Raw genomic sequence first — 288358 nt, 5'->3', positions numbered from 1 at the left:
ATTAAACAGTAATAAAACCAACTACATATGGAACTGTACCATGAGTCGACAAATCGCTGAGGCTGTGCAATATTTCCACAGGTGTCACAAAGTGTGTGCAGTTATTTTTTATATAATATTTTTATATAATAGCCTTTATGGCAGTATGTAAGAGTTGTCCGTATGTTGGATGTTTTTAATATGTGGACTCCCTGCACTATACACCAGTGTTTATGTTGTGAAAAAGCCAACAGGACTCAAAAAAAGTTAGATTTATGAATTAATCACTGCAATTAAGTTATTGATCCATCTTCTATGCAGTACAGGATGACACTCAGCCTAGAACCTTCATCCAAAGAAAAGGGCATGAAGCAGGACTGATGTCAGGTTACCAAATTTAATTACCCAGTTTAATTTCAAATAGGAAGTGAAGTAAACTTTGGACAATGATGATGACTCTGACCAAACAATATGATTCGATAAGATATGGAGGAGAATACTGAATACTGAGGAGAAGAGCCATTGTGTTGTATTCATGTTCAAGAGAGTGCATGGTGTATTACAAAAATAAAACAAAAAAGTCAGAAATGCCTGATTTGTTTTTAGCCAAAGATCAGAAGAATTATAAGAAATTATTAAAATATATGCTTTTTTAACTTTATTGTTATAATACATAATATATAGTATGTTTTAATATAACGTTTCTGGATACGATCCTGACGAACAAGACAGAGCTAAAATTATTATGTAATTGTGTAACCACTTTAGTTTATTTTTTCACTCCCATAAAATAAAGTCAAGTTTTATGACATTCCAATAATGCGTATCAAAAAACAAGATATTCGAGTTGCGTCCTGCAGTGATGAGGATGTGGGTTATTACACCCTTCACACTCCAGTCCAGTAGGTGGCGATAATGCACCTGTGCGCTGGGGACAACCGGAAAAAAGCTCTCCGTGAAGAAGAAGCTAGTGGTCTCCAGTCTCCACGTTGATCCAGCATGGCAGATAGTTTGAAGCGGTAAGGCAATACAACTGTAACTGAATATAGGCAGAAACGCTTCTTAATTACTCAATATATGTTTTTTTTTTTGGTTATAAGTAAAAACAGTTCTACACGTGTATGAAGTATGTCATGCGATAATTGTGTATCAACCTACTGCATCCATTTTTTCTTGTCAGTAAAAAGCTGTTCGATTTCTTCTTATTTGTCCGATTTGTTGCTCTAATTGCGGAACAAATAACACAAAGACTGTGTTCGCACTAGTTAAGAAATTTCAAATACGATAAAAATCTAACTCCTTCGAACGGGTCTTCAGTGTTTTCGGGTAATCAAGGAAGATGAACTAGTTGGTACTCTCTTGGTATACATATAGTCGTATCACGTATGTTAACATCAGATATGAGATAATATTAGCTTTTATACAGTTTTAAGTTATTGTCAAGCAACCATTAAAAACTTGAGCATTACATTATAGTATGAGGGAATTGTATTTGTAGTGACGTTGGGGTAGACTTTGTTTTAGAATGCTTTAAGCTTCATGATTTCATCCGTATGAAACTTTGTTTTTCTACAACTTTCTAGATGATGCTTTTTGTACTACAAACTATGATAGGACGGACTGTAAGAGGTGGCAAATACATTTCCAAAGCGTGTAAAATTGTATACTTTTAAGTAAACGGTCTGGTATTCTGACGATTTGTCCTACCTTGTCCAGTAGTCCTACCGTAGCGCGATTCGACAGACGTATCAATCGATTGGTTCTCCCCACCGTCATTTTTATGGGCTGAAACTGAAAGCGGATAGTCCTAACAATAATAAGTAATTAAATTTAAAAAAACAACTTACTAATGTGAGATGAGTAGTCTATAACGATAGTCTGAAATACCTTATCATTGTATTGCCAGTGTTAAAACTACAGGTAGCATATCTTGATTGGTTAAAACACATTTTTAGAACATCCTACCTTTATAAAAGACGTGTGTGGCCAATTTCGATGGACGGAAGTACTTCATAGGAATGTGCTGCCATAAATATGTGTGCATTACTGACGCGTACAGTATTCATGTCAGGAGATTTGATATGCGATGTATAAAACACCGATTGTAAATCAGCATGATACTGATAGTAAAATGTGTTAAATCTGCTTGATAAAATATGTAAAATGTATGAATGTTGACAAACGCATGAATCGGCTCTAACTCCAGCAAGGTAGGATGGATTGATGGGTGGTACTTCACATCCCGTGCACGACAAATGGGGATGTGATTTTGTTATGCGCATGTGCAGAGTCCAAAGGTAGGTTGTTTTGATAGGTAGGATGAAATGTTAGAACCACTTACCTGCAGGCCAGGTTGATGTCTCATTTGACACTCCAAGACACTAAGTGGATCTGATTGCTCCAGTTTTTACTGGGATCTTGAATAACTCCCTGCATGCATGCTGGGTCCTAGGCTGTTTCAACGTGGCTACGATCGTAGTAATCGTGGTTAGTCCTTTTAGAACAGGTTGATTTATCTAAACATCATGTGACAGACCATGTGACACATTGCACACAGGTGGATCTTAATAAACTAATTGTGATCTATAACGTTATTTGGTTGGACCAACTCTTATTTAGGGGTTTCAAATACCTATGCACACTCAAATTTCTGTTTTTTTTTTTTATCTTAATTATTGTGTTGTAAGGAATCCACTTGCAGAGTCTCCGCAGTTTCAGCAAAATGGTGGTTTATTGAACAGCAAAAATAATATAATGTAATACAGTGTAGACATACACCGGGTACTGAAAGGCAGCTCAAATACAAATTAAGGGCAGCTCTTCACCCCCCTTTATACCCCAAAAGACCCTCCCCGCCAAGGTGCTGTGTGTAGGTGTTGTGAGTGAATTTACATATGAAGAGTGACCCCCCTGGCCTGTGAGGAGCCTGGGGCAGGACAGGGTGGAGACTTTTATGATCATTGTAATTTAGTTATCTTCCTTATTCAATTCAATTCAATTCAATTTTATTTATATAGCGCATTATCACAACATTACATTGTCTCAATGCGCTTTACATTTCTGCCTCGTAAGGACCCCCCATTGAGTAAGCCAAAGGCAACGGTGGCAAGGGATGATCACCCTAGTGGTGCCGACCAGAACCCCCATTCTCTCCCTGACTTCCCCCATGGTCATAAATTGCTAACACTGTCTGTATCCAAATGATCAACCAAGAACATTGGGGCATCTTTACTGCTTTTCCTTACAGTGTCACAATAAAAAAAATGCACCTTTACAGTGGAAGTCATGTTGTGTGAATCAAATGATGCTAAACTCCCCCAAAATCAATTCCGGTTCTGCCTGAAATGTGACAAAACAGGACATGCACCAAGGGGGATGAATACTTTTGCACGGCACTGTAAACTTGCCTAGGACCTCATTAATCCATCACCCAGATGCAATGACCCAGGGATAATTCCTACCTTCGCCTTGTCTGATATGGTATATGTGCAGTATCTTTTCAACTTGCATTATAATGAACAACCATTTTTAAATTGTAGGTCTTGAGCTATGTTAATTTGTCTTAAGATGTCTTACACCATGTTGCCTATATAATCGTCTTCTGTAAATTATTGTATTTGTATTCCATAATGTTCTGTGAAGTGTTTCTCTTGTATTTCTTGTAATATTGTTATGTACTTCATGTTTGCCATTGGACTACAAACAGTTCTGGTATGTTGGTACATACTGGCAGTAAAGTGAGTTCTGATTCTTTCTCATGCAGGAAACTGGAGGATTTGAGTGTAGACGAGTTCCTGGCCTCTGGCTTTGTCTCAGATGCCGATGGAGACTCGGAAGAAGAGGTGCCAGTTTTGCAGAATGGAGAGAGCAAGAAATGTACAATATCAAATTCTGCAGCCCAAGACAAGTAAGGAATTGATCATGTTTTGGAGACTGACACAGAGCTGTTGTAACCCTAGATGAGTGCAGGTTTGGGGTGCCAAGCAAGTAGTCTTTTCTTTTTTTTTCCCAAACAGATTATTTTTTTTTATCTTTCCTATTATTGCCCATCACCACCCCCCCCCCCCCCCTCTTTGGAGGACAACTTTATTTTACATTAAATTAAAGAGTAAAGAGTGTGGCCGCTCCGAACTCACCCGTCCTAGTACTGTGATTATAAAAAAAAAGGGGGGGGGGGATACAGAAACAACAATTGTAACAATAACAGACATTAATCACCATGGGGAGAGGGGGAGAAAGAAAAAGAAAAAAAAAGGAAATAAACAGATTTTTTCAACGGTTCAACATCCAACTCTTATACTTATGTCTACAGGTTTTTGTTTGTGACTTGTTAGTGTTTACTAGTAATGTTTTGAATAATTTTAAGGTTTTGAATAATACTCAGAAGGCTAATAAAGGTTATGATACGGTTCCTGTGCCTAGGGCTGAGAAAAAGGCCGGCCAGGCATCCCAGCACAAAGAACAGCTTTCTCGCTTGAAGAGCAAAGATCCAGAGTTCTACAAGTTTCTGGAGGAAAACGACCGAACACTGCTCAACTTTGATGACACAGACAGCTCAGATGATGAGGATGATGAAGATAGCAAATACCACATACTGCCCAGTCACCTTGAGGTATACCTTGCTTTCAATCATATTTTCAATCCTAGATCTGCTGACTGTTACTTTCTGGTAAAAGTTTTTCTTTGGTATGTCTGTGCATGCTGCATCTGTTTTTGTCTTCAGAGTTAATGTATTATTTTTTTGTAAGGATGCCAGTTCTGATGAAGAGGCAGAGAAATCAGCAAAGCAATCCCGGAAATCTGCTGGTGCCATTAAAGTGACGGAGAAAATGATCGACGAGTGGAGAATGGCTATCAGGGTATTTGTGGTTATTTTGGGGTTTTTTGGAGGGATTTTAACTTTGACACTTTCCTCTAATTGGAGGTATTTAGGACTTTTCGCACTGTGATTTTTTTCCTCGCCCTTTTGGACCCCCGGCAGAAGGAACCCACGCCTCGGCTGTTTCGCGAGGTCACGCAGGCCTTCAGAGCCGCAGTGCTGACCACTAAAGGAGAACGTGAAGACTCTTGTCGCTTCCTTGTGGAAGACAGTTCAGGTGGTCCCCCTCCCCCCCCCATGTGATAGCCTGCTCCTCAGTTAATGGCTGTCAATGCAGCCTCAGGTGAGACTGTCCTTAATAACTTGGGAATGTTTGTTTCTCCTGCAGTTTTTAATGCCCTGGTGATTTTCTGCATCAGAGAGGTTTCTGTAGCTCTGCAGAAGATGCTCAAACTCAAGGCAGAGAAGAACCAGAAAAAGTAAGAAGTCTGAGTTTACCTTGTGGTCTTCAGAGGTGGAAATTTCAGGTCCAGAAAGTACAAATCCGGACCGTGATTTAGTTTCAACCAACCAGTTGAGCATAAAGAGTCATAGTTACAGAGTACTCCACTGGTTGGTTGAAACAAAATCCTGGTCTGGATTCGTACTTTCTGGACCTGAAATTTCCACCTCTGGTGGTCTTATTGGAAGAAAATTTGATTTTATTATCCGCTTGAACTCCTTGTAGCAGTTTATGTGAAGGGATGCCCTGATTGCATTTTCCTTGGCCTATCCCAGTTGTCCTACCGATACTGATCATGGCTGATTCCAATTTTTTAGTGTAATAAAAAACATTTTTTAACACTTCTTTTAATGAATTTAATTTTCTGCAAGCAAAATATTTTGACACTATCTTGGCTGGCTTGGCTTAAAAAGTTCCACCCCCATTGACTCTCTTTCCTGTCCCAGTCCCGGCATTAATACTGAAATTCACTCTCATCCGAAAAATATTCAGCTTCCAGTGCTGTTTAGGGTGAAAATCACCCATCTCTGCTCCATAGCCAGTTGACCAGTGCATCCCTGTTTACGGTTATTTAACTAGAACCATTTGCAGTGATGACGGGTTGCTGAATTTTGAACAGTTTTATGCTCTTGCTTCTCTTTGCATAGACTAGTGCTGCCATCATCCAGTTCAAAGTGGCAGAAGAATCAGATGGACATCAAGACTTACCTTAATGGCCTTGTTCAGGTATTTCACCCAGTCGCTGTACTGTTCTCATTTCTAAGCCTGGTTTGGCCCTCAGTAATACTCCTTCAGAAACGCTAACGTTCTTCTCCTCGCACAGCTCCTGTCATGCCTGTCGGAGGCCAGCGTCATCGTCGCTGTCCTGCGGCACGCTAACCAGATGGTGCCGTATTTCCTGTGTCTACCCAAGCAGTGCAGAGTCTTTCTAAAGGTATGCATGGCTGTGCTGTGTGCGTCCGTATGCGCGCATGTCTGCGTCTGCGTGGATGCATGTGCTTGTGGCCTTTGTAGTGATCAGTATGTCCATCCCCAGCAACTGATCAAGCAGTGGAGCACAGGCGAGGAGACAGTGCGGGTCCTGTCCTTCCTGGCTCTCAGCAAGATCTGCCGGCACAAGCAGGACCTGTATCTGAACCCCATCCTCAAGGTGCTCCCCAGTTCCACAAATGAGCAAAATACATTTCATGTGTACAAGTAGCTCCATATTTTTGTGGATATGACTTTACACCATTTTTAAAAAACACATATTTGTAGATCTGGCTCTATGGATAGTGATGCACTTGACCTGACAGAGTCTCTGCCCTCCCTCCAGCAAATGTACATCGCCTACGTGAAGAACTGCAAATTCACTTCGCCCAGCACACTTCCCATGATCAACTTCATGCAGCGGACGCTGGTGGAGATGTACGCCATTGATACCCAGGTCACCTACCAGCACGGCTTCGTCTACATCCGCCAACTGGCTGTGCACCTTAGGAATGCCATGACTATGAAGAAGAAGGTGAGCACAGACTGATTATGCGGCGGTGGGGGGGTGCGGGTGGTAGTGGCCATCCCACATCAGAGTCATAAAATAGCATAGATCAGGGTTTCTCAAACCGGTCCACCAGATAGGAACTGAGACGGAGTAAAAACGCGGACTGTCTGCGGGGCCCCACGGACCGGGGCCCCACGGACCGGTTTGGGAAACACTGCCATAGAAGAGACTCCTATGATGGCCTCCCCAATACAAATTTTTTGCCTGCATCTCTGATATACATTAGTGTCACGCAGTACTGATATTTCCTGTGTCTTCTTCATGGTCAAATAATTTTCAGGCCATTTCAGTATAACAGTTAATTCTACTCAGATTGTACATCCTTTCTGCCCTTATTAATCCAGGTTAGATCGTTTCTCATGTGTCTAGTCCTGGACGTTAATGTACTAACTACCTGTCCTCACAGAGGTGTACCAGTGTGTGTGTGTAACCATTCTGTTGTGTCCTCACAGAGGTGTAGCAGTGTGTGTGTGTAACCATTCTGTTGTGTCCTCACAGAGGTGTACCAGTGTGTGTGTGTAACCATTCTGTTGTGTCCTCACAGAGGTGTACCAGTGTGTGTGTGTAACCATTCTGTTGTGTCCTCACAGAGGTGTACCAGTGTGTGTGTGTAACCATTCTGTTGTGTCCTCACAGAGGTGTACCAGTGTGTGTGTGTAACCATTCTGTTGTGTCCTCACAGAGGTGTACCAGTGTGTGTGTGTAACCATTCTGTTGTGTCCTCACAGAGGTGTACCAGTGTGTGTGTGTAACCATTCTGTTGTGTCCTCACAGGAAACGTACCAGGCTGTGTACAACTGGCAGTTTGTGCACTGCTTATACTTGTGGTGTCGAGTTCTGAGCACACTGCATCCTAGTGAGGTTTTGGGGCCCCTAATCTACCCACTGTGCCAGGTCATCATTGGCTGCATCAAGTAAGAAGAGTTTTTCCACTTTTACCCCCCAAAATAGAATAATTTACATGAATTTCCACTAAGTGGTACTAATTTTCTTCACGAAAAGTTCAGGGTTTACAGATTTTTAAATGCAGCACAAGCTGGCATTCAAGTAATTGACACAAAATATCAGTTTAAAGATGAAAAAATATAATAATTAATGACAGTTCTATAAAAAAAATGCAGAGTGGAATGCTTTAGTAGTGTTTCTGTTTGTGCTCTTTTGTTCACCTCATGATCTCTTGTGTTTATTTTGGGGGGTTTTTGGAGGGATATCTGACTCTATCTGACTTCCTGACTTTTTAAGAGTAACATTCTCCTTTCTGAAAAATTCAGCTACGCGCCAGTGCCTTGGCTCTGACGGGCCCAGATATAAGAACTCACTGAAATAAGCTACTGTATTTTATACTTGGCTAGCCAGCAAATGCTTAGATTCTGTTTATTCACCCATTTAAAAAACATCACTTATCTTTCTAAAATTAGTACTAGTAGACGGGTCAAGTTGTTGGAATCTCCTTCCAGTTATATCCATTAGTCCTAGATGTAATCTTGGTTTTAATCACCATCTTTTATGTATGTACACATATATAAGGTCTCTATACAGACTTTTGATTACAATGGCCAAGCTAAATCCAGGTAATTACTATAATATGTATGTGTGATATGCTGCAGTTTTTTTCCTTTATCCAGAAATCTAAGCTTTTTGTTAGGCTTTGGGCACAATTTTTTTTTGTTGATGTGCTGATTTAATAATGGTCATATTCTCCTTAAAAAGGATTGTCTTAAGCAGTCAAATACAGCTTTATGTCTCTGAATGACAAAATGACTAAATGAAAAAATACTATACTTAAATGAAATCCAGTTTATTGTCTGTCAGAATATGCTGTATAGAGGGTTTTCACAATTTGGGTTAGGGCTGAACGATTTGGGGAAAATTTCCAATTGCGATTTTTCTGACAGATATTGCGTTTGTGATTTGATTTGCGTTTTCTTTTTTTAAAAGTCAAGCTTCAGGTCAGTATTTAGTGTGTAATAGGTTTAAAACATATGACACAGCATCACCAGATCAGATATCATTAAAATATGAACTGGTCTATTGTCTAATGCACGGATGAGAACTTAAACATGTGAATTGCTTCCAACATTTATCACTTTATTCAACCCTTGTGTACATACCTCGAGTCTTTATTGATCATGTAACTTTGCAACCTTTTACTGAATGCCTCGTTCCTGAATAGTAAGGACAGTTTCTAAACAAACTGACCTTTTTACATCATCATCATGTCATGTGATTCAGTGTGGACGCTGTTCCCAGATTATGCCACATACTGGTCATCTGCAGCAATTTACTATACATTTAATGTAAAATAGCTTAAAATAATTGTTTTATGGTCATTTATTTGCCAAAAAAGTGCAAGGGCTAGTGACCCAAACATGGTAAAGTTGATTGTATTATTACATACACATTTTAAGTGCTGCATTTTCAAACAGCGCTGGGCCACGTTTCCACCCTTACTAAAGCGTTTCCTGAAAGTCCCATGTACACAAGAGTTAAATTAGCAGAGAACAAACACAAAATACTTATCACATAAGCTGTGACTGTATTAATTTAAAGTACAGTAATAAAATTTCAGTAAGAAAAAAAAGATAGGAACCCTGCAGCTAACGCTACATGGATGCCTGATACCTATTAGGCTGCCAGAAATCCCAGAATTCCGAGTGCACGTATATTGACTTTGTGCACTTATAATCCTGAATTGTAGTTGTAACGTGGCTTCTGAAAATATGTGCAAATGTGAAGTTGCAAGTCTATGACTTTGAAAAGACAAGTGTGCAAAACTTTTTTGTAAACACAAACTTTGCTGCACGGGTGTACAAAACTAAATTGCAAGTATGCAAATCAATTTTACACAATCGCGGAGTTCTGTCATAATACTCTTCAAATAGTAGGACCTTTCTGTAAACAATCTCTGACCATGACATAGGTAGATAATTACCTTACAGCTGAGCAGCATAATCAATATTTTTTCGCATTGCGAACGTAACGTTTTCCATGGATTTCATATTTACTTGCTGGTTGTGGGTCACTTCTCATTGGTGAGCATGACTGGCATATGAGAAACACAGCACTTCTGATTGGTCAGAATGACTGGCACACAAGGAGAATGGCATGAATTTGTAAAAATATTCTCACGACAGACGTACTGCTGTATCACAGTGTTCGCAATTTGCTAATCGTGTTGATTCAAATCTCGATTTCTATCTGAAATCGATAAATCGTTTGTCCTTAATTTGGGTCCTTGAAACATACATTGCAGTAAGTTCTTAATTATTCTATTGCTCTAATATTACCCACGAAATACAACTACATCCGATCCCCACTCCTGTTCAAAATGTGATGCCTGAAATAAGGGATTGACACTTGCATTATCACAAACTACCACCAGATGGGAGTGTTGTGTTTGGAGTTTCTTGTGCAGTATGTTCTCCTGTAATGTTTTGCAAACAAATTTTCTTCAATGCGATTGATAGATTTACATTATCACGTGATGTTTATATTTTTTCATGAGCAATTTTTATTCACGAGAAACTCCATCTTGGACCTGGGGCACACACACATACCTGAAACAGCCAGTTGATGCATAACTTCAACGTATGTGTTGTCCTATGAGTGTTTGCTTTGTTATTCTTCCATATTAATATGGAATGAGAGGACGTGATGTGGTGAGAGCACAATGTTGTGAAAGTGAAACCAAGTTCACAAGCAGCTGCACGCAGAATCTCCTCCTTACCCACCCCAGTGAATCATGGAGCTACAGATCAAGATCTTACTTAAAATATTTTATGCCCAGAAAGTGGACATGGAATTTCCATTAAATTGTGTGCTGCTTAGGAACCCTGAATTTTCTCAGACAGTTTGCATGTTTAAATAAACTATTTACCATTTTAAGAGCGAGGCCTCTGTTCCTGTGTGTGACAGGCTGGTGCCAACGTGCCGCTACCTTCCCCTGCGCCTGCACTGTGTCCGTGCCCTCATTCTGCTGTCCGACGGCACCAAGACGTTTGTCCCTGTGCTGCCCTTTCTGCTGGAGGTAGGCAGGCCGCGTCGCTCGCTCTGTCCACGTGTCTGTGTGCTATCTCTGTGAACAGCTGACCTTGACGAAGACGAGCGGAAGGCCTTGCCGTTGTTTGCCGCTTACAGGCTCAGCAAGTCTCTCTTTGTCCTGCTCTCTGCCTTTTTGCCAGACTGTTCAAACCACATCCGCTCTGCTTGACAGCCAGCACCTCCACCCAAGACCAAACACACTAGTGTGTTAACACAAGAACTATGCTAGTGTATTTGTTTGTGACACTTCCTGTCTTTGCTCATTCTGTGAGACGGGTGGCGCTGTGTCCCGGCTCCGCTGCTAGGCCGCGCTCTGTGACTGTCAGCTTCCTGCCACACTCGCTCCCCGCTGTCATGCAGCACGGGCTCAGCCCCCTTCCCGCTGCCTCTCGCCGACAGCAGCCACATCCCATGTTTACACTGGCGACTCGGCCTTGGCTATCATTAGCGCGCACACTTCCACCCACACACACTTCTTCTTTTCTCAGTACCCCCCCAGTTCCTTGGAGGGGAGAAACATGCCTGAAACTGCACTACAGCCCCCTCACTGGCATGAGGAGCTGGGTACCTTACCAGAAAAAGACAGATTCAGTTCTGTGTCTATTAAAATAATGCTCAGCTTGAAAAAAAGAGGCTTCGCTTGAAGAATTCTATCACATGCCTGTTACATTTTCTCTTCCTTGAATGACTGGGCAGTGATCTTTACCGTTTACACATGTGATTGCCATAATTTTTACTGGACAATTTTTTTTTTCTTCTTTAACTGGTGATTTTTCTCATGCTTTGAGTAGCAGTATGTATCCAGTGTCAGCATTCAAGTGATTTATTCGCAATGTCACTTTTTCCTTTAATTAACGTGGTGAAAAGCTGTAATACGTGTGTGTGATTGCCGGCATTGGCTAAGTGCACCTTTCAAATTCTCCGCAGGTCTTTCTGCTGGTGGACTTCAACAAAAAACCAGGCAGACTCACCACCAAGCCCATCAACTTTGCAGTCATCCTTAAGCTGAGTAATGTCAACCTGCAGGAGAAAGCCTTCAAGGTGCCTACCTGATCTCCTCGCTCATTTCCTTTTAAACCAGTTTAGTTTTGGTGCTGTTTCATGAGTCAGTTTCATTTCCTGTTACTCGCTAAGGTGATGAGCTAATTCTCTGTGCTTTGCTACCTGTCTGCTATACTGAGCTGCTATAAGTTCAAAGGTGTAACTATAAAATTTGTAATAAAAGGTAACCTTAGAACATGCTGATGAATAATAAATGTTTGACATCCTGTGTTTCAACAAACTATACAGCTGTATAGATGAGGGAGATGGTTCTAGGTAAAGCTTATGTCAAGCAATTCAGTAATTTAGTGGTGGGATTGTAACTGGTGCTTGTAGGAGTTTCTGTGTGCTGTTCTTCTGACTTGCGATGGTGCTGTGTCCCAGGACGGCTTGATCGAGCAGCTTTATGACCTGTCGCTGGAGTACTTCCACTGCCAGGCCAGCTCCATCGGCTTCCCGGAGCTCGTCCTGCCCACCGTCATCCAGGTGCCCCTTCCTCTTCATGCTCCTGTAATGTCGTGTGAGATCTTCACATAAGAATTGTTTCTTTTTTGTCAGGCTTACATGAGCATCTCTGGTCTGTCATAGTCTTTTAACGTTTATTATACCATATTGAAATAGCTATTAACTTTGTTTTTTGACTTATTTTAAGCCTTGATTGACGTGGTCTTGATTGAAGACCCCTGTATGCAATTTTAAATCTCCTCCCCGGATCTGACCTCAGCCACTCATCCTCAGTCGTGGCCTGGGGCTCCACACCCTTCTGCACCTCGTCGTGTTGTGAAGCACTTGTCTTTTTGCACTGTCACCATCACCAGAATGTTAATGCCACACTGCTTATTGTTAATGATGGTTTGCTGTAGTCCCTGGACGGATGGCCATTTGGCAGTAGAGCAGTGTTTTCATAATACTGCAATCTGTGAACGCTGGATGATTTCCCGCCCATCCTGGTGCATTTCAGCCTGGATAATATAGTAGCCCTGCTGGCTCTTTTCCTCCTCCTGCGGCCTGAACGTTTCTTGCCTCATTCCCTTCTCCCCATTCCTGCCCATAGCTGAAAGCCTTTCTGAAGGAATGCAAAGTGGCCAATTACTGCAAGCAGATCCGGCAGCTGCTGGAGAAGGTGCAGGAAAACTCTGCTCACATCACTGCACTCCGGCAAAAGGCTGCGTTTGGCGTCAGTGACTCAGCAGTCGTGGTAAGTCATCCTGGGCAGTGTGAGGGATGGAGTCACTGCAGAACTCACTGCCGTGCTGTACACTGTCAGGACAAAGCGTACAATTCACCAGGATACGGACATTATTGTACCCCATTTCTATACCTTAAATTAGACTAAAAGGTACATTTACCTCCAGGGTACAATTGGTTGATCCTTGAGGGTACTGCCGCAGTGACAAGTAATTGTACCCTCAAAGGCACATATTGGCACTTTTTTCTGACAATGCATGCACAGAGTTTTATATCATTTAAACTTGTGTTGTTCAATATATATCGTACGCATTTATTTTTACTGTATGCACTAACCGTTGTGGGAGAATTGTGGTTAAGACTGTGTTTATTGTTCCTCAGAACCGTTCTGCCTGTAATAAGTAGTTTGTTCATTTGATCATTTTTGTACATACAGTACAGTACTTACCCGGGATGTGCTGTTAATTGTACGCTTAAATTCAATTTAATGACCATAGCTTAAATAAATACTGTGTTTATTTTCTCCTTGTTTAAATGGCGTGTGTAAAAGAAAAGTGTCTTGCTGCATTTTAGGTTATCAATGCTAAGCTCTATTGTTGTAGTACGTGTGACTATCTGAAACCGGATCTGTCTGTCTAATGTTTGGCTGTCTGTCTGCCTGTCTAATGTTTGGCTGTCTGTCTGCCTGTCTAATGTTTGGCTGGCTGTCTATCTGTCTGTCTAATGTTTGACTGTCTATCTGTCTGTCTAATGTTTGGCTGTCTGTCTGTCTAATGATTGGCTGTCTGATTGGCTGTCTGTCTGCCTGTCTAATGTTTGGCTGTCTGTCTGTCTAATGTTTGTTTGTCTGTCTGTCTGTTTGCCTGTCTGTCTGTCTAATGGTTGCCTGTCTGTCTGTCTAATGTTTGGCTGTCTATCTGCCTGTCTAATGTTTGGCTGTCTATCTGCCTGTCTAATGTTTGGCTGTCTATCTGCCTGTCTAATGTTTGGCTGTCTATCTGCCTGTCTAATGTTTGGCTGTCTGTCTGCCTGTCTAATGTTTGGCTGTCTGTCTGCCTGTCTAATGTTTGGCTGTCTGTCTGCCTGTCTGTCTGCCTGTGTCTGTGTATATATATATTCCCAGTGTTTAGTCGGACTCATGATGCTGCCCCCCAGCTTGGAGGAATATGTTTATGCAGGTGCCCAAACTGTAGGCCCCAGCCCTGAAATTCCTCAGATGCACTAATGCATAGACAAATGACTGCACCCCCCACCCTGCCCTGGCTCAGCCCACCCCCTCTTCCAGGGATGCCAAGGCAGGCTGGGAACCAGAGTGCCCCTCCTCTTAGCTGGTTTCACCCCTACCCTCTGTGATGTGGCGGCACGGTGGGTGCATAGGTGAACATGGGAGTTTGGGACAGGGCTTGTGTGTCTCCTTTGAATATGTTTAAGAGAGTCTTTAAAGTTCCAGGTTCCCACTCTCCCATCTCTCCAGCCACTATGATAAATATTTAAGCAGGGGTAGCTGGGTGGGGTCATGTGACTTGTGAGAGGTCACAGCACTCAGCCGAGAGCAGGCAGACAGGGCGGCTCCTGGCTGGGGAGGCGGGAGGCGGGAGAGGGTCGGGGGGGCCGTCCCCCGGGCTCGGGGTGCCACTCGGCCGCAAGAAGCTGAAACCGAACGCCTCCCGCCTTCAGCCTCCTCCACGTCTGGCCCTGTCACCCTGATACTATAATGCTACTTACTCATCTGCTGTGGCCGTGCTCTTTTAAAAAAAACATCTTTAATTTCCTGAGACCAGCATAAGAAATCGGCTCCACCGTTGTAATTGTTAGGAACGGTCCCCATTCCGATCTTAAGACCTGGTCCTGTTTGTCGTTGTGTGGAAGTTCCACTGCTGGCCTTTTAGCTTGTAGCCTCTGCTCGCGTGTGGGGCTATAGCCTCCCTGGCCGACTTCTCCAGCATAATTCCCCCACTAAAAGTGATGTTTATACACGCAGTACCATGGGTGTTAGCTTAGCCATTTCACACCCCAGTATTTTCAGTAACCATTCAGTATACTTGCGTATTTGTTGACTTGAACACACTAGCAAATCGCGTTTGACTAATCTGTAGTTCATCAAGTGATTTATCTAATTTCATTAATTAATTGAGTTCTTTGTGAATTTTTAACGAACACATGGAATGGCTGAGGAGAGGTTTGGGAACCAAAACATGTTCTTCTTGCCGTCTAACAAGATACCAGTGACAACTTCTCCTTCTTCTGCTTCTTTTTGTGTTACCGTTGTGTTTAATTGTGTTTTTTAGCAACCTATGCCTTTCTTCAGTTCTGCGTTTTTATTTGTTAGGGCGAAACAACGATATATTTGTCTTCTATAGACAAATGAATCTAACCTCAGGTGACCAAAAAGGATCCTATGGCTGCAAAACAAACCTAAATCACCCCTCCCCTAGGGCTGAGCGACATGACCTCAAATCAAAATCACGATTAATTTTACCTCTATTGCGATTAATGAATGATTATTTTGGTTTTTTTCCCCCTCATATTTCACTGACAAGGTTTGTACTGTAAATAAACTATTAAAGCTGGGATATTTTTTTCTAAAGAAAGACTATATACCTTTATGATTTTATTGAATATTTCGAGCAACTGGAATCAAAGCACAAATTGTTTGAAATGAAAAGGTCTTGTGAAAAAGGTCACATTGTAGTTTTATTTTAAAAAGCAAGTTCCCTAAAAAGTTGAAAATAGTTGCATTTCTTGGAAGCAAAATAAATTAGTTAAACCGGTTTATTGCGATCGTGTCTGTCTGTATGAAATTGATCACTATGAGCGGATTATAGTTATAACTGATTTTTATTCCTTTTTCTTTGTCTCAGGCAGATTTCCATCTAATTGACATTTGTATATTTATTACATGCATGTAAGCGTCACTAATGAATTTTATTGACTCAAAATACAGTACAGTTGTTTCAAACGCTTTTCAAATTACAGTACTGTACAAATCAAATTACTGAACTCAAATATGCTATAATACAGTAATGAAAAAGCACTCAATGTGAAATCCATTTAATTATCATTGTGAATCAGATGTGAGGCAATGAAATTGTGCATGATGTCAGGAAGGACAAACCTATTGTTTTGGACCACATCTGGTGCCTTTACCATCGTTCAGGGTGAGTGTTTCCCAGTTATAGTGGGAATGCTGCAGTTTTGCTAATGATGTTTGTAACATCTGCTTCCTGCAGGTGCAGTGGGAGCGGCAGGTGGCTGGGGAGGGCACCCCCCTCACGAGGTACTACAGCCAGTGGAAAAAGCTGCGTGAAAGGGAGATCCAGCTTGAGATATCTGGGAAGGAGAGGGTAAGTGTGCTCTGCTAACCGCTATGAGGAAGCTGTGAGGCTAATAGCAGGCAGGTTTATCTCCTCTAGCTAAGGCTCTGAGAGTTGATGTTTTGAAGAGAGGAGTTGAGGGCATCTTTAGAAGGTTTGCTTGCTGCTAACCAGCACCTGCATGTGGAGGAGCTTTCGGAGCACAGCCAGTGAGGAGCACAGCCAGTGAGGAGCACAGCCAGTGAGGAGCACAGCCAGTGAGGAGCACAGCCAGTGAGCGTCCTGTGGCTGCCTGGCTAAACCTCACCATCAAGTCACTTCATCTCAGCTTGTTCCCCTCAATTAATTTAATGAACGATATACATTTAGGCTCTGTTCTCAGTTATCCCAAGCTTCTCACTGAATTGTAGTGCACCATTTGGTATACCAAATAAGTCTTAGGGGAAGTTCTGATAATTAAGTAATTTTTTATATATATATATACATGAATATAATTTTTCCCTGTCCCCTGGAAACATGAAGTGACACGATCCATGAAATTGTCCTGCGGCAAAATGAAATCTGTTACCAGTCGAACTTGTGACGCATTTCAGCATGTGCTGGACCATTTCAGGTTGCTGCAAGACATCTCGCTAGCCTTTTTCAGACTTGACACAGAGCTTGTATTGGCACAAGAGCACACATGGATATTCTGCTGTCGATGATTGTGTGATCTGTAAGCAAGTTGGTGATTTCGTTTATAGGTCTATACCTGTTAACATTTTGTCTGATGATACTCAAACTGTCTGATTCCTTCTTTTGCCTTTAGATGGAAGACTTGGACTTGCCTGAAATCAAACGCAAAAAGCTGCAAGAAAGCAAACAAAAAGACAAAAAAGAGTTTAAGGATCTTTTTGAGTCAGACAGTGACTCAGACGGGGATGGGGTAGGACTCAAAGTCAAAGGTAAATATATAAACCAAAACATGTAAAAATCTCAAACTTTCTTGAAAAGGTCACATTTGGAACAGAGTGTCAGTCTTCTAGATTGTTTTGCTGTATTCATGTTAAATCCAGTTGAGCATTCATTTTATTTTGAGAAATCCTATTTAATGCATTTTTTAGAATGGATTGTGAAGATTCACTGTCTTTGTTTATTTACATACCATTGTCTTCCATTATGATGTCCTTCCATTATGATGTCAACCTACTCAGCCAGAGCCTCTGACATTAGCTGCATAGATCTGCATTAACTTGGGTGTCATGCCCCAGGTTTCACAGAATAACATATAATATTGTTTCTGCAACTAAGCATTCTGTGGTTGTATATATAAAAACGTGGAAAACAAACACCAAGCAATGTTGAATCTGGTGTATATTTAATGGTGTTGCCAGGTTCAGAGTGGTTGGCAGAGAGAGAGAGGGTGGGGGGGTAGTATGGGGTCTCATTCCTGCGGCAGCTGTGGGCGAATCCCCAGAGCTCTGGCTTTCACTTCCCCTGCGTTGGAACATTGTCATCGGTGCAGCAAGCAAATAAGAAAGCATCCAAATTAAAACATAAAGCTGTAAGGGGAGCCATATGTCATCTTTGCCGTTTGTTTTTTAGTTTTTGGGTGGTCTGTATTTTGTGGTCTCGCTTCTGTCATGGTCCAGAACATTGCTTTTTACATGAGGGCAGCAGAGGTAAAAACCATAAAAGTGAGTCATTCAGCATTGTGTACTACCTATGGTGACGATTACAAGGTCAACAATCGTGAATCTATGTCACCCCCCACTCTTCTATATATTGGGGAAACACTGTTTTTATGGGAACTCTGTCTGCTTTTCATGACAATGAATCAGTGCTTTTCCTGTTTATGCTTATACTCTTATACGTTTAATCAATTGCATTAGAGGAAATAAAATGTATCTTGGGTCAACATGGTTACGATGCACATTCCATACTGATCAAATTATCATTGGAAGATCTGGCTTTTTCCTCTTCTCTCAAGTGCCCGTGTAGGGTCTGCTTCAAAGGAGAAGCTACAAGCGGATAAGACTGATAAGGCTAGCAGACAAGCTGCCTCAGTATGTTCACGTTGGCTCTTTGCTGCTAGAACCGTGAATCTCATGATCATGATGCATCATTTTCACTTTTGATTTACAATAGACAAATTGAAGAAGGAGGGTGGGAGTGATCTGAGCACAGAGGAGTCGTCAGACATGGAAGAAGGATCTGAGGATGAGGATTTGTCAGGTGGGTAAATGACTGTCGGCTGCTTGTTTTAGCTTATCCAAGACAGTACAGGTATTTTAACAGTTTGACCCACAGTGACATCTCTGTAATTCTATGACCTTGCAGGAAATCCATATAGATTTTTGGCTTTCATTTGCACACCATGCAAAATGTGCAATGTACGTTATGTATACATAAAATATGTATTGGCATATTTTTTGTCATTAACATGAGTACAGTATTATTACACACCTGTTACGTTAAAAATAACCCAAAAAAAGTCTACAAAAGAGGTTTTATTGGACAAGACTAATCTCTGCCTGAGTCAGCAAATTATCAATTTTGTTTTCCCATTAGCTTTTTATTTTTTATATCTTGTGTTAGTGATACGTATAACATCTACATAGTGTTTTCTATCAACTAAGGCAGGGGTGTCGAACTCCAGTCCTGGGGGGTGGAGCCCTGTGTGTCTTAGTTCTTTCCTTGTTCCACCATAAATGATTCAGCTCAAGAGCTATATGGTAATTCGCACAAGGAGCTGAATCAGGTGCGTTAAATGAGGGGAAACCCAAAAATGTGCAGGTCTCTGGCCCCCCAGGACTGGAGTTGGGCACCCCTGGTCTAAGGGAATACTTATGTCAGTAGTGATAGACGTACAAATATGAGTTCACATTTAATCCTGAAGAATCTGCAGCATTTCTTTGCAGGGCAACGTCATTTATGAGCGGGCAACCTGGGGTTACCTTGGAGGTTGCCCTGTGAACGACTTGGAAAAATCCTTAAATCCGAGCACTGATTTAGCAAAGTAAATCTATACACCGAGGGAGCACTTATGGATGTAATCAATTCTGCAAATGAACTAAAGGCCACAAAGCTCTGTATTGAAAACTCATTTAATCTGGAACAATTATCAAAGCCTCACAGTCATGTGGTTGATTACCAAAGCATTGAATAAGTATCAACTGTAGCAGATTAGTGTATAGTAATTGTATTTAAAAGTAACGTTAAGTTTTGTGCAAGCGGCCTAACCACCTGTATTTCTCACTTCCTCTGAGGTCGGCTGTATATGACATGCCTCATGGTTTCTTGCCTGCTTTATGAAAGATTTTGTACATACTAGCAAAATGTAGCTCAGCTGTTTATGCTGCTATTGATTACTTGGTCTGTTTCTAGCTTATGATATAATCATATGATGGATGGATACGGCTGAACTGCAAACTACCCCCTGATGAGGAAGAGAATGTGGTTTATGGTTCACTGTGTTCATTCAGCCCTGGCAGAGTGTTGCAGGGTTATTTCAGTGTTTTGGCTCTTCTCGCAGATGATGATGACGATGATGACAGCCGTGATGAAGCCGAGGACACGAGGCAGCAGGCTGTATGTAAGGTGGATTTGAAGGAGCTGGCTGCAGGAGACGAGGACATGGTAGAAGATCTTGAGCTGTCTGATCAAGACTAGATGATTTCAGCCTCTGGACTGTTGCGGCTTGACGTTAGTATCACAAGTGGCAGGGTGACATAGTGACAAATGTGCTTTCCCAGATAAACATAGAATCAAGGCTTGGCCCTTCCCACCTTTCCTACTGAACTTTATAGCCACCATTAGTTATGTGTATTAAACTCGTATTTCTGTATGTTTTCATGAATGACACTTTTCATGAATGCGAACGAAAATGTAATTTCTGTTTCTGTCTGAGTTGCTGTTTACGCCAAGAACTGTTATCCATGTATACATGCGTGTTCATTGCCAGTACAGTGAGTCAACACGTGGATCAATATTAAAGTGAACAAATAAGTCATCATGCTTATTTAATTTCGTGAAAATCTAGTAGTAGTAAAACCACCTTTCGGGAGCAGGTATGCAGCCAGATCTTTTGAAAATGATCATTGATCATTTTGGTCTCATTGTTTTTGGGATCTTTAAGGGCCATTTCCTATCCTGATCTTCAATTCACTCTCTTCCCTTTTCCAGTTTCTTTTCTAGTTTTCACAGTGTTTCTGAGATGATTTCTTCTGTCCCCTACAAATAGGGCCTGGTTTTTATAAATGGGACGGTCTTCATCCTAACTGGAGAGGATCATTTATGTCAAACATGGCATGTAAATTGCCTGCCTGACTGCGAGCACCAGCCAGGCCTCAGCCTTGTGATCTTAAATCGAAGGCTGTTTATTCTCCCACCTTTAGATCATGTTGGGCCTGGACCCAGGTGCTCCATCACTATTAGACTTGAGTGAGTCTTCTAGGCTCCCACCCTTATCCGTGCCGTCTGCGCAGCCCGTCCGGGCTCCCGTCCTTATCCGTGCCGTCTGCGCAGCCCGTCCGGGCTCCCGTCCTTACCCGTGCCGTCTGCGCAGCCCGTCCGGGCTCCCGTCCTTACGCGTGCCGTCTGCGCAGCCTGTCCGGGCTCCCGTCCTTACCCGTGCCGTCTGCGCAGCCCGTCCGGGCTCCCGTCCTTACCCGTGCCGTCTGCGCAGCCCGTCCGGGCTCCCGTCCTTACGCGTGCCGTCTGCGCAGCCTGTCCGGGCTCCTGTCCTTACCCGTGCCGTCTGCGCAGCCCGTCCGGGCTCCCGTCCTTACCCGTGCCGTCTGCGCAGCCCGTCCGGGCTCCTGTCCTTACCTGTGCCGTCTGCGCAGGCTGCTGCCCCATCCTTTCTGTTCAACTCTTTGTTGGTTATTTTTTGCCCTCAGCACATCTGAGAACTTAACTCCTTTTTCAGCCAGAGGATTCAAAGGTCAACTTTGTTGCTAATAGTGCAAATACACGAATAGTCCTCTTGGCTTACAGTCTCCTAGCAACCCACACACCCCCAAGGATGGAAGCCTCAGCTGCAAACCATTCCAGTGAGGTGTAATTTCATAGTCATGCCACTTGAAGCTCTGTGTTACATTTCAGTTTCGGTCACATCGCCATCAAGCTCAATTTAACATAATGCATGTTGTTAATGGAAAAATGACCTGTCTCTTTCTGTAAGTGCTTAAACATTTCCTAAAACCATACAGCATTTTCTTAAAACTATAAAAGCAAAACCAGAATTCACACCGCATCTACAGAACCTCTGACTAATCTGCAGGGGTGGGTTTGCAGTTGATGGGCCCCTGGCATCTCTGTCTGTAAAGTTTGCTGCAATCCTCATCAGACGTTTCATTGCTGGTGCTGCAGAAACCGGTCAGTTTAAGCAAATTTTCTCTTGGAGGCTAATCATCTTTGTCATGGCGCCACTGGGCTATGATTGCTTCTTGGTTGCATATGATGTTAACGCTACTGTCTGAAGATTGTAGCTAGGTTGTTGGTTAGCAGAACATGCTGAACATTCAGCATCTCCTAAATAAGGAATGTTTGTTTAATATTTAGTGTAGTGCGTCTTTGTGGCTAAATCTCATGCAAATGTGTGGTTTGAGTGGCAATTAACCTCTTTGCTGCTAATCAATGAGATATATTTGTATGATGAACATTTCTGAAAAATCACTGCACATATCTAATAAATATGTTGCGTTCTACATGCTAGCATCTGTTGGAAAATATGTGAAGGAAGACTGGTAAGAATTTGCTTTTCAAATAGTCCAATACAGGACTCTCTGGTCTTGTTCAAACAGCATCCCGCACACCAGTGAGAAATGTCAGCGCATGCTCTGTGTTACACCCCCCCCCCCCCCAAGGTGCTGGAGGAGCTCGTGATGACTGATGCCCAAGCAGGCAGGGATCTGCCATCTTTTTCCTGCACATTCAGTCCAGCCTCATCCACAAAAGCTACATATGCAGCCCTTCCAGGTTCCAGTTCAAAAATTCTCAACAATATGTAATATACAGCATTTACAATAGCAGTTACAGTACTACTACTCACCATGCAAGGAAATGGAGGGAGTCTGCATTCTTAAGAGAATTTATTTTACTAGGAGTAAATATAAAAATAGAACAGAGACATTGCTTATTGGGGAAATGTAAAGACCATTTTAATGTCTGCTTTCCTGTTGCTAAAAAGTCCATAACAGTTGTTTTGCATAAAGAGTCTTGTGCCTTTAAATTTCCTGTAACCAATACGGAAAATGGTCAAATCTTTGGCATCCGTGTAAAGGATGAATTAAACACTATTACACAAACCAAACTACAACAAAACACAATTTTTCATTTTTATATGCTATTTCAAGATATTCTTTTTTAAATATCACTGAACGCTTAAGAGTTCGAACCAGAGTACCACCAGTTAGCAAGCCACATTTTAATAATGGAAAATGTCATTACTGAAGCCATACATTAAAAAAATGTACTACTTGTATAACTCGATTTTTTTAACCGCCACTGTACATTTGAGCATAGATCACTCCCCTTCAGTAGTAAGCAATATAAAGACGGAGGCAACATATCATAGTGCTTGTCAACACTAGGCAGCCATTATTCCCAGTCTCTGTCCATGAGTTTACTTCTGTTACTTCCTGTCAGGGAGCAGAATGCCACTCTTGCGCCAATGAGTTAGTATGTACCTCAGCTCAGTAAGCCCACACTGTCAGGTCGGTGAAGGAGACACCTCAGGCCTTGTCAGAATCTCTGTGTATCCCGTCTTTCATCTTTGGTATACAACCACGGAATGCATAGTTGCAGAAACAATGTGCTTTGCAGCTTTTCATATTTACAAACGAAGCTTCTCTTCGGGACAGGATGGGAGTGGGGGGTGTGGTCCCTCCAAGTACTGGAAGTTTGATTCCTGCCCCCAGCTTTGCACGTCCACCCTCTGTTTGTGTGGGTCTCTTCCTGCAGTCCAGAAAATGCAGTTAAGCTGGCATCTCTGAAATTTACAGTATCGTGTGTGTAAGCGAGCGCCTTGTGATGAACGGACAAGCAACCCAGAGCGCTTCCTGCCTCCTGCCCTCAGCTCCAGGTTCACGGTGACCCTGTACTGCTTAAGTGCTCATAGGAGCCGGACAGACGACATGGGGCTGAATGGCCCATCTATCCTAAACACATGATTCTCAGCTGCACCCCTGGCAGGTTTGGGAAGATCGGGAGCATCGACGGGTTCGCTGGGAAGGCGTCTGCTTGTCAAGAAGGAAGAAACTGCATGAAACTTTTTTTCCCCCCCTTGGACCCTGAAGGACCAGGGGTTGGTTTGTATCCTCGTTCTCCTCAATGTCCTTCTGGCTGCTCTGTTACCAAGGAGGGAAGTGAAGGTGATGCAGTGAGAGCTTTGGCAGCTTCAAAAAGGAGACTTCAGGAGCTGCTGCCAATCTGTATAGATAGGCAGATAGCAACCCCCCCCCCCCCCCCCCAAACTCCAAAAAGCTTCCCCACAGGCGCAGGCCAGAGTCCCATGCTGCTCCTAGCAGGAATGCTTGGCACCGTCACAGGAGGTTGCAGAGAAGCCGTTCTCGTGCTTGGGCGAGGGGCGCCCCGGGGCGGGGCACAGAGTGACGCCCGCAGAGAGAGGGCGCGTGTCGCTGGGGGCCTGGTCCCTGTCCGCAGGCCGCAGGACAGACGGCGGCAGCGGGAGAGCGAGCGGGAGGCTGGTCATGTAGAGGATCCGGCCAGCGCGCCGTGCCACCTGTGGGGGAGGGGCCAGCGCCCAGTACATCAGCACTGTAACACTGCACCCTCTACAGTCCATTCAGAGGTACTGCAGTAACATACACTCACTACCAACACTGTACCTGACAGAAGACGGTAGTTCTCCTGGGCACAGCCAATTGGTTGATGTGTTTTTCAGATTTATTGTCACGACAAACACAAAGTGGGTAAAATTCTTATTTGGAGCTCAAAGCACCAATGTGCTGTCAGAGTACACAGTACTCAGCGGTACAGATTAATGGTGTAATGTGCTAAATAAGTATAAATACAAGTACAGGATGAACAGATACTGCGGGATGGACGTGTTTTTATAATGGTCAACGGTTTTATTGATTTTAGGCAACGATGAACACATTCATGCTGGTGTGGTGAAAAGATCAGAATTCGAGACAGAAATCATAACAAGATTACATTTAGATAAGAGCCTGCATAGGAGCACTCTGTCCACTCTGCAGTTAGCAGCTACATGTTGGGCTCTATCTCTCTCCCCCTCCCTCCCGCTGGGCCCAGTCCCCCAAAACAACAACCAGGTTAGGTCTGCAACCACGGCTTAGCTTAATAATCAGCTTATTAGTCTTTATAAAAAGGTTACTGCAGTTTGTAGATGGCAGGAGGCGTGAGGATGCAGGAGCGTTGGGGGTATGTGGGGAGGGGGGCGGTAGCGGAGGTACAGGAAGGCAGCGGTACCTGGGAGCGGATCTTCAGCGCCGGGCCCAGTTTCAGCCCCATGGTGTTCAGCAGGTGTTCTTCAGTGAGCAGCAGCAGAGTCTCGCCGTCAATGCCCTGCTCTTGGAACACCTGGGGGGGGGCGCCGGCAAGCTCTTAAAGGGAACGAAACCTAACTCGCCCCCCACCCCCCCTGCCATGCCCTGCCCATCTGGTTTTAGTCTATTGGCGTTTCATGATGCAGTTCAGTGACACCTGTGTGGCCCTATCAGAGCAGGGCTCCCAGGCTCCTCCCCTAAAGGCAGGTCATAAATCACTGTCCAATCACATGACTGAACGTCTATTAATGGCACGCAGTGTCCTGTTCCATGCATACGCTGTGTCACCTGGGGGGTTGATTTGGGTGCTGCTTTTCAATGCGGTACATGGTCCTTACTAAACCCCACCGGTCTCTATACTGTCACGAAAAAAACAGTATGTACCTTTGAGGGTACAATTACTTGTCAGTTAGGCTGAACCTTCAGGGGTCTGCCAATTGCACCCTATCTGTAGGTAAATGTCCCTTTTAAGGTACAAAAATATACCCTGAGGAACATTTTTGTACCATTGGGGTTACATTAATGGTGTTTGTACCTTGGGGTACAAAACTGTACCAGGGCTGTACCCTTTTTTCTGACAGTTTACACACACATCAGATGATATCAGTACTCCTTTGGCTGCAGGGATTTTATATGCTGTTTCACTATTATTACTGCTGGACATTCATACTGTTAATTCTACCATATACTGTTTTTTCTGTTTATACTGAACCTACCATTTGCACTGTTTTATTGAATTGCTATTTTTCAGTAGTGTACTGGTTCTGATTAGGTTTTAAATATTTACAACTGTACTGGTATTTTAACTTATTTTTATTAATTTTTTTTAACTGCAAACTGAATCTTCTTGTACTTGTATAGCAACAATAAAGATATTCAGTTCTAATTCAGATGCTCAGCAAATGTGATTTTTTTCATGAAGATGAATTTAAGTGACAGTCAGGAGTTCCTCTCTCACCATCAGGAAGCATTAAGGCAGCAGAGTGACGAGCATCTCTCACCTGAACATACTCAGAGCACCCAGCCAGGCCACCAACAAAACTGCACACGTCTTCCACCGTCCACTTGCTAATGTCCTCCACAGGTCCAACATCCTCGCCGTCCAGGAACAGCCCCCCCATGGCGCCTGTCCAACACCCACGAGGGAGAGAGGAGACCTCAGAGACTGCAGGCACACACCTGCCGCTCCCGCCTGACACTGCCTGCCACTACAGCACCATCGACAAAAGCCCATCGCTCCAGGGCGCTCTTTTCAAATCACTTAAGCATGACCAAGGACTGTGTTCCTTTTTTCCACTTCATGGAATTGGCTAACTGCTGCAAAGAGGAACGGGAAAAATCATAAAGGTGCTATTGTGCATTTTTAACAAATGGGAAGCTTTCATCATGCCCTTCTGTTGGGGATTTTTAAAGCACTTAACCCTAAAGCACGTTTCTGGTGGTGCTGAGATAAACTGGAGGACGGCGACAGAGCGAAGGGGCTCTGACACTCACCTGTGTGCAGGTAGGGACTTGTGTAGGGGAAGCTGAAGGGAAGCGTGGGGCCCGGTAATGTTGGTAGGGCGGGCAGCGTGGGCAGGGGTGGCACTACAGTGGCTGGAAGGTACTTGGCCTCATTTTTGCCTATGCCCAGGGTGAAGAGGGGGTGGCTGGGAGAACTAGGTTCTGCTGCACTGCCGGAGGCACTGAGCTGAGCAGGGGCCACACCCTGCTCCCTGCCCCCCAAGCTGGGCTTGGCTGCCTCCCTGGCAGATGCCAGCTGAGCCCTCGGTGCATGCCTGTCGAACGCAGGCTTATCCTCGCTGGCCTCCGTCTCGCTCTCAGAGTCTCTGGCGGCGTCAGCCAGCCCGTCTGCATCTCCATCTTTCAGCCAGCCCCCTGCCAGCACCTCCTTGCTCTCTCCAGCTTGGTCTCCGGACACACCCTTCCGCAAGTTCTTGCGGGGACCGGGATCCCCAGTGGCTGTGCAGGACACTGCCCCCTGGTGGCCGAAGGAGAGCAGTGGGGCAGTGCTATGGCGCAGCACCAGCATGGCGCCACGGCGGCTTAACTCCTCACGGAGCGGGTGGCCCTCTGGGAGGTCCTGCAGGCTGCGCAGCGCTGGGTGGTCTGTGGGAAGCCCAGGCGGAAGCCCCAGGGTGTCCACCAGGAGGCGCTGGCGCTGCAGCTCAGCAGACATCTCCAACCTGCAGGTACAGGAGCCAGCTGGGTTTTTTTAGGCAGGGAAACGTAACATTTCATGTCTCAGTGCTGCTGGATTTCACTGCACTCCAGCTTGGGTCTGAAACCACTACTCACATTGTTCAGCTAAGCTGCTTACGATTTCAGCTGCAAAACAGTTGTATTACATGGTAAAATGGAGCTTTCTTATTGGTGTCCAGCATGTTGTTGCTCTGTAACACCACCCCCACCCCCCCCAAACTCCCACAATACCTTGCCAGGTTCTGCTTTCTCAACAGCTCTTGTTGGCGAGCGAAAATCTCCGCCTGGGCAGGCTGCAGGAAGCCATATCCTGCATCCATCAGGAAGAAGCACTTTAACTTTGCAGGAATGTCTGCAAACCAACGGCCATATACACCACTAATATACCAAGTACACTTACTAAAATGCAATGTGGTATAAGCAACTCCCATCACTATGTACTGATTCACATAACAAAGCATAACCTGCTGTGTAATAAGTGATTAATAGCTGCTATTATAAGCATGAAGTAAATATAAAAATTATTTTCAAAAATTGTTAAAGATTGTTAAAGTTTAACCCTTTCAGCCAGCAGCTGCACACAGGAGAAAAACACTAAAATGTCACCTATCTTTAATGTCAGGGTTTTAAAAGGAACCTTTGGCTACACTGTAAGTTGAATATTCCTTTTAATAATTATTTGTAATGATTCCAGGGAAGACAGTGCAGTGCTGCAGATGGGTGGGGCTCACCTGGGGTCTGACACAGGGCAGGGGGCACACCCAGGAAGGGGGGGCGCAGGTGTGGCCCCAGCGCAATGTGGGGGGCCCCGGTCTGAGCTGCCAGCAGTGGCGAGGGTTGAGATGCATCTCTGAGCAGGGGACAAGGATAACCACTGAGCTGCAGCGCATGGAGATGACTGTGCTTGCAACATTAACGACATCAGCGTTTAATCCAAAGCAACAGCTAGAACAATTAAGCAGACGAAATGAGCAAGACGAATAAACATCTGATGAAACAAAAACCCCCAATCAAACGCGTATGCAGTGGTGCTAAAGAAGGCACACGCGTATGCAGTGGCGCTAAAGAAGGCACACGCGTATGCAGTGGCGCTAAAGAAGGCACACGCGTATGCAGTGGGGCTAAAGAAGGCACACGCGTATGCAGTGGCGCTAAAGAAGGCACACGCGTATGCAGTGGCGCTAAAGAAGGCACACGCGTATGCAGTGGCGCTAAAGAAGGCACACGCGTATGCAGTGGCGCTAAAGAAGGCACACGCGTATGCAGTGGCGCTAAAGAAGGCACACGCGTATGCAGTGGCGCTAAAGAAGGCACACGCGTATGCAGTGGCGCTAAAGAAGGCACACGCGTATGCAGTGGCGCTAAAGAAGGCACACGCGTATGCAGTGGCGCTAAAGAAGGCACACGCGTATGCAGTGGTGCTAAAGAAAGCACACGCGTATGTCGTACGCAGAGCAGAAATGCGTCTCACTGTCCTTTGCAGTAAAAATGTCCCCTCAGTCTCAGCATGATGTGGCCACCAGCAGCTTGTGCCCACTCCCTCCCCCACAGCCAAGGGCACCTCCGCTGACAGTTAAACGCGCAGTATGAACACGCCACCCCCTGACAGCTGGTCCAGTCCCCCCCATGACCAAAGTCAGAAGCAGAGCTGCTCCCCTTCACCTCCGCATTGGTGCCTGCTTTCCTGGCCCACACTTGACAGATGAAAATAATCATTATTGCATGAAGAGAATGGAGAATGATGTTATGAGACTGCTGATGGTGAGTCTGCTTTTAATGTCAAAAAATTATCAATAGTTCAATTAGGAAGTGTCTGGCATCTTTTTTAATTTAGGACTACATACAGTTATTGCATTTATATGCACTGGTACATTGCAGTTGCAATATGCCATTTACTAAAACAAAAGTCACTATTCAGTAAAATAATGATTTTTACAACAAATACATAAAATGCTAATTGACATTAATGTCGGAAACGTAATACAATATGATATGAAAGCATTTTTACCTTTCTACTGGAATAATATAGGAAACAATGTCAACTGTCACCTTAAAAGACAAAATATTTAATATTTGTAATTTTAGTGTGAAAATACCTGTCCTATCTACTATTTAATTTTTCATTATTTGTGCATGTGTCATTGTCATAGATTTTAATATAACACTGTTTTTTCAAATAACATTTTCAGGGGGTGTATACAATTAAATGCAGAAAAATACCTTGTTATCTTTTTTTAGTGGGCACATGCAAAAATGAAAAATACATATTTCACTTCACACAACGGGCGGTATGGTGATGCCGTGGTTAGTACTGTGGCCTCACACCTCAGGGACCCGGGTTCGAGTGTCCGCCATGGCTCCATGTGTGTGCAGTTTGCATGTTCTGCCAGTGTCCAAAAACATGTTCAGGTTAATTGGAGTTACTATATTGCCCGTAGGTGTGCACTTGTGAGTGAATGGTGTGTAAGTGTGCCCTGTGAATGGTGTGTAAGTGTGCCCTGTGAATGGTGTGTAAGTGTGCTCTGTGAATGGTGTGTAAGTGTGCCCTGTGAATGGTGTGTAAGTGTGCCCTGTGATGGGTCGGTGCCCCATCCTGGGTTGTTTCCTGCCTTGTGTCCAAAGGCTCGGTTTTTTGCTGTTTTGAAAATCTAAAATGTCACTGACCAATGGACACTAAGATGGACAGGGACAGTCACTCACCCAGACAGTGGACGTTCACGGTAGGCCGTCAGGCTGCTATTCACAACTGTCTGACCCATACTGGCATTTTTACATTCAGCACTTCGCAGCTGAGGGAAATCAGGGATCAATATGCTGCTGAAATGCTAATACTGCCCCCCCTCCCCCCCCCAGGCCCTAAGACCCCTCTACTGCTCCATGTCAATCACACAAGCCTGGCCCCCTTCTCTTCCCAGAATCCCCTAAAACCCATGATAAGTGGTGTCTAAGTGCACCTTCCCAAACGATACAGACGCGTCACGGGCCTGCCGACAGCGTAGCAAATATGGATTCTCCATTCATACATATTTATTCATCTCTCAGTGAGCCATTAATCAGTGAGTCTATACTCTCTGCTTTTACATACACCTTCATTAACAGAGATATATTTACACCATTACCATGAAGGTTTAAATAAGGTTATTCAACTTCTTTAAGTTCAGAAATATGCCTGACTTGCAGCTGCATTGTATTTATGCACATTTTATTTTTAAAACAGCTACTGGTCAAAGGCCGTTTCCATGCCCACGGCGGACGCCCTGTGCCCAGGCTAGGCGTGGCACCCAGCCGCCGCACCAGCCCTCCTGCAGCGCTGTGGAGATGCGCCATAGCGCTGGAAGTAATTATCCTGCTCTGATGGACAGCTGTGTGACTCTGCGTCTCACGTTTCCCAGAATTCAGCACATTTGCATGACTCGCTAACATATCAGACGTGGGTGGCATTTGAGGTCGATCAACTGTGCCTTCCCAGGACCCCAAAGTGACACCCACTGGGTGGGACACAAGAGGGAACACACCCCGGCTCACTGGAGGCACACTGGTGCAGGAGCTCATTAACACTGGATGGCCCCTGTGCTGCTCCCACACGACGACCTCATTAGGATTCGCCTTGCGGACTCTTATTAGCCACTGTGATGGTAGAGGATCTGCCCTCGGAAAGGATTTATTGTAATACTGCCAGCTAATGGCTGTCAGTTAATCAATTGCAAAAAATCTGAGCTTGAAAGTGGTTAGAGGGTGTGTGGGGGGGGGGACGTGAGCACCCTGCTTCCGGGGGCTTCTGCAAAGTGACAAAGCCAGAGGCAGAGTGACGCTGCCAGCCAGGTTCCAGCAAACGTCACTCAGGCACAGCGGGCAGACTGCGGTGCCACAGATGGAGAGACAAACTGACACGTTGTGTGACGACATTTCTGCTTAGTCCTCTAGTTCTCAGTTGGCTTAGCCTCAGGACCCTAATCTCTCCAAGGTATTTCTTCGGGGGGGGGGGGTAGCTGGGGTAGTAAGAGTTGACCTGGGAAATGGTCCCACCAATTAAGAAATAGTAATGCCCCAATTCAGTGTAGAACACTTTTTAAGGTAGAACGCTAAAGCAGAACTTCAAGACGTACAGGATGTGAACTAGTGGAACATTTTAACAGCCCCAGTGTGGGCGTAGGTCTGCATGGACACACGTGAGTGTGAGCACAGGCGTGTGTGTGTGTTTCTGAGAGCGAGACCCACCTGTCTGTGTGCGTGTTTCTGAGAGCGAGACCCACCTGTCTGTGTGTGTGTTTCTGAGAGCGAGACCCACCTGTCTGTGTGTGTGTTTCTGAGAGCGAGACCCACCTGTCTGTGTGCGTGTTTCTGAGAGCGAGACCCACCTGTCTGTGTGCGTGTTTCTGAGAGCGAGACCCACCTGTCTGTGTGTGTGTTTCTGAGAGCGAGACCCACCTGTCTGTGTGCGTGTTTCTGAGAGCGAGACCCACCTGTCTGTGTGTGTGTTTCTGAGAGCGAGACCCACCTGTCTGTGTGTGTTTCTGAGAGCGAGACCCACCTGTCTGTGTGCGTGTTTCTGAGAGCGAGACCCACCTGTCTGTGTGCGTGTTTCTGAGAGTGAGACCCACCTGTCTGTGTGTGTGTTTCTGAGAGCGAGACCCACCTGTCTGTGTGTGTGTTTCTGAGAGCGAGACCCACCTGTCTGTGTGTGTTTCTGAGAGCGAGACCCACCTGTCTGTGTGCGTGTTTCTGAGAGCGAGACCCACCTGTCTGTGTGCGTGTTTCTGAGAGCGAGACCCACCTGTCTGTGTGTGTGTTTCTGAGAGCGAGACCCACCTGTCTGTGTGTGTTTCTGAGAGCGAGACCCACCTGTCTGTGTGCGTGTTTCTGAGAGCGAGACCCACCTGTCTGTGTGCGTGTTTCTGAGAGTGAGACCCACCTGTCTGTGTGTGTGTTTCTGAGAGCGAGACCCACCTGTCTGTGTGTGTGTTTCTGAGAGCGAGACCCACCTGTCTGAGAAGTGAGCATCCCGATGCTGCGGCAGGCCCTGCTTGCGCCGCTGACTGGAAGAGCCCCCCGCCTCGGCGGCTCCTGGGACCCGCACACCAAGCCCCTCTGGCCGCATGCGCAGCAGATCTGAAGCAGAAGGTGGGTGTTAGCCTGCCACCCATGAAGTTATAGTTCTCACTTTTTAATTTCTGCATAATTACCTGCAGTTTGAGACACCCACACAGTGGCTTGCCATGCCATCCCCAACCACAACAATTACATGCAGTTTGAGAGCCATTACTACAGCAGGCGTGTTTCTCAGCGGCTGAGGCTGTGGATGATGCAGACCAAGCTCTTCACTGAGCAGGGATTCTCTGTAACTGAACCCGCGAATAAAAACCGCCACCATTATCTGATATTCTGATAGAATTCTGTGCTATTGCCAGATGACAACGGAAATGCAGGGGTTTATCAAAGGCAGCAGTGTAAAAGTTGCGATTAGCCATGGGGGGAGGGGCTATGCTAGGGGAACGAGCTTTTACAGCAGAAACACCCGCACTGCCAACACATGGCAGAAACATCCAACCAGCAGGGAACAAGTACAATGACAGCAGGACTCAGTTACACATTATATAACAAATTACGGTCAGAGAGACAACAACTGTATATTAGTAATGGAGGACACCCCCAGGATCCTGAACAAGGGAAGCGGTCAGAAAATGGATGGATTCAGGACACTGTCGTTTAGCGTTGTGGTGTTTTAGGATGAAAGAGACTGAGCTACACCTGTGGTCACATTGCCACTGGACTGTACATAAAGACAGGAAATTCAGTCTGAAATCCATATGCTCCCAGAGCTCAATAAGTGCCCCTTTACCAATAACGCACAGACCCCGTGAGAGCAGAGGAGCTTTGTGGATGGTCATCTATCAGACATTAATGCATTGCTTCTGTGGCATCAACCCATTCATCAGTTCAGTGGTCAGGCCAGAACTGGAGCAAACTGTATGAAAGCGCCCAGCAAAGCAGCACTAGTGGACAGTACTGAACTTCTAAAGGTCACTGGTATCTAAGCTTAGCCTGACGCTACTGAGAAACATGGTCCAGCAAATTTGCTGCTGGGGTTTACCGGACAGTTCAGAACTTTGAATCACAATACAGCATGTTTGTTTCATTCATCATGTATTTCCTAGGCTAGTGATATTAGCAAAGGTTATCCAGGGTTATCCATGAGGTTTCCCCCGCTCATGATGGTTTCAAGGAGGAGACATAATCACTAAGCAGTATGTGCTGATTTCATTAGGGCAGCCTAACATCACCAGACATTTAACAGATGCAAGGTGTTCACACCATTGTCATTTAGAACTTGTCTATGCCACAGACATTCATGCTCTGGCCATATCACTTGCACACTGTCCGAACCATAAAGTAACTTTCTATACTACATACAGTAGCATGTCGTCACACTATCCCACTTTTCTTGTATTGGCTAATTTACTTTTATTTTACAAGGAGGCCTTAGCTTCGAGCACATGAAGAAACACTCCACTGTACATCGTGAGGAACAGAAACTATGCTGGCATTTGCTGACGGGCTGGAGTGTGGAAAGCAGGGTGTCAGGAACACCCCCCCCCCATCTCACTACTGTCCTTGAAAACTTACTCCTAAAATACAACATTTATTCTGCACTCAGGAAAAATACATAAGCCATGTAGAAACCTGTATTCAACTAGCATATAGCATATCGACTAAGATGCTTATATTTTCTTTCCACGTGTTTTTATTGCTAGGCTGACAAATTTCTCCTTTGTTAATAGAAAAGCAAGTTTTCACTGTTAGAGTAAAGCTTTGAACAAGACAGGAATCAGAGGTACAAGAACCAGAACTTAGATAAGAAACAGAGTAAGAAACATACAGACTGGCAACACGGGGCATGCATATGCCAAAGGCTCCTGCAGACAATCCCAGGCAAATACTGCCAACACCTCAGCATAGGGCTAAGGCATCAGAATCAATGTGGGTATAATACTCTTACCAGGCCATCTTCCAACCATTTCCTTGTTGGGGGGGGGGGGTGGGATTTCCATTGAAAACATCTAAACATGACACATTCTGGCTACTTTTAAAGTACACTGTGTTTGCTTGGTCACTATAACAGAGTGAAGAAAACAAACATCTACTGGATTTAATATCCTCCCGGGACAGCCCCCCCCCCACCACCCCCCCCCCAAATCTACCTACGGGTATAAGTAAAGTAACCCGAAGCTGAACTTGACCCCCCCCTCGTCTAATCCCTACTCCTACTCCCTACTAATCCCACACCCCTCATTCTCCACAGTGTCTACAATTACTGGACGGATCAACTGGAAAGGTAAAAGCCAATAAATGTTTTAGTCCTAGTTGTGACATATAGAGTAACTATGAAACTACACATTCATTTATTGCACATTCCACTTACACGCCAATTTGCACACTTTCCCCATCAATTAGACGGTTAACTTCCTTTGTGCTTGTCTTAACGTCCATGTCGTACATTTTATTTATATTGTTTATATTCTTCGTATATCTAAATATTTATGCTCAGCTTATTATTCACTTGCATTATGATCAACGTTTTCTATAACATAACAGTAAGAAGATACACTAATGGTATAACTAAGTAACTACCTTGTAATATCATACACACTCATACAGAACCCACTGTGATTTTCTTCTGAGATCAAATGTTACTGCTACCTAGATTTTTTTTTGATTAAACATATACAAGCTCCACAGAGGGGCACAGTCAGCTGTATATAAAATCTGCATTATGTATTAAATCCTAAACCTGTCAAAACTAAACACTAGCAGACAAATAGTTGTTATATTACCATATACGTACATATTTATTATAACAGGAGACTAGTTAAAATGCATAAAAAGTGACAGTGATGTATTACCCAGAAGGCTTTGCCACCCTCACTCCCCTGTCTAATCCCTGCTCCTTCCACACCCTCCAGTCCCCCTACAGTAGGCTTTGGAGGTAACTTCAATCAAAAAAATTTTTTACAGACCAACTACCGGAATACTGCCAATGAAATTCGCTGAGCATGGGGCGTTTATGCAGCGCTGCTCTAATTCTGATGTGACTTGTCTCAAAGTTTCAGCACTTCCAGATCTTTACCCATACAATGTGTCTGCAAAATTGGAAAAAGATCCATCAAATACTTTTTGAATTATCATCTTAACAAGCGATTGTCTGCAGAGGTGGTGGTAGACCGGCTGCAAAAGCATATCTATTCCGGGGCCGGGAAATACAATTAATATATTCATTGAAAACGGACCAAGACAACTGGAATTCTGGTTTTAATGATATAGTTACTGTCACCCTTCCAAATTTGCAGTTTCGGTTTACTGGGAGTTGGCAGTGAACAAATTAAATGGGAATATTTTTGGATGACGTGTAAGAAAAATATGTGAACAATACCGAAAATGATCGGGACCACATAAAACCGTGTAATATATAAACATTAGTGTTATGTACTATTTGGTAGTGTAGGTGCATACTAGCATACTATCCACTATTTAAAGTTATTTTTGGTTAAAAAACTAACTATGGGATCACATCTTGGCTTGGGGACGCCGCACGTCTTTTCTCCAAACCAGCCTCACACTCACGTGTCATTGGTCCTTGTGACCATGGAATCTTGTTTTTCTCACAGTGACTCCTAAACTTTCCAGTACCATTACTTATGCACTTGTGACAATGTGCCCCTTAACCCTGACGACTGCGAAGGGGTGACCATACAGATAAAATGCAATTGGAAAATATTCCATTCAATTCATACCGAAAACGAAAATAGAAACAGCAGCTAATCACAAAGCCCTTATCAGTCCTACCTGGGACTCAGGCATCCAACACCGATCAGAAATCACAAAACCTGACATTGTGCTCCAACTGCCAGAAGATAAGTCTGGCCTTATGCAGCATAAGGGCATGTTTTCAGCGAAGAATCAGGACAATCGCTTTTGTTATAATTTACATGCATTTTTGTTGGCTTGGAGGAAAGCATAGAGTACTGGCACAAAAAACAGACAGAGGGGATGAAATCTGACATGCTGACAGACTGGGTACGGACACAATATGGCTGCCTGGGTGTCCTACATGGCTGCGTGGGGCTGTCACTGCATCACACGTCCTGAGGGCTCACCTGCAGGGCTGGGCACCCCCATGCTGCTGGCAAGCTGGAAAATGCGCTGCTGCTGTTCCTCATAGGACCCTGGTTCACTGAGCGCTGACATCATGCGGCGGTAGTGCTCTTCTGGGGTCATGTGACTCAGCGACTCCTGGCTCAGGGTATGCGAGCTCTCTGGGGAGAAAGTTAAACCAATCAGTCTCCCATCACACAGCGTAAAAAAAAAACGGCAGGCTTCCGAGTAGAGGTGAATTGCTCCGAATGCAGATCCGGCAACTGTGAGCATTAATCACCGTGCCTGCACAGCCGCCGCCGCTGCATGGAGGTACTGTGAGCATTAATCACCGTGCCTGCACAGCCACCATCGCTGCATGGAGGTACTGTGAGCATTAATCACCGTGCCTGCACAGCCACCATCGCTGCGTGGAGGTACTGTGAGCATTAATCACCGTGCCTGCACAGCCACCATCGCTGCGTGGAGGTACTGTGAGCATTAATCACCGTGCCTGCACAGCCACCATCGCTGCGTGGAGGTACTGTGAGCATTAATCACCGTGCCTGCACAGCCACCATCGCTGCGTGGAGGTACTGTGAGCATTAATCACCGTGCCTGCACAGCCACCATCGCTGCGTGGAGGTACTGTGAGCATTAATCACCGTGCCTGCACAGCCACCATCGCTGCATGGAGGTACTGTGAGCATTAATCACCGTGCCTGCACAGCCACCATCGCTGCGTGGAGGTACTGTGAGCATTAATCACCGTGCCTGCACAGCCACCATCGCTGCGTGGAAGTACTGTGAGCATTAATCACCGTGCCTGCACAGCCACCATAGCTGCGTGGAGGTACTGTGAGCATTAATCACCGTGCCTGCACAGCCACCATCGCTGCGTGGAGGTACTGTGAGCATTAATCACCGTGCCTGCACAGCCACCATCGCTGCGTGGAGGTACTGTGAGCATTAATCACCGTGCCTGCACAGCCACCATCGCTGCGTGGAGGTAGGCGACACAAACAGAGTCCTGCCCCTCAAGGGAGGTGTTATTTTTACCCGGCAGAGAGAAACCCAATCCATGTCACCAACAAATGGAGAAACCCAACGAAGCAACTCCCTCCCTCACAAAGGGTCATGAAATCCATCCGGGGTTTCTCATTAGTGTGTGTCTGTGTGTGTGTGTGTGTGTGTGTGTGTGTGTGTGTGTGTGGATTAAGTTTATATTACATTGTGGGGACCAAATGTCCCCCACAATGGAATAAAAACCTGTGTTTTTGACGTCGTAGGAACCATTGTTCAGGTCCACACAGAGATCTGTGAATGCAATCAAAAGGTCCCCATAGTCATACATAGACAGACACACTCAAACACAGACATTCACTCTAATTTGCTAGATGTATTAACTGCAGCCAGTTCACTTCTTTAGTAACATTTGGCACTTGTACATTTCTGGTTTAAAATGATAATATACATTCTGCAATTACTTTGCCATTTGCTCAGGAAGAAACTATTTCATTAATGGTTCTCAATGGAAAAGCACAGATATAGACTGAATTGGAAACAGCGAACACACTGACTGATAGGAAATTAATGTCAGCCATATGATCTCAGCAGCTGGACCACAAAAGTCAAACATCCTAATAAAAGAAACCTTCTTTCATAAAATAAGTCTGATATAGACACTGAAAGGAAAGTCACACAGAACAGGAACAACTGCACATACAATCACATAAGAACATAAGAACATACGAAATTTACAAACGAGAGGAGGCCATTCGGCCCATCAAGCTCGTTTGGGGAGAACTCAACTAATAGCTCAGAGTTGTTAAAATCTTATCTAGCTCTGATTTAAAGGAACCCAGGGTTTTAGCTTCCGCTACACTAGCAGGAAGACTATTCCATACTCTAACTACACGCTGTGTAAAGAAGTGCTTCCTCACTTTTACTGCTTATACTGTGATTCCCCCAGAGCTCAATTCAGTGATTTCTTAAGAACTACCTGTGATTTTGCGATCTCCACCACTTCACTTGCAGCCATTCATTAACATGGCTGCGGAGAAGTACTCCCTCACTCACAGTTTCTCAGAAAGTCAAACAGCCTGTATCTTAAAAAATATGCCATGAGAAAATAAATCTTAAGCATCTTTGCACATATTTATTTTACTTTGCACTATTTCGTATTTTATACATATTGTTAAAAACTACAAGTCATTTCTTGTTCTGTCATATGTTGTGCTTGATATGTTCGGGGAGCCACTATCCCAGTCTCACTCTACTACTGTGTACAAGGACAATAAAGTACTGAATTTCAAACCCAAGTCTATGACTCCCTGGGGCATTTTTAATGTTAATGCTACTTGCCTAGGAAATGTTATGTACAACACCAAACAATGTATAAAATGAGCTAAGGAAACCGTTAAAATGAAACATGATAAAAGACTTTAAAGTGAGACACATTTAAATGCCACGCCGAGGTCAGAAAGGACCAGTGGTACTGTACTACTGTTGCTATGCGGTGAGCTGTTGCCGAACAGTTCGACTGTTGCTAAGCAGTAGTTGTTGCTAAGCAAGCAGTTATCCCTGAACAACAGCACTGTTACGAAATGATGTATGCATGATTCATGCCAGATCCGGTGCTGCAACTCATCATATATTCTACAAACGATCACATGTCTACACTCTGCACTTTGCTTTTTGTTGATATAAAATCCACAAATTGTACTTATCAGGCTAACGTTGCCACGGCAATGAGCCATTGCTCTCGCACTGTAATCTTTAAAGTAAGAATGACACACGCGCACGCGTGCGCCCAGAGACGCAGATGGGCCCCGGGCCCCGGGCCCATGTGCTCTTACCCCGTGGTGACTGGCCACGTGCCTTCTTGCTGCTGCTGCTGGGAGAGTAGGCTTTCCGCTTACCCAGGGTGTCGTCTGCAACAGAGCAAGATCAAAAGTTAGCACCCGGAAGGTGGGGGAGAGCGGCCCAGAGCAGATAGGTAGCCACATACCTGTGGACATGCTGTGATCTCTGCGAAGGCAGCGGCCTAAGAGGCCTGAGGAAGCAGGAAGAGTCTGCAGGCTGGGCCGCCCCCCCCCCACCTCGTGCTGGTTACACCCCCAGGGAGAGCAAAAGCTCACGCTGAGCCTTACTCAGGCTCCCCCACTGAATCACTGATTATCTGTTTTCATAGAGGTTCCCTCACTCTGCCAGATCTGGCTGAAGCAGCTGCACAGTCTCTCTCTCTCTCTCTCTCTCTCTCTCCCTCGGTCTCTCTCTCGTAGCCCTGGATAATTTCCCTCCCATTGAAACACAGAGAAATGCGCAAAGCCTGCGTTAACATAATGCTTCACGCCAACAAGCAGCACAGAGAGTCATGCTCCGAGCCTCTGCCCACAAACAGACTCGACATCGATACCCTCCAATACCAGGAGGGAAGGGGGCGAAAGGGGAGGGGCGTGACGCCAGCGTCGGCAGGAAGGAGGCCGGCGTTAAAGCCACAGCGGCTGCCTCCTCCTGCCTGGCTGCGCAGTTACACTTTTTTAGATTGAGGGATGGAGACAGCGAGTGACTGCTTTGCAGTGCAATTATATGCTGACGACCACATGTAATGAAGCACATATAAGTTACCCCACATGACACAGGGAAGAGTTCACTATGGAGACACCCCTGCGGAAAGAAAGGGACTCGACAAAGCAAGGCTTGGATAAAAGGGAGGAGAGGAACATAATGTCACATGATGAAAATATCATGCGGCCGACTTGCTCAAATAGCTTTATTACATTTCAAAATAAAAGCACCACTCTAATATCTAACAGGATCCTAGTTAGTAGAAGTTTAGCTCTATGATTCCATTGTGTGTGTGTGTGTGTGCGCGAGCGGGTTTACCTATCCTTATGGGGACACAATGTCCCCATAACGTGATAAATATCCGTTTTTTTCCCTTATGGGGACCGGTTTCCTGGTCCGCATAAGGGAAAACTCTATTTTATAAAAATCGGTGACTGCTATGAAAAAACTAAAAATGCAAAAACTCTTGTAATTTGTTTGGTACTTATGGTTATGGTTAGGGCAGGGTAGGGGTTAAGGTTGTCATAGTTAGCGTTAGCATTTTTCCCATTGAAATGAATGAGCGGTCCCCATAAGGATATGTTTACCCTACATGTGCGTGTGTGTGTGTGTGTGTGTGTGTGTGCACATGTAATTTTCATTTTAGATTTTTAGTTGTCATTATGCTAAATTTCTCGAATATTGTTCAAAGCTTAAATAACACACAAATAGATCATTCTGCAGGGCTGGTCAGGTTAGAGATTGCAAGGTGACTCAGTAACACTGCTCCTTAAGGCACAGATGCCACTGTGTAACAATGGCTTTAGCCTTTGTTCTGCCGTAGCCAGACTTGAACTATGGACTGGACACTAGGGAACGTAGCTGCAATGTGTGTTGCTGAGAAACCCAACATTACTGCAAAGTACAATGTACATCACTAAGCTGAGGCAGGGAACTGTGACATGCAAACATGAGTAACAAGGACACAAGGTAGGCAAACTATCACGAAAGCTAGCAGAAGAGCCAAACAAATACTGTTACTATAAATCAGGACTCCTTAAAAATCCCAAAATAAAGGTGTTTATATTTTAATCCGTCCAAATTTCTGCACCTTGAGAGCGTTTGTCCACCTCGGCAAGGACAAACACTCTGGTGACATCAGAGCCGGAGTCTGTCAGCACTAATTAAAAGTCCCACCACTCAGCTGGGCCAGGAATTCATTTCCCACCAATATCCAGCAAACAAGAAACTTTTTCCTGAAGTACAGGCAAAAAAGCCAGACCTATACCCTGTGAAAACAGACTAAAAGTTTCCATCTTTAATTGAGAGGCAAACGGAAGGAGAGAAAGAGACTAGAAAGGAGGGTGTTGGAACGACAGCAATGTATTCCCCCCCATCTAATCCCTACTCCTCCCACACCCCCAAACCTTTATAGCGTCTACTATTACTGGATGGATCAACTGGAAACGTGAATGCCAATGTTTCTTCCTGTTGTAACACATAACTCTGAAACTGCGCCTATTACTTTATTGCAAACAGAATCCAATATTGGTTCAAAAGGAGACACCCCATTTTAATTTTCAATATGGGGCAATCACGGCTCCTTACATTTCCTAAAATACTTGACAGCACAACTACACTGACATGTTTCTTTTGTACAATAAAACTTAAAAAATGTATGTTTTTACTTACAGTTTATCCTCAAGATAATGAACAATGAACAAGAATAGTATTTACAAATAAAACTTTTGGCTTTTCGCTTAGGGTATACCAATTCCAGAATTGTATAGAGTATCACTTAGACTGTACCAGTATCGGCTATGATAAATTTTGACAAATGAAAATACTGCAGTATAACACAAATATTGCAAGTCTACCTACCACACTCTCCCCACCTTTCCAAAAATGGCGACGCCATTAAATTCGCCCATGATACATTTCACGACCAGACTACTACTGATAACACTTGCCGCAAGGAGGAAGTGGGAATATTCAGAAAATCATCCTGTGCCTCACAGTTTGAGAATTACTGACCTGTACAATGTCCTTGGGAAGTGTGCATAAAGATGCTTTTGCCCTCGGACACCTCTGCAGTACAGCTGCAATTTTGGGGTGATTTGGGGTCTATCATAGTAAAGATTTTCAGGTGTTGGATTTTGATTCATATAATGTTTTTGTGAAGTGGTAATAAAATCCATCAAAGATCAAATACAGTGAATAGAGTAATAATAATAACAAATAGAGTTATCCTGTTCACAAGGTTACGCCTCTTATCTAACTCATCCTTCTCTTTGCTGTTACTATATACCATTGTTTCACTTTTAGTGGTTTGTCTCATAATTTTAACAGGTCCAGATCTGCACCCATGCAATATGTCTGCAAAGTTTGGAAAAGATTCGTCAAATGGTTTTTGAGTTATCTTAACAAGGAAGGGTCTTTGGCGGCGGTGGACCAATCCCAAAACCACAAGCATCCCCCCATCCAGGGATACAAAAAGAGATGCTGTAGCAGTTATTTTCTCTCAGTCCTGACCAGTGACTGGTCTGCCCAGACAGACTCCTGAATTTCCCCCTTATTCCTTTAATCTGTCATCTTTATCAGGCTGGGTAGTGGCAAAGAGCAGCAGGAAGCAGCGGGCGGTGGGTGGGAATGGGGCGGGGGTACAGTGCCCCCATCAATCCCCACATTAGCGCCGACAGAATGGTGCTAATGACTTATTGATCCAGTGGCAGCGGCGGACCCCGGGCAGGCCAGGTGAGGGCCATCGATCGCCATCGAGGGGGAGCAGAGCAGCATGCAGGAAATGTGCCCCCCCTCCCCCCACTGCAATGGTGGAGGGCAGCATAATGAAATGGATAAAATAACGAATAGTCAGAGCATTTCATTGTAGATTGTACACGATACAGCAGGGGTGTCAAACTGCAGCCCTGCACAGTTTTTGGTTTACAGTGATCCCCGCCTATCGCGGAAGATGTGTTCCAGACCCATCAACGATAGGTGAAAATCCGCGATATAGAAAGATCATATAAATAAACATTTTTTTATAGTTTAAGCCGTAAAATACCCCTCCTGCATGCTTTAAACACATGTAAACCTATTAAAACAACACATATGATATGTGGATGTCGGGCTAAGGATATGAGTAACATAATAATAATAAAATAATAATAATAATAATATGTAATGTATACGTATGTGATTCCATTTTAACGATGGCTTTATTCCGAGGAGTTCCCACCCTCTTTCCTGTTTGAATAAAGGAAAGTGATGTGGTGGCTCTTATATTCTTTTCATCCTTCTTGACGTATCGTACCGTCAATTCATTCAAGCCATAATAGCGAGCGACGTCGGCGTAACGCTTTCCTGCCCAAAGCATATTCAGGCATTTTACCTTCTCCTGAATGGTCAAGGTCATCCTGTGGCGCTTGGGCTCACTACTGCCAGAAGGCTTAGAAGATGCAGTACACTTGGGAGCCATCGTAGGGCTTAAAACAAAACGAAAACAATCGGATCACAAGCAAGGTACGCGATACGTAGAGAACTGCGACGCGTCGGGGAAAAATTTGCGATATAGCGGGGGCGCGATAGCTGAACCGCGATATAGCGGGGGCGCGATAGCTGAACCGCGATATAGCGGGGGATCACTGTACTCTCATTTAATGCACCTGATGCAGCTCCTTGTGCTAATTACCACACAGCTCTTGAACCATTTGTGGTGGAACAGGGAAAGAACTAAGCTACACAGGGCTCCGCACCCCCAGGACTGGAGTTTAACACCCCTGTGACACAGCTGTACACAGGATAAAACCTGCATTCTTGGATGAGAAAGTACAGGGTATGTCTGTAGCAGTCCTAGCCGAGCGATACCTACAGCACTGCACAACGTGAAGTACCAAAGGCTGCAGGCAAGCAAACAAACGGAATAGACATACTCTTCAAAAATTTACACTAAACATACTTTTTCACTATGGTGAATGGGAATAGACCGGAAATGCTGATATCCACCCAAAAAAGATGTTTTTCTCCTCTGTGTCTCAATGACCCTTCGGATGGTAATAATCTCCACTATCATCTGTCCTGCAGCAGAACTGAATACCAGTCAAGACACTGTGATTCTACACACCTTGCATATGACTTTCCTAGCACAAACCTGAAGCCTGTCTTCAGCAGCATAGGGCATGAGACGGGGGAACACCTCAGACAGGACGCCACTCCACTGCAGGGCACAGATACACCCGAGGCAGGGGAACACCTCAGACAGGATGCCACTCCACTGCAGGGCACACATACACCCGAGGCGGGGGAACACCTCAGACAGGACGCCACTCCACTGCAGGGCACAGATACACCCGAGGCAGGGGAACACCTCAGACAGGATGCCACTCCACTGCAGGGCACAGATACACCCGAGGCGGGGGAACACCTCAGACAGGGCGCCACTCCACTGCAGGGCACAGATACACCCGAGGCGGGGGAACACCTCAGACAGGGCGCCACTCCACTGCAGGGCACACATACACCCGAGGCGGGGGAACACCTCAGACAGGACGCCACTCCACTGCAGGGCACAGACACATTATCACAAATCAGGGATGCCAACTCACCACATGTTCTCTTATTGTGGAAGGGAATCAACACAAACAGCAGGAGAATATGCAAGCTCCACTCACACAGAGCCAGCTGTGGCATTTCAATCCTAAACACAGCGTGTCTGATGCAACAGTGCTACCTACAGAGCCACTCGTATACAAGACAACGTATAATGTATTCTAGACCAGTGATTCTCAACCTGGTCCTCGGGGGCTGCAGACAGTCCACATCACTGCTCCCTCCCAGACATTCCACATCACTGCTCCCTCCCAGACATTCTACATCACTGCTCCCTCCCAGACATTCCACATTACTGCTCCCTCCCAGACATTCCACATCACTGCTCCCTCCCAGACATTCCACATCACTGCTGCCTCCCAGACATTCCACATCACTGCTCCCTCCCAGACATTCCACATTACTGCTCCCTCCCAGACATTCCACATCACTGCTCCCTCCCAGACATTCCACATCACTGATCCCTCCCAGACATTCCACATTACTGCTCCCTCCCAGACATTCCACATCACTGCTCCCTCCCAGACATTCCACATTACTGCTCCCTCCCAGACATTCCACATTACTGCTCCCTCCCAGAACCCGGTATGTGGGGGTTCCCGATGACCAGGTTGAGGAACACTCAGTACGTTTACATGCACACTAAGAAAATCGAATCATTGTAATAGTCCCACTAAAACCGGACTAGTACATGTAAGCATGTTAGTCCGATTGAAATTGCACTACATCGAATTTCTTGAAGTCGGGCTAAAACACCCAGATATGTGATTGGGAGTCGATTTACTCCTGCATGTATGCATTCAATCGGACCCAAACTGGCCAACATGCGATAGCACCAACATCATATGTTATGCACATCCAATTCTTACTGATTAAGATCAGGCTTTTTCTTACCCTCAGTTTGGTAAGGATATTATAGCACAGGGAATTTACGTCTTGCTAAAACAGTTTACTCTGTAATAGGAAAAAAACTAGCAAGTTTTGCAATATTAATAATTATTCCGTTTCAAAACTATCTAGTATACGCTTCAAAATCAGTTTAAAGTTCACCTCAGCTGCTTTTGCATGAGTGCTGCATACAGTCTCTGAGATGATCATAATCATATTCTTCCTTGCTGTTTAAATCAGGGTTTGTGAGAAAATTATGTTTAACTCCTTTTTTGTTTCATAAATACGCCAAAATTTATTACAACAAAATCACATTGCCATATTTGAAAAAAAATCCAATGCCGTGCTGTCTTGATATATTATACCAAATACTTTATTTCTTGTTATGCTATCCTGATCATGTTGTATATGTTCTTTCAACCAGATCGCAATTATAGCTTGTCACTTTATTTGTCCACGGATCCATTATTACTAATTTTATAATTTTTTTACGCTTGGTCAACCAGAGAAAGCTCAATACAAACAAGCTGAAAGGGGCCATATCGCCACCTATTATCATACTTCAGTCAATAAATCAATTCCCCCCCCCCCCATACATGTATACTGGGACAAGGACAGTAGCCCAATTAAATGGCGTAGTTGAGCTATAACAGTAGCTTGACTTAGCTGTGCATGTAAACGTACTGACTGTTCTAGAAGTTCCTGTTCACCCACTCACCCACTGTTCTGCGGACCGCATGCTTCTTACTAAAACGTTAAGTGTTAGTAACAACAAAAGTATGGGTCACTGCTCAGTAATGCCATTCACAAGGGTATGAGTAATACTCTGAAGCAAATCAGTGAAGAAAAAGTACACCTATCTCAGCCACTTGTCCTACCTGTGTGACCAGTACTCCTGAGAATCAGGCGCTGCCTCTGGGCTTCACTGCCAGGCTGGTCTTCAGGACTGCAGTGGACACTGGAGCCAGTGGGGGAGACGTCACCTTCACTGCAAGGTGGGAAAGAGGCAGAGTGTGAGATTGCTGCATTTCAGGTCATAATTATCTACTTTTTGGGTGCATGAGCATTCAGGCGAAATACTGAGGAAGTATGTGAGGACATTATCAACAGTTAATCTTAAAACTGTTTCCTGTAGTAGAACTATGCTTCCAGTATATTAATGGATTCTTATCTTACAACAGGTACAACTGAGAGAAGCACTTTAACAGCTAAAATAATAAATAGTTCCTGAGGCTGGCAATAAGCACCATCAGAAACAATACAGCCCCCTGCACGATCCAGATACATATGCCCGTCAAACACTTCTCTCAGCGTGACATATATTGGTCACTGATGAGAATCTTCAAAAGTCTAGCTTAAACATCTGTAAAACTGAATTTCCGACAGAGATTGCACCAAGTCATAACCATATCTTCACATGTGAAGCTCAAGTTTTTCACGGCATTATATCATTTCTTAAATCTGCATCCCAGTTACTGATAACGGGTCTTGATTCAAACTGTTACCTTCCTATTTTCATCGAAACTGGTACTTGGAGCCTGGCAGTAATAACTCGAACAGACATATTCACATCCCCCAATTGCATACATAGTAAAATAAAATGGGGAAACCTTTAAGTAGTGCCCATCAGGTGAATACCGTAATAAAATCAAACCCATACTTTACAGTTTTATGAAATCTACATAACAAAGTAGTTTTATAACAGGAGCAGTAAACCTATTGTGTGAGAAGATTTACAGCAAATGTGCTTTACTTTGAGAACAGGCTTTCAATGACATGGCTTTTCTCCAGCTCATGGCCCATGTCCGACATCCTACCTGTCCCTGAAGGTCCAGGATTCTCCTGCAAATTGACAACAGCTCCTCAACGCCCACAAACGGAGCACAATGTCCCAGAAATCAGTCATTCCGCTATTCGGCACTGTAAAATTTGCCGACAAGAAGTTTTACCAACCGGTCGGCCAATTTAAGAGCCACCCTGCAGACCCGGTGCCATACAACACTGCCAACCCCCACCCTGGGTATCCGTCAGCGATATCCCTAAAATCCCTGTGATTATGCTCACGGTGCCATGCCTGCCATGTAGTTCTCTGGTCTTTAGGGCCAGTACCAACAGATCTTTCACCAAGTGGAAATGGAAATCTGTGCCACACGTATCACTACTGTGCTTCATTAGAATTCTCCCTGGAGCGTAGTACTTACAAAAAGATTATGATTAAATCTAAGAATGCTGCTGATGTCGATAGATCCAAAATCAGGTGGTTAGGCCCAAAGCAAGAGGGCTAACCTCTATCCAGAGTAGATACTGTATGGGGCAAGTCCCTCTCTCGCACAGACATCATGTGGCGTAACTGCCTTTTCCTGAATGGTTGGAAGGGTAAGACTTTACTTGAGGGGGCACAAGTAATTTAGTAACTTGGTTACTACTGAAGTGCAAATCATGAACAAATAACTGCATGAAATACATGACCCGTTATGATTGATTAATGATGAACAAACATGGGAGTGGCAAATAACTAACACTTAGTTTCTGGGTAATTAATACATTAAGTAAGAGTGCTCTACTACACTAAAGTGTTGCCATCTAATAATTAGGGTATATGAAATGCCTTCCTTTACACATCACACATTCCACTCACTGCACCGTGAACAGCTCTCTACCTCTCAGGAGCCCTGAGGAATGATGTAAAAATCCAGATTAACATGTGGGTAATATTAGCAGCACATGCAAATACGTCCAGGAAAGGAGGCAGGGCGGCACTCTGTGGGAGGTCTGTGTGATGGTCTGTGTGATAGTCTGTGGGAGGTCTGTGTGATGGTCTGTGTGATAGTCTGTGTGATGACCAGTGATGTGTGGCTGGGAAAAAGCCACCAGAGCAGAACCCATGCAGCCTTTCAATCGCGGCCACAACTGTAGCTTAGAGAGAAGAGATTATAGGTCCCCGTCTGCTTAGACACAGCTGCTCTTACACCCTAACAAGCTGACATAGGCAGTTACTTCCTGTCCATCAGCTGGGACCCAGGCTAATCGTGAAAATACTGACTCTTTGCTTGACAAAGCATGGTCACACTTCCGTCTACCCGGCCTGACTGCGGAAATAGTCACCATTCCTTAAAATCTCACCATCCTTCCGCCAAGCTTGCCGTTAGCCCACTAACAGCATATCCAGTCACCCAGTGTCTCTTTTTGAAGCCAGTCATGACATACTGCAGCATGTTGTCAGGCTGTCTATTGCTGTGCAGATTTTGCTTTAGATATATTTGTTTTTGTTTGGTGACATAAATGTGTTACAACAGGGTGAATGTGTACGCTATGGGTTGGTCATAGCCTTTGTCCAAGTCCCAGATATTATTTTATTCTGCAGCATATATTGCCTATTGAGAGCAACTATGAAAATAGCAGTCATGCAATTTTTTTCCACAATTCTATTTAAACACTGGGGAAGAACAAGCTTAAGCAATGTTAAAGCTATTAAAGGTCCACCAGTTTTCTTATTGTAATAGAAAACTGCAATACAATGATAAAAGCATAAGGCAAATACTAATAATTGAAAATAAAAAGGATTATTACATTTAGTGAGATAATTATGCTGTAGCGGAGCTGAATGTTACTCTAAAAATAAATTTCACCCCTTGGTTGGACAAATTATACAACTTTATGGAAGTTAAGAGTGCAGTTATTACGGCATTTGATGAGGCAGGTTGTAAACACTTTACATAGGTTGGTTATTGCTACCTGCCAGTATGATAATCTACTTTCACCCTTACTGGAAGGAGATATTTACCCCTTTTCTGAAGCTTATAGAGACAGATGACTATCCTTCAGCGAGCTTAACTGCTATTGAGCAGAATAAACCAGGATTCAGCATGATAAAGAAGAACCTCATTCAGTTCAGAGGCCCCAAACCAGTCTGCTAATGAAACCTGACGGACAGGCAGAGCCGCTCAGAATGTATATAAGCAGAGATCATCTCCATACAGCTGCCTCATCCTGTCTGGGGGTGAGATACTGGCCTGTCGCGGGGGTCCCATCTGACCGCCTGCCTTAGAAATGCTGAGATCTTTTATCATTAATTATTAGCTAGAGGCGCTAACCTCCCCAATCACATCCTAAACCATTCAATACCCTCTCACTCTCAAAAGCCATTTACAACAGAATGACCTAGAGAAAGAGGCAGATTTTCGGAATGGGGGGGGGCTGGTTGTAAACATCCCAGTCAAGGTATCACTTTGCTACTGCCGAAGAACACAACCTCCACAAAAGGGGGATGTGTGTGGTGTTTCACTCATACTGACCCGTCCTAGAAACACATGCTGCTCGTGATCCAGATGCACAAACATCTGCTGAGCTCCGACACAGCTTTGGTTGTTATGGATACTTTGAATCACCCACATCTGGCTGCTAGGGGAGACATAGCAATAAAACCAGGAGCATCCCATATCCCTACAGAAGTCATGCAAAACTGCCATACGAAGGGAAAAGAACGTTACGGCATGAAAAGAAATGCAGAACAGAAACCTCGTAAAGTCCTGGGACAAGCAGATTTTGATATATTCAACTACTTTCTTTAGCCTCCTCACATACAAATGAAAGAGTATTTGCACACAGAGACACAAGCTTACAAGATTTCATAGCAGTGGTGCTGTGATACATTATACAGAAGCTCAGCATACAACCCTACGGACAAAGTAAATGCTTGTATGCATATAAGCCATAACATACAACATGCATACAACAGGCTAATGTCAAAATGGCGTGAATCAGCCGCATCTTACAGCTGTTATGCACTGTTTCCACTGCCAGCAACGCAGCAGCCACACGCCACCCACAGATACTATGTGTATCATGAAGCCTTCCTTGCTACTTTGAAGTTGGTCACGAAAACAGAGTTTGCGTAACTGCACGGCTGTCCCTCCCACCCCCCTTCTCCACTGGGGGGCACCTCTTTGTAGGTTGATTTCTCACCAGCCGCCCACAGCGAGCCCCGAAATCGCATGCCCCGTTTCCACTGCGTCATGGGACAGAATAGCAGAATCTGCCCGGCAGCTAATCGGCCTGATACAGTGTGGGTATCCACTGCCATTCACTGACTACTATCTAGTTAGACGTGACACATACTGTATCATGGGTGCAAATTTATGCTGCAGTGCAACCCAAGCTAAGAAAGCTCATCACTCGACCTGATGCAGCCTGGGAAGGCCGCAAGACCCTCACGGCTCCCACCGGAATAAATGGTTGGAAGATGGATGGAAAGCAAAAATATTCTAGAAAATTCTGATGAGACTGAAACCATAAAAATGTGTTTCTTTACATTCTGCAGAAAGCAAATCCCCATTGACAATATATGATTTGATTAAAACGCTTTTCTACTCATATCCTCCATAGAAATTGGATCCGACTCGAAGCACCATAGCGTCACGTACAAAATACAAAAGTATAGCACAATAAAACATGCAGTCAGTAAGTCTAAAGTGAAAGCTAGATCTTCCTTTTAAGCGGCTCTATTTTACTTTTTTTCACTGTTTATAATTTTATTTTGGGGGTCTATGTAGAAGAAATTTACATGCTTCAGTGTTCCAAAAGAGATTTTTCTCATTCTGTACAACTCTATTCACTCTATCTATACCTCTGTCAGAAATGCTCTGTTAGAGCTTTAAGCCCCACCCCCCAAGACTCCAGTGTGCTCCGATTGGTCAGCTTGCCCTACAAGTTCCATCCCTGTCTTGCCCTCTGCAAGGTAGGCAGCCAATTAGAATTGTTTTACGAGGTGACCTCACCACATCACAGAAGTAAGGCCTGGAATTCCGTTGAGGCGTTTCAGGCAAATTAAAGAATTCTGTTGGGTTACTCTGTTCTGCGTGTACTTTTTAGCCTTAAGGCTTTGCAGAGCGTTTACATGCACATTAAACTATATGACATGCTAAAGGAACAGGGAAAAAAACAGAAAAGCATAATTGTGCCCATTTAAATCTGAACTGTAAAACCGTAACAAATGGAGAAGATATCATTACATTCATCCTGATTCAAGACTGCATGTTCCATTCTTAAATCCAAACATTTGTATCATTAAAGAATTACATATTACACGATTCAAGAGATTAACAAGAGATTAAAAATATTTGTTGATTTCCATTCCACACAACAAATAAATAAATAAGTGTTTTCAAAAAATAATTAAAACATGTTAATTTTACTTAAGGGACAGAGAAAAGAAGAATCTATTAAATTGATGGTATTTAAGATACAGAAAGTATTCAAAATTACAGGCTATAAAACTTTTTATAGTAATTTGAAACAAGTCTTCAAAGCCTTCCAGTATGAAGCTGTACATGACTACACAGTCAAAAAAGAATGAAAGTCCACCACAGGGCCAACACAGACAAACAGCCACACACACTCGCAGTCACACCTATGGGCATTTTAGAGTAACCAGTTAACCTAAGCTGCATGGGAGGAAAACCAGAGCACACCCACACATGCACGGGGAGAACATGCAAACTCCACACAGAAAGGCACCCTGGGTGACCCAGGGATCGAACCCAGGACCTTCTTGCTGTGAGGCAACAGTGCTAACCACAGCACCACCGTGCCACCCAGTTTTCATTCCGTCTTCCCTTTTTCCATATTTCATGTATTGTTCAGTATAAATGTAGCAATTATAACACACGTCAGGTATCTTGGGGTTTTATATAAAAATAAATTGAACTGAATTGTATTGGATTGCAAGGCATTGGGGACGGCACAGTGGTGCAGTGGTTAGCACTGTCGCTACACACCGCTGGGACCTGGGTTCGAGTCACTACCAGAGGTCTGAGTGTGGAGTTTGTATGGTCTCCCCATGTCATCGTGGGGCTTCGTCCAGGTACTTTGATCCTGATTCTAAATGGTCTGATGGTACTTGCTATAAATAAGCTTTTAATGGTCTCATCTGCAAATAAAAAGGAAACTTGCAAAAATGTAACTGGTAAAGTATCTTAGTGTCTTAGCTTTTCCCTTTGATTTCCTGGAATGGTCTTGTGGATAGTTTTTACAGGAAGGAGAGACAATGTTGTTCCACTCAATGTTACTGGCTTCAAACAATTGATGCGTATTGATGTTTCCTAATTAGTTTGTGTTTAATGTGAGACTATATATTATATATTGGGTTCAAATCTGAACTCTGATCAGGCAATTTTGAGTTCGGCCCAGGAGTACATATACTGTAAATGTTTTTCTTCTAAATATTACCATATAGAAGGCTGGCACATTCAAACAGTTGTCTATACAGCCCAAATTACCAGCACTCTTGGTAGAGAGGAGTGAAAAAATCTCACACTGGAAAAATAATCCAGCCTGTAATTTATTTTTTATTTTTCCCCAGGAAAAGAGTATTCCAAAAAAGAACTTATCAAAATAAAAAAATACCCTTAGTTATTCACCAACATGGGTAAAACAAAAGAATATGTAAATGTGAGAACAGACCTTCAATAAGTGATGGCTATAAAAAATAGCTACATGCCTCAAAATACTTATGTCCTCTATTAGGGCAAAATTAAAAAGCCTTATCACACCATATATTTTTTTTATATATATAATATATAATAATATTAATAATATTATTATATTTGCCTTATCGCACCATATATAAATACATAAATGCCTGAAGTTCACTGGATGCTACTGAAACTGGAAGTGGGTTCTATGGTCAAATGAGGCCAAAATAGAGTTTTGGCAACAAACACTCAAGCTGGGTTTAGTGTAAAAGGAATGTTTCTTCACAAAAGGTAGATGCAAAGCTGGGGGGTCACCTTCCCTCCAAAGGCCCAGGAACCTGAGAATATATGGTAACATGGATGCAAGAACCAGGAGATTTTAATTCAAAATCTGGCTGCCTCTTCCAAGAAGCTGAAACTGGGTCACTGTTGGATCTTCCAGCAGAAAAATGATCCAACACAAGCCTCCAAACCCACACCAAAATGGTGCAGTGACTACAAACACAAGGTTTTGCCCTGGCTAGCACTGAGGCCTGACCTAAGCCACACTGAACACCAGTGAGTCCAAAAGAGGGGACCTCTGAAAGAGGGGAATGGTCTCAGACTCCGTCTGGTGGCTGAGTCATGGCCACTGGACTTCTCTCTCGGAGGGCAGAAACGTTTCACTGCTCATCCAAGCAGCTTCTTCAGCTTCTCAGACTCATTGCTCTGTAATTTTCAGTCTCATCAAGCAGTGTAGGAGAAGATTCGGTGCTGTTATGTTGGCGAAGGGAGGCTGCACAAACTACCAAATGCAAGCTGCCAATAACTGTGACACATGTAATCTTGTTTTAAAAAAAGAATGTTTATTGAGAAGGGTTCCTTTTCCCCTGGAATAAACTTTCTTCAAATAAAGGTAGGATTTCTCTGAGAAATCTTTTTAATCTTTACCACAAGTGCCAATAATTCTAGAGGTTACTGTATAAGCTATTTTGTTGTGTTTTAAATACTTTGAAGTTATTGTTTGCACCTATGCCAGCTTAAATGCAGATTTAGCTATCAGTCTCCATGAAGAGACAGCCCATAATTATGTTTTGTGGCTTCTTGTCCAGTTCTACGCAATAGTTACATATATACTTCAGCAGACAGTATTGCCGAAAGCACTGTACACTGTGTAAGAAATACAACAGACATCACTTGTTGGGAAACTTCTGTAATGGGCCAACTGACAACCTTATGCTTTGTAAAATCTCAAACTAAAACTTTAAATATGGTTAAGAAAGAAAGTGTTTCCTCTCCAAAACAATTTCATATTATATTACTTTTTTTATTAACAAAGCAGACATCTTTAAAATCACAGCTGTTGATCATCTTAAGAGAGTTCAAAGTTTAAGACTTACGGCTTTTGTAAGGACTGCATGTTGCTGCATCCTAATAAATCACTAGGGGGCAATAGAGAACACAGTAAATATATTTATTTATAATATCAGGCTTCATTTACCAGCTAGCCTGATTTATACCCAACAGCCTCTCGCATCTGCAATTAAAAATAATGAATACCTTAGAAGTATCTGAAACAGCAGCTTGCCCCAAGCTATGTGTGTTACTCTCCTCAAAAACCCTGAAGCTCTACTCACCAAAAGTCTGTGGTATGCAACCCATATCAGCATCTTCCCTGTGTGATCATTTAAAATTACCTAGCTAATAACAGTGGTTATGAATATCAAAAATCAGAATGTATGCTGGATTGTTATTAAAATGAATGCATCATGCCTTATTTTTTGGAGTTCTGAACTCCTTAAACCTGTGAATAGCACTCAGCACAATTTATCGCAAAAAAAGCTTCAAATACCTGCAGATTATGAAAGAAACACTGGTCCAGCAGCCAGTTTAATGAATCCAAACTATCTAAACATACAGATATATTAAAGTGAGAGCTGGAGAGACCAATCAGGCCAGTTTGGCTTCAGTCGAGACAGAGGAATATGATGTGTGCACACAAAGGCATAGTGCTCGTCGGGGAATTAGGCAGCATATACATTTTAATTGCAAAAGTCAGAGTAAGTGAAGCACATTGACACTATTAAAAGAGCGCATCCTCTTCCAGCAGCGAATCTTATCTAACGACGGTCGTCCGTCGTATATCTGACCGGCCTTTTTCCAGCACCTGCTCCAAGCAAACTCAGAGAAGCTCTTCGCTGACCAGTCATTCTTCATCCTCACCTCCAGCGGTATATTTGGTTTGTGTATGTGAGAATGTGCACATATGTGGGAGGATGTATTTATGGGGTCAGGTCAAGCTGCCGGCTTCTGCTTTCGAATGTATTCATTTCTCCAATGCAGGCTCCCTATGCATGACAGCAGCTAACTAAACCTGGGGTTAATATGACAATTCAAGAATGACATCATTGAAAGAATACATTGTAACACTTATGTACTGCAGGTTTGGCACCTAAACCACAGAAATTCTGGTATGTTTGTACATACTAGCAATAAAGCGAGTTCTGAGAACAAGTCAGGATCAACTCATCACAGGAGTCCATGTCACAAACATGTATATTCTTGGGGTGGGGGGGGTTCTGCACTCAGACAAGCATGTTTTTTTGAGATTCTTGAACTTTTCTACAGGACAGAACACATCACACAGTCAAGACACGTGGTACACATTGTTGTTCCATGAGATCTGGCTTCCATAGCAAAAATTCAGTCACAGAGAGACATGAAGAGATACCGAGAGTCACAGAGAGACATGAAGAGATACCGAGAGTCACAGAGAGACATGAAGAGATACCGAGAGTCACAGAGAGACAAGAAGAGATACCGAGAGTCACAGAGAGACATGAAGAGATACCGAGAGTCACAGAGAGACATGAAGAGATACCGAGAGTCACAGAGAGCAGTGCTTCTCAATCCGGTCCTCAGGGACCTCTACATGGTCCACATTTCTGTCAGTCAGTCCATATTTTTTCTCCCTCCCACTCCCGGTTGGAACAAAACTGTGGACTGTGGGTCCCGGAGGACTGTGTCAGGAAACACTGCAGTAGAGGCAATGAAGCAGAAATGATGGTCTGACCTCTTTCTTACAGCAGGGAAGTGAGGCTCCTGCTCCTGCTTGATGTCAGCTTGGCCGCTGCAGCCGTCACTGTCGTCGCTGCTGAATGCTGAAGCCAGCTCCCTCTTGGGGGTGCGAGTCAGGCCCAGGGGTGTGGCGCGCTTCTCAGCCAGGCGCCCGCGGTTCTGCGCACAGGGAGTGCCATGTCACCACGCAGCCCCCAAACAGCCTCACGCAGCCCACGTGGGGAGACAGACACTCTTACGCAGGCGGGCTGCAGACGACGATCGGGGCGATCCAGATTATTATAGATACTACAGAACGTTTAGGTTCAGTAAGAATTACTAAACCAGCAGTACAGTCATTAAAGAATGACATTTGCCAGTGATGAGCACAGCGTTTCACAGACTCAAATGAACTGGAGATGAGGCAGAAGAGTAAGAAAGAGACTGAGTGAACCATGGTACCAGGAAAGCAGTATCTGCCCATTTTGTGGTTAATTCTGAAGATGCTATATTCTGGTGCTAAGCCAATAATTCCCATAAATGGTAATGTTCCTTTAAATTCAAGTAGCAGCATCATAGCTTTGCATTATTAATCTCTGCTTAAAAATTAATCATACTGTCGGGTTGCAAACCATTACTATGAGAACCTTTGATTTTATCTCCTAAAATGCATGCATATAATGGTTCACATTTAGTCTTAATCTCTGGTTTTAAATTTCACTCCATCCTGCTTTGGTCTTCCTGTGTTTTTAAAAAAATCATTTTTAATCCATCTCGACAAGGATAAGAAGAAGTATGTTTCAGCCCTAGTGGTACTGATCTGAACATCATCTTTTAAACCTGTCATGAGACGCTCACAATCCCATTTGGGTTCACAAACATATAATGAAAACTCATTTCTAGGAAACTTCATAGAAGTGAACACAGAACTAACATTTACTTAAATATTAAAATATTTAATCAATTTGATTGTAAGATTTACTGTGAATTTTAATATAAAACATCCATAAAAGAAAATGTGTTACAAACATTATTATAACAATGTGAATATGAGCCTGAAGCAATAAGCAGTGACCAAAGCCCTAATGGTAACTGCTAGGTAACACAGTTACAGACTGGTATACTGGGAGCAGTGGGTGGGAACAGGTCATCAGAAGGTCAGTTGGCTTTGAGTCATGGTGGTTTCCTGTCCCTAAATTCCCTCTTCAAACTTCTAATGAGGGAGAATGAAAGACAGAGAGCTTAAGCTTTTCAGGCAATTTACGGAGGTCATGACGGATTAGTGTGTGACTCTGTGTGCACACACACACACACACACGCACACATGCATGCATCCACACACACGCACACATGCATGCATCCACACACACGCACACATGCATGCATCCACACACACGCACACATGCATGCATCCACACATACGCACACACATTCACACACACACACATGTACGCACGCACACATACACATATTCACACACAAACATGTACACACACCCCCACAGACATTCACACACGTATACATGCACGCACGCACACACACACACACACACACACACAGCAGGACAGGGACACTCACAGGCCTAACTCTGAAATCAAACACACTTCCTATACATACAATAATACACAAGAACACATACACAACATACTTTTTCCCCATATTCTGCTATTTTGTAAGGACCTATCCATACAGAGAAATACACACATAGGCATAGAGACACAAACACACCCACACACTCCTCTATCACACATGTACTCATGTATCTGATGCTTTTATCCAAAGCAACTTAAAGTAGAGGAGAGAGCTACAATTTATGCGTGTTCCCTGGGATTTGAACCCTAACCCTTTGCATTACAATCACATTGTACTGCTCCACTTGCTGAACTTCAGGAGCCAGAAATCACACCTGTCCAGGCCCCCAGCTTACATGGTCTGCTAGGGCTGTGGGGGGGCCAGGGGGCAGACAGGCGTGCCCCCCTCCGGTTGTCATATGGCACGAAAAAAAAAGGAAAATAAAAGCAGAAAAAACCCTTAAGAGAAACTGGTCACATGACTGCAGGCATTTTTTTTTGCACATGCCTCTTCTAATATCTGTTTCTCACATTGATTGATTTCATTTTTATTGTTTCTACCTTGAAAAATACCCTACAGACAAGGTGGCTCTGAGCTCTGAGCAGAGCCCAGGACCCACCAGGAAGGAGAAACCCGCCTGTCCATCACACAGGGGAACATTCTGGCAAAAGGTGCATTCCTGCTGGTGTCCTGCCTTCCCATTCTCTATATCGACATGTTGGTAATTCTCCATTTCCCAGTCTGAAGGATACAGATAATTTCATCCATGATTTTACCCCTGAAAGTAATAAAAGGACAAGCGTACCATCACAGATCATCTTCCTGATTCCTTAAAATCACACAGTCACCCTCCCCTCACAATCAGTGATGAAAAACACCCACACACATCCACCCAACAAACACAACTACATCTCAGACCGCAGCAAACTAAGAATTTCTTCTGTTCTCCAAGAAGTTACCGACATCATGTTAGATGGCAAGAAGAACCCGCTTCCGCTCCCAAACCTCTCCTCAGGGGCACCTCAGCCATTCCATGCGTTTGTTAAATTGTACCACCAGCTCACTTAATTAACTTAAGTTAATTAACGTGATTAGGTATTTATTAGCCAAACAAGGTGAACAAGTGGGTGAGTTCACCAAAAACACTGATTTATAAGATGGTTAGTGAAGATCCTGGGATCTCTTTAGGAGAAGTTTTTAAATGGCTAAGCTGACACACCAACATGAAGATTATTTAAGCATCATTTTCTTTGACTGCCTCAGACTTTTGCACTATTAGTACTGTAAATATTTCCATATGGTTGACTAACAGCTGAGCTGGCGTGAGATGAATTCTGCATTATCCCCTCAGCCTGAATGTTAGATGCCAAACAATAGACACAGGTTGCAGCACATAAATACCACAGCTACTTAGCGTATGACTGAGTCAGCAGGCAAAAAATGTGCCAGTTGAAATCTCGGGGAATGTCGTCGTGCTCTTTTACAATTTCATAGTTACTTCCCATTAAATGCTTCAGTAAATAATTAGCTCTAGAAATGAATATACCAGTAAACAACTTAATATAATTTTAACATGAGTATACGAATTTAAAGATGTACATGTAACTTTCTTATGAGTGCATCTTTTAATTAAAAGCATTATAAAACACTTCTATAATTTATAAATGTAGCATTTAAAGTGTATAACAGCCACAGCAAAGACCATTTAAGTGACCCCAGCTGTACTGAGCAGCCCTCAGGTACAGGCCTGGGGGGGCGGGGGGGGGGTCTCGCCATCATCAGCCTCAGAGCTCCGCCTCTTTTCAGCAACAGCGCAGGCTTCCCCAGAGGCAGCCGGAAAGAGCAGGGCTACTTTAAATAAACCCATTTGCACAGCTGCCCCCCAAGTCAGCCCTGCAGTTGGGGGCAGTTGAAGTCCATCTTGACAAGACCCACCCGCATCTGGAAAACGGACCTTAAGGGTTTCTCACTGGCCAATCACGGCACCAGTAAGGGTCTCCCTTGTTACGAGGCAGCTCAGGGCCCCAGTAAACGTCCTTAAAAAAAGTAAAACACAGCTCATCTAACAGCAGCCTCTCTCCAGAGCCTCACATCCCGATTTCTGGCACACGCATGTTCGGGGCACGACTCACATTGCATATTAATTCACAGCGTGCCAACTGAGATCTCCAGCTGGGCTAATGCGGCCATTTCACCTTCAGGCCAATGGTCCTTACATCGAACACCTTCGCTACACCACCGAAATCAAGGACCAAACCACCAGGTCTTTCACGAGAGAAACCCCGGCACGGCAGGTCCCAGATGCCTGCGTCTTTATACTTGTGGGACTTCCTAGAGACGGAAGGATTTTGCATTTTTAGTTTTGTCGGGGGGAAAGAAAAAGGTCTGTTTTGGTAAAAAGGTCTCGACAGAGATAGGAGATGCAGACTTCGAGTGTCGCGAAAGATATGCAGGCAGACACTGGGGGCAGCGGCAGCCCACAGCATTCCTGCAGCTGCAGTTCTCCGCCCCCCCCCCCCCTCTCTCTGGGGGGGAATGCCTAATGAGTCACGCGCCCGAGTGGCGCGACCTCTCCGTGTGTGAGCGTGGGTGGGATGGCGGGGCGGCAGGGCGACGGGGCGGCGGATTGGCGCGAGACCAGAGCTGAAAGGGAGGGGGGAAGGGGGGAGGAGGGGGGGGGCAGGGAAAAGAGGGCCGTCGCCACACAGCCTGCTCCTTACCGACACAATCAAGCCAAACAGCAAGAAGGAAAACAGGAGTGCAAACACGCTCTCTCACACGGCTCTCGCAAACACCAGGGCAAACATGATCTCTGACGAGGCTCCCAAACGTGCCGCCTCACGTGGAACTCGCAAACATCACCACAAACGGGGTCTCTTACACTCACAAAGCGACACTCCTTCTTTTAACCTTCTATTTTCACACCAGCTCATCGCTTTTCGGTACTAAAAATGTTCTCATATGGAAACTACGTCACGCTTTGAATGATGGACACTGTCCTTTCATTCAGTTCCCCTCATAAGAAAAGCTGCACAGCATTTAGTGAGGCAGCCACGTGGAGCGTAGCACTCCGAGCAAGAGCCACAGGAAGCCAGCGGCAAACAGAAAGCGCATGTAACCTAGACAGCAGAGAACTGAAGATGGTGCAGACATCTATGCTATATATATATATCCATCTTCCTAAACTGGTAGAATTTCAGGTATGTAGTTTCAGATTAAAACAGCTACTCAGTGAAAACACCACAATATTTACAGCCCAAGTGAAAACAGGTGCCATTAAAGACCATCAGCCTCAGTGCAACTGTCCATTTATCCGATTGGTGGTTCCTTCCTATTGTGAGCCATTAGATGCTGGGCTAATTCACCACCACAACCCTCCATCCTGGTTTTTTTTTAATTTGAGTTTCCTGTCCACGCCAACATCCCAGCTCTGCCCGAGCTCCTTGGCCTGGCAATGCCAACAGGCCAAACCATGGCCTTCATTATTCCTGTAATAGTGTTAAAATGAGAGATGACCTGGATTTGTACTCACAAGTCCTCTATGATGCTAGGCTAACATGTATAGCATTGACTCATTTCCAGGAAACAAGAATTCCTTACTTGGCTATTGTGCTTTTAGAAAAGACTTTTCTCCAAAAGTACAAACAGACAATGCTGAATGTTTTATTCAGTGATACAGCTGGATACTTATTACTTCATGTTAATATCAGCCCATTTATATTATATGTTCATTTAAATGTGTGTATGTGTGTGTTTCTCTAATGAGGAAGCAGCATAGTAAGAGTTATGGTTTGGAACTCTAGTTGTTGTCTGACTTGAGTGATTTGATTTAACACACAAATTCAGTAGAAAGCAGGCTGACAGAGGACACACACACACACGCGTGCACACACACACACACACACACACACACGCACACACTCACTCACACACGCGCACACACACGCGCATACGCACACACACACACTCACACACTCGCACACACGCACACACACACGCACACACTCACACACGCGCGTGCACACACACACACACACACACACACACACGCACGCACACACGCGCGCGCACACACACACACACACACACACACTCGCACACACGCACACACACACTCACACACACACACACACGCGCGCGCGCGCGCACACACACTCACACACTCTCACACACTCACACACACGCACTCACACACACACACACACACACACACACTCACACGCGCGCGCACACACACACACACACACACACACACACACACACACGGCGCCGCCTGCTCCGCGCCTGTCCCAGGGAGAGATCTGGCCAGCAGTTGCCATGGCAGCCCAGCCTCAGTGCCAGGGGGACGGCAGAAAAGAAGCTGAGCGCACAGACACACACACACACACACACACACACACACAGACACACAGATGGTGACTGTGCCAAACCCCCCGCAGCGAGTCGCCGAGAGACACAGAGGCGTCTCGCTCGCTGCCCCACGTCGGCCTCAGAGCCGGTCTGACGCTCTGCCATTAGTCAGGCTGAGCGGAGGCCAGAGACGAAGCCACCAGGGCTGCTGCTAACGTCTGCTCTCATGTTTCTTATAAGACGCTCCATGAAATGTGTTTACAGTGTCTACTAGACACAGTAACCCACTTGGGGACAACAGATTCAAGCTGCTGGTTAGTTTTCAATAAAATGTTTCTCCTTGTCTGCTATGTGCTCTTTCATCAAATACAACTGTTAAGTGTAACAAGCAACAGGATAATAGGTGAGGAACCTGTATGTCTGGCCATTATGAATGTTAATAAAGATACACAGAGCATCTTTCCAGACAGCTGTTCTCATACAGAATCTTCACAAATACATGACACACCCCATTTGCATCACAGTAATTTAGAAAACATACAGGTTAACTTAAAATATTTCTTAGCCTTTAAATTTGGCAGGCATTTATATAACTGTCAGTGAGAAATGCAGAAATCTCATTACTAAAGTTTGATGATAATGGTTCTCAAAGTAGCATAATATGCAACTTTAAAAACAAGAAAAAAACATACTTCTTCTTTGCTTGAAAGGGTTATTTTCTGTGTTAGGATGGGCAGGTAGGCTAGAGTTTAGGGCTTAAATTAGGCAGGTCTGGCCCTGGCATATTCACAGGCACAGCTAATCCCCCAGATTTCCCCTGGCTGGACTCGGACTGAGCTGAACGGCAGGCAGGGCCTCTCCCCTTTCCATGGCGGCCCGGAGCGGCACCCTGGCCCCAAACACAAAATCTCTTCATGAATGTTTTCACTTCCTCTAGGATGCTGCAGGAAAAACCCTGGCTCCGGGGCTATTTATGAGCCAGCAGGGAGAGCAATTTCCTGCTTTCCTCTGCCATTTCCGCTGCCCTGGCAGCAAGAAGAAAGCCGACTCCCCACAGGAGGCCGCGGGGATCGCACAGAGGCTGGGGTGTGGGAGAACTCTTAAAGGCATGGTGTACCAGTTAGCTACCACTGGCCACACTGTCAATGTTACACTTCAGGTTGACACCCTGCATGTCACTGCACACTGCATACTAACCAAATGTACACTGCAGGTGTCAACCTGATGCAGATCACAATGCACCTAAACCAAACCATGGATCTAGGCCCCTTGAAGGTCCGAGAACCCTATGGGTCAAGTTCAATCATCTTTCAGTCATTGTACTTGTCTAGAACTAATAATGAATACCAGCTACACAAAACGATGCTCTGTATGTAAATGACACAATGAACACATTTCTATTTCTACAAGTGCTGGGTGTAAATCGTAATTCACAATTACAACATAGGCAAGGCCAAGACAAAGATAAAAAACATAAACCACAAAAAATAGTGATATATACGCAGCACATAAACTGCAACAGACAATATTATAAACAAATCCAAAGTGCCACAACAAAAATGACAGGAACATCATAACACAAAGAATCACAGCACAAGCTAACACAACAACACAGCAGCCCAGCACAGCACAGCACAGCACAGCACAGCCCAGCACAACCCAACAAAGAGAACACAAATCAAAATCATAAGTGCTACATATCAAACACAACGCTATATTAAACAATAGAAATACAATGCAACCTGAAGCAATTCACTACAACCTAACACAGCAACACAACTTCTGAGGGCTACACAAGCACCTCAAGACAGCAGGCAGTTTTTAGCTCAACATTTGATCACTTGCCGTGTCTCTGAGCACCGGCAGGGGATTCCTCCCATCCGACCACCTGAACGCACCCTGTTTTTACTGAACGCACCCTGTTTTTACTGACATCTCTGATAGGTGACTCTGACATCTCTGATAGGTGCCTCTTCCTAGGAGAGCTTCTTAACAGCTCAGAAAACATTATAATTATTTTTATTGCAGTTCTTATAATTAGTAATATTTGGCTAATACTGCCGAATCGATATGAAAATCAAAAAAATCTATTGTCAAGTGGTCTAAATATTAAGGGCATTCTGAAGACTGATAATTCCCTCAAGTCCTGTAAAATATAGATAGGCGTGACTAATGACTTTGCCAATGGAATACTATAATTATGAACAAACAATTCCTTACTTACTTACTAAAGATATGGGAATAGACAGTAAATCTTATAAAAGCTCAAAGTTATGCAACGTAGCTATGACTGTTATCACTGCATGTGTCTGTGTGTCTGTGGGACAGAGACCCATATCAGAGGATGCTCAGCAATGGTGGCTGGGGGTTGTATAAATTTCATATATTTTTTCTTATTACATTAATTCATATAAATTATATGATTTACTCTGTACTTTTAATTTGTTTCAGCATGAAAAAACCAGATCCACCTCCTATAAAACGTCACAAAAAAATTCCTCAGATATGTACCTCTTTATTTATGTCACTATTACAAAGAGCGTTCTAGGATGTGTTCAACTTCATGGGTAGCTCATTCAGAATCAGCAATAATTTCTCGCAGGTCTTCTAACATGATTTTTTTTTGTTAATCATACATTACATTCCTGAGGCAGCACAATCCAATAAAACCCATTGAAGTGCAGCTTCACTGGACTTCACTGGACTTCTGCTTTCAGTACAGCAAAGCTAGATATTTATTGGACAAATGCTTCAAAGCGGAATTTCCAGGGAAGCTCAGTGCCTCTGGGAGTAAATGGGGCAGTGGGCGGGTCAGGATGCTGGGCTGCTGCATGATGATTGGAGGAAATGTCAAAGGGGCTCAACCTCTTTTTGATTGATAACATTTTGAAATTATACTCCAGCATCAGAGCATTTCAAATTCAGTTCAGTTCAATTTCAAGTTCCCATGCAGATTTCTGTCAACTGAAGTCTTCCCATTTTTTAGATTCTCATTTGTACATATTGTACTGCAAGTAGCAACATAAATGTGGCATTCCTGAGTCTGCTCCTTGTTTCTTTAGTAAGCTTAGTTTGTTAGTAGGTTAGTAAAGTCTCTTTGTTTATTTCAAACTGCATTGTGGACTGGCCAGCTTCCCCTGTTTGAAAGCCCACCAGCCACCACTGCAAACAGCCCATATTTGAGGTGATTTTACTTAGCTTTTGAATTTTTTTCTCTCATTCTTGGTGGGTCCCTTCTCGTGTGAATTTTTTCTCTCTTTTCAGTATGGGCAAACAAACCTTTGATGCAAAAAAGCAATTCGAACAAACTACAGATCAGAGATTCTTAACCTGGGCTGCACATCTCAGGTGGCCTCTAAACCTGGGTGGGGAAACACTCCGGATCTACACTACCCAGTACCTGAAGTGGAGCATTTCCTTCAAATGTGAATGTATGCGGCAAACCATTAGAGTCAGCAGTACTCTGCCACCAATAGATATTTCCTTATCACATTACAGTTGGTACAGGTGAATATAATGCATTACATGGTATTGTTCTGATAAGGGATCTATAGTTTTCAGCCGACTAAGGGATCCGTGGGACAACAAAGGTTAAGGAGCCCTGGTTTAAACGGAAGGAGCTGGAAGCCAGAGGAATGGAGCAGACAGACAGACAGACATGAGAGGCTCCATTCTGAGGACACTGTTCTGGCTAAGAGGAAGGAGAGTTTGAGAGAAAGGTAATGACTGGAGGGAATGGGGAGGTGCTGCTGGATACTGGGTTAGGTACTTTTAGGTCTCTCACCAATGTGGGCAATGCTTTCCAAAAGACAGTGATGGGAGGGGACCATGAACCAGTGACTGAAGAGACAACACTGCTACAGAAGAATTTAAATTCTAGCAAGCTGAGTACATTATGGGTATTTCACAGATGAATCCCATTTGCTTATATTTAAATGTAGCACAAGCAGATAAAGGAGATACTATAGGATACTGTCCTCAGACCCGACCTACCGAGACAGTTAGAGGGAATGCAGGTCCCACCAGCATTTCAATGTAAGCTACACAATGGACTTCAATTGACAACTGTATGCATACTTTGAAGAAAAAAAACGGCATAATAAAATGCATTAAAATCATAAGGCCATTAAGAAAAAAAAAGTGAGACCTTACAAAGCACCTGGAATCACGGGAGTCAATATAATTTGCGGCTACATCCAAGCTTAAGCAGGAACGCGTTGTTTCTGATGAACAGGACCACAGTCAGAGCAGCCTTGACATGACCACAGTAGTCACTCATTGTTACTTTCTCAGTGTTTTTTCTCTCATAATCTGTATCTCATGACTGATATTGACTGACAGTCAACCTAACATTGACTGGTGTACATATATGTGGATTTCATGGGTTTGACCCTTTTCTACATTTGCCTACAGTCCACACCATTGGGGTTAAGCGATTAGCTCACCTGTATCAGTCACAGACTTTAGCTTATTCTAACCCCCTTTACACTGTGTGCTATACGCTGAGTAATCGGCAGGAGCCAAGCCGAGAGCCTCCTAAACCTCTTACACCCCCCCTCCCTCTGGATTAAACCAGCGAAGGCGACAACGGCTACATTTTTCTCCAATTTTATTCTTTTTAATTACTCCCCTAGATGAAGCCATTGGAAATTCTTTTTTACAAGCCAGTATTTCAGGTGACTGAGAGACCGAAGTGGCGGCAGTTGGCCCAGGGAAAATATCGTCACCGCGTCTGCCGCTGACCAGCATCAGGCTTGGGGGGGGGGGGGGGGGGGCTTAACAAACAAAGAGAAGAGTCCCCGTCACCCAGGGCCAGCACATGGCACATGAGTCACAGCCCGAGAGCCGGGACAAACAGCCATGGTACAGAACATGGGGCACGTAAGAGTTAAAGCCTGAAAACAAAGCATCTCAAAGTGTTTAGACTGCACTCTTCTTTCCTGTTTTATTCATTCATTCTGGACAAAAATATAAAGAGTGACAACACATTCATTTGTAAATTTTGGAACAAACTTTATATATAATATTTTATAATTGTCAAAGACCAAATGACTAACTTTAAGAGGTATATATACAATTTTACTGGCCTTGTACATCTGAAGCACACAGGCATGACAGAGAGATACACACCTAACGTACTACATAAAACATGATGATGCTGATACAATCCACACGTTCACAGCACAAAAATATAGAAAATATATTAAGACAATTCAAAAAGATACATCCATAGACCAACTATTTACCATCTCCCTAATTGTTTTCTCTTTCATGGATACGTTTTTCTCTTTCTTTCTTTGGCTTTAACTGCATGTATGTGAGCACTAACAATCAGAATGACTCTGCGTATATGTGAACATACTCAGCCATATAAACCTGATTCGGATTCTGATTCCATGTCACACCAGCTTACTGTCTCTCCAACTCTCAGTTGTTGGCAATCAGTTGCTCTGGACATATCCATATCCATTTAAGATCCTGTTTTTCAAGAATGTGCAAATAATACACTAAAAGTAGGTTTTAGCATATTTGTCTTGAACCTGTCCTGAATCAAAAGAAATTAAAGAAGGATTGAAACACTCATTTAACTGTCCTCTTACCACTGGAGACGAAATTCGACACCCAGGGCAATCACAGATTGGTGGATGTACCTGTAAAATTCCTTTGGACATAAGAGTCTTCAAACTTTTCCCTGTAAAAGAGAGAGAGAGCATCCTAAAAATGACATTCACGGCCAGTTCACTGAAAAGGACTAATTTGAATGGAAAATTTCATTTAATATTTAATATTTTGGTAAATATAAAATTAAATCTTGTAGTGACCAGCAGCAACATATAGACAATGTTAAATACCAAGGACTCTGTGGGCAGAAAATTTACTGATGCAATCCTTCTGTTTGTGGTGGGGCGATAAGACTTACAGTGGTGTTAAACTGGCAGTAATCAACCTAGATTTGCTGGGAGTATTGTCTCTCAAAATTTCATATTAGACCAAAATAGTTATCTATGCAGCTGACAATACAAGTACATGAGATGAAACAATCTGGGTGAAAAAAATTCCCTAATACATTACGCCACCTTCCATACTGCGTATGAAGCACAGGGTCACAGTGGATATTTAGTAATGTACTTAATGGACACTCTTAGCTATTGGTGAATAGGTTTTCACCATTCGGTCACACTCTTCACACAGTACTCTTATTGCACATTAAGAGTTTGACCTTCTTTAGTTACCCTAATACGAAACACAATGCTGCAAGACATGCAACTATTTTAGGCTTGCTTGTTATTTTGGGTACCAAAAGCATTAGCCCATCAATGGACGTGAGGTCACCGCATCCAGCGGCAAGGAGGTCCAATAATACAGCCTTACGTTTTATTCATGCATCTGGCGCTTTTATCCAAAGCGACTTACAGTAAAGGGAAGGGTTACAATGTAGCACGTGCGCTCCCTGAGATAAACTGTATCCCTTACATCTATTTCAAGTCGCTTTGGAGAAAACGCTTTTATTATGGGCATACAGACACCAAGAAATGAAGACATTTTCAAAACCTGGATCGATTGCAACAATATATGTTTATAATATGTATACAAATATATAACATGCTATACAAACATCCCTATTCTAACCCCAACAGCTCCGTTACTTGTCAGCGATAACTGGGCACAAGGAAAAAAAAAATACGTTTTATTCTTACGTTTAGTAACGTACATATTGTTAATACAGAATAATGTACCCCTATAAATTCTGCCAGTTTCATTAATTAATTAACCCGCCGCTCCACATTTACGGCTCATCTCAAATCTGCGCTCGCCCTTTCCCTTGAACTCACTTTATAATACTGTCATTTATATTAACGTTTGAACCTGATAAATAGATTTGCTGCATGGTAACAATCCAAATACTTTATGCCGGACCCAGATCTCATTCCATATGTATTTTAATTTCATTAAAATTTTTAAATTTCAGTGCCGAGATTCCAAAGTGCGCCCAAGAAACGTGAGTTCCAGGGTCCCGTTTCTCTCCTAATATTATTTTTTTTCTGTTCTATAAGCCCTTCCATTAGCTCTGAAGTAAAGATCTACGGCCAATCGATAACAGTAAGGGCATAAATCAAACACGTTGGTTATTTGCGTTATGAGAATAAAAGCTTACCCTTGTGCCTGATACTACGTTTCCAGTCTTTTGCCGTCTCCCTTCCACTGACAAACTGGAATTCGTTGGGGGTGAGCCACTCTCCGCGGTATTTGATCGAGGGTCCTTTGCTGCCCTGGCACAACTTATTGATGTATAGCAAGGCTTTGTTCTCCCCGCATTCCACCTCGATGCAGGGCTCTCCGTTGTCAAAGAAAGGCTGGAAGTCGGGTATGGAGGAGAACCTCTCCAGCATTAAGTCCTCGGGGTGGTGGAGGTGCTGGCTGTGCAGAGCCGCGTCCTGCAGTCCCAAGTAAACCCGATGATGGGCGAAAATGTGATCATAAGGCGGCGGATGAGGGGTCACCACGGGGATAGCGGTGGCATTTAAAGGGGCCAGGTATTCCGACTGGTTAAAGGCAGCCAGTGCCATATCATCCCCATCGAGTGTCTCCTTTTTTATTGCCGGCATATTAGTGAGAGCGCATCGGTGGTAACAAGTGATTAATAGTTCGTCCGAATCAGCTTTCGCGTCCTCTTTGCGGAGTTCAGCACTGGACTTGAAGACGGTCCACTTTGTTTTCCACGGGGATCGCAGGTCTTTCTGGAAGTACTCCTTTTAAGTTGCCCGACAAATTGCCATCGCCGACTTCGCGGCTCCGAATCGCGTCGCTCCCCCCCCGGGCTCGCGGCTCCTCTCCGCTTAGGGGCTCCTGCCCGCTATATCTAATCGGACTCGCACCACTAATGCTTGACATTTCGGAGGGAGCTCAGCCGTGGTCATTATGTTGATTAAAATTAGCACTGATCCCACACCTATCCCACGCGCACTATGTTTTAAGAAGATTTCTTTAGGTTCCCGTCATGTGCTTTTACATGCGTATTGTTAACCCCGAACTCTGCTTTTAAATAAATACATCCCGATTGTCTTGATGTACATAAAATGTTACTCTTTCTTCCTGGGTATATAGCACAGTTGCTATACTTAAATGTCGCTTGCTTTGTATGGTATTAGATTTAATCAGAACGCATTTGATTAAAGTTTTCCATAATCATCTACGCTAACTACGCAAATAACCTTTGACCTTCTTAATTCTATAACTGCTCGAGTGACCTAATTGTCTATAGCTGGTGGGACGTTTAAGACGATTTAACCCTATATATTTAAAATCGCGGCTTAGCAAGGAGACCCAGACCAAACAAAATTTGCACTCTTCGCCGCCTCTCCAACTTGGCCCATTTAAACAGCGCCGGCTTTGCTAGCGCGAAAACGGCGAAGGGGGGTCACGACGTACGTCGCTATAGTGCAATTCAAAAACGGAAACCACAATTTCCTGGCTCCAGGCTTGGGTTTCAGAGAACATATTTACCATTCAGAATTTTATATATAATAATTTTATATATAGACTATGATCCAAGCATTTTCAAATTAAAGTTATCTGTAGGCTACACGTAGAGTGATACATAAGTGGTCATTTTTCACGCTGAACGTGATAAAATTCCTATTTAGAAGATCCGCTAAATGAGTAAAGTTTAAAATACTACCCATTTCTCCCTAATGGTATCAGCTATTGATATTTCATTTCACTTCAAACGTAAACTGCACGTTCCTATACTGGGAAAGCAAAATTTTTGTCCAAATTCTTCAGGATAAGGGAAGTTTCTAATGACTTAGAAGAAGGGAATTCTGGAGGAAAACGTCAGGACTCAGACTATTTCTTGGTGAATTACTTATGCTCATCTGTAAACAATCCCCAGTGTTTTTGGGAATATACTCTTACCTCCATATGGCAGGCAACCAGAATTATTGTCATAAGCTTTCTTTACTCTTTTCACAAGTGAAACTAGTAGACCGGTCCACTTTTACACATGTCAGAAAGTCAGCAATCATAAGAAGTACCTCTAAACTTTATTTATAAAAGTTAGAGCCTATGCAACAACTGGTATAGACCACCAATTTGAGGAAACACCTTTTGTGGCTTCTTGACTTGCTCTGCCAAAACAGCTTTGCCTAATAGCTCTCCCTTCATAACAGCTTTATTTTGATTTTTCTATATTCAGGCTCTCTGTTCTTCTTTAGTACTTTGATACATAGAATGTACTTTGATATCTAGATGTATAAGCAATTACTCTGCATGCCAGACAGAAATTCAGTCATTGAAAAATCTAATGCTAATTCATATTTGTTTCTTATTGCTGAAAACTTTTATAAGCAACAGACAGCTCTATACATGTTTTTGGGAAAAAAACATTGTAAAGTTTAAAATTGCATGGTGTTTTCTTGGCCATGAAAAATGCAGGAAATGAACACAAAACACACAGAATTAGTTTTTAATGCATTCTTATAATCTCATAAGCACAATCATGATTATTGCATTGTTAGATGTGCAGAAAGATGCCAATCTGTAAAAATATCATCAGATAAATATTAATAGTTTAAATAAATTCTGCCCTCAATAAAGACTGAGATTGAGCATAATACTACTATGATACTAATAATATTTTGCGGTATTTTGGAAGTAACTGAATGGCTCTAAACTGTTTTTACACAAATGACAGGTGCTTCATTCCTACGTCCAAAATATGTTGCTACACCTACTTCTACATATGATTAAATAAATGCATGTTACTATACTGAACTACACACAATTAAAACTAGTATTTTTTATCATATTCAACCTTACTCTTTTCAATTTTGATCATATTTAATTTTGACTGTCGAACATGGAAGGAGGCTGATTTTAGCGTTCAGTATATTTACTTTGACTCCGGAGAAGCACAGGGGTATATCCTGGGATCTTTGGGATTCAGCCTCATTGATCTGCTCTCAGCTGGGCTCAGGTTTCCCTAATGAATGTTGCAAGCTACATGCTAACATGTTAAAAATAATTAAGTGGTTCTTACGGCCACAAAATTTTATTGCCTAATTTATAGGTTTAAAATGTTTATTTCTCGATCTGGAAGGCCTGCTTGTATCTAACAAAGAAGTCTTGCAAAACCACACCGTTTGGTTAATGGTGAGAAGACCTCTTGCCTTTTATACCAGCTCTGTGTAGATGTGCTCCAGCGATGAAGGACTAACATGCATCTTTATCCACGGCACAGACCAGCCCCACAGAAGCACATGGTTCCTGCATCTGATAAATCTGCTGAAATTGTCTCACAAACAGTTCAACAGAGCAGGAACTCAGAGTGGACCAAACTGGATCAGGCGACTGGAGAACCGAACCCCCCCCCCAGCACTAATAAATGCACTCTGTGGATGCTATGAAAATGCTGAGTACATAAAGGAATGTAGATTAATGACAGCCACTCCAGAAATGAAAGGGGAGTCATTCAGCTGCTGGGTCAATGCATGATATATTTTGTGAAGGACCCAGAGCAACAAGGTGACGGGCTTCCCCTAGAGGAGACACCCCTTCTGTCCCACATACTTCCTCCCCCAGGAAGACCCAGGAGGTGAGTCATGTTGCCCAGGCAGGGGAGTCCCACAGCCCCCATAGCATTGGAAGGGAAACCCTGCTAACCTCCTGTCGAAATGTCACCCGCAGTTCTGCAGGACCTGCCTCTACCACCTCTTCATTTTAATCACTCCCCCTCTTTCTTTCCATCACTGAGTGAGTAACCATGACCTTCTCCCCATCACAAAACCTACACATACTCTTTTATGTCATGTGTCAGGATTAGTGGCAACTTTACACGCTCTTTGCCTATTTACCGAAAGCTCAGACGTATGCGCAGAAAATCCTGCCTTCGTAATATCCAGTTAACTCCCAGGAAATACACTGTAGGTCCATATTAAATTTCGCAAAAACTTTATTTAAAACAAGATATTGGATACACACCACATAAAAAGTATCAAAATACTATTATGTTTATGGTAGTTTACTAAAACACAGATTAGAGTTTTAACATACAACGTCAGTTTACTGTAAATATTAGTCTTACATTGACACTATTTGTAATGGTTGTTTCGTTTCGATTTTATTTGCCACGTATTTCTGGTAATGTGATTGTTCCGTTGTAGTATTTTCCAGTCGTACGGGGGCTTGCAGCAGGCCATACACAGTGTTCGTCGAACGTATCGAACCCCCCTTGTGGTGCCGCCGCCTCTTCTCTGTTGTTGGCGGCGGCCCCGGAGCCGCAGAGCTGCCGGCGGGGGAAGAGAGGTAATAAATAACCCGGAGAGAGGAGTGGAGCCCGCCGGGTGGTGCGCAGTCTGACCTGACAAATACTCACTGGAAAACCATCAGAGAACCCGAGCCCACCCTTTGTGCTTGGAGCCAACCTTTCAGACACGGACTGCAAAATATATTGCGCCCCCCCCCCTTTTTTTGAAAAAGAGGAGCCTTCCTCTCCGTCTATCCACCCGCCCTTACCGTCGCGTTCTTATGTGTGTAGTAATTAACACTTAAATTAATTTCCATTTTTTTAACTAAAGATATATTACTGGATTGGTCGTTTCTGGCGCCTTTTACGAATTAATTCTGCGGAATAATAATGAAATGTTTTAAGAATGCGACACTTCACTACTAATTTAATAATTCGTAACATTTATCATTTTTGACGATCTTTTTATACACTTATAAATACAATTGGTAGGTAAGTACTTGAACTGGTATGGACGAAGGACTGGTTGTAACGTATCTAAACCTATAGGACATAAGAATATATAATAATGGTGAAAACAATAAGAACCAAAACTAGTTTCTATGTATAATAATAACGATGATTAATGCATAATAGATCTGTATTTTTACTTTCGCTTATCTATGTGTGAGAATATTTTTCACGAAGCTGGTAAAACTGATGGGTCTTTATCCATAGTTTATACAAAGATTTTCAAGGCGTGCAGAGTGATCTGGTTATAGTGGTTTCTAATTAGTGTTATAAACAATACATGAAATATATATTATTTTTATTTTGCACGGCTTACATAAAAACTGGATTATGGCACTTATGTAAACATAAGTAAAGCTGAAAGCAGCAGATCGTTGGCCTCGGCGTCTTCGCGCCGGCAGTCGGACGCCGTAACATTAGACCCGTAGACCCGCTCGACGGGTTTACGATGCCGTGCCGGCGCCCTCGGGCTAGCGGGTCAGACGGCGGTCTGCTTTTCCCAACGGTCTATAACGAAAGATTTATTTTCCCTCTGGATATGCAAGCAGTCGGTTTCAGCCAGCGTCTGTGGCCGTGAACGCCCACCTAAAGTTTGGCGCACACGACGCATGACCCTTCGTTCTCCCTCCTTTAACCCTCCAACACACACACATACACACACACACACAAGAGTCCCCGCCTTTGCGGCTCCATTCCAAAGGCGCCTGTGCGGAACACAAGCTGCTGCAATGCTAGGATCCTGTAACTTTAGAAGTGAGTTTAACAGTTTTTATATCCGACAGCAAGGGCCACATTATATAAGCAGATATATATGGCAAAAATATGTATTTGACTTTGCATTATGACACGAAGTAATAATCATACCAGTACAGCCAAATTTAGCGAATTTGGAATATCGCCGCAGTTGAACATTTCATAAACTTAAAAAGTTTCAGGATTGTAAGCCTATGTATAGCATATGCGTGAGTACAAAATTCACTTGTGAGGATATTTTGAATATCCAGCTGATTTGTATATTCTAACCAAGACAAGTAAAACGCGATGTCCTTTGGTGATAACCTGTATGCTACTTATGCTTTGTGTAATAGCCCTGGTCGGAGAGCCAGTCCAGGTTGGTACGTGGACTAATAATAAAACCATGACTATTTACAGAAGAATAGCACAAATTTCTGAAGCAGACTGTACTACGGTGTATCTTCTTTTTCTGCAAATACTCTCACACGTTCTATCTCGTTAATAATTTGTGTAAAAATTGTAGGAGTTATTGGCACAACCCCCCGTCACCACCATACTTATGGGACTTACAGATGGGAGCATAAATAATTTCTTATCTCTTCCGCAATCCATTTCCAAGGGCCACGAATTAAATATGTCGCATAGCGGAATCTCTCTCTCTCTCTCTCTCTCTCTCCATCTCTCTCCATCTCTCTCTGTCTCTGTCTCTCTCCCTCTATTTCTCTCTCTCATACATATTTGCAAATGTTTTTTTAAAAACTACAAGTAGTATAGATAGTATAGCAGTTCTTTTCATTAGTTTGTTATTGTTAATTTATGTGGAATTACGTACATTTCTTTGCTGTGTATCTTATGTGATTGAACCTTTCATTGAGTACAATTTGTTTCTATCTAGATTCAAATTAGACTGTCTCAGTATGTCTCTGAATAAGCATATGTACTATAAAAAAGGTGGGCAAAATAAACACCACAGTATTAAGGACTTTAACTTAAAAGTAACTAAATATCAATTTCAAATCCAGCTACCAAGGTGAGTCATGTAAGGCTGAATGTCAATTAGCAGTATGCATTATCTAAAGAAGAGATAATGAGATTTTTAATAATTGAGTTTTTAAAGCAGCATGAGGAACCAAGAGGTTAAATAATTAGTACCTGAACTGCAGGTGCACCAGTTACCAAAACTGCACAATTATTGCATTGTGTTAAGGGGAAGATTCTCTAAATTCATGGCAGCATAATGGAGCAGAAGCTCACTGCCAGGGGAAGATGGACACTTAACAGGATAGTCATTGGACATCAAAAGGGTACGGCACCGAAGATAGGCAAAGAACTCAGCACTTTGTAACCAAGTCTCAACAAAAATCATGTTGTGAGCTTAAATATATGGCATGGCCAGGGCTGGACTTTTGCTGAGTGATAAAATTTACCTACTGTGGGGGGGCGCATACCCATTGGACCACCAGGAAAATGCTCGGTATGTCAGATAGTCTGTCCAGGGGCCTGGCTGCCAATGTGTTCAAGGTCAGCATAGCCTGGTGTAATGAGCACCAGAGCTAGATCCCTGAACAATGGAGAATAATATGGTCTGGCGAGTCGTCTTTCAGCCATTTTCCTACATCCAGGTGGTGTGACATTTGGAGACGCTACAGGATGCCTTCAACCCATAATGTCTGTTTCCAGTTTAATATAGTGGTGTATGTATGATGTAATATATGGTGGTGGTGGAGGGGGCAGTCATTAGGTCCAACAATTCCACTGCATGGTCGTACAACAGCCAAGGACCTTGAGGCTATAGGTCCAGGTGAACCTTACAGTACGAACATTGTTCCATCATAATAGTCCTATATTGATTATGCCTGATATATTCCACTAAACAATTTCAAGAGTGATTTCACAAGCACACACTAGAATGAAGTGAAACACCTTCCATGGCTTCCCAAATAACCAGATCTAATCATCACCGACCAGAGTGCAAGTGGATCGCAGAGTGCAAGGTAGATTACTCCCTTCATCCTTGAAAGAACCAGAGGTCTGTTTTCTTGAAGAATGGTTCAATATCCCACTTCACCCAGTTCAGAACTTGTATGACACTATTTCACGAAGGACTGAAACTGATGTGATGATGAACGATTTGGTCTGCTCCATATTAGGTCCTTGATATTAATATATTGTTGGGTGTTTCCATAAATGTATAAACCACGTATATAAGCTTGATGTTAATGACATATTAATGACATAGCTATTCCAGGGAATAAACATTACAACTATACATACAAAGGGTTAAGATCTAGCTGGAAAGAATAAGTCCCCGATCTCCCAGCGCATATTGATTTTTTTTCTATGTGACGTGAAACCAGCAATCAGCTTTGCGGTTTGAAATTGCCCTGAAACTAGAGCCGAGACGTCAATGAACCGCCGACACGTTTCAATTAGGGAGCCGCCCCTGCCGCTCCATCCCCCGGGGCGCCGCAGCTCGGCGGCTGGTCACACCCAGCAGCCACCCCCACATTCACATGGGGCGGAAGAGCCGAAGAGGAGGGTACAACTCATTAAAGGAGCCCTGGAAATCAGTGCATTAACAAGGCATTTATAGCTATTTCTGTTGTCTATACATAAGTTTAATATTGCGGTCTTTAATCGTCAGTGTATAATAAATCTATAAATGTGGCATGTATATATGTATATATATTCTAGAAAGACAAGAAAACTAGGACATTTTTAATACACAAGAATTTCATTGTAAGATGTGTTAACACTGTCAGGCTTATGGCTTCTTTGAAAGGATAACAAAGTCTGGACAGAGTGACATGCGACAGAAAGGACGCGAGCGACCGTGCGCCACGTGCTCTTGCCACTGCACTGGCACCGAGGTAAGTAGCGTCAGATAGTCCCACCGGCACAACACTCTGTCTGTATTGTCCTTAAGAAATCTGTGGCAGGATCATGGGGATTATAATGGCACTACGTGGAATTGAAATTTTATTTGACCCTGATGCATAGTGGACGGCAAGAAGAACTTGTCATTTCTGACGTCAGTTTGCAGGATATGTAAGGTGTTAGACATCTAGGAATTGCGACCATTATCATAGAATTTGATGATACTGATCGTTATCTACATGTAGGGGTGAATGGGGGCTCAGTGAGTGTCACTGTCACCTCACATATCCCAGTCTTGGGTTCCATTTCTGGCCCCGTCTGTGAGTGTCGAGCTTGTATATTCTCTGTGTCTGTGCAGGCTGCATGCAGGTTAGGGGAACTGCTGTCTCAGAATAGTCCAGAGTGCCCTGTGATGGACTGGCGTCCCATCCTGGTTGCTCCCCGCCCCCTATCCTGCGCTTGCTGCAATAAGCTCTAGGTTCACCATGACCCTGGATTGGGTGAGCAGCTACGGAAGGTAGATCTACTATTTTCAAGTGAGGCAAAGTTGAGAGAACATTGTTGATGTATAATGGTTCCCTCTGTACTGTACGCTTTATCAGCAGTAGTCAGGTTTGCATTTTTGACAAATCAGAGTAGTGATGTCAATAAACTCTCCACACATTTCAGGACAGAAGAGCAGGATATTCCTTATCTTTACATTTGTCGTGAATTATTCAAAATCTGCATTATAAAAATAAAATAACACAGTTCATACCATCAAACTATTAAAACAAGATATGAAAGGCAATTGAATCCTATTTCAGAGTGTGAAATATAAGAGATCCCACCCTGGCTTGGCATATAGGCAGAGCAAAGAAGGTCCTATAGGAAGCCCAGGAGCTATCAGGCTTCACTGGATTTACAGGAGAAAGGCTGGTCTGTATTCCAGCACTGCACTGCCTGCACCAGAGCTGGAGTCCATCCAAACAAAGCAATTGTATCGGTCTCAATACATTACCGACAGCAAAAGTCAGGGCGCAGATGCCTGATCTGTCTACATCGGCTTTTGTGGGGGCTTTGGGAGCTGATGCTGTGAAGCGCTTTGAGACGATGTAATGTTGTGATAATGCGCTATACAAAAATCAATTTGTTTGTTGTTGTTGTTGTCATGTAGTTAAAAAAAGGCAGGAGGTTTAAAGATCAGGTGTCTTGCATCTTTTTATTTTCTTCAGCATTCACAATTACATGGAAAGAAAATAATGGACTGTAATATTTAATACTTCATCCATCCATCTTCCATGCTGCTTGTCCAGTACAGGGTGGCGCTGAGTTCAGAGCGGGTCGCAGGCAGCATCACACAGAAGCCAGCGTAGCTGCCTGGACCGGACCCCAGCTCAGGGCATGAACACACAACCTGAACAATGATGATGGTCTGCTGAGAAATGCCAGTTAACGTAACGGCATCTTTGTGGGCCGAGTGAAGAAAATGGTGTGCATGCAATATGGGGAGAGCACAGCAAACACACACAGAGTTGGGGGGGGGGGTTCAGCTCTCACAAGCTCCCTTATTAATTCTCCATTTAATTAATGTTTATCAGTCTGACTGTATATACTGTACCTATTTCACAAAATATGTGTCAAAGGGTGACACTTTGCATTAATTGCACCTTCATAATGTCTTTATAATGCATTCATAGAACATTCATAAGCAGCATGTAAGTATACCTTTACATGTTAACATTCATTAACAGCTTTATTATACATTAATAACAAACATTATATGATTATGATCTTTGTTTTTAATATATATTACAGCTGTCATGTCTTGTTCATTGAAAGTATTATGAATACACTGCTTTAACACGTTAAGGTATAGTTACATAGTGCTTGTTAATGTTCTATGAATGCATTATGAAGGTGCACTGAATGTGAAGTGTTACCCATCAGAATGTAAGCGTGAAGCGATCTGTGGAAGGTGAATAGTATTGTGCCATCAGGGTCTATTTATGGTCATGTTACAGGAGGAGAAAGTGGTTTGTTTGTGTGTCTGTAGGTTGATATTTACCACATTGTGCTAAAATCTGTTACTTTTTAGGTTGTTTGGACATTTTCCAGGTTTGGTCCCATGCCACAGCTAGACTGCGGGAGGAAATGCATACAGAACACAGAAGAAGCATAACGTGTAAACACACTGAACTGGGGACTGGAACTGAACCCACAAGCCAGGAGGTGTAGGCTTAGGTGTGAGCAATGCCCATCAAGCTGCCTCACCACCCACTCTAAAGCCTCTCATTTACATATACCACTTATTTTACAATCATTTATACATTTAAAATGGCTGGTGACCACCATAAATCAATGACTTGCTCATGTGCACAGACAAGGGCTAGGGTATACACCCCCATCCAAAACAGAATATATGCGCTATGTACTTGCTGAGTCAGATGACAGCACACACAAGCTCAACCCCAGATTCCATATCCGGAACTTTAGCATATATAGCAAAAACACAATACGATTCATAATGATGAAATTCCATCAAGGCTCACTGACAATATAAAGATAAACACAGATGGTAATTACAGCTTCGTGGTTCAGGGGTCTGCACAGTGTCATATTTTATGGAAGCTGGTTTACCAAATGCTTTGGTGTAAAGTTCAGTCATTTGGCTGCATTCAGCTTGATGGAATCATGCAGTAACACCTGCGTGTCCCTATCTGAGGGGCAGGTGTTTTTTGCTAAAATTCACTGATCATTTCCCAAGGACTGTGGTGCAACATGGGGGGGTTTCAAAAGTAACTGAAGTGCAAAGTTTCCCTCATTAAACTCAAGTCCCCAGAGAAAAGGAGTCATACTCTCGCCTTTGTCCCTGCTGATGCCAGCACTTCAACAGCATGATCTTAGGAGTAATTGCCGATGACTGAGACAGAAGAGCCGCTCAGCTCCTACTGGTGTGGCCACAGTGCTGTGTGGTTTCTGTGCTCACAAGTTTGCTTTTTGGTACTCTATGCAAGTCTTACAATCTAAAATAGAGTCCAGGTAAAATCACAGCTACTTTGCCCGTAGTGTTTGACATATTTAATTTGAGTTTGAGTGAGAACTGGCATTCTGCTCATGGTTTACTCTGCGTTGAGGCCTGTGCTTGTTCAGGCAATAGCAGCCCAGGTAACACCAGTGGGTATGCAGGTCACAAAATGCACAATAGATGCAATTCTGTCTTGTCAAGATAAAAAGTATGTAAGTGACCCAGTTTGTATCCTGCAGATAGACAATAGTAATAAGCCTCATTTTACATATTCAGACATATATTTAAACATGTATACAAAGCGCACAACCACTTTCCCCCACACTGGATAACATATTCTCTCTCCTCAGAGAGACACACACACTTGCCCATGCATCCAACTAGGGCTGCAGCTAGAATAAATTCTGGGTTCTCTAACAAAATTCCCTTACATTATATATAGTGAAGGGCTGCTGTATAGTACTGGGCCACCTGAATCTGCCTCGGTTCCTACTGCCTCCCTGCCTCCAGCCTCTAGTGGCTCAGTAGCCAGCATTCGCAGGGCAGGGGGAAGTAACTCCACCAAGCACTATGAGCCGCCTCCAGCCTGCAGACTGGATCTGATCTCCAAGCCGGGCCCCAGACACCGGGCCTCAGACACCGGGCCCCAGACTCCGGGCCTCAGACACCGGGCCAGTCTGCCAGCTGACTCCCCGGGGGCCCCCTGAGTGCCGCACCCCATCCACTCCCTGCTGTGTTGGGTTTTCTCCAGGAAGTGGTGCCCCCTCTGTGCACCATTCAGATGAAAGGTAAAGAAGCACATCGATCTGCCCTGTGGTCAGCTGGGGGGGGGGGGCGGGTTAATAGTTTGATGATATAAGCTTGGGGGGGCTCTTGCTGGGCAGCTGTGTGGGAAAGTCAGGACGTGTAGAGAATTTCCTGAAAGGGGGTGTCAAATTGGGTATGTGATATTGCTGTTGTATGATATTATTTTCACATATATAAACTGATATATTCAATCATAAAAGTAAGTCTGTCCAGTATATAATTTTGTTCTGACATTTTATTGCAAAATACCTGAAACAAAGTAAGCCAGCACAACAAAATGCTGTAAGTGTGTGGCTCAGAGGGCTAATCCAGTGTGGCTGTAATCAGAAGGTTGCTGGTTCAAACCCAGCCTCAGCACGTCTGCGGGTCCTTGAGCAAGGCCCTTAACCCCCAGCTCCCTGGGCGCTGCTACGGGTGGCTGCCCTTCACGCACAGCTTTCTCTACAAAGAGCAAGTTGAGGGAGGTGTAAAGACAATTTAATTAATCAAATACTGGTAAATGAAAATAACAACATTTCTAGGATCTTGCTTTATTTGTTTCAGTTGCCTGTTACTGTGCAATAACTGATGGGAATCACAAAATTCCCAAGTTTTAGGTCATGCACTTCATTCACATCCCTTGCCTTGTGACACCTAGCAGCAGGAAAGCTGTTTAACACAGCTGATAAAAATATTTCCTTCTACAGCACCTATAGGCTATAGCACAGGTGTCAGACTCCAGTCCTGGGGGGCCGGAGCCCTGCACATTTTTGGGTTTCCCCTCGTTTAACACACCTGATTCAACTTCTTGTGCTAATTACCACATAGCTGTTGAGCTGAATCATTTGTGGTGGAACAGGGAAAGATCTAAGCTACACAGGGCTCCGGCCCCCCAGGACTGCAGTTTGACACCCCTGGGCTATAGGATACAAGTTTGATATTTGGAAGCATAGAGCAGGCCCCGGTCCCTGGGATAATCGGGACGGCATTTATAATTCTCTATGCCATTCCCAGTGTGGATAGTAAATATAGAGCTAATGGCAGATCCTGTGCATTTTGTCAACCTTGATACTGTTCAGAGTCATAGCAGTAAATGTAGGCCATACCTTCGGTGGATCCTAGGGCAGAGACACTAGCCTGTTTTCCATCATCCATCATCAAAACCACAGGTCACGGATAGTAAATAAAATATTAGGACTACCAGTATTTTTTGGAACATTAACATTTTGCCTTATTTCTAAACCGATAAATCTCAAATGATTGAGGCCACTGATAATCCTGGCAGAGGCTGTAAAGAGCAGAGGCAGTTTAGCCGTGGACAGTCAGTGGGAGGTGGAAGGTAATCCTGTCTGCCAGATAGATGAAATGTGGATCAAGCAGGGGGCAGGAGAGATTAATGGGAGTAAGGAGACGCTAGAAAGGAAACAGTGCAATGAATCATTGCTCCTCAGACAGTAATTGTAATTAAAATGAATTTTCCTGCCCTGCATGCAAAATTGCAATGTATATTGAGTAAGATTCAGGTGGGCTTTGAAAGACGTGCATGTAAAGACACAAGATCACAGGAGCAGGACAACATCACCTGTAATTTAAAGCTATAAAGACTGACATTAACTGACTTTATTACTTTATCATGTTTTGAAATATTAATCTGAAATAGTGTCAGTCCACATAATTTTTCATCAAACGATATTTATTGATATATATGCACTTCAAACGTCAAACGTTTTTGCATAACACAGATTCTCACCATTTTTCAGATTTTTTATTTTTGTGGGAAAGTTGACTGAACAATTATAAATGAAAATATAAGTCATAAAGTAAAGTTTGCTTTATAACATGGATGTAACAGTGCAATCAGCCAGTTGACCTTGGACCCCCAGAGGTACTTCGGAGATTTCGGTTCCTCTCCTCCGTTGTCTTCTGGCTTTCTTTATTTAATTTCTTTCCTTCCTTTTCCCCATTCTGTATCTCTCTCTAATGATGTTTTATGCATCACAACACATCCATGTAAAGCGCTTTGGGACGACTCTGTTGTGAAAGGCGCTATATAAAAATAAATTGAATTGAATTGAATGTGATGGGCATGCTCTCTGATGGTGTCCTGGACTGTGTGCTTCCTGCATTTGGCTCCAAGCTCCATATGTGAAAATGCACAATATTACAATTTTATGAATGGAAACTGTGTTCCCAGCCAAGGACAAAACGTTTAGGTAATGTTCTGTGTGGGTGGTGTTACGATTCAGTGCTTTTTAGCTCCCCCTTCTGGTGGTGATTGTTTTCGGAACTTGTTGCATTTCCTTGTTAACTAGGTTTTGATGTGAATGAAAAGCCTTGGTATATATTAATAAAGAAACACAAAGTGTTCTTTTAAACAAACACACGTAACAAGTAAACAAGTATAAGTATTTTAGTTATTCAAATGTAAGACTGGCTCTGTCTTTTATCTTAAATTAAATGCTAATAAAAAGGACAACAATTAAATGTTAATCCATTTGTCTTTATATTAGTGACGATAATCTACATATGAATAACTCGTTGGCGTTTAATACGAAATCAGATTCAAGTCCTTCAGCTCTTTAACTGCTCATGAAATTGTTTAATGTGGCTAAATGAAGGTTAAACCCCAACAAATGTGAAATAAAGAGGTGTAATGATGGCCAATCTCTCATTATATATACATATATAGAGAAAGCTATTTTTCACCAAAATGTATTAAAATGATTATGAGAAAGACCTCCGTGTGTATGTTGATTCTTCCATGTCCCACTCTCGCCAGTGTGGAGAAGCAATTAAAAAGGCCAATAGGATGTTGGGTTACATCTCTAGGTGTGTGGAGTTTAAGTCAAGGGAGGTGATGCTACCATTATATAATTCCTTGGTAGGACCCCACCTAGAATATTGTGTGCAGGTTTGGTTACCATACCTTCAGTATGGTAGTACTGAAAGGCAAGTACATTGCTGCCTTGGACAAGGTTCAACGTAGGGCTACAAGAATGATTCCTGGTCTTAGAGGAATGTCTTATGAGGAGAGGTTAGCTGAGCTGAATCTGTTTAGCCAAAGTAGACTAAGGGGGACATGATCCAGGTCTATAAGATTCTAAAAGGTCTGGATGCTGTTCAGTCAAATGGCTACTTTAATATTAATTTAAATATTAGAACTTGTGGCCATAGGTGGAAATTAGCGGGAGAACATTTTAAACTGAATTTGAGAAAACACTTCTTTACACAGCGTGTAGTTAGAGTATGGAATAGTTTTCCTGCTAGTGTAGCGGAAGCTAAAACCCTGGGTTCCTTTATATCAGAGCTAGATGAGATTTTAACAACTCTGAGCTATTAGTTAACGAGCTTGATGGGCCTAATGGTCTCCTCTCAGTTGTAAATTTCTTATGTTCTTATGTTCTTAAAATCCATCAGCATTATGAAAGTCCCTTTCTTTTGTGTGTTTTGCTGTGTGCCGTTATGACAGCCTGTGTGTGACTGCATGTCCTATATTCCAGTTTGCATGTGCCTGAATTTGTGGTCTCACAAATTGGTGTCTGTATGAGTGTGGGTGCCCATGCATCTGTCATTGGTGTCTGTATGAGTGTGGGTGCCCATGCATCTGTCATTGGTGTCTGTATGAGTGTGGGTGCCCATGCATCTGCCATTGGTGTCTGTATGAGTGTGGGTGCCCATGCATCTGCCATTGGTGTCTGTATGAGTGTGGGTGCCCATGCATCTGCCATTGGTGTCTGTATGAGTGTGGGTGCCCATGCATCTGTCATTGGTGTCTGTATGAGTGTGGGTGCCCATGCATCTGCCATTGGTGTCTGTATGAGTGTGGGTGCCCATGCATCTGCCATTGGTGTCTGTATGAGTGTGGGTGCCCATGCATCTGTCATTGGTGTCTGCAGGAGTGTTTGCTTGGCAATTTGTCACTGTGCATTTTCAAAAACTCTTACTTTGGAAGTGCCCTCTATACCAAAGTTCAAAGACTAAAAGAGCAGTGAGACGATAGAGGGGGGGTGACGTGTCTTGTGCCTGGGGGGATATCAGACCCATCCCAAACACACACACACGCTGAAATATACAGACAAATGGAGTTCAGGAACACAGCCACACTCACTTCCTCCACCGACAATCCACCATGCTGTGTATGTGACTTTAGAAGCCCTACATGACATGGCAGAGACATAGATCATCACTGCCGGTGATCAGAATCGTGTCACACAGCATCTCTTGTGCTTACCCTCAGATTTTCCGTGGCCACCGTCCAGCCATGCTGCTTGTGCTGGAGCGTATGACTCTTCCGGAAGGCAGCCGGATCCGGCAGTCGCCTCACGTCGATAGCCAAGGCGGGCAGCCTCTCGTAGCACTCAGCTCCCTCAGTGTCCCAGACTGCCTGGAGATGTTTTTTTTTTCCAGAAGAATCTATATTTTATGAGGTTGCCGTGGCGCCGCTGCGGCCAATTATCCCCAGATAAGGCGGAGGAAGCCCTGGAGCGTTCAGATGGGGGGGAGGCAGGCAGAGCAGCCAAGCCCCTGGGGCTCACACCGCGCCTGCCCTTCATTCCCTCCCCTCCCTCCGCCTCTTTTTCCTTAACTGCATGCAGGCTCACCTTAACGGGCTTCAATAAATGCCCACGGTGCCCCGTATGCCAGGTCCTCCACCAGGCATTGGCGCTATACAAAAAGCACCAAAATGAGGAGCCAAACTGGAGCCCAGAAACATGGATGCACATTAGCTACATGGCCCACTATTGCCCCCGCTTTCATTTCAGCGCCCATCCTTAAGTTGTGGTCACCCTGCTCTTTAAAGGATAAACTTTTATAACTGAAGCAGCCGCACAGACCATGCTCTGTATCAGGTGCTAATACAGACACAAACAGAAATCACACAAATGATTATATGTGCACAAAGACACAAATGAACATCCAACAGCACGATACTCTGGGTCATAAATTCTGAAGCCGTCGAATCGGATTAGGCCTTCTCTGATTCTCGGTGTACATTTTTCTTATGGACCATGTGACCTGCTATAGTCAACCTCTCGTGCTCAGCTGGGGCATCCAAAAGCACTTGGCTTTAACTCACATGGCGAATGACCCCAGATTCTAGTCGATGTTTTATTATGCAACGCAGACTTTTCTCAGACGGTCAAATGGGGTCAGAATTTTAGTTTTTATTCCTCAGGAAAGCAGCCATTCATGCTGCACACGGTGCTCTCTGTCTCTGTACACACACCAGAGCAGCAAGAGGGAGCCCTCCATTGCAATCCCACGGCAAACAGGCCCCCCATTGGAGGGCCATTCAAAAGTCAGCCCTGCCTCACGGCTAAAAGACAAATATTGATTATGAGAGGAATCACACAGTTCCAGCAAGCAGTGAGGTCACATATCCTCTTAGCTGAGGGAGAGAGACATTTAGATAACAAACAAGGGCATAGCATTGACAGTCATGTTAGTGGCTGGACACAGGTCTACCACTGGATGTGTAGAAGTGAGAGGGGCAATGAGTGTAGGGTGTGATTGGGGGATGTGATTGGGAGGGGATGTGATTGGGGGAACCTGATTGGGAGGGGATGTGATTGTAATTGGGGGAATTTGATTGGGAGGAGATGTGATTAGGAGGATATGTGATTGGGAGACAATGTGTTTGGGGGAATGTGATTGGGGATGTGATTTGGAGGTGATGTGACGAGAGGGGATGTGATTGGGGATATGATTTGGAGGCGATGTGATTGAGAGGGGATGTGATTGGGGGATGCTATTGGAAGGTGATGTGATTCAGAGAATCTGATTAGGGGGGTAAGTGAGGATGGAACCAGTGTGAGCAGGAAGCGCTCCAAAGGTTAACTGCCAGTTGGGCAATAACTGCTATCCAGTACATACCACACGGGTTGAAAAGCTGTTAAAGTGAATTTGATTACAAATGCCACGTATATGTGACATAATAGTTTATTGAGTGAGGTGGGTTTTTTAAGTCTTTGTAGTAAAGTTTCAAATATTCTTTACTATGCCTATCAGCTGCCCACTACCATTATTTTCATTGAGAAATAATATGTGGCAACTAATTTGTTTTACCTCAACAAGAATATGTTTATAAAAAAACAACATTATAAATGAGATGTTACTGTATGGAAAATATTGCACGAAAAATAGATAATTTGTCACTGAATAAAGAGTGACTTTACCCAATGATATGCTTAAATCACATATATTTTCCTGAAAATACTGTTTGAATAGATTCTTTTTATTGTGTTGCCAGTGATGATAATGCCTCACGCTGTGCATTTCATGCGTGTTCACAGAGAAAGGCACACAGAGCAGGACTGAGGTCCATCTTAGCCGAGCCCAACACGATCCACCGGGGAAACGGCCTCAGCTTGGAGAGGAGCGTAACTCACTCTCTGGTTAAATGGAGCTGCAGTGAGGGCTGAAGCGCCCATGGGCCTGATGGGAGGAAGAGGGAGCCGCAGAGGAGCACCCAGGAACCATGCCACCTGTGTGGGCAGGGCCACAGAGGACTGGGAAGGTCCTCAGGAAATACCTGCATAAAATGCAGGATCATAATCATGTGGATCATAATGCATCGTTGACTTCATGTGCCGTCTCCAACTATCTACCTCCTCCACTTCTGCTCTCATTTTCTCCAATATAGCAGAAGAAGAAGAGCGGTAGCAACAAAAGCAAAAACACTCACATCCACCAGTGACCCCCTACCCCTCGCTTGGCTGTGTGCAGGGTACGTGCACACACACACACATGCGCACACACACACACACGCGCACACACACACGCACGCGTACACACACACGCACGCACGCACGCACGCACATGTAGGGTAAACATATCCTTATGGGGACCGCTCATTCATTTCAATGGGAAAAATGCTAACGCTAACTATGACAACCTTTACCCCCACCCTGCCCTAACCATAACCATGAGTAACCAAACAAAATACAAGAGTTGTTGCATTTTTAGTTTTTTCATAGCAGTCACCGATTTTTATAAAATAGAGTTTTCCCTTATGGGGACCAGGAAACCGGTCCCCATAAGGGAAAAAAAGGAATATTTATCACGTTATGGGGACATTATGTCCCCATAAGGATAGGTAAAACCCGCTCGCGCACACACACACACACACACACACACACACACACACACACACCTGCGGGGCCCTGCAAATTAAAACCATCAATAATTAAAGTACTATGTCAGGTGGGCTTCACCCGGCAGCCATCCACGGCGGGTCCAGCTATCCGTGAGCATGATTAATTTTACAGCCTCACAGTTTCCAAGGCAACAAACTCCTACCATTTCCCCAAACTCTCACCATTTTTCTCGCTCTTTTCAACTACAGCAGCCTGACTAGCAGCTAACTAGAAATCTTTTTGATAATTCTTTTCAGAGAAGAGGAATTTCCCTCTGACACTCATTTTCCAGCAGCGAGAATCACCCAGCAGTCCCAGACATCTGGTTCCAGTTAGTCCTATGACGTGCTTCCTGCTGACTGCGCTGTGGTTTCTGAGCTCAACACTAAGCTAAAGTGCAATGGAAAATGGAAGACAAACTATAATATAATAAGCCTCATACACTTAACACCGAACTGTAAGGACACTGGAAGGTAACTGTACAAAAGGCTGCAGTGAACTGAAGGAAGATCCACTGATTGCGAATTGGCCTCAGAACACTGGTGAGCCAGTGTCAGTCCCAGTTCATTAGGATTTAAGTAGATTCCTGGAAGTGAATGTAACGTGGGAAATGATGTAAATCTATATGGAGCTAAAGGTGTCAATCAAGAAGACATATGCCAATACGAATGCATGTGAATTGGATAACTACCAAAATTCCCCAATAGTGAATGATATAAATACTGAAACAATGGTGGTGTATTAGTTAGAAAAAACAGTGAAGATGTGCTGAAGAAATGAGTGAGAGCAATGATATCAAAGATACTAGATCTAGGAAATGTCGTCACTCCCGCATCATATCCAGGGAAGCTAGATGACGTCAATATCCATCCATCATCTATACCGCTTAATCCATCTGGGTCGCGGGGAAGCTGGAGCCAATCCCAGCATCTCCGGGCGAGAGGTGGGGTCCACCCTGGACAGGCCGCCAGTCCACCACAGGGCCAACACAGACAAACAGCCACACACACTCGCAGTCACACCTATGGGCAATTTAGAGTAGCCAGTTAACCTAAGCTGCATGGGAGGAAAACCAGAGCACACCCACGCATGCACGGGGAGAACATGCAAACTCCACACAGAAAGGCACTCTGGGTGACCTGGGAATCAAACCCAGGACCTTCTTGCTGCAAGACGACAGTGCTAACCACTGCACCACTGTGCCGCTGACATCAACATAAGGACCTAAAATTAAATCAGACCAGGAGCCACAAAAATCCTACACATGTAACCCCAAGGGACACCATGTGTCTCGCCTGCATGCCATGGAAGAGCAGGAACATGGGAGCTGTACCTTTCTCAGGAGTGGGGACATCAAAGCTCAGGATATCTGTCATGCAAATATTCACAATCTTTAAGACATTTTTTTCTCAAACAAATGATATATATTGAATATTCAGTGGATGAGATATATTTCGCAATATTCGCTCTCTAAAAAATCTGCAGGTGTGTTTGTGGAACACATTTCATAAAATGATCATAAAATATGATGATAATAAATGTAATCCTTTTTTTAAACAATAAGACCTGCTTTTTTGTGCCCTGTAAGCAAGGGCGTAACTTTGGCTGGAATATTGGGGGGGGTTGAGGTCTCCACCCATTACGGGGGAAACATGATTATTGGGGGGGTTCATGACCCCCTGGAAATTACGCCCACGCCTGCAAGATGAGAAGGATCGCTTCAGATTCATGTGATAAGGGTTTATCAAGCAGAGAATTTCAGGGGAAGGTCAGGCTCCCAACCTCTTTCCTGCCCCCCCCCCCCCTGTACTTTCCCCATGTTTTTTAAGGATGCGTCCCTCAGCTACAAGTCATTGGCCTCCTTACAATGGAAACTCATTGTGCTGCCCTCAGCCAATAAAGTAAGAGCCACAGTAACCCCCCTCCAGCAGTGTTGATATCCTGCAGGGCCCCCCCGGTTCCAAGCTGTCAGGATACTGCTACGCTGCTCCTCTCTGTCTGACACCAGAAGCTCTAACGCAGCACAGCTGAGCCCCCACCTCACTCTACGCTGCTCCTCTCTGTCTGACACCAGAAGCTCTAACGCAGCACAGCTGAGCCCCCACCCCACTCCAGCCTTACTATTAGGTGGCACTACTGTTCATCAATATGTTACGTTGCAGAAGTACAGCAGGTAAACTTTATAAAATATTTTTTGTGGTGATGAAGGTGCTTATTGTCATTTGCAGTGCTGGGGAAAAAAAACGTCAGTGCTAATTGTTGATGCTTTTCTGTTAATTCAATTAGACCATCCAGTGAAGCGTGTGATGCAGTGGTCCATTATGTCATCATAAATGCTGGCATTCTCTAGCGTCCGATGGAGGGAGAGGGCTTGGGAGGTCAGAGTATCGGCCCAGATGGAGTGAAGGTTAGGGTTAGAAATCACGCTGTGGCCTCACACCCCAGTGCTGGGGGTCTGATTTGTGTCCCTGGTTCTGTGTGCGGGTTCCATGTTCTCCCCACATTTCTGCGGGTTCCTTCCAGGTACTCTGGTTTCTTCCTGAAGTCCAAAAACACGCATCTAGTTGCCCCACCCTTTTGTCCTGGGCCAGTCTGCCTGCTCAATGTCACCCTGCTCTGCACATGGATAGAGGGTGGATGACATGGGAATGGAAAGATGGGACAGAGGTTTGAGAATCACTGGCTGGAATTTTAGGAGAAAAATTCTATTTAGGAGAAAATGAAAAGCAGAGAGAACAGGAGGAATCTTAATGACATGTGATCATGCCCCAAGCTGGGACTGTATAATGGGAACAGCAAGCTCTGCTTAAGATATGGTCTGTTCAGTGACCTCGCTCTATCCGTCTTCTATGTTCCCAATCTTTAGTCTGCCAATCAGATTTAGAGTTCCAGTTTGCTGGGGCCCCTTCTCCTGGCTGGGTCCCTTCTCATTTGTTCACCATTCCTCCTCTGCACGTCTCATTTTGGAGGCGTTGGACCTGCCATCTGCCTTCTGTCCCATCAACGGGCAGCTTCCCACTGTTTCTGCTTCCAGCAGGCTCAGGGACCCTTGGACGAAGGTCCTGGCAGGTGGGTGGGACGGACCAGCTGGGGGTGATTTTTGTTTTGTCCATACTGTATGTTACACATTTGAGTAAAGAAAATAAGTTTTGTACATTTCCCTGGGTCTAGGGTAAATATACCCCCTACCATGTACTACAGGACTGAGGGTATAGAACCAAGGAGGCTGTTGGAGGGTAACCGGGCACCAGCCTGAACCCACTTCCTTAACAAGACCACTGCTACGGAACTGTGCATGATGTGCATAATTATGTTGAAAATATTTTTGTCTGTGCATGTGGACTATGGATGGGTTTACGTGAGTAAGTTTACTTTTGTACATTATTGTGGATTTAGTATGTATCTGTTTGTGTTTTTAAAAGCTTATATGTGCTTTATTATTTTCAGTGCCTGGTGTGTGTGGATACTGTCTGTTACATACATGCACGGGTCAGGTCAGGTTGGGGAGCATGTGCACTGATGCAGCGTGTTGCTGCACCCATCACACGTCCCGAGATCCTAGTTGGCAACCCCCTATGCCGCCATGTGCTCCAGTCCCACCCCCCGGAAATGGCCGCCTATCCGCCGCAGCCAGGTGTCACATGGGGCGTCCCCTCGGCCAATGAGGATCCTGCGAGCCGGATCACCCTCAGGGAAACGCTCCACATGGCCGTAGTGCTGTAAGCGATGCTCCTTCACAATGCAGGTAATGTGCCTCATTCATGAATCCCTGAACAACCGCTCATTCGACACAAAGTCAAACCAGCGGTACCCAAGGATTCTCCGAAGAGACGCAGTACTAAAGGAGTCCAGTCTTTGTCTCAGCTCACTGGATAGTGTCCATGTCTCACAGCCACACAGCAGGACAGGGAGCACCAGGACTCTAAAGACTAGGACCTCCATCCTCTTGCAATATATGCACACACATAGGAAATTTCCACATCACTCAGAGATGGATATGCAGTGGAGCACCTGCAGTGTGCCAGCAGCAATGATCTAACTAACAGGTGATAAAGGCCGAGGGACAGAGCTGCACCAACACAGTACTGTGCTGTGAGAGAGGGAGAGCCACAGTCATGCAGCTGGGCTGAGCATTCATCCTCAAAAACACACATTAGCGCCCTGCCAAAATAATAGCCTCCCGCTTATCTCATGTGATGTCTCACTAGCACTGCCTGGGGGACCCTTTCGGTAATGGAAATGTGTGCATGTCTCAAAGGAAAGAAAATAGGATATGCAAAAAAAAAAAAAAAAAAAGGCATTCCAATGTACTTGTGCAAATGGCAAATAAATCATCATTTAATTGCACACTATGGGCACTTTAGAGACAGTTCACCAGCTCCCTTAATTGCATGTTTTTGGGCTGCAGCTGGAATCCCATGCCAACAGAGGTAGGGGAGCGGTAACCACTGAGCTAAAACACCAGCCATGCAATATCCATTTAACTATGGATTGTTATTTAACCATTTCAATTACAAAGAAAAAGTACATCCATCCACTTATCTAGTACAATGTCAAGGTAAATCAGGAGCCAGTCCTTGGAAGCTCAGAGAACAAGGCAGAGGAACAGCCTGAACAGGACGGCATTCCACCGCAGGGCAGTGAAAAGAGCATAACACACTATTACGTATATTATTAAATATCCTTCATAACTACCGCAACATTTTAAAAGTTATTAAGAGAAACGTGTACCAAGAAGTGGCATGTAATTTAATATATACAGGATAGTGTACGCTTCAGATTTACTTTTTTGAAAACATTCTACTGCCATCTACTGGTGAAGCTGTAGACCAGAAGCAGAAGAGCAGTCTCCAGAACACGATAGCATTTTGTGGTCAGACTCTGAGAGACCTACACTAACAGATGGAATATTTCACTTAAGATTAAGTGCTTCTGGGTTTATCTTACCTTTTAAAGTAAAGAAAAAAGCAGACATTTGGGGCTAACTAGAACCATTTCCTGTGGATGACACCATCCAACGACCACCCAGTACACTGATTGGCTAGGTGTGGATGACAACAGACTCCCATCTGGTTACCACGGAAACCTTGTGAGTGTCTTGTGGGAAGGACAGAATGACGGCCAATTGCTGACATTCATCTTCTCGGTGGACATTGATTCTCAGTAATCAAGTCAGCTGCTAAAAGTTTCATGTTAGTGCTTTTAATTCTTATTTGAGTACTTCAGATCATTCAGCTACTGATAAATGTATTTGTAAGGAAGCAAAAAAGTACATGATTTATAAATATATGACCGTGTAAAAAATTAAGAGACTGCTCTATATTTTTAAACAAATCTGCATTTTTAAATCCTGGTTTAATCCTGGTTCTGCTGGCAGAGGCTACACTGAGCAGCAGGATGCTTCCAGGTTCAAAATTTCTAAGACGGCAGCACACAAGAATACAGTGAAGCAGGAGACACCGGGAACGACCAGAAACCAGCCAGGTCAAGGGCGGAAGCAACATTTGTGTGATAACTAATCTTATTTTTGTCATATTATCCTGTAGAACTGTCCTTTATGATGGAGGAGTGACAATAGACAACAAGATTAGCCGCGGATTTTTCTTTAAAATCAGGAGCTTGCCATAACTTTTGGCCACACTGAAACAACTGAATGAAAATTGAATATTACTTAGTGTTTGCTGAAATGAGAACCTCTACAAGCCAGCAGAAGCTTTTTCAGATGCTGTTCAATCGTTCCCAACAACTACAGGAAAACACCAGCATAGTCCATTGCCCAAGAATGGAAGAAGCAACTCTCCCAGTGGCTCTTACATAACATATCATCAAGGTCTTCGAAAGGCTTCTTCTAAAAGTCCTCAGCACCCATGTGAAGGATTTACGTCGACCCCCTTCAGCAGGCTTTCCTGGTCCACACCTACACATGCATCTGGACAAGCTAAGAAACAGTGAGAACATTCTTCCAGTGCATTTAATACCATTTAGCTCCATCAACTGGGTGAAGAGCTCAGAAGGACGTCAGAGAGCTTCCTGGGAGCAGCCCAAGGAACAGCAGCATTTCCTGCCGTTTGCTGGTTTGCTATTTGTCATATTTTGTTTTGTATGTCATAATATTTTCAAGTATTTACAGAGAAATATGTGATATTAACTGGAAAAAACCTTTTTCCTGTAGCCTTTTCCAGGTACTGAGTGTTGGGTTGGCTGGGCTTGTGCTCAGGTGGTTTCCTTTTAACTTGGATGAATGTTCTAAAGAGGCTCAGAAATTTAACGACAGCACAGCATCATCATTATTACTTCAGTGTTTGGACAACTGTTGTTCTCAATATGCTGCCACTCAGGAAAATCATACATGAACAAAGTGATTTGCATTTATATGCAGATATTATACAAATCAAAATTTCAATCAGATATGACATTCTGCCCTTAAACTCTTTAGGAACATTTTAAATGCTCATCTTCCAGGTAGCACAACACATATACTACTGCAAGTTAAAATACTGCTGCTACAATTGTAACCAAAACTAAAATGTGAAATGAACACTATCATCACATTACATTTGTTCTCATGTTTTTAACTTTATATAACTTCTTCCATTCACATGGGGATGAAAAGGTCAAGTCCCCTCTTATTTAACAGAGCTTATTAATATGTATTATGTATAATATGTACAATAATGTATAATTCACTCACAGATAGCAGGGTGCAGATCTCCCTAAAATTCCCTGAATGAAGCACAAAACAGTTGCAGCATACTGTACTTTACAGAACAGTCTACCAGTGGACGTAAGGACTCATTATTTAAATAAAGGCTAAATACCAGCTGTTTTAGTCCAGTGCAGCCATCGTCAGTCATGCTTGTCTTAAATAATGCAGCTAATGCTGCGGATTATGTTACCATGATTTCATGCACATCAGTCATACCTCAGTAGAAGAGCTGTCACACCCATCCTTCATTCTTAAGTCTTTGTGATCTTATCTTTTTAGACTAAGCAGTGAGTGTTGATACCTGCTCAGTAATTCTCATTGCTGTTCATAGTTGAGAGGCTAGAGCTTGCTTGTGTTTTACTCTGGGGTTTTGGTCAGTGGGCATGTGGTCATCTCTGCCAGTCTTCTTTCTAGGTCTATGCTTCTGGATGGCCAGCATCTTGAGTTCCATGTTCTTGTTCGGCTGGCATGTTACTCCTTGATTCATGGTGGCGAGTTACTGGACTTCTGCAGCTGGTGTGCTGGGCAACTGGTACCTTATTATTAGATTTGTTGTGGTTAATCCTGTTTCTGTGTTTCAGCCCCACTTCCTGTTTCCTTGATCCTACTTCCTGTTTCAGGTTTTCCAGACCCCTGCGCTTGAGTCTGCCTTTCTGAACACCATCCAGGAAGCAGTCCCAGGACCTGCTGGTTACCTGCTTCTTGTGCTCTGCTATCTGAGGGTGCCGGGACCAGCAGGCAAAATCCCAGACATTGTAGATTGGATTGGAAAAAAGTGCTCAAAGCATGATTAAAAAAAGTACAGGCACAAATAGAAACATTTTATCTACAGTTTAACATTGGGAAGACACCATATGTCCACTAGGGGGAGCCCGTGGTGACACATGGACCCCAACCTCTCATGACAAAGGCAGTGAAACAGCCCCAACGACCTCCTGTACAGAGCCCCCATGCACCCTAATGCTGGCCCATCACACCTTTGCCATCTACAACAATAAGTGGTGCATACAAGGAAAGCATTCTGGTTTAACTTCCCAAATGTAGGGCTGCTTCAGACAGGTTTTTATTCTCCTTCTAATACAAAGTTTACTAGTGGACTCAGTAAAGCAATTAGCTGTTTATATTTGCACGTCATCCTTTCCCTAAAAAGGTATAGTCAGGTGCCATGTAGATGAGAATAAAATGAACAAGTGTATCGGACGGATAATCCCTACTACTGCTAGTAATGAGAATGAAACCTGCTATAATTACACTTTGCTATATTTACCACCAGGGGGCAGTGTATACAAATGTGCAAAAGCTCGATGTAAGTTGTCGTCAGGACTACTAACCTTTCTATCGTCAGCAAAGAATTTCTGTTAATAAGAAAGCAGTTTTTATGTAATGCATTTCCCATCATCAAGTCTGCCTGATGTTATCTAGATAACGTCTCTGATAAACAAACGTAAATAAATATAAAAAACATTTTAAAAATACGTAACAGTAAATAAGAGCGGTAAGGAGCACATGCTGATACAGTGCATTGCCACACCTTCCACACGATACCCACCTCAGGGATGAGAACCCAAGCACAGCTGTGCAGCCTCAATACCACACTAGTTTGACTGGAGTGGAACAGTGTGAAGTTTTCTCCAGTGGCTGGAGCGCCAATCCTGCCACTAACCCCCCAAAAGTTAAGAACATAAGAACTATACAAATGAGAGGAGGCCATTCGTCCCATCGAGCTCGCTTGGGGAGAACTTCACTAATAGCTCAGAGTTGTTAAAATCTTATCTAGCTCTGATTTAAAGGAACCCAAGGATTCAGTTTGCACTACGTTATCAGGAAGACTATTCCATACTCTGACTACACGCTGTGTAAAGATGTAAAGATCGTGCTTCCTTAAATTCAGTTTGAAATGTTCTCCCGCTAATTTCCACATATGGCCACGAGTTCTTGGAGGACCTCCTTGTAGGGCTGGATGTAGGTTAACATCATACCCACAACAAAGCAGTTGCAGGTTAAGCGCCTTGCTTAAGGGCCCAACCAAGAAGAAACAATCCCGGCAGTCACAGAATTTGACGCAGCAAAGTTCCACTTGCCATGAGAGATCCCTAACCTCAGAGCCATCACTCCGCGCTCAAACTTCTTGGTTTTTAAGATGTATGGTAAAGATGTAGCTGTGTGAAAAAATTTTTGTTCTAGTGTGAGATGTTCACTGTTTAAAATTCAAGCATGAATTCCAGACTATAAACATAGATAAAATATGGAATAAAATTTGAGCAAATATGAGAGAAAGAAATCAAAACCATACAATAATTTACTATAAATAAAAACCTTCAGGTAAATGTAGTGTTTTATTTGAACTATTGCGTGATTCTGTGCTTACGACAGAAAGAGATTTCAAGGTATTTCTACAGCATAGTCTGGGTGAGATGCTATTTTTCTTTGATGATGAATGACTCCTCAGCCAGTGTGCTCACCACCAAGAGAGGCTCACATCATGTATTTATCATGCAGAGGCGGGATAGAGGCTTGAGGGTCCCTTTACACACCGTGCAGCATGTTTATCTGACAACGGCTTCCGTCTGCTCCCAATGCAGTGACCGCAACCAACAACAGAAGATTGATTGTGTTGCAGGGGTGAGGAAAACAAAAGCCGATCTATACACGCTGCGGCCGAATCCGCCCCATCAGGAGGCAGTGCAGTGCGTATGTGTACAGTGGCAGGGTCATCCATCTTGGCGCATTCATTATGAACAAGGTTAGGCTGTTCTCCCTGCTGGGAGCCAGCTGCCCAGCACACTGTGGGGACTGTGGAGGTCGACGGTCTGTTTGAGCTTTCAGATGAACTTGTCAGTGGGATTGGGATACTTTTCATTGGACTTCTCTTGCTCCTTTCTCATGGGTTAGAGTTCAACTGATTTAAGTCTACAACGCAGGTAATAGCAAAGCTGACCCCAGCAAATGAAACAGCTGTCACCATCGTGGGGACCCAATTAAGGATATATCACTGCAGCAGTGGAGTGTTTCACAAGAGTTCCATTTCTTCAAAACAAGCACCCCTGAGTGTCCAGAGGTTCTTAGGGGTGCACCTAAAATAAAGAAATTTGATACATTACTATTCAGGTGAAGCAGCTGAAGGAAAACTAGAGTCCATCATATCAGGAACGTTGGAGTTTGGGACTCATGCCAACGCCTGGCATCTGACATAAGCACTGAAATGAAACGATTACCTGACGTTCTCTTCCAGCTCGGGTCACGGGCACCACATCTGGAAGGTCAGGAGTCAATTACGCCTTGGCTACAAAAACGTGTGTTGCATTCTGCTGCTGTTTTAAAAGCAGGGCACTCCGGGAACGCTCCTTTGATTGCCTCATGCACAGTGCCGAAGGGCTTTTTCCAGCTGTGTCAGGCTACATCAGAGAGGTCAATTATTTGCCGAGACTAAAAGCTCTGACAATATATACCCTGGTTTACAGTGAGAACAGCATCCAGGTGTTTAATGCGTCTGTATAGTGCCACGAGAGTTCTTAATGTGGAAAAAATTCAAAGAATTGTGTGCTTAAGATCATATATGCAATTATTTGTCCAATGAACTTCAATCAGATGGACACAGCTGTAGCTCTTCAGATGAGGCATCTGTGCCCAAAGGGTTTTAATAATGTTGCTTGGGCAAGGTCCTTACACCCCAAAACCCATGCTGAAAGGGGTCGATGTGAATCCTACACTCCACCTCATCAGCAAGATTGGATATATGAAGTCTGAATATTGTTCTGTTACCTGTCTATACAATGACAATAAAGGCATTCTACTGTAAAACATGGTCTGGAGCAACCGACTGGCTCTATTCATCCGCCACACTCATTACCCCTGCACAGAATCACTTTCCTCTGCTACTGCAATATACTAATTAATCATAGCGAGTTTAATTGCCTCTGCTGGGTGAGGTTTCAACAGCACTCAGGTTTATCCGGAGTTTTTCCAGGGGTTGTTTCTCTATTGTGGGGCAGCATCACAACGCACTCCATTTTTGTTTCTACCATTATTTAGGTGACAAACTGAAACTGTGTCTTTTTGGGAGCCAAATTCCAGAACCACCAGGACAAAAAGTTCCCCCAACACCCTTTCAGTTGATGTACTGAGACAAGGTGCCAGTCATACATCTTCCCTTGTGGTTTTTGTGTATTTATTGCAAATTCTTCTACAGATAATAAAACCCTAAGTCCAAAAAAATGTCCCATATTTGCTTTGATGTTTATTACAATATGTTTCTTTTTTATCAGAATGATTTGGATGCGCTGTCATAAGATTAATAAAACCAACATCTAATCTCTTCGGGTAGCAGCTCTAGTGGCTCTGGCATCTTTTATCCCTTCCAGTGTCATGGAGGAAAAGTGATTTTCATTCATTGCAGGTAATTATGTGCAGCTCCAGTATAACAGAGCTCTTACAGGAAATGAACGTACAGCTCATGTCATAATATGGTTTCTACAACCAAAAATCTGCCGTCATGTAAAAAGCTCAGCCAATTATCACCCGAACCCCCTTTCCTACAGGTTAATTTTCAAGGAGGCCATATACCAACAGGACATCTGCAGTTTTCAGAGTGTCAAAGCACAAAATATTTCCAAGGCACACATTTACCAAAACATTCTGGTTCAGTGTACATCTAAGAAATTAGCCCGCATGAAATACCAGTGCTGTATAGATGGTGATTATAAACATGATTTAGTGAACATAAAAACATTAAAGTGGTAATGAGTCATGCTTCGGGGATTTTCAAGGGTCACTGAAACAAGTACCTTTTCACATCAGCCACCCTAATGAAGTAATACAATTGCTAGCAAAGTCAGCACAACAGTTAGAACACAGCAGAAATGCCTATACTGTCAAAACTAGAAAACCTCTTGAACTTTGCTTAAATAGCACAAATACTCTCCTGAAGTTGCGTAGTGAAGTCTCAGATTAAAATAAAATTGTGAATTGTGGTGTGACCTGAAAAAGCATGATTTTTGCCAATGTTGGACCTTTTCAGAATCTTGTTCTCCACCATGATAAAAGGTTATAATGAATATTAATGCTAGGCATATTATGTGAGATGTAACTACTTAACCAGAGAGAAAACTGACTTCTTATCAAGTTGATATTTTGTCAGTACAGGAATAGAAAAAAAAAACTATTTTATGTGATTACTACAGAAACTACATTTTTTCATAGCAGATCTTACATGGAGAAAACCATCACTTCAGTTTCCATAAAGTGTCTTTTTGTAGGGCAGTGCAAAAGAACCATTACCCAGCCTTACAGGACTAAAAGAATTAAATTTAGCAAGAAATGTAGGTCTACGGACTTTGCTTATTTACCTATTAGGTTTTAACAGAATTCACAAGAAAAAAAAATGCAGACTGAAGTACATAATCCAAAAAGAGAGAAAGCTTAACTTTCTGTAGGGAGCCATCACTTGGTCAGAAGCCAGGTGGGTTAAGCTCCAGGACTGACTAATGCAGAAGGCAGGTAGTGACTCATACAGCTGAAATGTCATGTGAATTGTCCTCACTAATTCCTTTGTTACCTTCTGCAATGCACCATTAATAAGTGCTTTTGAAAGTCCCCTCTCTGCTACAAAATGGACATGACTGGCATCTATAAAGCATCTGACTGACAGTTTAAGCAGCAAAAGTCTCAATTGAAACAGGAAGCATCTACAGGATAATAAATGCACTCATACGGTCTACTTTTCTGCAATTACTTTAACCTGGGGGCTAAAAGATTTCATAAATACCTTTGTACAGTTATAGTTTGTTTTAATACTAATACATATTGGTTATGAAATAGCAAAAACATACAACAGCATTATTCTGACACCTTCTGCCAGAACACTTCAGGAACAACAGTCCTACACTAATCTACACATACAAACAATGTCACTCAGTGACGCCATCTCTCACTCATCCCATTCAAATGTAATAACTTCCATTCAACATGGTTTTGGTTTAACAGTTAATTTTAATTCCACAAAATATTCAAAAAAAAAAAAAAATACAAAATACTCATATGGAGAAAACACAGGACTCACAATTTCTCTTATGTCTACTTCTTGTTTATATTGTGTCATCCCCTGGCAAACTAATATATACAATAAGTTTTACGATATCGGTATATATAATCCAATTTTAGCAGTCAGAATGTACATTCTGCTATTGCTGTTTTGAAACAACAAGCTAAACCATTGACAACACTTAACATCAAAGGTTTGAGACAAAAGAGGGGGAGGGGTGGGGGGGCTCATGGCACTGGACTGAGACAGGGAACACAACAAGATTCAGGAAGCAGCCAACTTCCAGAAGTCACACTTTAGGGAAGAAAAAAAAAGTTAATCTTTGTGTAACTGATCTTTGTAAAATGGTGGAAATCAATGTTTAGCATAGTGTGGCAGACGAGTGTCTATTTAGGAATGAGCAGTTAATCATAAAACAAAAAAAAACACAATTGTATAATCCCCCCACAACTGTTAGCAATTCATATTGAGATAGAATTTCTGTTTAAAGTCATTATATTGCAAGAACATCAAATGAAACGGGTATATGATCAGAATATAAAAATCATAAGTGGTTTGATATGTGAACACTCCATCTAATATAATGAACATTCGCGAGAAGACACGCACACACACAGACATACACACTAACCCCTGATGCCAAAGGAAGAGATCCTGCAGAGACTGTGGAATTCAGAAAGGACCTTGAGTGACCTTGTTGATCTCCTGTCCCAAGTCTGCTACCATTGCTCAGGTCCCACCCCAAACTGATGAGTCACCATCGTCAGCGACCCAGGAGACTGCGTTGAGAAACCCTACCGCCCGGCTCATGAGCCTGGCAAGAACCTCAGCAAGCAACACGAAAAACGGCTACAGAGGAAGAGCGCTTAGCACCAATTACCAAGATTGTTTTAAAAACAAGTAAACTCACAATAAAATAGTGTAGCAGTGAAAATGGAATCATAATCCATATCTGAGGTAAGGTCCTTTTGAAAAACATTGAGAAGTGTTCAGTATTTTTCCTTTTTCCCTCCACATGAGAAAACATTTATAGCAGTAATTCTGCTGTTTACTATCCCCATATGACAGCAATATAACAGTAATTGTGTCTTGTAGGCCTTTATTCCAAAATAACTCCATACTTTGGTCAAGGGAAATGTTCTGATTGTAAAAGTGCAACTGTTTGCCAGCCTAGCATGCAAATCCGCTGGGGTGAAGTCCTGCCCTCATTCTCCGAGCTCACTGCTACGGGCAGCTTTTATGGGGGCTGCTTGTCTGTACAGATTACTGAGAGACAGAGGAAATGCCTGCGTTCACTGTCGACTGGGGGCAGGGAGGAGGGGGGCAGAGAGTCATTTGCACCCAGGCGTGGTTCCGAATAAAAACACTCCTGCACTGCAGTGTCCCACCTGCCCTCATTTTGGGAAGTAAGACCAGTCCAGGGAGCATCTGACCAGACTGTGCTCTCCCTGAAACGAAGGGATACTTCTTCAAAACAGAAATACAGGTGATTTATCACCTCAGTTAGGAATCCACACCTAAAAATAATAATCAATAACTATATATTTTTAATATATATTTATATATATTTATATATTATTTACAGACTCAAAATAACATGCTGCACTTTCTTTAAAATTAGAGGAGCTTCCTACAATGTAATAAAATAACTGGAGTTTAAGACAGCATTTCACACACCCAACGTAATAGCCTGGCTGTGGTTTGCCTATTTCTCGTTAAGCACAGTGACAAAGTGTCTTGTATTCTAGCACCTACAGAAACGCCAGGAAAGCCTCAGAGTATTTCATGCAGGGAAGTCAAAATCTTCAGCACGTCGTGGCTACTTCAATGCAGTATACCAAATAAAGTTTTTTTTTTTTAAAAATAAAGTAAAACTGTCCAGAACAGGAAATGACTAATAAAAAAAAAAACTCTTCAGATGCGCATTTTCAGCTGTTCAGCCGGATTTGCTCTTTCTAAAAAATTGTTCTTTACGGTGACTGTCCCACAGCACCTCCCAAAATCTTTGAACTACTTCCTGGGCCTTGTAACAATGTCTTGCAAAGCAATGTATCCTCATTCCCCTGCACAGGTTAAAGCTGCTTGTCACTCTCTTTCTTCAGACGGCTGCAAAGAAAAAAGTGTAATAAGATATTAACAGCAGGTGTATAAATTACGAACATAATTTAATTCAGCATTTCAAACTAAATACACTATGGATAAACTACGGCCCAGGTCGAGCTCCGTGTTTCGCCAGTCAGGCCATGGGGACTCCCAGACTGTCCACAGGTCTCTCCTCTCCCAGCTCCCAGGGAATTGGGTAAAAGCACAAATGTGGACAGTCTGGGGTTCCTGAGGACTGGTTTGAGAAACGCCGCTCTAGCTACGCTAGTTAACCTGAGCATTCCGTTTCATGCCTGACCTGTAGTAGTCCTCCTGTCCGGGGAATGGCCCTCCATGCATGTGATGATGACCGTGCAGCCACTGCTGCTCCATAGCTAGCCGCTGCAGCTCAGCAGATTGGGCATGCATGGCCTGCAGCTGGTGTGCGGCCGACATCGGCGGTGGCAGCGCCCCCGGCAGCTCCCGCGCATATGGCGTACCTGCGGGCACAGCCACAGCTACCTTAACAATTAGTGCATTTAAATGCATGTAAAGCTGATAAAGCATGCTGTGAATGTGGCACTATTTTAAACCACAGAATGATATTCATTTCAGAAGAGTGACAGAGGCTGCAAGACAAATTAAATAATGGCTGCAGTTCACTTACCAAACACTGGGTGGCGCAACATCTCATGTTCATGCGGTGGCTGGGCCAGCAGGGGGTTCGGAATGGCTCCAGGAGGGTAGGGGAAACGAGCCAGGTGGGGTCCGGCAAGAGGGTCCACCAGTGGGTGGGCCCCGGAGCCTGGAGGACACACAAGACATTCACCACCACCACCTTCTGGGTGTCAGCTTTGTTTGTAAGAATATCAGGGAATCATCAAAGTAAACAGCAGAAGCAGATGCATGCAAACCGATGCAGCAAAGCCAACACGTCACGCTCACTGACGTCAGCTCACAACAGCCAGACATACAGAGCAGATCAGACTGACTCATCAGCATAAGCGCATAAACAGCATGGAGGCCGGCTGAGATGCTCACCTTGGTGCAGCGGATCCTGCTGGTGCAAGTGCAGGTGTGAGTGGATGTGCGAGTGCTGGTGATGGTGCGGCGTCACGTTGAACATCTGCAGCCGGGCGATGGGGTCGTTGGCCACGGAGGCCATGCGCTCGGCGTGCAGCCGCTCCGCCGCCAGGCGCTCCGGGTAGCTCATGTCGGGCCGCAGCTGTGGGCTGGCCAGCACCAGTCGCTCCCGCTCCACGGAACTGAGGCCCGGGTGGAAGGGCCCGAAGGGGTGTGGCCCAGCCATGTGTGGCAGCGCCAGCGCGCCATGCCGAGCAAAGTGCTCCATGGGGTTGGCACCGGGGTGCAGACCCTCCAGCTCGGGCGGCTTCACCTCGAAGCCGGGCTTCATCCTCTCCCGCAACTCCCGCTCCCGGATCTCCCGCTCCCGCAACTCCCGCACAGCCGGGTCGGTGCCGTACAGGCCCGGCATGTGGTACGCCAGCAGCGGGTCGGCCGGGTTCAGCGACACGAAGAAGGGGTGGTTGCGGTTGGTGGGCGACATGACGTGCGGCCGGGCGGCATACTCGCTGAGTGTGCGCAGCGCCGGCGTGTCGGGCCCAATGTAGGGCGGCACCGCCGCGATGGTGGTAGGCGTCGGCTCGAAGGATGGGCGCAGGTGGGCGGGTCCAGCCATTGGGGTCTCATGAGAAGAGCTGGAGGCTTTCTGCAGAGAAACGCCTTAATTACACCTGCCTGGTTGAACCATGGGGCCAGAGTGAGCCACATAACAGCATCATTCAGGTGGCATGTGAATCTCTGATGCATCTTAATTAGCTCAAGCATTCTGAAACTAGCTGTGAGGCATGGTGCAGCGAAAAGGGTTGCACTCCAAGTATATTTTACAAGTGAACCTGTTTGGCCATTATAAACAATTATGAAGAATATAGGAGTAGAATGAAAAGAATGTGACATACTAATAAGTCTGACACCTGTAATATAATAGCATTCACATGGTCATTAGGCATCTGAGTATTTCCACTAAATTCAATTTTAAAACTCAAAAAAATTCCTCCCTTTCTGCCCTCTGCTCCCACCTGTCGCTGCTATTTCAATTTTGAGACTCTCTCTGGTCAATCAGGGATAGATTTTTTTTAAAGGGGTGATAAGATCCATTAAAGATCAAGTAGAGTAAATACGGTAATATTAAATAGAGTTATCCTGTTCACAAGGACAAGCATCTTCTGCAGTCATCCTTCCTTTTGCTGTCACTAAATGGCATTGCTTCAATTTTAGCGTGATTCATTCCAAAATCTAAAGTTCAAATCCTCACACACACACATAGCAAAATTTGGAAAAGATCTGTGAAGCACTTTTTAAGTTATTGCTGGTACAAGATCAAATGTCTGAGGCTGTCCATTCCTTTGTTATCACTATATGACACTCCTTCAGTTTTGGGGTGATCTGCCTCAACAAGTGATCAATTCCAGTTTGTCAGCAATACATGTGTGCAAAGTTTGAAAAACATTGATACAAAACTTTTAGAATTACTGTCTACATAAGACCAAGTGGCTTCTATAGCTGCTGCTTTTTTGGGGCAGTTTATCTCAAAAGGAGGCATAGATCATCCATATAATGTCTTTGTGAAACCGTAATAAGATCAATCAAATCTTTTTGACTTATCGCATTCACAATGTCAAATATCGTCTGGATTTGCTCTTCCCTTTGATGGGAATACAATTATCTGGATCAAAATACAACACAGACACCAGGCAGACCAGACTTTTACCAGGCCAGGCTGCCCACATTAACAACAAGTTGTTAAAGATACCTTGTCTGTGCTCATGCACAGTGAAGACAGAGAACGTGGCACCATTAGTAAAGTCATACATAGACACTTACGGCAGCCCTCTCAGCTTCCCGCTCCCGCTCTCGCTCCTTTTCCCGCTCCCTCTCCCGCTCCTTCTCCTCCCTGGCCTTTTGCTCGGCCTCCCTCTTGGCCTTCTCCAGTGCCTCTTCACGTTTCTTGGCCAGCTTGGAGGCCGCCAGGGGGGTGAAGTACAGATCTGTCCGAGCACACGAGTTGTATCCCCGATCCAGGTGCTTATAGAAGCTGTGAACACATTAGCAAGTTACACGCTGCACCATCGGCACTCTGCTTTAAGTGCTTCTACTCCTGAAAGGATTTAGCCATGGACACAGTGCTAAGTTTATGCAGAACTGTAACAGTAGGAATATTTAAAAAAAAAAAAAAAAAAAAAAAAAAAAAACAAATAAGCAAAGTTAATTACAATAAATTTTCAAATAATGCTTGAACGACATAACTAAGCTGAAATAACACTGGATACATGACTAGGGCAAAAATATAGTACAAGTGCACCAATGTCAGTTTTTAAGAGGATCCAATTCTTACATAACACTGATAAGAGACAAGCGGAGACAGGCAGTGTCATGCATACTGAGCAGAGCTGACAAAGTTACTTCACACAAACTTAACCTTTGATTACAAAATCTCAGCAGCTCTGATGAGACCAAGACACTATAAGCCACTAACAAAAAACTGAGAAGAGACTGAACCGACAATCCAATAACCTCATCTCAAACCATCCTTCATCAGTGGGAATAAGCTGGTACAGTTCAGCCGAATCAGCGCGTGCGGAATTACCGCCACCCTACTGCATTTTAAGCCATATCGACAATGTTATGAGTACAGCAGCCTTAATGAATAGAGGACTATCAGGTGCATTAAAATATTTATGGGGCCACAGCAGACTAAGCCTGGAAAAATGATGCGAGGCTAAGGAGAGCAGGCATGAAAGCTGTTCAGCTAAGCTGCAGGACAAAAGTAATTAAATAGCTTATCCACCATACAATGTGGACCTAGGACTCGACAGTCAAGGTGACCATCAGCATGCACATGGGTTTGGAGCGGCCTAAAGATAGAGCTCACGGTGCGTGAGCTTGCAGGCACACGCTGCTGCAGAGATACAAGGACACATGGGGCGCCCGCCGTACCGTGCTGACTGGCTGGCGTGGCTGGGGGTGTTGACCACCGTCGGTTCCGGAGAGGGGCTTCTCTGCGGGGGGAGCGGGCTGTCAGCTTCCTCTGGTTCATCCAGGGGCTCCTCCTTAATCTGCACAGCTGGGACGTTCGAGGGTCCAGGGCAGGACAAGCCCACAGACGGAGGCAGCGGCATAGATGTGGAGGGGGGAGGAGATGGCGAGCCCGTGGGCAGGAACGGGTGCAGGGGCAGAGCCGACTGCGAAGAGGAGGGCGCCGCCAGCGGCAGGGCATGGCTCTGGGTCTGGGTCTGGGAAAGCACGGGCACTGCCAGGGGCTGGCCTTGGGGCATCAGCTGCAGAGGTGGAGGGTGAGCTGGAGGTGGATGGTGGATGGACAGGGAGCTCAAGGGCTTCAGGGCTGGCGGGGGGGGCAGATTGGAGGGCATCTGGGGGAAGGCAGGTGCAGAGAGGTGAGGGGGGTGCTTGTGAGACTGTGAGCTGGACATGTGCGGGATGGGTGTGGTGGGAGGCGGCTTGATGTGGGGCATGGATATGGGTGTCGGAGGCAGGGGCTGTTCGCGGGGGGGGCCCTGCGTGGGGGTGGGCACCTGCGAGGGTGGACTGTGAGGGCGCAGTGGAGCTTGTCCTGGCAGAGGGGGAGCAGGGGGTAACTGAGAGTGGGTGGGGAGAGGGTAGGGTGGGTGTGGGTGGGGGTGGGAGGAGCTTCCCTGTAGTGAGTGGGGCAGGGGGGGCAGCTGGGCATGAATAGGAGGCTGGGGGAGTGTCTGGGAGGAGGCTGGACCCGGAGGTAGCCCCGGCAGGGGTGAGTGTGGGGAAGCCAGTCTCTGGGGCTGGACCAGCGGCTGCTGGGGGGGGAGGCCGGCCGGCACCCCGGACTGCGCCACCTGGGGGGTCAGGGCAGAGGCTGCAGAGCTGCCTGGGGCAGCAGCAGCAACAGTTACTGGGGGCATCTGGATGACGGGGGGGTGCTGCATCTGCAGGGCCTGCTGCTGCGCTGAGGAGTCGGAGTCGCTCTCGTTGTCGCGTGGGCTGGGGATGCTGGGTGATGAGCTGCGGTTGTCCTGGTCGATGTCCTTGGGGTCACTGCTGCCCTCGTCATTGACGCTACGCCCGTCTGAACTCTCGCCTTCCCCCTCGCACTCCGATGGCGAGTCGGGCCGACCCAGCTCCTGCATGGCACAGACACCAGCATAAGGCTTTACCACAAAATAGAACGCTGAAGGCACAATTCAGCAGCACCAGAACCCAATACTCGTTCTAGGCAAATGTCCTGCGGATGACAGCGTACAGAGCGGGCAGCGTACAGAACGGGCAGTGTACAGAGCGGGCAGCGGTGTGGGGCCACAGGGACCTCTCACCTGAGTCTTGGACTTCTTGGCAGAAGGTCTCTCTGGCTCCTCAGAGTCGGAGGCCCCCTTGTCCCGCTGCCGCTTGGCCCTCTTCATGGGAGAGGCCACTTCGTCTTTGATCTGAGGGGAGCGATCGCTCATGTAAAGTCTGACAGTTAAAATCCACCGTTGAACACATTATTTGGTTTTCCTGAGATTAAAAAAATTACAGTAAAAGCTAAAACAAGACACTCGGTGGATGCTGAATATACATTCTACACCAGTGTTCCTCAATGTGCTCCTTGGGGACCCGCAGACAGTCCACGTTTTTGTTCCCTCCCAGCTCCCGGTAAAAAACGTAGACCATGTGTGGTTCCCTGAGGACCGGGTTGGGAAACACTGCCCTAAACTACAAGGGAACCACGAAAGGTTCTGGTTTTAATTTTGCAGATGAGTCCAAGTTCAGGGACATTTCTAGACTGACAGCACTGCAGGGACGACAAGCCCCAGCTGCAGCTATTGAGTGAAGTGGCCAGACCTTGCCAGGCTTCTTCAGAGAGTCTGCTTTGCTGTCTGTGCTGGACGTGCTGCCAGCGCTGGGCGAGTTGCGCCCACTGGAACGCTGGTCCTCGGCTGGGGGGGAGGTGCGGCCGTCAGGACTGGCTGTCTGCTTCTTTCGGCCGCTCCGCAGCGTGGACATCTGGGACGGGAGGGGAGAGAGAACAGCTCTAGCCAGCCATCACGCCCTGCCAAGGGCTGCCAGCGAGAGGAACAGCTGGCCCCTGTGCTCTGCACCGCGCTCCCAGAGTGACAGCGGACGCAGGCCGACTCCCCCCCAGAGAAAAGCCTGCAGATCAGCTGACTACCATATATAAGAAATGAATCTTTCACAGGATCCCGAAATGCACCGTTTGGCCAACTCTACTTCGACAGCTCCAATGAGAGATTGCAGCTCAGAAGCAGGTCCCTGCTGGAGGCTTGGTAATGTAAGCAGCCTGCCTCTCCTCACCCCTCGCCCCCTCGCCCCCTCACCGAGCCCCGGCTGCGCCGCGTCCTCATGCTGTGCTTCCCGCCAGGCCCATCCTCCTCCTCCTTCACGGGCTTGAACATGAAAGGCGGCGGCTCTACGGGCCTCTCGATGGGCGGCAGCTCCCCGTACTTCTTGAAGTGCAGCCGGCAGTCTGTGCAGAGCAGGATGTTCTCCCGGCCCCCGTGGTGCCAGTCCTTGGAGGCTGAAGCAGCAAATAGCTGTCAGTGTACCCAGCCGCTTGCTGACAGTCCGCGTGCAGCCGAGTCGGGACGCTATGGCTTTCACCTCTGCTCAACAGCTCGACTACTGAACTGCTCGCTGAATTAAACTAAAAGAACCATTTCAGATGTGTCACATAACACTAGAGCTGCTGCGAATAGTCAGTGTAGTCGATGATGTTGACCCTGAAAATGCGTTGACATCAATATTTGAAATCGACGCATATTTTCACCCCCAATTGTGGCTGAAAATAATGTGTGCATAGCGCCCAAAAGCAATGAAACCAACCTAACAAACAGCAAATTTGATTTACTGGAGGAAAATTTATCTTTTAGATTAATCAACCAATTGGCAAAATAGTCTATAGATTAATCGATATAAACATAGTCATTAGTGGCAGACCTACAGCACGCTTATAAGCTGATAAATACACAACAGGATATCGATTAACAAACACTCTCCTCTTTTAAGTAAGGGTTAATGAACTCCCATACGCTTTAAAATGCACAGCTGCGGAGGCAAAGTAAATGTACATATTCAGCCATTGTTTCATTAATTATCATTATTACTATTATTATCATAATTATTAATTTAGCTTTATGTACCTCCTGGCATTCAACTGCATTATTATGCAGTATTTACACAGGTAATTAAAACCAGACTGGCATATCATCTCATTTAAGCAGGTGAAACAGGACTGTAAAGTATGACTGGACTGCAAGTGCATAACATCAGTAATTATTTAGGTATCTAATTACTGACCACAGATCCTAAGCTTTAGCCTAATCGTGCATTGATTTACTGCTGTGGTTCTCCTGTCCGCACTACATGTGCAGTAACAGAGAACTAATGGCCAATCACACCACATGAAGCACCACTTAGGCCAAGCTTAAGGCAGCAAGCAGGTTTAATGACATTGGATGAGTGAGTCTCTGTGAAAAGTCTCGGAATGGTTCTTGCCAGTGAACTTCTCCCTCAACTAAGGAAGAGGGGGAAGGGGGCCGCTTTGTCTACATTTCCTACTGACCAAGACCGGCCGCTTTGTCTACATTTCCTACTGACCAAGACCGGCCGCTTTGTCTACATTTCCTACTGACCAAGACCGGCCTCTTTGTCTACATTTCCTACTGACCAAGACCGGCCGCTTTGTCTACATTTCCTACTGACCAAGACCGGCCGCTTTGTCACCATTTCCTACTGACCAAGACCGGCCGCTTTGTCTACAATTCCTACTGACCAAGACCGGCCGGAAAGACTTACTAGTGGTGAAACAGTGGCGGCAGGCGTAACCCTTCAGCTCCTGCTCACTGTCCTCGCTGTCAAAGTCATCCTCACTGGCTGAGCTGAGGTCCACTGCAACACAAAGAGTGCTTCATTCACAATTACATTTATTAACTTGGCTGACATTCCCAGGTAAGGTCACGGTCAAAGCAGCAGCGAGAGCCATCTATTAGTATTAATAGGAAACAGCCAGATCACAGGGTCTAGATGACCAGGGAGCATTAGCAGTGAATAAATACTACTGTTACTGACATACTCTGCGCATTCCACCTGTGGAAAAGTGACCATGAGCATGTGAGCCCTGAGCCAATACTCTGTGAGGCAGGGCACTCACAGAACTCGCTGGAAGGCGGGCGGGACGGAGTGCTGACGGGGGTGGAGGCGGTGCGGGTTTTGATTCGCCGGAAGACAGGCTGCCGCCGGTGCCGTCGGTGGGCACGTGAGCCCGCAGCCTCAGGGGTCTTTTTCCAGTAGTAGTAGAAGGTGATGAGCTCCCCCTGCAGTACATCAGAGTGATGCTTAAATCATTAGCACATTTTCTGCTACCCAAAGCAGCTTACTATTTATAAAAAAGGCAGCATGTTTTATTCTGACAATTTAACTTAAGTTAATTCAACATTACTCCAGGCAAGACCTTTCTGGGATTTTAAAGAGCAACCTTGATGTTTCGGTGCAATGTGACACCCACCAAATTACCTTGGTACAACAGTCGCCTCGGTTCAAAAACCAGTTGCTAGCTAAACATGGACGCTCACATTTATATTCACAGAAGGTTCCACAGAGGAAACCAGCCAAATTTGCACAAATCAGAAATTTCCAATCCACTCCTACTGTACACATGCCGCTGGATTCCTTTCAGCAATCTCATTAAACTAGCAACAGGCATATCTAATAGCTGCCAGTAAGAGCAGCGCCCTAGAGCACCTTCCGGCAGGAGAGAAAACGCCAGCAGAGTCCGCCAGCATCACTTCTGATTCGCTCTATAAATGGCATCTTGCAGAAATGACAAGCGGTTTCTAGTGAACCTTACAGAGAACTGATGAAAATAATACAGAGAACATCAAACATAAAATGAAAAAGACAAAAACATGCCAGCAAAAGATACTTAATGGGCAACGATTCAAAGTGTTTCTGCCATAGTTTAGCGTTCAGCTTTAAATAAAAAGATTCCTTTGAGTATTTAGGGTAAAAACTATTTTCCCTTGAAGATATAACACTCTTCTTTCTATTGTTTTTGAAAACACCAAACCATTCCTTTTCCAACCTATCTATTGGGACAAAACTTTACCAAAAATTCAGAGAAGCCAATAGAGCAGCCATAACTCATTAGAGGCCTGTCTGGACGGCGTGGCATGGGACCACGGTCACCATCACATGGTGATTACTCTGCTCACTCTATCGAAGCAAAAACTCCATTTCTATTTAGTTATAATAGACTGAATATATACATATATAAACTATGAAGTATTATCTTTCTCTGATGTGGACAGTGTACTCATGTACGGAAGCAGGCTTGTGTTATGTATGTTCATGCAACAGGCTGTATTCCTCCTCTTCCTCACACACTCGATATATATTTCAAAGAATGAGTTCAGTGGTACCACAGCCTTACCCTTTAGCCACTGCTGACTGAGCAGAACAACATTAAAATGACTTAATATATGGATTGACTGGCGCAATACAACAATTGATAATTACATGATATCTTTAACTTGCAGCAATTGAAGACCAACACCCTTCGAGTGAGGCAGAAGGCTGAGTAGCATTTTGGCTTAATGCACATAAAACGAGCCTTCTTGCAACAAAGAAAAAAGGTCCGTCTGAAGTCATACGAAGTCGCCGCAGACAGACATTTTCGCTGCCTGCCGCTTCCACTCCGCTGGGCAGTAAAAACCTGCAGCCGTGTGCACAGCACTTTGGCGATGGAGTGATGACACAAGCCTCAGAATCCGATCTGCAGTAAGCGGGGTTGGGGGGGGGGGGCCTGTTATTTGCAGGCAGTGCCATCTGAAAGGTGGATCACGTGACGCCCATGTGACCATCAAAAGACCCGTGCGCACAATCGGCACCCTGAGTGGCAGGGTGGGGGAGGCTGCAGTCATGCGTCGATACCACTCAGCCCTTCTCAGGCTTGAGCTGGAACAGATGGTTTGTGTTTTCCCTGGCAGACCTGCGACAAAGCCATGCATGGCTTCTTGCTTTCACAAACGGCCAAATGGTTAAAGCTGCATCAGCTAATGTGGGGAAAACAGGAGGAACTGAAAACTGGGGGTGGGGGTGGCTGTTCTAAATTATTCTAAATTCTTTAAAACCTGTAGCAAATTCTTTTTTAGTTCAAAATAAGAAAGGATAAATGAGTAAAGAAAGGATATGAATCTGCAGCCTTAGTGTCTGTGGCTGAAGAAATCCTCATCTGCAAACATAGATTAGTAATGCCTGAGCAGTCTTTCCAAGTCTGCGAGGACAAATAAATGCCAGTCTGTAGCAAGGGAGTTAATAGGAGCTGTGACAGCAAGGGCAAGCGGCATGTAATTTTAGCTGTGATGACAGCAAAGCATGCTGGGAGGAAGATTTCTCAGTACAGTATTCCCAGCTATATAAAGACACATTTAATAGCTTTATAACACAAAACATATCTGACACACATTGTAGGGTTTACAACCATTTTCCATTTACAATCTACTATATTGCAGTTTGTGGATTATTCGATAACCATCTGGTGTTTTAGCATAGAAAGAATCTGGATATAATGTTGCACAAACAGCAAAACAACAGGCTAATCGCCAGTCTAGTTTACATTTAGCATTCAATAAAAGCTCGCAAATTAAGTTGTCCTTTATTTTTTCTCACAAAAGCCCACGATCATAAATGCACTGTGACACTTGCACATACTTTTCTTCAGCTCTACTCGAATGACCTCATCTTTTCATAATATTGTTTCACACACAGCCCTGAATAGGTATACGCTAAAATAAATAAATAAAAATGTATATAAAAATAAAATTAATAAATAAATGAATGAATGAATCTGTTTTAACTTTCATGCAGACATGGTAACCGAGACGACCACAAAGGAGACACGTCTGTTTACACTTTCAAAAAATAGGAACACACTTATAGATAAGTATGAACACCCCTTAGAACTGAGGGTGGAAACTGGGTCAGCATCCCAAATTTTTACAAATACATTTGCCATGAAGAGGCTTAGAGTGATTTATGACAGAAAGAATAGAGAGAGAAAAGCCCAAACAGCCAGAAGCCTGAAAACACAAGTGGGTGTGTGTTCCTGATTGCTGTCTGCCTGTATGTTATTGCATTAGAGAATTTAGAACAGCAGTTCATGTCATTTAACAGAAAAACGGAACGGCAAAAGCAGATCGTAAAGACGAGGCAGACAGAAGATTGCTAACGTTACTTTAATCTTGGGTTAAAAAAAAAAAAAAAAAAAAAAAAAAACTATATTTGGGACAGTGAGGAGTCTGAAACTGCTTAAGACCTTAAGGGAGTATCTAAAATTTTTAATCCAAAACTATTGGATAAGATGGAAGGGTTAGAATGTGTGTGTATACTCCCTGGGCTCCATGCAGGAGACCGGTTTGTGAAGGAGGTTAAATAGATTCATTGTTACTGGAAGAGGGCAAATCAACTCTCCCTCAAATGCAGCAGCAGCAGAAGAATCAACAGTGATCACGTGGAGCAGTAATCTACCTTTTTGCCTGCTGCCACTAAATCACCCCATGGAAGTGAGGCAACAGCAAAACAGGCTGCACAGCACAGCACAGCACAGCACAGCACAGCACAGCACAGCACAGCACAGCTAAAGATGCATGTCTGCTGGTGAGGCTGATTGGCTGCAGCTGCTCAACGGCCAAGGAAGAGAAATATAAACCATTCTAACGGTCACAGCCAAAAGAGCTTCTACCACTTATGGCGTTCGCTTGGCCAAAGCCAAAATACTTGCAACAGGATCATGTCCTGTTGGCTTGATTACCCAGCGAGTGATTTATTGAAGAACAAAAATGGGCGCCTGCATATTTAAGGAAGCTCTGAAAACCATATCAGAAATCAGGAATTAAATTATGTGGGAAAACTGCATCCCACCTAGAACCATTTCAGTGTGGGCCACTGCCCACCAGCAACCAGGGCCAAATTACAGAGTCACGTCAATAGGTTATAGAGACATTATTAAGGCATAATGGAAGGGACAGAACGTGTTTCACCCGCGAAGGGCAAAGCCGACAGTAAACATAGCCCAGGGCGGGGCGGGGCATCCCTCACAGGCCAGATGGTAATGCTGATTTTCATTCCAGCAGAGTTCTTAATTACTTTCAATTAAGGTGCTAATAATCTGATTCAAAACAGAGTAAACAGAATGAATCAACTAAAGATTTGTTAAACTTGCGGTTCAGGAATACATGTAATGCAAGCTTATATATCCTGTTTCTTAATCATTGCAACTCATTTGCTTAACATTCCAATATTTTTGAAGGTTTTTAAGATATGTGGATGGAATAAAATATTTTTGTATAATAACCTAAAACTGTGGCAGTGTTGTCCCCTTTAAATATATAACATCCATCCATCAGTCCATCCATCCATCCATACTCTACCCACTTTTCCAGATCAGGGTCACTGTGAGAGTACCTGGGATGAGACCAGTCCACTGCAAGGCACAGCAAGTTACACACACAATTGTACAAATTAGCCTAAATGAACATCTTTAGACTGCAAGAGGAAACTGGAGTAACCCACAGGAAATCAGTGCAAACGGGGTGAACATGCAAACTCCACAGGAAGCACCAGGCCTAGAGGTGTCAGGCCACACGGAGCCACTGTGTCACCTGCACTTACATTCCTCAGCAGTAACTGGGTATGACCACACAAAGGCATGACGGTAGCTCAGCTAATGTTTGACTCAAAATAAGCTGTTGAATTTCAGGAAGTCAGCAGCTAATCAAAGAGTATGAAGTAAAAGCTGAGTGGATTTGAAGGCATGCACACCCTCTTGCTCATGAGTGAAAAATGACCCATCATTGAATTAAACTGCTACATTGGAGCATTCAGATTGTACAATGCTATGCTTTGCTTGGCCTCTAAAAGCACAGGAAGTAGTAGAAACAAACACCCACACACCCACGGGTTTGTGATTATATCTTTGTGGGGACTCTCCATTTCTATGGGGAAAACCATAATCCCAACATAATGACCTTAACCCCAACCCAGCCCTAACCTTAACCATAAGTAACCAAACAAAACAAAAATGGTCCCACAATGTCAACAAGACAGGCTTATATTACATTGTGGGGAACATTTGGTCCCCACCATGTAATATAAACATAATCCACACACACACATTCCTGAAAACTGGTTGGGTCTGAAGCATTTACAGAGTAGTGCCACTGATGACAAGGGGGGGCACAGCATTGCCTCTGGCCACACACCCCCCCCGGTCTTCTCCAAGACTGCACTCTTTTAGCAGGGTCTACATGCTGGATGTCCCTGATGAACGCCAGCACTCACGTATGAGGTAAGCATTTGTTACTTGTATGTTAAACACCTGAAGAGCTTAACAGCCTGATGTTCTTCTTCTTCCTTCCTTTGCAGTTACAGTCATCTTTAAAAAGGAGGGGGGAAAGTCATATATTTGGGGTAACATTTGGGGGACTAAGCCTCTGTGCCTGTGATGAGAAGGTTGCCGGTTCGAGCCCAGACTCATCACACCTGCGGGTTCTCGAGCAAGGCCCTTAATGGGTTCTTGAGCCAGGCCCTTAACGGGTTCTTCAGCAAGGCCCTTAATGGGTTCTTGAGCCAGGCCCTTAACGGGTTCTTGAGCCAGGCCCTTAACGGGTTCTTGGCTGCCCTTTGCGGCCAGCTTGCTCTCACCTATAGAGAACAAGCTGTGGGAGGCAATAAGAGAATTTCCCCATGGGGATTAATATAAAAGTATCAATTATTATTATTTCAAAATAAGTTTACTCCACAGAAATGAATGGCACTTCCTCAGGACCAATCTTGGCACAATAAGCAGTTCAATCTTACAGAAAAGGGAGATATTATTATTTTTTAAGGTAAAAGAGAAACTTTTTCCCACTAAAACATGCCTATCCCCTGGCCTTCCTCAAATCCAACTCTTATTTCCCTGGTTCTGCATTTATATTCAATTTGCTTGTACACCATGACATTTCTCCACTTCCTAACAAAGGCGAGACTTAATTCAGCAACAGGAACTTGTCAATTATTCTTTAAGGCTGATTTATACTTCTGCGTCAAACCAACGCTGTATGTATGTATAGCCGTGGAGCCTGCACCACAGCCTGTGTTGTATATTAATTTGTTAGTTTTTTTCTGTTTCACTTGTGTGCTTGCATACATAGCAGGGAGAGAAGACAAATGCAACAGCCAAAACTATGCATCACCTAGCGATTTGCAGGTGTAATTGCTGAGTGACAGACACACCAGCAAACAAGTATAAATGCTTACAGGAGTGTGGGTCACATGTAGAGGTCACAGTGTCGGCTCAACTCAGAAATATGAAATAGTCTTTAGCGAGCAGCTGTAGTTAAAATCGGTGGTTAAATTCAATACTTGCAACACCTATAAATGCACTTTACAGTCTCTGAATGCACCAAAATATACAACCAAAAGGCCTGTAAAATTACTGTGGACCCAGTACATGTATAGAGTGTATAGAGTGTTCAGGTTTACTCACCTGGGCTGCTATAAACTCTACTGGTCAGCACTGCTGTCCCCACAATGCATCTCTTCCAATCCATTAACAGCCATTTTCATGAAGTACATGTAGTATAAAACATACTATGTCGGGCTGCACAATATCACATTACGAAATGTGAAATTTCCATGAGTAATACTGTAATATTTATAAAACAACAAAGGACATACTAACATAGTATTGCCGTGACACAAAGCAGTACCGACAAACGCAATGTTATTATTCCGCATGACTATGCTGAAACGATTTTTCACGTTGCTCTAATACTATGAATTAACTAGAAACCTGGATAATTATACTGAAAACTGACTCGTCTGCGACGTACATGGATTATCAGTCTAATTGTACCACAGGTAAAGTGCTCCAACAAAATAAATAAATATTAAACTGATAACACCAGATTGTGTACAAAAAGATACTTGGTAATCATCAGACCAACTGCGTGCTATGAATCAATGAATTACTGCCTAATCATAATTTAGGAAAAGTGCTTTCATTCTAACAAGACACCAACATGCCTGCAAAAAGTATCAAATGATCCAGAGATTGTAAAAGTAATGTAAAAAAACAAGAACAATCGTTTTTTTTTTTTAAACAGATTGGTTACTGCCTGGCAGTGATTTAAAGAAAACCATTACATAAGGACATTAGAGGGCTAACATGAGACATCTGCCATAACACCTTAAATGTGGTGCCTTTACCATGTGATAAGCCATTACGGAGGCACACATAGGTCATGTGAGAGCCAGTGCTGGCCAAACACGTGAGATTCCATAACACCAGTATGGTGCGTGCAGGGAGGAATAGCCACCACAACACCACAGGCTGGGCAAAGTGTCCCTTTTATTTCTTACTATATCTGGAAATTAAAATAAAGCATTCTCGCACCGATGAGGGAATCACACACCAGTGTGTCACCAAGGGTCCATTTAGCACAGGATCTATAAATCAAATAAAAAAATATCTATAGTATGAACAACTTAAAATACACCTTAAGAATAATACTTGGTGTAGGTGTTCAGTTCCAATAACCATGGCATTTTATGGGCAGTTCACCTACTTCTGCAATAAAAATGCAAAAATGGTTGGGAGTAGTTACATGCATAAATGGACCAGAATGGAACAGAACTGTGCCCTCCATAAAGATAAATGCACATTCTTGCAAGACGGTTAAAATCGTGTTTTGTAGAGCACAATAAAAATGCAGCAATACGGCAAACTAAGAAATATATTACTGTCAGTCTATCCATGTGGCATGAAAAATATTAGCAGGGCACATTGGTACAACAGCACTGCAATACAGCTCCAGCTAACTCACTAATTACATATGTCATGTGAACTTTAATTTCTTTACTAGACTGTTGCAGTTGTACACATTTAACCTCATATGAAAACTAAAATAGAAAAACGGACATTCATTTACACAATGAACAGCAAATTGCACAATCGGAAAATTAAATACATATTGGCTGTTGGAAGCGCTTTCCTGTATGCAAACCAAACACCCTTTTTGACCTCTCATAAACCGCAAAGAATTGTGACTAATACACCATTAACCACAGGGACGTTGATACTGTTCCCGCTGACAACACTGACCGTTTGCAACGTGAACTGCTCTTGCTCGACGGAGAAGTTAGACCTAGATCTCTGATCAGATATGTGCGCAGGGTATGCGAGTTCAGTCAACAGGAAGAACTTAAAAAAACAGGAGGACATTAGGAGCTAATTGTTTACTACCCACTCGAAGAAGAGAGCAAAAAGAGCAATATGAAAAAGTAATATACATGACCATTTTGTAAAAACAAAAAATTTTTCCCAGCGATTCTTTAAGCCCAGAACAAGAGTGTCTAAACATACAGCCGACAACCACCTCTAAATCAAAATATTAAATACAGATTTGTTTTATTTAGATGTATAACATTTGAATAAATAGACCAAATATTTCAATAAATAACTGCAAACTGAAGTTTTGAAATGCAGCATAACTGTGCAAATCATTCAGTCACTTATAAGAATGAGGAGCAGATGCATAAAAGCCACTATCAGTGCTTATGGGTCCCTGTGCATTAGATCCGTTTAGGGAAAAGCTGTAATTGTCTTACCGTTTCCTTGTTGGGTAGCAGCTCCTTTCGGATCCTGAAGAAGTTCTTGCCGTACTGGCGGAGACCTTTAATGAACCGCTTCTGTATCGCCCACCCCACCATGAAAAGAAGAACAAATTACCACAATGGGGAAAAAAACAGCAGCATTACAGCAGCCAACTATTTTCTAATTATTCTTGAGGTTAACAGATACTTTCAATCTTACTGAAAAGAATAAGAAAAAAAATCATTGGGTTCAAACTCTTATGTGTGTGGAGGCAAAAAAAGGAAATGACAACAGAAGCAGGAAGATATTGTTTGATAAAACCCAAGCCGCAATATGACTGCAAATAGAGCTGCAACTGCCTCAAAACGAGCACCGCAAAAATGAAAACCTCAGTGCTATAAAACCTGTAAGTTCAAAGTCAGAAAAATAACTTTGATAGGTTCTAATGTGCAAGTCATCTAAGCATTTTGGCATGCAGAATATTACCCGTGATTACATATTTCAGACAAACTCGAGCAAAAGGGTCAAACGGGAGATTTAATAAAACACACGGACAGCTTTAAAAAGCAGCTGTGCCGACATGGCCAAGCAGAGAGGGGAGGAGGGGAAGTGAACGAGAGAGCAAGACAGTAAACAAGGAGCAAAACGGCACGCCAACTTTGCATTTTCAAAACTGAAAGAAAATTATTAGAGATAAGTATCATAAATCCCAGTAAACAAATAAAGAAAACAGATGTTTTTTTAAGTACCTTTTTCTCGAAACGCCATAGCGAGGGGTAAAAACTGAAGGTACGAAACACAAGCAGCCAGGCAGACAGCCAGAAGATTTACTTTCTTGTTCCTGAGGCAGCTCCGTCCTTCACAAGCTCAGTAAAATGCTTCCACCAAAAAACTGCCAAAATGTGGCCAAGTCCAAGGTGAAGGCATCTGAAATGTCCGGACGCCGGTAAATAAAGACTGGAGGCACAAATCCACAGAGCCGAGCAGGGTGGGAGGCTTCTTTACAAGCACGGAATGGCTTGTCAGGCTGTGCACCCGCACTACAAAGGGGACGGCTCTACATGTGATCTTTCTGTGCGCTGAGCTCCTGTGAGCGGCGGGCAGGAAACCCTGGCCTGGATTGTACAGCGAGTCGGCTCTGTGCGTTTGCATGCACACACAGAACTGCACAGCAGCCTCACATAAGATTCTCCTACACAGAGCAGGAAACTGGCTCCATTCTCACTCACAAACACATACTTAACAGCACCTATCAGTTATTTGGTCTTTCCAGTGCAACGTTCAAGATGCATTTTTGTAAAATTGACAACTACTAGTCTTGTTTCATTAAAAATACTGAGTGTGCCTACACACACACACACACACACACGGACATACATACGTACGCACGGACATACACACGCACACACACACGCACACACACACACACACACACACACACACACACACACACACACAAACACACACAAACACATGCGCGCGTGCAAGAACCAGAGGAAGGCTGGAACAATGTGTGGAAAAAGGGTCTTGGCTAGAGTGAAAGGGGCTGGGTGAGCAGGAAAACCTGACATGGAGTTCCTGGTGCCTACAGGCGTGACCCTGCTGCCACAGCCACCCCCTCACTCACCGACACCCCCCCACGAGCTGGCTCAGCCCTTCAGGGCGGGGAGTTCCCACAACTACCACAACGGAGCCACATCCAACACAAGCCAAGGCAGGAAGAACAGTTTTCTAGCAAAGCAGAACAAAATGTACAGTATGGCAAGCAGGGCATTGACAAACAAACAAACACCCAAGGATCGGTACAAACTTGTCAAGATGACATTTAGCATAATTTAGTTCCCAGCAAAATAAAGTGCACAGGGTACACATCACTGACCAGCAGGTGGCGCTTCCCACTGCACTGCCATTTCAGGAAGCAGCGACTCGTCTCTTTAGACCAAGACGAATGCTAACAAGGAATATACCTCACACTGCATTTTAGGTTCAAAACAATGGAGCACAGCACGGGCCCTTTTAGTCACTGACAGGAGCAGCGCAGCCCAAGAAATAATGTGTCTCTTTCGGAGCTAAGTGGTAAATAACGGGACATTGAATAATCGCTGGATAATAAGAGTCACAAGGAGGTGCCAGGCTGAGACAGCAAGGGCTTCCTGGGGGTGTGGATGTGGCACAAAACACAGAAAAGGGCCATGAAACGCCGGAGGGGGAGGGATATTCTGAAAATACAAATGCTATTGAAAGAATAATTATAATAAGAGCTGACATTTGTACTGCTATACCCAGCAGAGATTTGTGACAAACACCACAGGGGCTTCAGCTTGGGGGGCCGGGGGGGGGGCATGTGATCAATTACACCTGAATTCAGCTGCTGTAATTATGCAACCTTAATTGTGCTTCAGCACAGTAATATTTACACTGGCTGCTCATTTCTGTTTGAGCACTCTCCTTTCCGCAACCCCCCCCCCCCCGCCATGTCAGCTCCAGTTAAAGGCTCCATTTCAGCTGCTTGGACTCACCTTGCTCCCAGCCCAGCTAATAAATCACCCACCAATCGTCCTGCCCGCTCTACCCCCATTCTGGCCCTCCGTTGCCAGGCAACAACTGAGGTGTGGAGGTGGGGTGGGAGCGGGGGTAGGAGTGTTACCAGATCACCAGGCGCCCTGCAGAAACAACAGGCTCCTTTCAGGCAGAAAGCGCTCCAGAGAGCTGGCTCAGGTCCCTGCCTCTCTCTCTCTCTCTCTCTCTCTCTCTAACAGGGCACCATTGTGTGGTGGGAGACAGAGAAATATAACGGGAGCAGGAGACAGAGAGGACATGAAAGGCCGCTCTCCGCTGTGCAGCCGCTCCTCTCAGGAGTTAATAGTTAAAGGCTGCAGGGCTGCTGGAGACCGTAAAAGCCTGTTCAACAACAAAGCGCAGATAATGCCGGCCAGATAAAGCACACAAGCAAACAAATCCCAGAATGTGTTTGCCTTCACCAGCCACTCCCTTGTGCACAATAGTGAACTAGTGCCCTCGTCTCCCTGACCAATCAAGTAAAACATCACAAGCAGCAACATACATAGCTTTTCTTTTCCCTCCTTTGAATTACTGAAGTATAAATAGAGAAAAAAATCCACATAACTGATGAGTTAATTCAGTTGAAAACTAAAGTGAAGGTGAGAAACCCCTTTTAACTAGATGTGAAATTATGTCACAAAATATAATCAAAGGATCCAACAGCACATTTAACCTGTGCGCACTTCCAAAGCATATGAAAATTATACTTGAATGGTTATTTACTGCCAGACATAACCTAGGATTCAGTACTGCTTTACTTCCAAAAAGAATAACTGGACACACACACTACTTAAGTTAAACTGCAAAGACTAATTACAGAAGCTATTCAATAACATGCCTTACACTTTATACTAAATGGCATTGTGATTGTAGTGGATAGCACACAAATTTGCATTACGATGCTTTAGCAGTAAATACAGGGGTTGACAATCATAAGCAAGTACAGCGAATGGATAATGCCAAACATTTCAATATCATTCACCTCTGACGTCGTCCTAAGTCAGTCTTAAAAATATCTTAATTATTGGTTGAAACTGATTGGCTGCATGAGAGCCTGTGGGCCAGAAAGGCTACACCACACCAGACCAATGTTTTACCACTGGGTGGCATCACACTGCCATTCTAACCCCACTTGGGAGAGGTCAAGGGTCACCATACAGCTGCTTCCGGCCCATGAGGCAGCATGTGAATTATTTGTATTGCAAGAGGATGACAATGGGGACAACAGGTTAGGCCAACTCATCATACTCACCACTCAAGTTAGTTTTTGTGCCATATCATTTTGTTGCATTTCTAAACACAACCCTTCATAGGGCATTCCCTCTGCTTTGTCTTCAGATCACACTCTCGTAATTTCAAATGAGAAGACTACCAGCGCTTGCAGGCTTTGATAACAGAGAGCAGAATTCTAAGGTTTATGTTGGAAGTGGCTGTAGGACAGTTACACTTCAGCACGACAGTACAAATGCATAGAGATAATGAAAGAATGACTTAATTGATTTGGCTGCCACTTGGCCTAGGGGACTGATTCTGTGTGACTAGGCTTAGGAAGTGTAATTAAAAGCTATCACTTTGCAAGAAGGACCTCCCAAAGCACTGCACTAGTTATTTCACTGATGCATGACTATAGCACAAGCAGGAAGGGGGTATGCTACTGCTAGAGGAGTGGGTATAACAAACCAAAATCATACAGCCTAAAACCTGTTTAGAAGGTCACTATGAAGGTCTTAGATCAGAGCATATAATCTCCGTTTCAGAATTCCAAGCTACAGTCAAAGATATAAGCCCTTGCCTCACAGCTTTACGGATAATCCATGGGAATCTGATGTCTCAGATACAGCCACAGGTGACCTGCTATTTTAGTATATTATAGAATAGTATAATGATACTTGATTCCTGCTGGGGCTTCCTCCCATCTGGCTCTCCATAAAGCTTGGGGGTCATAGCAAAAGGTTGCTGGGGGTTAAGGGCCTTGCTGAAGGGCCCTGCTGAAGGGCCCATAGACATTCTGACTATTCTGGCAAGGCCGGGCTTGAACCGATAACCTTTGAATCATGGGCACAGAGGCAGAACATACTTTTGATGGACTTAAACCGAATTTGCAGAAAGTGTCACCCCAAAGCACAACTCTCGGAGCGGCAGGCCCTTCTCACCACTTCATCTTCAGACCAGCACTTCTCAATCAGCTTCGGTATGGGTTTCTTGACCAGGCGCTGCAGAGCTTTGCCAGCATCGTACTTGCTCTCGTGTAGCTGTTGGAGGGGGGAGAGGATAAGGGCAGCCATCACATACTGTCTTTTTCTTGAGCACATCAAAGATGAATACGAAGGTAAAGAGTGATTGTGTACAGCACAGACAAAGAGAATATAAGACAACAGTGCAGGTCATTGTGATGCCAGAAAACACCACCTTGTCAGCTAAATGAGCATTTTCACTTCTGTTTATTGATGTGTGAACAAGTTCATTAAAATATATAATACTGTTCCATATTCTGCAGGAAAACAAGAAAAATCAACACACTCATATTTAAAGCTCAAACTAGAAGATCCAGGGGCAATTCGTAAAAACATGATTAATAAAGCACAGTGCTACTATCACATCTGATCAGAAGCAATATAAATATAGGTACTATCAGTACCTGGATGGGCACTACCATGCTTTTTCAGGCTGTGTGTCATAGGTCCGTTTCAAATTAAGTAGATGTCTGCAGGACTTTTGTTAGAACACATGCATCTGTTTATTTAGGGAAGGTGTTTCCTTTCGGGATGGTTTACATTTCAGACAGCAAACAAATAAAATGACATCACAACTTGTACTGGGTGAAGAGTCATGAGACATTTATTCTCGAGTTACACTCAGGACCTTAATTTACTTATTGGCATGTTTTTCTAAAATTCCTACATTTTAGGGGGTGATCCTACCTACAGAGCATGTATTTAGCACGACACTGTACTAGCAATGTGTCTCACAAGTATTAAGGGCCTGCATTAGCATGGAGGACTGAACTGAATTCCAGTAGAAAGAGTATGCAGCCTTAAGAGCCACCACTTCTGGGCCCAGTGCCCACCTCACACAGCTCCAGAAATAGATTTGCCAGATGACGAAGTATAATTTTCATCTGAGCTGGGTGGGAGCTAACAAAACTTATGGGGGGGAGTGAATTTTAACGAAACAGAATCAGAGCTTCCACAGAGCCCACAAAGCAAGAGCAGCCCTCGCCTAACAGCTTGTACTCGGCCCCTCCTGGGGAGACCTTCCTCATGTGCCCCCCCACCAACCTGCCCACCACCCACTTATCTGGTGAGCCTCCAACCACCTAAACAACAGAGGGAAGCCTAGGCTCGAACCAAACCAATATCCATGCAAATGTCAGCCCCCGCACAAGCTATCTGGGAGAAAATTACTCTCTCTCAGGAGTGTGGAGGGCTGGCAATCTCATTTCACCTCCAGCACCGTTCCGATGTCATCCTATGCAACTCATTTCTTTCCATTTTCCCCTCTCTCTTTCCACAACAGTGTTCCAGCCTATGTAAATAAAATACTTCCAATATGCACACAAATTTTCATGGTGGCTATCACCTATTCACTGCAAAACACACACACACACACACACACACACACACACACACACACACACAGTGAAGATAATTGATCTCTGCAGTGCTGGAAAACAGCACGCACACACCCACCCTATCAAAACTGACACACCTGCAGGAAATTCAGTCACTAGGTGCCTTTGGGAGGCACCAATGAATTATGTCGAGTTGGAAAGCTGCACCACTGAGATGAAAGGTAGTCAGCCACAGTGGTAAACAATATAACATTTAATAAATAGATCATTTGAAGGGTAAACTAACCACAGAGCACTATATGTGGTGCTGCTTCCTGCCCAGTGAGAACGAACGATTCATTGTGCGTGCGCGTGTGTGTGGACATGAGCAGGTTTGTTTACAACAGTCTCTTAAGTACAGAGAAAATACGCAGAAATAAATGACACACAAATAACCAGGGTTCATGGTGTGTTTATAAAAATAGCATTTTTTAAAAAACAAAAAATACATTGGCCCAATTAAAAATACGATAAAAACTGACCCTAGGGCAGGGCAGAAATAGGGTATTTATTCAGCTTTAACAGCACTCAAGAGTCCAGCCATCTGAGTACTGACTCCAACAGGCCATCAGAAGCTGTAGTAGACACCCTGCAGGCCAGACATTCACGGAGCGTGTGCCACATTACGCCTATGTATACAACTGCCTTCAGTGTCAATGTCAGGATTCCATTAGTGCATTTCGTGCCGTTTGTTACGCTTCAGCAGTCATTTCTACTCTTCTGCTGCTCACTACAATTAACAATAAATCCGTGGCAAGGCTGAGAATTATTATGCGAATATATAGTTCCTGTTGTGGCTCAGTATGCTTTGGTTCGGTAAAAAAGGTTTTTAAAAAGCTGATAATTTATGTTCCCTAAAGGTGCAAAATAAGTAATGAGGAAGTGGGTCGTCCTAAGGCGGATAAGAGCAGACACTCTCAGACACCTAACAGACACCCATAGCTTTAGTTTCCTCATTGTATCGCAAGTTTGGAAAAATAAAAATTTTTAATAAATACAATAAATTGGGGGGAAAAAAACTGCAAAACAACAGGTAAGTAGACCAGTAAGATGGAAACTTACAGTGTTTAATGCATTTAGTGTTGTGTCGTCTCGTGAAGCAGCCAGACAGCCATCCTCTGTCGAGCCTCCATCACACATGCCAGCAAATGCCGCCATACTCCTGAGCAAAAAGAGCAGCATGTCAGACCTCTCTGGATGTCAGGCACACAGAGGGGGCAAAGGATCGACACTAACGCATCAACACAGGGGACGAGAGCAAATCAATGGCTCCCATCACAGGTTATGGGTGTGGCCACACACCTGGCGGCCCGCAGGTACATCAGCAGGTCACAGTCGTTGACCCCGGGCATCCACACCAACTCCTCATTCTCAGTCACTACCTGCCCGCCTGGGGAAGGAAATGGCTGCAGCTCAGGCAGCTTGGCCTGAAGGAACGAAAGAGAATCAGGGTCAGGGCCTCTTACCACGCTGCACCTTTGAAGTCACTTTCTACTGTTTACTGTTCTGTTCCTTGAAGTGTATTTACTGTACTGGCACACATCCCATCAATAAAACTAATCGTTTTTATGCTAAATGAGAATTGCTACTCGAACATTCATTAAGCTTGTTTTAATATTAAGATGGCGGCATTAATAAATTTTATAACGAGGCCCAAATTGCACCTAGTTATAAAAGTCAAACACCATAACAACTTCACTAACAGATTACAAATCCCTCACCATCACCCAATCAAATCCCTACTCCACCATAGACCCCCCAACCGCTACAATCTCTAGGCCCCCTACACCCTCTCCCCACCACTCCAAATGAATTTTTATTAACAGTCCAAATTTGTGTGACTCTCAGTGCAATCAGGTTCACCAAATCTACATCTCTTGCTGTCCTTCTCTGTGACATCACTATGCTGTGTGGCTTCTATGTTGGTGCAAACTGTCTCAACATAAACTCAGGTGTAGATCTTCATCCATATAATATTTTTGTGAAGTGGTAATAAGATCCATTAAATACTTTTAGAGTTATCACATTCGTCAAGTTTAAATGTTTTCTGCAGTCACCCTTCCCTTTGAAGCAGTATTGCTTCAATTCTGGTGAAATTCAGATCTACAATTATACAATGTCTGTAAAGTTTGAAACAATCTGTCAAATACTTTGAGTTATTGCGCTAATGTCTCAGGCAGCCCTTCTCTTTATCGTCACTATGGCACTGATAAATGTTAAGTATTATTTGCATGATATCTATTAGTGGAAAGACACCCTAGTCGTAATTTAACTTTATCAAATTATGGGAAATTTGTGTAGAATTTGCACAAAACGTGAATAAAATCACAGCTAATGGCACCAGTGTGAAACACTTTAAGAAATAATAAGCCCAAGTACAAAAATTCCTTAAATGTATATATTTGCAATTTAATTAAATTGCCTACATATCAAAGGAGAGGGACAGTACAATGGCTGACCTACCTGGTGACTAGGGCCGACTCGAATCTCCCCTTGTGTGCTGTTCAAGCGCCTGAAAAACAGGCAGTTGCATCAACACACAGCTTAACATGACCTTCAACACAGTCATCCCATAAAATACAGTAGGCCTAACCATTCTAAAGACAATACAAACACACAGTTCAAGTTAAAGCTAACCACTTAAAAGTTGATACATGAAAGTATCGTTCATGGTAAATTACGAACTTATGTCACCGATTTTCTCAAACGCATTTAGATTGTTACTCAATTTTAATAAACTCCACAAGAGCACATACCCTAATACTGCTAAGCATCGTATTGATCCCTCAAATTTGTTCACTTACATGGAGAACGATAAAGGGTATATACGCCTCCGACTGTTGTGCACTTCCACTGTATCGTTATTTAAAATGCATGCAAGAGGGGTGGAGGCTGATATATTATCTTGCTCTATTATAAGATCCCTTACAATTATCACTGACTTAAACCTAGGGAGATCATATTTACCTAGCTGATATTTTAGTAGCCTCACATCTTTTTATACAGAGCACTTTGAGTGGTTCTTTTTTACACCATGACCCAATTTCTACCATGCCAGCAGAGTCGTGACCCTTTATCAAATTTTATCAAAGTATAGATAAATGCTATGATCAAGTGTGCAGTACATGCTGCAATTTACACCAATCAATGCCTATTGCACAAATGTGACTGGAGGTTCCGGTGAATTTTAAATTTAGCATCTGTGGTTTGGCTTCTTGGCATGATTGAGCGTTCACTAGATTTGCGCTAAGCAGTTGCAGACCCAAGACCTGTTTATATAGGTTAATTCTAGGATTGGGGCTAGGAAATCTGATCGTGGATCAGCATAGAAGCTTGCTGGTTTTAAAATGCTTATATATTTCCAATTGTACCTCAAGACCTTTTCAGAACTTTGGGTCACAACCCACGGGTTGCGAATCACTGCTATACAGCATGACCAATGCAATTCTGACATCGGTTATAACTGAGTTTCGGCAGTGGTTTGGACATGTTGAGTTCATTAGCATTAGCAATACATAGCATTATCAATGTCTGTAATAGTGTAATTAGTACCAATACTAAAGAAATGTAATGCCAAAGAGCTTTCAAAAATACGGTACTGTGGTACCATTTCAGTACCAGAATCCTGTGCAACACCACGGAGTAGTCCTGATCTCCAGTTAACTCACTAAATGTAGATACCAGTGATTATATATAACAAACATATTTTTATTAGAAATATACCCTAAATACAGACAATTAGATGAAGTCAGAACAACGATGTATTGCAGGTACCCCTCGATCCAAACATCCAGTGTCTACAGTCTCTAGCCCCTTACACACTCTCCCAACCTCTCCAAAAAGCCCATCTTAGTGTGACTTGTCTCAATCTAATCTCACCAGATCTGCATCTGAGGTTGCCCTTCTCTTTGAAGTCACCATGTGGCACTGCTACGATCTGGTGCAGTTTTTCTCAAAATAAAACAGGTCCTAGACCACCACATATATGATGTTTATGAGAAATTGGGGGGGGGGGGGGGGGGGGGGAAGTCATACTTTTAGTGTTATTGTGTTCACAAGTGTCTATAGTTTGCATTCTTTTTCCCTTTTGCTGCCATCTAGTTCTGCTGTCTCAATTTTGATGCAGTTTGTGTCAAAACAACCTCTGGTATAAGGTGTCATCATATATTTTTTGAAAATGAACTATCAAACTACTACTTCCAAATCTTCATCCATACAATATCTGTAACTAATCTGTCAAAAACTTTTTGAGATAGTGTTAACAAGGGTCTGCAGCGGCGGTGGACTGGTCCAAAAATCACATGTATTTCCTGGACAAGGAGTACAAATACAGTGATACGTATTATTTACACAACTTTTGCAGCAGTAGTGAAGGAGTCAATAATAATAAAAACAATGATAACAATAAGCCATATTTTATTGTTCCCACTTTTTGATTTTATTGATTCCCTTTTCACCTCCTCCATCCTGCTCTCCATGAGTAAGCTTGGCCGTGAAGGGCAGCTGCCTGTTGTAGTGCCCAGGGCGCTGGGGGTAGAGGGCTTTGCTCAAGAGCCCACGGACACGCTGAGGCCAGGCTTGAACCAGTGACCTTCAGATCACATGGCAGAGGCTTAGCCCACTGAGCCACACGCTGCCTATTTATGTAGGAGTGCCTGTATGGGTCTCTTATATTGTTATGGGGGAAAGCTGACCACCTTAATTACAAGACTGCTTCAGTTCATTTCGTGGGTATTTATTTATGCACAGTAGGGGTGGGCAATAAGACGGCATTATCGGTAACCAACGATACATCTAGTGACTAACCAGCGATTACCGCTTTTGTCGGGAAAGCAGACTTAGGCTACACACAAAGAAAGAAAGTGTTATGATTTGGCTTTCACTTCAGTCTAGAGCTGTGCAGATAAGATCCAGCACGCTCCCACCAATATTTTAATTGCTTCCACCCATTCCCAAATTCACATATCAGGCAGCTATATGCTATTTTTCAATGAGTTTGTCAGTAGGAATTTTCAGTCATTAAAGACACCACATGTGGAATTTTTATTTAATGAATGTATCAATGACATTCAAGTTTTAGCCGACTCAAAATAAAGTAAATCTATAAATACAGGTTTTGATTCATTTTTTTTTTTTAATTGAACAATTGGCTGGTCATAACATGACTAGGGCTGTCACTATCGATTATATCAATAATTGAGTAATTTACCTATTAATCAGATGATTCATCAAGTAATCATTTGCATATAATATAATATGCAGGTAGGAACCAACCAAACATTGCAGGGTGTGAACTCAGACACGCATAACATCATTTTAGTCACTCCAATTCACTTGAGTTTAATGTTTTTGGACAGTATAAGGATTCGCTGAAAAGGCAGACACACACACAAATCAGAGGGGTGTGGCAACTGCACTATCTAGTGCGCCACTGTACTGCTAGGCTTGCATGGTGTGCAATGTTAATATCAGAATGGCAACACATGCACATGCAATAATCACACTGCAAGGACTCCGATAGTCTGCTAAGTTCAAACCATCCATAAACTGTGTTAAAATCTGTCTTCTTAGTCATAGGAACCCAGACTTAGCAAGCTTAGCAAATTTTAATGATATTTCTGTTTCAGCACTATCTAGTATAGGCTTAAAAAAATCAGTCTGAAGTTTACCGCTGATTCCTTTGTCATGAGCATTGAATGCGATCTCCAAGACAATCATATCATTTTTCCCCTTGCTGTTGGACTGATTCATAGATTAGGTGTCACATGTTTGTGAGAAATTGAACAAAAATGACTGGAGAGGAGCGAACAAGAACTGGTCACGAAAAGATATCCGCCATACATAATTATTTTGTAATAATTCTTTAGTGACAATATTGAGCAAAACCAAGTGATTTTTCAGCTTTGTATCTGTTGACAACTCAATGGCAATACCAATAACTTATGTGACAGACTCTGTTGATAGTTTGAGTAATCGTGGGTCTAAATATTAGGCATGTAACAACGAATCATGAATCGGTTAAAAATCGATGTAAATGTATGACGATTTAAACCGGCTGATGTGGAAAATGAATCGCTACTTCAGGAGTACTTCATGGTACTTTACTTAACAGAAAAACTGGTGTAATATTACATTTGATTTCACGTTGTCAGTTCAACGTCAGATGTCACTGACTAAATTGGCCCTGTGGTGTGTTGGCCCCTGTCCAGGGTCGGTTCCCGCCTGTGGCCATTGTTCCCGGGATAGGCTCCAGTCCCCCTGCAACCCCAGTTGGGATTAAGCGGTTTCAGAAAATGGATGGATGGACGGACTGCCCGATATTAAATCGGCGGTGTGACAGCATTTTAGCATTTTAGGTAATCACAAACGAAAACAGCGAGAAAAGCACAGACAAGACAAAAACTGCGTGCAAACATTGTAAAAGACTGATAACATACACAAATAGCACAACGAACATGCTTCAGCATGTCCACCGGCACCACAGTGAGCTCAATTCACCACAGCCAGAGCGAAGATTATTAAAAGCTGCACATGCAAGCCTTAGTTTATTTATTTGAAGATTTTTTTTATTTACTTTTTAATTTGGGATTTTTTCAGTATTTTATTCAATTTCAGTTGCACTGTTAAGAGGACAAGTTTTGCACAGTTTAAAAAGATAAATGAATATTTTTAAATAAATTTGTCTGCAGCTCATTCTGTTAAATCATGAGAAAATCGTATCGTGAACTCTGCATCATGAATCGTATCGAATCGCGAGTTGAGTGTATCATTAAATCCCTACTAAATATGACAAAAAAAAAAATACAACACTGTATAATAAATGTATTATAACAAATTATAGCATCTTGGAGCACGTTTTAAGTGCATGCTTTCCAGTGACATTTATGTTGAGATTGGAATGTGAAAAAACGAATGATTACCTGTTTCAAGTCAGTCTGACACCACCATTTTCAAACAGGCGGATGCACAAATTGATTTAAGCATACAAAGCATTAAAGCGATACTTCTGAAGTAACTAACATAGTAATTGAACAGGCTACAAAAAAAAAGACTTGTCACACACCTACTTCTGATGTTTCTGTAACTCCAGTCCACAATAAAGACTTCCTTTTATGGGAAACTATCGTGAATTTTTACTGAACATAAGTTTGTTACCCCACATCCACTCTGACAGCCCCATCCTGTGCACTACTGCTTGAATATGCCCTGTTCCCACTGCTGAACTCTTACCTATAGTTCAGCATACTAGCCCACGCTTCGATGCAATTAATACATTAATACATTATTTTCTAACTTGTATAATAAGTGAAGGTTTCAATGTAGGCAAACATTGTCATAATGGTGGTACGTGGATAGAACTTATCGTAAGTTTATGAACCACTGCCATAGGTTTTGATGGGACTACAACATGTTTTTTAATTACAATTAAATCCAGCTAACTAAAAAAAAATCACTAACTAAAACTCATCAGCGCAACCCCAACCATCTGTCCCAGTCAGCAGGGTTTAACCCTTGTCATTCTGGATGACATTCTTTTTTCTTTCCATTTTTAAAATAAAAAATATGCTATATTGTACTTTTTTATATATGCTGTCCAGCCCTAATGCATGCCTCTTCTTCAGCTTTTCAGTGGTAGATTTCCTGTTGTGTTTTGGACTTTTGCAATGCTGCATGACTCTTGGACAGACAGGCCTCATGGCTCTAGAAAATTAATATTCTGGTATAACAAAGTTCATGGTTGATGACATTAAAGGGCCTTTGAGGACAAAAACAAGCCCAAAACATACCACCACCACCGCAGCACTAAATGGATGATACAAGGTGGTTGTGGTGATATGTAGTGCTTGGTTTATTTGAATTATAACAAAACATCTCCACTCTCTCTTTCATATATCAATAGGGGATTGTTCCAATGGTTCATTAGATTCAACTCTGCAAACCTAAAGTGCCAAGTTCATTTCGGAGAGAAGAGGCTTTTCCCCCGGCTACCCTTCCAAGAAAATCACACCTTTTAAGTCTTTGAGATCAAAAACCATAACATTTAAGATGTAAACTGAGGCCTGAAGATCCTTATATAAGGTTCTTGGGTTACTTGCAATTTCTCTGAGTACGACATTGACCTTGGGGTGAATTTTCTGGGATGCCTAATCCCAATAAGACAGGCAAATTCACTGCACGTTCTCCATTTGAAAGGCGCTATATAAATGCAACATTAATTCATTCATACTCCAAACTGTACAATGGAAAAATCCAAGTTGTTCACATATGACCATGTAACCTTTCCATACTGATGAACAGAAACAAATGCTTCACTGTTCAATATTTCCTCTTTGACAGTGTTAAACCTGAAGGCTCCAGAGCATACAACTACCAAAAGTTCTGCTTTTATAGATGCGGGTACCAGCAGACAAGTGCACTGATTGGAGGAAAGTGTGAAAACTGACCCAAAATGCTACTGATTCATCTTATTATTCTCGTTGCAAAAATGTTACATTTAAATGATTTTTGCACACAGGTAGGGTTTTTCTTACTTTTTTTATTATCTGAAATGCAACTTTTCAATGTTCTACCAAAAATATTGCTGGAAATACATGCAAACTTATTTATGCTTCAATCAGAAGAAATACGGGACAAATCCTATATTGGTTCAAAACAGGACACAGTGATTTATTTCTCAATAGGGGATGGATGGCAAACTTAGCCGGAATATCAAACCCATTCCCTGTAATGAGCAGCAAAGTAGTCAGTGAAAAAACTCAGCCACAAACCGTTCTGCCATCGTTTTTCTAGCGTTACGCCCTATGATGAAACTTTTGCATGATTGATTAAAATTAGATTTCACCGTTTGCAGTCCATTCAATTTCTCAATCTGTTTAAGGGGAATCCTAAAGAAATTTAAGTGAAAATGGAACCTTGAAGTAAAGAAAACATTACTTGAATTGTATAGTGACCATTATTGATAGGCTGATATGGGAAAAAAAAAATTCCCAGCCATATGCAAAAATTGTTAAACAGACCATTAGACAACTGAAATTTTTGTATCTTTATTTGATATCAAAATAAAACATTCAATTTTTATCTGCCAGTAGCCAATGGATGTGGTCACACTTGACCTGATATATCAGCATCTAGTTTCTAACACTTAATTTGTATGATTGCAGTAATGGTGTACCTTTTTCCTCAAATCTTCCGAATTTTGGATTTTTGCTGAATACATGGTACAGTAAGAAAGTAGCCGTCTTATCTCTTGTTCAATCTCTTTAATGTTTGAAGGTGGTGAGGAACACATGATTGTCATGTATTGCCTGATATGTAAAATCACAGAAGAGGGTACACTTTCATCATCACTGTTAGAAATCTAGCCATACTTTTAATTACATTAATTTATTTTTAAATGGAAAATAAAACCCATAGTACTGATACTGTCCAAATGTGTACTAAGTGATTCTTTTTCATTTAAGTGTAATAATAATCAAGCAGAGTTAGAATACTGAATTCGAAACAGGGAACAGGCAGAAAAAACATTGCAGTAACAAATTCTGGTAACCATAGCAACAACAAATTTAATAATAGTGTTCCGATCTCCAGCTGCAGTGGATTAAAGAAAATGACAAGAGGTTTCCACAGAAAACAACCCGTGTTGCCATGACAACACTGAAGGTTTTCATGCAGGCAGGCATAAAGCAGCCCAGAAACTGTCACTGTGATCCCACCCAGAGAAACAGCCTGCAGCAAAGCATGGCTGTCCTTATGGAGAAGAGAAGTCCAGTGCTCAGAGCTTTAGGAGAGACTGGCACACCAGTCAGCTAACTGAAGTAGCACTAGCAAAATGCTGAAGTTCACGGCAAAGCTTACATTTTTCTGCACTGTAATATATACTCATACCAAGGGAATAAAAGAAGCCTATTGTCAATAAAATAATTTCTGGATGGACTGTCTTCCATCATAGATAGGAAACTGCAATTTTATGTTTCTTGTCATTTACTCCATAGTACTCAAATGTACAAGCATCACTGCAGACAAAAAACAGAGAAATTACTCCAGCAACAAAAACATCAACAACCTCTGTATAAATGAAGTGATGGCGGTTGTATTCATTTTACCAATAATGACAAATTAAATGGAGAAAAGAGTTTTGACTAGCATTATTCAGCCTCCTATTTTCTTATACCTGTATCAGTTCATCCAATTCCCCCAACACAGGAAAAAATATTGGATTTGAAACTTGCAATAAAAACTTTTTAAATACAAGATCTTGGTTGGTTTTATTTAAATATGCATGCACTCATAATGATTAAGTTAAATAGTAATTTTCAATATGACATTTATAATCAGGTATTTTTGATTAAACACCATACAGTTCATGAGAATTGTGCTTCATTGCACTCATCTCTCTATAGGATACTTTACATTATTTGCTTTATGTAACTACCACATAATACCAGAAGAGATTAATAACATGATAGCAGGAATAATCACTAAAGTGTGAATTTTTGTGTTCACTGACCTACTTAATTTCTGGAAATATCTGCAGTCATTATTCAATATTAATACGAGCGGTGTAAAACCATGCATTATTGTCTACAAGGGTAAAGATGACGGTCGTTTATAAAATGTATAATTAAAATTATTCAAAATAATACAAAATTCAAAATTTAATAACAACAACAACACCTAACCTTCCAATACCTAACATCGGGCACTAACCTGATTAAAACAACGGCAAGCGTAACAAGCATCGGAAATATCCAACAGGGACTCCAATCAAGATTCTCCCGCCCCTTCCATCAGTGCCGTCCAATCATTTCACGACTAATAATAAGGCCAAACATTACCTACCTAAACGGAGGGACAGGCCCAGATTCTCATTAATAGAAATACGAGTTAGCGGAAGATTTCCTCCAAGCTACGGTTCGGACAATTGCGAATTCAAGACTTCAGTGAGAACCAGTCTGCATAGCGTCTGCCTGCGCCATGTCACCGCGACTGTAAACAACAGAATATCAAGTACTGCAAAATGGAGTCCAACACCGACCAGTTTCATTTATCTTAAAACAGACGACGAAGGTAAAGTCTGGCAAACAAAAACGCTGACAGCTGTAGAGAAATGCAAGGTTATGCATAGCCACCGTTAATACATATACGGCAAAACGCTACTATTTGCTAGCCTCGCTGAAATAGCTGTGACGCTAACCAGTTACAGTAATTGTTCGTTAGTTTTCTGATGATGGCTATCTAGCACGCAAGCAACAGCAGGCGTAACCGTAAATGACATGCAACAAAACGCTGAATAATTTAACATATCAAACTGAATATACTGCAACGAGCAGCAAAGATCGGAGACAGGGAAAACGGTGCGATTACCTCATTTCTTAACAGGTGAGCGCAAAAGCATAAACCTACCTCCTCGGATTGAACAGGTCGTCCATGTCGGAAAGGAAGCACTGCCGTTTTAAAGTTGACACTGCGTGTCGTCGATGTGGCCGGAATGCACTCGCCCCCTTCCTCACCTATTTGTAAAGCGCTCAAAATGGAGGCGCGTGCAGCCTCTCCGGAGATTTTTCACTGAGCTTGTGCTGTGACCTCAGGCTCCACGCGCACGGCGCAAAGTTCCCGTTCCGACAGACAACTGAGCATGTGCCGCGACCTTGCGCACGGGAAGAGTGGGAGCGCGCGCGGTCCGCCTCTCCGCTGGGTACTGTGTAAACAAGGCCGGCTAGCGCCGCTTTCTACGGTCGCTCGATATGCCAGACAAGTGCGCGAGATGGAGAGAGCGGACGGGGAACCTGAACCACAGACACGCTAACCCCCTCCCCCCGCGCCTCTCAAGCATCCTCTGACATAATTCACACTATCCAACATAAACTAATCCTTCGGGATTTCTCATTTTCCATTTCTCTCACGGATTTATGGCATATTTTCCAGCGTTTCACTACACACTGAGATAGATGTATGGCATCTTTTGACATTAAATATCTTTACTTAAAGATTAAAATTTCCAGGAAATCTACTGCAACTATCCGTTCATTCAATACGTTGAACCAGGTAAATTCAAAACTATATACTCATTTTCCTCTGCACATTTTTACAATTGGACACAAAATGATTTGAGTCCAACTGAGAGAATCTGGTTCTTTTTCACTTGAAAATATACAGCTTTTCCCATTATTGTTCCGCAGAACCCATGGAGTTTCAGCATTACTGATGTCTCTTAAGTTCATTCTGCATACAAGATGTTTTTCTTAACTGGCAAATTAGCAGTTTGCTTCATAAAGACAAACAGTGTAATGAAACGTGCATTTTTTTTTATTTACACATTATACAGTTTGTGTATATATATATATATACACACACACACACACACACAGGACCTAATCTTTCCCCAAACTACAGCTATGATAAACAGATCCTCCCTCTACCCCTTACTCCTAGGCTTGAATCCACACCTTGTACTTCATTTGCCTTCCCCTGGTACTCAGACCACATAACCACTTATCCTTTCTTTGACACTTGACTCTATACTTGCACATTTTCATATCAGGAAGTTCTGCAATTGCCTGCACAGATGTATACTTCTGCAGCCTCTACACAGCAATTTTCTGTATAGTTCCCATTCAATTCATATGCCCCTAACTGTGCACAGTTAGTACACCTGTATGTTTTTTGATTTGTAATACATTTGCCCAGACAAGTACTTTGTACATCCCTGTCAATCTACTTGGTGAATGAAAGTGATTCTGATATGGGAAGGATTACGGCTACAAACGTCCAAATCACCTGCTTCATGCTGTGTGATAGGCTTTAGTAGGCCTGCAGGATCTGCGATTTTAAAATCGACATCACATGTTATGCACATGCAACTGTCACCTTGCAATTACCATGAGTCACTTGGGTTGAGATTAGTCTTGGGGCTAATCTCCAGACATTAACATAGTATATTTTATGGTATTTTCAAAAGCTATTCCAGTATTTTGAAATTTTGGCTGTGTCTGCATGATAAGAACCAATGAAGGGGGGGGAATTGCCCATGAAAAAACTTCATCAAATGGAGACCTACAAGTTTTGCTAAAGAACTGTCATAGAAAGTAAAATTTAGCAAGAGCTGCACTTGTAATAATTCCCATTTAAATATCTATTATGTAAAAAAAGTATGTATCTAAAGTTTACCACCTATGCTTTTGCATGAGCTCTATATGCTTTCTCTGAGACACTCATCTTGGGACTCACTCATAGACCATGTGGCGAATTTGTGAGAAATTTAACAAAAATGAGTGAAAGATAAAAGAGAGAACAAGAGTTGGTCACAAAAAGGCATTCATCTTCTGCTGTATGGAAATATTCTGTATTCCACAGAGACGATATTGAACAAAAGCTGGTGATTTGTCGGCACTGTTTTGTGTTGACAACTCTCAGGAACACCACCAACTTATGTGACAGACTCTACTGGGAGATAAGTTCTTGATTGGCTGTACTTTAGTTTGGGTAAATTTTTAACTCTTTTTGTTGCTTTATAAATAATATTTATTGCAAAAAATTCACATTGCAATATGTGAAAATTTGCCAATATCATGCAGGCTTAGGCTGCACACTCACCATGACCCAATAGTTAGATAAGTGGTTATAACAGGATGAGGGATGGGTTTATAAAAACAGGTATAATCATGAAATATACTGATCTCTTTAACGTAAAGTAGCTGTGCAGCAGGGTGGTGAAGTTCGGAGCCTATCCCAGACGCTATGGGTGCAAGGCTGAGAATAACCCAGGGGGCCACACGCACCTATGGACAAAACTTTTGTATGTTTTTGGACTGTGGGGACAAACCAGAGAACCTGGAGGATATCCCATTAAGCCTGGCTTCCAAAGGTGTGAGATAACAGTGATAACTACTGCGCCACCATGCCACCCCATAATCGACTATGTATTACTAAACAGAAAATGTACTATGGTTGGAAGTCTTTATTCTGTCTGCCTGAGAGACCATTTGCCACTGGATTTAACAGGTACCACAGTGAGAATTACTAACAAGAACATATTGATTATTCCTATTTCACAAGTATTTAAAATTTAAAATGATTTTACAAAACACTTCTCTGTAGAAGTAGACTACAAAGAAGTTGGGCTACATGCTGTGATGTAATAATTGTTTCTGGTTTTGTGCAGAATACTTATCACTGCATCAGAAGCTGAGAAGGTCGGAAGAATCTGGTGATTCTATGACATCAAATCTTTGGAAACTCATTCATTATGAAGTTGGCAGTTTTCATCAAGCCACTGCATGGCAATAGGCAGCTCTAATTGATCAGGCAAGGCATGGTAAGCCATCTCATTTGACTGGTCAGACCCTATGCCTGTCACCACTGCTTAGTAATGCATGTATTTGGAGGTATTTTAGCATGTACAGAGAGGTCAGACTGCTGCAGTTTGTTGACATAATTGATGACGGCAACGCTGAAAATGGGTGAACATCAATATTTTAAAATCACTGCATATTTTTAAATTATTTTGATAAAATCACCATTATCATTTCTAAAACGCTTTCATTCATTATAACAAATGTTTCCCTTTAATATCACCATGTAATTATGCGAGTAGTTCAAATTATCACAAAACAAGAAGGTGGTTTTACACTGTGTAAAGTGCGATAGCGCACCATGGCTGCACCAGCACTATGCATGAGCACCTGAAGAGAAAATGCACAGGAGCTGTTCTGGACGATGGACGCAAAAGCACTAAGTGCTGTCTATTCATGTCTATTGTATTAGCATTAGAATGGAGAGCTTTTTAATACATGTTGTCCTTGTAGCTGTTAAATACAATCATTATTAAAGCCAACCTTGCTACCTTAGAATTTCCATTGAATAAGTGTTTGTGAAAATGTTTAGGCTAAAATCTGGGCTTATTCTACATTGATTGAAGGTGCCAGTGTGTGTCCGTGCGTGTTTGGCTTGTTGCAACCAGTGTAGTTATCGTAGACTAAAAATGAAATGAAAATGGACTCTAAATAAAAGAAAATAATTAGTGAACTGAAATAAAAACGAAAGCCATATTAACAAAAAAAAAAAAAACGTGTTGGATTTTAATCTGCAAACAGTTCTGCCACACAACCGACATCTTTCTACGTTGTTTAAACACAGTATCTCCTCCTCCTGTGCAAAATGTGCAAAAGATGTTGTGGCTGCTGATCTGTCCCTTCCTTCACCACGACCTCAGTGCTTACCGCTTGTGTCGCATGTGACGTGCTCCACTAACCAAATCTAAGCATGAGGATACGGCAGATTTACACAGACTACTACCTTTTGGGCATCACAATATGCATCTCATTAATACTTTTAGGCATACGACTATTTTGCTTATTGAATTGTGGGCGAAAATAATGTTCATATAGTGCCAAAAAGTGTACATTATCTAAACCCTGCAATGACATACGGTTTGTTGTTGTGAAAATAAAATAGTTGATTAATTAGTTGATTGATAAGATTTTCTGGAGGACAATTAATCGCTTAGATTAATTGACCAATTGATAAAACAGTTGACAGATTAATCTATAGAAAAATAGTTGTTAATGGCAGCCCTACAGAGTGTGTTGCTCCAGTAGTGCTTCACAGATGGCATGTGGCACTGTTTCGAGTGGTTGCTCTACTGGCTCTACCCTGATGACAATTCCTGCATGGCACTGTGTCGAGTGGTTACTCTACTCGCCCTACCCTGATGACAATTCCTGCATGGCACTGTGTCGAGTGGTTACTCTACTTGCGCTACCCTGATGACAATTCCTGCATGGCACTGTGTCGAGTGGTTACTCTACTCGCCCTACCCTGATGACAATTCCTGCATGGCACTGTGTCGAGTGGTTACTCTACTGGCTCTACCCTGATGACAATTCCTGCATGGCACTGTGTCGAGTGGTTACTCTACTCGCCCTACCCTGATGACAATTCCTGCATGGCACTGTGTCGAGTGGTTACTCTACTCGCCCTACCCTGATGACAATTCCTGCATGGCACTGTGTCGAGTGGTTACTCTACTCGTCCTACCCTGATGACAATTCCTGCATGGCACTGTGTCGAGTGGTTACGCTACTGGCCCTACCCTGATGACAATTCCTGCATGGCACTGTGTCGAGTGGTTACTCTACTCGCCCTACCCTGATGACAATTCCTGCATGGCACTGTGTCGAGTGGTTACTCTACTCGTCCTACCCTGATGACAATTCCTGCATCTCACAAGCACCAAAAGAACCATGGAGTGGCAGTGTCACATTCCGTCTTTGCCCCTGCTGCTAATACATCTCTTAATACAATGCTTTCTGTTTTTAAAATGGGATACCAGTAGACTAATGCTGTAACAACTGAAGAAAAACACACGAAGGATGCTATGCTACAGTGTCAATTCCTCTCATATCCCATTTAATCTGCCACCCAGGGAGTGCAAAATTTTTTTCAGTTCAATTCAGTTTCATTTGTATTGCGCAATTTCACATTACATTGTCTCAAAGCACTTTACATTATCCCTGCCCAATGCTCCCAGTGAGCAAGCCTGAGGCAACAGTGGCAAGGAAAAACTCCCTAGAAGGAAGAAACCTTGGAAGGAACCAGAATCAAAGGGGGAGCCCAACCTCCAGGCAAATTAATTTTTTTTTTTTTAATGAATTTTGAATTTCTGATGGTTTTGTCTGATCCGTTCTATTGTACAGGAATACACCCTAAGCTGCAAACTAATTATTGTGTTGCTGAGCTTGTGTAAATTCTTAGGAGGCAGTTATCTTCTAAACCTCTAAAAACAAGTATGGGAAACTGATCTGGAGTGCAGTTACAGCTATAGGAGGATGCATGGAAATAGCCTTACCTTGTCTCTGGGTTGTAACCCAAGATATAGAAGAAGGAGTCTATGTGGGCTCTAAACTCCCTTGCAGCAAAAATATCAGAAAAGTGGGTGATATTACATTTCCCTCTGGAAGAAGAAAAAAAACGACAAATTATCATGTGTACAGACAAATACTCTATATATATCTTTATGGATGCTTATTTTAATGGGGCAACGTCGTGTGCTGGCCGGTAACTGGGTGACAGACTACACTACTCCTTTGCTCATGAGTGATATTTCCATCCTAAAACATGTAACGTCACAGAAATTTCCACAAGTTACCCCATATCAAGGGCACAACAGTAATAAAGTAATAAAGGGAGTCAAACTGAGACACTTTGCACGAACCCCACCACCCCCCTGTATCTGTGTCTCCAACTGTGCCATTAAACGCAGAGCATCTGTACCTTCCATCATTCCACTCAGTAAAAGGTATGTGAAAGTCACAGATATACAACATCCCCACGGCGCATAGACCAGCCTCTTAATACTGGTTAAATTTGCTTTCAAAAATGTTCAATGTGTAAAGTAATGAAGTCCTGTGTACTGCTTGTTGTACTTTTTGTTTTTCAGGAAAACTGAGAAATGTCTTATATCCTCAGTTTAAAATCTTAATGCAAGCTGTAGTGCCTGAAGTCTTAATTCCTACAAAGAAAAGGTGCTGAATAAGAAGGTACGGTGTCTGTGGCACAGACCAGACCAGACGATTTAGCTGGACTGTGTTACCTGAGGGCAGCAGCATGGTAGGTGTCCACGTAGTCAGAGATGAAGAGCTCCCGACTCTTCACAACAGGGTCTGTAATGACCAGCTCCCGTCCAGAGTCTACAGCAAACAGAGCAAGTAGCTGGAGTTACACACATGCTAATCCACCATAATACATTAACACACTGACCAGCCAACAATCTCGCTATACTCACTCACATGGATTAAGTGCTAACTTTGGACTATACGAATACTAATATACTCATACACACCAGTATGTACTCAAGATAACATGCAGGCGCACATCAACACATGCATCTGTGTGCTGCTGAAAAATAAGCTGACAACCTGCTGGAGACCTATACAAGTAAACAGAACTAGTGTTTTTATACTGATCTGAAGTGATGTTACCTTTGGTATTAATTCATTTTTGAATTCTGGTGTGTCACATTGTCACCTCCATTGCATTACAGTAGATCAGGAGTCAGAGATGTATGAATCCACATGGATGGCTAAAGCACAATCCTACGTGCTTGTTTATGTTATTAGGTGAGCCTTTTCCCCTCTGTGCCTATGCACTCAGCTGGGGGGGGGGGGGGGGTGTAACCCCGCTTGTAAATCAGAGCAGCCCACCCTCCCAGCCACACGCCCACTCAGCGCCACCTCACCATTCTCGTTGTTGCGATCCTGCACCAGGTGCTGGTAGACAGAGTCTGGCACCTCTGACTGCCTGTAGTACCACTTCACGTTCATCAGTAAGTGGTCCCGCTTGCTCTGCAAACACCCGAAAACACGTACACAGTGAGAGCGGGTCTGTGTCTGGCAGTGGTACACAGTGAGAGCGGGTCTGTGCCTGGCAGTGGTACACAGTGAGAGCGGGTCTGTGTCTGGCAGTGGTACACAGTGAGAGCGGGTCTGTGTCTGGCAGTGGTACACAGTGAGAGCGGGTCTGTGTCTGGCAGTGGTACACAGTGAGAGCGGGTCTGTGTCTGGCAGTGGCCTTTGGCCTTCCTGCGGGTCCTTTAGCTTGTACTTCTGTTTGCTACCACAGAATGATGTTGGGCACTGCCAATTAAAAAGGGACTGAGGATCGTTCATTCCTCAATAAACCAGACAGTCTGTCCCACAAAGCAGTCTGTTCGTCCTTTAATCACACATATTTGCTCTCTCCTGACTCTGTCTGCCAGATGAAAGGGTCACATGCTCAGACTTTAAGAGTATTTATTGACAGACCTTTTACTAGAGGGGAGCTAGATAAATGCATTACAAAAGACGTCTGCTACACAACACTGTACCTAACAGCCAGGCAGAAGATGCATCACACCGGGGGTGAATAAAACACTTAGACATATGACATTGTGCTAAACACTATTGTTAGTGCATGGAGCATACGGTTGCCTGCAGTTTCTCAGTATTGACAGCATGTGGCAGCACTGAGTCAGGGACAAATTATTGTAAGTGCTAAGTGCTTTTGAAATTGGTTCAGGTTAATAGAAAGGAATGGTGAAACACTTTCTAATAATCATTCCCCCCCCCAAAAAAAAAAAATATATATATATATCATTCAGACCCTTAACAGCATATTAAAGCCAAAGTTTGGTTTCAGAGCCCCACCAAGGGGCAGGAATCACAGCCCAATTTGAGTTTGACACGCCTGTAGATCTGACCCTGCACGTGGAGCCGACTGTCACTGAGCCTAATAAAAGGGAATCTGATTTGCATCATGAAAACAGTCGAGCAGCATGATGTTGCTACATCAACCTGTATGTCGAAGACTGTAAAGAGGGCTCAACTGCACTTGGCAAATGCTCATTTCCTCCTGTGTGCTTTATGCACAGCAGCTGAGACACTGCCTGGGAGGGGATGAAGTAAAGCTTTCAAAGGCTGGACGTCATGGCAGCTGAAGCTAATAACAGCGAGACAGGAGCCCTTTGGTTTGGTTGTAACGTCAGTATGAAACAGTGCACAGCATCCCTGTGCTAGGAAACCTACCTATTTATGTGGTGGAAATTCATATTAAAATCACATATACAAATTGCATTACGTTTGGTATGTTGTATTGTTCTGTCACACAAATGTGTGCATGCACATGTATTTAATTCTATTGTATTCTTTTAAAAAAGGAGTAAGGCAGCCCACTGTGGCCATCTGCAGGTGTGTAGCTCTGTGTATCACAGCTAATATATTAGAATTATCCCATTGAATTGGTTTTCACATTTATATGCTGATCAACACAATGTCCCTTCTGCTTTCTCCTCATGCTGCAGCTGAAGCTTGAAGCGCACACTGTAAACACTGATCTGAGCGCAGATTTCTTTAGGTACAGACTGAGTTTGCATATTTCCCCAGGGAGAAGGAAAAAGGCCACAATTTGTAGAGCACCAACATAAACACACTTAGCCAGTAGTTTCTGTGTATTGTATCTTTCTGCCCACCAACCACCACTCCCCAATGGAATAAAAGAACATGAAACCTTTGACCCCCTTACTGAGCAACTGAAAAGACAAAATGACAATTCCCTTATTATTTCATAATGATGTTTGCATGTTGCACAGAGCAGATCATTGCACTGAATCAAATTACTGAGAAGTGATATTGCACAAAGGGAGGGTGAATGTAAGCAGTTACAGCCCATTAGAGACGGCACTGGACGAAGCAGGACCCTCAGAAGGGAGTCCGCATTATGGGGGGACTCTGGTACATTTCTGCATTTTACATGGAGGACGTATAGCAACATGTATACACAAGGATAGTAGAAATTGAAGCAATTCTAGTTGGACTCAGAACATCACACCATGCGCTTCTGCGAGTCACTGGCACAGGCAGGAATCTGGAAGCCATGTGCTGGTTACACCCAGCAGCAGCTTAAAGCCCTATGATATCCGGAGCGAGGTGGGGGGGGGGGGCATGTTTTCCTCCATGGTTTCAGTGTGCTAGTCTGAAAGTCGATACGGCTGCTTTTATAAAGGTCTGGCATTACTCAACACACACACACACACGGCTCAGCAGGATAAGCTTACGCTATGGCAGGGGTTGAAATGTGATTTTTGGGCAAAAAAAAAACCTGACCGTTTTTAAGTCAGCAGGACAAAGACAAGCACAGCAGAGTTGTTTAATCTGCAAAGGGTGAGGAACAGGGACCAATTACATTATCTCAGGATCATGAGGCAGCAGGCTACTGTATAAAAGCAGGAGGCAATATAATAAAAAAAAAAGCAGGAAAATTGGAAGGAAAGTGACAATTGAAATGTTTGACGTTTTTATTTATCTTAAAAATGAGGTGTTAAGAATGGACATTATTTATGTAATCCAGCAATTTATTGTATACGGAAAATTCCACATTCATAAGGAAAAAGTTTTAAGATGTAAACCCAACTCTTTCCTTTTTTAAAATGAAATTAAGCAATATGGCACAACTTTAGTTAAGTGTAAAAACAATAAAGCTGTGAAAACTTGTAAAATTGTGGAAGAATTTGGTTTTCTTGGGTAATTTTCCTTTTTCTTTCTCCCTCTCTCCTCATCCCTGGCTTTGTTACTGTTTTATGTAGTAAATGGAAAAATCTAAATAAATAAATAGAAACAAAATAAATGATAATAAAGGAAAAATATATATATATTCTTTATTTATTTTGTTTCTATTATTTATATATATATATATATATAAAAATAAAATAAAAAACCACCTACAGACAATACAGAAAAGCTGTCTTGTTATACACAGGACAATTTTTCATCTACAGAACAATAATAATACAAGGCTAAGGGAATAATATACAGCTATGCTTTTCATATTAATGTCAAATGTCACTGCAGGTCATCGTACTATTACATAAACACAACAAAAAGATATTCAGCCTCAAACTGTGGTTATAGACCAATACCAGCAGAAGCAGCGTGGATAGGCAGCACATTTACATGGGTGCTTGTGATACATAACAAACCAATTCAAGCTACCATTAGTAATTTTTTCCACCCTTCAGTGTAATTAACAAAAGAGAAGCCATTGTAAGACCTTCCCCAAGTGGAGGAGTTTAAGTATCTCGGGGTATTGTTCAAGATTGAGGGAGGGATGGAGCGGGAGATCGACAGGCGGATCGGTGCGGCGTCAGCAGTGATGCGGGCGCTGCATCGGTCTGTCATGGTGAAGAAGGAGCTGAGCTCTCGATTTACCAGTCGATCTACGTTCCTACCCTCACCTATGGTCACGAGCTGTGGGTAGTGACCGAAAGAACGAGATCGCGAATACAAGCAGCCGAAATGGGTTTCCTCCGCAGGGTGGCTGGGCTCTCCCTTAGAGATAGGGTGAGAAGCTCGGTCATTCGGGAAGACCCAGGACACTCTGGAGAGACTGTCTCTCGACTGGCCTGGGAACGTCTCGGGATTCCCCCGGAGTGGCCAGAGAGAGAGAAGTCGGGGTTTCCCTGCTTAGACTGCTCCCCCCGTGACCTGACCCAGACAAGTGGTAGAGGATGGATGGATGGATGGATGGAGAAGCCATTATGCAAATATGAAATACAATTTTTAGAGTTATCACTAGATTGTGGAGGGAAAAGCCCTCACTATTTATCTGTCCAACACCCTACAGACCGGCCCGCTACTAAAACCACACATTTTAAAATTATCATTACATATTTTTTATTATGCAGCAGCACAGTGGTTAGCACTGTTGCCTCACATCTCTGGGACCGGGTTCGAGTTTCCACCCCTGCACTATTTCTGTCCTCTCAGTCACACCGTGGGGTTTCCTCCAGGTACTCTGGTTTCTGCCCAGTGTGCCCTGCGACGGGTTGGTGCCTCATCCTGAGTTACTCCCTGCTATGCCCCACAAGCCCCTGCGATAGGTTCTGGAACCCCGTGATCCTACAAAGGACAACTGTGTACAGAAAATGGATGAATGGATTAATTATTTACTATCTTTATTTTTATATGGCATTACACATTGTCTTTAAGAAGTTTTTTCATATTGGTAAACAAAGGACTTTGTCAGCTTATAATCAGGGACGGACATGACTGGTACACATGAACACATTCATCTTTAAAAACGATACATGCGACAATCGATTGTTTGTAAAAGTTTTCCCGCCAGCAACCTCCCAATATCAGGCGAAATATTTTTCAACACATCGGTCAAAATTTTGTGGAACAGAAAGAGGATGCTGTTGGTTATTAAACTTAACTCATTTCCAAATGCAAAAAATGCTAAACAAAGTTAAAATGCTCTGCTCCATATAACATGTGATGTGATGTTAGGAGGTCTGCCATGTGATGATACCGCTTAGAGGGGGGAAAAAAGCAGCACTTTGTTTGATGCAATGGATCAATGCAAACAAGCAAATAGCAAAATCATTGTCACGTAAGAATGAGACTGCAGAGAGATTAAAGATTGATCGAAGTCATGATCTAAAAGCGATTAACTGCATCCAGAGAATGAGTTTGCATAGGGGTATGAATCAAGGTTGCGATTCAAAAGCGATTAATCGTGCAGCCAGAGAATGAGATCGCATAGTGGTATGAATCAAGGTTAACTCAAAAGCGATTAATCGTGCAGCCAGAGAATGAGATCGCATAGTGGTATGAATCAAGGTTAACTCAAAAGCGATTAATCGTGCGGCCCTACCCAGACTGCAGAACAATATTGAGTATATTAGTGCAAAGAGGTGAACAGACCCACCCATCATCATGTTGCTTACCTAAAGCTATGGAAACAATACACAAAGCCAAGTTGCTGCTCTCTGTGCCCTCCCACCATTATCTCTCTAACGCTGGGTGATCTGGCTGCAGTCTCATCCAATGGTCACGTGACTGCTTTCACACAAACACAAATTTGGCCCAGGTTTGTTCCAAATGCCACAATAAGTGGTCCTGAGTGAGACTTAAGCAAAATCAGACTCCACTCTCCACTGTTGAATCACATTAACAGGAAACATGTTTTTTCCCAGCTTTTCACCTGTGAATGGTTGCAGACTTTGCCCAGGATTACAATGCTTGGGTCAATCCAACTGATGAAGCTCTCACAAAAGCAGCTCTTCTACAGAGCCAGGGTTGAATGTGCACCATTTAAAGGGCAAAGAAAACTGGAGTTGAGCCTTGATGAGGGACAAAACTGGAACTTGCTGGTTTTCCTCCTGAGTGAAACACAGGCATGTCCAAACAGGTGACTCAAAATCATGTAGAAGTTACAAAGGGATTACCCATTTCAGCATTAACAGTATACAGTACGAGTATGTACTGTGTAAGTGGTACTATTAGGTGGAACTGTTTGGGAAGGAAGCCTGACTGGGAAACCCATTGATGACAAGCCAGAGGGCCCCAGTATTAGCCGTACCAAAGCTGTATCGCGAATTGGCAGTTTTCCCATTGTAAATTATCCAAGCCATACCTGAGCCGTACCTACGCTGACATGACCCTGCATACTAGCAGGGTCAAAAACGTGACTGAGTTGGCTGTATCACCACCACCTAACTGGTCGAAATGCAGCGAGATAACAGTGTACCACTGTCACTCACCAAACCCATCAATGAATTTACTGAGCCGAAACTGCTGCAGTGGAAAATCGAAGCGAGCTGGAATCGCCCTGTAATTAGTCTCTCTTTGCAGTAAGACTTGGTTCCTGTATGCCAGTGGAAAAGCTCCACAAGTGCCTCCTGCTGGGCCTTCACCCTGGGCCTTAAACAAGGTTACGGGCAAACAGCACACACACTCAGTTCTCCTCACAATAGTGAAGGGGGCAAGCAGATGAAGGTCAAGTAAATGCCAAACCCAGAAACACCAACAGGCATGTATTCCCTTTCAGTACTGTGCATTTTATCATGTACAGATACAAAGCTCTTTATGAAAAAGCAATCAAGTGATAGTTATATAGGAACAAAAACTCATTAGGCTATCCTGATTCTTGCAGGCTTACAACCAGGCACACAGTAATGATGGTAAACCAGTGTTTGTTTAAACATTTTGTCCTTAAAAATTTTGGGCCCGATTGTTCTTCCTCACTTGAGGAGGAGGGGCAACTGAGGATGGGGGGTGGTCATGAGTCACAGCTATGATGATGAAACTTGTGGGATCATTTTTTGTCAACTGCCAAGATAAGAAAAAGCTTTCTGATGTGCCACAACAAGTCACACAATCATTCTATTGTATTCACTATGGAATCTGAAGACAGATGAGATCCTTAAAGGATTCTCTCACATTCCAACTGATCACAATCTTAGCTACACAGATTACATGCGCTAGGCTGCTTAAGTTAGAACAGACACACAGATGGATGACCTAGACAGCCCATTCCCAACAGAACCCACTGCAGAGAGAGTGTGTTTATTGTCATAGTGTAGGAGAAGCATAACACTCAGGTAAGATGAGGAACACAAAAACCAGATACCCATGACATCATTCCCCCACATGGACTTGACACAGTGTGCACATGCAGTGAAAACAGACACGTGCGGTGAACACACATGTGCACGCAGTGAACACACACAAAGGCTTTGGATGCTGAATTAGCTCTGAGCGGATAAAGGGAGGAAAAAAGAATCAGATCCTCCAAACTGCTTTAGCCAGCAACATACTGGGACTGGGCTGGGGGTAGAGGTCTCTCCCCACCCCAGTTGAGGGTTGACAGTTAGTATTTGGACCCCGTACTGTGTAGTCTGGACGGCTTACTCAAGGGTAATCACAGCCTGTGGGAATATGAGCTCAAACCACATAGCAGTGCCTATAGATATGTATTTAGGTCTCAGCAAAGAGAACAGTGTTATAATAACTATAAATGAATGAAGGAGTCAAAAGTACTCAATTCGGTCACAGACAAGAAGCGACCAGACCAGTTCAAAGGCTATATGTTTCAACTGACGTATGAATAGCAGCCAGCTTGACCTAGAACATACCTGAGAAAACAATGACTGGAGCAATACGAGCAGGGCCCATTCCGCTACAAACATTATCTCATTGCCTGAGTCACACCCATTCCACACCTAAGAATTACAGCAGGGATCAAAATAAGGCTTCAGCCAACAGAAGCTGTAGAATAACAGGCTGCTACTGTCTTACCCAAGAGAACAATCATACATGCAGTGAGAGAGTCACAGAGCTTCAAACATACACAGACTTTAGCAGGAGGATGAGAACCTCTCTCTCTCGCTCTCCGTTCCTCTTTCCCTCACAAAGCAGAGCAGCTGATTGCCCCAGGCAGCACCAGAACCTGGCACACTCAAGAATCTCATCACCTTTTCTTCATGCTCCCAGTGCAAATGCTGGTGCCACAGGTGAAGCTTTTCACAGCCATAAGGATTAGCATTACTTGCCTGGATTCATTTCATTCCACAATAATGCTTCATGTACCAAGCACTACATTCAGAGCAGATAAAGGAGCATGACAAGAGGACAGTATAAGACGCCCCGCATCATGCAGCTCTGCTGGCAGTGCAAGTGCTCAGATATGTCTGGGGCGCATTAGTGAACAGAAGAATGCCACCCACGTACACCTAGAGTAAAGATCCATTCATGCGAAAGAAAAGAGGCAATGTGTCAGTGTTGATCCCAGAGTGGATCCTTTCAGCTTGCTGTGACCCCTCCCATTTAGACTCGAGAAGGCAGGCAGGCAGATGTGGGAGGTTTCATTTTCCACTTATTTTACTAAGGAGCTTGTCATCATAGTCATCACTACCATAATGAACCCGACCATTATAATCCCTATAGCAGACAATACATTTGCACTTTTTACCCAGGGACACTGCTGGGCAGTTTATGAAGTGAAATACCCTCTTCGGAGGTGCAAGCCGTTACACTGACTGCCGTTTAGAGACATCCAGTGCATTCAGCTGGGGGCTGACCAGCATCTGCTTTTACAGCTTGACTTGGATATCGCTAAATGTGCAATAATGGTTATAGAGAAGGTGACTCTAGATAAAGCAGAAAACTCATTCCTGACATCAGTTACCACAGCAAGCAGCCCAACATGGTGTAAGAGTGGGTCTCCTGGGACAGACACAGCAGGTGTAATGATGTCAGATGAAAACGACTTATTTTAGCATTGCTGTTGTTGCCCTGCATCCATTATCTACTCATTTTAGTAAATGTTCTATTTCCCCTCACGCCCCATCCTTAGATAAGCCTCTGCGGGCCAAATGGGGGGGGGGGGGGGGGGATAAAAGAGGGCCTGAGGTCAATTTTAACAAGCCACCGATGCTTCCTCTGTCAAGTACTGCATGTAGTAGCATTTTCTCTTTGTCTATTATCGACTGGGAAGAAAGTTTGCCACCACTCTGTGAATCTCTCCTCCTACACAACAAAACTACTGCTCTAGGAAAAATCCCCATTGTTACAACAGACTGACAGCATGATCATGATTACTTTGAACAGTGCATTTCTGCTGACACACAGCTAGGTAATCTGAGCAATACAGTGAAGGTAGGGCTGCACTCGCCTGTCCTCATCAGGCAGCTCATGGCCTCTTTGTAAGAGACACACGGTGTTGGGAAAAGCCACTCGCCTGTCCCAGTCAGGCAGCTCATGGCCTCTTTGTAAGAGACACACGGTGTTGGGAAAAGCCACTCGCCTGTCCCAGTCAGGCAGCTCATGGCCTCTTTGTAAGAGACACACGGTGTTGGGAAAAGCCACTCGCCTGTCCCAGTCATGGCCTCTTTGTAAGAGACACACGGTGTTGGGAAAAGCCACTCGCCTGTCCATGACCACTTTGTGGGCTCTGATGATACCAATCAGCATTCCTTGGCAAAAAAAAAAATAGCTAGATTGCTAACACAGAGAACCATTTCATAGCTATCAAGACAAGTTCTTTCACAAATAAGGAAGTGCTGGTTTCTAAAGAGTACAAAGTTGAACAGTGTGTCACTGAGCCCTGTGTTTGGCCAGACTGCATCACTACCTGCTCTGCCACTTACAAAATGCCAAGAGGTATACAGCACATATGTCTAGCGCAGGGTTCTTCAAATCTGGACCTCGATTTCAAATCCAGGCCTTGTTGTCAGTTCTCCCAGGTAGGTAGTTTAATAATTACTGATTCTGATTGGTCAGAGGCTTCACACCTGACTGACAGGTAAAAGAAGGCTGGAAAACCAGCAGTGCTCGGACCTCGAGGACCGTGATTTGAATAACCCTGGTCTAGCGCATGAGAGAGAGAAAGAGAATTTCTCAAGTATCATGAAAAATGAGTATTTTCCTGCTTCGTATCAGTATCAATAATTGTATAACACATGAATTTTAACCTGCATTCATGAAAATAATACATAAACTGCAGAATACACAACAGCCAGTAAGACAATCTCTTGGGGATGTGGTTAGATTACTGCCTTTTAATCGAACACTTAAATGCAAGCTGTACAAACAGCTGTCATGCTGAACTGGAGGACACCACAGAGGTCCCAAAGCAGACAGAGGCTGGCTCTTCTTTCAGAATAAGCAGCATGTTTTAGACTGGAGATCCTGCAAGAAATTAATATTGAGAATAAAAGCAATCAAAGCATATATACAGAAATGCAGCCAAAAGGGACTGTATGAATCTGTTTATAAAACGCAAATAACTCACAAATAACACATCAGGCAAAATCAAAATATCTAATGTGGCTGGAGTTTTTGGGAAGATTAAAACACCAGAAGTAGTTAAACCTAAGCATTCAATCACAAGCCACATAAAAACAATGAAATCTTACTTATGAGTATAGTTGGAAATACTGCAAATGCTAGAAAGGCCAATCTAGCATATTTTGCCAGGCAGACATTTCCTGGGATAGGAACAGCTGCCTGGTTTGAGCCATCTTGGTTCAGTGGTCAGCTGAAGATCACGTCCACAGGCTAGCATGCGATACCCATTAGAAAAGCGGAAAAACAGCAGTAATGCACAGGGGCTGCAGGAAGAGAAAGGAGAAACTGACTTTATGATACCCAATGATGTCTTGATTCTGGGAAGACATTTCATTGAATAATTTGACAAAAGGTCATAAAACTATATTGATCTGACAAAATAATATCAATCATGCTGGATAATCCCATTTCAGGGATAGCTGACATATTTGGGGAAACATGCACCATATACAAACAGCTCCTCCTTCTTTTTGCCAATATGCCGCTTATTGTAAAGGTCCAGTACAAATATGAAATATTCCCAGTGGGACAGCAGCAGCCACACCAAACACCAAGACAATGGTCCTTTACTTAATTAATAAGATTAGTGCAACTGAAACAGGGCTCATCTCCTTCCCCATGACAGAAAGAAGCACAACCAAAAGAAAAGTATCTCGGATTAATGCAAAAATACTGGTGCATCACCTAGGAGGTGAAGCTGAGGGTTGAAGCTCCTACTTGAAGGCACGTCACAAACCCATTTTTGAATTTATGACAATTTACTTGGCTACTCCTATCATGTCATTTTACCTGTGAAGGGTAAGCAGCCTGTACTCATCATATGCTCTAAATGATGTCAACAAACAATTCCAAGGAACCTGTCCGATTCTCTCTACACCTGCACTCCCTGAGGACTGGGATCAGGGATATTTGATGTGTTACTTTAGCCCTGTGGTCTCTGTCCACTGCCCCTCCGTCCAGGAAATGAGTTCATAAATGTCAGCTGGTAATGGAGTTTCACTGTCACGTTTGTGTGGGGGAAGGGGGTGAAGATAATTAAGATAATGCAATCAGTGTGTGCACATCTGAGACAGGAGAAGGGGAAGACAATGATAAGGGCAACGTGCACACACTAAATGTATTGTTATTAGAAACAAACACCATAAGATTTTCAGCCCTATAGCCTGCCTGTGTGACTATGGAGTGTTGGTGTTTCACAGCCCTAATTTGGTGCAGCCCTGGATAACCCTTTGTTTAGTATCGAGCAACAATAAATGTACCTTCCTTTGCAATTTTATAATACTATATAATCATGCCACAGAAATGCATTATTAACCAGAAAGTCTATTGAATTTTCTGAGAAGGTGGTTTTGAAAGGGTTTAAGAGACACATATAGCGGCCACTCTGACGGCAGGACACCAGGACGCCACATCCAAACAGCCAGGCTGAGCTCCGGTGTCGACTCACATGGTCACACACATACGCTTCAGAATTTATCAAATCATTTTTTTTTCATTAAGGCTCCAACTAAGCTCTCAAGCCCTGGGATAAGCACCCAAACCGTCGAAGGGAATTACCCTCAATTCATTTGCATTTTTATGCAGACAGAAGCCAGCGTGTTAGGTAAGTCTGGCTTTTGTCTTATTAAATCTGCTTCCTTTAAAAGAAGCTTTACTCTGCCTTCTGAGTCTGTGCAAAAACAGGAACTAACACACTTTCATCTTAATGTCACCTGGGATTCCTAAAACTGGAAAAGACTAGAATTAATTTCAGGTGATGCCCCTGCCAAGCATTTCTTTGTCTATTTTCCCCCTCTTAATCGCCCCATTAACAAGATTATACTTTTGAAATGAACAAATCAGGAGCAACAGCAGAGCTCATTTTGACATTTAGTGTCGACCCTCCAGGGTCAGACATATATATAGCAGAAGCTGAACAGGACAATCGATCACAGTTAAAGGTGCTTTCCATATGTTCATCTAAATGTTGTGTAACCAGCAGACAGAGCACATTCTAAAGCGGATTCAATTTAGAGCTGAGTGGGATGACTCCCCCAAGGACCAAGGCAGCTATTCAGAGTAAAAATGATGGTGCTGAGATGGCATCCCAATGGGGCTCAGCAGCATATCAGCAGGTACTGTAGCAGTTAAGGGAGGAACAGTACTGATACAGGCGTAAGAGGACCTTGAGACAGGTACTGAACCTGAAATATATCCACATATTTATGAATAAAACTTAAAAGTTGTGAATTTCAAAGCTTGCTGTGGAGGAAAATGTCTACCCAAGTAAGGTTATAAACACTCCAACTCATCAGAAAGCAAGTGGACTTCATGGTATAGAAGTAGGAATCAGGTGGATGCTAATGAAGCTAAATGACAATCAAAGGTAAAACTGCAGATTGGAGCCAGGAAGCACATCATCACCATGGACACCAGCTCCCTGGAAACAGCATGTTCTACAGTATTTATGACTGCAGAGTCAGTCAGACCTCCCCCTCAGGCTTGATGTTAAGCACCCTGCTGCAAATCAGCAGGCTGGATGTGGGGCTAGCAAGCAGGGACCTCGTCAAGGTGGGACACGTCAGCAGCATGTCTAATCACTACTGCAGAGCAAGATATCTCAGCTCATTCTGTCGTGCCAAATTGTGTATGATGATCCAAAGAGATTCTCCATGAGCCCCTAAATTAAAGGCATTCTCTAAACCAAAGGATAAGCACTCTCAGTCCTGTTTACTCCCTGTGCTCTTGACAACACTAAGCGGAAAAGGAGCTGCCAAAGAAGCAGGCCAATTAATACTAATACGCTAAACTGGGACACGTGCATTATATGCATGACATACAGCCCCAAGTTAGCCAGCTGTACGTCACTTATCTAAAAAGTCTTGGGTAACATGTCTACAAGAATCTATGAACACATTCATAACACATTATAATGCATTCATAAAGCATTATAAACATGGTTATAAATATTTATAAGGGATAACACATAATAGCCATGTTTATTACACATTACAAATGCTTTTTGAAGTGCTTATCTATAATGCACTATAGATATTGTCATATTGCAGTACAAAGCATCCTTAATTTTTATATCGAACATTATAGTGCATTATAGATGAGCTTCGTTAGAGCTTATGAAGTATTACAATCAACATTATAATGCCTTATGACTGTCAACAGAAGATGCTGTAATGCTTTATTAAATTCTTATACCGACCATAATAATGCATTATAATGCTCTTGACAGCTTCAAGTAATGTATTACCAAGTCTTGCAGTAAAATGTACATATCACATGTTACTCTAAGAAAGTATCTGGCACCACAATGTGCAATTGTTTCCTCAAAGTTTCTGGGAGAATGAGGGTCTACAGTCTAAAATGCAGCTAAAATAAATGTTATATTCTTCTCATTATTTCTAGGATAAAAAAACAGCACTTTCAAACGTCCACAGAATAGTTTGCACCTTGAAGCATGCCATGGAAACATTTAACGGGGGGGGGGGGGGGTGGGAGAAAAATCAACTCAAGAGCCTCCTCTGCTGTGTGGAAAGGCACGAGTCCTAATTAAAATGGTGTGAGAAGTTCGTAGGTTAGAAGCCAGCTGGAGACTGGAATTTGGCAATATTCCTCATACTTCAACAAGCACAATGTGCCCCAGCACCACTGAGTCAGCAGGTCAACCTGCCGTAGTGAATCAACTGTTACAAGCTGCTCTAACCAGCCTGCTCAAAACACTTAGCAAGGCAAAGGAACAAGCGTGCGTGCGTGCGTGCATGCACGTGTAAACACGCACACGCACAGGTCATTCTTCACAGCAATCGGCCTGTGCCAGGCGTTCTAATCTGCAGGGCCGTTCCTCATGGTAATGACATGCATTACCCTCTCATTTGGGTCAATGTTATATTCTCAGCTCTTTATTTATTCATGACTGAAATCTGACACTCATTTTTAGTGGGTTACTGTGTCTTACACACATACACACAGACATTACTCTGTCAGTGTTATAAACTACTGTGACCCCTCACTGTCTCTGTTCAGTCCCCTTCTGATATCCAGCATTTTTCATCCCTTTAAAAATCTTGATTGCCTTTTGTGAGCATTATATATTTACACATTATTTCTTCAATCATACATGTATGTTGTGGAAACAGAAATGATCCAGGTGTTCTACACATTTGCTGGGTAATTTTCCCCACTGTGCTCGTTTGTAAAATCAAAATTTTAACAGAAGAAATCTAGTCGTTTCATGGATCATGGGCGGGTAGTTGTCAGTGGCATCAGAATCTGCGATGGGAAAATGATTTGTGCTTTGAAGACCATTAGCCAGCCTGAGGGGGTTGTGCTTAGTACCTAAAGAAATCTGATTGATTTGGTCCATTTTAAATTTGTCAGATTTTATTTAGGATACCTAGTGATTCTGGTATTACATGAAGGTCACTCCTGACAAAGTGATGCCTGACAAACAGGTTTATTTAGGCAAGCTGTTAGGTTCGGAGGTGTGCGATTTGTTTCTCCCAAGCGGTTTTTTTGCAAGTCGCACACAAATGTGGTCAATTATCACACATGAAAGGCTGTTTGATCCCCCTTTTAACAACACAGACGAGCAGCAGGAGCGGTGGGGGCTGGGGCTGAGGCTGCAGCGAGAGCGACAGCATCCTGCCCACGCAGGGGCTGTGGGATACGGGCAGGCAGAAGGAAACACTCACCAGCTTGAAGTCCTGAATGCTACAGATGAAGTAGGGAACGTTGGGCCTTCGGCTCTCTATATACACACAGTCTGGGAGGAGAGAGAAGTGACAGCAAAGGTATTAGAACAGGAGTTATGGGCAACAAATTGCCCCAATGCCTTAAAACCCAGCTGTATATGAATGCAAAGAACTTAGGGTTTGATGGTCCACCTGACTGATGCCAGTCTATTAACAGAAAAGCTATAATCTTTTCTCCAATGCTAAACATGCATGCATTATCATTAATCTTTGCCTTTTCTAATGCACTTTCATGGGAGTGAAGGCATATCATTTACACAGGCTTATCCAAGCACAGAGACATTTTAGCACAGTAGTGATGTAATATATTCCAAATGTACTCATCCACTTGATCAGTGTAAATCCCCCCCTTCCCCCCCGCTAATGCAGCCAAATGTCACAACCTTTCCACTGTCGTCTTCCAGCCCTGCTGCACTGAATCCAAATGAGGCAAAAGCAGCCTGCAGCTCTCACTAAATCAAACTGACTGCTGGTACAGCAGGGTTGTGGACCTTTACCTTCAAGCCAGGACTGGAGAGGGATAAGCACACAGAAACCAGCAGGGCAGGGCTATGAGAGCCGGCTTTCTATCCAAGCTGAACCTGCCTGATCTATAACAAGGTCAGCAGAGGCCTGGAGTCTCATCACATAGAATTAAACCCTGAACAAAGTGACAGAATGAGTATGTTCATGAGGAGAAGCATGGTGGGGGGGATATCCATGCATCACACGGCCATACAAACACCGCCACACGCGTGTAACCGACTGCATTTCAGCTTCTGGGAACAACCTACTTGTATTACAGACAAAAAGACAAAATTTATTAATATATAACATCCTGAATCCAGCTACTTAGGGGTTTTAGATGGCAGAGGGTTATATTCAACTTGGCCCACTGTAGTTATCACAGTTACTCTGCTGATATGCTTAGCCCACCCCCTTATCAAGGAGACATTCCACCCCAGCAGCTCTTCCTGGGGGGCAGTGCAGTTAGTGGCTGGGCCCACACCCACTCTGAACATGGGCCTGTCACACATTGCCTGGGGAATTCACAACCAATTCAACCAGAACGTGCTGCTACATAAAGCACTAGTGGCCATAAAACGCAGCACAGGCTCCTACAAACAGTTTCACTTGTTATACATGTTCATTTATTCGTTCTACAGACTCTCCTTTGTGAGGAAGTGAACGAAACAGAGCTATTTAGAGGCAGAGCAGCAATGCATGTGAAAGTGATCCACCAAGAGGCAGATGGGTTAGCATGGGGAGCTGTTTACGAGGAAGAGCAAATGAAAATATCCACTCCTAATCTGGCCTACTCATTAGACGGGAGGGGGGGCGATATGGCTTCTCACAGGGGGAGACACGAGGATGACAGAATAAACGAGACTCTGAATGAGGTGACAACAGCACAGCTGACGTGGGTAAGGGGATTCTTCTACCGAGGAAAAAATGAGCTTTAATGACCTGCGGAGCTACCAAAACAAACCATTTGTACTGGCTGTAATTTATTTTTGAGTTGTAAGTCTCCCTTGCCATTTCAGTGTTAAGGTCGCTCTTAATGCTCAGGATACGTTCCTAGAACACAGAGCAAAGGAAAGTGTGCTAAACACGTTAAATGAGGGGGCTTATGACATCTCCATGATGAGGCCACTAAGGGCCTATTGTTCACTTTTTTTGGTCACAAAGGAATTCTTGGTAGCAGGATATTATTTCCATAACATCTGCTCTACTTTTCAAATGATACACACTACTGTATTCAATAACTGAACATGTGTATTTTGTACTAAGCACACTAAAGCTCAGTACTATGGTTAATTACTGGAGCTGAACCATTCCAGGAAATCCACATTTTACCAAGCATTAGCAAAAGCACGCTATATTGAAACAGCAGTGAACGAGGGAGCTCTACTAAGGGGATTCTTGCTACACATCGTTGTTGCCCAATGAAAAACACACATCTCCAAATGATATCTACCCATTATATCAGGAGTAGGGCTGTGCGATATGACCAAAATCTCATATCCCGATATAAGTCGTCTCATCCCAATAACGATATATATCACGCCTGCACCTCGTATTTATGGATTTTTTCCACAGATCAGCTGCATTAGGAATTGGACAAAAATCTGCAAATAAAAAGGAGTGAAGTCACAAATGTAACGTGATCCATAAATAGACGCGAAGTGACCCACAAATGTGCAAAACCCTATTCATGTGTACAAAGTATATTTTTGTGAATATGATTTTATAGAACACTATTTAAAATACATATTTGTGGATGGTGATGTATTTGGGATTTTTTTTTTTTTTAAACAGATCGTGGTCTGAGGTCTGAGTGGGAAAATATTTTTTGAAATACTGTAGTTTTGAGTTCTCTCAATAGTTTTGTGTTCTCTTGCAATACTTTTCCGTTACTAATAATAACTATACTGTGTTCATTTAAAGTACAAAAGATAGAATGAATGGACTAATAGGTATAAACCTAAATAATACAGATATGTCCAATTAAGTGTGCTTTAAGCATTAAACTGTGGGGGAAAATGCACACTGTAATTTTCATACATGTGTTTTTAAACATATTTTAATTGCACTGCGTCTATTCACCGCCAGTGACTGTGAACAAAACAACTGGGTTATTGAAGGTGAAGTGCACAAGCAAACATTGAAATATTAATTAAAATTCGCCCATAAAGAAACCTGGAAAACCATGAAGTGTTGCTTCCTTTTCTTGAAAGATCTTACAGCTGGAAAACTGAATATAAAGCGAACTTTAGTCTGGTGTCATAGTTAGGGTTTAAACCTGAAGCCGCTGTCGGGGATAACCTGTCTGGTATTCTTGCTTGATGATGTATGTGGGGATATGCAGATCTATACCGAAATATTCCAAAAAGCGGGTTCGAGTTTAAACCTTAACTCTAAATCCCCGGTAAAGTTAGCTTTCTATTCAGTTTTCCGGTTGTAATATCTTTCAGTTTTTGTAATATATTTCAAAGTTTGTGGGTGCACTTCACGATCAATAGCTCAGCTATCTTTCTTAAAGTCAATGGCGAAGAATGGACACAGGGCAATTATTAATAAATACAAAAGTTACATGGTGTATATTGTCCCCCATAGCTTAATGCTTAAAGCTCAGTTTGCAGGACATGTCTGCAATACTTAGGTTTATACATGCCATCACGTTGCAGCATATAACAATTGGGATCGAAAAAAACTATTGCGAGTGAACAGAAAACTACTTCAAAAAAATTTTCCCACCCAGGCCTAATGGTTCTGTAGGAGGATTAACTGGACAAAAATCCACAAATCAAGAGTAGGAAAGTCACAAATGTAACGTGATACACTAAAAGACAGGACGTGATCAAGTGCGCAAAACACGTTTCACGTGTAAAAATCACTCAATTTTTGTGGATATGATTTTACACAAATAAAAAAATACATATGTGTGGATAGTTAAATATTTGTGGATCATGGTACATATTTGTTGATGGTGTTCTGTGGGTTACAAATGAAAAAAGTCCAAGAAAAACTTCCATACAAGTGCCACATGCTATGTGGTTGCATGTAACCTTGCAAAACTCATCCAAATGATGAAAAAATGTTGCTGTGAAGAGTGTATTTTTCAATTAGTAAAACAGATGATTTCATAAAACATCTTTTCATTGGTCAATTAAATGTCAAATGCTATTAGTGGACAGAGGAGAATTGCCGTATTCCATCTATAAGCCAATCATCAAAGAGTGGACATACGCGGTTTTCAGTGGGTAGCTACAATGTGCACTTTTTTTGTATATAAATTACACTTTTGAACTTTGAATCTGAAGACTGCATTTGCCACCTTTGCTGAATATATTCCTTGTAATTACCAACTATTTGCAAAAATACCTCTATAGGTCTGGTAGCAGGTTATCTTAAAACCTGCCAGATTATACCTTTTTCCCCAAATAAACAATGAACAGAACCAATTGGCACATCATCACGTTTCGCTTTTACGTAAAGTGGAAGTGTCGGAGTCTTAAGATGTGTAGCATGTCCTTAGAGTGCCTGGCTTCAGACCTCAGACCTTCAGACCTCAGACCTTCAGACCTCCAATCTGTTTGACAGTAAAGCAGTCACAGCTTTTATAAGCTCCCCTGGGGGCTCAATCCAGACCAAGCCCCCACTCCTCAAATTAGCCAAACAGGGCTTTGCAAACAGTGGAAATCCTTCGTAACCATCAGATTTTTATACTTCTGTAATTTTAAAAGCACAAATATTTTTATTGTTAACCCTAGATCGATTTTAGGCTTACAAATGAAATACTCAACACAAATTGGTACACAGTTTTTTCTATAGACTCCTTATAAGCATGCACAAGTGAAAGATCTAGGCTCTGTCAATCACACCAAGAATATCTATTAACAGAACATCACTCACTGTGTCATCATCTTTAACAGCCAGCCCCTCTCTCTCTCTCTCTCTCTCTCTCTCTCATACACACACATGCCTTTGTATTCATATCTTTGTGGGGACTGTCCACCCGTTCCTATGGGCATGTCTAATCCCAACAATGACGACCTTATCCAGCCCTAACCTTAACCGTAAGTGACCAAACAAAATATGAGTCTTCTGGCATTTTTATTTGCCATTACAGATTTCTATAAAACTGAGTTTCCCCTTGAGGGGACTGAAAAATGTCAAGAGAGTAGGTTTTGATTTGGTCCCCACAAGGTAATATATACACACAACCCCCCCACCACACACACACACAATCTGTAGTCTTCAATACACAAAACTACTAATATCTTCTGACAACAAGAGGTCAGTCACATGGTTAGGGCCTCCGTTAAATAAATACAGAAATAATAAATGTCAGCAAGCAGATATATGAGCTGATTGGAATATGAAGTGTCACAATAACATGTGGCTTGCTTGGATGTATGATGTTCTGCCAGGGAGGTAAGAGCGCTGAGCAGGAAACTGAATCATGCAGTGTGCCCTACAGTTAGGATCACAGTCATGAAGGGTGATTTACAGGCTTGCACGGGGAGGACCAACCACAGACCTGCACCACCGAAATATAACCTATCACTGGTCAGGTTATTGTCAAACGTACCTGTCAGAATATTCGCAAATAATGAAACCTCAAATGTATTTGAAACAGCTAATGCCATTGTATGGAATAGTGGAGTGTTATTTTTTCTATATGTAACATAAAAAGGCACTTTTGTCTTTCGCTGAATAGAAATACACAATTCTACATTCTGAAATCCCAAATTAAGACAGTAGCAAATGAAGCAAATTACATATTTACAGGTGCTGATGTCCAAATTCCAGATTTAACCCAAAAAAAAAAAAAAGGGAAAATCCAAGTACTGTAGTCTTGCTGTCACTTTCCATTACAAAGAATATAAGACAAAGACAACCAGCTGTAGCACACAGTCAAGAGCAATAAACATAAAACAAACAAGCCTGACTTTCAAAAGTACTGCAGTTTTGGCAGCAATTATCTCACATTCAGATTCAACAAAAGCCACCGTAGCAGTAAGATATTTCCAGTGGATTATGAGAGAATGTGTGTGGCGTGTGTCTCAGTAGCTCAGGATGCCATCCCTGTGACGGCAAGGTTGGCAGAGTCATGTCACCATGTGGCCCCTGAGTGAGGCCTTAACCCCCAATCACCAGCCAATTCTGCTTCGGATAAAAGCATCCGCTAAAGAAAAACAAAGGCAAAAGTGTTGCCAGATAAAAAGGTAGATTGCATGTCCACGTTTAGTGCAAAAATCACCCCAAGAATGTGCTTAATGAAAGATACAAGGGTGTAAATATATGATTTCCTTGATTGGAAAAAAAAAATCCTCATTCCCCGTGACTGCCCAAGGCACAGGCTATTCAACATTATTGTATGCTACTGCACTTCAGTGCTCTCTCATCAGTTTAACTGGTTTCAATTTAATTTATTCAAGTTACATTTTAACGGGTTACAACAAGCAATATCTCACTTTATATGGAAAGAAATAAATATTTTGATCCATATTCCATACATATTTCTACATGTTTGTGGTGAAGGTGGCTTTAACTGAATATTATTTGAATAATGACTAATGAAATTCAACTTGTATTTCTACTTCAAATGCCATCCCAAGTCATAACCTGGCTTTAAGTTTCAGAAGAACCTGCAGGACACACAACAGGGTGCACATAAACACTGACTCGCAAATCATGGAGCTTCAATTTACCCAGCTGATAGGAAGACTGAAGGTCTTCAGGTGGCAAAGAGGTAGTCACAGGAGGCCTGTGGAACTATGGGTTGCTGGGTCTGACCTGCGGATGGAGGCTTTTATGGCCCCTCTCTGGGTTTGTCAGCAGACTCATCTCAGTAGATGCTTGAAACCAAACAAAACATTCTAATAGCTTGGAGGCTGAGATCAAAAGAGCACCGATGAGTTCCACTTACAAAATGGCCTCATTCCGTTTACTTCCTTTTTTGCCATGACAAGTCTGAGAAGTGTTCTACTAGCCTTGCCTACTGGCCACAGTCCTATATCAAAATAAAAAGATAAATTATTTAGAATTCTACAGCCTGATCCCTGCTTGGAGCAAAATACAAACGAATTCCAGCAGCCACCCATGCCTCCTTCAGCAGAGGTGGCACATGGACAAGCAGAGAGGAACCCTGCATGACACGTGTGCCAAGTCTTCAAAGTGAGACACTATAGTCTATTTCTGCACATGTCAAATGTCAACGCTTACAGAGAGTCCTGAGGCCAATGGCTTGTCATTACATGATGAAACTACTCTTAAATAAATAGAGTGTATAAAATCAATTCCTACTTGAACCCAGGCAGTAATAGAAAACTTCATGGTAAATCACTTTCTTGTTGGCAAGCACTAAAGAACCACATTTGTTAGATTAGGACAAATTATAAATCTCTTCTGGGGCTACAGTTTTGTCCAACAAATTGTGTGCAACTTGCATTGTAATTCACATCAAATCTGTTCATCTACTTTCAGTACAGGATTCCGGGCACCTGGAGCCAAGATGTGAATGTTAATATTCATAGCTTTGAAGGGACCATCCATTCATTTCTATGGGCCAAACACATACAGACACACGGATAGGCTGACACACAGACACAATGGGTGATTTAATTAACCTAACTAAATGTCTTGCGGAAACAAATACCTCTAGGAAAGCTGCATGACACAGGTAGAACACAAACTGCATGTATTTACTGAAGTACCGAAGGCAACAGTGACGGTGGCCAGCTACCTATCGGGGACAGAGTCTGCATGCGCCGTCTGGGGCTCCCTAAGCTACCAGAACTTTATGATGCATCCTCTCATGGAATTCCATTAAGGGATGATGCCCCAAAAACAATCTTGTCTCCGCTAAAAGCTTGAGGAAACTAAACCAATAAAGAAAAAAATCAAAACCTGAAGGTGTAAACAACAACAACAACAACAACAACAACAAATTTATTTTTGTATAGCGCATTATCACAACATTACATTGTCCCAAAGCGCTTTACAGCATCCCCACCCAAAGCCCCCAGTGAGTAAGCCATAGGCGACAGAAACCTGGAGCATAATTGTACGAATATCTGATACTTGAGAACAGAGCAACAACTCTGCAGTGAGCATGTGAATATTCTTCTATATTACCTCAAGTACCCAAGGTATGTAAGTGTGCATCGTCCAGAATAATAGCTTTCTGAAATGAATTGATAATAATAATAAATATCAGACTGGCATACTCATTATTATTATGTGATATTTTATTACCTGCTGTGATAAGTTTGAGTGTAAAACCTGAAAGCAATCAGAATGACATTCATCCAAATTTAGTTTTACATGGGGGGAAGCACTCAGAAGCCTCATCCACAGAACTTAAACCGCCAGAGAGCCATCACCCATTTTTTTTATTTTAGAAATCTGTTCTGAAATTGTCTAGTCATCACACAACCGCACTTCTGTAATGAAATTCAATAAGATGATCCACAGTGGTCAAATTAGAGTACTTCTTGTTGAGGAAAAGTTTATATTCTGGTCCTGTCCATTTTAATGTCTTCTTGCATCCAGATTAGGGCTGCAACAACTAATCGATTTAATCGATTAAAATCGATTATTAAAATAGTTGGCAACTAATTTAATAATCGATTAGTTGGGTCTACGTTATTATACACATAAGTACAGTGGCAACCTCCTAATTTGGGAGCAGTAAGCTAACCAAAGCCGCGGTGGCAGTAATGCACATAAACCGATGCCGACCGCCATAAAAGAAAAAAGTAAATGCACATAAACGCCATTTACGCACCTTTTAAATTTACAAAACAGCTTTTACTCACCTTTTTTAAGATCACTAATGTTAATGATATAGTTACCCACCGTTTTTACTGCTGAGCATATAGTTTACCCACCTTAAATTTCTTGTTACCACTACACCACTGCTTCATTTCTTCACGATAGAAATTTATAGTAATATCAAATGTTGTAGTACTCAAGACCAGTTTTTGAAGGTCTCGATCTTGTCTTTGAAGCAGCCGTATTTGTACTCGTTCTTGTCAAGGACTCGGGATTTTATTTCGAGACCATAACTCTGAGAATATTCTTATTAATGAGCCGTTTACTGTCGGATTGGATAACTAATAACTGCAACCAATGGCGTTACTGCCGGCCGCGTTACCCGCCCCGTCCCTTCACACACGCACATGTGTTTAAATGAACGCAGGGGAAGTCGTGGTTGTCAACACAATCAGCTATTATGGGGCTAGAAATGCGGCTGCATACAGTATACCACAACGTGTTTACCCTACCATTCTATTAGGTGGGCGCCCCAAGTTAATTTTATTTAATTTCATTTTCTATATAGCTCCAGATCGCAACAGAAGTCATTTAAGGCTACCTTTTCGATAGAACAGGTTTATATCTTGTCCTTTTATTAAACAAACTAAATAGCCTTATGTTATTTATGTTATTTACAGTTCATCACTGTAGTATGCTGAAACAACCAGACACGTTTTAAAACAAAATTTGCCGCCTGCCGTTCACGGGTTTTTCGTCACCAATCGTCTTATTTGCGTTGCTCAGTAATTTTTAGCGTAAGATGCGGAAAAGGCTTTTTCTTCGCAATAAATGTTTACTTTATTTGTCCGTAATAAATGCAGACTCGCTGGCGTGCTCTCTCCCCCTGTCATATATGTGTATCAACATTAAATAACATTAGACAATTATTTAATAATATTCTTAGTAGCAGCAGCGGTAGTCTGTGCTTTTACATTGAAAAACTGGAGTACTGAATACATTATCTAAAGCACCATGCTGGTTGCACTTTATAAAACAAGATTTTGTGTATTTCATTACGTTGATTCAGCTGCTACAAATTATTAATTTTTTTTGTATACTCTTAATGTAGCATACATTTGTTTTTTATGTGAGTTGCTGGAAACAACTTTTGTACAAAGACAGACTGGGTTATTAAAAATTGCTGGAAATCAAATTGTTTTTTGCCCCCCCCCCCATCCGATTAATCGAAAAAGTAATCGACAGATTAATCGATTATCAAAATAATCGTTAGTTGCAGCCCTAAATCCAGATTGAAACACAACTGAATGTGAACCATGCAAGCAATTCCCTTCCCCCTCCCAGCTGGCAAAATTTTACATATTCGGCAAATTTTATCGTGAAAAACATTTAAAATGCTGTCCCCGATTAGCAGGTGCCTTGGCTGTGTGTTGCTAATTGAATTTGGCCCACAGGGAAAAATACTTGAGTAGCCTTGAACTACACTATGTGCAGCCAATCATCTCACTGTGATTTCAGCAGCTCACTCCACCTACTTACCACCAGGTCTGTAGACAACATCATCCTCCGTGATGAAAGAGGTGATCTCCCCATTCTCTGTACGCTCATAGCGGGACTTCTTCTTGGGTAGCTTCTTCTTGCCCTTCTTGGCCAGCTCCTCGGTGGCAGCGGCGGTGGCGGCAGCATCGTCGTCGTCCTCACTGTGTTCACTCTCAGCATAGTTGCGTGCTCCCCCCTCCAATGTACAGCTACGCCGTGGCCGCACGCTCTCACCCTCGCGGGCCTTGTCCCGTCGCTCACGCTCCCTGTCCTTATCAGCCGTCATGATCCGCCAGGTGCCTTCCTCTCTCCTCTCACGGTTCGGCTTCCGTGAAAGGTAGACCGTAAGTCTGGGCTTCAGTCTTCTGAATGGAACGCTCAAGTCCAGAGAGAATTTAGCCACACCAGCAACCCAAGAGCTTCACAAGAGCTACGGGACAGAGAGAGATAGAGTTAGTTTAAATTTACACTGATTGCATACTTGTTTCCTTTGAAAACATTCTTTGGTCTGGCACAGATTTTAGATCACTTAGGTGTGAAAGCTACTGCAAATTTAGGTGTACACCCGACAAAGAGTCAACTCTTTCCATTTCAAAAAGTAAATTCATGTATATTTGACAAAAGGTGATGTATAACTACAACTAGAGATGGGCGATCCACGTTTTTTCAGTTCCGATCCGATTTCGATACACAACTGCCGATACCGATACAGATTCCGATACAAGAGCTCTTTTTACTTTGTTATACTTTACATATTATTTTTTTTAAGCTAGTAAATACAGATGGAAAAAATGTATGACAAAAAATATTTAATTAGGCTACTACAAACATACGTAACGTACTGTTCCACCTCATTTGTTTTAAGCGTTTTTGAGGCATTTGCAGTTCAATATGAATATCTTCAAAGCAAATATACACAAGTGGCGAATGCTTAAAATTTTAACAGTTTTTCTCCCATTGGCATCAGCGCAGTTACACTTTTGTTGCGATGGCAGCCCCTCTTGTATCTCAAGCAACGAGTTCGCAAAACAGTCCAATTAAGTTAGCGACTCCCAAATCATCCATTGCTTTGTTTTGTCTCGCAGTTGCGTGCGCTTTGTTAAATGGGATTTTCCATTAAACGCTATTCCCACCTCAAAACCTTATTTTACATAGATTGCAAAACGCTGTGCTTCCGATTTCTGTTAAAAGCCTAAAATACTCCCAGATCGTCACGTCTTATCTTACGCTCCTCGTACTGCGAAGGGTATGCGCATGACCTCACAGCAGGCGGAAGTCACTGTACTCACACCCACTGAGTAGCAAAAAAGACTTAGGGGCAGTGATAGCGTTCGATTTGAATTCCGCAAAACCACACATGTAAAATGGGAAAGAGCTGTCGTGCGATTGATTGCCAAAAACTAAATAAGTAAGTATAGGACGTGGATCGGTCACGCATGGCCGATTCCCGATCCGTCAAATAGGTCTGGATCGGCGCCGATACCGATCCGAATATCGCTATCGGTGCATCTCTAACTACAACCATAAAAATAATATTCACAAATAGACACGGTAAACAATTTTCATCCCAAAATATGCACATGAATGGATACCTGACGATTGACTGATCATTTTAAAGCATATCAAACTAAAATGATGTATTTTTTTCAAGAAAACGTTAAGAAGGGATGTCCATCCAGTGTAAGCCACATGCTTATTATCTGTGCAGTTTATTTGATGCCTACGTACATAAACATGAATCAACAGAGTGTATACATTTACACACACATCCCGGGAAAACAGCACACCGCACCAACAGAAGGAGACATTTAGTCCTATTAATCTAAATATGCTGTTCTCCATAACTGAAACCCCAGCTCAGGAAAATCTTCAATCTGGTCACTGCCTCATTGGCATGGAATATAGATCAGCAGCTTCCAATTCACACCTTGCAGTCAGCCATTAGCTAACAGCAGCACTAACTGCCAGCTACCATTTCCATCTCCCCTGCAGAGCCCTACTGCAAGCCACTCTATCAAACCTCAGTGGCTGCTAACCATACAAAATTTGTTCTTCCCTGGAGGTTAAAACTAACCCAGTCCTCCATAAGCCTTATGGCTGAAATTCTCCCCAACCATCAGGACCAGGTGACACTGGGTAGTTTCAAAGCCTGTGTTTTCATCTCCACTGTTTTTTCTGCATTGGCTTATGTCTCAATAAATCTTGCTTCCAGTTTGTGTGTTTTGAGTTTCACTTCTACCACAGAAGACCAATGAACACAGAGGAAAATACTCAGGCACCACAACACATCTTCATTCAAGTACAACATATGGTCAAGCACAATGGAGTCATACATCACCCTAACTGGCCCATTTCACTGCAATCAGCAAACAATGAACTGTACAGAAATTCACTGAGGTTGAACAAACAAAAACAAACCCACACCCCAGTGCTAAGTAATGTGATGGGGTTTAAACTGGAGGTGCACCAATCCAACATTTGGGATCGGTATCAGCACCAATCCATACCTAACTAGATGGATCTGGTATCAGCCATATGTGACCGATCCATGCCCGACATTTGTTTAGTTTTCGGCAGTCTGGAGATAGATAGCTTCATGTTCATTTCATGTTAAATTAATTTGCACAATCAATTGCATGACAACTCTTTCCCATTTTGGATGTGTTTTTGTGGCATTCAAGCTGAATGCTAATGCTGCCACTCAGTGGGTGCGAGCGCAGTGACATCTGCTTGCTGTGATGTCATGTGCATACCCTTTGCAGTAGGAGGAGTCTAAGAACATCAGATAAGAGGGAGACAATCCTGCAAGTATTTTATGCTTGAGACAAGAATTAGTATTGAGTGGTGGAAGTAGGGTTTACTGGAAAATCCCACTAAACAAAGCACACGCAATTGTGCAAGATAACTTGAGTAATATGAAAAAAGCAATGGATGATTTGGGAGTCACTAGCTTGGGCGGTTTTGCACACTCACTACAGCTTGAGATATACAAGGCTACTACAAACATACGTAACGTACATATTCCAAAAATATTATATAAAAACTTTAAACTGCATCAGGCCCTGGAGCACCCCTCCAACTTGCATGGGGAAAAAAAGGGGGTTGGTGTAAGTATTGGCACTCCAGCCACTGTAAAAACTTCAAACAACTCCAACAAAAAAGACAGGACACTATCTGCTCATCCGTAGGAGAATCGAAAGTGGCAGAGTCAACAGGGTTTGGTCTGTTGGGGACTGGAACTGGTGTAGTGCTGAGGTGTTGCCCGCTGTATGGCAGCACTTGGGTCCCAATCTGGCTCATTCGGGTAGGCGCGTGGAATGTCTTGTTCCTCTGGTAAGATGACCATCTTCCTCTGCTGTCACAGAAGATTCATAAACCCCACATTCCACAGCCAGCACTCTTGGTGGTACACAAACTGGGGAGTGGCCAGATCTATGAAGGTGGGAACAGCTACTATTGGTCTGGTCACTCTGATGGCTGCCATACTCAGGGAGTAGCTGTTACTGTGACTCCTTCCCAACGGTGTCCAATGTCACTCCTTTCAACAAGCGTATTATGAGACTCAGGCTAAGGCACTCTCTTGGTGTCTTGTCTGTTGTCTCAGTGTATGCTCTGACCACAGTGAGGGAGACATTTTATTTGCAAATTCACTCGGTGGTTGATGGGTGCCCATTAGGTGACACTCCACTGGTTGAGTGACTTCAATGTGACCACTGGAAATGACAGGGCTAGTTATGAGGACTGTGTCGGTCCACTGGGGTAAAAGTGGCACCATGTTCCTTAATTTTGCGAAATGTTAGAGGCTTTGGGTTACTGAATCCTGATTTCAGCACCCTGAGCCGCATTGTTGGACATAGTACTACAATACTGGTGGTATAGTGAAGGAGATCAGTCACATCTTGATGGGCAGACAATGGAGATTTCAACAGAAATGCAGGGTCTACAGAAGTGCCCAGTTTGTGAATTCTGACCACACATTTCTTGTTGCTACTCTGAAGATTCAGATTATGTCCAGTAGGTTAACATCTATTAGGAGAATGAGGGTGGACCTGGCTAGACTCCAAGATCAGGCTAATAAGTCTGCATGCAGTTTGTGTGAGAAACTTAAAGACTTGGGTACAACTCCTGACTCCAATGTGATGTGGGAGATCACCCGTGGCAAGACGCTGAAGGTTGCTGTGGGTTGGGTTGGTGTTGCTAGGGCTCCCAGAAGGAGGTGTTTTATCTCGGAAGGCACCCTGGATATTATTGAGACAAGTCACAGTGCATGACTTGATGGCAACTCCATTCTGTACCGGGAACTGTGCAGGATGGCTACAAGGGCTCTGAGGGCAGATAAGGATGTGTTTGTTAGACGAATCTGTGAGCAGGTGACACACCATCTGTGGTCTAGTGACCCATGTCCAGTTTACAGAGGAATCAAAGCATTATGCACATCCAAATCCATTCCTTGGATAGCTGCAGTCAGGGCAGGTGATACAATGATGCTTATGGATGACACTGCAGTTGTGACCCGCTGGGCCAGTTACTTTGAACAGCTGTTTAAGACTGATCCTCCTGCTAGAATGTTGGACATCTCTGGGTCCACAGAGGCTGATGCTCCTATTAGCTGTGAACCACCCAATCACTCTAAGACTGGATCGATGGTGAACCACCTGGGGGTAGGGAAGGCCACAGGGATATCTGTGGTATCCAGGGTGAACTTCTCCAGGCTGGTGGTAAGGCTGTCTTCCTGGCACTGCAAGCAATCTTCGCTTCCATTTGGGAGGCAGGCGTCATCCCAACTGACTGGAAAATAGGACTAGTTATCCCTATCTGGAAAGGGAGGGGTGATCACCTAAATTGTGATAACCCTTGCTCATAGTGCGGGGTAAGTTCCTTGCTAGGGTGATCCTCAAAAGGATTTGCGATCACTTGCTCTTCTACCTCTCTACAACTGGTGCAGTCTGGTTTTACACCTAAGAAGTGTATCATCATCAATCATTATCATGAATATCGGCACAGTTTCTTTGCAGCCATTGTCAATTTTCATAAGGCATTCGAATTAGTTGATTGTGCTCCCCTGTGGGACATCTGGAGACGTCATGACCAACCTGTACACTGGTATTGTGAGTGAGGGGCAGAGTGGATGCAGAACCTCAGCGTTCTTCCCAGTTGATTCTGGAGTTCATCAGGGGTGTGTTCTTGCTCCTACTCTATTCATTGCTTACATGTACTGGGTGCTGAACAGGGTCGTAGGGTCCCGAGGCTGTAGTGCATTTGTTGGTGAAGAAATTTTCACTGATCTTGACTTTGTCGACAATGTCATGATCGTCAATGAAGGCTCTGACTGGGGCTCTCGAGAGACTGAGTGAGGAGTCTGAGTGTCTGGGCTTGCGAGCGGTTTGGATAAAAACCAAGGTCCAGGCCTTTAATGACCTACTGGGCACAGCCATTAGCAGTCTGTCTGTCTGCAGGAAGAATGTCGACTGCACTGAGAGATTCATGTATCTCAGCAGTGACATTCATGACTCTAGTGAATCTTCCTATGAAGTCAGTAGACAGATTGGGAGAGCAGGGATGGTCATGAGGTTGCTGGAAAGGGGTGTGTGGTGCTCCCAATATCTCTGCAAATTGGACCTTCATATCACTGAGATGAGGACTGTACTCCTTTGGTACCATGTCTCTTTGGAGAATCCATGGAAACTGCTGGTTTTTGTGTCAAAAGAGCAGTTGCTCAGGGAGTCCCAAATGAGACACTATGGTCATGTGGCACAATTCCCTGACTGTGATCCGGTGCGCAGGACCCTCATTGCTGAGTATCCAAGTGGCTGGACCCGATCAAGGAGACATCCACGGAACACCTAGCTGTAACAGATAGATGGGCCTCTCCGGACAGTGGGACTGGGCCACGTGTTAGCCTAGGGGGTCGCAAACTGGGATTGTTTTGTCAGGTGGTGGGTGCAGCAATACACTGTGCCAGTGCATGCTCCCCAACCAGACCTGACCTGGCACACCTCTATTTTAAATTTCATCTCAACCATTCCATCAAGAATTTCAATTTAAATTCAACATGAGTGACTTGAGCTGACTAAACTTTGATTAACTCTCTGGGGACAACGGAATCGTCGGCGATGTCGTGTATCTTTTTCATTTATTTCAGTGTTCATAACTCGCTGAAATCTTATTGTAGAAACATGAAAAATGCTGACTAAATCCGTAATCTATCATCTTTTCAAAACGTCCATTGTCGGAAGTATTAAAGTCTTTAAGTGAAGATCACAATTCGCATTCTAAATAGCTGCATTACCGCGTATTCAAATCGCATTCGCATGGTAATTTGATCAACAATGCAACGGTGTAACGTGATCCAGATACATCCCCATCAGTGCCATAAAGGGGGGGGCGGGGGGGATGTGGCCAGGTGTGAATGCCCCATGCATACACGAGAGCTAATACATATTCAATGGAAGGAGAACAGAAATAGTCATCTTCATGTAGCCAAGACTTTGCTGATCAGATATCTAGGATCAAAACAAACTTCCACCATTGCTTACTATGTGCTTTTATAATGTTTCTGCAAGTATAAATCTGACATATTTACAAAGTACACTAAGAATAAGATGAGTTTAATGCCAAAACAAATATATAAGAAATAAACTTAATTCATGGCAAATAAATTATATTGAATGAAATGTGTGACCATGCCCCAGTCAGTGAAAGTGTGTTACCTACCCCTAGACCCCAGAGGGTTAAAAAACACTGATTAAAGTTTGCAAAATGTTTTTATCTTGTGAGCACAAGTTAATTTACTATAAATTTGTAATGCATCTCTTAGAACTTCAGATACCATATAATTGACAGAATTCAGTTAATCAAGTCTTATTTTCACATTAGAATGTCATCTAATGAAATTTTTTCTGCTCTTGTATAGGTCACCAAGTGTCAGTTTTGTGCACATAATACATTTTGTGCCACAAAAAGAATTATTTAATGATGAAATCAATCATTTTATGGACAAAATGCATTTCATGGTGCCTTTCGTGACTGGGCAAAAGACAAAATGCATTTAGTGGTTCTACTAAAGCATTCCGTTATTCCACAGAAGAGCTGAAGCTATTATAGCTGCAAAGGGTGGGTGAACTCCATATTAAAGCCAAGGTATTAAGAATGGGATGTCATTAAAATTCATGTGTGTATAAAGGCAGATGTCCCAATACTTTTGGTAATATAGTGTATAAAAGTATAATGGCATGACTGCAATGCAACAACATGTTAAAGGAAAACATCCATGGACTCAATAATGCATAGTTAGCCAGAGACAGTCTCTTTGGCCTCTTGGAGCAGCCTGGCCTATCATCAAGTTGTGCCAACAGACACATAACATCAAAGCAAATCACTTGCTTTTGCTTAATAGTGTCTCTATGGAATTTAAAATGTTACCATACAGCAAGACGAACGCCTTTTGAGGAGCAGCTTTTGTTCATTTTTCTCCCCCTCACTGATTTCATTAAATTGCTCACAAATGTGCAACACTGTATATAAGTGAGTTCTACAGCACAAGGAACAAAGTGTGATGATTGTCTCGGAGTGCATGCTGAGCTTACGCTAAAGCAGAGATGGTAAACTTCAGACTGATTTTTTTTTTTTTTTTTAACAGATACCAGATAATCTTGGAAAATTAAAGAACTGCAGAGCTTGTCTTGTTTCTATGTTTATGCAACTTATTGTCTTAACCCAGCTTTTATGGTTTTTGCATGTGATGATTGCATGTGCATTACATGTAATGTTGATATTAAAATCGCACATCATGCAGACACAGTATTGATGGCGGCACTGTGGTACAGTGGGTAGCGGTCACCCTACACTGCCGTTTTGGGTGTGTAGACTTTGAATGTCCACCTTGTGTGCATGTGAGTTTATGCTGGATCAAGTTCTCTCCCACAGCCAATTCCATCAAGGTATTTATCATTATACCTGTCATACACTCCATAACTATCAGTAAAACAATTTGGTCATCATAATTAGAAAAACTCAAAACCACCCGTCATATTTTACTCTCCATATTTACATATGATTTCGACATATATTAGAATATTGTGATAAATACTGAAAATCGTGAAAATCTGAAAATATTGTGATATTTTAGAGCATATTGCCCTGTCCTAAACATATGTGTTAGTGTGTGCCCTGTGATGGGTGCCAGTTGCAATAAATATAATATTTTGTTTGTGTGTACACACACACACACACACACACACACACACACACACACACACACATATATGGATAAGCATCCCAGGAGGCCACCCCATGAAACTGGCACAGAGGAGAAAGGTCAGCGAGTCCATGGAGCCTTAGCCTTGCTCAAGGGGCCAAATGGTAGAATCACCCTGCTAACCACGGGATTTGAACTGGCAACCTTCCAAGTCCCACCCTACAGAGAAGCCCTAGTAAGGTCCATCATGGGCATTTACTGTGAAGCAAGAGGAAAGAATTCAGTCATAATAATAAGTGAGAAAAAAAAGGACAAGAATTGAGGTACTGGGCTCATTTTCTGACTGCAACCCACTCTAAGACACTTACACTCCTCTATTATTTGCCCGCATAACTCAATGACATCTTAAACAAAATGTGATGACAGCAGACCATGAAAAATAAGGATGGCAAGCCCACTGCCAAATGGCACCATGTAATCTGGTGAGAAGGTCAGGGTAAGACTGTGCCACTCCCCAGAGCGGCTGCCAAGCTTCAGAACAGTCAGCAATGAAAGTGGGACGTACAGTCTAAGGAACTCGGCACACAGACCCATTTCGATTCCCATAATAAAGTCAAGTGGGGTGAGCCAGACCATCTACACTAATTCCTTTGTTGGCAAGTGTTTAAATTCGACCCAAACACACTGCTCAGTCTCCATCAACACATTCCCTCACTGAGCAGAACCAGCTCTGCGTAACAGACAGACTTGATCTCTGTTTATCAACTTGCTCTACAACATGCAATACCCAAGCAACTACTTCCATGCCATTTTAAAACACAAACTGCTAAGGATATATTATGACAAGCTTTCACTAGCCTCAATAGCAGATAGAATAAAACTGCTCTGTAGGAAACTGTATTTGAAAATGTTTCATGGAAAATGAGACTCTCCAGTGACACATCTCACTGAAGTTTCATCACCTTATGTCAACAATCTAGGTCAGTCTTTACTCTTTAGTTTAATGAAAATTAAGAAATAGTCTGGTCCATACCATCATTCCTTCATATTTGTCTAACTAGTAACATTTCATGACTGAACACTCATAACTGGGACTGCCACAATTAGCCGACAGTCAATGATGTTGACGCTGAAGAGACGTTGACATCAATATTTTAAAATCGACACTTTTTTTTTTAAAAAGTATATTTTAATGAATTTACCTATTTGATTTCTAAAATGCTTCAATTCATTATAACCAAAGTTTTCCTTGAATATCACTACATAATTATGGGAGTAGTTCAAATTATCACAAAAAAAGGTGGTTTGTACACTGCATAGTTTCAATGATGTACTACAGTCACACAGCGCAGTACAAGAACACCTGAAGAAATAACACACAGCCGATATTTGCCACAGAACGTCTTTTTACTTTTTTATCGTTTATCCACAACATCTCCTCTTTTAAAAGATGCGTGGTTACTGAGCTGTTGCTTCCTTCACCACAACGTCAGTGGTCATCCCCTTAATGATATACCAAAACAGCCGCGTGTGGTGTGCACCACTAACCGAATTTAATACACATGAGCATTTGCCGAATTTATACAGATTACTAACTTTTTGGTGTCACAATATGCCTCATTAATGTTTTGGGTGCATTACTAATTTGCTTATGAAATCGTGGGCAGAAGTAAACCTCTGTATAGTAAAAAAGCAGACATCTTATCTAAAGCCCTGCAATGACGTACAGTTTGTTGTCAAAATAAAATTAAAAGAAACAGTCAATTTGGTTTTCAGTAGGAAAATGAACTGTTCAGATTAATCAACTAATCTGTAAAACAGTCGATGGATTAAATCTATAGAAAGACAGTTGTTAGGGGGAGCCCGGCTCCCAACTAAATATTAAGTTCTTCTGGCAGTTACACTGCTCCTCTGAACACTGCTATCCAAAAAAACAACACTTAAACATTAGATTTTGTCAATAACACTACTTAAGTCAACACCAGCAACCTAATTACCTACCTACTACCTAGTAAAATTGCGGATAAAATAAATTTTTCCGCAGGCTACAAGCATTCTCACAAAAAAATCCACAACAGTAAACACAGATATTGCTTTCAGGCTTGCACAAAAATCTGGAAGAGAGCAGCAGACCTTAATACCGTGTTGTATATACCTCCTGCTTCCTATCTAGCCTGTCTCAGATGGGCCTGAGATGCAGAACACTCTTCACAGTTGGCAACTGACTATGTGGGAGAAAGCTAGAGAAGAATTGGCAAGTCCAGCCACATGGTATCTACAAGGATAAAATTGAGGTTAGCTCAGATTACCCCACCCCCCCCAACCCCTAAAACCTAGTCATGATTGATAATTTTATATGGAGAATGTAATCATTCTGAAGTGAAAAAGGCACAGTGCAGAATGTTCTTTAAAAAAAAAAAAAGAAAGAAAGAAAAACCTCAGTCATATGATGACCGCACTGAACCAGACGCTGAAATGGATCCATCACAGGTGGCCTCTGGCCCCAGTTATTCTCTGTGATGGTGCTTAAACCTTCATGGAATGTTATGGTTTACCATGCATACAGACTTTTGCAATACGGCTTGGTATGACAACTTGACAATGTTAAAAATGTAAAGGAAAGACACAAACAACAGGTTACTTCGCGGCCTTTGGTTTGAGACATTCAGTACGTTTACATGCACTCTAGGAAAATCAAAGTATTGTGTTAGTCCGACTAAAACCGGACTTTTGAAGGACATGTAAACATGTTAGTCCAAATGAAATCACACTAAATCGAATTTCTCAAAGTCGGACTAAGACACCCAAGTAATGCGACCGGGAGTCGATTTACTACATTCAATCGGACCCAAACTGGCCTAGGCTCTCTGTGTATGTTCCACAGGTTCCCCCTAGACTTTCACCAGGAAGTGACAGAAGGAGCCAGTGCAGAAAAGAAGCTTGGAGCATAGCAGAGGACGTATGGCACATTCGAAATGAACAGCGCTGTAAAACTGTTCAATTCACCGCTCGACTAAAGGGCGCTTTACCACCGCACTAGGTACCGTACTGTTGGTACTTCTAGAAGGTACCAAAAGTATGGTAATTCAAGGTGTTGGTTTTCCACTGGCGTAAAAATTAGTACCAGCGTCGAATGACATCAATTCCAATTTGGTAAATGGCTGTAGCATATGATAGGGCTGGATGACATGTGATATTAATACCAACATCGCACATTATGTACATGCAATTCTTACATCTCTAGTCAGCTAGATTAAGATCAGGTTTTTTCTTACATTCAATCCGGTACGGACATTATAGTGCAGGGAATTTAAGTCTCGCCAAAACGTTTTTACTCTGTCATAGGAAAAACAAAACCTAGCAAGTTTTGCAATTTTAATGATTATTCATTTCCAAGATAGATCTAGTACGCATTTAAAAATCAGGTTAAAGATTACCTCCACTGCTTTTGTACGAGTGCTGTATGTGTTCTCCAAGACAATCATAATCATTTTCATTCTTGCCGTTTAAGTCACTCCTAGACAGGTTCATGAGAAATTTATGTTCAACTCCCTTTTGTTTCATAAATACCCCAATATTTATTACAACAAAATCACACTGCAATATTTGAAAAATTTGCAGTATTGTGCTATCATAGTATATTAAACACAATCCTTTATTTCGTGTTTTGCTATCCTGATCTGGTTGTATATTTTTCTATGTCTGACGTAATGGGTCAACTGGAAAATGCCCAATACTAAAAACCTGAAAGGAGCCATATCAGTCAATAAATCGATTCCCCTCCCATGCATGTATACTGAGACAAGGACAGTAATCTGATTAAATGGTGTAGATGAGCTATAACCATAGCTATTCTTAGCTGTGCATGTAAACGTACTGATTGTGTGGCACTTGAGCAAGTGTTTTCATTTATTCTGGAATCAACATTAAGGTTTAATGCTAGCCTATTTAGGTAACACCTCTGCAAGCATGAGCAATCATAAAACCCTGACTGCCATAAATGCTTTGGGACCCAAAATGAGGTCCTGAAAGATCAGAAGCTCCACGGAAAGACAAAAGGATCCAGTCAAGGTCTACAATTCTAGGATTTTAAATTTAGCATTCAATATAATAGCTACATTATTCATCTAGTTGATTTCAGAACATCAAGACAGACTGCATAAAAGCTCTGAAACAGCAGCACTTAAAAGCCACTGTGAGTATTGAATTGGAAGCCTACTGTCTTTCCTGTGTCCCTGGGCCACACAAATGAGACAGGAGAGACTGGCTTAAACACTGAAGCCACAGAGGCCAGCTGCTGGCCATGTGATCAAAAGAGCTGCTTTCACCCTTGGGGAAGTCTACAAATTCTCTTGCAGCAGAAAGGACATTATTAAAATGAAATAAAAAAGATTGCAATGATTGCATAAGTATTCATCCCCTACGCCCTAAAAAGTGGGCCAGTGCACTGGCTTGGGGGGTAGCGGCCCCAAAATGATTTCCGACACCAATTCCATGAGCCAACAGTCGATAATATTAGCGGACATAATTATATATGGAAAATAAAATTAAAAACCAACAGTTATTAAACAGTGGTCATGGACTGATGATTATGTCAGTTTATTTGTCTTAAGAAAAGTATATAAAACAAACTGCCTTATAACCTCATCACTTAATATTAAACGAAGTAAATAACATGAACTCATGCAACAAACTCTCAAACAAGAGAGACAGACATACATACAATGACTTTTGGTCCTAAAGTGTTTATGTGGTACATTGAAATATTGAAATATTTCTGTTCCCAGTCAAATCGCTAACAAGTTGTCTTTTTTCGTGATTATAATCTTAGCTATTCCTATTTGGATTTTCTTCAGTTTTGTACATTTTACAGCCTGTAAATAACTTTTGCTTAGTCTTAATCATATATAGTTACACATTCATTCTATAAACAAACATTCAAACCCTGACTGAATCGGAACACTAATAGTTTCGGCCTAGAAGTGGTAAGCTACTGTATAATGCAAGAAGCATAGCTATTCTCACTAGTGAGAGTTCTTTTCTCGTAAATGTTTAAAAAGACAATATCTGCGCTTTCTTGGTGTGATTTGTCGATAAATTCATGGAACCTTTACAGTGGTTTGTCAATATTTCGGTTGAGCCCAATAGAGAAGCACTGTTAACTCATGCCTCCAGGACTGGGGGTCCAAAGGTTTGGATACTGCCTCCGTGTGTGCGCATGCATTGTGTGCGTGCGTCACATGCCCTCCCTTTGATGCTTGGATTTCCCCCAAACACCCCAGTGTCCTCCCACATTCCAGACACATTCAGTTATTTCACCTGGCATCATTAAATCACCCAGTATGTGTGTCCAGTGATGGACTGGCATCCCACCAAGCGTTCACCTCTACCTTCTAAGCGAAGTGGGGCAAGCTTAAGTTACGTGCTGAATCTGAAAGACTAAAGAGCATCAGGGAGTTAGTGAGGCCGTTCTGATTCATAGAGTAGAAACAGCCAACAGAGTAATGTCAATCTTGGGACAACACAACAAGCTCTGATCAATAATTGGAACAATAATCCGAAATTGGAAGCTGCATCATATCACCAAGGCACTGCCTAGAAAAGGTCACCCCTAAAAACTAAGAAAGGACAATGCTTGAGACAGAACCTAAGGAAATGTATACAAGTGTATTGAGAGTGTCTGAACTAGCATGTACAAGAAAGTACCACAAACAGCAGTACAATGTGCCATAAGGCACACCACCATGACAGTGCATGATTTCGGCTATATCTCATTGTAAAGATACTTCCCTACAGCATTAACTAGGCATCTTGTAAGAAGTGAAGGAAAAATGGATTGAGCAGAATCCAGTAAAATGAAAGATGACAAAAACTGAAGCTTGAACAAATCATTCTGCATTACCCCCAAAATACACAATACTGATATACTGATATTGAAAGCCCAGACAAAGTGTCAATCCAGCTTAGCATTTCTGAAAAATTATTTGAGCAATTTCACATGAAGTAAAAAAGCTACATAGGATTAAAATGACAACATGCTCTCAAAAAGCCAACACTCAATTGAAAAACAGAAAACAGCTACTTAAATGAGAAGTTCCCCATAGCTTCCATGGGAAAATTAAGATTTGACTTTTTTTTAATCATAACTAGAGAAATGAGGATTGAATTGAGATGAAGAAGCCAAATAAGGATGCAGAAAAGATATGGTGGTGTCCTTTAGGCTGTCCTTTGCTGTAAAAATCCCTCCTTCCAAAATTTCATATGGCACAGTCTAGTACAGTGGGAATCCAAACATAAGCATGCGTGAAGTGCTTTAATTCTGACCATCAGGATACAGGAATTCAGCTTACAGTTATGACTGTGTTGTAGAAATACACAGCTTTAAGTTTTGGCCAAAGTCAGGAAATACAGGCATGCAAGTTAAACTAATGCTTCCTTTCAGCTGCACACACAAGCCTACCCATGCACTCAACTCCACTCAAAACCTGGAGGTGGTTATTAAGACTGCAGCACCTCAAAGTGCTCAGAGCTGCTCACAGTTAACCTAGAGCATGCATGCCACGAAAGCAATGTGCTCAACGTGACTTCTTATTCCCCCCCCCCCCCCTTAAAAAAAGTGCACTTCACATTCTTCCAGCCAATTATACAGGACGCAATGAAGCGGAGCAGGTGTGACAGGGCATCAGCCATGATAGAGCAGTTTCATGGATACAGGTATTTCAGTGAGCAATATGACCCAACACAGTCAGAGAACTGCAAATTGAAAACAACAGCAGGTCCGTCAATGGAACCCCATCAAACTATTAATATACTCAGTACACCTACTGTCACTGGTGAATAACAAAAGCATGAAGCCCAAAATCCAGAAAGATAACATGGACAGAGAAACAAAAAAGTGTATCCAACAGGCTTGACTATTCAAATTTAATATAATGCAGCACATTATATTGAGTGAAAAGCATAATTTACCAAGAATGGCTTTTAAAGACAAATGAATACCAAACACACAAGGGAGAAATATGATCACTGATGAAAAGGTGGTTAGGGGTTTCCTCACAGAAAGCTTGGCAGACACATACTCCCTCTTAAACATTCCCCCATGTTATCACCGTCAGGATCAGCTATGGTTGCAATCGGTCAAGAATGCCAGGGCCAGGAAGTAAGACACTGGCCTCACTGCCTGGTTCATTATCTGTTCAGGGTAATTAAGCTGAAGACTGGGGGGTAGCCAATCCATTTCTGGCATTTATTACACCCCATGGCCCTCCTGCTTCCAGCCCCCCCCCCCACCATTCCCATTCCCCTGGAGCTTCTTCCTCTAATCAACGCCTCTGGGTGATTTAGGTCGCTGGTTGGCGGCTGAAGCCTCTCACATACACAGCCGGTAGCATAGCAACACCCCCCCACCCCCAGCCACCATGGGGAAAGCTGGAGCTCAGAATGAGCACCTACTAGGACACCCTTCCTCCACAAAAACGCCGGCCAAAATCAGCTGCCCCCAAATCTGCGTATAGTACCCAGCACTCACTGCCAGTGTTCAACACAGACTTAGAAATTAGGACTTTCAAAATGCACATTCCAGCATATTTCTAACGCTTGCAATCCCATGCTGGTATAAAAACTACTGCCTGCAAAACATTGTGAACTTAGAAAAACAGCCCCCAACTGAATTTAATAGATTGTGTGGCTTAAAGACACATCACCTCCAACAAGTCATTCAGCTGAGCCCCAATAAAAATGAATAACCTCAATGGTAGTACACTCCGTTACCAGCAAAACGAATGGCAGTCTAACCCAAGATAAAGTCGTCATGATCAGACACTCTGTGCAGTCTGCGGTATTTGCTATCCTGCTCTACCTTTTGAGGTATTTACAGGGAGCAAGGCACCCAGCTGCTAGATGAAGGGGAGGGGAAACAGTTTCCCCCCAGGGCCTTACATCTCATGCCCAACAAAGCAGCTATAAGCATCGCGTTTAATGGAAACTGAGTGGCTCTCACAGTCAAGCCAGTGACGTGCTGTGGGTATTGAATGTATACTAGCTTCGTAGATAATGTTCACTATCGTGGTAGCATTTTATACATCCAACAGTCAAATGAGAAATAGTAAAAAAATAATAATAATAAATGAATTGCCTGGTGTGGCTATTATGGTCTGCGTGTTTGCAGACATAGACTGAGCCTTGTTATAGAAGCCTGACCTGGCTTTACATCCGCAGAGGAGGTTTGACTACTCCAGTGATGTGCTGGACATGTTGCTGCACTCACCACCTGGGTGAGAACCTGTTTCTCTCGGTCAGCAGCGGCAGAATCAGTTCAGCACCCCAAACATCATCATAGTGTGCAGCAGGATTAAGGACATACACATTAATTCCTTGCAAAAGCAAACACAAAAATCAATCAATTATAGCACTAATTACAGAAATATCTAAACAAATACATGAACTCAGGTTTATAGCTTGTTATTTGTGTGCCAAGTCTATACAAATACAATAAAATAAGATGTCGTGCTTATTTCAGAGGCCGTCAACTCTCCAGTCCCCCTCTCCTCTGTAGCATATGCCCAGAGTACACAGCAATCTGGCCAAACTCCACTTCCACTCCAAAACAAAAGGCCTTTTGTGTCATGCACCTTACACCAGGGCAACGCTGTGAAAACACACTAAATGCCAAACAGGAAAATTCGACATCACAAAGAACATCACCAAAACCGACAGCACATCAAGCATGCCATCTTCATTGAGTTCTCTGGTGTAAGACAAGATAACTAGGTTTGTGCGTTCCACACACACTCTGGAAAATCCCCTGTACCAACCATAAAAACAAGAAAATTGACTAAATTAGGAATAGAAGAGATGCATTTCATAAATAGCAGAAGAAAGACAAAATCTCCTTTCCCTGTAAACCTGTGAACATTTAATCAGCCTCAAATGAGCGCACGTGCCTGCAATTTTCAATTGAGGAAACACTGAACAGTCACATATTTTTACTCAACTCAACAAAGCGCCATAATAAGAACACACTTACGTGCATTAGGACTCCAGGCCTGGGGAGTTAAGCTCCTCCCTGCCAGTTACAGCCTACAGAAGGACAATGCAAGTTCCTCTAAAACTGGCCCTGAACTTGACTGCAGTCTTACAAGAAGCACAAATTCACTGAACGCATGTTTCACAAATCAGTGTTTAGCTGTGGGTCTCACATGCCTGCCTCAAGCTGGAGTCAAATAGCCACAAAGAAAACTCCCTCCATAACAAAACCAAGCTTCATCATGCTCCGACCCGCAACCTCCTTAAAATTTCCTTTCAATATGATTTATAAATATGGTAGTTTGGCATTAGAGGCAAAATAAAGCGGTGCTATTTCAACAAAATATTTTTTAAATGATGAGAATGAACCTGTGTGGATGCCTCTCTGTTCAACATCCTGGGCCCTGGGGGGACCCCAGAAAAGGACCATCTAGGGCTACAGCCTGAATGCTGTGTGTACAGTTTAAAATGACCCCTGGGAGTGCAGCATTTTGCCTATTCTCAGCTTAATAGGGGCAGACACTATTTCAGACAGGCTCATAGTGCCTGCCCTCATCCCAGGTGCTCTCACCTGGGGCGGCCCAGCAGCCAATCCTGCCCGTGATGCACATGCAGTATAAATAGCAGCCCTGCCGCCCTCCATCATGTCGCTATGGCTCTATTTCAGCCTCCCCACCATTAAATATTTATCCCTGCAGAGTGGCAGACCGCGCCAAGGCGATAGCCATTTAGGAACCAAAACCTTTTCTCCCAGCATATTCCCTCCCCCCAACTCACACAACAAAGGCTGTTATTCAAAAGGCTTATCTACAAGTGTTCCTTTAATCAGCGCCAGCCAGAACTGCACAAATCCTCCTCCAACACAAATCCCAAGAGGAATACCTTCTTCTGCAGAAATGTATAAGACCCACTCTTCCTCAACCTTATCAGGAGAGGCAATCATCTTGGGGCGGGGGGGGGGGGTGCAGTGTTTCAATTTGAAACCTAGCCGGTATAATATGTGGTCTGCAATATAAAAAGGCAGAGCTAGAGAAGAAAAAAAGATCAATCAATGGCCACGTTTCACTGGGTGGAGCAGAGACAGATGTTAACACACCTGCAGTGTTTATGGTCTTTGGCTCAGATTTGTTTGTGTTTTCATTATAAACATACCAGTTATTTCCCATTTCCTCTGTATATTTCTTCCTCCCAAGTACAAGAAAGACTGGGGACAAACGGCCCAGTAAATGAAGATCCTGGGTCAGTGCAAAATTGATGGTGTTTCCTGATACAGTGTTTGCTGAACCTTGCAGTCAGTGATGGGTGGCGAAGTAGCCCTTAGCTCTCCTATTCAGGCTGACAGTACAGGGAAAAAATGCTTAAATGGATGTCACCACAAAGACTAGCATGTGAACAGCACTAAGTGCAACATCTTTGAAGATATTTAAGAATTATCTTTCAGATTTCCTTAAGCACACCAACAGATCGCACTGTAATGGGAAGCAAGCACTGATTATTCCCAAAACACAGCAAACTAATTTAAAAGAATTCCCTCTCACTTGCGATATTAACATTTTTGCACCTCTGCCCATCATTGCTCCTCCGTGCCTAAACATGCATTGTTATAACAGCATCTCTTTCTGGGGAACAAACAGGCACCATTAAGGCAAAGCAGCACACAACAGACGGCCACCAAGGGAAACATGCATCACGTCACTGGTTACATTTTAACCGAAATGATGCAGGATTTTTCCACATAAAACTTCGGTAATTATCAGACCCACACACTGTCTGCATGACTTTGCTGTGGGAGCCTCCAGAAAGGATGAGAGTAAACATAATTTGTCAAAAGCTAAAGATGATATGTGAAATTCTCCATGTTGGTGACGAAATGGCGATGATAAACCAGGGAAGGGGTTTTTTTATTACAGAAGTATCACCAAGGTGATACTGATAATTACTCAGACAGAACCAGCACAAAATTACCCATTGAAAGCAGAATGGGCTACAGCAATGTCACACTGCAGGAAGACACAGAAGAGATGCCTTGTAGCTAATTGGCCAAGGGCTTCCTTGAGGTCAAGGGAAGTTCCTTCAGGCAGAGGGGCTCCTCCAGTCCATTCCTGGGAAGCAATGTCACCACAGCTCACAATTAATGGAGCCAAACGGAGAAAGCCAACCTATAAACACCTTCCCTTCGATTCTCAGTCACTGTCCCAGTGTTTCAGAGGTCTCCTCTCTTCGGGCTTCCAAAACCAGTTACTAAAGCCTGTCCACTTCGGGCTTCCAAAACCAGTTACTAAAGCCTGTCCACTGGCAGCAGCTCTCACTCTATTTCACTTTTAATAAAAGGCGAGTGTCTTTTCAAAGGCAGGGTAATAATTATGCTCAGCAGTGGTTCCCTGACAATATCTTTGTGCATTTATTTAAAGACAACACCTTTGTAGTATTTGGTATTAGTATTGGCTTATACGAGGCCTCTAAAGCCTTAATCTAAATAATGATTTTTCATTATTTTTTCCATGATTCACAGGGAAAGCTGTTACAGGAGTGAATGTGTAGGAAAAAAGGCTTGAAGCAAAAGAACATTAAGAAATTAAATTAAATCAATCAGTCTTTCTACAGAAACAGCATCTTATCTGTAAACCTGCTTTTACAAATCTGATACATTCCAATTTTTGAAGAAACCATGATCACGTTCTCTTAATGGTGGAGAAAATCTGGAATACTACAGCAGAGTGTAACCAGCTCTAGATAAACTGGGATCTGACTGGTGAGCACTCACTCATGTGCCACACAAACAGAACATGCCGTGCTCTATGGCAACTGACTGGTATCCGTGCCAGAGGTCAACAGCATGGCCAATTCTGATGGACATTTTAATCAAAATGTTTAAAAACGTATCCTACATCAAAACTGCAAAAACAACTGGGTGATAAATCGATTTTATTAATTCAAATTTTTAGGACAATGTATAAAAATTTAAATGGCGATTCACTTTAACCTGGTAAATCCAGCACACCACACCAGCTCTGTTGCACTGCGCCGCTTCACCCCCACAGACACAAGCAGTAGCAAGATAACAGCGAACGTGACAAGGGAGGAGCTCGTCTCTGAACCTGTCAGTGTCTCATCAGTCGTTTGAAGTGGTTTGGGTAAGCAGATCCTCAACGTCTAACAAACCACTGTCCAACGTAGCGTCTGTCTAATGTCGGTGGGAACTATAGGTAGCAGCATGACAAACTTATTCCAGCATCTGCAACAGAAGCATGCAGCTGAGCGCGAGGCATATGAAGGGGCCCTGCTGGGAAGAAATTACAGCTGCAGGGATGATTGATATAACCAATGACCAGTGCCTAGGAAAAGACTGGGTTAAAGAAATGGGCTTGTTATTCGTGAACATTTTGTATGTTGGTATTGCTAAAACAAAAAACAAAACTGAATAATGTTTCTTTTTAAGTATGTTTTTGAGGAACTGGTGGAGGGAAATGAAGCTTTTCTTTTTAGGCCATATTGCCCAGCCCTAATTGTAACTCAGAGTGTTCCTTTATTTACCCTAATACCTGTACCTTGAACTCTATTGGAAAAAAGCCGGCACAGTTCTAGAACAGCATTCTTTGGACAGATGAAACCAAAATCAACCTGTATCACAATGATGGAAAGAGAAAAGTATGGAGAAGGGGTGGAACAGTTTATGATTCAAAGAACACAGCATCATCTGTAAAACATGCTGGAGGCAGTGTGATGGCTTGGGCGTGCATGGCTGCCAGTGGCTGCCAGTGGCACTGGGTCTTTAGTGTTTTTGTGATGATGTGACACAGGATGGAAGCAGCCGAATGAATGCTGAGGTGTTCAGAGACATCATGTCTGCTCAAATCCAGCCAAATGCAACCAAACTGACTGGGCGGCATTCCATAATACAGATGGACAATGACCCAAAACACACAGCAAAAACAACCCAGGACTTTATTAAAGCAAAGAAGTGGAATATTCTCGATTGGTCTCAACCCCATTGAGCATGCATTTCAATTGCTAAAGACTAAACTCAAACAAACAGCAACTGAAAGCTGCTGTAGTAAAAGCCTGGCAGAGCATTAAAAAGGAGGAAACCCAGCGTCTGGTCATGTCCATGAGTTCAAGACTTCAGGCAGTCATTGCCAGCAAAGGGTTTTCAACTAAGTATTAGAATTGAACATATTATTTGCAGTTATATTAATCTGTCCAGTTACTTATGAGCCCCTGAAAGGAGGGGATTATGTAGAAAAATTACTTTTAGTTCCCCACATTTTTATGCATTTTTTTTGTTCTACCCACTGAATTAAAGCTGAAAGTCTGCACTTCCACTGCATCTGACTTGTTTCTTTTAAAATATATTGTGGTAATGTACAGAAAACTTTGTATCTGTCCAAATATTTATGGTCCTGACTGTATTTCCCCAATGATGGTCCCCAATGATACTCATAGACACTCTAATATGAACATGTATAAGATTATATTTGTAGTGCCTGCAAATTTTTATATTTGACGAGACAAAAAATTGAGAAATTTCAATAGGCACAAGTAGTTTTTCCTCAAAAGGATGATACACATCAAATGATGACATATCTGAGTAGCCCAGAATGTCCTGAAAACAAAACCATAAGACCATACTTGTGTACATACAATGTAATAAGCCTAAAATCAAAGAGATATAAAAACACTCAAAAATGGATACACAGTACCAAACGCAGAGACTCAGGAACTATAAACCTACGTGCATGTACACGGCTGGTGTTCCTGCAGACATTGTAACTGGTAGTGGTTTCCTAACTGTTCAGCACACACACACACATCTCTTTCACCCTCCCCACACACTCGGTGTAGAAATTGACTACAAGACACTTGTCTACAACCCAAGTGTCTTGATTCACTTGAACCCAGTTTCCTTGCCTGTCAGTTTTATCTTAAAAGTAGCTCAAGTGACACGTTTGGAACCATGCTAAAGGGATTTGGGAGTTTTGAGCTTCAACAGCAGAAGCTTAAGAGGGGGAGGAGATTTGTGCTATTGTCGCACACAAATACAGCTCTCCATTGCCAAACATGTCAGCTGGCTTCACCCTGGAAGAGCAGAGGTTGACAATGGCTGCATTTTCCGAATAGATAATTTCAGTTATTCAGAACAGTGGCCAAGAGGTGGTGGCACTTCAGTAGTCCAATGTCCAACTGTCCAATGAGACTAATCATCAGGTTATCAAGTAAGTATAAAGCCAACAAAGTAACAACAGAAGGTGAAGAACATGGTCCACCTTTCCAGTGAATAGTTTATACACCTGAGTGATCTTCCACCCAAAGCTGCCAAAACAAGCATTCAGCACAAGTAAAAAGATGAGAACACACACTTACACAGACTGGTTCCCGTTAGAATTTCATTAATCAAAGTCACAGACTTGCAACTTTCCAAATTCACCTCACTGTTCTTCTCTGTTCCATACTTAAAAAGGAGTCAAGCAGGGATTCCCACCTCAGCATTGCCTGGAGCAGCACTTGTTGGCCTAATTAATCTGAAGAAAAGGCTCTTGTTCAGAGCAGCAGGAGGTATCAGCCGCTGTCACTCCTAGCAACAAGTCATATCATGAACTGAAGGAGATAGAGGGGGATGAACCATAGTATAGCAGACCAAGAGTAATTCTAACCAGCAGAAACATCCTATACATAACGCTTTGAAAGTGAAAAACCGACAGGATACAGATAAGATGTTAAGGAATTCACCCGTCACTGATTTCTCCTCCCTTATGTGTGCTTTTCAGAATTTTGTTGGGTTTATTATTATATAAAGCTGGGCGGTATGAGCAACAATTTATATCACAGTATTTTTCAAAGTTATATCGGTTTCATGGTATATGACGGTATTTTTTTTAAAGTATGACTGGGCGTTTACCACATTTTATAGGATTTTACAGGCCATTTTTGTTTTACGTTTTTGCATTGTTCCACCATTAACTATATCAGGGGTCATACCAACCTTTTTGAAACAGAGCTACTTCACGGGTACTGAGCCATACGAAAGGCTACCAGTTTGATACACTCTTCTTAAATCATGTATAATAAATATGTTTTAAATGTTTTTTTTTTTAAAGATTTTTCAAACCTATTTTCAAATCTATGTAAATGCAAATTCAAGATTCAATTCAAGATTCAAGATTCAATTCAAGATTAAAGAAGAATAGCAACAGGATAAAATAAAATTTTAGACGCTGCTATTTTTTAGAACAGGTCCGTGGGCAACTCATGTGGTCCTTGGGGACATCCTGGTGCCCGTGGGCACCATGATGGTGACCCCTGAACTATATTATTAGGCATTGCGCCTATCCGCTACCTTAATGATAACATACAGCTAACGTGTTTGTTGGCTAAATACTTATCGATAAACGGCTAATGACCTTGCGCAATTTCTCATACAGACCGGGATGTTGGTCTTTAAGATGCTTCACCAGGTTTGACGTGCTGCTTGACCTCCTAGCACTGCTTGCATCGAGGCTTTTCTAATCAGATACTAATTGAAATTAAAAATTAGTATCTGAGAATTGATTTTTGACAACCCCAGTGTCTCATTATTTTCAACCCAGCGTCAGCTATATCTTCTGTTTCTGATCTTTCACGGTACATTTTAGCGGTGCAGCAGTGAAAAAGGTCATCCCTTAAACAGTTTCCAGCTGCGCCAATTTCCGAACATTGTGTAGGCTATTTAAACCGGTATTGCGGAATAAGAAAATTTATCATATCATAATAATAAAAATGGTTTTCAGTATGAATCGGTATACCAACCAGCACTACTAGGAGCTATATAATACTGGTAATTGAAAAATAACACACTTGACAAAAGTTAATAAAAACAAAAATCTAATGCATTAATAATGCGTCCATGCGTTTCTATAAATTGTTTATAATCCAAAGGCAGACAGCAACAAACAAGTCTCAGAGACTACGAGCAGAAGTTGAATACGACTCAATGACCTGAAATTTCTTTTATACAGATCAAGGGATTCCTGCCTTACACTGACTTACAAAGTCAGCTAAATTACCACCATAATAATTGGTGAACAGCTATGTAGCGAAAAAAAAAAAAAAGAACTAAAGGTTAAGTTACGGCTCCTATGATATTAATTTCCCATATGTCCAATCACTGTAACCGCTTTAGGGCTGGGACGATTATTCGACATAATTGACGATGTCGATTATAAAAATGCATCGGCGTGGAATTTTAGTGTCGACACGTTGTGTAAAACTACGTAAATGTTTTGTAAAACATTTTTTTTGTAGAAAAAAAAAAAATGTTGTTTTGTAACTGCAATGCACTAAGTGATAAGCTAAACATATTGTAAGGGAAAGTACTTTATCCCCTCAGGAGCACGTTAAGGCTGTCCTTTTAAGAATCGCGCAATAAAACAGTCTGCTAATAACTGAACTTTACTGTCCACCTGATGATCTCAACCACTCGAGAGCTACAATATTTTATTTATTGGACCTGCGGCATGGTTTTCATTTACAATACAAAGTTATTCCTCTAATAAGCTGGCTGGATGTTTCACTGCTGGCACTGTTACAACTATATCAATTATATAATGAATTTCGATATAGTTTTGTCTAATATCACTTGTGCCAGCAGTGCCATAATATTTTGTAAGGCCAATATAGTTTTGTCTAATATCGCCCGTGCCAGCAGTGCTGCACTATTTTGTAAGGCATGCACTGGCAACATGGCTGCATCTACCAGCAGAGCTCCAGAGCCTCTGGAGAAACACGCGGCAAGAAAGGCTCACACACGGTCTTCCAAAGTTTGGGAATACTTCAGTCATGACACCTTTTTTGCACCTCTACTGTGGCTGATGTTAATGACGCTATTTCAGCCGTTTTATATTTTCTGTTTACTTATTCTGTCATGTAAGAGTGAGACAAATTATCGTTTACGACTACTCTTACACACTGTAGCCTAAATCGTTCCTTGCTCACTGAAGTAAGCTTAACTATAAGGTACCTTTGCTAGTGTTTGTTAAAAACATGTCAGATTGGTGTACTGAAATAATTTGGTAAAAACTATTGCAGTGATTAACTTCAGTCTAACATAGAAATCCTACTGAATCTCTTAAGATTTGACTTTTTTGTTAATAATGCTCTAATGGTTAAGAAATGTTTTAATAAATTGAAATGTTAATGAGAATTTCAGATGTGTGTTTAGGGGGGGAGGGGGTGAATTGTATTAAATGACTAACTTGAAAATAATTGCTTATCAGTAAATTTATCATCAGATCAATAGAAAAATTAGATTAGTGGAATAATCAAAAAAATAATCACTAGATAAATAGTTTAAAGAATAATCATTTGGGACAGCACTAAACTGTTTTAAAAACTTTTAAATTCCAGGTTGTGCTTTAACAAACCACAGAATTATATCATCTAAAACTTGATCTGTGGGGAGAAACCACACAACACGCACCCTAAAACCCCACAGAGACCCACCCCTGGAACTAGGCTTGGAGGTTGCGTTGGCAGGTTTGAGCCTGGTGGCCATACCACCCAAATAACCCAGCCGGGCTCAGCCTGAAAGAGATAAGCTGGGGCCTCTTGTGGCAACACCATGCACAAGGTGATATGTGGAGGTCAGGCACATTTAAGGAACAAGCATTGGCAGGAGAAAAAAGAAAAAACATTGACAACAGACTTTGGCAAGGAACACAGACACTAGGACACCGATCATGGATGGAGTCTCTTGTTCTTGACATACCCAAGCTGAAAAACCATAGATGGCTGTGCTGCTTGAGCTTCAAAGTGGTCAACAAAGCAGCCTCTATACAAATAGTTGCAAAGAGAAAATCTGACTGTGTTAATGCAACAAGCAGTATGTACCCAGCCTATTCAGAGAGAGGGTGTGAGGTTCTTGAAATGGTACCCTCTATGGAGTTTCTTATCCTACTAGTAGACCTCAACACACACGTCCCAAATGATGGAGACCGCCCAGATTTAAACCCAAAAGACAAGTTGTTAATAGACTTCTGTGCAAGCCAAGGACTATCCATATCTATCACCATATACAGACACATGCTACCAGAGCACTCGGGCCCAGCAGTCAATGATTGGCTATGGTTGTAGAGATGCTCCGATCAGCATTTTTGGGGCCGATCACCGATTACCGATCACCAAGATCATGATCTGCCGATTGCCGATCACAGAATGGCAGGGGAATGGGAATCCTTTATCTATAATCTAGCAGAGTTTGCACCATTTGTAGAAATGAAACTAACTCTAAATTAACTATATTGAAAAGAAAAAAAAAACTGTAGAAATAGGCTACAGTCAAGATCTTGAAGAATCAAGCGCTTGACACTTGGCGCCCCACACTGAAGGAGGGGCAGTGACACTTTGGTCAGCACTGTTGCCTGACACCTCCAGGGTCAACACATGAAATGTTCCCCAAGAGCAGAGTGGTTTAGTTTCTCATACTCGGCATATTCAGTTGTATGGCGTGTTCTAAGATGCCTAATCATGTTAGTGGTGTTAAAATGCCGTTGCTTGCTTCCACCTCGAGGGATTTCATCACGACATACATTGCAAACGGCTAACTTTACGTCTTTATCGGACAATTTGAAAAACTTCCAGACGGGAGAACTCATGTTGCCACTAGTAAGCTCCACTCCGCTGTTGTTTACCTGTGCGCCGTGCATGCCCGTGTGAAAGAGACGCGCGAGTAATTTACGTCATGTGATCGGCTTTTTTTGATCAGCGCTTTTGGGGTTCGCCGATCAAGCCATTTTTAGCCAATATCGGCCGATCATGATCGGTGGCCGATCAATCGGAGCATCACTATATGGTTGCATCATCAAATTTGAGATCACATGTTTTAGACACTCAAGTGAAGAGAGGGGCAGAGCTATCAACTGATCACCACTTGGCGGCAAGTTGAATTCGGCACATGAGGAAAATGCCAGATAGCCCAGGATGACCCAGTAGAGGGTTTGCGCAGAACTCTAGAACCTGTGAAGCTGAAGGATAATGCCTTGCTGGTAATGCTTGCTAAAAGGTCTCTGAGGCTGCTACCAGAAGGGGCATGGATACCCAAGCAGATTCATGGGGTCAAGCACTTCACAGGGTCCTGAATGTATAAAATATGTAAAATTGGAGTTACATTTTGTTAGGAAACCTTGAACTACTAAGTACACAACTGACTGCTGCTGTGTGCAATTCAATCCCTGTATGATTCAGGAGTTGCGTCTACATGCTTGGCACGAAATCAAAGTCATATAGAACGTGTGTTGGCCTCTGGCATGGGCATGTCTTGTCTCCACTGCATTTTGTGATTTTCACAAACAGGATATCCAGCAAGAAAGGATAGAGATGATACTCCTGTTACTTACAGATAACAGCGCTTCTATCCTCACCTGACCTGGCAAGTACTTGAGCGATTCAAGGCTGAGTGTGAAGTGGCAGGGGTGAGAATCAGCACCTCCCAATCCCAAGTCACGGTGTTCTCCCAGAAAAGATTGCTCCTTTCAGAAGGGGGAGGAGAGGTTCCCCTTAATGACAGAGTTTAAGTACCTTGGGATCTTGTCCCGAGGTGAATGACATTAAAAGGAAACATGAGCTTGACAGGACGAATTGGTTTGGAGGCTGCAGTTCTGAACTGAACAGGACTGTAGTGGTGAAGTGAGAGCTAAGGGTTGCTTCCTTACTTTCATTATACTGCTGTGCAATCACAAAGCGTTCTATTCATGAGGCGCCCATCCTCACCTATGGTCATAAGCTCTGGTTAACAACTGAATGACCAAGGTCACGCGCACAAGTGGCCAAATTCTATGCAGGGTTGCTGGGCTCACTCTCAGTGACAGAATGAGGAGCTCAGAGATCCAGAGTGACCTTAAAAAAAAAAGCTGCTGTTCCTTCAGATCAAGAGGAGCCAGTTGAGGTAATTTGAGCATCTTAAAAGGATGCCACCTCAGTGGCTCCCAAGGGAGCGGTTCCAGGCACACCCCAGGGACAAGCCAGGATATGCCAGAGGGAACATCTCCCAAATGGCTTGGAGATACCTGGGAATTCCTCAGAATGAGCTAGTCTGTGGCCTTGGTAAGTAAAATTTTGTATGAGCTGCTGGGCATGATGCCACCATGAACCATGATCTTCACCAGGAAGAGGAGGGATGAAGATGAAAAAACTCCCCCCCCCCCGCCCACTAGACTAAATAAAGTATATAGAATTCCCACTGAAAAGATGTTTTTTTTATTCTTATGTTCTCATATCCTAGAAAAGACAAAACTCAAAAGAGTGCTGTACTACTGCATTGCTCCACTTAAATGCACAAGCTAGTGAGACTTCAAGCTATTTACAAGTAAAACAGCAGAAGTCGAAGTAGAAGTTGATGGATGTCTGTTGGCACAGCAAGAACAAAAACCCTGCACTGCAGTAGTAGAAAAGAGCCACAACAAGAGGGGAGCAGACTAGGGCATTGTGTTACGACTAGCCCAATATCTACTCCCACACCTCCACTGATGTTGACTCGTTAATGGAACCACACAAGACCAGAAGCCCTCAACAAATAGTGAGACTGTAACAGATGTTGATGTCTAGCTAGAAACCTAATGTGTACCTTTGAAAAGCTATGTTAATAATGCTGCTGCAACAGCTAGACAATAAGCCTAGAGACACATATTGAGAGGGTTTAAATCATACCTAAATGAAACATACAAAAATACAATGCACACATACAGGGTATAGTATTGTGTCACCACCACAGAAAGACTTTCATTGCGTGCCTTTCATGCAGACACATTTAAGATTATGATCATTTATTGACAATCCTTGCACTGATGCAACCACAATGCCAGTATAGAGCCTATAATGCTTCCTTTAATACATTAAAGGTGAGTCGGAGCTCATCTCTGCATACAAACACAAACACTCAGCCATTGTCAGTAAACATGAGATAATAACTCTTATCAAGTGAATGGAATGCATGTGTCATGCTACACAGGAACATGATGGCTGTTTCATCTGTTAACACTCAAGCACACAGACTTGCTTTACAGATAAAAGAGGAAAAGCACAGATACACAGGAGAGAGCAATTAACAGTGTGAGTGGTTTCTCTCATTTATAAACCTTATCATCCAAAACACAACTGTAAACACATCCAGGTACACAAACATTGGTGCCTTTCTTGAACACGCGTGAATCCATGCGCTAATACATAGTGGCTTGCTGATTTAATTATTCATTTTGAGCAAACTGCAGTTAACCACTAGGGATATCCTTAAAGATACAAACACCACAGATGAAAGAGTACTAGGGTTTATACACACACACACACACTTTTATCTGGCAATGTGATAAACTGCCACAAATTTGCTATCAACATCATACACTGTTGTGTCTTCAGCAGTTAAACTGTTTCAAGGCAACTAGGTAGAATTATTCAGATGTTTCACAGCATGATCAACAGAGAGAAGCATGGTACCTCCTTACAGTTACATTAATCACTGAGAAGTGAAGCAGTTGTCTCTGTGTTCCAGCAGAGTTCCCATGCACAAAGTCTTATTCCATCTAAAGTGACAGGACATGGTACTGGCATGGCTCTGTTCTTAGTCGTTCAACCGCACTGACCACCTTCCCATAATGCTTTGGCCAAAGAACCACCCAGCTGTGTTGGCCGGTGTTTGGTCATACTTTATCAGTAGAATCTCTCATGGGTCGCTTCATGTTAGTGTATATATTTTAGTAATACTCTTAATGTCCAGCAGTGTAAAGTGAAGAAATTATGCTTTATTAAAAATACATGCAAAACTCAGCTTGCTGCCTGTTGGGCTCTGCAGTTTCCTTCAGTGTGCTTTATTAAAATACTATCAGCATGGTACACATCCTCTGCTCAGGACTTCTTAAAAAAAAATTCAAAACGGAGCTGAACAAACGGCACCTGGAATTAGTTAACACCATTCCTTTTTAACAAGTTAAAGTACTACTCAGCATTTAGGTCAAACACACATCCAAATTATGCTATTCTGTAACATGTTCGAAAAATGAAACCATTCACATTAGAGTGTTAATGGTTTCCGTGCACAGCTAAGCCCGATAATGTGGCCCATACACAGAAGAGCTGGTTTGTCTAACGCGTTATTTCTGACATCACCTGTCCATCTGGGAGTTCAAGGAGTGACTTTATCAGGTTTTTTGTGAGAGCTGCTGGTAAGTCAAGCTTTTCAGAAGTATAATCTAAACACAAAACCCAATATGGATTTTAAAGTGAATTGTGTGGGTGGAGGTGTTAAGCTCTGCAAAGGTACATTTCAGTTACAAGGCACCAATTTCCAATCAATTATCTCTGGTCACTCTGTTGTAAATGAACCAGGCAGCACTGCACTTCTCCAAAAAATTAATCACATATGACTCATTAAGCTAGAGGTCAAACCCCAGTCAGAGGGGGCAGAAAAAAACTAGGCCAAAAAGAAGCAGAAAGCTGTACATATTAACAAGACAAATAAAAGCAAATTAACATACAAGGGTACTTACTAAAACATTATTCTATAGGGTGGAAAACAGAAGGAAAAACCAAGATTTCATTTCCAACAACAAACAAATTTGAACAAAAACGAATATCTGAGGAAAGAGCTTTTTGAAAATGTTACCAAGCCAAAACAAAACCCACTGCAGCTCACACATGCAGGTTAGCTTGATTAACACTTCAACATCTGTAACCTGCACATTTTTTTTTCTTCCCCTCCTCATGCAAGATAGTCTGGAAACTGATGATCTGTAACTCAACCCCCATAACATAAGGCTACATACAAGAACGTACACAAATACAAGAGCAATAAATAAAACCGCAAGCAATCCCTTCCCAGTCTTATTTTATCACGTCCCATTCAGGAACTGTAATCATTAAAGGAAAAACATAAGAAAGTCTCCTCCACGTGTCTGCAGGTTATTTCTGTGAAACAAGATAGAAAAAAGCTATTTGGCTGCACAGATCATTTGAAGCTGTCTGAGCAGAGACATAAAACAAAACTTGCTTTATGATGTCCAGATGTATTTTCATTCCTTAATATTATCTTCATGTTTTGGTTTTTGAAGCATAAAGTTATTTTTTGTACAGTAATATCTTCACATTCATTCTGTTATGGGAATGGGGGTGTTGATGTACAATCAGAACACAGTGGCAATTCTTAAGGATGAAATGCTGTAGTTATGACTGATGAAGTCTAGTCAAAGTATGTGCAATCCCCAAGTGTTTTTACGCTTAATATTCCAAAATTATTAAAAATGGATATACAATATGTTGTAAGTAAGTTACCAAGTGATAATTTATTCACATCTACATATTACTAGACATTACAGTATCACCTGCTCTAGTAGTAGGTCTCCCTGTAGACTCCTCACCAGAGACCCAGGAAAACCCTGCTGTGACTGAAATCTACTTTATTCAGGTTGGTTTACCAGTGTTATGCAAACTCTCCTAGTCATCCAGTCACATATTTCAAGTGTTTATTAGATACTGGGTCATTTATTGCTTTTCTTACTGCAACTCCTTGGTCAAATGAGAAACTTAAAAGAGCAAACAGAGAGCCAAGGAAGAAAGTGCAGTTTGGGGTATTTACCAAAGGGCTGATCAGACCCATTCCTCTTCATTCTCAGCAACACCAATCCTATATAACTGTATTCTGTAAAGGGCTCACATATCTTCGCCGAAATATCTTTACACAGAATGGATATCCTAGCAGTCCTGTATCAGACATATGTACTAATAAAATTTTTACTCATACTTGGGCTAATAATCCAAGGTCCTAATCCTAATTGTATTATATTAATGTTAAAACAATAAAAACTAAGACATCTCCACACTAAAATTATCATGCATTTAATGTGTGCAGAGGGCCAAAGGTTAGTAGAAAGTACATAGTTGAAAACATTGCAAGGTAAGACCTATTGCACAGATTTTATTACATGTAATAAACTTTTGCCAGAAATATTCGGTCACTGTGTTACTTTGTCTGTCCTTAGTAGCTTGAGATAAGCCAGTAGCCCAAGAAATAACGGGGATATTTTATTTTTAAATTATTCTCGACTAACGTGTTTAAACAACAACAAAGCATAACTGATAAATTTATCAACAAGGTATAATTAAACAATCCACCCCCCACACAAACACACACACACATAAACACACGCCAAACCACCGCTACAGACACAGGCCACCTCAAACTTAACGCTTATTATATACAATCACTTAAAAATACTCACCCGCCAGTCTGATGACCTTTAAAAATTAAACACGACTGCCGTACAAAGTTGAACCGCAAATCCCCGTCGGCTACGACAAAATGACCCTGCCGAACCTTCTCCTCGGCCTGGGCCACGTCCAATGAGGAAGACTGAGAACAATATCACCCAGGCACTTTATCCGGTAACAGCCTCTTTGCCCAGGCAGAGCGAATTTGGCACTTGCCTTAACAAAAGACGACCCCGCTTTGTTAATTTATTCTCATGAAAAAAATCTCCAGGGGACCCTCAGTCTGTCTTCTTCAGGAGCGGTACGGCTTTCAGCGCCGGGAGTATGCAGTAGTTGTTACTGTACTTTACGGATAGGAAATCAGTGAGTTCGCAGTTTAGCGACTCCACTTCCTTTTTCTCACACGCGCTGCGCCGCGCTCCCTCTCTCGAGCGCTTTACACACCACGTTCCCTCTCCGTTACACCCCCCTCCCCTTAGCTGTCCAACAGACACATCCACATGGCTGACCTAGTCTTTCTTTATCTACACACTAGAGGAGAATCCCCCCCACCCGAAAACAAAAAATGAGGCGAATACAAAAACATGGAGCGGATTCAATGGCGCGGCGGTGCTAGGTGATTGATGGGAAAAGAGCATGGTCTTTATAAAGCAAAACGCCACAGTAAGGAAAACATTCCAGTCAGCATTACGAAGTGATCCGCAGTCCCCGTTTGAAGCTCTTGTATACTACAGCATAACTTAAGGCATGCAGTTATGGCTACAGAAAAAAGCATGAAACATAAGAGCAAACAAAGCCCTCTTATGGTGTAATTTTGTAAACAGAGCTGCTTTCATGTCGATGTCTAACCCTTGCGTTTAAAACCATATATAAAATCACTCAACGATCAGCAAACACGTTTAATAAGGTACATTTGTTTACCCTTGTTTCAAAAGAAATGTCGAAAGCGAGAATGGATAAATGATGCATGAATCGACGAAATGCGGCGATCTCTTCCTCATTTGCATGAGAGGCATGCAATTAATTACCTAGCGACTGTTTCATAATGACTATAACGTCTAAAATACAAAGTATTTATAAATCAGATGATCAACTTAAGATTTTTTAAAATGCTTAAGGTCTATCGAGTGATTAATGAGAACTGAATCAGTTTGTTTCATTTTGTCGTATTTGATGATTTGCAATGATGTTGTCAAAATAGGTATATCCGTGGTACTGGTTATACATAAAACCCAACGATACACAGTCAACGCCATTACCGTACATTAAATTTAAAAACGGACATTTCTAATTACATTATAGCTGTCATTATTACCATTTAAAAGTTTACAGACGAAATTTCCTATTTTATGTGAACATACCGTATTTCATCTACTAAAAAATACTCTACCAAAACCATATATTATTCAGACCGTTATCATTAAATGTCAAGCTGAGGCGCCATAGTGGTTGTGATGTTCAAATATGTACTTGCACAATTAACATAATCCATCGGGAAGCTGTACGCCCTGCTAGACAACGTCCTAGTCTTTGTTCATTGACATCTTGATTAGTGGCAGCTACCCGGATCAATGTTATTTCAGTGTGGTGGGCCTTTTTATTGTGCTGCAAAGCATGTTGTCTGGCAGGCTGTACACAGGGGGTGTCCATGGTAAGCACAGGGCAGGTGAACACTGTCCACCTGCAATTGGTCAGATCAGACAATGTCACACTGCACACTGCACAGGGACCACTGTGCACCATTGTTCGCTCACTTAGAGGCTGTTGAAACAGAGTCTAAGCTGACAGAGTACAAAAAGCCCGTTGACTGGTACAATTCACCTCCCTTTCTTTGATGGGAAAAAATTCTTTAAAAAAAAAAATCAAAGACCTCATCAAAAACTAAGCACTTGCGCCTTAGCAACTAAACAAAACACCAGCCAAGGTGCAAAAGGTACAAAAGATGAAAATTCAATGCCAAGAACTGCATAAAAATATACATTTCCTTGCCTTACATTTTACAAAGGAATTATTTTCATTTGTGAATATTTTGGGTGGCTGTTTTGTCCTCCATCTTTGGTCAGCTTGTTACATTTACATTTACCAAGGGAACATTTCTAGATTTCTACAGCTTCTATTTTAGCATCTAGTTGTAGTCTAGAGTGACACTCAATTGGAGAGTTTTTACAATTTTGAAATTATAACGATATCAAACCATAACTTATTCAATACAGAGCCTGGAGCCTATTCTAGGAAGCACAGCGCACAAGGCAGGGGATGCCCTGAAAAGGAAGCCAAGCCAATGCAGGGCACACTCACACACACACACACTGGTCAACTGGACACACCAATGTTTATATATGCGAGCACAGGGCCAACAAGCAAAATGCCTGCTCATACAGAGAGAGCCAGGGGCAAGAATGACCAACTGTCCAGATCTGTGAGGATGCAGGGCTAAAGCACAGGGCTACACTGCTCTCCATTATAACCATAATCTCCAAGAAATGAAATTCCACAAACCATTTTGCATAAATGATTGCTAAAACAATGCTGTTTGCAGTACTTTGATTTGCTGAATGGAAACACTAAAAGTCAAGAGCACTACATATTACTTCAAACACTGCACATAAATATACTGCAAAGCAAGGTGAACTGACCATCACACATTATTGTGTGTTACAGTGCAAGTTAACATGCATGTATGAGAATACCCTGCGCTCTAGTAGTGTCTCCACTCAGTTACATATAGCTACCTACTCATCTGGGTGAGCCATTTTTTGAAGATAGCCAGGAATAAACTTCCCCCATATCACTATGAAGTTTGACTCGGTAAACTTTCAGCTAAGAAGCACTTGTAACCATCTCATTGTTGGTCTGTATATCTGTTTACAAATCATCTGAAAGTGTATATGAACTGTAAGCTATAGTCTAACATGATAGATGTAAGCTAATTAAAGAAAGCACTGGTGTGCCATTTATAAAATTTCCATAAGCACAACTTGGACAGATGGTTAATTATATATAATCTGATGTCTAGACCTTTCTTACACCAGTTTATTTATATAAAGTGTCTTTGTTCTTAAAATTTGAAAAACAGACTCTCATAGTTGAATTTGAGGACCAAAGGTTGATGTTGCATAAAGATGATCAATGTAGGTTGATACATCGCCAAAACAGCCCAGAAATACCCACAAAGGGCCAGGAGTTTTACAAAAAACCATCAGATTGGTCCATGCAAGTGAATAAAATTCATCCTTAAAGGTGCTTTGTAGTGAGAGGCATGAATGAATCACTTGTTGGTCCTTACCCTGAACAGCAGACTAATTTAACAGCCATTTGATTTATACATGACTACACGCAGAGTTATACGCCTGCCTTACCATAATAAGTTATGTTTATGAGTTCAGTTTCTCAGTATGGCGTCTGCCATCTTGTCATCATGTACTGAATGCATTTTGACAAGGAAGCTCTCTGAGAAACATTCTCTGAAGGCAAGCAGGATTAAACAAGCATTCTGTAAAGTGCTTTCTGTAGGTATATGGCTCATGTTATGGTTATGTGCATTTTTTTTAATGTAAGCACTTTGTATATTGGGAGCACATTATATTCAGCACTTACACAGCTCTTTGCTTTTTAAAAATATTCCCTTATTGTACATGTACATCCTGACTGCAATAAGTAACTCTCATAACAAGTCAGTGCCAAATGACAATGTCTCGTAAAATGCTTGGGTGGGGCTTCAGTTAACTAAGGCAAGTGTCTAAGAATGGCTCCAGTTCCACAGGAATTCCACATCCAGGATTTGCCAGTATCCCCCCCCCCCCCCCCCCACCCCTCCCCTTCAGAGCAGCCTGTCACACCGGGCACCATTAACAGATAATGAAAGGAGACAAGCAGAGCCGCTTTGAGCCAGGCGCTGGGCATCCGCAGGGCTCAGCTTGTGTCTGAGAGCCTGGCGCTGTCTGCCCATGCCAGCCCGGCGATTTGACACCCTGTTACAATACTTGCACTGCCCATCAGCACAAGTACAATATCCCCCACCAAGCAAAACAAGCATATTAGCTGTTCTGTTTCAGTTTTATGACAAGTACCATTTGTAAAATTACATACAATCGGAGGAAACGACTATTCAGTTAAAAGCATATAAATAGGCCATTAACAGCCACTGTACTTTTAACAATCATACAAAATAATTTGTTACAAGGAAAAAAAGATTTTAAATGATATAAAAGCAACAAAGAGCTGCTTATGAACATCATTCCCCCATTTACCATGTCTTAGTGCTGCCAAAATGGCTTGTTTTCTGATACTAAATTAATCCATCTTTGGCTAATAGAGAATACAACACCATTACACTATTATGGTAATACCATTATATTATTATACAACCAAGACATGCCTCATGAGACTGAATCGATCAGTGACCTGAGCCAGTTTAACACGCACAAGCAGGGTGGCGGAGCAGCCTGAGATCTCAGGGGCTCTGCTGGATCTCTGCTGGATCCCTGCTGGATCCCTACAGCCCTGGCGTCCCTCCTAAGAGCTCATCTGGCTTGGCCTCGCACAGCTGGGCCAGCATCTCACTGGACAGACAACAGGCTTCATTTTAAAGGAACAGCCTTCCTTTGTTAAACACAGATGTCAAAAAAATTTGATTCAGAAATCGATCTTTCAGTCTTTGCAGTTTCTTTATGCCTGCATCTTTACACAAAAGCCCCCTGAACATAAATCACAAAAAGGGGCTTTTCTACAGACAAGAGGAAAGCCAAAAAAATAAAAAAAATAAAAAATAAAACCCAGCAGAGGCTTGAAAGGCCAGGCTGCAGGGATGTTGTCAGCACCAGGTCCGTTTATTGCTCTTCCCCTTCCTGCCGGGGGTCACTTTCACACTCTGCTGGCTGCCACCGAGCACACACACACACACACACACACACACACACACACACACACACACACACACACACACAAACACACTCATGCACACATTCATGCACACACACACACACTCATGCACACACACACACAGGTTTGTAATTATATCTTTGTGGGGACTCTCCATTCAATTCTATGGAGAAAACTAGATGCTATGGGGAAAAAAACAATACAATGATAAAGAATTGAACTGTAGTTCTTAAAAGGAACAAAGACAAAACACTTTAGGTACATTTGGCTTAAAATAATACCCGTTTAAAGATAAATAAAATCCCAAGTTTGATAATGACATGAAATTGTGCACACACCACAGAAGTATGGTGTTTTGAGATTTCGAGTACAGAACTTCCTGTAGAGGAATATTTTAAATGTTTCATTACTTAAGATAATTGATCTGAAAGCCCTGATAAGAGGATTTAACATTGCTACCCATCTGTAACGAGTTATGTTCAAAGGTAGTCACATGTTGGTACACACATACCAGCAAGCTGTACAAAGCATTTTTTTTTTTAAATGAAGCTCTCTGCATCTCAGCATTTGCACACTTTTTTTCTATCTTTGGCATTTGTATGAACACATGAAGGACAAGAAAAAAATATGACAACACAGTTTAAGGATCTACAGAAGCACATTCCTCTCCCTGGCATATGTAACACAGCTGGAGAAACAAAATCGGCTACCTTGCCCACATCAGCAGAGAGGGGGGCTTGTGTCTGAGCACACAGGAAATCGGCCAGAAAGCAGACGAGAGCTGTTAAGTGCCGCTTACTACTGATGATTTATGTCTGTCAAAACATGGCAGTTTACAGCACAACCCCCAAACTGACAAGCATACATGCATTACAAAGGCTATGAAGAATCTTTAAAACATGTCTGTGTGATCGTTACACACACACACACACACACACACACACACACACCTTACCATTACCTCTCTGGCAGCAGGCGATGGCAGGTCCTCTTTCAGACCAAACAGAACAGTGTCATGTATTCCACTCTAACACAGGGGAAAACTGCACCTCCAGTTTTAGACATGGAGCAGTTAATCATCTAAAACCATGTATGTAAAATAAGCTGCAATAGCTAAACCTTTTTTGTAGTTTCAAAGGCTTTTTGTCTAGGAAAGCAAAGCCATAACCCCGTGGAAAGTGAACTGGATTTAATTAAAATCTCAGAGCCACATAATATTTTGATGTATAGAATGAATTATGTGTTCTAGGTAACACTTTACACTAAACACATGTTATTTATGTGCATTCGGGTGTCATTTATGTACTCCATGTAAATAAATCAGATCCATAACTCGTAATTTATAGGCCTGTATAAACAAGGTCATTTGTGTTTCCAGTTAAGCAAACGGGTAATTTGAGTTACCATGTCTCCCCAACACTAAAGCCACTTTTACAGTGTTTGTGTGCCAAATAACCAATTCTGCCACCTACTGGGCTTTCCTAGAACAATATACTGTATATTTGAGTCAAAGCTTGAGAGAACATATTATCATATCAGACTGTAGTCTGACAAAACAAAAGCGGTATATCTAATGAAATCCTGTATTCATGCTTTGAGTTCTCATGATTGAGTCCAAAGATAAAATAGCCTGGTTCTAACAGGAAGTGGCCTCCTGTAGCCTCCTCTCCAACGTCCAGTAAGAGAAGCTTCCTTTCTCCCTGACAGAAATCTCCCCGTGTTTCTCAATATGACGCAAAACTAGTTCATAAATGCACAAACTAAAAATGGGACATTTAAAAATTTAAAACTTTGTTCCAGCTTTAGAAAGACTACTACCTCCCACCATTAATTTATTTCGTAATCTATTAGCTTTATAGCTTAAACGTACAATTTACATACCTTACATTAGTAGTAGTGGACAATTGTGTGTACATTATTTTATGAACATTGAGAAAATATGCAAACGCTGCCACAGTTCTGGAGCTGTATCTGCGCCCAGTATCTTGTTACCTCATAACTCCACTAGAACTACTAAACCAATCAAATATTTTTATGTCTGTTATAAACCATTTATAATTGTGAAGGCACCCCCGGCTGGGGTTCCACCAAAGCCAGCAGCACAGACACACATGTGGAAGGGATGAGCAGTTTGTGTGCATCAGCCAGACCACAAATACCCCACAGAAAGGCCCGGAAGCATGGAAAATCCTCTCCACCATTTATCCAATCAGCCAAAATGTAGTCTATGCATCACGTTGCTTTGTCTATACCAGGCTTCACCAATATGGTGCCCGCGGGCGCCAGGAAGCCCCCAAGGACCACGAGTCGCCCGTGGACCTGTTCTAAAAATAGCACAACTCGCCAGTGAACATTATCTAAAATAGTTATTGTTGATAAAATCATAAACGTGATCAATGTCTTTACATAGATGAGTATCATTAATAATTAATAATAATATATAACTAAAGGTAAAGATTTGTTATTTAAGAAGAGTGTATCAAACTGGTAGCCCTTCGTATGGCTTCATACCCGTGAAGTAGCTCTCAGTTTCAAAAAGGTTGGCGACCCCTGGTCTATACAGACCTGGTAATGGCATATTAAACTGACAAAGGAGGTCAAAACAAATGTATCAGGAAAGGAATGCATTTCTGTACATGCCCATAGATCAGATAATAGCAGGAGAACAGCCTATACCAGTGTCTGAATAGAAGGGAAAAAAAGAAAACAAATGACCCAAGGAAAAGGGGCTGGAAGGTGTGTTTACACCTTTACAAGAGGGCCACACACAGACACACGCACCACAAACAGATTTATTTTTGTACAGCACGTTACCACAACATTGCATTGTCTCAAAGCTCTTTACAGCATCCCCACCCAAAGCCCCCAGTGAGTAAGCCAGAGGCGACAGTGGCAAGGAAAAACTCCCGAAAAGGAAGAAACCTTGGGAGGGACCAGACTCAAAGGGGGAGCCCATCCTCCTGGGGCTGGCAGGGAAAGTCAAATCGGAGAGATGGCTAAGTGGCAAATGACACTAAGTCATAAGATTTTAATCAAATCACCACAGAATTCACAGCTCACAGAAAGCCAAATAGCCAACTCATTAAAAAAGCAGCTACTAGGGTCAGAAAACTAAACACCAGGATGTGTTGATTTAAATTTGACGCTGTAAACATTTTTTAAAAGGTAAAGTTGTGCCAAATATTGCTGCCTCTCTACTGAAAATATAGCTTAATTTCCTACAGTGGAAAAATAGCTGAAGATGATTTTTTTTTTTATCCCCCAGCACAATATTAAAGACAGGACAGCAGCAGTGACAAAGACTAGAGGGCTTAATCAGGCTGTTAAACTCAAGACTTTCACACTGCAAACATTTAGCATTTGTAGAAGCTGGGCACAAGAGCGGAGAGATCGATGTGAGAAGGGCAACGTCACTGCTGAACATATTACACAACAAGGATGGAAAATTAAGCCAAAATTCAATGACATTCCCTGCCTATGAAACAGGCCAACTGTGGGAATATGCAAGCATTTTGAGCCAAAATTTCTCACACGCATTCAACACGGAAAAGGCAAATCAAGTGTAGAGAGACAACAGCAAGGAACTTTTGTGATTATCTCACACAGTAATATAGTGTTTCTGTGTAAGCTTTGGTGTTTCTATTTATTGTTAACCGAGTAAAATTAATTGTAACCAACAACTATTGAGATAGCTGGACAACAGCTGGGCTGGTCTGTAATATAAATATGCTGAACTATTAAAGCTGGGATATTTTTTCTAATGAAAGACTATATTTTTATGAGCAAATGATGATTATGCATTGAATATTTTGAGCAACTGAAATTCAATTCAATTCATTTTTATATAGCGCCTTTCACAACAGAGTCGTCCCGAAGCCCTTTACATGGATGTGTTGTGAAACATAAAACAGGGGACAAAAAGGAAAGAAAGAAATTGAATAAAGAAAGCCAGAAGACAACGGAGGAGAGGACCCAAAAACTGCCACGTAAGGAGAAAAAAAACCTCTGGGGGCCCAAGGTCAACTGGCTGCCCCCCCCAAACTAACATTAGCGACAACAGAAAAGAGTGGACATGCTTGCTGAAAGGGAGGTATATGCTGGGATTAAGAATGAAGGTAAAGTCCATCAATGAGTCTTTCATTAGAAAGCACAAAACACTTGAAATGGAAACGTCTTATGAAAAAGGTCATATTTTAGTTTTAATGTAAAAAGCAAGTAGAGAATAAATAGTTTGCATTTCTTGCAAACAAAATTAACTGTTGATGGTAATCAAGTGTGTCTGGGTGAATTCGATCACTTCGCGGATGATCATTTTAGCAGTTTTTTCCCTCTTTATGTCTCAGGCAGATTACCATCTAACTAACACGTGTGTATTTATTACACAAATAAGATAATAAAATGGACAGTGTTGCTATTTACTGAATTTTATCGACTGTTTAAAAATACAGCACAGCTGTTTCAAGCGCTTTTCAAATTACAGTACTGCAAAAATTACTGAACTGTGTATAATTGAAATATGCTATAATACAGTAGCCTACTGCACATAAAATACAGCTTACCGTAGTTTCGCTACTGCATCTTCTTGGCTTGTTTTTGGCAGTTTATCATAAACTTTAATGAGTCTATATTCATAATTGATAGAAAAATACTTTCTTTTTCCCGTCATGTTTTGTGCACCAGCATTAGCCTAGGCCAGGAGCAGATGGGCTACTGCAGGGCAAAGTAGGCAAGTAAAAAAAGAAGAGTTGCCATAGTTTTAATTCTTTCCATATGTTATGTATAAAAAGGCCCAAAATAAACACTAAATTTATTATATTTATATAAAATTATTTAAATGGTATTTGTACAGGAATTATTCTGTCCCAAGCTTTTTGATCCATATAAGCGGTTGATCACTATAAGCAGTTTCCACTGTATTTTAAATATTGCTAGTGTTAAAACCGATTGGTGGAATTACCTTTGGTAGCTGAAACTTTTTTTTTTTTTTTTTTTTTGCAGTGAATAAATATGGCCTCCTTTTGTTCGGTTTCATCTTCACTCGAGCCACAATGTGTCCAAATGACAGATGTTCTGAATGTCGATTTTGATTAATTTTAGATTAACTGTCCAGCCCTAGTGTCAGCATCAGCGTAAAAAAGCTGCGGAATGGTACCATTATAACATTATTACACTACAATAACACGATAAAGTCATTAGGGGTAATGTCACAACATGGATTAACAAACAACCAATGCTGGATTACTTGGATAATGAAGTATAAAGCATTGATACCAATTCAGTAACAGAAATTTTAAAGCAATAAAGCAGTAAGAGTTACAGTGTATTTTAATTGTGCATTTTCCCAATACAAGCAGTGGCTCCAACTTCACTTTCATTTCCCAAGCAACCTTTGAAGACGAAATACAACAGAGTGGCTGACAATTAGCTTTGGGGTGCAAACCACAGCAATTCTGCACAGCCCCCCATCACTGCTGCCTGTCATGTCCTCACAACCATCTGGTACAAAGAGGCAAGTCTGAATATGCAATGAGGGAGCAAAAGGCAGAAGCAGAGAACAAACATCCACTGCCAAGGAAGACACCATTTACATGCAGTCTCTCCACTGGAGCTGCGGCTGAGTGCCACACTGGGCTGGGAGGGGGCCACATAAATACAGCAAGTGAAGGCTGCCATGTTTTTTGGCAACTCCATTTGGACCCAGTAAGCATGATGCATGAAGAAAAGCAAGTGAATGGTAGGTGCGGGCAGATTAAACAGGATCATAACAAAAGTCCAAAGAGCGAAGGCTGACACACAGCAAGGAAATGTTTGGTGGAGCTGCTCAGTAAAGGAACTGTAAAGATGAATTTCACTGCCCACCTGAGCTGAGTCTCCAGCCACAGTGCCATTCCCCCAGCGATGGCACCCCCCCACTCAGTGACAGGCCATGGAAACGAAAACAGCAGCATTTGCAGCCAGCGCCTGTTCAGCCTGATCCTCGTCTACTGCTCAAACACAGGGTGGACTAGAGGCATAGAGCCTCAAGCAGCTGGAGGGCCTGACTGATGGGGGAGGGGATTCCGATTCAGATAAGCCACAGATTTTCATTTAAAACACACTATTACTTCCACAGGTCTCAGAGGAACTGGCAACGTTCCCTTTGTTCCAGAGCTGCTTTTAACAGCCATTGCTTCGCTGATTTATCCAGGCTGTTTTTTTTCATGCCTACACATTTATACAGGCCTATCACACACACACACACACACACACACACACACACACACACACACACACACACACACACACACACACACACACACACACACACACACACACACACAGTCTGACTCTCCACCTGACTGGGCTCCTGTTTGCTCATGACTCATCCTTGTTCAAACACATGAGTCTGCTACCAAACACATCCTGACAATTACAGGAGCTGTTGTAAATCCCCCATCTTTATAACACCGGGTGCAGAGTGTCACCGAACAAAGGCTGGAGCAAGCACTTAACAGCAAAAAGGCTGCCAGAACACCAGAAGAATGACAGGATGTGGGTCAGAGGTAGCAGAAAACTAAATGACCTAAAGGAAAAAGCATAGAATGCAGGGGGGGTTAGGGGTGTGAGAGGGGCTGGTTTCTCAATGAGGTGACGGGGAGCAAATATACAAGATCAGAGATGGCAACCATAAGACATTTCAGGGTCCAGTGAAATAATGCTGATGAAATTAGGTTCCCTGAAGAGGGAGTTTCATTGGGGATGGTTACATTAAGACACACAGACTGCATGGAGCACAGCCATATATTCAGTAAAAAATATCCTTGAGCATTCTGAATGAACAAAAATTAAAAATGGGCCCCCCATTTCATGCCTTTGTATGGCATGCCTCAAAACAAAATCGATCTGACACTGGACAGCATTTACTCATTTTCCAAAATTCATCAACCAGGTGACCACCTGAACTTACGGAAAGGAAAATAAGGCTTTAGTCTAATGACAATACAGACTCCAAATCGCAAGCAATTTTTCACTTGCATATTAATCATCCTGTTAATACTAATGAGGCAATTAAATCTTTCTAATGGTTCTCAGCTTAGGTCTCCATTCTATCTACATATGATGAGCAAGTGGGAACCTTTCATAAATGAACATTTAGCTTCTGGGCTTGTCCTGTAGATTAATGAGGAAAAACACGAACAGTGTTTGGTGCGTTTTGAATGTGTGTGACTTGAAAGTCATTCACAAAGGAGGATCTTTCAAGGGTGACCCTTCTACCTTCAGAGTGCTTAGGGCTGTTGTGACAATTTTCATCTGAGGGTAGGTGCAGAGACCACATTCCACACGAAAATCGAAACAATGCAGACGGCCCATTCATTAAGGCGGGGCATCTCACATTCACCATCATTCATTAGCCAGGGGAATGGTAGCAGGAACGCAAAACGGAGATCAGACTAAAGACTACATACAAACATCTTTTGTACCCTCAGACTGAAAACATGGTTAATGAATTTGAACAAAGGCTGGCTGAGGAAACCCAACAATATCAGCATTTAAATGATTTCTTGCTATGGGATTATAAAGTCCCCAATGGGTGCAAACTAAAATAAAATATATGTTTCTCACTGCAACACCATATACCAGTCTGTGTCCTTGATTAAAATAAAATGAGACAGATCGCCCCAAAACTAAAGCAGCACTGCATAGCAAAAAAAGAGCAGTTTCAGACACTTGAACCCATTAAGACAACACAAAAGATATTAGAAGGATCTTTTTTTCAAATTTCTTAGCTATACATTTTATAGGTGCCAAACTGGAACTGATCGAATTTTGAGAAAAATCACATCAGAATTGAAGCAACAGTGCTTATTGACAGCAAGTATCATGATTACTATTATTACTAAAGGAAGGAGTGACTTACAGTGCTTTCCACTGGCATACAGGAACCAGGCTGTACCCGACCCATACCACAAATACAAACTAGTTACAGCACTGTTCCAGCCTGCTTTGATTTTCCATTGCAGAAGGATCGGCTCAGTAAAGGCATTGCCGGGTTTGGAGAGCGACAGTGATGTAAAGTCAGAGAGATACTTGTTTATTGTTCACATAGCATACAACATGATTGTCTATGTGCTAATTTCCACTAGCACGTTGGTGACAATCGCTGTGTTATGTTATCAGCAAACTCCAGCGGAATTAGCATTAACGTGCTTAAATTAACATTACGAATTCATCCTGTTCAGCCATTCCATTATACTTCTTGAAGTAAGAGGTTGGAAATTCCGAGTTATTGGAAATGCATAAATACATCGCAATGCTTGACATTCTTCTTTAATCTGCCTGAAATGGCTCGTTGGAATTTCAGCCATTACTTCCGTTACATGGTGAGGTCACCTTGCAACACAATCCTTAATGGCCACCTACCTGCAAGGATCTGTCTGCAGACAAAGAAAGGGGTAGAATGTATAGGGCAAGCAGACCAATCAGAGCATACTGGGCTCATAGGGGGTGGGGCTTAAAACAAAGCATTTCAAACAGAGGGTCAATAGAAATGTACAGTATGAGAAAATAATGTGCTTTTGGAACACTGAATCTTGCTAATTATTCAAGAGGAACCCAAAAAAAAAAAATTAAGAACAGTGAAAATGAGCATAATATAACCTCTTTATAAATTTCTCAGCAACATTGCACAGGTCAGCAATTGTCAAACTATGGAGCACAAGATAATTGTAAATATATCCCAAAGTTTATTTTTTTTCTTCTTTGCTTGCCCAACTATGCTGCAAATGTTATTGGTTGCAGTCTGGTAGCTGGGTCAGTCAATTGTATCGTTGAGATATTTAATATGGGGGATTTGATTAAAGTTGGGCTTTTAATAAGGATGTTCACAAGAGGTGGGGAGAGTGTGAAGGGTGAGCTTGGGCATTATTTTGGTAATATTGAGGTAATATTTTTGTTCACCAAAAGCTTATAGGCAAACCCCCCCCCCGTATGAGTCTCGAAATGAGTACAATGAGAGACGTGTGAAAAGAAACCAAATTATTGTTGTTTGCCAAAGTTTAACCACCTTTCATTTGCTAGTGGTTAGTTTTTTAGTTCGGCATATAATATACAGTGAATGTACACCCCACTTTGCCAAAAACAAATCTAGGGAGCAGTAACATTTAATCCAAAAGAAAATCACAATGGGGTCTGTACAAGTTGCCATTAAATGGTAGCCAGTTATAACATTGATGTGTCTGTTATAGATCTTACTGTTATGTCACAGTAAAGGATGGTTATAATGCAAATGATTAGGTAATACATAGAATAAAAATGTTTATACATTTAAAGAATAAATGGAATTTTAAGGTATGGACATTAAGACAAAGAAATAAATTTAACCACTTAATTTGTGGATTGTTCAAATTGGCATGTGAGTGAAATGTGCAATAAATGAATAGGTGTAGTTGTGTGTCATGACGAGTAAAAACATTTATTGGCTTTCACATTTCCAGTTGATCCATCCAGTACTTGTAGATAATCTAGAGGATGGGGGTGTGGGAGGAAAAAGGATTAGACAGGGGTGTTCAGCAGCATCTTTTGTGGGCCAACATCCATATAACATCCATCCTACACTTCAGAAATTTAACTTAAGGGCAGCTTCGCTTTACAGTGCCACAGCAGTCCTGACATCAAAATACAGTTGCCTAGCACACTGGCACAAGAAGTAGGAACATCCAGGCATGCGAATGGGACCAGCACTTGAGAGTGTTGAGGCTCCTCCCCAGCAAGTGTGAACCAGGCCTTAACGAGAGCAGAATAAGGGTTGATAAGGCAGGCTGTTATACAGACCTCCTCGAGTTAAAGGAGTACAAAACGGAATAAACAGTGAGTAGCAAGACTGCCATAATCCCCTCCCACACAAGCTATATTCAGCTCACCAGCTTACTGGAGTATAAGTGACTGGCTGGCTGACCTTCCACACCAGCGACTCACATGGAGTCTTGGCTTCGTTCCCTTCAGCTTCAGCCCTCCCGCTCGCACTAACAGTGTGGCAGACGAAGGCCAAAATAATTACAGGAAATTTGTAAGCCGAGTACAAGTATCCAGCTCGAAAGTAGCCCCGTACAGGGCCTCTTCATCGCCACAGGTGTGGGGGGGGGGGGCGATCTTAAATGAATGGACTGCAGAGGGGGAGGGAATCGTAGAGTACACATACTCTCACACCTGCACTCACACAAGCCTGCCTCATGTTCATGTCAAGCTTTCTGATGGAGAAATACTCCCTTTCCTAAAAAGTCAACAGCCACTAAAACATACACAGCCATACTGTATACTCAAGGTGAAATACGATACGAGTACATACTGCCGACTCAGAAATGTGCCTGAAAAGGCATCTCACAGTCACTGTTAATTGGCTTATAGAGACATTTCCATGGACCTCGGTTGAGCGCTTTCCATAAACATTATATCATTATGGCAAAGGAAACATACTTTTTATTTTAATACACTCAACATGTAACACAGTGGGGCCTCCGGAAAGAGACCCATACTGCGACAGGGCCTGCTCATCAACCCATTACTCAGTTTAATAGAGTAAAGCATGTATTTATAGAACAAAGCACACTACACGTGATTATGCAGAGGAAGAAATTTCCTCTGTAATCCTCACACTGAAGTCTTTTCCTCTAATGACACACTAGCAATAAGAACCTCCTGAGTCCTCGTGGTAACACCAACACTGGTACAACTACTCACAAGTCATTCACCAAGTTTTTAACATGGCATGGTAAATGGACTGCATTTCTACTCCTACGAGTACTCAAAGCACTTTACAACTCATGCCTCACATTCACCATCCACACTCACATTCACACACCGGTGGCAGAGGCTGCCATGCAAGGCGCCAACCTGAACACCGGGAGCAATTTGGGGTTCAGTGTCTTGCTCAAGGACACTTTGATGGGGTCAGGATGAACCAGGGCTCGAACCTGCAACCCTCTGGTTGCCGAACGATAGCACTACCTCCTGCGCCACCATCTTTGGTCACAATATGCAATCAAGCAGGTTATTCGTTACCTTTCTCTCTCAATGACTTCTTCGGATATACCAACATATTTCAATAGCTTGCACAATACGAGTTAATAATAAGAACAATGTTTTGGCAGCTAAACAGATCATGTCACAGCAATGATGCCCCTCCCCCCCCCAGACGGGTAAACAGGCACAATTTTGTTCAGTGTCACCTGGAAGGAAGCCTAGTAGCTAGAGAGTGCTACCACAGGCAGATGGAAGATAGATATTAGTCACAGTCCACTGTAAACTTGTGACCCACACAGTGAGTATGAATCTAGAACAGAAGCCAGGAGTCCAGACCATGTCAGGAGCTCATACTGGGGAATTTAATTCATAACTCCAAAACCTGCAGCTTATATTGCTAATCACAGCAACACAACACCTCCACATCATGAACATGTGCGTTTTAAGAGAACAGATTCTCGTGAATGTCCCCAGTAACACGAAATGAATGCGATGAACGAGTATTGCACCTTTCTGACAAACAAGAACGTCTCACAGGATTTATTAAGGCACTAAGCACCACGAAGTAGAAACGAACAGAAACATACATACAGAGTTTAGGTTAGGTACCACAAAACATGTAACAGTGCAGTCACTATGGTTGGGTATCATTTGGGTTTTTTCCGGTACCGGTGCTAAATGGTGCCGTGCCAAAACAATGTCTGAACCACTACATTTAGAGGGGAAAAAAAAAAAGAGTAAAAAAAAACAAACGCCATTAAAGAATCGAATTTTTATTTCTGTGGCAAGTTTGAACTTAAAATTGAACAATAGGCCTATATTAACTTAGCAACTTAAATATGTAAATATAAACACAAAACACTAAAATTCACATCAAACTAGGGCAGGACGATATCATATCGATATTATATCATGCGTGCGCAATAATCACCGGGGCTTCAGATGACAGGCAAAACATTTGGATTTTCGGTACTATACGGACGTTTATTTACACCCACAATTCGTTAAGCAGATTAATAGTATGACTAAAATATTAATGAGGCATTTTATGACACCCAAAAGTACCGCTACACCCCTGATGTCTTTTTACCTTGTTTATTCGCAACATCTTCTCTTTTAAAAGATATCATAGCTGTTGAGCTGTTCCTTTCTTCACTGACACTTCAGTGTAAATCGCACTAAAGTATACCAAACATGGTATGCCAAAACAGAATGACGTGGTTTGCACCGCTAACCAAATGTAATAAAGATAACTAACTTTCGGGTGTCACAAAACACACCTCATTAATATTTTAGCTACTACTAATCTGCTTACCAAATACTGTACTAAATGTCCGTATAGTATAGCAAAGTTGGAGACCAGCCAAAATGATCTGCCTTTGATCTGAAGCCTTGGTGATTATTGCGCATGCGCCATATAATATCGATATGACATCACCCAGCTCTACATAAAACCTAACCCATGTACAATAAATTTAACACTAAATGACTTAACATCTTAACTCTTGCATATATGGGACTTTTAGGAAGCACTGACATCCTTAGCACGCACGCACACACTAGGGGTGTAACGATACACCAAAGGCACGATTCGGTTCGGTTCACGGTTTTGGAGCCTCGGTTCGGTTCGGTTCGGTTCACGGTTTTGGAGCCTCGGTTCGGTTCGGTTCGGTTTCTGTTTGCTGTGGGTTTAGGGTTGATGTCATCTTAACAGCAATGCTAAGGAACAATAGATTCACTTAATAACAAGAACAACTAAACTTTTTCTTTATTAACTTTGCCATCACATTTTTAGTACAGTCAGGATACCTGAGTAAACAACAAAAATTAAATAAATACCTCCAATATAGACTAGTCAGAAAAAAACAATTCTAATACTAACTTTAGAATATAATATTTAGAACAAAATTTAGAACAAAAGCTCATCATTACTAATACAATTTAATCAAATGTGATAAAATAAAGATGTGTTTAAATTGGTTAAATTAGTTAGAGTCAAGTGACGTCAACCTCAACAATGGGCAGCAGGGGGCGTGAGAGTACCGCGGTACGCCACGAGAGTTTCGCGATACGTATCGTGGTTCGTGTATCGCGATATTTCGGTTCGGTTTGAAATATCGTTACACCCCTAGCACACACACACGCACGCACGCACGCAAGCCACAAATAACCTTAACTGTGCAAACTTTTCTTGAATACATCTTCCCTGAACACAAAGAATAGTTTCTAAACAAACTGAACTTTTTACATTTTTTTTTATTTCAATATTGTAAAACTATCAAAATTGATTTTCCTATCAAAACAACGTACAAATAATAATATTCAATAATGGTTCATAATTGCTGCCAGGTGAAATATCCCTTCCTATTTACGTATATGTATAGCAAATCACCAACCTCCCAAAACATACTAAAATCGGTGTTAGTATCTTCGTAAGGGACCAGTGATCAAAATCCATTATCGTTCATTATCCACAAGCTAAACTGGATGTAACCTGCAAAAACCACCACTAGATAATGCCCCATTCACACTTTGTAGTTTAGGGCCGAAGAGTGGGAGTGAGAGTAATAAGGGGAGAAAAAAAGAAGTCAATATGAGCAAAAGTCTAATGTTTTTACTTTACTCAAGACTTAAGTGCAACTTCACTTTTTTGGCAGATAAAATTAATCTTTTATGGTAATTTAGGCTATTTTGCCATAAATTTAGTATTAAATTGCTGGGAATGAAAATGACATGACATACCCAGAGAAACTGAATCATATGATCCCAGGAGAGCTGTAAACACCAGTGTTTCCCTTACCATTATATTAGGGGGGCGCCCTGCAAAACGGCACCTCCCCCACCACCCCTTGCAGGTCAAGTTAATTTTATTTAATTTTATTTTCTATATAGCGCCAGATCACAACAGACGTCATTTAAGGTTACCTTTCCTATAGAACAGGTCCATACATTGTCCTTTTATTCAACAAACTAAATAGCCTTATGTTATTTATCTTATTTACACAACAGCTTGTGATTTTTGTCTCTACACGGTTGCGCGTTTACAATTCTCCTTTGCTCTCTGTATCACGCGTGGCAGAGTTCCGCCCCGATGCACGTGCAGACGTGTGCGCACACAGGTGGACACACTCCCACCAGCAGACAGAGATATTTCAATCAACAGCTCAGGCGTTTAAGTGGCACCAAAATCTGCACTACAGTCCAGTACATACCTATCGTATAGGGACCAGTGTCATATTAGCACAGGGTTTCATTACTCAACACATATCAATCTTTGAATTTAGGCTGCTATGTTGAAGAAACAGCCAAGGATGTCAGTCATCAGCACACCATCTCACTGGTATGGGCTTAGACTAAACACAAATCTGTGATATTACTAATCTGTCTAAATTATGAAAAGCAACAATCATTGTATATCATCTCATGTGCTTTCCCATTTTTCCCTATAAGGGTGTCACTTGGCTAATGAAAACGCCAGACTCAAGCAGTAAACTGAATTTATCCTCCTTACACACATTTCTCCCCTGACAGGATGAACCCTTCATCATGTGATCACGAGAGATAGGAGTCCATTTCCAGACTATGCAATGCAGTGTCATATCCCTACTTTGTAGTAATTAATGACATTTACAGTTGTAAAAGTCACATAATTACTGGCGCCAAATGGCTGCCGGAAAATGGTTGCAGGCAGCTTATCATAACCTGATGGCTGGGCACTCGAGGGAGGGAAATACACTCAGAAGCCTTACAGCCAATTCCGTTGGCGTGGCATTCACATAGACAAATGCTAGCGGCATGTGAATAGCCAACAATACCAGTTAGATAATCCTTCAACTAAACTAAGGACCTTTTCACCCCCTTCTGTTGACAGAGTTCCCTTGCAGAAGAATTGGGACTAATCTTATCTGCCTATTCGAATGAAGGGCATTGCTTTGTATTTCTCAGTGGACCAAGCACACAATTTCGTCAAGCAAAGCCTACTGTATAAAGTATATTTCAAAAGCACACTGCTGAAGCACTGTTTGAAGCATAGTTTCACTATGAAGCACTGTTCCACTATGACAGAGTACACCTTTGGAGCAACGCACGCCAAAGGAACCTTTACAAAATACCATTTACCATCCACAAATGATGATGATCTGAAGTCAGCACATTAATTCAACACACAGCACATCACACGGAAATAAATTTTTCAAACCTTTATCATTTGCTTTTTTATTACACTGCCAGGGCCTGCAGGGTATGCAATTTTAATACATCTTAACAGTTAAGAGAGAACCCAGGCCAAGACCTAAGAGTGCATGCAAACACATACCACTACATACTAGGTGTCCACAAGAGAGAAAATTTAAATACTATCAATATGTACAGAATGTTCGTGGAGTGGGAACATACCTGTATTAGTTGGGAGCTGGGGCCTTCAATATACAAGGACATAGCTCCTGTTCTCATCTCCTAAGCGTACAGTCAGTGGCAACAAAAACTTAAGCAGCCAATAGCAATGGTCCAACTTGGATGTAATTTGATACACATGCAGACCAGCGATGGGTATGTAAATGATTTGATTTGCAAGGAGCTGCCAGGTCTAGTCACCAGACACAGAGAATGCATCGTAGATGCATTAGAGAGCATTACCAGCACTTGAGTTTGATAGGGGTCGCAATATGGGTTTGCATGAGGCCGGGTGGTCATATCGTGGAACTGCCCGGCCTGTGGGGCACGCAGATGTCACTGTGGTCCGATGTTGGAACCAATGGGCAGGTGAGGGCACCAACACATGTGAAGGTTCTGGTCACCCAAGACAGACCACACCAAGGGAGGATCATCGTATCGTGCGTCAAGCATTGCAGAACCTCATGACAACTGTGGCTGCCATCCGCACACAGGTACTGGACTCCCACACTGTGTCTCGACTTTTTTTTGTCACTGCATATATTTCAGAGCAAATAGCACAGGTAAATGCTGGTTTCGGATTGTGTCTGCCCTCATTCTCAGTCACAGACTTCAAGAAACATCTCACAAAAACATGCAAACCCAACAGAGAACAGTTGTTAGGTGCCACCTACTGTCAGGCTAAGCTTCTGAAGAGAGAAGGGGGGGGGAGGAAATAGCTGTGCATGAGATCTTATTGGGGAATTTTAGGTTCACTCTAACGCTGCGGATTCCCAAAATCTGCACAATAGGTTCAGTTCTGTGTAAATTTTTATTATTTTTTTAAGTGAAAATATAAATAGGGTATGAAAATTCAATGGGCACAGCAAGTACAAAAAGATTAGCAGGACAGTTTGTGCATGGTTTAATGCTTAGATACGCCACTGGATATCAGCATTAGAGGATTACTGGAAGATTCCCACACTAGGGGTGGGGTTTCTTTAATTATCTTGGGTGAAGTCAATCTTGCATCCTTCCGTTCACAATACATGGGATGCAAGCTACTTCTATGCAACAACTGTAGCACATTTTTGTCATCCTCGTGAGGCCTATTCCACCAAGATTACATGTGTACAGTAATGATGGGGAGGCTGCAGTCACTAAGGGTAGCCACCCTTCAGTTAGGGTGCTCATAGGTAGCAAGACAGAACTGCCTGCAACCCAAGGCCAAAACTGTTTGTTTCAGGGGGAGAGTATGCTGCCCTACAAAGGCAAATCACCACATGCATATTTTATCGAAACTGAGTTTTGACCAGAATCAGGTCTCTTAGGCTCCATTTTATTTGCTGACAGAATAACTTGGTTTGACTATGTTTGGTTTTTAATAAGTTACCTACAAACTACACATAAGGGTAGACAGTCAAAACACTTTGCAGCATTTTTCTGTTTCAGTGTCAGCGTACTTATGCTGTCTACCATTCAAACTCGTAACTCAGAAATTCCAAGATCCTAGGTGAAAATTTCAAGTGGAAGTCAGAATTCCTACTCTGAAAAAGATGGAGGAATCTACACACACCCGACTTCAGAATTCAAAATGGCTGCACCCTTCATCAACAGAAGATAAAACTGTAGTTTTATACTGTTTATTAGCACTTACGTCTTATTTGTGGCTAAATAAATTGGTCCTACACACAGTTCTGTCCAACCGCTATCTGGGGATGTATTGGTATGGTGTTTTTATACGCAATGTGTCGCTATCAACTGATATTGCTAACAATGGCGAACAGTTAACCAGGCTGGAACTGGGGCCCGTTTCAGTAAGCAAGATTTCTTGCTTAGCTGGATAACTTCTCAGATTTAAGGTAGTCTGGGCTAAATGTGAGTGAACGAAAGACAAAGGCCATTTAAACTGGGGTAAATTAAATCCAACCAGTTATCCGGCTAAGCAAGAAATCTTAGTTTTTGAAATGGGTCCCTGGTATTGCTAAATGGCTTTCTGATGTGTTGTACTGGAATGCTGTTAACTCGGGAGTGACATCACTCCCATCTCCGACCTCCTTTGCAGGCCACAAGAAAAATGAAATGGGCAGCTGTTCCCTGACAGAAGTTTCCCAACCCGGTCCTCGGAGATCCCCAGACAGTCCACATTTTTGCTCCCTCCCAGCTACCTGCAAGATAGTGAACATTTATGCTCCCTCCTAAAAACAAGGACTGTCTGGGGTCCCTGAGGACCAGGTTGGGATACTTCTGTCAGGGAACATCTATGACAAATGGATGTTTCCCCCCCCCCACAATACTGCTGCCTGGACAAAGTGTTATTTACTGATCTGACCACACTCTGCGGATCAGCGCGATCTCTCTCGTTGTGTGCATGTATCACAAGTAAGATTACAATACAAGGGGTGACACAGTGGCTCAGTTGTTTGCACTCTTGTCTCACACCTCTAGAATTGGGGGATCAAATCCCACCTCTGTTCCATGTTTGTGCACTTTGAATGTTTCATTGGCAGCTTCCTTCTATGCACTGCTAGTAACTTCCTGTAGTCCAAAGACATGCAGCTGCCCTAACCAGCATCTTGAAACCTGCCAGAGTGTGATTGTTGGAGTGTGTGCATGTGCCTGGTGGTGTCCTGACACCACCAGACTAGCCGCAGACTCCAGGAGACCTTCACCAGGATAAGCAGTTAGGAAATGCATGGTTGGATATAGTGCATTTTACTCCATCCCAGGGAACCACAACACAGTGCTAAAGCCAGTTAGGACTCAAAGTCCTACATAAAAGGAAACAAAAGAGGCAAGACTGACATAATCGCATCCAAGGTGTAAACACTGTTTAATTAATACATGTACGACAGTTAATAAGTGTGGCTCAATGAACATAAGGTAGCTTGGGTGCAGAGATGGGGATACACATTAAGTGAAACTGTACCACTAATTACCTAATGGAGACAGAAGCTTCCTCCTCTACTGTGATACTTACAGGTACAGCAGACAGAGACTAAAGTATTTACTAAAGTGAGTTTCGTGCAGAAACCAACAGTGATGGCGACTGACAAAACGAGACCTTATCTTCAGCGTATAACAACTGAGGTAGCTGTTCTTACAGCAAACCCAGTCAATCATCTGTTAGTTTAAACACAGTTTTGACCATAATTTGCCCTTTTCTTTGGGAGAGAAAAATGTCAAAATAATGCTTATAAATAATAGATAGCATTTTTTTTTCTTTAAAGGAATGTTTATGAAACACTATAATCCTCCATTAAAGATGCATGCAGGACACAAATACCACTGCAACGTTCACTGTTTGTTCGATTCCCTTGTTAGGAAGAGAACTATAACATACAGGCCACTCACACTGTGTTCTACATACTGAACACTGCACACTGCTCAGGGTTATCAGGGAGGGAGGCAGCACATCACAGAAACATTAAAGACCAACACAGGAAAATCAGCTCTTTCAAGCAGCAAATAGTCACTGCAATGTTATTGACAAGCCTCCCCACCCCCGTGCCATCTCCACCTGCCCCCCCCCCTCCCCCCCTCAGCCCTTCCACTCCAAAGCGATTCCTTTATGCAGGCACACAGGCTAATCTAAATGTTGCTAGTTGAGCCCAATCCCACATAATTAGTGGCTCTGCACTAACTACATTCTGATTATGACGCCCATTACATGTGAAGGAGGAGCTTAACGAGCGCCAAGCTTGTGCTAGAGAGAAGACTGCCAGCACGTTTCCCACACACCCGCACACCCCCGCACACACACACCCACCCACACACCCGCACACCCGCACACACCCACCCACACACACCCGCACACACCTCCCCTCTGCATATACGCAGAGCTGTATTTGAACAGTCTAAGATTCTTGGGGAAAAAAAAAATGATGTACATAGGAATGAAGTAATGATATTTCCACATGGGCAAACAAAGGGCCATTCTCTGCAAAGACACCCCAGACCCAGCTGAATCCTCAGGTCTCTTCAAGGTCTCTCTCTCTCTCTCTCTCTCTCTCTCGCTCATAACCCATACAGAAATGGCATCACCCATCTGGTGAGAGCAAGATCCTCCGCTGTACCAGGGCACCATGCATAGTGCATGAGAAGCAGCTTCACGGTGCACTGGCTGCGTCCTCCAGAGCCACACCCTGCTCTCTGTCTCAGCATATTGCTGGGCAGTGTCACTGAATGCATCATGTGAAACATGAGCTGCCCTACTGGGTGTAAAGGACTCCCTTATTAATGCCAAAAGCTGTAGCACAACCCTATCACTTCCTCCACCTCATATACAACCACCCCTGTGAGCACACATTAAATCACCTGCCATTGTCACGGCTCTCATTACAGTTTAGGCTATTTTGGGCTAAAAGCAATAATTGTTTAGCATCATACAGATTCCTGAATTATTACAACTGTCTTTGTCACAGCAACTTGAGAGACTGGCTTAAAAAAGTATAATGTCAAAAGACATATGTGTTTAACGTGAAGGAACAAGCATAACTGGTGGAGACTGGCATCTACGGCACGTAGGATAGGGGGCTGGTGCCGACTCACATCCATGCTATGGAAGACGGCGCACGTCACGCTCACATTCAACCCAAGAGAAATGACACACAGTCAGGCTTCAGCAGAGGCCACAGTACCACCTTTTCATTTACCATGGTCACAGGAGGATGAAAAGACCAAAGCAGCCGACAGAAACCAGCTCGCAAGGACAAAAGACAGAATATTTTGATTATCAGGGGCTGGTGGACTGTGGTGTATAATGGAGAGATAACTACATTTCATTGATTATTAATCCAAAGGAAGTCTGAGTAATTAAAAATTTTGACGCTCATATACAATTGAATCACTTGGAACCATCATGATACCAAATTCTCACAGACGCTCAAAACTGAAAACCACCTTCACAAGTGAAATAGGAAGGGGAGCAAAGGGAGGATAAAAGTGCTGTTTTATCTTAACTGGACACAGAGGCGAGATAGGAATTCCCTGTGAGGGGTTTCACATAAAGACCACTGCTCATTGTTAATTTGGTCACTTCCAGAACACAGCGGTGGCAGAGGGCCACGCTGCCATGGTCCCCTGGGCCTGAACAGATGAGGCTACTTCTGCAGGAGTGAAATAAACCGTCGTTAGGGACGTTATGCAGCCTCCATCACGCAGCGCTATTGACAAATTTGATCTCTGCACGCCCACATTTCGTGTCGCATGGTCAGAGTCATAGCCCTGTAAATGGAGTGTTTTTCAGTTGCCAGCTGATTCCAGAGAGCCACTGCACATCCCATCGACAAGAAAGCTACTAAGCAGATTATTGAACACGCTGGCTTTTAGACAGACACAAAGACTATTGGTACACCCAGCAGCGAATACAGCTTCAGTTTATCATACTTTCTTGATTGCCAATAATCAGTGAAGTCCAGTCAGTCTTCAAATGAAAAGCATACTTCACTGTTATTCACATAATAATGGAGCACTTTTTGCCCTAGCCTAAGTTACTGAGCAAGAAGTATTTTGCAGACTATATTCTCCATGTATGATCATAAACCTACATTTCACTCACAGATGAATATAGTGCCTGAATACACACACACACACGGGCCAGACTTATGACCAAATAACTATGAGTTCTCTGGTGGCTATCAAATGAAGACAATGGCATTAAATGATTTTTACCTTAATAAGTCATCCTTAGACCTTCAAGGTCAGTCATGAGAAAGATTAAATGTGTATACATGCCCAACTAAAGCACTATGAAAATTACGCACACCCCTTAAATTAGTCTTAACATATTTCGACAAACAAATTAGAGCTTCATGTCAACAATACTGATAGAGAAATAATAAAATTGAAACAGCAACACTTCAAAATGAACATTTAGAAACCACTAATATTATTTTGTGTGAAGAAAAGTTAGTATACCCTTTCATTTATCACTGCATTAAGCCTAAAAGAGAATCAGATGCATCAAATCAGGTACAAATGATTAGGACATTATCATGTAGTATCTCTGAGTGTTACACCTTATATAAACAACTGGTCTTCTTTGGTCATAGCCATTGAGGTACAATACAGAAAAAGCTGTCTGAGGCCTTCAGAAGGACAGTGGTTAATGCTTATGAGTCTAGGAAGGGATTTTAAGCTATTCACTGCACTGTTTATAAAATAATCTATAAATGTTTCACACTACCGGCAATCTGTCTTACATCTTGTGCTCCTCACATGGGCATTAGAGTCTCAAAGAACCATCAAGGGATCTACAGGTAGTTCTTCCAACAGTCCCCATAAAAGCACACAAAACCAACCATAAGAATGAGATAAAGAATGTGCACAAATTCGGTCAACAATGTTAGCAAGGAAAACACCTCTACTCTCTAAAAACGATGTGCAATGCAAGATCGAAGTCCGCCATTAAACCCCAGCATGAGGGACAGCACTTCTAGAGCAATTGCTCTGGGCAAATGAATCAAAGGTGGGAGTTCTTTGTGCACAATGTCAGACATCATGTTTGGTGAAAAAGAACCTCAAACCAGCTGTGAAGCTTGGTGGTGGCAGTGTTTTGGTTTGGGGCGGTTTTGCACCCTCTGAGTCTGGGCGGCTCATGGCCATAGTGTCTACAATGAATTCAGCCTCACAACAGAGAGTGTTTAAGGAAAATGTGAGGGCATCTGTCAAAAACTTTAAGCAGAACCATAAGTAAGTATTTTAACATGATGATAAACCTGAACATACAAGCAAATCTACAAAGGAGTGGTTCAAAACATAGAAATGGAGGGTAATGGAATAGCTAAGTTAAATTAATCCAACTGAAATGTTGTGATGGGAATAGTAAAGGACCATACATGTAAGACCCCCCCCGCCCCCAAACAGTTAAGCGAATTCCGCATGAACAGGGAAAAAGTTAAATAAAATCTATAGGCCATCGTAAAACACTTATAAGAAATGCTTTCAAAGGCTGTTTCTGCCAAAAGAGGCAATAACAGGTACTAAATGTAAAGCTCTTCTGTGGGGAAGATGGTGGCGCAGGAGGTAGTGCTATCGTTCGGCAACCAGAGGGTTGCAGGTTCAAGCCCTGGTTCCTCCTGACCCCATCAAAGTGTCCTTGAGCAAGACACTGAACCCCAAATTGCTCCCGGTGTGCAGGTTGGCGCCTTGCATGGCAGCCTCTGTCACCGGTGTGTAAATGTGAGTGTGGATGGTGAATGAGAGGCATGAGTTGTAAAGCACTTTGAGTACTCGTAGGAGTAGAAAAGCGTTATATAAATGCAGTCCATATACCATTTTTTTTACCCACAAATAAGTGTCACGAATCTGTTGAATTAAAGTGAATAAATTAGGGATGCACCAATACCATTTTTTTCCATTCTGATTACAAGTTCCAAAGCTCACTTTCTGGTACTCACTGATACTGATTAGGGCTGAATAATAAAGACAATCCGCTAAACAACCAGTGTTAAATGCCACCCGAGGGGGTGAGAGGGGAGGGCTGATCATACCAGTACTAATCTTCGTTTTTTTTTGTCTTTGTGGAAAACAATGGATCAGTGGTATAATTATGATTTTAAAACGCCACTCTGAAGCCTCAAAAGCAGTGGTTCACTAGCTTTTTATACAGTGTACCACCATTATGACATTGTGCCTGACTGATACTGTATAAGAACTCCTGTTATTTTCACTGTATAAGGTTAATCATTTGACATTTTCTCTCTCCGTGTTAGTGTTTGCCAACAGCAGCAACCAAACGTTCAGCAATTTCATCATTCTCTTATGTCCAGATTTTTAAAGTTTATTACAATCTAATTTCGTGCCTCCTCTTGATAGTTTAGTACAGCACAGTCGTTGTTAACTTTGAAGCATTTCCACACTGCAGATATTCCGTCCCATTTATTTTGCTCATTAATTATATCACTGATATGTCATTAAGTGGTCTTGGTTATAGGCCTCTTTACATCGTCACGAGGACATGAGCATGGTATTAGACCCAATACCGATACTCTGCTCATGAACTAGTATCAGTATCTATGCATCCCTAGAATAAATCATTATTAAAGTTAAAATTTCATAGTTTTTGTTAGATTACATCACCATTATTAAGCATTGGTCAAGTGAAAATTAAGTTTTTGTTTTAGTGTACTTTAGGGTGTACTTACCTTTTCACGACACTGTATGTAGGTGTACATAGTGTGTGAGCTGAGGTACTACTTCACTAGTTCCCTCTCACTGATTAGTATGGCTGCAATGACTTAAGCGCAAGACAGCAAGCACAGGGCTTGATTGCCTTTTATTTCACAGCTACATGGCTCCACCCCCAGTCCCCAACACTATTACTGCCATAGACCGCAGATCTGCCACCGTGTTGGTGCTGGATGTACCAATCGTGGGTCGTTACGTGGCACAGTTATGAAGAACCCTAGGAATCTAATTTTCCTCATTTCGCATTATGTACAACGATATGATCCTGAGAGAAAGGATTTTCCCTCAAAATGTCATTTCAGATAAAACATCAGTCCACAATTTACCTTTTGAAAAAGCAAACATTGAAACAATGAAATCAAGTACATTAAGGAGGAAGACTTTCTGTACTTCAATATTTAAAATCCTTTATCAGGACCCTGAGGAACCACAGGCGTGTTCTGTGGTCCTAAACACCTCTCTAGTGGTGCACAAAATGTGGAAATTTTGGCTGATGCAGATGACCAATAACTTTTTTCGGGAAAAAAAAAAAATGTAGAAATCTTTAATTAGGCAACTAGAAACATACATAACGTAGTTCCACCTTGTTTGCACATCTAGTTTTAAGCATTTTTGAGGCATCTGCAGTTCAATTTGAATATATCTCCCAAGTGCATACACACAAGTAGCGAAAGCTTAAAATGTCCCACAGTTTTTCTCCCACTGGCAACAGTGTCACTTACACTTTGTTGCGATAACAGCCCCTCGTGCGTCACAAGCTATAGCGAGTGTGCAAGACAGCCCATGCTAGCGACTCCCAAATCATACAATATGAAAAAAAATCATACATTTTTTCATATTACTCATATTGTCTTGCACAATTGCGTGCACTTTGTTTAGTGGGATTTTCCAGTAAACACTACTTCCACCTCTCAAAACTTTGTTTTTATAAAGACTGCAAATCACTGTGCTACTAGTTGTTGTTGTTAAAAGCGTGAAATACTTCCAGATCGTCACCCTCTTATCTGATGTTCTTATGCTACCCCACTGCGAACGGTATGCGCATGATGTCACAGCAGGCAGAAGTCACGGCACTCACACCCACTAAGTGGCAAAAAAATCTGAGGAGCAGCGTTTGCGATCAGCTTGAACGCTGCAAAAAACATCTGAAATAAGAGCTGATTGTACAAATCAATTTAACAAAAGATTGGAGCTACCTTTTTATAGAATTCTGAAAACAAATTAAGTAGGTATCGGACATGGATCAGTCACACATGACCAACACCCAATCTATCTAATAGGTCTGGATCGGTGCCGATATTCAGACAGGTGAACCTCTGATTGCCACAAGATGCCAGCAGCAGCAGCATAACACTTTATGGGGCAGAACTTTTTAGCAATAACTCAGTTACTGCCGAAGTACAAATCATGAAAAAATATAGTCCCTAATTGAGATAACAAATGCATCACAATTCATTAATGATGAACAAACATGAGATCAGTATTTTACTTGTGTTATTCATTACTTGCTCCTTCAGTAGTTCCTTCAGTAGTTTACAAAGGTTTACAGAATTAACAGATATAACAACAAATATAGTAGCTGCCTAAATTAAAACATGTATCAGGATTCATTAATGAAGAATTAACATGAGATCAGTATGTAACCAGGACTTAGTTGGTGATTAATAAAAAAAAATAAGTAATAGCATAATACTATATTTGAGCCCCATCAAGTAAATGTTATCTTATAGTGCAATAGTAGTGACAAAGCATGAATCAAATGTAAGCACAAAAGTAGTCAAGGTAGTGTTTTCCCTGGAAATCATAACATAACTTCTTAATACTTCAGTTTTAGCAATAACAATAAGTAACTCAACCTTGTAACTCATGAGCCTGCAAAACATTGTCACCTAATAAAACTGACCTCAAATGTTATGTACAAATGTAAACAAACAGCGGCACTAGCACTATGAACAAGCACTTGAAGAGGAAATGCACAGGCACTATTTTGGATGATGGACCGCCAAAAAAGGCAAAACCACGTTAAATGTTATTTATTCATGTTTATTGAATTACCATTAGTCTGGGATGCTTTTTAATACCCTTTGTCTTTATGGCTGCTAGATACACTCATCATTAAAGCCATGAAAGTTGTCTTCCTGCTGCATTAAAACCTCTATAATAAGCATTTGAGAAAATGTTTAGGCTAAAATCTGGGCTTATTCTACATTCATTGATGGTGCCAGTGTGTGTGTTTGTCCATGTTGGGACCAGTGTTATTACCATAAACTAAAACAGAAAAAAAGGAAAACTAATAAAAAAAAAAAATATTCTTTAACTGAAATAAAAATGAAAAACTATTTACCTAAAAACCATCAGACTTAAAACCTCAAAAAGTACCACCACAACCCCAACGTCTTTTTACCTTGTTTATCCACAATATGTCCTCTTTTAAAAAGATGTTGCAGCTGCTGATCTGTTCCTTTCCTCAGCGCATGTTTGTTTTCAGGGTGACGTCACCAGTGGGAAGTTGCCGCCCATTTTTGTCCGATTTCTATCAAACCGATTTCAATCGTTTGTGTTGTGTTTGTGCTGCTTTGTGCCTTTGACATTATTTGTGCCGCTTTAGTTTCTGAGATATAATTGTTTATTTACATGGTCACGTGACACCTGTCTTCCGCCGTCCGAGTTCCTCCCCAGTGATATATCGCTCGTGCTGGTATAACGCGACCATGTAAACATACATTTATATTGCAGAAACTAAAACGGCACAAAAAATTTCAATAGCACAAACCGGTATGAATGATTGAGACCAGTTTGTTTAAAATATGAAACATATGGGGGGGGGGCAATTTCACACAGGTAAACCATCTGTAAAATAGCTGATAGATTAATTTATTAAAAAAACAGTAGTTAGTGGCAGCCCAAAACACACTGTCGCTAAATCATTGATATCACACTTTTAATCAGATAAAAATGTATACCAGTGTTATCATGGATGGCATGTTTAAGCTAAGTGGTAAGAAAATATCAGTTTTTAGTTCATGATCTAGTTACTAAGTTGAGATGCAATGAGATAATTAACTTAGTAAGATACACAAACAGCGCTTAGATGTTATGCAGGCTGAAACTGCTTTGTTTCACAATGGGCTATTTTTGCTGTAGTACTGTTACAGGCTGGGTTCCTAAATTGATTAAATTTTGATTCACAAGGTCCCAAAATCGATTAGATTTCCAATTCCATACTGATTATAATATATAAATTCAGAGTATCTTAATGTTTATTAAAGGCGATTAGCAGGACCCATCACATGCTGCTGTTCTGGTACATCATGAAAGTGAAAAGCAGTGATTTGGCAGTGAAGAAAGGGACAGCTCAGCAGTCAAAGTATCTTTTAAAAGATGGTGATAAAAGTTAAAAGGATAAAACGTTGGTGGCGTGGAGGTACTTTTTGCAGTTTAAAGTCTGACACGATTATTAAACATAAGGATACACCGAATTCACACAGATTACTAACTTTTGGGTGCTAATAATACACCTCCATTGATATTTTAGGCGTACTATTGATATGCTTATCAAGTTTGGGTGTAAGTAAATGTCCGAGCCGAGAAGTCAACATTCAGACAAATTTTGAAGCCCAATATCTAAAGCCCAGTAATCACATTGCATTTGTCGGCACTGATTTGTGTGTTGACCCAACTCACGGCAACACAGCAAACTTATTTAACACTCTCTACTAGTAGATAACAAGCGGAGTTTGGCTATAGTTTATTTTGGGTAAATTTGATATTTTGCTTAATAGATATTAAGCGCAACTATTTCAAATAATCCCGATGACTGCGCAGCTCCCATCAGATTTATCTGATTTTGCCTGCCAGATCCCATTGGGCGAGGCAGGCCACACAAGACGAATGGGGTTAAAGCTTCACACATCTACGGGAAAAGGTCATAAACCATTAAAGGCATGTGTTTTAAAAATGAATCTATATCTGATTATACAAATGAAGATCGATTTGAATCAGAAAATCGATTGTTAAACCCAGCCCTAGCACTGTTGCAGCCTCCAAACACACAGGCATTGTGTCATAGGCGTTTGCCGATTTGATCTGTCATTATAGGAATAGTGTTAAGTAGTGTTGTACTGTGATTCTTGTAATAACTCTGAAATGCTTATCATAGATACAACTGCAACCAGTCATGATAAATTGTCGTTTTGCACATGCTACTTTCAATACTGGCTACAGTCTAAATGTTAGCCGGCAATATTGAGCAAGACTGACACATTGGGCTGATGTCCTTCTTTTTAACTGATATATAATCCCTAGCAGCCTCCTTGTGTGTTGGTAGGAAGGCCTACATCAGGGTTATTCAACTCACGGTCCTCGAGGTCCGAGCACTGCTGGTATTCCAGCCTTCCTTTACCTGTCAGTCAGGTGTGAAGCCTCTGACCAATCAGAATCAGTAATTATTAAACTACCTACCTGGAAGAACTGAAAACATGGCCTGGATTTGGGAATCAAGGTCCAGAGTTGAAGAACCCTGGCCTACATGTTTCACAAAACACATTCAAAAAATGACTGCATAAATAAAATCATGTCCAGAGCTCTAATCTTGTCTGATGTTTGACAAGATCAAGCTTTTAGCCAAATGTGCAGCTGGCATCGTTCAGGCATAAAACCATCAAGCCAAAATAATCCTTTTATATATATATATTCCTGTATAATGATGGAATGTGGCTGGTTCTCATACATTCAGTAGCATATCACTACAAGACCTGAGCAAAACACTCAATTAGGATGCACCCGCAGGTTCACGTTGAAAAGAAAATTCCAGAGCTCTTCCTGGGCCAGTTCTGCTATAGAGCAGAGGGCCGAGCAGCGTTTGGAGCTGCCAATTCACTCCCCTTCAAGCAATTTATTTTCCATTTCAATAATATATAGAATTTTCTGTGCCCTGTACTGCTCCCAAAAATCTCTTGTGATTTGACAAATGTTTTTCTGCTTATCAGTGGGATGACCTTGTTAAATTACTTGAGACACAAAATTTTCATTTCTAGGGAAAAAACAGCATAAACACTGCATTATGAAAAATGGCACAGCAAATTTAAACAACATCAGGGTGTGTCTGTACTTTTCAGCAAACTTCCCGGGGAACCAAGCCATTCGTCACCCAAGCAGCCACTATAGGAAGTGCTCAGTGTCACTAGTGAAACAGGGACTCTTGTTCCGGTCCCTCCCCAGTTCCGTGGAAGGCACCATTTGTCAAGAGCTCTGACTTTCTCTATACAGGGAGGCTGCAGTTTATAGTCCTGTCCGTCTGCAATGACTCAGGCTAGCCTTCATGAAACCAAAGACCTTCACAGATTAACATCACTACTAGAATGTCAGACAAGCACAACAGAGTCACTCTTTCGTACCGGGGCATAACAGGAGCAACACATGCGCAGATTAAAAATAACAGATACACTTATAAATGTTCGTTTAGCTACACAACTTATACAATGCTAACGACCTAAGCCAATGATGCAGCCTAGATATAGGTTTATCAACACAGGAGTCAGCATAAACAGGCTTCATTCTACATTCTGATCCCCTGTTTCATTGCTGAAATAAATGTAATTACAGGAAGCACTGAGTAGTACTACAATCCGTCATCAGGCCGCAGTCGCACCTATTTAAATACAGCAATGAGCTTTGCAGATTAGATGCTGTGCAGTGGTGTGCAAAATTCCTCCTCTTCCATGAACAAATCACATCAAACTCCTCTGAGACTACTTAGTCCCTCTGCTCTCAGAAATTACCAATAATATATTCTTACTCCAATTTTGCTATTTTTCCACCAACTAGAAACACCAAGAACACTGTCTCTGTAAGAGTGTAGCAAGTTAATAGCTTTCTTAAGAATGCTTTCAGTTGTCCCTTGGGAATGATGTTTATACCAGCTTGCATCTGGCTTGGCCTTGGTGGAAAGGGAAGCCACAGCACCCCCCACCCCCCACTCACAGAACACACTGAGAAGACAGGGCCTTTGACTAGGGGAGACATCTTGTAACAATTGCAGAGAATTTGTCAGAGTTCTACTTGAAGGTGGCAAAGGGCTATGACACACTAGTGACAAAAGTGACACCAGTGCTATTTGCGCATCACCACAGTGAGGGCTGAATCCCACTCACATCGGTGCATCAAAACAAGCATTAATGCCTTAATGAGGAGAATGTATGCCAGCAAGTGCCAAGAGCAAGTTTAATACAGACAAAAAACCAAAAAGCAGCACATGCGGATGACATCACCACAAATGGAGCAAATTAAAGGCAGGTTTGTATTAAACAAGTCTAGTTCAGTCATCACTTACTACAGAAGCTACAACAATACAAATCTGTGTATTGACTTAGGGATGACAATGATCCGAGCACAGCAGTTTTTTTATCAGTGCCTTTCGTAACTTTTTTGCTTCTACATCTATGTAATGTTGAGGCTGGTATGTGGCTCAATGGGTTAGCATGCTATGTCGCTGATCAGAAAGTCGGCGGTTCAAATCCCAGGGGTAGCAGAGATATTTCCCCGTTGGGCCCTTAACCCCCAAATGCTCAAAGGATTATGTGACCCTGTCTTCTCAGAAATATACTTTGACTCAAAAATGTCTGCTAAATGATTAAAGGCAATGGTACTTTAAGGACCAGCAAATATAAACCCAAAATAAAAGGTGTCATTACTAAACAATTAATAGTAGTGGATAGAGAAAAGACCTTTTCTCCAAAATACCTTTTAAGTCATATAAGATCTGTGGAAAACAGGTGCACCACATATCACAGCTGACTATGATTCTCCGGTAACTAGCATTAAAGTAGGATAAGAAGGTTGGCAAATGATTCCATCCATTTAGTTTTCAAATCAAAATCAGACAGGTTACCAGTTAGCTGCCACAGTAACTCCTTGTAGATGTGCCCAGAAAGCCATCCAAACATCTTAAAACCAAAAAATGGCTCAGTGACTAACTGCCACAGCCAATTACAACCATTTTGGCACTTGTTCCCAAAAAAGACAACCTATATTATCTTTGCAGAGGAGCTTTGTATGCAGTAAAGACAGCAATAGCTGACAGGTTGTTAAATTTAATGAGTATACTGCACTCAAAGGGCTCTCTGCAATAACACTGTCATTTTGTCCAGAGCATTAACTTCTAATGCAACATGGTGGAGGGAAATGGGTTTTGGGCAACAAAAGAAAAAAAACTGTGCTGGAGAACAGCAAACAGGTTTTACAAAAGGCTTTCTGTCAGAGGCTGTTGTGTTACACACACTTGGCTTAGTGCTGCTGTTTGCACACTGAGGAAGCAAGATAACCAAGGACAAAATGGAGCCCTAGCTAAAAACTGCTTAACTCCACTCCAAAGCAACCACCTTGTATACAGCACTAAACAGCCATCAATCAAATGAATGCCAAACTAACATGCTGGGTTGATAGACATCTGTTAGTCTCATCAGTAATTAAAGCAAATTCGTCTCCTGATTAAATGTCATTTTATCCATAATAACTGCTGTTGACATTGCATACATCCATCACATCAAGCAGCTATAGTTAATACAGCAATTGAACAGTCTGTCCTCTCATTCTCACGAAAGCCATCCCATGGGCCAGTTCAGAAGAGTTTTTTCAGCCCACTTGCTGAAATGCTACAATCTGCAAAGTCATGTATCACTGGGCACATAACAGAGCTGGAACCTTAAGTGTTTTCAAGTCCACTTACACAAATCTTTGGGGTGAATCACAGGCAACTGACTGCAGACAACTGACTGCTGGTGATAACACAAGTTCTTTCTTCTGTAAGCAAAAAGAGGAAAATACATGTGAAATATGCTGCTTGGTTAGGGCAGAAATCCTCCGTTCTTTTAGACATATCACCCCAGGACAGACTGATTTGCCATTGCGACAGACCCTGTTTTGCCACAGACATACGTGATCTGACAGGGTTCCTCAGTAGGCATCTCCCAATGCCTAACAAGCATGTTATACAGAGGCTTTTCAGTGAAAAACCAGCGCTGCCCTTACTGCTCATTTAATACACACAGCCATGCAGTTGGCGAGATGCCTTCCCAGGGGTACAGAGTATATAGTATTTGACAATGCGGGAATGTGGATCTGTTGTTGCAAGGAAAAACCCAAGATGCAGGCTGAAATCCATGAGAACTTCTGTCCAAAGGGAAAAATAAAATCATGTAAAAAAATAAAATGTCTAGTAAAGCAGCCAATGATAATGCAGCGGTGCTATGGCACAATACCTGAGGCGGTTTTAGCTGCAGTACATGTCACTCATTTAAATAATGTACCCTTCATCAGTCACCTGTGTTTGAACTGAAGTCACTCTTCTGAACACACATCAGAAAAAAGAAGGATTTTTAGCACAAAAAAAAAAAAAAAAAAAAAAAGAGTTTCAAAACTGTGAATAGGAGCTATTACCTATTTTTACTCACTGTCTGACAGTTTAACTGACTGTCAAGTATCTCTGACAGAGCCAAAAATCCACTAGGCATGCAACAAGGGCTGGGCGATATGACAAAATTATCAGTAATAGACGATATCAGACAAGTAACTCTGCGTCGATATCTGACAGTGACTAACCAACAATTATCACCTGTCAGGGAAGTAGGCTCAGGCTACACACAAAGCATGATAAAGATTTATGAACTGGCTTTCAGTTCCACCCTCTAGCTTATGATACCGATTAGGCCTGTCAAAATTATTACATAATTGCCTGATCGCGATTAATTGAGCTGACCACAATTATTTTTAGCATAATCGCAAGATTTGTCTCCATTCATCTGTGTAAAAATAGCTGGATGACAGAGCTGTCATATAACTATCAGTATTTCCACATTGTTTTCCATCATGCAATGTTTGATTGGCCCTCATTTAATGACATTTTCACGACCTAAATTGAACCGGTTAATATTTCTTTTTACTACATCAGGTTCATTTTACAGGCTGCTTGTGAACCTTCTCCACCAGCCTGGAAAGGGATTCTCAGCCAGATACTCCAGTTCTTGATTCTTTGTGTTCTCTCTCTGTTTTTCGAAAGTTCTGCACTCATGTCTGAGTGTGTGATTATGGGTCTTATGGTGGGATGACTGTATATGTCCCTGACGGCTGCCACTATTATGCTGCAGCAAAGTCAGTATATTATGCCAAAATGACAAAGAACTAGAGAAACATGTTATTTTGTCCATTTTTTCTGATCCCACTGACTTGGAAAGATATAAACAGGTGCACATAACTTGTACGAAAGTATGAATTCGCCTGCGATACACGTAGCAATTTCTTGTTGCAGCTCAAATACATATTTATGTGCATTCACACTTATGACAAGATTACAGTGCATTTTAACCTTTATATGGCTAATTTGTACTTCTTTTGCAATATAAAGGCTAAAATGCACAGTGATTCCCTGTCATAACAGCAAGAACGCACATAAAATAAATGCACATTTGCACATATGACAAATGCATACTTGTGTGCCAGTTATATGCACCCCTGGATATGAATATGGCTGAAACAAACACAAAATATGCCAGATTTCATATTTCAGTTTAAAGTGAAACAAAGCTGTAAATATACCAAAAATACCATGTCATTAGAAGCAGCAATTTCAACTGATGGAAATACAAACTAACATGTCAGATATGGGATATTTAGGTAATAGTGTTGATCCAAGAACTGGAAATAGACGACCAGAGTGAACAATTAAAATGACAAGCAAAGAAAATGGATCCTTTTTTAAGTCAACGGAATCATTAACACCAGGGGCCAGTATCACATTTCATGAAGCCAGATTTCTTGCTCAGCTGAATAACTTGTCAGATTTAAAGTGCCACAGTTTAAGTGGATTTTACATTCATTCACTTACTCTTACTCCAGACTACCTTAATTCCATTAAGTTATACGGCTTTGTTTGCTGTGAATGTAGACAATATAATTTGCCGTAAAATGGCAGGATGAGTGGATCGGGCAGTGCAGACATGCAAGGTAAAATCAGCTGGTACGGACTGGGTTGTGACAAGGCTCTCTCAGGCATTTAGCTTCTTATTTGTTATTTTTGTCAGATCTGCCAGTACAATTTTTGTTTACAAAGCTTAAAAGGCAAATTCAATCTTTATGTTCCAGTATAAAGTATTAAATTCTTCATGAGGTGCACATGTATTATTAAACTATGATTTGGGTAATGCTAGACTGATAGTGTTGAACAAAAAAATTAACAGAAAAAGACAAATCGTTAATCGTAATCATTTGTATGACAATCGCCAACTTAAATTTCATGATCGTGACAGCCCTAATCCTGGTGCAGTTTAAATAATACCACCAATGTGTTTTTTAACTACTCGTATGATACGCAAATGTATCATTGTATGTAAACATCAGCTGTAATGGCGGCATGCAGCAAGGGCTTACCATAACTTGTGAACCACTGCAGTAGATGGTTTTAGATGGCCAATGACATTTTTCTGACATCTTAATTAAATCCAGACTGCAGATCAATCGTATTCCACAGAGACTAAAAAAGATGATCAGCTTCACTTATCAGCAATCCCCCTCCCTGTTTGTTGAAGTGCCCTGCTTGTTGCTACGTGCGTGCATTTGCACATATGTGTGGGGGCATTTTTTATATAAATAAAAAAAAAATCCATATTTTCTTAGATATTGCCCAGCCATATACAACTACCCTAACTGTCACACCATGCCTACTGCTTATTTACAGAACCACAAGCATAGTGCAATGTAATCTATAACGTGCCTCACTGATGTTTAAAAAAAACTTGTTTGTGGCAAAGGATCGTAATGCTACAACTAGTACACATACCTTTTTTAAAAGGGCTAAAATATAAATATCCGGATAAGCATTTAACCATTCATTGCAATTTACCACGCATTTACTACTTTCTGAAAATTTCCGTCAGAAGCACTGAAAACCACACAGGGACCACCCTCAAGTCTCTAATGTAATACATTCATTTTGAATTCTCCATGTTGAACAAAAGTGGTTTTTACGAAGAAGTTACCCCCGGACATCACAAGGAAATTCCTGGCTCAACTAGAACTGGGGCCTTTTTTAAATGTAACCGAACATGAATACCCAATGCACATATTCCCAATAGGCTTATATGACTGATGCATTCAGCTTCACTCCATTATCAAACCCCTTCCTGGTTTTAATGCGGTTTCCCCATAATTGCCGGGAGCAACAAAAAGAGCAGTCTACATTATATCAAAACGCTCAAAGGGAAGTTTGAACTACCAGCCATCATTAACACACCACAAAATCACACTAAAAAATGTTGCTACAGAGATCACATGACATTCCCAAATTTAGGTAGAATTTCCCATACAGGCATGAAATTGCAGTTGCTGTATTTTCCAGTTTTTGTGACGGATCACAAGGGCAACACTGTCAAAAATCATAAAATATCAAATACTGCATTGTCAAAGAGGTGGTAAGTTGAAGCTCACAGACAATGACACAGTAAAAACTGCTTCTACAAAAGACCAATACACAATGATGTGGAACCTGGTTTTAGAGGTCCAAAACCTAGTCCTATGAGCAATGAAGTGTAATATGATTCGATTCTCCACCCACTCCTACATTTGGACAGATTTTAGTATCAATAAGTCAAAATATGTATTTAGTAAACAATATCAGTGACTAACTTAATGTAGCAGACGTGTGAGGGCATGGGCATCTTTTGAGTCACAGGATTCCATTGATTGCTTTGCAAAGTCATACAGCAGCCAGATATAACACACCTTCGCAGAGCTAGGTCCACTGTGCTGGACACTATTCACTCATAATGTTCTCAAAATTCTATAACAACAAACTGCAAAACCAATTTCAGGAATGGTTGCAGGATGAAGTCAAACGCCTGAAAATCAACTGGATTTGACAATAATAGAACATAAAGGGATGTTCATAAGTAAAGAGTAAATTTCCAGCTCCTTCATCACTAAGAGAATAGGGGACATTCAGTCTTGATTAAAGGTCCATTATCCAACTGCATACAGTTCATGAGGTGTATGACAGCATACAGGAGTCAAGCTGTTTTGATGGCAAATAAGGGACATACTGCTCCTTAGTCGCTTGCTATTTGTGTGTTGAGTTTTTCCATTCCAATGTGTGTATAAAGTATGAATTCCAATATAGGGCTTCAGTAATAAAAGCATGGAATAAAGTAAAGCAAACACAACAAGCAGACTGACTCCAACAATGCACAAAAGAACACATTGCTGGAAAAACATCAGTTAAAACAGATTTTCTATTACAGCACGCCGAGAGGCCCTAAAGAAAACCCAGAGAAACTATTATGGTGGATGCTTGAACCCACATCTGACATTCTGCATTATTCCTCCTATTTTATCACCCATATAAGGCAGAGATAAAGCACTGGGCTGAAATGTACTTCTGCCCATAACTATTCCTTTCTCACTGATATGAGGGGCTGACTGCAAACTACCATTATGTTTCAGTTGACTACATGATGTCAAGAAACATGGGGCCTTAAAGTAACACAATTTTTAACAATATCTTAGAGAAATCCATTTCCATACTTCATGAAAGCAAAAACTAGCAGATCAAAATTTAGTATTGTGCCTGTGATATTTAATGTTTAATTCTAGAATGAATTGTGTGAATTCATTAAGACCAACCGTAGCACGATTCATTATTTATCCAACTTGAAAGGTCGAGCAAACACACACCTTGTGATTCTACCACAGCATAATTAAACAGTACACCTGTCAAATGTCTTTTTGTATGCAAAATAGAACACTTGCTCAATTTGCTATCCTCAGCTGAACGTGTTTAAACATTGGAATTCCACAGGATAGAAGGTTTCTTTCCAGAGGAAGTTGATGCACTAAAGGTGACAAAGCGTCATAATAGAATAAAAGCATTACAGTAAAGCATGTACAAGTTTCATCAGGACCTTTCCATTGACACTGTAAGAAGTAACCTTTTCAAAGTTAAGAGCACTGACAATTACAAACACTAATTTTGGCAATAGCGCATATTATATACATATCCTCAAATAGATGCTTAATTATATTTTTTTATGCCAAAATAGAGAGACATATCATCAATCACATTGCTCCTAGGGGAAAAATGTCTTTCTACCAGAAAATAGTCTGCCACTAGAGCATGACAATGATTGTCAAGACAAAACACAAATGTGCTTTGGTGCTATATAAGAGACTTATATGGAGTAGGATTTTAAAAATATATTTTAGTTTATATAACAGCAGCCAACCCGACATTATTACAGCATATCTATGCTTAAGGTACAGATTCTGTACCAAAGTTAGATCCGACATGACCACTGCAAAACATAACACCATTAAAAAGTAAGAGATAGGCATATAGAAGAGAACTGTAGATGTTAAAGTCAGCCATAATTTCAAAGGTATTCTCATGCCTCTGTTGCTCACATATCAAACCCAATCAGAACAGCAAGGCCTTTCAAAATGTCTGTTGGGGGACTTCACAGACTTACACACCTATCTTCATTGAATAATTACAATTTTTTTTATTAAAATTCAATGTGTAATAATTAGCTGCAACAAAAACTATGCACGCTGAAAAAGAACAATAGACAGCATTATAATTACATCCCTGTCTCTTACAGACTGCCGTATTATTTAATTTAGTAATGCGGCTTTAAAATTAATCTACTACCTATGAAGCCCATTGCAGAATTCAATAAAAATGGTGTTTACGTTAGTTTTCTTCGTGACATAAATGTGTAATTCAAACCCCATGTATATCTGAATCTGCGATCTAATATGCCAATGTGCATGCGTGCTGCATATTTTAAACGAGGACTCATCTCATGTAAACCACAATGGCCAGCAGTGAGGTTATGGGAAGTGCACGCAGCTTCAACTACCTCAGCATACCAGCTCTGATCGCAGATCGCGCCAAACCGGATGATAATAATGCTTTTAAATCCACCTTAAGAAGAAACTGGACTCGGACCCAGTTGGTCGAGTAGCAATCCGATAAAGAAACTGGTTTAATATTCATTAGCCGTACCAACAATGAACAATTTGCCAACAATGAACCGCGGTGCAATTACAAGATGCAAGTTTAACATACAATAAGATACGACTACATACAGTAGCATTTCGCAAGACCTTAAATAAATTGGATGGGATTCATTAAAAGAATACAAGAGCTTTTTGAATTGTGGTATCAATAGTATCCATGTGATTCAACGTAAGCCTACGAGTCAAGATATCAAGTTAAGCAAACAACGAAAAGGCAGAATAAAATCCAGCCATGCAAAGACGGCAATTTTAAAGGCAGACATTTTCACACCTCCTCACACATAATACAAGCTAATAGACTGAACGGGCCAACTAGTTTTCATTATTTTAGTTAATTTTACAATACCTCGATGATTACAATTAAGCCAAATATGAGAAATTAAAGGTGAAACGGCTTGCTATACCTGGGTTTACAACTGCAATGTCGAAACAGCTAGCTGGATCTAAGCAGCTTGAATTTTCATGAATACTCACGTAATTAGCAAAGCTGTCGGATGAGCAGCTAGTTAGTTAACGGTCTTTAGGCGCCGCACGCCATTCATTTCAATAAGACACGTCTTACTAAGGTTATCCGTACCTTCTGCACTGGATGACATCCTAACAAATAGTACATTAAATAACTGTGTAACACTTCTTGTTATTAGGGCTCAGCAAAAATGCAGATCAAACACTTAGCCAGCTAATTAGCTACAGCTAAGCAAAACAATTACTTAGCTGACTAGCAAAGGCCGTTATCTTAACACGCTCTTCCAACTGACCGTTACATTTATTTCGACTAACCAACTACACAAGCTAGAAATATCCACAACTGTTCCCCAAACATCAGCAAGGCGCGGAGCATCTGCCACTTCAACTTACCTTTAGCTTGTTCTACAACATCAGTATTTTTGCTACAGATGGTTGAAACAAAAACACACAAGGCAGCTAGCAAGCTAGCCCGCTTATTGAAAGTGTGTGCCACTTTGTGTATTTATGAAAGTACCTCGGTAGCCGCTAATCATTTGTGTTTCTGTCATAAATATTTATTGCTCAGCATAAAGCCAGTGTAAATACCAGCATTGAGTTTTTTTTTCGTTCCCTCTTCAGTCAGCAAGAAAACCCTCAAGTTGAAAGGCTCCAGTGAGGGGAATGGTGTAAAATCAAAGAGGTTCAGCCCACTTCCCAGTGTCACGCGGCCAGATACGCTAACCAGGTAGATTTGGCACCATACCAACCAATGGGATTTAACACGTAACACTTAGTGCTTCAAAACCCGAAGTGAGTTGAGCATATAATTCAGCAATAATAATAATAATAATAATAATAATTATTATTATTATAAGAAGGAGGACAAGAATCACGTGTTGACAGTCCTAAATGAAATCTTGACGTTATATTTTTGCTGATGTGACATGCATGGTTTAGGCGATTCGGATACGACGAACATTTAAGATCCTTGACTGGATGTGTTCAGGGACCGTGAAACTGAAACATCGATGTAAAAGAAGTTTAATATTCATTTAGGCCAGATCGCTCGAGAGGACTAAGGTAAGGCGTTTCCATCCGAGATTATTTCATGGTCACCGACTGGGAATAGCCTGTTAAGCAAATTGTGATGTCTGGCTGTCTTCTTTAGTTAGTTAAGTGTTTGGACGATTTAAATGTTAAATTAATACACCCCACCGAATAATGTATTACATGATAAGAAGCTAATAACGATACAATATACTCAAACCATAGGACAAAATTATGCCTGTGAATAACAAAATAACCAAAGCCGTACCCAAAAATGCTGCTATCAACAATCAACGGGTTGTGCAGTAGGAGCGAGTATGTCTCTAAATGACAAAAATGGGACCCTATAAACACTGCTCTTATAGGCGACTGATGCAAAACATCAATTTTCGTTGAATAAACATTTTTTATTTCTTTTTTTCTTTGTTTTTTCAGTGTAGATACACATGCGACCCCCTGTGGAAAAATGATCTTCTTGCTGTGTAATGGTAGCCTAAAAACCGATCACAGAGCATCACATGTCCTGAAGACGGTAATAATGTCCAGGTGGGACACTACGGCATCCCATTGCACAAAACGGCTTTTTCTTAAACCCATTATTAATCCGATCATGCTCAAGGCACCCATGTAGTCGTGTATTTGTCCACTGAGCGCGAAATCTGAAATTCGGCTTTTAGATTGTTCAATATAGTGTAATGACCGCACTCGATTTTTAGAGAAATCATTGTGAAAATCAGTGTTCGTGCTAAATCACTGAACTTGGATAGAGGTGTCGGTTACCCTTTTATCAGGTTAATGAATGCTTTCAGCGAGTACAAACAAAATGTTGATAAATCCTTCTGCGGCACGAAGAACTGCAAAATAGGACTCGCTCTTATTAAAATGCAAAAAAAAAAATTTGTTAAAAATGTTAATTTTTGTTATTTATAACGACAGAGGGTGACATACCATAACAGTATCATTATGTGCATATGAGCAATGTTACTACGGTTTATAAAGTTTACTGAAAATAATAAAGATTATAATGATGTAGATTCACTTTTAGGCACAACCTGTTAATGTAGAATAGGATTCATTTCCTGGAGGTTGCAGGTTCAATTCGCAGGAGGGACTCTGCTCTAGCAGCATTGATCGATGTTTAACCAGATTTGCTATTGTGGAATACCCCGCTGGGTAAATGACTAAAAGTTTTAAGTGCTGCAGTTAACCCGTTCCAGCCAAAATGCATAATTTTTTAAAAGGCAATTTACAGTGCCTGCTTTAATAGGTCACATTTCAGCATTAATAATACTGAAGACTATTACTGGTGGAATATTCAGCCAATAGCGGGGGAGTTTGTTTCAGTCAGATCATATTTCAGGAAGGCTCCATGACAGCTTGATCAGGTAGGGAAAGCAGATACCATCACATTATATATGTAGAATTTTAGAGTTTTTGGTTTTGACATTTGTGCTACATGTTGACTATTCATAAATTAACTTGTTGAATTTTAATTATATTTTATAGGCCTATATCTGGGTGATGTTCAAAAGCAAATGATGCTGTTACCTTCACTGGGAGTAAATGATCATCATTATACAAGAGCTGTTATACTGTAGTGATTAATTAGATAAAATTACTATCTTTTCTCCAAATACCCAGTCCAAGGGATAATATTTAATCCAATGCCTAATGTTTAGGGAAGTGTGCTTGTGATTGAAAGGTTGCTAGTTTGAATCCCCAAACAGCAAGGTACCACTGAGCTACCCTGAGCGAGGTTCCGCCCCCAAGACCTGCTCCCCGGGCGCTGCCCACTGCCATGTCACATATGGGTTTAATGCAGAGGATACGTTTCATTGTGTATTGTGTCAACGATGACAGTTAGGGTGAGTATTGTTAATGGGACACTTTCTGAAAATTTGTTTTCTGGTGTCACAACCCACGTTGTGTTCTGTGAACATTTTGTCCCAGGTCTCCTTCGCACCCCATTTGCCCACTCTTCTCCTCCATTCGCTCTATTTGCCCACTCTTCTCCTCCATTCGCTCTATTTGCCCACTCTTCTCCTCCATTCGCTCTATTTGCCCACTCTTCTCCTCCATTCGACCCATTTCCCCACTCTTCTCCTCCATTCGACCCATTTCCCCATTCTTCTCCTCCATTCGCTCTATTTGCCCACTCTTCTCCTCCATTCGCTCTATTTGCCCACTCTTCTCCTCCATTCGACCCATTTGCCCACTCTTCTCCTCCATTCGCTCTATTTGCCCACTCTTCTCCTCCATTCGCTCTATTTGCCCACTCTTCTCCTCCATTCGACCCATTTGCCCACTCTTCTCCTCCATTCGACCCATTTGCCCACTCTTCTCCTCCATTCGCTCTATTTGCCCACTCTTCTCCTCCATTCGCTCTATTTGCCCACTCTTCTCCTCCATTCGACCCATTTGCCGACTCTTCTCCTCCATTCGCTCTATTTGCCCACTCTTCTCCTCCATTCGCTCTATTTGCCCACTCTTCTCCTCCATTCGACCCATTTGCCCACTCTTCTCCTCCATTCGACCCATTTGCCCACTCTTCTCCTCCATTCGCTCTATTTGCCCACTCTTCTCCTCCATTCGCTCTATTTGCCCACTCTTCTCCTCCATTCGACCCATTTGCCCACTCTTCTCCATTCGACCCATTTGCCCACTTTTCTCCTCCATTCGCTCTATTTGCCCACTCTTCTCCTCCATTCGACCCATTTGCCCACTCTTCTCCTCCATTCGCTCTATTTGACCACTCGCCTCCTCCATTCACCCCATTTGCCCACTCTTCTCCTCCATTCGATCCATTTGCCCACTTTTCTCCTCCATTCGACCCATTTGCCCACTTTTCTCCTCCATTCGACCCATTTGCCCACTCGTCTCCTCCATTCGCCCCATTCGCCCCATTTGCCCACTTTTCTCCTCCATTCGACCCATTTGCCCACTCGTCTCCTCCATTCTCCCCATTCGCCCCATTTGCCCTTCAACCTTTCACCCCACCTCCACAAGACCTGTCCACGTCCACATCATCCGTTTCATCACACCCAGAAACATGATTCAAAAAGATCCCCGTCGATTCAGACTCTAGCTTCCACTCTAGCTTCCACTCTAGCTTCCACTCTAGCTGACTGTTTGTTCTTTGCCTTCAATCATTCTGACTGTGTATGACTTCTGTTTCTTTCTGGTTTCTGATTCTCACCTCGACCCTTTTGTACCTCTGCTGCCTTCTGTTTTGTTATTTGGCTCTTGATTTTTCCACTTTTTTGGTTTATGTCTTTGATTAGCCCCTTCAGATACTGTTGCTTTGGCTTGTGTGCATGTGTTTTAAGAGTGTGTGGTTGCACCGGTGTATAAGCAGTGACTGCTATTTTGTTTTGTGAATGCATTTTGATTCTGTGTCTTCTGTTAGGGAGTTAGGTACAGTTATTATCTTTTGCTTTCCTTTTTGTTTGCACATAGGTAAGAATAGCTGTGGGTCACACTCAGGAGTTGGGGTTTTATTTATTGTTTTGGCCGTGTTCACACTTGAAGTCATTTTCACTGGGTGTCTTATTTGTATGTGCTTTGATATAAAAAATAAGAAGAAACCCTTCACATCTACCAGTGTTCCCTTATCCCCATACCCTGTTTGTTCCCTTATCCTGTTTCCCTTTTCCTTGACTGGGATCGTAACATTGGATACATTTGTAGAATCATCTCAGTGTCTTGAATCCCAACTTGATACTATTCTTAATACATTAATGCCCCTTGAACACTGTATAGAAGAGAAAATAAATCATTACTAAACATATATATTAACTGCAAAATGTATCCAGGTCTCCCATTTTAACAATACTTATCCTAATCACTTTCACTTCACTAGTTACACAGTGTGATTACACATTACTGCTCACTTCAGCTTCATCTCCAAGGTCTGGGCTTCAGCCTTAGAAATGAGACCAGGTAGGATGTGTCATCTGTGACAGGGTTTGACAACAAGATATTTCTCCTGATTTCATCAATGGGTGGCTACACACCACATAGAGAAATTGATGAGTTGGTCAGCACCTCTAATGGATCAGTGACCCAGCCAGCAGTGGTGAGAAAAATACCAGGTGAACTTTACTGCATGAGTTTCGAAAGAGGACATAAGTGACATAAATTACTTGCCCTCTAGCCACTGATGGTGAAGGACACACAGCACCACAGTATTTGCACCAAATTTTATTTATTTATTAATAAATAAATAAATAAATAAATGCAAGTTTATCATTTTAAAAGGTCAATTGATCATTAGCAAACCCTTTTGCAATTACGTTAGCACAGATGAAAATTGCTGTGCTAATTAAAGAAGCAATAAAACTGGCCTTCTTTGGACTAGTTGAGGTAATTATTTATTCATTTTTTCGGTATATAAAATGTTACACTGTAGTGGGTTGTTGCTATGTCCTGGTTTTTTCCCTGCCTTGTGCCTGTAACTTCTGGGATAGGCTTCGACCCCCCCCCTACATCGCATAGCACAAGCAAGTACAGAGGATGGTTGGATGGATGATGGATGGATGGAAAATGTTAAGTATTATTTATTGCACTATTATACAAAATTAAACAACATTAAACAACCTTTGTTTCTTCACTCGTAGCATTTGCACGTTTCTTCTGGCAGTGGCTGTAGGGGCTGCCGGGAGGGTATTGGGGTGATGCTCATCTAGGGTGCCACTTGAGCTGCCACCACCTCCAATCACAGGCCACAGAACACTGCAAAGTTAGGGACGCAGCAGGAGACCCCCACAAACACAGGATGAACCTACATATTCCACAGTCATAGACCCCAAAACCAGGAAGTGAACATTATTATTTCATTGATATACCATTTGGATGCTCTTTATTCTTTATTGTCACACAACCAAGCAAAATGACCCACAACAGTCAGTACTTCCACCCTACCTGCCTACATAGGTAAGTAACTTTCTGAAGTTTTTCCATTTTTGAAGGTCTGTTAGAATTAAGCCACTGATACAGATCTGACCAACCCCAGTTCGTCATGCCTGAAAGTCCGGCAGGTGTCAAGACTTAAATTAGCACCACGCTGACAGGTCAGACACCACACAATTCTTAATGTAATAATTAATACAACTGAAATAAAAATATTTTTCTTTGTTAAGAAAGTGTCCTGCTTTCATGGTGTGGCAAGGGGTTAACAAAGGCATAATGGACAGGGCAAATTTACTCCGAATTTCTCATGTCTCTTTTGTAAAGCCTTCTTCTTGGTTACATAAGACTCAAGTGTGAATAGGAACCAAAGTGGGAAAAGATGTGTTGGAAGCTATAACTCAATTTAAATCTCCGCAGAAAGGATACACTTTCACAAGAACATTGAGAGTGATTCATAGAATAAGCAAACAGTGTCTGTCTTTTATAGGGGTCTTTTTACCCTGAGCTGTGCACCTCTGCGTTAAAAAGTAATATCTCTTGTCCTCCTCACAAAATATCTTCCATATCATTGCTATACCTTTGTTTGTATTGTTCTTGTACGTTTTCAACAACATGAAGGGTAGCTGAAACATTCCGCATTGACAATGCAAAGCACAAATACACAAAAGGTACAAGTGTATAATATGACAGAAAGCTCAACATTAGTTTTATTGCACTGTATACATAAAGAGCAATATCACATACATATTGCAGTGGGTATATTATTGTATTATTCTTTTTTTCTGTTGCCCATTCAAAAAGGGGAAAACCCATTATCAAATAACTTGCCCTCTCATACCCCAGTCCTGAGCCATTTTTTTGTGGTATTGTGATGTTCATCATCCATCCATCTATTCTCAGCTGCTCATCTGGTTCTCCGGGGCCGTAGTTTAAGCAAAGATGCCCAGTTTACTGCCATTGCTTTTGAATCAGTCCTGGATGCCACTCATAATCATTTTCATCCTTGCTGTTTAAATTACTCATAGACGGGTTTGTGAGACATATTAATTTCTAACTCATTTTTTAACTTTATAATTATTATAGTATTTTATAGCGAAAAAATCATATTGTGATATCTGAAATTTTTCCAATACCATGCAGCCCTAGCCTAAACGTCTGTGACCATGTTTTTTAACAGCATGAACAGCTGCAACTGTGGCAAAAACAGCAGGCTAGCAACGAGCTAAACACAACTTGTCCCACACAAAATTTCCCCAGCTGGAAACAAGCAACAACAATGTCATGGTTTGAGAGGCAAAGGACTCAAGGGCAGGCATTGGGAGAATGCAAGGGGCTTTATTAAATCAAAACTAAACAGGGACTGAAAAGCAATAGGACCACGAGGGATCCAAAATGCTACGACTGGGACAGGGAAGAGCACAGACGACACGAAGTTAGGCGTTAATGACCGGACTGGGGATGACAGGAAAACAGGTATTTAAATACAAAGACTAATGAGGGGTAACAAGCAGGAGGCGTGGCTTATCGGGGGCATGTTAGCGACGAGACAGGAGGGTCTGCATGGCGGATGTGGCGGGCAGGACACAACAAACTAAATATCTGTGTAGGAGGAAGTGAGATGCTACCAAACAGACCAATCACAGTTATTGCGGTCTGTGTCGGCGTGACGTGCAGTTGCATTTCTGGGGAAGTACACATCAGGCTACAGTGTAAGGTATAGCATAGGATATGCAGTTATGCCATACCTACAGTGTAGATTCTACACAGAAGTACAAATCAACCTTTACAGATGCTGATCCTCAACCGGAACGCTTCAAACTTGACTGAAAACTGCCCCAGTGCATGCTGGAAGTAAGTACTCAATGAAGCCAACAGGACCACATCATCTGCAAAAAGCTGCAAATACGATCCTGAGGTCACCGTCCAGCCCTTGACTGCACTAAGAAATTCTGTCCATAGATATTATGAACAAATAAAGGACAACCCTGGTGGGCCCTGTGACTGCAGGCCTTGCACCCCATACTCTCAAAGTGCCCCCCCACAGGATCCCCCAAGGGGCATGATCATATGTCTTTTCCAAGTCCACAAAACACAAGTGCACTGCTTGGGCAAACTCCCATGAACTTTCCAGTCTCTTTGTGTGGTGGAAGAGCTGGTCCAGTGTTTCATGACCATTGGTTGGACCCTCCTCTCCAGTAGCCTGGCATAGACCTTCCCAGGGAGGTTGAGGAATGTGATCCCACTATAATTGTAACACACCCTTCCATTCCCATTGTTAAACATTGGGACCAGCACCCTCATCTGCCAATCCAGAGGCTCTGTCCCTGATCCTGTTGGGATGTTGAAGACGCGTATCCCGTAAGACAGCCCAGCAACATCAAGAGCATTCAGGAACTTAGGACAAATCTCATCCACCCCCAGAACCTTTCCACTGAGGATTTTTTTTGTATTACCTCAGTGGGCTCAGCCCTAGTGATGGGTGTGTCCTCCTCCAAGTTCTCTGACTCTACTTCCTCCCAGGAAGGCGTTTAAGTGGGATTCAAGAGGTTCTCAAAGTGCTCCTTCCACTGTCTGAGTATATCCCCAGTTGAGGTCAAAAGCACTCCATCCCTGCTGTAAATAGCATGGGCAATGCCCTGCTTCACACTCCTGAGCCACCTGTCAGTTTGCCAGAATCTCTATGAGACTAACCGAAAATCATTTCCCATGGCCTCACCATGGAAACTGACAGCATTTTTTTCTTAATGGCTTCCAAAACGATAAAGATCTTATCCCAACATTAACCCTGTCCTGCCCCGATCGTCCACTCCTTCCGTGTGCCACGCCCCCTCGTTAACCTCGTGTGGGATCCCCATGTGATCAGCTGTTTCTGGTTGTTGTCATTAGTCCTCTGTATTAAGTCCGCGTTTCAGTTTGTTTCCCCAGTCCGGTCATTGGGTGCGTTCGACTTGCTTACAGCGCGGGCTTAAAGCAACGCATTCTGATCCTGACGCAATGCATTACGGTTAGATGCATTGCGACCTCTCACCCGGCTGCACAAACTGGAATCGCCTCCGTGACGACACACCTTTGTCCTTATTGGCTGAAGAGTTTAGTTACACGCATGACGTTTGTATCCCAGGCAGTTCCGATGCGTAATCTGTTATTTCTCCCGAATATCACGTAAAGCAGTGAAAACTGGTTTTCAGTTAATTTACCTGGTAAAAATAAAGTTTAAATAAATGACATAAATGCTCTAATAGTACACGTAAGTTAGTGGTTTATTTATTGTTAGTTACTGTAATGTTGCGCTGCTTTATTTGGTTAATCGTCCAGTCTGTGAAGAAAGCATTCAAGTAAGAATTGCGTTGTAGTATGACTGATTTCCTGGCGCGTACAATTTATATTAGGTCAGCGTTCACGGTTCTGATGTAAGACAGGAAACAGCAAAACAAAAGGCCAATGAAAACATCTTAGCACCTTTTAGGAACACTTATCCAGCCATCCTTTTGTCATTTCTAGGAAAGTACAAAACTTTCCCTAACCCTAACCCTACCAAAGCTAGAGGTTCCGTCATTTCCACTGCTCTCATTCTTTCTTTTGGTAGCTGTTTGGTAGCTAAATTAATGTTTGGCAATCTCCACATTTCATGTGTATGAAATAGTGGTTGCCAATACGCTGTAATTATTTAAATTAACTATAATAACAAGAATAGTTATCTGAATAATACCCAGCCCTGTTGATCGTCACTCAAAAATACAATATATGAATTCAACACTAGAGGGCAGTAAAGCTCATTATGCTTATTCCTGCTGTACAGTACAGAAAAATAGGTATTTTCCCTCAGTTCATCTGTTTTTAGATGCTTATCTGATCAAATCCTGCTAAAACCCAAGAAACATCAAAAAGTCTGTGCAATGCATTACGGTAATCAGGTACCCTAAAAAAACCTGAAATCATGTTGACACATAAGAGCAGAAAAACACAATGACATCCTATCTTGCAAAGAAAACCTCTAGGTGGCAGAAGATGAAGAAATTAGACTCCCGGAAATGGTGGAAAGGGCGGCCTGAATAAGCACTGAATTCTACCGTGATAGTCAGGTTTCATAGTTTGTGACAGGGACACATTTGATTAAAAAGTTATATTACCAAAATCAGCATGATAATAATCTTTATTACTGGTCAGACTTGTTCATAGTATTTTCGCTGATTTTTTTTATATTTTCTAAATGAAAAGGCAAACAATTGTTAACCATTTTTGCCCTATAAATGGATTAGACTCCCCAGCTGAAGTGTTTATGTCTTGAATCCAATCAATTCCTTACAATTAAACCTCACTGTCTGATCTCCCAAAACCTCAGCTATGAAGTTTATACACAATGTAATACATGCACTCAGGTTATTCCTAACAGCACATTTTTAAAATGGTCTTATATAAACCTCATAACACCTGTGTTAGCTATAACTAGCATTCTATTATAGCACTGCATGGTTAAATTGAGAGAAATACAGTGTATATTGTGGTTTATTATGCTGACTGGTTGATCAACACCATTAAAATGTACCAAGCTGAAATTAAGATGTCAAAGTAAACAATCATGCATATGTGTTGATAATTTAACTACTATGATCTTTAAATCCTCCATCTGTATTCGTTGCAGATCCATAGTGTAGATAAAGCCACATACAGTTGGATTGTAAATACAAAATGCACAATTGAGTTAGCAGAACATACGCTATTCAGTCTGGAGAAGTTAAGCTTCTTCTGGGAAGGCACATGCAGGACAGTTGATTTCAATACTCAAGGCCCTTGGATGATCAGAAGAACCTTCAGCTTCAAATATGTCACAAGATAAAAATTGTGTTGAGTTGAACAAAAAAAAGCTTAATATTTTAGTGCAGCTCATAAATGTTCATTTAGAACTTTGAACAAAGAAACAAGTCTGATGTATTTTAGTGGCGGTTTATTTCTTGATCAGCCACACGTACACATGGAGACACACTGCACACAAATTGCCTATGGCAGCATTAGTTTCAGCTATTTGCTAAATCCATTTAAGGACAAACACATCACAAGACACGTTACAAGTAGAGCGACAAGAAGACAGGCGTCTCACACGATGGGTGTGAGGCACTGCTGTGGAGCTAAAGCTCGGGGTTGTGGTGGTGTACATTACACCCCAGTGCCATTGTAGCTGCCCCTCCAACTACATCTGCCCGTCTACGTTTTATGACCCTATGAAACTTATGCGAGACCAAGTGCTTGACTACGGGTGGCTGGGCAGAGGTCCTCTTCAGTTGGCCAGGGGGCTCCGAAACTTCTTGCCTGCAAACCGGGCCTTATCTCCCAGCTCCTCTTCAATTCTGTCCAAAAAATACAGTGTTAGTAGTGATAATAAATATTACTACTACTACTACTACTACAACTACTACTACTACTACTACTACTACTAATAATAATTACAAAACCAGGAAAATTAAACAATGAACCCGCCTACAGTGGTTGAGTTTTGTTTCAAAAGTTCTCTTCACATTTCCTCACCTGAGAAGCTGGTTATACTTGGCCAGACGCTCTGAGCGGCAAGGGGCACCAGTCTTGATCTGGGAGATAGTGGGGTGGGGGGGGGGGGGGGGGGGGTGAAATCAAGCATTAGCTGGCTGAACCCTCTCATTTACAGGATGGAAAGCAATATCAGATAGAACTGCACCCCTGTTTTACAGTAAAGGCCAAAAAACTATGTATGGCAAACTGTAATATCACAAGTACCTGGCCTGTGCAGAGCCCAACAACAAGATCAGCAATAAAGGTGTCCTCTGTCTCTCCAGAGCGGTGGCTGACCATCACACCCCAGCCATTGGACTGTGCCAGTTTGCAGCTGAACGGAAGATACCATGTTAGTCTGGCAAGCAAAGGGAACCTGATTCAGGCTGAAGTGGAGTAAAGGAAGAGACGGGGAGGGGGGGCGGGGACCTACGCCTGTAGGGATTCCGTGACGGAGCCGATCTGGTTGACCTTAAGCAGCAGGCAGTTGCAGGCCTTATCGGTGACAGCCCTGGCAATGCGCTTCGGATTGGTTACAGTCAGGTCATCACCCACCACCTGGATGCTGGTGCTGCCGGTGAAGTTGCTCCAGGCCTGCCAGTCATCCTGATCAAAGGGGTCCTCAATGGAGACCACTAGATGCAGTGACAGGGGTGGGAGAGAAGGGTATTAGCTAACAAGGCTACGGAAACACCAAAACACAGCTTTGAGAGGCTAATGTTGGATGGAAATAAATTAAGTCTGTAGCATCCCATTGATGCAATGAGCTGGATCAGCCAACCTGGGTAGTCCTTGACGAAGCTCTTGTAGAGATCGGCCAGCTGGTCAGGGGTGATGTAGCGCTTGGGGTCATCGGGAGACTTGAAGTCCAGGTCGTATTTGCCGTCCTTGTAGAACTCGGATGCTGCCACATCCATGCCAATGACAATTTGGTCCGTGTAACCTGCTTTACTGATGGCATTCTTCAGCAGCTCCAGGGCTAGGAATTAAGATTACATGGAGCTAAATATGGTTTCTGCATAGTACAGCTGTTAGTATCGTTACCTAGGAGGTGAAGCTACCCAGGTTTCCAAGCCACTACACCTTCCTAGCCAAAGTAAAACCTCATCAATGTGAGCATCTGGACTGTGAAGTTCCATTTCAGTCCTTTAGCCACACGCATATAATTTCATTAAAAACACACACACCAGTCCAAGGAAGCTATCTAAAGGGAAGAGTACAACTTCCTTTATGACTGATTCCCATTTAATCCTGCCGAGTTGCTCAGTATGTTTACATGCACAAGCTTTTTAATCGGACTACTGTCCTTGTCCCAGTATACATGCACGGGAGGGGATTTAATTTATTAACTAACATTTGTCAGACTCTGCAACAATAGGTAATAATATGGCTCCTTTCAGCTTGTTAGTACTGGAATTTACGTTAACGTGTATTTACCATTGCAAAATAGTAAATTAACTATTTTCTAATATTTATGTAACCATTAGGATTCCAAAGGGAATACACTTTGCAAATGGGATTCGCATCTTATAAAAGGTACAGTACAGTATGTACATAAAAAGGAACGTTTCCATAAGAAAGCAACATTAAGGGATTTTTTAACTGATTTATATTGTATATCTTGAACAGTTATAAGGACCAAAAACACAGAAGAATCTTGACTAAATTTTTCTTACCAATTTTACACTTAAAAGCATGAAAACTTTGAAATTACTACGAAAATTAAACAAACACTTCTGTAGGGTTTTCCGAGGATTTCGCAGATATGCAAAAAAATCTCAGATGCAAATAAGTTCGGTTCCAATGAAATTTTCGCGGATCTGTGAATTTGCGAATCACGAAGCGCGAATGCACGAGGGCTGACTAATATACTATGACAGCAAGGTATTGGAAATTTTTCAAATACTGCAATGAGATTTGTTGTCATAAATACTGAGGTATTTATGAAACAAAAAAGGACTTCTACATAAATTTCTCGAACTCGTCTAGGAGTGATTTAATCAGCAAGGATGAAAATGATTATGATCGTCTCAGAGAATGCATGCAGTGGAGGTAAACTATAAACTGATTTTTAAACATATACTAAATAATTTTGAAAAGGAATAATAATTAAAATTGCAAAGACAGGTAAGTTTTTTCCCTATGCCTTAAACACCCTGCGCTATAATATCTGTGCCGAATTGAGGGCAAGGAAAAGCCGGATCTGAATCCAGCTGACTAGTAATGTAAGAATTGCATGTGCATAACATGCGATGCTGGTATTAATATCGCACGTCGTCCAGCCCTGTAATATACTAGCCATTTTCTGAATTCAGTACAAAATACCCGCCTCGTGTTGTGATGTCATTTGGTGCCGGTCCCAGTTTTACGCCAGTGGAAAACCAACACCTTGAAGTACCGTACTTTTGGTACCTGCTACAATGGAAAGCACCCTTTAATTGAGCTGTGAATTAGACAACTTTACAGTGTGGTATGGTTACAGTCGGACTAACATATTTACAAGTATTTTAAAGGTCCGGTTTTAGTTGGACTAACACAATAATTTGATTTTCTTAGTGTGCATGAAAACATATTGATTGTGCTTCAGTTAATGACCATGCTTTTATGCTTCTGAATTCTTGTTGGACACAAAATGGCTGTTTTCTAGGATGATATCTAAAGAGTTACTAACCAGCTCAGCAAAGAGCAACTTCAGCTGATTTTAATGACATCTCCATTGCGTTAAAGAAACCTTAGGCGTTAATGGGATTTAATTTGTTTCTTACAAAAATATTGCTGAGCTGCTGTCAATTTCAACAGTTTAACTCTGTGATGTCCTGAGTGGATACCAAAGATAGGAATCGGGCCCAAATCAATCCTGGTATTTCTTTTTTATTTGATCGGTATCAGCTACCACAGCCTGATCCAAACTCAAATCTAATTTCCCAGGTCAGCCTATTTTACATGAGTTACACAGATTCTGCAGTAAGCTTGAGGTGCACGGCTTGTAATTACAATCTATCGAGATGCTAGCCATGTGGAAATTCTTTAAACTGGAAACTCAAAAGTAGGTCAACAGCTACCTGCAATGTTTGTGATGCCATCCTTTCAAGCAGAGGTAGTCACAGAGTGTTGTTTAACACAACAAATCTAATTAGGTACTTGGAGAAACATAAGGAAGAATACTGTGAAATTGCAAGCCTTACTCAGACAAAGAATGCATCCACACATACTGTATGTGTAGCCTGTGTAAAATTTATTTAAAAAATCAATAAAAATACTGAATGGATCAGGGTGCCAAAAAAGTGGATCGAGACATCCCTGTTGGTAAATACTTAAAGCAATTTTAAAGGTTAAATTAATGTGTACAATATCCAGAAAAGAAGTCTCAAAGAAACTGTATTTTGAACATACCTCTTTCTCACTCATATAAAATGATCTTTTTCTGTATTTTTTTGCCCATCCACGTGCATGTACACACACACACAGGTTTGTAATTATATCTTTGTGGGGACTCTCCATTTATTTCTATGGGGAAAGCCCTAATCCCAACATGACGACCTTAACCCCTACCCAGCCTTAACCTCACCCATAAGTAACCAAACAAAACACAGTGGAAACCGCTTATAGTGATCACGGTTATAAGGATCAAAAAGCAGACAGAACCATTCATGTACAAATTCTGTTTAAATAATTTGCTTATAGTAGTCAAGTAGTCTGCTTACATTGTTAATTTTGGGTCGTTTTATACATAAGTGCAAAAAAATTAATTATATATATTTTTTTACATGTCTACTTTGCCTTGGGGTAATCTTTCTGCTTCTGGCTAGCTAGCTGAGGCTAATGCTGTGTGCAAAGAAAACATGACAGGAAAAAGAAAGTCATTCTCTCAATGACATTTCATGTACTAGACAATAACATCTGAATTATATCAGTTCAGTAATTTAATTTGTGCAGTACTGTAATTTGAAAAGTGTGAAACAGCTGTATTGTATTCTGAACGAGTCAAAATTCAGCAAGTAGTCCGTTTTATGACCTTATATCACGGGTGTCAAACTCCAGTCCTGGGGGGCCAGAGCCCTGCACATTTTTGGGTTTCCCCTCATTTAACACACCTGATTCAACTCCTTGTACTATTTACCACACAACTCTTAAGCCGAATCATTTGTGGTGGAACAGGGAAAGAACTAAGCTATACAGGACTCTGGCCCCCCAGGACTGGAGTTCGACACCCCTGCCTTAAATGCATGTTATAAATATACAAATGTCAATTGGATGGAAATGTGCCCGAGATGTAAAGAAAAAGGAAAAAAAAAAGTTGGTTATAGCGATCATTTGTTTATAGTGATCAATTTCACACAGACAGGCATAATTCACTATGAACGGTTTCCACTGTATGTCTTTTGGCAATTTTTAGGTTTTTGATTGCAGTCACAGATTTTTATGAAATTGAATTTTCTCTGGGGACTGAAAAACTCAACAGAGTAATGTATGTCTGGACCACACGCCCACACACACACACAGGTCACCTAGAGACCCCTTTGCTCACCTTCCTTGTTCTCCAGGATGTTCGGCGCAAAGCCACCCTCGTCACCCACATTGGTGGCATCTTTGCCATATTTCTCCTTGATGACATTCTTCAGGTTGTGGTAGACCTCAGCTCCGATGCGCATGGCCTCCTTGAAGTTGGCTGCACCCACAGGCAGGATCATGAACTCCTGCATGGCCAACTTGTTGCCAGCATGAGAGCCGCCATTGATCACATTGAAAGCCTAGTGATCAGATTGATAAACCAATTACAACACCTAGGAACACCGACCAAGCACTGCAGCATTATGAAGGAATAAATGACACCATAAAAACAGACGTTCAGTGGTTAACTTACAGGTACTGGGAGAATGACGTCCGGATTGCCAGCAAGATCAGCAATATGGCGGTACAGGGGCACACCCTTCTCTGCTGCACCGGCCTTGCACACGGCTAGAGAAATGCCCAGGATGGCATTGGCTCCAAACTTGGCTGCAATTCAGAGGGCAAGTAAGATCAAATCTGCCATTTATAAAAGTTATATGGTCGCTTAGCCAATTTGCACCGATGTAATTACAAAGGGCTTACACTTGTTTTCAGTGCCATCCATGTCCAACATCAGCTTGTCTATTTTCTCTTGCTCCAGGACTGACAGACTCTGAAGGTTAAAGGGTCAGTGATCAGCGCAATAAACCAAGTCCAATAAGCCCAATAAACATTCCATTCAAATAAGGTGCTCATCCACATTGGCTTCATCTTAGGACGTTCCACTGCCTATGTGCCAATTACTACAACTCTTGTTTGTTACTACAACTGTACTTCACACACAATCTGTCCCATATCTTTCATATTTTGGTTTTCAGAGGGACAGGACTCCCAGAATTATTCAAACCACTAATGCATGGATGGAAGAAAGTTTGGTCCAGAACAGTATTCGTCATTTTAAACAGACCATATTTCAGACACAGCAAACAAACAAATTAGCACACTCACTCACACCAGCTGTGTGACGGATTTTTCCAAAGGGAATAACTTGTGCTTCTAGTAAAAGGTGGACGGTTAGTGGCAAATGACAAGGATCAATATTTCAATATTTAAAATGTTACTCTCCCAGAGTCTTAAGATAAGAGCATAACACCAACAGCTATAGTATAGGCTATAAACTTTGTATAGTAATGGACATCTTTCAGTGTTAGAAACCACAGAAGCTCATACCTGGCCAACCAGAGCAGGTGCAATTGTTTTATTGATATGCTCAACAGCTTTTGTGACACCTGCAAGGAACAAGCAAATCCATCACTAGCATAAAGGGGTTAGGAACATGCTGTGCAGGCAGGTATAGACAATCACAGAGAGCTGGCTGTTACATGCAGGCAGGGGGAAGCCAGCTCAATAGCTTACAATTTACTTCACAAAATTCCTTCATGATGCAATCTGAATATCTGTTTTCCCCCTTTTTCTGTGATTGCCTGTAACAACTAAGATTAGTTAGAAATCAAACCACGACCATTTCACATGCATTTGTGAATATGCGTGTCTCCTGAGCCCATTTTCCCCCCATTCCTGTTAATCCTCACACTCCATTACCTGATTACACAGAGCTGGTGCCAAGAATTCATTAACATATGTAACGGCTCTTTTCACTCCTGATGGAAAGGACAAGAAAAACCGACTGAAGGGGAGAGTAAAGAGGTATGTAAAGATGGACCAAAGGTAAGACTGAAGAAACAGGGGTTGAAGCACCATTCAGGCACAGGAGGAGTGAGTTTAACCCTCCGGGGATGAGGGCATGGTCGGCGATGCCACGTGTCTTTCTCGTGTCTTTCAGTTCATAACTCGCTGAAATCTTATTGTAGAAACATGACAAAAAAAAAAAAAAACGCTGACTAAATCCGTAATCTGTCTTCTTTTCAAAACGTCCATTGTTGGAAGTATTATAGTTTTCCAAATTAGGTTAAATAGGCAAAAAAGTAAACCATGTCACCTTTCTTTGTTTTACCTGCATCGGGGGCGTGTAGTACCGCCCTCACGTGAAGATCGCTATCCACATTCTAAATAGCCGCATCACCGCATATTAAAATCGCATTCGCATGGTAATTTGATGAATGCCGCAATGATGAAACGCGATCCAGATACATCCCCATCGGGGGGGGGGGGGGGGGTGTAATGCTGAAACAAATTTTATGATATTGAATGAAATGTGTGACCATGCCCCAGTCAGTGAAAGTGTGTTCCCTACCCCTAGTCCCCAAAGGGTTAAAGGCATTTAGACTTTTGAGTCCCTAAATCCGTATAAATGTTAAAGACATCAAATCTTTGCTTCTACAGTCTATCCGTATAAATGTTAAAGACATCAAATCTTTGCTTCTACAGTCTTAAGTTTTGAAGCCCAGATTGTCTAACTGGATTTTTGAAAATACCCTAATGTGGCCCAAAGCATCAAACATAACAACATAAGATATTTACAAACAAGCGGCCATTTGGACCATCAAACTCAACCAATAGCTCAGATTTGTTAAAATCTTATCTAGCTCTGATTTAAAGGAACCCAAGGTTTTAGCTTGCACTACACTAACAGGAAGACTATTCCATACTCTATACACTGTGCAAAGAAGTACTTTCTCAAATTCATTTTAAAATGTTCTCCCACTTAAAATGTTCTCCTGCTTAAAACATTCCTCGTTTGTTAAAAGTAACAAAGTGCATCCAGAAAAAGCAGTTTGACCTGATGAGCTCTCAGGGGTCCATGTGGAGTGATGAAGAGGGAAGAGACGCACCTTTTCCCAGATAGCGAGTCTTGTCGTTGTCTCGAAGCTCCAGGGCCTCGTAGATTCCAGTGGAGGCTCCACTGGGCACTGCGGCTCTGAAAAGTCCTGGAGAAGAATAGGAATCTGTTAATGTAGCCATGCAGCACGGGACGTGGTCACTGAAACACTGAAATTATACTCAGGGCCACATCCATCTGAAAGCCAAGTGGACTGGAAGACTATGGAAACTTGTGATGATTTTCCACTGCCACCAATAACTGAGCTATACCCAATCTGTACAAAGAACTGAGGGTTTTCATGTGTAAATTATATGAGCCATACCCAAGCTAACAAGGACCTGCTTAGCAGGGTCGAAAATGACCAAACGCAGTAGTCACCGCCACCTGACCGGACGAAAGGCACCAGTGCTCTGTGTTGATATGCATAGATTATATGAAGAAAATAGGACATATTCTATTATTAGTAGTATCACACATCACAATACATTTAATACATTCACAATTAACTCGGAACCTGAAAATTTCCAACCTCCTACTTCAAAAATTGCTACAGAACAACTGACTGGAATAGATTCATAATGCAAATACATGCAAGTGAATGCTAATTCCGATAGCATTTGGTGCTGACATAATACAGCCGCTCTCACAGACATGTCTGCAGAAGATACCATATATTAAATCATGATGTACCCTGTGTGAGCAGTAAACAAACATCTGTTCGGCATCATGTCACTGTCACTCTCCAAACCCGACAACGCCTTTAGCGAGCTGACCGTTCTACAGTGGAAAATCAAAGCGAGCTGGAACCATTATGTAACGAGTCTCTCTTCGTATGGCTTGGTTCCTGTAGGCCAGTGGAGAAAAGTGCTTGTTACTCAGTTTTCTACCCAAAAATTAGTAGTTCCTGGTTTACCCCTGTTTTCCTGCATCTATTTACAATGCATGGGAAAAAATATATACAACATTTTTATTCTTTCAATGTAAAACTTCAAAAAAAAAAAAAAAAACAACCTATCAACTTGTCCTTTGAAGCTAAACAAAATGGAACTTTTCCAATGGATGAATGAACATTCTCCCCTAAAACAAACATTCAGTGTGGCCACCCATTGGCGAAAACACCAGCTGCATTACTGGAAAGACTAGATATTAGTGGAAAGTTATCAAAAAAATGTGGTTCATGCAGTCAAGCATGACCATAGCAATACAAGGACTGAATTTAATTTAATGCAAGGTCAGCCTCCTTTATACTCACAATTACTATTGCTAAAAACAGGGATCAATGGGATGTGTATTGTTTATATCAGGGGTGGCGAACCTGATCCATGGAGAGCCGCTGTGGGTGCGGGTCTTTGGGATGGCCTCTCAATCAGCCAATAGTGAAGCAGTGGTTCTCAACTGCAGTCCTGGGAACCTTCTGTTATTGGATGACTGAGAGGTCATACCAAAAACCCGCACCCACGGCGGCTCTCCGTGGATCGAGTTTGCCACCCCTGGTTTATATGAAATGCCTGCCTGTTCCTTCCAGCCATGGGGGACTAGACACTAGCTGGTGGTACACGATACTGGCCCCTGATGTAACAGAGTACATTTGGCTGCAGGAGCGTTTACAATCCAGGCAGTGTAATATAAGCCTGGCTATTTATACTCCTTCACTGCCAGAAGCTCTTGTTTCCAGGCTACTGTACCACAGTGAAGGAGAGAAAGCAACTGACAGACTTCTAAGTCTCTAAAGGGCTGCAGTCAGGGTTAGGCTGTCAGACTACAGAGGTCACTCTCAGGTAACTCAAAATATTCACGTAAATGCAAATCCCTTCCTCTCAAAATACAGACACACACTCTTCTCTGTAAATATATCAGGTTATACAGAGTTCATTAAACTTAATATTTCACATTAAACGTTACAGGGATGTCCCAATCCATGCGAATAAAGGTAATTTAACTTCAAAATATCTTTCATGAATACATCTTCAATGCTACATGAAATAAAAGTAAAACAACTTTACAACACAAACCTGTGCACGTGTATCTTCATTTACAACATACTCGACCATATTGTATTCACCAACGCAAGCATGATGTAGACTGAAACTGTACCTATGGTATTTGATACTAATCTTCAATATACTGAATTAAATGTGAATTGATGTTACCCATATAAGGCAGTCAAATGCATTAAAATAATTTGTTTTTAAAGCAGCCATAGTCCTCGCACTGTTATAGCTCACGTACAAGTATTTCATAAGTGAGTCATTTTGTATTAATTGTCACACTGCAGCGACTATTCTTAATAAAAAAAAAAGCTAAAATTTAAAATTAAATTTTCCCAAATTTGGGTCTGACACTCATGACAGGCTGCAATGCATGATGGTCTAGGTTGACACATGTAGGCTAGAGCTTCTGCACATTACATATTGGTTTTCCTTGCGTAAATTTTGTAGTGAAAATTATCGTGAATGGAAATTTAGTTAAGAATTCCAACAGCACTAACAAATGGTTGACTCACTATACAGTGGATTACAGAGTAGATGAGCAAACCAAGATCTCATAGATCTTATTTATTCCTTTTAGGCATGTACATTTACAAAAAAGCTGTTTTCGAACCATTTCTTTTTTACAACTTTTTTTTTTCTACAGACTTCAGTGCAAAATGCAAAAATAAAATCTCAAAGCAAAACTGAGATCATGCTTATTGCGCCATCTAGTGTTAACGTTAATAAATGATTTCAAGCCATGGCGCACTGTTACACCTCTAGGCAGTACAATAGTTAGGGAAATCCATCATTGATGTTAATGGTGGGCGATATGACCTCAAATTATTATCACGGTATTTATCACTTTTTGGACGGTGATGGCATTATATCACGGTTACTTGTTTGCAAGTTTTGGAAGGAGTAACATGTCCCTTTATGTAAATTTGAAAAACATTTTATAATAAGTACACTTTAAGATGAGTATGGGCAGTTTTATTTCGAAAAGACATAAAATGTGTTAAAGGTAATGTTTTCTCATATTTGTTTTAAAATTGTCAGAGCAATAAGCTGCTTTTCCAGTGTGAGCATGAGTTTGAAAGCCTGAGTGTCACGCCAGATGCGTGAGAACTGGCAACCCTGAAAATGTACATTTTTTGTTTCACGTGTTGATTTGTATAAAAATAACATTACTTTATACAGTTTGTCAAAGTTTAACTTTTTTACCAACAATCACCAATTATCCACTTCCATTTATCCAGCATTTTATAAAATACTGAGTTTGAAACCTTTACAGCTGTAGGATTTCAGGACAGAGCAGCCGCTTTCTTAGGAACATTAGGGCTTTTTCTTAGATTCGCTGCTGTTATTAACACTAATGGCACATTAGCGCATACAGTGCTTGGAGTTAGACATTCACTGATATGGGAAACAGGCAGTTCTAGTGTTAACTGGGTAGTTGTGCCTTTCACCACACACCTTATATAAAGGCAGCAACGCATATGTATGCTGATTTGTTTTATTTTAATTTGATACTATATATTATATAATACCAGGTTATTTTGTTTAATGTGTATAATTGCATAAAATCTGTTTATTTTGAATTTGTTAATTTGGTATTGCAACACTTTGTCGGAGTGTGTGTACGTTTAATAGAAAATTGACAACGCAGATAAACCGGTTACATATACTGTTTTACAACAAGCATTTAGATTACAAATGAAGCTTTGAAGAAAATAAAATGCTTTATTTTTATAAATATGCTCTTGTATAATTAAAATGCTGAATTCTCGCTGTGTTAACGGTATAGTGTAAATCCATATCGTGGCGGACAATCACACCACCCACCCCTACTTGGTGTATATTAAAAGGCATTTAATAACCCTTCCCCCCATACAGAAAACCAGAACTTAGGTGTTATACATGTACATGCTCAATTCCTGACCAATCGTACCTTTCTTGGTGTAAAGGTCGACCTCCACGGTGGGATTACCACGGGAGTCGAAGATCTCGCGGGCATGTATCTTGAGGATCGACATGGTGGTTTTCCTGAAAAAAAAAGCAGCAGAAGATTAAACTAATGCGGTCAGAAAAAAACACATACTGTACAAGTCAATACCATGGGGATTCAGATCTAATAATAAGGATGACATTTTCAGAATATTTTGTTGTCAAGAAAATGAGTATTACAACATCCTTGTGGCCTGGGTAGCGAATATAATGCTGCCAGTTTTCAAGCACTGTGGTTTTGCTAAATTCATGGATGAGATGTCAACCGCATATATAATTTAAGGAAACTTTTAGGGTTTAGTCTTTGCTTTACTGGAGACACACTATTCCATGTTATCTCTATGTATGACAAACTAAAATGGTGGCTCTTGCCAGGTTGGAACCAAATCATTTGCCCCATTGTTTGCCTCTGGCTCTATGAGACAAATAAGTGCAATTCATTGTCATAAGTGGATTTCTGTAACATCTCTTATTTCTTTAGATAAACAAATTAAGCCCTTTGGAATGTTGAGATGAGGTTTTAGTGTCATGGATTTCTAAAACTTCTTTGGAGAAAGAACACAGACAAACAGGAAGAGAAATTAATCTATCAGCCGCTCCTATAGCAGGCTGGCTGGGTCTCCTCTCCAGGGTATCAGGTCACTTGAGAGTCAGATGAGGGACCAAATTTGTCCGTTCAGCAGAGATCAGGCAGTTCTGCCAGATGCACAACTAATGTGAATGAGCCAAGCCCCCTGAATGGCTCAGGCAGTAAAAGGTATCTCCACCACATTGAACAACAACGACACACTTACCAGTTGGTCTTAAAAGAGCTATGATTAATCTTAAAAACCTATTTTACTAAGTATTTTACAAATGAAACTCAACCGAATAGCAGAACGTCCCCGAGTGTATGGTGTCATATCGCATTATTACACATTTATAGTAATGTTATCAGTAGCCATATTTCCCCGTCATTTCGGTCTTATTTTTCTCGTCCAATGAATCAAAGACCGCACCACCGCATCTCCAACTCAATCGCCTTATGACTCAGGCTCTTCCGTGGCACCAAGAGAATGAATCAGTGCGTGTGCAGAAATCTCCATTTTACTGCCTTCTGAGTCAACACGAATCTTCGGGACTTCCATCTCCATGGGTATATATATTCAGTGCTGTGGAAAAAGCTTGTTCGCTTGACGTCGCATTAATGTGAGAAGCCGGTACCGACAGGGCACAATTCACGAGCTTTCTACCCCCGGAGTCGGGAAAAACGAATCGACCGGATTATTGACGCGAATGACCTTACCGGTGTTACCATATTTGACAGTGAACAGACAGTCCCAGATAGATTTACGTGATTTTAAAGCACATGGTAAAGAACGGAATTAGCACATTCGTTATTTTCACAATTCAACTGCGTTTAAATCATAATCGAAATCCATTAATGTTACAAGGTTATTATTTATTATAATAATGTTCTTCTCGTTTATAGCGGCCTGTTGATGGCGTGTTTTGGATTAACTGAGCTAGGCTTGTTAAGGCTGGTTACCTAAATGATTTTATTATTAAAAATGCTGCATCAAGCTGAACTAAAACTACTCTTCATATGTTTAATTAACAACCTGACATCTTTGCGACTCTACACCGTTTCAAACACCACGCCTCCGTTTATATCGTAGATCTTATACTGTAGCTAAAGTGTCAACCGGTTTCCAGCCATTGGGTCATCACTTTTATATACTACAAAGACATTTAACTTAGCATATATAATATATAGCAAGATGAGTAAAGTTGCTGCTATCTTATGCTACTGTAACAATACGAATTAGAACTAAGATGGAAATTTTACGCTAGCTAACAGCGTTTCCTGTTAGTGGGATAGCTGTGTAAGTGTACTAGAAGGTCAAATTTTCCAAGGTTATATTACGTCTACTAATGAAACTTTGAATCTGGATAAAATTTTCGGGCTTGTATCGTTAAAAAGGCATCTACACTGAATTAAAACAATAACCATATTTGGTTTGATTCCTGCTCTCTGACAAAACGTGGAATAGATAAATAACATGGGATAATCTGTTGACAGTTATGTATATGACATATTGAAAGTGTAGAGACAGCACCATGTTTAATTTCTTACCTTAGCAAGCGTGACACCTCTACGGGGTTAAGGAGGCTGGAGCTGCACGTCTATCTCAGGCTGCTGCAAACAGAGAAGGCACGAGACGAGAGCAGGAGACAGAAATGATCAGACTTTCTCGCCATTTGATTGGCTCGGTTACGTCAGGCGACACGCCCATATACGGTGCGAGAGAATCAGCACGTTCGCCACTGCAGGCAATATTTTCCACTGGGGTGATTTTTTAAGGCAACAGTATTTTTTCTTCTACTTTTTCTGTAATATTTGAGTAATAGTATGTAAACATAAAATATGTAGTATGTTTTACTGGCAGTAAACACAAGTTTGCGACGCCTACTCCTGTATGCATGTTGTGCGACAAACACCATGACATTCAATACGTGATTCGAATCAGGGAAACCACCTGTTAAAGGGCCAACTATTGTCTAATTTGTCTACTTTTTGCAGACCGGCAATTGGAAGTTTGTGCTTAAATCTTTGTTGAACCCAAATGTCTGTGCAACGTCGTTCCGTGTTCAGTGAAACAAGGCTAATGTTTAGATTTTGGGATGTGCAAGTCATTGCACAGTCGTAAAAATATTTACAGATATTTACGATCAATTAAGTGCTAAACACCGTGGATTACCAGCAGATACCTTGGGCTTAAATTAGCCGTCATTCAACGTCGCAATTTTGCGATGGAGCTTTCAGCGTTTGAAATTTTATTGCGTAACAGCACATTATACCGCTATCCTCAGTGTAGTATGACGTGCGTTCCGGAAATGGTTAGTGTACGTGTCTTGTGCTGCTTCCAAGCATCGTGAATATCCGACATACCGAAGGGTTTGTTTAAAGCCTGTTTTTCCCAGAATAATGCATTTGAATAAACAATATTAACGGTTGTACATTTAAAATGTCTCTTTTAAAACGACCACAGGATAGAAGGGCGAAATGCATATGACAAAAAAATACGTCTAAAATGTTTTGCCGTCAAATGAATCAGATTCATAGGGTACAAATACTAAAAACATTATGCAGCATTTTCGAAGCTTAGGTGACTTGTCAACTTTATGATGGAAATGGGTTGTTGCTCTTTCTTGATCCTTATATAACCTAATAGATACCGCCACCTAGGGGCAGGAAAATGGTAGAGCTAATACAGAAGCTACTAAAAAGATCTATACTATGGAGGACGTCGTGACAATATTCAATGAATAAATATATGATTATAATATGTGTTTAAATTGTTATTTATGATACCGGCAACCATTAAAATTTTCTGTCAAAGTCACTCATGAAAATCAGTGGGCGGGCTCTGATTGGTTACATTGCAAATTAAATCACAGAAGACTCATTTATAACAGCCCTTTGACTCTTTCGTCCTGGGGCTGTATACATCCAAAATCCTAATTCAGGCACCAGCTCATTGGAACTCATGTTATTTGACTCATGTTACTTTGAAAACTCACATACCAAAAGGGTTTATTCTCAGAATTACAGCCAGCTTATGGTGAAAATTGACATTCAAACTATTTTTTAACTTTGTAGTTGTGTTTGAATTGAGTTACAGTGGTATCTCAGAACTCAAACTTAATCCGTTCAGAACTCGGGTTCGAATCCTAAAAAGTTCTGATCGAATTTTCCCCATAAGAAATAATGGAAAACCAATTCATTGGTCCCCGGCCCTAAAAAATTACACCTAAATATCTTTTTTTAGCATTTAAACACAAAATGAACAGGATAAAACAAGAAGAGCATTTTTTTTCTTAATGGCTTCCGAAACGATAAAGAATGTACCCCAGTACTACCCCTGTCCTCCCCCGATCGTCCGCTCCTTCTGTGTGCCATACCCCCTCGTTATCCTCGTGTGGAATCCCCGAGTGATCAGCTGTTTCTGGTTGTTGTCATTAGTGCTCTGTATTTAGTCCACGTTTCAGTTTGTTTTCCCAGTCCGGTCAGAAGGGAGGTGTTGCTGCAGTATACGTAAACGAAACCTTGCAGGCAAGGGAGCTCACGGTTAAAAATGAAAGTACAAAAGATTTATTATTGTCCAAAGAGCAAAGTCCAAAACAGAAATATACAATGTTAGGAAGGCTAACTTTAATGGTATGAGACTGAAACAAGAAACCGTAAACTGTTGAAGAGGCATGGGAATTTTTTAAAAGCACATTGTTACAAGTGCAAGAGGACTTCATACCTGTTTCTAGCAAAACTAAATCTAGGAAACTGCAACCAAGGTGGGTTACTAAGGAAATTAAGAATAAAGTCAGGAGGAAAAGGGCTCTGTTCCACAATTGGAAAATAACTAATGATTTCAAAATAAAGCAGGAGTATCTAAATCTACAAGTTGAGTTAAACAACATTAGACTCTCCAAGAGGAATGTAGAAAGGAAGATTGCATTGGAGGCTAAGGATGACAAAAGGTTCTTCCAATATTTTAACTCCAAAAGAGCTCTAAAAGCTGAAATCACTAATTTGCAGGATAGTAAGGGTTTTATAATTGAAAATGAAATTGATATAGTAAATGAGTTTAATGATTATTTCACACAGGTGTTTACAGTAGAGAACATGAGTAGCTTACCACCATTTAGTATGAATACAGTGTTGTCTATGACCAATATACCTGTATGTATAACTGAGGCTGATGTGGTACAAAGCCTAGCTAAGCTCAAAATAAATAAATCGCAGGGCCCTGATGGCATCTTACCTATGGTTTTAAAAGAGATGAGGGATATTATTAGCCAACCTTTAACTCTAATATTCCAGAAATCGTTATCTGCGGGTGTGGTACCTTCAGATTGGAAGCATGCTAATCTAACACCCATATTCAAAACAGGGGATAGAAGTAATCCAGCAAACTATAGGCCAATCAGTTTAACTAGCATTACTGGAAAAATAATGGAAGCTATAATCCCAGTGAAAATGGTAGATTATCTGGATTCAAATAACATTCTGCGGGATAGCCAACATGGATTTAGGAGAGGTAGATCCTGTTGAACTAATTTACTTGAGTTATTTTAGGAAGCTACACAAGAAATTGATCACAAAAAGGCCTATGATGTGATCTACTTAGATTTCCAGAAGGCCTTTGATGTTGTCCCCCACAAACAGCTCCTGCTTAAGCTCAAAGCTGCAGGGATTTTAGGAACTGTAGCAGCTTGGATCGAAAACTGGTTAACGGATAGGAAGCAGCGAGTAGTTATTAGAGGCACAATGTCACAGTGGGCCTGCGTTCATAGTAGGGTACCGCAGGGTTCAATTTTAGGACCACTATTGTTCCTAATTTACATTAATGATATTGACACCAATACATACAGTAAACTGGTTAAATTTGCAGATGACACCAAGGTGGGTGGTGTAGCAGATACTGATCTAGCAGCAGAGAGGCTACAATGGGATCTTAATTTAATTAGTGACTGGGCTGATACCTGGCAGATGAAATTTAACATAGATAAATGTAAGGTAATCCATGCAGGGAGCAGAAATATGAAGTACAGATATTTTATGGGTTCCATTGAAATAAAGGTAGAATCAACACCTCCAAATCCGAGACCATGGTCCTCAGCCAGAAAAGGGTGGAGCGCTCCCTCCACAGGGTGGCTGGGCTCTCCCTTGGAGATAGGGTGAGGAGCTCGGTCATTCGGGAGGGACTCAGAGTAGAGCCGCTGCTCCTCCGCATCGAGAGTAGCCAGATGAGGTGGCTCGGGCATCTGGTCAGGATGCCTCCTGGACGCCTCCCTGGTGAGGTGTTCCGGGCATGTCCCACTGGGAGGAGGCCCCGGGGAAGACCCAGGACACGCTGGAGAGACTGTCTTCTGGTTGGCCTGGGAACACCTCAGGATTCCCCCAGAGGAGCTGGATGAAGTGGCCAGGGAGAGGGAAGTCTGGGTTTCCCTGCTTAGACTGCTGCTCCCGCAACCCGACCCAGAAAAGCGGTAGAAGATAGATGGATGGATGGCCAGCTGGGGAAGTGCCATCAATGCAGGCCTTGGCAAACACCTGAACAAACCCATGAGGAAGGCCAGGTCCATCACGAGACTGACCCTGGACTCATTGCAGGAAGTGGCAGAGAAGAGGATATTGGCAAAATTGGACAAGATTATGAACAATTCTGCCCATCCCCTTCAGGGGGCGCTATCCGGAAGCACATTTAGCCACTGGCTCATTCCACCCCAGTGTGCTAAATCTCGTTACTGGGGATCATTCCTGCTTGCTGCTTCACACCACAATGCTTTCTCTTGACATGCCACTCCTGCACCACAGCCATAACCCGTCTGGAAGCATCCTCTCTTGTTACAATACAATCCAGTGCTTACTGTTCTAACTGCACATAATTTATTTGCACATAACTATTACTTGTACTTTTAAGTATTCATTTTTTTGTATCACATTCTGTGTGTCTGGCGCTATATGTATGTTTGTCTGTGCACTATGGTGTATGCACCAGAATTTCCCCCTGGGATCAATAAAGTTAATTATAACGTCATTGTAGGCTTTTGAATATGTGTGCTTTCATTGACATATTACTGCCAGGAGGGGGTGCTCAATCTCTACTATGCACACGATTTCATCACAACACAGAATGATTTCAAAGAGACACAAACCAGTTATAAACTACTCTAAACACCTGCAGATGCCTGTCAGTTTACAGCAGATTCACACACAGCTCAATAATGGTTACTTTTGACTGAAGTAACAGTATGGATATACAGTTGAACCTCAGTTCTCGAACTCATTAGAACTCGAATTTCTTAAAAGTCGAACCAGCCAGTTCGAAAAAAAAATTACCTAGAGCTCGATTTGAATCTCAGAAGTCAAACCGTGAACGCCGACCTAAGATAACTTGTACGCGTGGGGAAATGAGTCACGCGGCATGTCCCTCAGCAGAAACAAAGGGTAACGCTTCAGTCTCAGCCTCGCATTCACTGTAATAGCACCGTGCATGTTTACACTAACTGAATACATATATTTAGACAGTAAAAATACATTTAGACAATGATGGACAGTAACAGTAATTATTATTATATAATAAGATACATTTAAAAACAAAGATTTCTTATTCATTATTTTAATATTAATAGTAAACCATTAATACGTTTAATTATAATAATATTGTTCTGCAGAGTGGGGACGGAATGGAGGCAAAGACGCAGACGTCAGGGTACGGGGTTAAATTACGACTTGAGTCATTTTCAAGAACTTCAATTACATTTTCAGTAAGGGACAGGTCTCTGTTTATTAGCAATAGTAAATTTTTAACTTCCGCATTTCTCCAGCATACAACATATTATTAGAAAAAAAAAGCCGCCTATTACTTAGCTAACTCACTGTGCAACACAGAGGTTTCTCAACAGCTATATCTGTGTCTACTGGCTGTATTTGCACAGATGGTGAAAAGTCATGCTATTTACTCTAGATGTTTTCAACAAATGGTATAAAAACAACTTTATTATTAAGTTAAGCAGTCTTTTAGGCTAAATTGCTTATGTTATATTGTTTACACTACAGAATGTTTATATTGAGTACTTAAACTTTGCAAAAAGTCAGAGCATGGATTTGGTCACAGTTTGAGTAAAAACAATTTTGATTATGCTTAGAAAAATATTTATTTTAGGGGACTTCAGTGATATTACTTCTATGCAAAATTTGATGTGATTTTATGTGGCTATGCTTTACTTACCTCTTGCAGTCTTATCTGTATGGCCCATGTGGAACCCTAGCCAAGCTGTGCACCCGAGTCCCCCAAATCCTTTCCAGGATCTGGGGTTAATGTACTTATTTATAAAACTGGGTTTTCCCACTGATTTCCATTCCGCCACAATGGGTTTTGGATCCTGGTTACTAGTTGCCCACCCTTTTTTGTCGCTCAACTCTGTTATTAGTGATTCCCAACTGTAACTCGGCACTTGAGTCTTTCACCACCTCAGCTACTTAGCTTACCGTTAGTGCTCTAAGTCCTGTCAGCACTGAGTACTTGAAGCTATACTGGCAGAAGAGGGATGGACTGTCAAGCCAGAATGCAGGTCATCTGCTGCCTGGGGTGACCCATCCTGCCTGTGACCTTGTACTGTACTTTTGTCATCTTACACCCCATAAGTAAAACGTTCTCAATGTGTAATATGGGTTTTTGCAATAACAACAACAACAAAAAAGAATACATTGTAGAAATTTCAGCCGGAGACCAGGTTAGTATATGAAGACAATATTTTATTTTCTACTTGGACTAACAAAACTAAAGTAATTCACCTTTGCATAAATTTGAACTGTTCAAACAGGACACACACACATCACAGACAGGGAGCACAGATGAACAGTATCTCAGGGCAGTTACAGGGCCTTCAGGAGGAGTTGGATTACTTTCAGTCCCGATTCATGGTATCTGGGCCCAACTGATACTCTTTATCTTACAATGTCAAGGTTGGGAAGGAAAGAGGAACAAAACTTGAACAGGGTTGCATATCACAGCTGCATGGCTTTAGCATACTCTAGTGTGGGTGCAAGCAAAAACACCTCTTATGAGAACGATTTATGGCTCAGACACCCCTAGCTTACAGCAATGGAATTACATTGCTGTAAGAACAATAGTCAAGAACAATTTAGAATGTGCTTGGATGGTAGGTTGTGGATTGAGATGTGCTAGAAAAGGATTGAAATGCTCATGGTTAGTGGATCATCATCTTCACAATGCATCTCCTGGTCAGGGTCACGGTGCGGATTACCAGACAATTCTCTTAAATGCCACAGACTCTACCTCATTTTTTTTTTGGGGGGGGTCCCAGGTGTTCCCCAAGTCAGGTAGGAGATATGTTCGCTACAGCATGTTCTGAGTCTGCCCTGGGGCTAACCAGTGAGGCAAGCCTAGACAACCACTCTGGGAGCCAAATAGGTGGCATTATTATAAGAGAAGATCTCACAGATATCAGCTGTGCCTTGAGGTCCCTATCGATCATGGAACTTCTCAACCACAGAGAGTGTTTGTACTTGTGACCTTATTCTTTTGGTAAATACTCAAGGCTCATGACTACAGGTAAAGATTGAAACCCAGATTGAGAGGTGAACTGTGGGCCTTGACTGATGGCTTTGTTCTTGCTTCATTTCCTCGGAATGCCTCAATGCCTGTTAAAGTGTAGACACCAAACTGGTTCTTCCGTCAGCTTCACAATGCCTCCTAATGTCACTTATGAACAAAGCTGTCAGAATTTCCCCATCACCTCATGACCAAGACAAATTTGATGTCATTCCAACTATGAGTGGAACTTGATATCTGTCCAGGAAAATCACTATAGTGATCCTGGTATAATAGCAAGGAAATGGCTAATAGCTAATTTGTCAATTACACTCATTAAAACACCTATTGAATTACGTAAAATTTTATGTTAAATGGAGATAAATTTGAAATTTGTTTAATATATTAATTAACTGATTATCATTCAATAATTGTTTTACTCATTTACGGTCATTAAAAATGAAATAAGCAAGTTTCAGTGGGTAGACGCCCATAATCCAAGGATGGGGAATTATGGTCTTCAGTCTATGATGGGCCAGTCAAGTTATTATGTATTTATTTGTAACGTAATATCTTTATAACTGAGTCCTACAGCTATCTGTAGTTAGGCTGTAGATCAGCATGAAATTATAGCAACACAGGCCTATATGTTAATAACAAATCAATATATTGTTGCAAGGTTGCCAACTGCCATGCATCTCAGAATCTCACGCTCACACAAGAAAGCTTACAGCAAATCTATATTATTCCATTATAAACCGAAAATTATCTACATCAAAAGTGTAGTTTGCAAACCCTACGGACTATTTACAAGATATTAAAACTGCATACATGTAAATGATGTGCAGGAATGTGCAAACTTGTCTTGAATTGAAAATCTCATGCTAGCTAGCTGGCCAAAGTACCAACCCAGTTCTTGCGTTGTTTTCAAACAAACTGCAGTGTTTTACATTTCTCGAGGTAACTGCCAAACAAATAGTAATGACGTCATGAATGTTACGGAATATTTGTTTCTCCTCAAATTAACAGCAGTTAACCACAATCCTAGTCTAAAGGTTGGAGATAGTTTGGTTTCTTCCTTGAAGTTGCTCCTTCGGGCGGTTGAGGTGCTGTGATGCATGTGGTTAAAAAGGCTAAACCACAAAGAAACATGCAGTCTGCCAGCTTCTCACAGAATGCTGTTGTGGCCACTGCACTGACGCTCTTTTTTTAAAAATGCAGAGATTTCTCTGCGCAGAGAAAAAAACCTTTCCAGACATTTCCCACAGTTCTTCTATCTCACCTAATTGTGCAGTTTCAAATCACCATAGGCAGCATCCACCTCATCCAAAAAAGAAAGAAATAATCTGTGATTTAGTGTTCTGTTCCGATGTCATTTATATCCTTAGTTACCAGACTTATGATATGACCACTGTTGGGCAAGTTACTTTACTTATTACTTAGTATCAAAAGTAAGTAGTTTCGTTACTCGTTATCTTACTATATTTCTTTCGATGCTTCTTTTAAAAATGAATCCACTTTATTGGAACAATTAACGTGGAACATAACTGTATAAGAGAACACTGTACAGAACTGCATAACCACAAACACTAGTGTCATGCCCTGCTCGTCCGATCCACCCATGTGCCACGCCCCCTCGTTAACCTCATGCGAAATCCCGATGTCACCAGCTGTTTCTTGTTAATTCCATTAAATCCTGTGTATTTAAGTCCTTCCCCGTTAGTCCGTTTAGTAATTTTGGCCCATCAAGCTCGTTTGGGGAGAACTCAACTAATAGCTCAGAGTTGTTAAAATCTTATCTAGCTCTGATGTAAAGGAACCCAGGGCTACACTAGCAGGAAGACTATTCCATGCTCTAACTACACGCTGTGTAAAGAAGTGCTTCCTCAAATTAATTTTAAAATGTTCTCCCACTAATTTCCAAATATGGCCACTAGTTCTAGTATTTAAACTAATATTAAAGTAGCCATTTGGCTGAACAGCATCCAGACCTGTTAGAATCTTATAGTCCTGGATCATGTCCCCCTTAGTCTCCTTTGTTCGAGGCTAAACAGATTCAGCTCAGCTAACCTCTCCTCATAAGACATTCCTCTAAGACCAGGAATCATTCTTGTAGCCCTATGTTGAACTTTGTCCAAGGCAGCAATGTCCTTCTGAAGGTATGGTGACCAAACTTGCACACAATATTCTAGGTGGGGTCTTACCAAGGAATTATATAATTGTAGCATCACCTCCCTTGACTCACATAGAGATGTAACCCAACATTCTATTGGCCGTTTTTATTGCTTCCCCACACTGGCGAGAGTGGGACATGGAAGCATCAACATACACAGTGAGATCTTTCTGGTAATCAGCTACCTTTATTTCAGTGGAACCCATAAAATATCTGTACTTTATATTTTTGCTCCATGCATGGATTACCTTACATTTATCTATGTTAAATTTCATCTGCCAGGTATCAGCCCAGTCGCTAATTAAATTAAGATCCCGTTGTAGCCTCTCTGCTGCTAGATCAGTATCTGCTACACCACCCACCTTGGTGTCGTTTGCAAATTTAACCAGTTTACTGTATGTTTTGGTGTCAATATCATTAATGTAAATTAGGAACAATGGTGGTCCTAAAATTGAACCCTGTGGTACCCCACTATGAACGCAGGCCCACTGTGACATTGTGCCTCTAATAACTACTCGCTGCTTCCTGTCAGTTAACCTGTCAGTTCCTGTCAGTTTTCGAACCAAGCTGCTACAGTTCCTAAAATCCCTGCAGCTTTGAGCATAAGCAAGAGCTGTTTGTGGGGGCCAACATCAAAGGCCTTCTGGAAATCTAAGTAGATCACATCGTAGGCCTTTTTGTGATCAATTTCTCTTGTAGGTTCCTCAAGGAATTCAAGTAAATTCGTTAAACAGGATCTACCTGTTTAATACATGTTGGCTATCCCTCAAATTAGAGAACCGTGTGTAATGTTTGCCAAAATGTGTGTTTTGAAATTGCCAGCTGAGTGCTAAGCATAGAATGAGCGCATTGTTTTGCAGTCTTGGTAAAGAGATGTAGTACATGAGTTGATTGTTTCTGTGATTGTGCCTCAGGTTCTACTTTCGTGTGTAAGCAATCAGAAAAAACTGTAATCTTCTTGTGTTTTACTATCATTACATACACATTTAATAACCTATTTCTTTGTTTCATTGGTTTCATGAAGCTATATTATCCAGTATAATGAAGTTTCACACAATGCTCACAAGCATTCAGTTATCTGACAGTAATTTGTTTAGCTGTCCTCTAAAAAATGCTGGGTTGTGTTTTCTATCCAAACGCTAGGTCTGCTGGGTAATTTAGCTGGGTTGTTTTTACTCCAAGTACCCAATCCTGACCCAGCTTTTAGGTCACTGGCCTGACCTAACTGCAGGGTTATGTTTTTGACCCAGCACTTGGGTAACTGATTCTCATTCTCCATGGGGGGGGGGGGCTTGATACATTTTGCAGTGGGCCCCCTGCTATGATGGGTCCGCCTCCTCCACTACTGCACACATGTCTGTTGTCATGAGTCTTCTGATAAGGGTTCCTCTTGTCCTTACTTTTGTTTACTCTAAAGGTTGCTCAGTGTTTCTGAATTTGTTTATTTCAAGTAAACGCCTGAATTTTTGTGACTGTCTTCCTATTAACAGCCTTGTAATGATGGCTGCCCTTTAAAACACTGCATTTTGCATTCATATTTCCTAAAGAAACCTTGCACTTACTGAATCTTGAAGACACTTCTTTAGATCATTCACATACAAGATATTAATAGTTACACTGTTTAGTTGTTAATCCCACTATTAGATGTTATAGTACTGAAAATGTGATACATGTTTCATTATGGTGCTACACGTAATGTCGTTGTAAAAGGACCACTACAGAGAATACTACGGATGCAGTGGAATCATTAATTGATGATATGCAACACTGTAAATCATAACATAGGTTCCTTTTAAATGAAAGCAACAATTAGCTATAAAATAAACTAGAGTACTACAAAAAAAAATCCAACTGCAGTGTTCCTCAACTGCCTTACAATAAGCAAAACAAAGGATGTCACTCATTTCCATCAACCCTGCATTGCAGACTAGGCTACAGGTTCTCATCCACATCGAAATGAATGTCCGCCTTTGCCAAACACCTTGGAAAGAACCTTATGCCTTGGTGAATCCAGACCTGACACTGGACTGCTGTGATGTTGCATGTTTCATCCATGTCATGTGTTTTAACTGCTTTCCTGTTCATCACCATTCCCATTGTGGTGTCATAGTCATTAATTCTTGAAAAAAGCAAACAAAATTTGGTTCACAACCGGTCCGTCTCTCCTTATGTATGTGAAACTTCCCTAATATTATCAAAAGTTTTTCTTTACAATAATATTCCTAATATATTTATTAGAATTTTGCTCATTTCATACCAGTGCATTGCTCATTTTCACTCCATGCGAGCATGTCATAAAAATAGGAAATGATTTGCTCCCGCTTTCCACTGGTAGGAGTGGTGTTTTTAAAATGAGGCGTGGCCGTGAGCATTGTCGGCGTGTTTTAACGTGAAAAACGCTATATGTCTTGACCCTTTCAGAATTCTGTAAAATGGCGTCTTACGGAATGAGGCTTTGGGGCTTGAGAGTGGTCTCGATCCTGACACTGGATATGTCCGTCTCCTCGGATGAAAAACGATCTGGCTTGCCGGGAAAACACGTCATTGTAACATCAATCCGCAGTAGATCATGAGCCGCTGCCTTCTAAAGGACACGCCAATCCGATTGGTTCATTGCATGTTATGCCCAAAACACGCCTCTGAATAATTAAGAAGGTTAAGACAACCTTTTTCCTCCTTGCCTTGGCGCAAAGTCATTTTTTTCCGCATTCAAATTAGCTAAATGCATTTGGACATGGCCCATAACTGGTAGTTTCCATAAAACTATGCTTTAAGATGAATGCAACAGTTACTTATCATTTTGAGCAATTGTATCAATAGAAAAATCACTGTAGTGAAATGAGCAGATAATCATAAATGAGTTTTGAAAAGGTAATACTTGATATTAAGTTGTGTTATTTTGAACTGGTGATTTCAGTTCAATGAACAAATGAACTTTAGTTTATGTGTATTGTATACAAGCAATTGGAAAAAGTGAGTTTTGAAAAATGTGCATTTTGATAATCGATTGTGAGTTTTGTGTCTAGAGTTTTTAAAAATGACATCAAGGTTCTGAAACTAGTGCCAAAGCGATTGCAAGAACTGTAATGCACAGGAAATTATCCAATACCAGGGGTATTGTGGGTAATGGACATGGGATTTGTTTAGATTTTTTTTTTTTACACTTTATTTTTATTTGTTTGTTTGACTGAATTGATTCACATGATGAAACACCTTGGGATTCTGGCTGGCGACCCCCCAAGCAGACATGCAGTCCAGTCCTACCCTCTGTAAATGGCCATTCACCTGCCGCAGCCAGGTGTTATGGTGGCATCCTCTTGGCCTGGTCCAGCTGCTCGTTTCCTCAGCAATGAGAATCACCATCAGGGAAACCCGCCACATGGCCGTAGTGCCATAACTGATGCTCCCTCACAATGCAGGTAATGTGCCTCATTTGGGAGTCGCCCAGCAATCACTGGTTCAACACAAAACCAGTGGCACTCAAGGATTCTCTGAAGAGACACAGTGCCAAAGGAGTCCAGTCTTTGTCTCAGCTCACTGGATAGCGTCCATGTCTCACAGCCATACAGCAAGAGAGGGAGCTCCAGGACTCTAAAGACTAGGATCCTCTTGCAAAGATATAAGGAGCCACACGCCCCTTTCCAGCGACCTCATGATCCCCCCATGCTCTCCCAATCTCTCTGCTGACTTCATAGGAAGAGTCATCACAGACATGAATGTCTCTGCCGAGGTAAGTGAACCTCTTGACAATGTCGATATTCTCCCCGCAAACAGACACACTACAGATGGCTGTGCCCAAGAAGTCATTCGTTTTTTCTTAGTTTTTTCCAGGAAACTCAGAAGCCCAGACACTCAGAAGCCCAGACTCCTTGCTCAGTCTCTTGAGAACCCCAATCAGGGCCTTAAAAGTTCACGGCAAACTCAAGATCCATGAGTCTTTCTTCACCAACAGATGCCCCACAGCCTGGGTGTAAAACCAGACTGCTCCAGTCACTGGTAGGTGAGCAAGTGATCACAGATCCTATTGAGGATGACCCTTGCAAGGACCTTACCCGGCACTGAGAGCAGTGTTATCCCCCTGTAGTTGCCGCAATGCAGGAGGACAGCCTTACCACCAACCTGGAAAAGTTCACCCTGGATACCACAGATCCCTGTGGCCTTCCCTACCTCCAGCTGATTCATCCATGCAGTCTCGGTGAGATTAGTTGGTTCACAACCTCAAGAACTATGGCCCCAGAGATGTCCAACATCCTAGCTGGAGGATCAGCTTTAAACAGCTGCTCAAAGTAGCTGGTCCAGCAGGTCACAACTGCAGTGTCATCTGTAAGGACCGTTCCATCACCTGCCCTGACTGCGACTCTCTGAGGGACAGATCTTGATGTGTGTAATGCTTTGATTCCCCTGTAAGTAGGATGTGGGTCACTAGACCACAGATGGTGTGTCACCTGCTCACAGGTTCCTCTAACAAACCCCTCCTCATCTGTCCTCAGAGCCCTCACTGCCACCCTCCTCAGTTCCCGGTACAGACTAGAGTTGCCACTAAGTCATGCACTGCGACTCCTCTTAATAATAATCAGTGTGCCCTGCAAGATGAAACACCACCTTCTGGGAACAGTGGCAACACCAACACAACCCTCAGCAACCTTCAGCGTCTTGTCACAGAAGGTCTCCTGTAGACCCTGCAGTTCTGCAGAAGCCTCCAGCATCTGCCCACGAAGATGTGATTGATCTCCTTTGCTGCGCCACCGGTACTGGAGTACCAAGTCCAAAGTTGCGGCTCAAGGCGTTGGAGCCAGGATCCAGCGACCAGCAGACCCTGATCTTTCGCAAAGTCTAGGAACATGAAGCCACTTTCACCCCGGTCAGCACTGTCAGTGTGAGTGGTTGCACTGAAGTCACCCATGACCAGGTGACCAGAAGAGTGTCACATCGTGGGCACCCATCAACCACTGACCAACTGCTTTGGCACATTTCATGAAACGTACTTAAAATTCTCAGGACTGTAAGAGCATTTCTCTAAACAGTTTATTTATATAGTACAACACTATGGTTTAGCTGCAAAAGACTGTAACTCACTGAAAACAATTAACAAAATGCTTAGACATATTTTCAAAATGTCAATGTAAGTCGGCTTCTGAGCTGCACAATTCTGAATGATAGTCGATTCCCATTTTGTTATTGTCACTGGCCAATCGTTATTCTTTAGCAAATTTATTCTTACTCATGTCAAAGACACCAGTTTAAATATTTGCTGAGCTACGTATTACAGTAAAATCACTGGCAAGAGAAAGCAGTCGCATGCATGTGTAAATCTCCAGACACAGTTACAATAACAAAAAAGCAGAAAAAATGTTAATACAAGAACAACAAAATAACAAAAAAGTAACCAAAAACACAACAATGATATATCACTGCAATTTATGGAATACATTTTTGAAATGTTGGTGTTTTTCATGTGGTGGCTAACTATGATCACTTACGCATATAGTTTTGAATGTAAAATTACTACAATGGGAAACTACACAATTTCTTTTTACATAAAGCCCAAAGCAACTGAAAATTGTGCAAAATGATGGTAATTGCACAAAACCTTTACTTGCATCTACTAAAACATTTAGAAATGTGTGTGAAGTAATTAGAAATGTTCTGCTTTGCAGAAGTGACATGATGGTGTGGGGATTACGTGTGTTGTTTTGCAGCTTTTCTCGATTGCTTTCGAGCAGTTCTCAAATGAATCTCAACATTTGCAAAACAACACATGTAATCTCCACACCATCATGTCACTTCTGTACAGTAGAGCATAATTTTTCATTTTTTTCACACAAATTTACAAATGTTTTAGTATATAGATGCAAATGGTTTTGCACAATTGTCATCACTTGGCACAATTTTCAGTTGATTTAGTTTTGTTGGTCAAACAAGATTATGTAATTGTAATAATTTTATACTCAAAACTATGTATGCAAGTGATTATTGTGTTAGCCACCACATACAAAACAGTTAGGCAAGCTTTCAAAATAAGTTAAAAATATATTCCATAAATTGTAAGTGTCACGCTCGCGGGTTGGGTGAGTAGGAAGCAGGCGAGCGTAGCCAGGTAGTCAGGGTAACGGGGTTTAATAGCAAGCAGACGCACAAGCACGGACATCAACGGACACTACACAATGACAGATCTGGGCATACAGACAGACTCGGACTAAATACACAAGACTAGGTAACAGAGAACGAGCTACAGGTGGGAACACTTAGGGCGAAACAGGAGGTAATGAGGTGGGCGTGGCACACATCGGGAGCGGACGGAGCGGGGCGTGACATAACCCCCCCCCAAAGGCGCGCACACCGGGCGCGCCAGGGAGGAGGCGACGGACGGGACGAGGGAACAGGACCTGAAAGACAAAACAGAACGTCAACCAAACCCAGGGAACAGGACGGAGACGCAAAAGACGAACAGGGACGAAACGAAGGACAGGACCTGACAGAGAACAGGGAAGGCGGAGAGACAGACCCAGAAGGGAGACACAGGGGGAACACCCACAGGCGACACGAAAGGGCCAGGGGTGCCAAAAGGAGGGACAAAGGGACCAGAAGGAGAAACAGGCGGGACGAACGGAAAGGGAGGAGGAACAAGGGGAGCACGAAAAGGCCCAGGCGGGCAACGGGCAGCGGCCGGAGGGGCCGCAGGGGAGAGGGAGAAGGGAGCAGGAGGGGACCACCCAGGGACCAAGGGGACGGGACGAGGGAGTGACGGAGGGGACCAGGAGGTAGCAGGAGGGAACACCAGGGAAGGCAGGCAGGAGGGGGAAGCCGCGGCAGGCGGAGGCGCAGCCGCAGCCGGCGAAGGCGCCGTCCGACGCCAAGCCGGAGCAGGGGGGCCCGGAGGCGGCCGACCGGGAGCCGGAGGCGGGACCGAGGACCGGCACCCAGGGACCAGGGGGGGACCCGGCGGCGACCGCCGACCCCGAGGCGCAGGACCCGCAGGCAGCCACCGAGCCACAGCCAGGGGCCGAACGGGCGAGCCAGGGGGCAGGGCGGGCGGGACCCAGGCCCGACGCCTGTGTCCCCGTCCCTTACGGGACACTGACAGGCGGGGTCCTGGGGGGCGTCGGCCTTGCTGGGGTAAGGGCGAGGGAGTCATGACCTCTAATGAGGCAACAGGCGTGGCAGTCAGAGCCGCGGGCGTGGCCGCAGGCGGGGCAGCCAGAGCCGCGGGCGTGGCCGCAGGCGGGGCATCCCGAGCCGCGGGCGGGACCGGAACGGCGGCCTCAGGCGGGGCCGCGGGCGGGACCGGAACGGCGGCCTCAGGCGGGGCCGCGGGCGGGACCGGAACGGCGGCCTCAGGCAGGGCCGCGGGCATGAGTCCAGCAGAGGCCGCTTGGGCGGGCGCCTCGGGTGTCCGGTCAGCAGGGGGCGCCTTGGCGGGCGCCGCCAGCACGCGACCGGGAGGGAGTGCCACGGCGGGCGCCGCCATCACACGGCCAGCAGGGGGCGTAACTGTGGCCACCTCAGGCCGTTCAGGTGCCGGCAGGACAGGCAAAACAGGTAGTTCAGATGCCGGCAGGACAGGCAACACAGGTAGTTCAGGTGCCGGCAGGACAGGCAACACAGGTAGTTCAGGTGCCGGCAGGACAGGCAACACAGGTAGTTCAGGTGCCGGCAGGACAGGCAACACAGGTAGTTCAGGTGCCGGCAGGACCGGCAAAACGGGCGGTTCAGGTGCCGGCAGGACGGGCAAGACGAGCGCCGCCGTCTCGTGGTCAGCAGGGGGCGCCTTGGCGGGCACCTCCACCACGCGGCCAGCGGGGAGCGCCTCGGCGGACGCAGCCTCCACGCGGCCAGCAGGGGGCGCCTCGGCGGGCGCAACATCCACGCAGCCAGCAGGGGGCGCCTCGGCGGGCGCAGCCTCCACGCAGCCAGCAGGGGGCGCCTCGGCGGGCGCAGCCTCCACGCAGCCAGCAGGGGGCGCCTCGGCGGGCGCAGCCTCCACGCAGCCAGCAGGGGGCGCCTCGGCGGGCGCAGCCTCCACGCGGCCAGCAACCGGGACTGCAGGCAAGCCAGGCGGGTCAGGCGGGTCAAGCAGGACAGGCGAGTCGGGCTGGACAGGCGAGTCGGGCTGGACAGGCGAGTCGGGCTGGACAGGCGGGCAAAGGGGTGCTGCAGGCGGATCGGCGGCGGCAGCAGGCAGTGCAGCCGCGGGCAGATCGGCGGCGGCAGCGGCAGCAGGCAGGACAGGCGGGTCCGCTGACAAGGCGGCGGAAGCTGCAGCAGGCGGTGCCGCAGGCAGAGCGGCGGCAGCTGCAGCAGGGAGGACAGGCAGGACGGGCAGGTCGGGCGGTGCTGCAGGCAGATCGGCGACGGCAGCAGGCAGCGCAGCCGCGGGCAGATCGGCGACGGCAGCAGGCAGCGCAGCCGCGGGCAGATCGGCGGCGGCAGCAGGCAGCGCAGCCGCGGGCAGATCGGCGGCGGCAGCAGGCAGCGCAGCCGCGGGCAGATCGGCGGCGGCAGCAGGCAGCGCAGCCGCGGGCAGATCGGCGGCGGCAGCAGGCAGCGCAGCCGCGGGCAGATCGGCGGCGGCAGCAGCCGGTGCTGCTGACAGGTCCGAAGTAGCCGGATCTGGAGCCAGCAGGTCCGGCATGGATACGCCTGGGTCTATCCCTTCAAGGACGGCATCCGCGACGTCCTCCAAGGCGGGGAGAAGTGAGCACGCTCCCAAGAAGAGCGTCGCCGGGTGGGCTTTCTTCCCTTTTCCACGGCGTCTCCTTTTTGGTGTGGGGAAGTGCGGAGCCCTCTGGGACCCAGGGCAGCTCCCCACAGCGGGGAAGCGGAGCGGCCGTAGCCGCGTGAAGCTCAGGGTTGCGCGTTTTATTTTCAGCCCTTTTTGAGACCGGGAAGGTGGCTGGTAACGAGTCGGGGTGCGGTTCCCGGGCGGCATACCCCGGGTGCGGTAGCCAAACCGCTGCTCTCACCCTCAGCTGCCGCAGGTGTTCGCCCACCTGTTCGAGCAGCTGCTCTTCGCCGGTGTGGAACCTCCTGTCGAGGAGCTCCCAGCAGCTATCCACCAGCCGGCGGGCTACGGGATCCGGATGGCGATCAAGCCGGTTCGTCCAGACGATCACTTCGTCCTCCATGGGGAGGACTTCCCCGGTAGCGCTGAGCTTGTTTCGGAGATCTGTCATTCTGTCACGCTCGCGGGTTGGGTGAGTAGGAAGCAGGCGAGCGTAGCCAGGTAGTCAGGGTAACGGGGTTTAATAGCAAGCAGACGCACAAGCACGGACATCAACGGACACTACACAATGACAGATCTGGGCATACAGACAGACTCGGACTAAATACACAAGACTAGGTAACAGAGAACGAGCTACAGGTGGGAACACTTAGGGCGAAACAGGAGGTAATGAGGTGGGCGTGGCACACATCGGGAGCGGACGGAGCGGGGCGTGACAGTAAGCATGTGCAAAATGACCTCTAAAGATGAAAAGTTTTGATGGTGGAGGATTTTTCGTGAGAAAGGATTCCATTAATTTTGAAGCATTAAGTCATTCAATGCACTTTGTATAAAGCAATGAGAAATGATTCACAGTTTAACTCGCATACACTGATGTCATGGCAATTGTGTAAAGAGCTAGCAATTGAAATACACTGTAATGTAGTATTGATGTTTTTTAGACCTGTGTTTCTCCTAATAAACATGATATGGTTTCACAAGTTTCCTCTATTTCTATCCATTTCTTTGTTGCATTTCAGTGGCAATCACTAGAAGCATGCTTTTGGAATCCCCTTTCCATTTCCACTGCAACTATACTATCCTGTCTTTTTGAAGACCACATCTCTGTCAGTCACGGCAGCAAACTGATGACAGGGGAAGCAGAAGCAAATCTGGTTTCACTGAGTATTTCAACTACGGCCATGAACAGATCCGGCTTGCCTTACATGCAGGAAATGTCTGACTAAACATTTGTTTAGAAAAGACTTTTAGTATTTGTTGGGATGGTGCACTAGTAATAATAATAATAATAATAATAATAATAAGAATACATTTTATTTGAAGCATCTTTCAAGGTACCCAAGGACACTGTACGGTAAAAGCAGAACATGAAATATAAAAGTAGTTAGACTATAACCAACAAATAGGTAGCATGTGATAGTATTCAGAATGCTTAGAATTTCAGCAGGAGGAACTATGCTGCTACCTGCCCTGTGTTGGTGTGAAGTGCGCAGGAAAGGTGTAACATTATTTGTTGAACTGCCCGCTTGATGCGAAGGTGCCGGTTCCGAAGCCAGGCTGTTCCAGCTAACAGCAGCTGTGAACGAATTGCTGGTAGCAAGCTTTGATCTGGGATCCAAAAATGACTGCATTGCATTTTAGGCTGTGTATGACTACTTTATGTGAAGTCTAGCACATTTTCTATCCTCCTAGGTGACTATACTGAGCACTGATATCAATGTTAGCAAACTGTCAAATGTTAAATCCTGTTATAGTGAATTTGCTAGCTGACAATAATGTTAGCTAGCTAA

General features: G+C 42.5%; 4 protein-coding genes and 1 pseudogene across 12 annotated transcripts in view; 2 read left to right on the top strand and 3 right to left on the bottom strand.

Moving 5' to 3' along the window:
- The window catches only part of LOC111835482 (ankyrin repeat and SOCS box protein 18-like), a 5595-nt gene extending 5557 nt beyond the window's left edge, over positions 1 to 38 (top strand). For all 3 annotated transcript variants that reach the window (XM_072702334.1, XM_023795845.2, XM_072702333.1), the window contains exon 6: positions 1 to 38. This exon is cut by the window's left edge and continues 841 nt beyond it. The gene's annotated coding sequence lies outside the window, so the exon portion shown is untranslated.
- An 852-nt stretch (positions 39 to 890) lies between these two features.
- Positions 891 to 20415, top strand: noc2l (NOC2-like nucleolar associated transcriptional repressor). The gene is made up of 19 exons (XM_023795844.2): positions 891 to 998; positions 3743 to 3886; positions 4402 to 4591; positions 4728 to 4838; positions 4961 to 5075; positions 5187 to 5277; positions 5948 to 6026; positions 6124 to 6234; positions 6337 to 6450; positions 6616 to 6804; positions 7615 to 7754; positions 10756 to 10867; positions 11809 to 11922; positions 12307 to 12408; positions 12977 to 13120; positions 16341 to 16454; positions 17233 to 17368; positions 18552 to 18638; positions 19939 to 20415. The coding sequence occupies exons 1-19, from the start codon at positions 979 to 981 to the stop codon at positions 20073 to 20075; spliced, it is 2250 nt and encodes a 749-aa protein (XP_023651612.2). The 5' UTR covers positions 891 to 978; the 3' UTR covers positions 20076 to 20415.
- A 2066-nt stretch (positions 20416 to 22481) lies between these two features.
- Positions 22482 to 70118, bottom strand: LOC111835480 (sterile alpha motif domain-containing protein 11-like; annotated as a pseudogene).
- A 30595-nt stretch (positions 70119 to 100713) lies between these two features.
- LOC111835545 (arginine-glutamic acid dipeptide repeats protein) lies at positions 100714 to 244531 on the bottom strand. Of its 6 annotated transcripts, none has more exons than XM_023795993.2 (22): positions 244256 to 244531; positions 168448 to 168877; positions 158587 to 158657; positions 143977 to 144082; positions 143332 to 143428; positions 142588 to 142692; positions 128205 to 128253; positions 127044 to 127168; positions 126804 to 126903; positions 124285 to 124383; positions 119584 to 119664; positions 111086 to 111248; positions 110731 to 110823; positions 109254 to 109453; positions 108760 to 108921; positions 108252 to 108362; positions 106885 to 108062; positions 105772 to 105982; positions 103909 to 104596; positions 103535 to 103672; positions 103187 to 103367; positions 100714 to 102891 (listed from the first exon to the last, which is right to left on the bottom strand). In XM_023795993.2, exons 2-22 carry the CDS (start codon positions 168731 to 168733, stop codon positions 102858 to 102860), a joined length of 4278 nt encoding a protein of 1425 aa, XP_023651761.2. In that variant the 5' UTR covers positions 168734 to 168877; positions 244256 to 244531; the 3' UTR covers positions 100714 to 102857. The 6 variants fall into 6 exon arrangements, with proteins under 6 accessions (XP_023651761.2, XP_023651759.2, XP_023651760.2 ...); XM_023795991.2 differs by having other exon boundaries at positions 103535 to 103705; positions 244256 to 244530; XM_023795992.2 differs by lacking the exon at positions 244256 to 244531 and adding an exon at positions 200905 to 201430 and having other exon boundaries at positions 103535 to 103705.
- A 10198-nt stretch (positions 244532 to 254729) lies between these two features.
- On the bottom strand, positions 254730 to 268817 carry eno1a (enolase 1a, (alpha)). Of its 2 annotated transcripts, none has more exons than XM_023795918.2 (12): positions 268689 to 268817; positions 266517 to 266611; positions 262606 to 262701; positions 261416 to 261474; positions 260417 to 260486; positions 260187 to 260320; positions 259851 to 260073; positions 256104 to 256301; positions 255756 to 255957; positions 255548 to 255656; positions 255323 to 255381; positions 254730 to 255144 (listed from the first exon to the last, which is right to left on the bottom strand). In XM_023795918.2, the coding sequence occupies exons 2-12, from the start codon at positions 266599 to 266601 to the stop codon at positions 255075 to 255077; spliced, it is 1305 nt and encodes a 434-aa protein (XP_023651686.2). In that variant the 5' UTR covers positions 266602 to 266611; positions 268689 to 268817; the 3' UTR covers positions 254730 to 255074. The 2 variants fall into 2 exon arrangements, with proteins under 2 accessions (XP_023651686.2, XP_023651685.2); XM_023795917.2 differs by lacking the exon at positions 261416 to 261474 and adding an exon at positions 261044 to 261102.
- Between the last annotated feature and the right edge of the window lie 19541 nt (positions 268818 to 288358).

Source organism: Paramormyrops kingsleyae, chromosome 18, assembly GCF_048594095.1.
Source record: "Paramormyrops kingsleyae isolate MSU_618 chromosome 18, PKINGS_0.4, whole genome shotgun sequence".
NCBI classification, from domain to species: domain Eukaryota; kingdom Metazoa; phylum Chordata; class Actinopteri; order Osteoglossiformes; family Mormyridae; genus Paramormyrops; species Paramormyrops kingsleyae.
Note: the sequence above shows the minus strand (reverse complement) of the source record. Positions and strands in the feature narration are given on the sequence as shown.

Excerpts from the sequence above, each read along its gene's own strand:
- noc2l (XM_023795844.2), top strand. The coding sequence starts at position 979 with ATGGCAGATAGTTTGAAGCG. Across the intron at positions 3,887-4,401 it reads AATTCTGCAGCCCAAGACAA|GGCTGAGAAAAAGGCCGGCC; the intron begins GTAAGGAATTGA and ends TCCTGTGCCTAG. Across the intron at positions 6,805-7,614 it reads CCATGACTATGAAGAAGAAG|GAAACGTACCAGGCTGTGTA; the intron begins GTGAGCACAGAC and ends GTGTCCTCACAG.
- LOC111835545 (XM_023795991.2), bottom strand. The coding sequence starts at position 168,733 with ATGACGGCTGATAAGGACAGGGAGCGTGAGCGACGGGACAAGGCCCGC. Across the intron at positions 143,429-143,976 it reads GGATCGCAACAACGAGAATG|ACTCTGGACGGGAGCTGGTC; the intron begins GTGAGGTGGCGC and ends TGTTTGCTGTAG. Across the intron at positions 127,169-128,204 it reads GAGTCGGCCCTAGTCACCAG|GCCAAGCTGCCTGAGCTGCA; the intron begins GTAGGTCAGCCA and ends TCGTTCCTTCAG.
- eno1a (XM_023795918.2), bottom strand. The coding sequence starts at position 266,601 with ATGTCGATCCTCAAGATACATGCCCGCGAGATCTTCGACTCCCGTGGT. Across the intron at positions 255,382-255,547 it reads TTGGGCTCTGCACAGGCCAG|ATCAAGACTGGTGCCCCTTG; the intron begins GTACTTGTGATA and ends ACTATCTCCCAG. Across the intron at positions 255,145-255,322 it reads AAGTATAACCAGCTTCTCAG|AATTGAAGAGGAGCTGGGAG; the intron begins GTGAGGAAATGT and ends TTTTTTGGACAG.